A 288,358-nucleotide genomic window follows, 5' to 3' on the forward strand; every position below is an offset into this window, starting at 1 on the left:
GGTGGTGCCGGGATTGTGGACCCTGTAGCCTCAGAATAAAAGACTACAGCAGCCAGAAGGCACTCCTGCAGTCAATCAAGACAACCCAGCCCCTGGAGATTGTCGCTCTGGACCACGTCATGCTGTCACCCAGCAGGTCAGGCTACTCATATGCCCTTACCCTGGTGGATCACTACTCTCGGTTCCTGGTGGTAGCCCCGTCAAGGATCTGACGGCAGAAACTGCAGCAAGGACGTTTCAAGCATACTTATGCAGACCCCATGGGTACCCGGATAAGGTGCTCACGGATCAAGGCCGTGCCTTTGAAGCCGAGTTGTTCAAAGAGTTTTGCCATCTGTACGGGTGTAAGAAGATCCGGACTACACCATACCACCCCTAAACCAATGGGTTATGTGAAAAGATGAATAACATAGTCATCGACCTGTTGAAGACCTTACCTTTAGAAGAAAGAAACCAGTGGCCGGACAAACTACCTGACCTGGTAGATCTGTACAATCACATACCTGTGAGTTCCACCAATTGTACTCCAGCGTACCTCATGAGAGCAAGACCCGGAAAGTTACCCATGGACCTGGAGCTTGGAGTGGTAGAGCCAGAAGCAGATATGTCCACTGAAGACTGGGATATGACTCGACAGGAGCAGTACAAGAGAGTACAGGCCTGTGTCGAAGACAGTCTAAGTAGGGTGAGAGATAAGCAGGAAGCACAGTACAACAAGAATGCTCCAGCCGAACCCTTGACACCTGGAGAAGTTGTGCTGAAACGAAAGAGAAGAAACCACAAGCTTGACGACCAGTGGGAAAGGGAACCTTACACTGTGTTGAATTCCAGATTCGACAATAGGAAAACCTGTCTAATTAGCAAATACCGGGAAAGAACAACTGCAACGGTATCAAGAGACCATCTGAAGTTGTGCCCAAGTCCGCTGAAGCCCCAGGAGGAAGTGCCTCTCACCATACCGGAGGAGCCTAAAGAAGGAGTACTCCATACTGTCTTAGGAGATTTCCCGGCAGATTAGCCTCAACTGGATGGAGCGGTAATAATACCTGTGATACACTTGTACCAACAGCCAGAAGACTCTCCACTGCAAGTAAGACCTGTAAGTGCCCCGGAAGAGCCTGCTCAGGAAGAATCCCCGGAAGAAGGATCACCGGTAGAAGCAGAGCCAGTAGGCCCAGTAACCAGTGTACTTGCCAGTCCCGTAGAGAGGTTAAGGTAGTCTTGCAGTCCACCAACACATAGAGCGGAAAATAGCGCAAACATCCATACTACACGCATGCCAGTACTACGTAGGTCATCACGTAGCACAAAAGGCCAGACCCCTGTCAGGTATAGAGAGTGAATAGAGAAACACTGACAGTATAAATAGTTATCCCGTAGGGTATATTCTTGTAATAATTTCATGTATTTATTTATTTATTTATCTTGCCTTGCTAATGGACAATTTATGTGACACGGACACTTCTCATTGTATTCAGTTACCCGTAAGGGTATATACATACAGGAGTCGGTGGCTGAGGACTGTGAGCAGCCCAAAAACTGTTCCTATACATAGTTGCACTCCCTGGAGTGCCCCTTAAGTGACCACGGAACAAAAACCCGTTTGACGTGGCGGAAGACGTGGTCCAGCACCTGGATCTCCTATGCCCTGTAGCCACGCCCAGGGCCTACGTTGAGGGTTTTCAGGCGGGTCCCTCATGTTCTTTCTTAGGTGAAATGGACACCAGGTTACGGGACTTGCTGTAACTTTATTGTTATTATTATACTTGTTGTTATTATTGTATTATAATGTTACCTGTAACGTTCAAGAAAAGTGCCTCCCATAAAGGGAAGAAATGTTATTGTTTAACCTGTTTTGAGAAAAATGCTTCAGTCCAGGAGTACTGAGTTTTATTAGGGGGGGTTGTGACGCCCTGCTGCGCATTGGTGCCACAGAACCCAGAAGGGTGCATGGATGGACTTCTCCACAAGAGGCCCTCACACATTCACACACATCCACCCTACCACCTCAGACCAGCTGAGGGAGCCCTTTAGGGACATATATAGGGAGGGTGGAGCCAGGCAGCTCAGAAGTTCAGTCAGAAGTTAGTGTGAGTAGTGAGCTCAGAGTTGAGCTGAGAGCGTGCTGACGCTCTGTTACGCTCGCACCCGGACTGACTGTCGTGAGCGTGATTAGTGATCCCACTGTACCATGAACCGAGGAGTGCCTGGAGGGGCGTAACTAAGTATCAACCCGATCCGACCAAGGTCGCACCGCGGATTAGTCGACTCCGAGAAACAAGGAGGAACCGAGCAGAAGGACCAGGTGCTACTCCAGGTCAGACCCCGGTCACAGTTGTTGACCCACACCGGGGAATGCAGGAACAGGCAGGTTAGACTGGTATACAGGCAGGTGGGTATTGGCAGGCACGGCTGGTATGCAGACAGGTGGATACTGGTAAGCACGGCTGGTAAGCAGACAGGTGGGTACTGGCAAGTACGGCCGGTATGCAGACAGGTGGGTACTGGCAAAGTACGGCTGATATGCAGACGGGTGGGCACTGGCAAGCACGGCTGGTCGGCTGGTATGCAGACAGGTGGGCACTGGCAAGCACGGCTGGTATGCAGACAGGTGAGCACTGGCAAGCATAGCTGGAGTGCAGACAGGTAGGTACTAGCAGGTTGGAGCGCAGGCTGGATAGGGTCCAGTACAGACTGGAAGACAGGTACAGAGTCGCAGATGCGGTAGACAAGCAGAGTAAAGCGAAACCGCCGGAGCGGAGGACAAGGCAGAGCAGAGAGGAACTGCTGGTGTGGTGAGCAAGCAGAGCGGAGCGAAAACCGCAGGTGCGGTGGGCAAGGCAGAGCGGAACCGCCGGAGCGGTGGACAAGGCAGAGCAGAGAGGAACCGCCGGAGCGGTGGACAAGGCAGAGCAGAGCGAAACCACAGGTGCGGTGGACAAGGCAGAGCAGAGCGGAACCGCCGGAGCGGTGGGCAAGGCAGAGCAGAGAGAAGCCGCCGGAGCGGTGGGTAAGGCAGAGCAGAGGGAAGCCGCCGGAGCGGTGGGAAAGTCAGAGCAGAGAGAAACCGCTGGCGTGGTGAGCAAGGCAGAGCAGAGAGAAGCCGCCGGAGCGGTGGGCAAGTCAGAGCAGAGAGAAGCCGCCGGAGCAGTGGGTAAGGCAGAGCAGAGAGAAGCCGCCGGAGCGGTGGGCAAGTCAGAGCAGAGAGAAACCACTGGCGCGGAGAGCAAGCAGAGCCGAACAGGGCTGAAGGTGCAGGCAGAGAGGACAGGGCTCTTTTCACATGGAAAAGACTGGAAAATACAGGAAGATGGCTAGAACACAGGAGGAAGATACGGAGGAAGGGAAAAGGGACAAGCAGAACCAGATACACACAAGGTACTTACTATGAAGTAGGAGTTGGAGTTAGGTGCAGGTTCAGATACTGCAGGAAAAGGAAAGGTACGGACATAGAGACAAACAGGTAACAGGCTAGGATACAGTTCAGACAGTAACTGCTACTGCAATGAGATACAAGAACGAGCCTGGGTATGCAGCCCCCAGGGTGGCAGAAACAGACAAGATAACAGGCCTGGGTATGCAGCCCCCAGGGTGGCAGAAACAGACAAGATACAAGGCAAGACCTGGCAACTCAGAGGCAAGGAGCACACTGAAAGTTAGTGTTGCTCAGGCCCCTCCTTCTGGGTGGAGGGGGTTTAAATATCAAGTGACTCACAGCAATAGGCTGGGGACGCATTAGGAGTGCGCCCACAGCAGCTATAAGAATCAGGAAGTAACGGGGCCGCCGACCTAAGCAATCAGACAAGAGACATGCACACAGCATGAACTGGAGCAAGATTTGCAGGCTGGACTGACAAGTAAGATTGCGGTCTTGCATAGTGGGAGGTGGTGCACTATGCAAGCACGCTGCCAGGGATGTTACAGTACCCCCCCCTTTACGCCCCCTCTTCTTCAAGCCTGCAAGGGTCGTCTGCAGAGAATCTGGAGGCCAATCCTTCTCTTCAAGAGGATTACCTCTTCTGTCCATTAGAGGAAACGAAACTGATCTCATCATCTTGGTGACTAGGATGCTTCCTCCTATCAAGCCATCCTCAGCAACAGATTAAGTGGGTGAAGTACCAGGAACAGCACACAGGAAAGTCTCTCTCCATTTGTTATCAGGTAGCACCCTGATGGATTCAGGAGACAACTGGAGGTCCTCCGCATGGTTGGAGGGGTGCAAAGACTCGGGGGTAACCGCCGCCTTGACGCACAATTTGCCAAGCTTACTGGATGAAGTGGGCGGCGTACCAGGTACCGGGTGTAGGAAAGTCTCTCTCCGTTTATCAGGTAGCACCCCAGGAAATTCAGGAGACAACTGGAGGTCCTCCGCCTGGTTGGAGGGGTGCAGAGACTCGGGGGTAATCACTGCTTCGAAGTACATTTTGCCAAGCTTACTGGATGAAGTGGGCGGCGTACCAGGTACCGGGTGTAGGAAAGTCTCTCTCCGTCTAACAGGTAGCACCCCGGGGAATTCAGGAGACAACTGGAGGTCCTCCGCCTGGTTGGAGGGGTGCAGAGACTCGGGGGTAATCACTGCTTCGATGTACACTTTGCCAAGCTTACTGGTTGAAGTGGGCGAAGTACCAGGTACAGGGTGCAGGAAAGTTTCTCTCCCTTTGTTATCAGGTAGCACCCCGGAGGATTCAGGAGACAACTGGAGGTCCTCCGCCTGGTTGGAGGGGTGCAGAGACTCGGGGGTAAACATCGCCTTGATGGACGTAGGACCAGATTTATTAGAGATGGAGGGTCCTTGCTTTAGGACCATCTTCAGACTGGTTTCAGAAATGACATGTCTGTAAGGCGGGACGGTACCTGAAGCCAGATCATTGGTACAATCGTCGAGACTGTGTGGGGACATCGCCTCCGCTTCTCTTCCTTCGGAGACTTCAGCACACAGCGAGTCAGCGACTAGCAGATCTGGTGAAGAAGAAGAAGAAACTGCTGACTGTCCTGAAGATGTGGGGACTGGACACCCCTTGTACCTCAGCAATCCCCCAGGATACACCATGCAGGATCTCCAGACCTGAGCAGGCACTAGATCTCTCGGCTCTGGACGACCTGTGGGTAAGCCAGTCAGCACCTGGAATGTGAACTTCTTCATGTGTAATGCTCCAATCTGGAGCTTAATTTGTACAGACATATTTTGACTGTTTCTGAGTAGGGCTCGTCCTTCTGCTGACAATGCCCAAACCGGCTTCTGGAGTTGTCGGACGGGAATCAGACACCGACTCTTCAAGGCTTTAAGCCCGAAACTTCCGGTTAATCCGAGGCCTTCACTTGCCACGGAGACAGTCATGGTCATCTGTGGAGAGGAAACACTAGCGCCAAGGGCAGCCTCTCCTACAGGCCTAATGTCTTGGGATTCTCCAACCTTCACTGGACAAAGACCCTCAGGGGGTCCCAAACCACCGCAGCGGGACCGCAATCCGATTTTGTGACTGAGTTCTGGCTTCTGCTTTGCCTGACGAACATAGTCATCCTTCATGGATTCTGTGCGGAAAGCTGCCTATACAGGCTGGGGAACAGGAGGCCTTTGGGAGGACAGAACCTGGCGTGTCGGTTTACCTCTACGCCTTGCACGTCTGGACAGCCTCTTGAGGTTGGGAAGAGAAGTATTCTGTGGAGCATAGTCATCCTTTGTGGATTCTGGGTGGGCAGCAGTCTCTTCGGGCTGGAGGACTGGTAGGCTACCTACACACATTACCCATTGGGGCTGCTCCGGGATATTGGGAAGGGAAGCTTTAGCAGAGGTTTCAGGATTAGGGTCATCGAAGACCATTAGAAAGGCCACCAGGAAGGTCTGCAGGTCAAAGACGATAGGATCCCATGCTTCCCATAGGGGGGTGATCCATTTCAAGGCGTCACCCGCTAGGTAGGACATCATAAATGCCACTTTAACTCGATCGGTAGGAATATAGTGAGCATAGAACTTGAAATGCAGCATGCATTGCTCCACAAATGCACGGCTTCGTTTTGGATCCCCATAGTACCGTGGTGGATCCGCAGGAACGAGTGCTGATAGATCCATTTGGGCTGGTGCATAAATCGCCTGGGCCATAGCTTGAGAAAAAAAATTTTCTTGGTGCGCGTATTCGCCAGACAAGGATTCAAAATGACTCTGAGAGTGAAAGGCCGTGGGGCTCAACGGGAACCAAGGCCTGAGCAAACTGTTACGCTCGCTCCCGGACTGACTGGCGTGAGCGTGATTAGTGATCCCACTGCACCATGAACCGAGGAGTGCCTGGAGGGGCTTAACTAAGTATCAACCCTATCCGACCAAGGTCGCACGGCGGTTTAGTTGACTCCGAGAACCAAGGAGGAACCGAGCAGAGGGACCAGGTGCTACTCCAGGTCAGACCCCGGTCACAGTTGTTGACCCACACCGGGGAATGCAGCAACAGGCAGGTTAGACTGGTATACAGGCAGGTGGGTATTGGCAGGCACGGCTGGTATGCAGACAGGTGGATACTGGTAAGCACAGCCGGTATGCAGACAGGTGGGTACTGGCAAGTACGGCCGGTATGCAGACAGGTGGGTACTGGCAAGTACGGCTGGTATGCAGACAGGTGGGCACTGGCAAGCACGGCTGGTATGCAGACAGGTGGGCACTGGCAAGCACGGCTGGTATGCAGACAGATGGGCACTGGCAAGCACGGCTGGAGTGCAGACAGAGAGGTACTTGCAGGTTGGAGCGCAGGCTGGATAGGGTCCAGTACAGACTGGAAGACAGGTACAGAACCGCAGATGCGGTAGATAAGCAGAGTAAAGCGAAACCGCCGGAGCGGAGGACAAGGCAGAGCAGAGAGGAACTGCTGGTGCGGTGAGCAAGCAGAGCGGAGCGAAAACCGCAGGTGCGGTGGGCAAGGCAGAGCAGAGCGGAACCGCCGGAGCGGTGGACAAGGCAGAGCAGAGAGGAACTGCCGGAGCGGTGGACAAGGCAGAGCAGAGCGAAACCACAGGTGCGGTGGACAAGGCAGAGCAGAGCGAAACCGCAGGTGCGGTTGACAAGGCAGAGCAGAGCGGAACCGCCGGAGTGGTGGGCAAGGCAGAGCAGAGAGAAGTCGCCGGAGCGGTGGGTAAGGCAGAGCAGAGGGAAGCCGCCGGAGAGGTGGGCAAGTCAAAGCAGAGAGAAACCGCTGGCGCAGAGAGCAAGGCAGAGCAGAGAGAAGCCGCCGAAGCGGTGGGCAAGTCAGAGCAGAGAGAAGCCGCTGGAGAGGTGAGCAAGCAGAGCCGAACAGGGCTGAAGGTGCAGGCAGAGAGAACAGGGCTCTGTTCACATGGAACAGACTGGAAAATACAGGAAGATGGCTAGAACACAGGAGGAAGATACGGAAGAAGGGAAAAGGGACAAGCAGAACCAGATACACACAAGGTACTTACTATGAAGTAGTGACTCGCCCCCTGGGCCGTGGGGCACTCGGATCCGGGCAATAGGGGAACGATGGGGGTAGTAGTGGCAACCCGGTTCCGTGGCTCAGGGTGGTCAGGCCAGTGGTAGTCTGCTAAGTGCTGTTGATAACGTCCGACTACGCCACCCGTGGATTTGCGGTCATTAGGAACCGCCGCTGCAGGGCAGACCGCTGGGGCTGATGGTGTATGCAGCTGAGGTGGTGTGACTCCCCACGGGAAGAGTGCAGCCCCAGGGCAGTGTAGTGGATGGTGGGAGTGATGGTGGTGAGAGTCCCAGTGCTGATAGTGCTGGAGGAGCAAGGAGCACACAGACAACATGTTGCAGTCCAGGGTCTTTACTAAAACAGATAAACTGACCCACAAACAGTCCCGGCTAGGAGGGGACCTGGATGTCTGAGAGCAATTGGGAAATTGGCCCTGGTCAGGGTGAGGGTGTAGGCCTACCGTGCTTTCTGTGCTCCTTCTGGCTATCTCCTCCTTATAGGGTAACAGCCCACGTTTCCGAGCTTTCCGTGTATTCTCACCTGCATGGCCTGCGACGTGGGTTCCTTTCTGCTCCCGGCCTGATACGGCTTTACTGGTCCCTTCTGTTGTGGCAGAGCCTCCAGGTTTCTTAGGCCAAGGAACATACAGTCCCCTGCGGACTGGTTATCTGCTGCAGGACGTGGAATCCTCACAGCCTCAGATACCAAAGTCTGGTAAATTGTGTTCTTTGTCTGCCAAGACAGGTTCACTTTGCCTCTTGTCTCTGGCTTGTGGCTCCCCTTCTGCCACACTTCCTCTTAGAGTGCAATACGACTGTCCCTCTCTGCTCTGGACACTTCTCAGTGCTGAGACAGGTCGTCCAGTTCTCCCTAACCCTGCCCCCAGCACCAGCTTTTATAGGGGCAGCCTGCTCCCCCTACTGGCCTGAGACAGAAGGTACTGCATGCTAATGTTCCCCTGACTAGAGAACCTCCCCCTTGCTCTCAGACACAGCTTTATTATACTTGTGGCATCCAGGCCAGGGTGACACATTCCCCCCTAGTGAAATTTAGTACTCCGGGACTAAACAGTAAACAAAGATAATATGCATAACCATAAAACATTAACAGACAGACGTTCTTAACGTCACAGTGTGGTCTGTGACCTGGTGTCCATATCACCAATACAACAGGGAGCCTTAACCAGGTGGGGGTCTGTCCTACCCCAAGTCCTTCACAGTCTTAGTTCATTCCTTGGTTAGGCTCCGAACGCAGTCCATACAAGGTCCCGGTTATAAAAAAGTCCATAACCTTTGAGTCCTTACGGTAACTGCAAGAAGCTGAAATACACTATTAATAATCACGCAGGTAACTTGGCAAACATTTCAACATTTGGCAACAGGGTTATTTACAATTTTAGTGCACCCTATATTCTCCAGCGAGCGGGTATCTGCCCCTTTGTGCTCCTGGTTGATCTCCTTAACCCACTGTCTGGTGGTGGACCGACGTGGCTTTCCCCACTACCGTTAGGGGTACAGCTACCAGCTGGACTTACAAGCAGGGCAGGCTGCTGTCTGCGGGTCCTTTGGCTTACCGCAGGCATGGCAGGCTCACTGTCAGCAGAGGGTTGACTCTCCTGGGCTGGTGGTACAGGCTCTTCTGCCTCTGGAACTGCTTGCTCCTCTTCACCTTCCGGCTCTGGTGCAGGTTGTTGCTCAGTCGGTTGCAGGAAATGCAGGACGGGTACCACTATTGCATCGTTTATTCGAGTCCAGGACTGAGGGAACTCCCCGAGAACAGTGCTGATCATTTCTTCCTTGTCCTCTGCGGGTTCAAGGTCACTTTGATCCTCTTCTGCACTACGGAGTTGCTCGGGGCACCTTTTTAAGTGGTCTCTGGAGACGGTACTAGTGGTTTCTCCTCCATCCTTGGTGATCACGCACACCTTCGGGTTGTCGTGATCAGACTGCAGTACGGTGTAGGGTTCCCTTTCCCACTGGTCGTCCAACTTGTGAAGCCTTCTCTTTCGCTTCAGGACCTGCTCACCAGGTTCTAGGGGACCAGCAGGGGCGTATTGGTTGAAGAGTTTTTCTTGCCTCTCTCTCACCTGGGCCAGGCTCTTCTCCACACTCTCCTGTACCTTCTTGTACTGCAGTTGCCTTTCCGTATCCCAGTCCGCATCCGGGGAGGTGTCCTCAGGTGTTAGGACTCCCATCTCCAGGTCTATGGGCAGCTTACCTGGTCTGGCTCGCATCAGGTAAGCCGGGGTGCAGCTTGTAGCATTCACCGGGATATGATTGTATAAGTCTATCAGATCCAGCAGTTTTTCTGGCCACAGGCTGCGTTCCTCCAGGGGCAACGTCTTCAGGAGATCAATGACTATGTTGTTCATTTTCTCACACATCCCGTTGGTTTGTGGGTGGTAAGGCGTTGTCCGAATCTTCTTACAGCCATAGAGGTTGCAGAATTCTTGGAAGATTTCAGCCTCGAACGCTGGACCCTGGTCCGTCAGGACCTGTTCCGGATACCCGTGTGGACCGCAGAAGTATTGCTGGAAGGCTCTGGCCGCCGTTTGGGCTGTCAAGTCTTTTACCGGGACCACCACTAGAAAACGGGAATAGTGGTCCACGATTGTCAGGGCATAGATGTATCCTGACCGGCTTGGAGCCAATTTGACGTGGTCCAGAGCTACCAGCTCAAGAGGCTGCGTGGTGACGATGGGCCTCAAGGGTGTCTTCTGGCTGGCACGGTCCTTCCTCCTTAGGTGACAAGGGCCACAGTCTCTGCACCACTTCTCTACAGCCCCTCTCATGCCAACCCAAAAGAACCGTCCTCTTAGCAGGAACTCCTGTTTCTTCCAACCAAAGTGCCCCGCTCTGTCATGGTAAGCCCCCAGGACCATAGCTGCATCCCGCCTTGGAACCACGACTTGCCAGGTCAGCTCGTGCGTCCGGTGGTTGACAATCCTTCTGCACAGCTTGCCTTGGTAGAGGAACAGCTTGCTCTTCTCTTTCCATAGCTGCTTGGCTTCCTCTGGAGCATCCGGATCCATGCGGGCGTCTTCCTGGGTCAGCAGATCTTTCACTAGGCGGATGGCAGGGTCACTATCTTGGGTCTCGGCCCAGCTGTGGTGAGGTAGGGGATTGATCATCACGGTTGTTAGATCCTCCTCCTTCACGCGGTGGGAGTATTGAGCGGCTCCATACCGGTGAAACGCGGGGAGCTCTTCTGGGTCTTCGTCACCTTCAGGTAAGTGAGGCATTCTCGATAGGGTGTCAGCGTTGGCATTGGTTTTGCCTGCCCGGTACTTGATCACGAAGTCATAATTGGAGAAACGGGCCATCCACCGCTGTTCCAGGGCACCGAGTCTTGCATTGTCTAGGTGTGTTAACGGGTTGTTGTCCGTGTACACCGTGAACTTTGCGGAGGCCAGGTAATGCTTGAAGCGTTCCGTTACGGCCCACACCACCGCCAAGAATTCTAGCTTGAAGGAGCTGTAATTCTCCGGGTTCCTCTCGGTGGGCCTCAGCTTCTGGCTGGAGTACGTGATCACCCTTTCTCTGCCCTGTTGGTTTTGGGACAGTACGGCTCCCAGTCCCACATTACTGGCGTCTGTGTGGAGGATAAAAGGCTGGCCATAGTCAGGGTAGGCCAGGATCTCATCCCCCGTGAGGGCCATCTTCAACTGGCGGAAGGACTCCTCTTCCGGTTTATCCCACTTGAAGGGTGGCTTTTGACTTCTGGACTTAGACTGTCCTATCAGGAGGTCCTGCATAGGAGCTGCCATCTTAGTGAACCCGGAGATGAACCTTCGGTAGTAGCCTACCAATCCGAGAAACTGTCTCACCTCTTTGATGTTCGAGGGGCTTGGCCAGCTCTTGATTGCCGTGACCTTGTCAGGGTCGGGGGCCACTCCTTCCGCGCTTACCACGTGCCCTAGGTACTGGACCTTTGGTTTCAGCAGGTGACACTTCGATGGTTTCACCTTCAGGCCATAGCCTGCCAGGGCTTCGAACACCTCGACCAGGTGCTTTAGATGGTCCTCGTAGGTTTTCGAATAGAAGATCACATCGTTCAGGTAAAGGAGGACCGTCTCGAAGTTTCGGTGCCCTAGACAGCATTCCATCAGCCGCTGAAAGGTCCCTGGTGCGTTGCAGAGCCCGAAAGGCATACAGTTGAACTCGCTCAGTCCCATCGGGGTGGTGAAGGCGATCTTCTCCTTGTCAGCCTCTGCCACAGGAACCTGCCAGTACCCGCTAGTAAGCTCCAAAGTAGAAAAGAAGTTAGCTGATTTTAGTGCGGCTAAAGACTCCTCTATTCTAGGTAGCGGGTATGCGTCTTTATGGGTGATACGGTTGATTTGTCTATAGTCTACGCACATTCTCATGGTGCCGTCCTTCTTTTTCACCAGAACCAAGGGGGCTGCCCAGGGGCTAGAGCTATCTCTAATGACCCCAGTTTATTTCATTTCTTTTAGCATGCCCTTTGCGTTCTGATAATGTGCAGGGGGTACAGGACTGTGTCTTTCTTTTATCGGTGGGTGGCTCCCTGTGGGGGTGTGGTGTTCTATCCCCTTTACTCTGCCGAAGTCTAGCTGGTGCTTACTAAAGACTCTCTCGTACTCCTGTACCACCTGGTAGACTCCTTGTTTTTGGTGCAGGGGAGTGGAGTCAGCACCCACATGGAGTTTCTGGCACCAGTCCTCCTTTTGTTTCTGGGAGCCATTACCCTCCGCCTGTGGAGATGGAGGCAAGGGTTCCACGGCCCTGATAGCTTTGTGTTCGACAACAAACAGTTTGGCGAGTGTAGCGTACCTGGGTAAGTTTACTTCCCTCTCCCCAATGTTGAGGTTGCGGACGGGCACCCTCCCATGACGGACATCAACCACCCCCCGGGCTGTCAAAATGGTGGGCCTGCTGTCTGAGTACACGGGTTCTACCATGGCTTGGTAGTCTCTACCTCTCAACCCGATTGCAGTCCGACACCAGATCATCATTTCACTTTTGGGAGGCATGGAAATGGGGAATGGGTCACTCAGTCTTACGCTACCGATCTCACCACCAGACAGTTCTACCTGCTGCCGTCTCATCAGGGCTTTTATCTCCTTGTTGAGCACTCTCTGTTGGCTGGAACTAGCATTCACCGCCACCTGTTGTAGAATTACAATTACCTCTGAAAGACAATTTTCAATCACGTTAGTACCCACAGTTATTTTAGGGTGACTTTCACGACGGTCAATGTCCACAATAATTACTCCCTGTGCCGGCAGTTCAACTTTACCAATCTTAATGGTCATCTCCTTGAACCCCATCTGCGGCACGGGTAAGCCATTACTGGTGATGATGCTCAAGTTACTGTCTGGATACCGTGTGATATCAGCATCAGTCCAATACTGCTTAAAAAGTACATAAGGGATAGTGGTTACTTGCGACCCAGTATCCAGCAAGGCGCTCATGGGGATACCATCCAGCACCACGGGTAAAACCGGGCACCTCCCAACGTACTTATTACGCCAATTGTAAGGGCCTGGTGATCTTATGCCTGGGGGTTGGCCCTCTGCCCCAGGTTGGACCCGTTTAAATTACAGTACCTGGAAATGTGTCCGGGCTGGTTGCATCGGCGGCAAATGGGCTGTCCATCCTCTGCGTAGCGGTCTGTGGGTCTCCCTCGGAAAGACGGGATCCTCCTCTGTTGACGCCACGGGATATCCTCCGGACTTGAAGCAAGCTCGATGGGTCTTGACGGGTCCACTTGTAACGCCTGGACGGTCCTGGTCAACGCCGCGACGCTCCTGGTCAGCTCCTGGACTTGGTGGTGCAGATCTTTCGACGGGGCTTGGTTCAGGGCCTGTGCATCAGCCCCGACGGAGTCCATAGAGGAGGGCGCCGCCTCCTGGTGGTAGGTGAGAGCAGGGCTCCGGGGGTTTATAGCGCCACTTGTTGCGGATTCACGGAGCACCCTTATAGCCCTGTCCTTGAATTGGGCAAAGGTCAGATCAGGGTTCTGAAAGAACATGAGGCGCAGCTGGGTCCTGTGGGCGCTAGACAGCAGACCTTCTATAAACTGTTCTGTTAGTAGCTTATCCGTTTTCTGCACGCTGCCAGGGTCAGTTTGTTGGATGGCCCTCAAGGCTTCCTGCAAATTTAGGGCATAGTCTCTGATGCTGTCCTGTGCCCGCTGCTTACATCCATAGAACCTCATTTTAATTTCAGCGGAGGTACGTGTGTCAAAGGTACCCTGCAGCCAGGCCAGAATACCCTTCACGGTCCTTTGCTCCTCAGTGGGCCATGATTTTACCTCCCTTTGGGCTGCGCCAGTTAACTGCCCTGTTAATATGCTGACCTTCTGTTCCTCTGTCAGGGGGTAGACTTGGAACAAACCGTACAACCTTTCCTTAAAGTCAGTTAGGGCATGGGGCTCCCCTGAGTACTTGGGCAGCCAGGCCGCTCCAGGGATGTAGGGCAGGGAAAATGGCATCACCGCTGCTACAGCTGCGTTGGTGGTAGTGGGCACCTCTGTATCCGACATCTTCCTCCCCCCTAGTTAAGCGTGGCCTACCTTCCGACGATCCTCTTCTGTAGGCCGCGGCTCCGCTGCTGCTGCTCTGAACGAGGACCTTGCGTCGCGTCCTGGTGACGTCAGCGTCGCTCTCTCTCCCTTCCAGGACCTTGCGCAGCGTCGGTGCGTGGGGCAGAGCTTTGGGTCTCGCGCGGTTTGGACGTTCACGCCCCTCTTCTTCCCGCGCGGCGTCCTGAAGATGGCATCCGATGGCGGGAAAACGGCTGAAGATGGCGGGAACCGATGGAAGATGGCGGGAGACGGCTGGAAATGGCGGGAAATGGCTCCGGACGGCGGGAAACCTCTTTTCAGGTAAGTGCAAAGTCTTTTTCAGGCACGCAATACCCGTTTGTGGCTGGTTGGTTGCAATCCTGCCGACTACGCCAAAGCTGACTCGCCCCCTGGGCCGTGGGGCACTCGGATCCGGGCAATAGGGGAACGATGGGGGTAGTAGTGGCAACCCGGTTCCGTGGCTCAGGGTGGTTAGGCCAGTGGTTGTCTGCTAAGTGCTGTTGATAACGTCCGACTACGACACCCGTGGATTTGCGGTCATTAGGAACCGCCGCTGCAGGGCAGACCGCTGGGGCTGATGGTGTATGCAGCTGAGGTGGTGTGACTCCCCACGGGAAGAGTGCAGCCCCAGGGCAGTGTAGTGGATGGTGGGAGTGATGGTGGTGAGAGTCCCAGTGCTGATAGTGCTGGAGGAGCAAGGAGCACACAGACAACAGATTGCAGTCCAGGGTCTTTACTAAAACAGATAAACTGACCCACAAACAGTCCCGGCTAGGAGGGGACCTGGATGTCTGAGAGCAATTGGGAAATTGGCCCTGGTCAGGGTGAGGGTGTAGGCCTACCGTGCTTTCTGTGCTCCTTCTGGCTATCTCCCCCTTATAGGGTAACAGCCCACGTTTCCGAGCTTTCCGTGTATTCTCGCCTGCATGGCCTGCGACGTGGGTTCCTTCCTGCTCCCGGCCTGATACGGCTTTACTGGTCCCTTCTGTTGTGGCAGAGCCTCCAGGTTTCTTAGGCCAAGGAACATACAGTCCCCTGCGGACTGGTTATCTGCTGCAGGACATGGAATCCTCACAGCCTCAGATACCAAAGTCTGGTAAATTGCGTTCTTTGTCTGCCAAGACAGGCTCACTTTGCCTCTTGTCTCTGGCTTGTGGCTCTCCTTCTGCCACACTTCCTCTTAAAGTGAAATACGGCTGTCCCTCTCTGCTCTGGACACTTCTCAGTGCTGAGACAGGTCGCCCAGTTCTCCCTAACCCTGCCCCCAGCACCAGCTTTTATAGGGGCAGCCTGCTCCCCCTACTGGCCTGAGACAGGAGGTACTGCATGCTAATGTTCCCCTGACTAGAGAACCTCCCCCTTGCTCTCAGACACAGCTTTATTATACTTGTGGCATCCAGGCCAGGGTGACACAGTAGCGAGTGGACACAAAACTCACAAACAGAAGTGCAGAGACAATGAGTTGGAGTTAGGTGCAGGTTCAGATACTGCAGGAAAAGGGAAGGTACGGACATAGAGACAAACGGGTAACAGGCTTGGATACAGTTCAGACAGGAACTGCAACTGCAATGAGATACAAGAACGAGCCTGGGTATACAGCCCCCAGAGTGGTGGAAACAGACTAGAGTCAGAAATAACAGGCCTGGGTATGCAGCCCCCAGGGTGGCAGAAACAGACAAGATAACAGGCCTGGGTATGCAGCCCCCAGGGTGGCAGAAACAGACAAGATACAAGACAAGACCTGGCAACTCAGAGGCAAGGAGCACACTGAAAGTTAGTGTTGCTCAGGCCCCTCCTTCTGGGTGGAGGGGTTTAAATATCCAGTGACTCACAGCAATATGCTGGGGATGCATTGGGAGTGCGCCCACAGCAGCTATAAGAATCAGGAAGTAACCGGGCCACCGCCCTAAGCAATCAGACAAGAGTCATGCACACAGCATGAACTGGAGCAAGATTTGCAAGCTGGACTGACAGGTAAGACTGCAGTCTTGCATAGTGGGAGGTGGTGCACTATGCAAGCACGCTGCCAGGGATGTTACACGCTCAGAGAGCAGCGAAGAGGCAGCAAGCTGGCTGCTGTGCTTAGGCGAGCCAAGGCCTACAGCACGTGTGAAGGCCTAGTGAGGGCCCTGAGTGCGCCGAAGGCGAGAAGAGAAGGAAGAAGTAGCGAGGGGGCAGAGGAGCATACCAGGCTCATCCCGAGATATACAGTGGTGGCCAAAAATATTGGCACTCCTGCAATTCTGTCAGATAATACTCAGTTTCTTCCTGAAAATTATTGTAATCACAAATTCTTTGTTCTTATTATCTTCATTCAATTTGCTTGCAAGGAAAAGACACAAAAGAGAATGAAGCAAAAATCAAATCATTGATCATTTCACACACAACTCCAAAAATGGGCCAGACAAAAGTATTGGCACCCTCAGCCTAATACTTGGTTGCACAACCTTTAGCCAAAATAACTGCGAACAACCGCTTCTGGTAACCATCAATGAGTTTCTTACAATGCTCTGCTGGAATTGTAGACCATTCTTCTTTGGCAAACTGCTCCAGGTGCCTGATATTTGAAGGGTGCCTTCTCCAAACTGCCATTTTGAGATCTCTCCACAGGTGTTCTATGGGATTCAGGTCTGGACTCATTGCTGGCCACCTTAGAAGTCTCCAGTGCTTTCTCTCAAACCATTTTATAGTGCTTTTGGAAGTGTGTTTTGGGTCATTGTCCTGCTGGAAGACCCATGACCTCTGAGGGAGACCCAGCTTTCTCACACTGGGCCCTACATAATGCTGCAAAATTTGTTGGTAGTCTTCAGACTTCATAATGTCATGCACACGGTCAAGCAGTCCAGTGCCAGAGGCAGCAAAGCAACCCCAAAACATCAGGGAACCTCCGCCATGTTTGACTGTAGGGGCCGTGTTCTTTTCTTTGAAAGCCTCTTTTTTTTCCTGTACACTCTATGTTGATGCTTTTTCCCAAAAAGCTCTACTTTTGTCTCATCTGACTAGAGAACATTCTTCCAAAACGTTTTAGGCTTTCTCAGGTAAGTTTTGGCAAACTCCAGCCTGACTTTTTTATGTCTCGGGGTAAGAAGTGGGGTCTTCCTGGGTATCCTACCATACAGTCCCTTTTCATTCAGACGCCGACAGATAGTACGGGTTGACACTGTTGTACCCTCGGACTGCATGGCAGCTTGAACTTGTTTGGATGTTAGTCGAGGTTCTTTATCCACCATCCGCACAATCTTGCGTTGAAATCTCTCGTCAATTTTTCTTTTCCGTCCACATCTAGGGAGGTTAGCCACAGTGCCATGGGCTTTAAACTTCTTGATGACACTGCGCACGGAAGACACAGGAACATTCAGGTCTTTGAAGATGGACTTGTAGCCTTGAGATTGCTCATGCTTCCTCACAATTTGGTTTCTCAAGTCCTCAGACAGTTCTTTGGTCCTCTTTCTTTTGTCCATGCTCAATGTGGTACACACAAGGACACAGGACAGAGGTTGAGTCAACTTTAATCCATGTTAACTGGCTGCAAGTGTGATTTAGTTATTGCCAACACCTGTTAGGTGCCACAGGTAAGTTACAGGTGCTGTTAATTACACGAATTAGAGAAGCATCACATGATTTTTCAAACAGTGCCAATACTTTTGTCCACCCCCTTTTTTAGGTTTGGTGTGGAATTGTATCCAATTTGGCTTTAGGACAATTCTTTTTGTGTTTTTTCATTGAAGACAAATTAAATGAAGATAATAATACCAAAGAATTTGTGATTGCAATCATTTTCAGGAAGAAACTGAGTATTATCTGACAGAATTGCAAGGGTGCCAATACTTTTGGCCACCACTGTAGATGTCCCTATATTTTATGCTTACAGAAGTCTTACGTCAGTGTGAGATGTGCAATGGTTACCAGTGTGAGACGTGCAATGGTTACCAGTGTGAGACGTGCAATGGTTACCAGTGTGAGATGTGCAATGGTTACCAGTGTGAAACGTGCAATCCTTACCAATGTGAGACGTGCAATGGTTACCAGTGTGAGACGTGCAATGGTTACCAGTGTGAGACGTGCAATGGTTACCAGTGTGAAACGTGCAATCCTTACCAATGTGAGACGTGCAATGGTTACCAGTGTGAGATGTGCAATGGTTACCAGTGTGAGACGTGCAATGGTTACCAGTGTGAGACGTGCAATGGTTACCAGTGTGAGACGTGCAATGGTTACCAGTGTGAGACGTGCAATGGCTACCAGTGTGAGACGTGCAATGGTTACCAATATGGGACGTGTAATGGTTACCAAAGTGAGACATGTAATGGCGCTCTCTGCTTTCCTGATCTCTCTGCAGAGCTGTGGCTGATAGGGTGATCTCTTACTGATCAGTGCTTGTTTGACTGCTGGACCTGCACTGATCAGTAGAAGGGGGATCTTTTATCCCCAAGATGGCTTGTGCTTACGACCACATCTTCGGTCGGAGTGCTGTCTGTGAAAAAATCAGATCGCTCTTGGACCAATGTTATTTAATGGGGGGCAGTGCAGCTGAGCGAAATCTTTTTTTTCACTGACTGAATCTCCGCGTTAAAAAAATGACAGCATGTACTAATATCTTATGTAAATCAGATGAGACTTGCAGAATAAAGTCTACAGTGCGTAAAAAAAATCGGATGCTGTACCGAGCCAGATTCTATTTTTACGGATACATTGCAATTCTGTAACATAGGAAACTGTAAATGGTTAATAGCTGCTGTCAGGAATATTATAAAATATTAATGTCAGGGAGAGATTAACAGAATATTAGCCCTTCTCCCATGCCCTCTGCTGTAGTGTTTGTCCAGAGATGACAATCATACAGTGTCTAATGCAAATTATCACCACTTGTCAGCACCAAGCTGTCCCATTTTCCTCAGCACAAAAGCCCCAATTAACACACGCCTGGTAAATAGTTTATGCAAACAAGGCAAGGCAAGGAGTGTTATAACTTCATTAAGAAGCAAGCATCTTGTCCCTGAAAGACGCAGGAGGTAATTAAAATGCAGGCTTGCACTAATCTGCTTGTAACTGTTGAAGCTGCTTCCCGAGCTTCAAAGGGGAATTTCTAGACGCACTGACTCCAATATGAAATATGAAATCTTGTGAGTTCCATAGGTCCGACAGTAACGGGACCCATATGTGTAGTGACCCAATCAGCCCAGGAATGTATAGGTAGTTTTCCAGGGCTGTAACCAAAATCAGGGAGCTGTAGCGCAACAACAACAGAATGGCAGACTGCAGTTATGTGATGTGGGATATCTAAATAAAGATAAAATCATAAGGGAAAGAATGGCATAGTTTGCATGCTTCTGCGGTCAACGAGCGATGAGTTATCGCAGAAGTTAGAGTTTCTAATAAAAATGTACAGGCTGGAGACTGGCCCACATGATGTCACCACCAGGGGCGTGTGGCCAGATCTCCCTTTAGGTATAAGAGAACCCATGGAGAAGACAAGAGCACTCATTGCCAGGGGGGAATAAGAATTATAAGCAATGGGTCCTGTTCAATAACAGCATATTCCAACCGGGGAGCCCCTCCTCCACCTATATTGAGTCATCGCAGCGAACTTTATAGTGTAAGTTTCACTTTTTATCCTGTTTTATTTTATGTATCTGCATATGTATTTTAATGTCCCCTTTGTAACATCCTTGTATATATTTTTCCTAAACACTGCCTCCCTTTTGGATTAAATATAAAATTTAATAGTTCTGTTTCTTTTGTTCTGTAATCGTTCCCTCCCCCAAAGCCATATACGCTACCAAAACGCAGGCATCCGGCCAGGCCTGTATTATATTTCAAACTCGGCCGGTGGTGGCAGACAGTATTAACAATTGGGCTATCGTGAAGCTGACAGTGACAGTACGGAGGGCGTTAAACATGGATTCCAGGCTGTGGAACCCAGGGTGTTGCGCCATACGCTCACTGGTCGCTTACCGATACCTACGTAGAGAGTAGTCTGGATCGTGTGCTCGCGACTCCGGATGAAATACAGACAGCGTAACGGCACGGTGAGATATTGTGTGATCTCCCCGGTGTCGTCCTGACTGTGTGTGGGTGGAATCCCTGACAAATTGGTGGCAGCGGTGGGATATTGTGTGATCCTGCTGGTGCCGTTCCTGACAAATTGGTGGCAGCAGTGGGATATTGTATGATCCCGCTGGTGCCGTCCCTGACAAATTGGTGGCAGCGGTGGGATATTGTGTGATCCTGCCGGTGCCGTTCCTGACAAATTGGTGGCAAGCAGTGGGATATTACAGAACATCAGTGGCTGGATTGAGCAATCATTCCTGTCACTGAAAACTTGCACGGTTCTCGCGAGAATTCTGTGCAGAGTTTTAAGAAATCAGACTCAGTGTTTTAATATTTTTTTTATCTGGGACATTACTATACGTGTAGCAGTTGCATCCCCACTTCTCTTGTTTTTCTATCCTATCTTTTATTTGGCAATAATGGCTACACGTGGAGAGCCCTGGTATCACCAGCAGATGAAGACCACTATCACTGCCCTCTGTGAGCTGAGGCAGATTGACCCCACCGGCAAAACTAAGGTCCAAATGATTGCTGAACTGTTGCAAGGTGCTGCAGAGCCCGTCCGACAGCAGAGCCCTGATGATGGGGCGGCAAGCCAAGGCCCGGATGGCGCTGCTGCAGGGGTCCCACCTGTGATTGCCAGCCATACCTGCAACCAGGGTAGTGTGGACCCCCACCTGCTGATGGCCTTGGAGCAGCTCGCCATAGATGATCGTGATGGACGATTGCAGCTGATCCTGAAATTCCAGGAGTGAGCAGAGAAACGGGTCCAAGCTGACCGAGAGGCTGCTGAGCGCCATGCCCAAGCTGACCGGGAGGAGCGCCAGGCCCAAGCTGACCGAGAGGCTGCTGAGCGCCATGCCCAAGCTGACTGGGAGGAGCGCCAGGCCCAAGCTGACCGACAACACCAGCTGGAGCTAGCCCGGATTCAGAAGGAGTCACCCTCTATGCAGACCCGTGAGTACAACAGTGCCAGCTGCTTTAAACCCCGTCCTGAGCACTTCCCTGTGATGGAAAAGGATGGGGACTTGGACACATTTCTGCGAGGCTTTGAAAAGGCCTGCAGGCAGTATCAGCTGCCCACAGACCAGTGGGCAAGAAACTTAACTCCAGGGCTCCGAGGAAAAGCCTTGGAGGTGTTCGCTTCCCTCCCTCGAGAACAAGATGGAGACTTTGAGGCCGTCAAGCAGGCCCTGATAAAAAAGTACCAGCTGACTCCGGAGGTTTATCGGAAAAAGTTCAGAGCCCTCCAACGTGGACCACATGACACCTACAGCGATGTGGTAGACGGGCTCAGAACCAACTTTGAGCAGTGGATTCGAGGACTGTCAGTCACCACCTTTGAGGACCTGAAGGATCTGATGGTGAAGGACCAGTTTCTTCATCTTTGCCCAGTGGAAGTGTGACAGTTTGTGCTTGACCGGGAGCCGAAGGAAGCGGCCAAAGCAGCCCAGATTGCGGATACCTATGAGGCCAACTGCACCCCAGAGGTGCGGAAGTCAGCCGCCGTTAGCTGGAAAGGGGGTAAGCTGACGACCACCCCCAGTGTTCCAGCCAGCCGGCCCTCAGCGGGTCCTGCCCCATCTTCCAGCACCCGGCCTGCATTTGACTCCCGTAAGTGTTATACTTGTGACCAAACGGGTCACATTAGCCTTGTCTGCCTGGAGAGGCAGAAGATGAACCCCAAACCTGAGGCCCCAGGGCCTACTGCAGCCATTCTTTTTGTGGGTGGGGCGGTTGACCGGGCCCGGGAGAACTTACAACCCGTTATCGTGGGAAACACAGTTACTGTCGGCCTTAAGGACACTGGCGCAGAGCGTACCCTGATACGCCCTGAGTTTGCGTTACCAGAGGAAGTCATTCCTGGGAAGACCCTGACTGTCACCGGGTTTGGGGGTGTTCGCCGTCCCATACCGATGGCCTGAGTTTCCTGGACTGGGGTGCGGGGAGGGGGTTAAGGGAAGTGGGGGTGTCGGAGAATCTCCCCACTAATGTGTTATTGGGAACTGATCTGGGACGGTTGGTTGCCCAATACATCCCTGACAACCCTCCCAGATCTGATATGTCATGTAATACAACTGTCAGTAATGTCAATGTGATGTGTAATAAAAGTGTGTGTTGTGGTAAAGGAGAACTCAGCCACTTCCCCCCCGCGGGGTGATGCTGCTGAGGATCCCCTAAAGTGAGCCAGTATAAGTGCTAGGGGCAAGGGGAGCAGGCACGGACACCAGGAAGCAGGTCGTCCCGTGCAGGTGACCAGTGTCACGCCAGATGGTGACGTGGTCGGTGGTAGCTGCCCCATGACTAGCACGGCTCCAGAGGTGATGTGGAAGGATGGGGAGAAACACGGGCATCATAGGGAAAGTGGTCACGTGCCGACGACCAGTGTCACGACGGACTGTGACATGGCCAGTCATAGCTCCCCCCTAGAGAGCACAGCTCCCAAGGTAAAAGAGATGGCAGGTAAAAGGGTAGGCCGCATAACCAGGCAGGGTAGGAGGATGGTGTGTCCGCCTGTCTGTCAGGAGAATAGCAGGAAGGTACCCATAACCTGTCAGACGTGTGGGGAAAATGTATCCCAAACCGGTCAGGGTGATCGGAAAGCTGGACCCTCAGGTTGGTGGGCAAGTGGATCTGCGGCTTGTCGGATCAGCAGGAAGGGTGGGCCAGGAGGTGGGCTCAAGGGGCGATCTGTAAATCACCCCTTATGCCACCTCAAAGAGGGGAGGATGTCAGGAATATTATAAAATATTAACGTCAGGGAGAGATTAACAGAATATTAGCCCTTCTCCCATGCCCTCTGCTGTAGTGTTTGTCCAGAGATGACAATCATACAGTGTCTAATGCAAATTATCACCACTTGTCAGCACCAAGCTGTCCCATTTTCCTCAGCACAAAAGCCCCAATTAACACACTCCTGGTAAATAGTTTATGCAAACAAGGCAAGGCAAGGAGTGTTATAACTTCATTAAGAAGCAAGCATCTTGTCCCTGAAAGACGCAGGAGGTAATTAAAATGCAGGCTTGCACTAATCTGCGTGTAACTGTTGAAGCTGCTTCCCGAGCTTCAAAGGGGAATTTCTAGACGCACTGACTCCAATATGAAATATGAAATCTTGTGAGTTCCATAGGTCCGACAGTAATGGGACCCATATGTGTAGTGACCCAATCAGCCCAGGAATGAATAGGTAGTTTTCCAGGGCTGTAACCAAAATCAGGGAGCTGTAGCGCAAAAACAATAGAATGGCAGACTGCAGTTATGTGATGTGGGATATCTAAATAAAGATAAAATCATAAGGGAAAAAATGGCGTAGTTTGCACGCTTCTGCGATCAACGAGCGATGAGTTATCGCAGAAGTTAGAGTTTCTAATAAAAATGTACAGGCTGGAGACCGGCCCACATGATGTCACCACAAGGGGTGTGTGGCCAGATCTCCCCTTAGGTATAAGAGAACCCATGGAGAAGACAATAGCACTCATTGCCAGGGGGGAATAAGAATTATAAGCAACGGGTCCTGTTCAATAACAGCATATTCCAACTGGGGAGCCCCTCCTCCACCTATATTGAGTCATCGCAGCAAACTTTATAGTGTAAGTTTCACTTTTTATCCTGTTTTATTTTATGTATCTGCATATGTATTTTAATGTCCCCTTTGTAACATCCTTGTATATATTTTTCCTAAACACTGCCTCCCCTTTGGATTAAATATAAAATTTAATAGTTCTGTTTCTTTTGTTCTGTAATCGTTCCCTCCCCTGAAGCCATATACGCTACCAAAACGCAGGCGTCCGGCCAGGCCTGTATTATATTTCAAACTCGGCCGGTGGTGGCAGACAGTATTAACAATTGGGCTATCGTGAAGCTGACAGTGACAGTACGGAGGGCGTTAAACATGGATTCCAGGCTGTGGAACCCAGGGTGTTGCGCCATACGCTCACTGGTCGCTTACCGATACCTACGTAGAGAGTAGTCTGGATCGCGTGCTCGCGACTCCGGACGAAATACGGACAGCGTAACGGCACGGTGAGATATTGTGTGATCTCCCCGGTGTTGTCCTGACTGTGTGTGGGTGGAATCCCTGACAAATTGGTGGCAGCGGTGGGATATTGTGTGATCCTGCCGGAGCCGTTCCTGACAAATTGGTGGCAGCGGTGGGATATTGTATGATCCCACTGGTGCCGTCCCTGACAGCTGCTGTAAAAGAACGACAGCACACAGATGACAGGTGAGAAAAATTGTCCCGCTTTTCTGGATAAACCTCTGAATGATTTTTTATCTGCTCATGCAGAGATGGACTGGCCCACCGGGGTTACCAGAGGATCCACCGGTGGGCCTAGGCACTGACATCTGCTGGCACAGTGCACCTACGTCACATGTGCCAGCGATGCGCGTACTGACGCTCTCCCATGTTGTCTAGGAGCGGTGACATAAGAAGCTATCAAGGCACAACAGCGCTCTGTTACTTACAACTAATGCGCCGCAGTCTGCAGCAAGGGGAGCGTGTCTTCAGTGTTCAGTGATGCGCGCTGTGCTCTCCCGGGTTACTCTGGGAGGAGCCGCCAGCAGGATGTCACTACTCTTCGCAGCTCCTTCCAAAGTTACACAACCTGGGCGGGACAGCAGAGCACAGCGCGGGCATCACTGAGCACTGAAGACACACTCCCCTGCTGCAGACTACGACGCACTAGTTGTAAGTAACAGAGCGCTGTTGCGCCCTGACAGCTTCTTATGTCACCGCTTTAACCTGCGTTGAAGAAGCAGGGAGAGAGGTGCAGCTCCGGATAAGGCTAACACTGATTGGCCGCAGCGCAGCTTATCAGTGTTAGCTTTCTGTGTGTCCTCCCCGGCTGTACTGCACAGCCTGTAATTCAAATAGTGCCCGCTCCCCTTCCCCCACAGTGTCAGCAGCAGAGGAAGATAGACGACTCCCTGATACAGCTGCAATGATTGAAGGAGGCCCCCCTGCCAGCCTAATAGTGAGTCAGTGACGCGCCCCCTGGGCCGTGGGGTACTCTGTGCCGGGGCGGTCGTTGCTAGGGGAGATGTCACAGTGGCGGTGACCCGGTCCGTGACCCAGGGCGGTCAATCAAAAGGGATTATTTACAGGGGATTATAGTTCATATACAAAGTTCGTGACGCCACCTGTGGTATGCGGCTAAAGGGAGCAGCTGCTGCGGAGCAGTCATCTGGAGCTGATGTTAGTGCAGCAAAGCTGGTGTGGCTCTCCACAGGTAGAGCTTAGCTCCAGGGCAGTGTAGATGTTATAGGTTGTGCTGGGCGTTGTAGTGCAGGGATTGATGGCGCAGATAATAATCACAGAGACAGTGGGGTGCAGTCTTCCGTGTTTACTCACAGTTGATAAGTTCCTCAGGTTACAGGTTCCAGACTACAACCTCCCACGTCATGCTGCGTTCACCAGGCAGGGGTTCAGCAATCCCTCAGGTAATTCAAGAGTGCCTGACAGGACCCCTTTCTATGTGCCTTCCTCAGTCATCTTCCTGCGCCTCACAATCAGTGTCCCAATCCGGTAGCCTCCGGTCTTGTCGGGCGACCTGCAGTCCCCTGGACCCTCTGTGGCCACCTTTTCAGTGATATAATTGCGTATGTGGCCACTGTGACTCGCCCTCCCTGAGCAGTGGCGTACTCGGTGCCGGGCCAATGTAGGGTGGTGGTGTGGGATGTCGTCGTGGCCGTGACCCGGTCTGTGCCCAGGGCTGTCACCTGAAAAAAAATGGGCTTTTTGGATGAGTCGTTGTTCGACTACGCCACCTGTGGTTTCTGGTGAAGGCCACCAGCGCTGCAACAGTCCTCTGAGGCTGATGTTCTGGCAGCTTGGTTGGTGCTACTCCCCACAGGCGGAGTAGGCCTCAGGGCAGTGAGTAAGATCTGGAGAGTAATGGTGGGTGCAGTGCCGCGCAGGAATGAACAAACGGAGGCAGTAAGTGAAGTCATCCAAGCTTTACTCACTTTGGTGAAGTAGCAGCTGCAAAGCTTCCCTCTGCTTCTCGTGGCGCGCTGCGGCCACCAGGAAGGGGGTTCAGCACTTCCCAGGTAAATCAGGAGCACCTGCCAAGACCCTGTTGGTGTGTTCCTCTCCTTCTTATTAAGTTCTCCCACTTCCTTTTGCTTGTGTTCCTCCCTGGGATCCACTAAGCTGCCAGGCTTTTCCAACAGTGACGTGAAGTACACAGTCAGATATCGGGGGCCGGTCACTCCTCTGGCTAGGTCAGAGTGAAGAATACAGGTGGCGACTCTGCTCCATCCGTATCCCCCTGGTATCCTTTCGCCTGTGGAGCCTATCTCCTCGGCTCCCCTCCAAGGCCTTCTTAGAATGGGACCCTGACCGGGCAGAGACACTGGTTAACTCTGACCCGCTCCTCATCCCTAGGCCAGAGAGCGAGGACCGTGAATCTTCAGCCAGCTACACACTCTTGCTTGACCCTGACAGAAGAGCACAATCAAAGGACCTTGAACCTGTATCACCCCTGACTGTGCCACCTCTCCCTGTATCACCACTGACTGAGCTCCCTCTCCGTGTATCATCCCTGATTTAGCCCCCTCTCCCTGTATCACCCCTCACTGATCCTCCTCTCCCTGTATTACCTCTGACTGTGCCCACTCTCCCTGTATCACCCCTCACTGAGCCCCCTCCCCTTGTATCACCCTTGACTGAGCCCCCTCCCCCTGTATCACTCCTCACTGAGCCCCCCCTCTGTATCACCCCTGACTGAGCCCCTCTCCCTGTATCACCCCCTACTGACTGGGCCCCCTCTCCTTATATCACCCGTGACTGAGCCCCCTTCACCTGTATCACCCCTGACTGCGCCCCCTCTCCCTGTATCATCCCTGACTGTGTCCCCTCTCCCTGTATCAACCCTGAAATAAATGAGAAAATATGGGGCGCAATAGCGCTGAAATACGATGGTCACTCATGATAATGATAATGAAAATCACTCACCTTATGGAGTTGTGAAATGCACAACTCATTTAGAAAATATAGAATGTAGTGATAAAATGAGGTGCTGCAGACGGCATAAGTCCCTCTGGGATCTTGAGTAATAAATAAGTAAATGAATAAGAGCTATGTACCTGATGAAGCGGATGGGACATGCGAGAAACGCGTAGTAATATAGCCTTTTGATAAAGTTATTTGCACCCATCTTCATTTACTTATTCTGGAGGAAGTGCGGCATCCACAGGCAACATCTTATCCATTTACTTATTTATTGTATCACCCCTGACTGAACCCCTTCTCCCTGTGTCACCCCTGACTGAGCCCCCTCTCCGTTTCACCCCTGACTGCGCCCCCTCTCCCTGTATCACTCCTGACTGAGCCCCCTCTCCCTGTATCACCCCTGACTGAGCTCCCTCTCCCTGTAGTACCCCCGACTGAGCCCCCTCTCCTTGAATCACCCCTCACTGATCCCCCTCTCCCTGTATCACCCCTCACTGATCCCCCTCTCCCTGTATCACCCCTGACTGAGCCCCCTCCCTCTGTATCACCCCTGACTGAGTGTAGCATCGGCGTCTCTGCCCCCTGCCAGGCAGAGACGCCGTCCCTCTCACCGCCGCGCCCCCCGCCCAGCGTCCTCCAGTGCTCCTCTTCCTGCTGCCGGCACGCGCAGCTTCCCGGGCACGGTGCTTAGGGCGCGCGCTTCCTCTTAAAGGGGCCGCGCGCGCCGTCCTAAGGAGTCCCCGGCCAATTGCCGGAGGTCCTCCCATATATAAAGCACCTCCTCCAAAATGGAGGTGCCCGAGTAATAGTTGTTGCATAGTGTACTTACCTCTGCTTCAGCCCTCAGGTCCCGCTGCTAGCCTGACTACTAGTCCTGCCCGCCAGCCTGACTACCAGTCCAGTCCGCCAGCCTGACTGCTCTCCAGCCCGACAGTTTGTCTTCCGTTCAGTCCGCCAGTCTATGGGCTCTGCCCGCCTCCTTACCTGGAAGCACCTTCCCGCTACCTACCGTGCCTACCTGGAGGCTCCTGCATGCTACCTGCCGTGCCTACCTGGAGGCTCCTGCTTGCTACCTGCCGTGCCTACCTGGAGGCTCCTGCTTGCTATCTGCCGTGCCTACCTGGAAGCTCCTGCCTGTCACTTGCCGTGACCACCTGTCAGCCTACCTGGAGGCTTCTGCTCATCACTTGCCGTGACCACTGACAGCCTACCTAGAGGCTCCTGCCTGTCACCTGCCGTGACCTCCTGACAGCCAATAGAGGCTCCTGCCTGTCACCTGCCGTGACCACCTGACAGTCTACCTAGAGGCTCCCTCCTGTCGCCTGCCGTGTCTGCCAGTCCATCTACCCGGATCACTCGTCAGCCTGCCTGCTGTGCCCATCTGCAATATCGGTCAGTCCCTGCCGTCTGTATCGTAGGAGTCACCTGCTCCCTTACAAGGTCGTCCCCAGAGTAGCACCTGGTCCCTCTGCTCGGACCCTCCCTGGTCACGGAGTCAATTGAGCCGCCATACGACCTTGGTCGCTCTGAGTTGATACCTAGTTGCGCTCCTCTGTGTCCCTCCTTGCACCGCAGCACAGAGGTTCCACCACCCGGATCCGTAACACTGAGCCCCCTCCATTTGTATCACCCCTGACTGAGCCCCTTCTCCCTGTATCACCCCTCCCTGATCCCCATCCCCCTGTATCACCCATGACTGAGCCCCTTCTCCTTGTATCACCCCTGACTGTGCCCCCTCTCCCTGTATCACCCCTCACTGAGCCCCCTCCCCTTGTATCACCCCTGACTGAGTCCCCTCTCCATGTATCACCCCTCACTGATTCCCTTCTCCTTGTATCATCCGACTGCACCCCCTCTCCTTGTATCACCCCTGACTGAGCCCCCCCTGTATCACCCCTGACTGCGCCCCCTCTCCCTGTATCACCCCTGACTGCACCCCCTCTCCTTGTATCACTCCTGACTGAGCCCCCTCTCCCTGTATCATCCCTGACTTAGCCCCCTCTCCCTGTATCACCCATCACTGATCCTCCTCTCCCTGTATCACCCCTGACTGCGCCCCCTCTCCCTGTATCACCCTTGACTGAGCCCCCCCATATCACCCCTGACTGAGCCCCTTCCCTGTATCACCCATGACTGAGCCCCCCCTCTGTATCACCCCTGGCTGAGTCCCTCTCCCTGTATCACCCTTGACTGAGCCCCCCCCTCTGTATCACCCCTGACTGAGCCCCATCCACCTGTATCACCCCTGACTGCCCCCCTCTTCCTGTATCATCCCTGACTGCGCCCCCTCTCCCTGTATCACCCCTGACTGAGCCCCCCCATATCACCCCTGACTGAGCCCCTTTCCCTGTATCACCCATGACTGAGCCCCCCCTCTGTATCACCCCTGACTGAGCCCCTCTCCCTGCATCACCCTTGACTGAGCCCCCCCTCTGTATCACCCCTCACTGAGCCCCCTCTCCCTGTATCACCCCTTACTGAGCTCCCTCTCCCTGTATCACCTCTGACTGAGCACCCTCACCCTGTATCACCCCTGACTGCGCCCCCTCTCCCTGTATCACCCTTGACTGAGACCCCCATATCACCCCTGACTGAGCCCCTTTCCCTGTATCACCCATGACTGAGCCCCCCCTCTGTATCACCCCTGACTGAGCCCCTCTCCCTGCATCACCCTTGACTGAGCCCCCCCTCTGTATCACCCCTGACTGAGCCCCATCCACCTGTATCACCCCTGACTGAGCCCCTCTCCCTGCATCACCCTTGACTGAGCCCCCCCCTGTATCATCCCTGACTGCGCCCCCTCTCCCTGTATCACCCTTGACTGAGACCCCCATATCACCCCTGACTGAGCCCCTTTCCCTGTATCACCCATGACTGAGCCCCCCCTCTGTATCACCCCTGACTGAGCCCCTCTCCCTGCATCACCCCTGACTGAGCCCCTTTCCCTGTATCACCCATGACTGAGCCCCCCCTCTGTATCACCCCTGACTGAGCCCCTCTCCCTGCATCACCCTTGACTGAGCCCCCCCCTGTATCATCCCTGACTGTGCCCTCTCCCTGTATCACCCCTGAAATAAATGAGAAAATATGGGGCGCAATAGCGCTGAAATCCGATGGTCACTCATGATAATGATAATGAAAATCACTCACCTTATGGAGTTGTGAAATGCACAACTCATTTAGAAAATATAGAATGTAGTGATAAAATGAGGTGCTGCAGCTGGCATAAGTCCCTCTGGAACCTTGAGCATTAAATAAGTCAATAAATAAGAGCTATGTACCTGACAAAGCGGATGGGATGTCCGAGAAACGCGTAGTAATATAGCCTTTTAATAAAGTTATTTGCACCCATCTTCATTTACTTATTCCGGAAGTGCGGCATCCATGGGCAACATCTTATCCATTTACTTATTTATTGTATCACCCCTGACTGAGCCCCCTCTCCCTGTATCACCCCCTACTGACTGGGCCCCCTCTCCTTGTATGACCCCTGACTGAGCCCCCCCCCCTGTATGACCCCTGACTGAGCCCCCTCTCCCTCTATCACCCCTGACTGAGCCCCCTATCCCTGTATCACCCCTCACTGTGCCCCCTCTCCCTGTATCACCCCTGACTGCGCCTCCTCTCCCTGTATCACCCCTGACTGAGCCCCCTCTCCCTGTATCACCCCTGACTGTGCCCCCTCTCCATGTATCACCCCTGACTGAGCCCTCTCTCCCTGTATCACCCCTGACTGAGACCCCTCCACCTGTATTACCCCTCACTGCGCCCCCTCTCCCTGTATCACCACTTACTGCGCCCCCTCTCCCTGTATCACCCCTCACTGAGCCCCCTCCCCTTGTATCACCCCTCACTGAGCCCCCTCTCCATGTATCACCCCTCACTGATCCCCTTCTCCTTGTATCACCTGACTGCACCCCCTCTCCCTGTATCACCCCTCACTGTGCCCCCTCTCCCTGTATCACCCCTGACTGCGCCTCCTCTCCCTGTATCACCCCTGACTGAGCCCCCTCTCCCTGTATCACCCCTGACTGTGCCCCCTCTCCATGTATCACCCCTGACGGAGCCCTCTCTCCCTGTATCACCCCTGACTGAGACCCCTCCACCTGTATTACCCCTCACTGCGCCCCCTCTCCCTGTATCACCACTTACTGCGCCCCCTCTCCCTGTATCACCCCTCACTGAGCCCCCTCCCCTTGTATCACCCCTCACTGAGCCCCCTCTCCATGTATCACCCCTCACTGATCCCCTTCTCCTTGTATCACCTGACTGCACCCCCTCTCCTTGTATCACCCCAGACTGCACCCCCTCTCCCTGTATCACCCCTGACTGCACCCCCTCTCCCTGTTTCACCCCTGACTGAGCCCCCTCTCCCTGTATCACCCATGACTGACCCCCTCTCCCTCTATCACCCCTGACTGCGCCCCCTCTCCATGCATCACCCGTGACTGCGCTTCCTCTCCCTGTATCACCCCTTACAGCGCCCCCTCTCCCTGTATCACCCCCTACTGACTGGGCCCCCTCTCCCTCTATCACCCCTGACTGAGCCCCCCCCCCTGTATCACCCCTCACTGAGCCCCTTCTCCCTGTATCACCCCTGACTGCGCCCCCTCTCCTTGTATCACCCCTAACTGAGCCCCCTCTCCCTGTATCACCCCTGACTGCACCTCCTCTCCCTGTATCACCCCTGACTGAGCCCCCTCCCCCTGTATCACCCCTGACTGAGCCCCCTCTCCCTGTATCACCCCTGACTGAGCCCCCTCTTCATGTATCTCCCCCTAGTGATCCCCTTCTCCCTGTATCACCCCTGACTGAGCCCCCTCCCCCTGTATCACCCCTGACTGAGCCCCCTCTCCCTGTATCACCCCTGACTGAGCCCCCTCTCCATGTATCATCCCTCACTGATCCTCCTCTCCCTGTATCACCCCCGACTGCGCCTCCTCTCCCTGTATCACCCCTTACTGCACCCCCTCTCCCTCTATCACCCCTGACTGATCCCCCTCTCCCTATATCACCCGACTGCACCCGCTCTCCCTGTATCACCCCTGACTGAGCCCCCCTCTCTCTGTATCACCTCTTTCTGATCCCCATCTCCCTTTATCACCCGACTGCACCTCCTCTCCCTGTATCACCCCTGACTGAGCCCCCTCTCCCTGTATCACTCCTAACTGTGCCCCCTCTCCCTGTATCACCACTCACTGGGCCTCCCCCCCCATATCACCCCTCACTGTGCCCCCTCTCCCTGTATCACCCCTGAACCCACTCTCACTGTATCACCCATGACTGAGCCCCCTCTCCTTGTATCACCCCTGGCTGAGCCCCCTCCCCCTGTACACCCCTCACTGAGACCCCACTCCCTGTATCACCCCTGACTGAGCCCCCTCCCCCTGTATCACCCCTCACTGAGACCCCTCTCCCTGTGTCACCCCTGACTGCGCCCCCTCTCCCTGTATCACCCCTGACTGAGCCCCCTCTCCCTGTATCACCCCTGACTGAGCCTCCTCTCCCTGTATCACCCCTCACTGATCCCCCTCTCTCTGTATCACCGCTGACTGTGTGGCGCCCCTGCTGCGCATTCGTGCCACAGATCCTAGAGGGGTGCATGGACGGATTCCTCCACAAGAGGCCCTCACAGCATACACACACCTCCACCTTCCACCTCAGACCACCAGAGGGAGCCCGTTAGGGATATAAATAGGGAAGGTGGAGCTAGGCAGTCAGTTCCTCTGGAGAGTTCAGCAAGTACAGGTCTGAATACAGAGTCGAGCTCAGTCTGGAGAGCAGAGGCCCTTCTCAGAGCCAGAGAGGGACAGAGTTCTCAGTTCAGTTCCTCTAGTGAAAAAGTCTAGAGTGAAGCTCAGGTTAGTGAGCCTACGGCGTGCCGACGCCATAAGAGCGGTGAAGAGTAGCGAGGCCTACTGCCAGTGTGAAGCCTAGTGAGGGCCCCGAGCGCGGTCGAAGGCAAGTGGAGTAAGCGAGCTACATAGGGGGCAGAGGAGCTTAACCAGCTCAACCCGCAACCATATACCGGACACCGGGTCCGCGTCTGCAAGGATCTCTAGGACCAGCAGAAACCACCGGAACCCCTGGAGAACTACAGTACAGACCAAAAGTTTGGACACACCTTCTCATTTAAAGATTTTTCTGTATTTTCATGACCATGAAAATTGTACATTCACACTGAAGGCATGGAAACTATGAATTAACACATGTGGAATTATATACTTAACAAAAAATTGTGAAACTATTGAAAATATGTCTTATATTCTAGGTTCTTCAAAGTAGCCACCTTTTGCTTTGATGACTGCTTTGCACACCCTTGGCATTCTCTTGATGAGCTTCAAGAGGTAGTCACCGGAAATGGTTTTCACTTCACAGGTGTTTCCCTGTCAGGTTTAATAAGTGGGATTTCTTGCCTTATAAATAGGGTTGGGACCATCAGTTGTGTTGTGCAGAAGTCTGGTGGATACACAGCTGATAGTCCTACTGAATAGACTGTTAGAATTTGTATTATGGCAAGAAAAAAACAGCTAAGTAAAGAAAAACGAGTGGCCATCATTACTTTGAGAAATGAAAGTCAGTCAGTGCGAAAAATTGGGAAAACTTTGAAAGTGTCCCTGAGTGCAGTTGAAAAACCATCAAGCGCTACAAAGAAACTGGCTCACATGAGGACCGCCCAAGAAAAGGAAGACCAAGAGTCACCTCTGCTTCTGAGGATAAGTTTATCCGAGTCACCAGCCTCAGAATTCGCAGGTTAACAGCAGCTCAGATTAGAGACAAGGTCAATGCCACACAGAGTTCTAGCAGCAGACACATCTCTACAACAACTGTTAAGAGGAGACTTTGTGCAGCAGGCCTTCATGGTAAAATAGCTGCTAGGAAACCACTGCTAAGGACAGGCAACAAGCAGAAGAGACTTGTTTGGGCTAAAGAACACAAGGAAAGGACATCAGACCAGTGGAAATCTGTGCTTTGGTCTGATGAGTCCAAATTTGAGATCTTTGGTTCCAACCACCGTGTCTTTGTGCGACGCAGAAAAGGTGAACGGATGGACTCTACATGCCTGGTTCCCACTGTGAAGCATGGAGGAAGAGGTGTGATGGTGTGGGGGTGCTTTGCTGGTGACACTGTTGGGGATTTATTCAAAATTGAAGGCATACTGAACCAGCATGGCTACCACAGCATCTTGCAGCGGCATGCTATTCCATCCGGTTTGTGTTTAGTTGGACCATCATTTAGTTTTCAACAGGACAATGACCCCAAACACACCTTCAGGCTGTGTAAGGGCTATTTGACCAAGAAGGAGAGTGATGGGGTGCTACGCCAGATTACCTGGTCTCCACAGTCACCAGACCTGAACCCAATCGAGATGGTTTGGGGTGAGCTGGACCTCAGAGTGAAGGCAAAAGGGCCAACAAATGCTAATCATCTCTGGGAACTCCTTCAAGATTGTAGTCGCTGACTACCTCTTGAAGCTCATCAAGAGAATGCCAAGCGTGTGCAAAGCAGTCATCAAAGCAAAAGGTGGCTACTTTGAAGAACCTAGAATATAAGACATATTTTCAGTTGTTTCACACTTTTTTGTTAAGTATATAATTCCACATGTGTTAATTCATAGTTTTGATGCCTTTAGTGTGAATGTACAATTTTCATAGTCATGAAAATACAGAAAAATCTTTAAATGAGAAGGTGTGTCCAAACTTTTGGTCTGTACTGTATATGCCCCAGGAACACCAAAAGCTGACTGAAATACCAGGGTCAGGAGTCACTGAGGCCCAAAATTCCAGGGAGTGTGAACTCCAACAGAAGGCCCTACCATCAGGTCAGCAGGTGCAAGACAGAGACCAAGTTAGGCCTAGCTCCAGGCAGGTCATAAACTTAACAGGAAAAGGCAAGAAACAGGAGGCCCCACACCCGCTCACTGGGGAGAGTCCTGAAATGCACCCTTCACCCTACAGTGCCCTGGACCGCGCCTGAAACACCGCCAGTAAAGGTACTGAAGTGAACTTCCGTGTGTGTGCCTATTCTTCCTCTGACCCGGCTGGGTCCCCTCTGTCCTGCATCCCTTCTCCTACGCTGCCCTGAGGCCCCGCTCCACCTGTGGGGAGCCGCACCATCTAGCTGCCTGATCACCGGCCTCAGAGGACTGTAGCAGCGCTGGTGATCCTCACCAGACACCACGGGTTGCGTCACAAACTTTCCCCTTTCCAATACACCTTTTCCCACCATTCCTTTCTTCCTTTTAAAGAGTGACCCCAGGGTACGGCCTCGGGAGCCGGCCACTGCGGCATCCCCCAAAACTAACAGCAAGGCCCGGGCGCCGAGTCCCCATCCCTTGGGCGCGTCAACTGTGCCCCCTCTTCCTGTATCACCCCTGTCTGATTGAAAGTTTTTTTTCCCCACTACTAACAAAATGAGACACTTCAGAAAAAGTTATGGCCTTAAATGTGGCAGAGAGATTTCTGTAAAAAGTGTATGGGGGGATGTGAGGGAAAGCTCTTTCAATATCACTCCAATGTCATACATCAGTGATTTAGGGCCCCCACCCCTATTTGAGGGTACATTCACAGTGTATTTGCTACTTAATTGCCGCAATGCAAATCCCACAGCAAATTAACAACGGTAATATCCACACAGATATTGTGCAGATATTGCTGTGTTTACTACTAACGCACCTTTTCCACTGACCTGATCCTTTTGTATTGTAAAGGATGAAGTCGGTGGTGAATATCCGCAGCGTATACTGACACATTGTTCATGTGAAGTCCGCTGCATCGGTTAATTCACACTGTGGATTTTCTCAGCGTATGGATGAGATGTAACAACATCCCATCCACTGCGCTGGTGCTATAAAACATTGGATTAGTGGTTAATACACATCTGGGGACATTTATCATTGAGTCTGCAACAAAATGTGGGCGCTGGCTCTTTCTATAACAATAAGAAGTGTACTATCTTATATTATACCCTGATATTAGCGTGTTACCACACAATTGGTGGTCTTGTATTTATTTCTATGTAGCTACATAGTGGGCCCCAAGAATGATTTTCTCTGGTGGGCCCAATGCACTCCAGTCCGACGCTGCTCTCAAGTGAACCTGTCCTTAGCAGGGAGCGTCAGTGCGGCCTCCACTCCATTCATCCCTATGGGGAAGCGCTCGGCATTTCCCGCAGCCCCATACAGAGTGACTGGAGGGCGATGGGGTGTTCAGTCATTAAGCGGATGATGCCGGTCTCAACGCCCACACCCCACCATCAGCAGGTCAGCACAGGACAACCCGTTTAAAGGGGTTGTCCAGTACTTTAGATTACCCCCCCAATGTATCCCCCCGGGGCCCCTAAGGATTTTTGTAATTAGCTTACGTTGCAGATACTGCCTGTGAGTGGCGCTATCGGTGGCCGCTCACAGGCATCACGTGACCCCCGGCTGCAGCCGGCTATGACATCCGCTGACATCACGACAATGATGGCAGCAGCCGGGGGTCTCTGTCTTCCTGGTTCCACGGTGGATGCCAGGCTGTGGGCAGGGTTACCCCCTGCGTCACACCCGGCATCCACCGCGCGCTCTGCATCTCCCCATTCATTGGGAAAGTGTGCGGTGGATGCTGGGTGTGACATCAGCGGGGGGTCTTCTGCTGCCTGTGAGTAGCCACCGATAGCGCCACTCACAGGCAGAAACAGCAACGTAACGTATTTACAAAAATCCTTAGGGGCCCTGGGGGGATACATTGGGGGTGGGGTAATCTAAAGTACTGGACAACTTCTTTAAGGCCACGTTCACACGACCAGATTTTGGTGATTTTTTAAAAAATGCAAGTAACTTATTTTACTTAAGGCTGCGTGCCCACTATGCGTTTTTCAAGTGTTATTGCCACGGAATTTCCGCAGCGAAAACGCTTAAAAAACGCTAGGTAATACGTGCCCCATGGTCCCCAATGATAATCCGCACGTGTTGTGCACATGCTGCGGAAATTTCCGCTGCGGATTATCATTGCAGAAAAATCCGAAGCATGTCCGTTAATTTTGCGGACACGCTGCGTAATCGCCGCCATTGACTTGCATTGAATTGCTTCATATCCGCATCACTACTTTTTTACCATTCTTATTCTTTTTTTTTTAACTATTACTTGGTCACAATATAAGGCTATGTGCCCACGTTGCGGAAATGAAGCAGAAAATTTCTGCTTCATTTCCGCATGTCCTCTCCCAGAAAAACGCATGCGGAATTCCGCACGCGTTTATTGCGCGTTTACCACATGCGGAATTGCCTTGCGTTTTTAATGCATTGCACAAGGCAATTCCGCTTGTGGAAACGCAAAATTAAATGACATGCTGCGGATTTCTGTACGTAGCATAAACGCTGCGGAAAAATCCGCAGCATGTGCATAGAACTTGCGGAATCCCCTTGGGGACCATGGGGTGCGGATTACCTAGCGTTTAACAAGCGTTTACGCTGCGGAAATTCCGCAGCATAAACGCTTGAAAAACGCTACGTGGGCACCCAGCCTAAATGCCTTGTTGCATGGATTTATATAGTGTGAACAAGTTGTCAAGCACTTTTCCTGGTGATGCTAAAATTACTTGGAAAAGCGCTTGATAACCCGCATGCAGAAATGCATGCAAAAACGCTTGACTAACGCTTCTACCTGGCAGGAAAAACGTATGTAACATCCGCATGCGTTTTTCCTGCCAGGGAGAAGCGTAAAAAATATGCAGCATTTCTGCATCGTGGGCACATAAGCCATAGGTGCAGAAAATCTGCAACATGAAAAACTCAGCAAAAGCGCATAGTGGGAACATAACCTAAGGGACATCCGCAGGATAGAGGTTTATAAGCTGGAGGTCACAGTCGGTGTCGGCTGCAGCAGTCGGTGATCGGTACCGCAGCGCTGCGATCTGCACAATCTGGGCTCTTTAATGTTGTTACAACCAATCTGACACATTTTGTTAAAACAAATCCCCTCCTCAGACAACCGCTCCTTATCTGACACCTGAGCAGAAGTGTCAGTGAGCACTGTGTGCAGCCGGCACCTGCTGTGGTGACAACGCTGCAGCGGTATACAGGCGGTATCCGCAATGTGTGTATAGGGCTGTCCGCTGCACAATGCCCGAGCCCCGGCATTTACCTCCCGGGTGCCTGCACAAGGGCTCGGGTCACGTGCTGCCGGCAGAAGGGGCGGGGCGTCCGCAGACAAGGCGAGAGGACAGAGGACGGAGGAGAGAGAAGCAAGGAGCCGGCCAGGGGACGCCGGGACTGTGGAGCGGCAGCAGCCTGGAATGTGACGGTGAGTGAGCGCAGCCCAGCCCCTGCCATCTGTCCGCACAGCCGGCATCACCCCGTGCACTGCGCCCACATTGCCGGCTGCAGCTCATCTCCCGGGATGTGGGGTGCGCAGGACTGGCCGGCTGCTTATCTGCAGGAAGCAGCTGTGTAGGACAAAGTGATGAGGAGGAGGAGGGGGTCCCAGCCGGGCTGTGGGGGGCTTCTTGTTTATCCCATGCTGGGATTGCGACATTGTAACCAGCGTGCTGGAATAAGACACAGGCTAAGCCGGTAATGCTGTATGGGGCAACAGATACAGCTGGTACACACGTCATCACTGGCTGTAACTGGGGCCGGGGGCTCAGGTACAGGGGAGACCTGACATGGTGATTAGCATTATTGGGGCCACAGACAGGAGAAGCCCCTGTACAGGAGCAGCAGTGGCCCCACAGTCCAGTATAGTGTGTGACAGACGCTGCTCTGGAGGGGGCACAGACAGGAGAAGCCCCTGTACAGGAGCAGCAGTGGCCCCACAGTCCAGTATAGTGTGTGACAGACGCTGCTCTGGAGGGGCCACAGACGGGAGAAGCCCCTGTACAGGAGCAGCAGTGGCCCCACAGTCCAGTATAGTGTGTGACAGACGCTGCTCTGGAGGGGCCACAGACGGGAGAAGCCCCTGTACAGGAGCAGCAGTGGCCCCACAGTCCAGTATAGTGTGTGACAGACGCTGCTCTGGAGGGGCCACAGACGGGAGAAGCCCCTGTACAGGAGCAGCAGTGGCCCCACAGTCCAGTATAGTGTGTGACAGACGCTGCTCTGGAGGGGCCACAGACGGGAGAAGCCCCTGTACAGGAGCAGCAGTGGCCCCACAGTCCAGTATAGTGTGTGACAGACGCTGCTCTGGAGGGGCCACAGACGGGAGAAGCCCCTGTACAGGAGCAGCAGTGGCCCCACAGTCCAGTATAGTGTGTGACAGACGCTGCTCTGGAGGGGCCACAGACGGGAGAAGCCCCTGTACAGGAGCAGCAGTGGCCCCACAGTCCAGTATAGTGTGTGACAGACGCTGCTCTGGAGGGGCCACAGACGGGAGAAGCCCCTGTACAGGAGCAGCAGTGGCCCCACAGTCCAGTATAGTGTGTGACAGACGCTGCTCTGGAGGGGCCACAGACGGGAGAAGCCCCTGTACAGGAGCAGCAGTGGCCCCACAGTCCAGTATAGTGTGTGACAGACGCTGCTCTGGAGGGGCCACAGACGGGAGAAGCCCCTGTACAGGAGCAGCAGTGGCCCCACAGTCCAGTATAGTGTGTGACAGACGCTGCTCTGGAGGGGCCACAGACGGGAGAAGCCCCTGTACAGGAGCAGCAGTGGCCCCACAGTCCAGTATAGTGTGTGACAGACGCTGCTCTGGAGGGGCCACAGACGGGAGAAGCCCCTGTACAGGAGCAGCAGTGGCCCCACAGTCCAGTATAGTGTGTGACAGACGCTGCTCTGGAGGGGGCACAGACGGGAGAAGCCCCTGTACAGGAGCAGCAGTGGCCCCACAGTCCAGTATAGTGTGTGACAGACGCTGCTCTGGAGGGGCCACAGACGGGAGAAGCCCCTGTACAGGAGCAGCAGTGGCCCCACAGTCCAGTATAGTGTGTGACAGACGCTGCTCTGGAGGGGCCACAGACGGGAGAAGCCCCTGTACAGGAGCAGCAGTGGCCCCACAGTCCAGTATAGTGTGTGACAGACGCTGCTCTGGAGGGGCCACAGACGGGAGAAGCCCCTGTACAGGAGCAGCAGTGGCCCCACAGTCCAGTATAGTGTGTGACAGACGCTGCTCTGGAGGGGCCACAGACGGGAGAAGCCCCTGTACAGGAGCAGCAGTGGCCCCACAGTCCAGTATAGTGTGTGACAGACGCTGCTCTGGAGGGGCCACAGACGGGAGAAGCCCCTGTACAGGAGCAGCAGTGGCCCCACAGTCCAGTATAGTGTGTGACAGACGCTGCTCTGGAGGGGCCACAGACGGGAGAAGCCCCTGTACAGGAGCAGCAGTGGCCCCACAGTCCAGTATAGTGTGTGACAGACGCTGCTCTGGAGGGGCCACAGACGGGAGAAGCCCCTGTACAGGAGCAGCAGTGGCCCCACAGTCCAGTATAGTGTGTGACAGACGCTGCTCTGGAGGGGCCACAGACGGGAGAAGCCCCTGTACAGGAGCAGCAGTGGCCCCACAGTCCAGTATAGTGTGTGACAGACGCTGCTCTGGAGGGGCCACAGACGGGAGAAGCCCCTGTACAGGAGCAGCAGTGGCCCCACAGTCCAGTATAGTGTGTGACAGACGCTGCTCTGGAGGGGCCACAGACGGGAGAAGCCCCTGTACAGGAGCAGCAGTGGCCCCACAGTCCAGTATAGTGTGTGACAGACGCTGCTCTGGAGGGGCCACAGACGGGAGAAGCCCCTGTACAGGAGCAGCAGTGGCCCCACAGTCCAGTATAGTGTGTGACAGACGCTGCTCTGGAGGGGCCACAGACGGGAGAAGCCCCTGTACAGGAGCAGCAGTGGCCCCACAGTCCAGTATAGTGTGTGACAGACGCTGCTCTGGAGGGGCCACAGACGGGAGAAGCCCCTGTACAGGAGCAGCAGTGGCCCCACAGTCCAGTATAGTGTGTGACAGACGCTGCTCTGGAGGGGCCACAGACGGGAGAAGCCCCTGTACAGGAGCAGCAGTGGCCCCACAGTCCAGTATAGTGTGTGACAGACGCTGCTCTGGAGGGGCCACAGACGGGAGAAGCCCCTGTACAGGAGCAGCAGTGGCCCCACAGTCCAGTATAGTGTGTGACAGACGCTGCTCTGGAGGGGCCACAGACGGGAGAAGCCCCTGTACAGGAGCAGCAGTGGCCCCACAGTCCAGTATAGTGTGTGACAGACGCTGCTCTGGAGGGGCCACAGACGGGAGAAGCCCCTGTACAGGAGCAGCAGTGGCCCCACAGTCCAGTATAGTGTGTGACAGACGCTGCTCTGGAGGGGCCACAGACGGGAGAAGCCCCTGTACAGGAGCAGCAGTGGCCCCACAGTCCAGTATAGTGTGTGACAGACGCTGCTCTGGAGGGGCCACAGACGGGAGAAGCCCCTGTACAGGAGCAGCAGTGGCCCCACAGTCCAGTATAGTGTGTGACAGACGCTGCTCTGGAGGGGCCACAGACGGGAGAAGCCCCTGTACAGGAGCAGCAGTGGCCCCACAGTCCAGTATAGTGTGTGACAGACGCTGCTCTGGAGGGGCCACAGACGGGAGAAGCCCCTGTACAGGAGCAGCAGTGGCCCCACAGTCCAGTATAGTGTGTGACAGACGCTGCTCTGGAGGGGCCACAGACGGGAGAAGCCCCTGTACAGGAGCAGCAGTGGCCCCACAGTCCAGTATAGTGTGTGACAGACGCTGCTCTGGAGGGGCCACAGACGGGAGAAGCCCCTGTACAGGAGCAGCAGTGGCCCCACAGTCCAGTATAGTGTGTGACAGACGCTGCTCTGGAGGGGCCACAGACGGGAGAAGCCCCTGTACAGGAGCAGCAGTGGCCCCACAGTCCAGTATAGTGTGTGACAGACGCTGCTCTGGAGGGGCCACAGACGGGAGAAGCCCCTGTACAGGAGCAGCAGTGGCCCCACAGTCCAGTATAGTGTGTGACAGACGCTGCTCTGGAGGGGCCACAGACGGGAGAAGGCCCTGTACAGGAGCAGCAGTGGCCCCACAGTCCAGTATAGTGTGTGACAGACGCTGCTCTGGAGGGGCCACAGACGGGAGAAGCCCCTGTACAGGAGCAGCAGTGGCCCCACAGTCCAGTATAGTGTGTGACAGACGCTGCTCTGGAGGGGCCACAGACGGGAGAAGCCCCTGTACAGGAGCAGCAGTGGCCCCACAGTCCAGTATAGTGTGTGACAGACGCTGCTCTGGAGGGGCCACAGACGGGAGAAGCCCCTGTACAGGAGCAGCAGTGGCCCCACAGTCCAGTATAGTGTGTGACAGACGCTGCTCTGGAGGGGCCACAGACGGGAGAAGCCCCTGTACAGGAGCAGCAGTGGCCCCACAGTCCAGTATAGTGTGTGACAGACGCTGCTCTGGAGGGGCCACAGACGGGAGAAGCCCCTGTACAGGAGCAGCAGTGGCCCCACAGTCCAGTATAGTGTGTGACAGACGCTGCTCTGGAGGGGCCACAGACGGGAGAAGCCCCTGTACAGGAGCAGCAGTGGCCCCACAGTCCAGTATAGTGTGTGACAGACGCTGCTCTGGAGGGGCCACAGACGGGAGAAGCCCCTGTACAGGAGCAGCAGTGGCCCCACAGTCCAGTATAGTGTGTGACAGACGCTGCTCTGGAGGGGCCACAGACGGGAGAAGCCCCTGTACAGGAGCAGCAGTGGCCCCACAGTCCAGTATAGTGTGTGACAGACGCTGCTCTGGAGGGGCCACAGACGGGAGAAGTCCCTGTACAGGAGCAGCAGTGGCCCCACAGTCCAGTATAGTGTGTGACAGACGCTGCTCTGGAGGGGCCACAGACGGGAGAAGCCCCTGTACAGGAGCAGCAGTGGCCCCACAGTCCAGTATAGTGTGTGACAGACGCTGCTCTGGAGGGGCCACAGACGGGAGAAGCCCCTGTACAGGAGCAGCAGTGGCCCCACAGTCCAGTATAGTGTGTGACAGACGCTGCTCTGGAGGGGCCACAGACGGGAGAAGCCCCTGTACAGGAGCAGCAGTGGCCCCACAGTCCAGTATAGTGTGTGACAGACGCTGCTCTGGAGGGGCCACAGACGGGAGAAGCCCCTGTACAGGAGCAGCAGTGGCCCCACAGTCCAGTATAGTGTGTGACAGACGCTGCTCTGGAGGGGCCACAGACGGGAGAAGCCCCTGTACAGGAGCAGCAGTGGCCCCACAGTCCAGTATAGTGTGTGACAGACGCTGCTCTGGAGGGGCCACAGACGGGAGAAGCCCCTGTACAGGAGCAGCAGTGGCCCCACAGTCCAGTATAGTGTGTGACAGACGCTGCTCTGGAGGGGCCACAGACGGGAGAAGCCCCTGTACAGGAGCAGCAGTGGCCCCACTGTCCAGTATAGTGTGTGACAGACGCTGCTCTGGAGGGGCCACAGACGGGAGAAGCCCCTGTACAGGAGCAGCAGTGGCCCCACAGTCCAGTATAGTGTGTGACAGACGCTGCTCTGGAGGGGCCACAGACGGGAGAAGCCCCTGTACAGGAGCAGCAGTGGCCCCACAGTCCAGTATAGTGTGTGACAGACGCTGCTCTGGAGGGGCCACAGACGGGAGAAGCCCCTGTACAGGAGCAGCAGTGGCCCCACAGTCCAGTATAGTGTGTGACAGACGCTGCTCTGGAGGGGCCACAGACGGGAGAAGCCCCTGTACAGGAGCAGCAGTGGCCCCACAGTCCAGTATAGTGTGTGACAGACGCTGCTCTGGAGGGGCCACAGACGGGAGAAGCCCCTGTACAGGAGCAGCAGTGGCCCCACAGTCCAGTATAGTGTGTGACAGACGCTGCTCTGGAGGGGCCACAGACGGGAGAAGCCCCTGTACAGGAGCAGCAGTGGCCCCACAGTCCAGTATAGTGTGTGACAGACGCTGCTCTGGAGGGGCCACAGACGGGAGAAGCCCCTGTACAGGAGCAGCAGTGGCCCCACAGTCCAGTATAGTGTGTGACAGACGCTGCTCTGGAGGGGCCACAGACGGGAGAAGCCCCTGTACAGGAGCAGCAGTGGCCCCACAGTCCAGTATAGTGTGTGACAGACGCTGCTCTGGAGGGGCCACAGACGGGAGAAGCCCCTGTACAGGAGCAGCAGTGGCCCCACAGTCCAGTATAGTGTGTGACAGACGCTGCTCTGGAGGGGCCACAGACGGGAGAAGCCCCTGTACAGGAGCAGCAGTGGCCCCACAGTCCAGTATAGTGTGTGACAGACGCTGCTCTGGAGGGGCCACAGACGGGAGAAGCCCCTGTACAGGAGCAGCAGTGGCCCCACAGTCCAGTATAGTGTGTGACAGACGCTGCTCTGGAGGGGCCACAGACGGGAGAAGCCCCTGTACAGGAGCAGCAGTGGCCCCACAGTCCAGTATAGTGTGTGACAGACGCTGCTCTGGAGGGGCCACAGACGGGAGAAGCCCCTGTACAGGAGCAGCAGTGGCCCCACAGTCCAGTATAGTGTGTGACAGACGCTGCTCTGGAGGGGCCACAGACGGGAGAAGCCCCTGTACAGGAGCAGCAGTGGCCCCACAGTCCAGTATAGTGTGTGACAGACGCTGCTCTGGAGGGGCCACAGACGGGAGAAGCCCCTGTACAGGAGCAGCAGTGGCCCCACAGTCCAGTATAGTGTGTGACAGACGCTGCTCTGGAGGGGCCACAGACGGGAGAAGCCCCTGTACAGGAGCAGCAGTGGCCCCACAGTCCAGTATAGTGTGTGACAGACGCTGCTCTGGAGGGGCCACAGACGGGAGAAGCCCCTGTACAGGAGCAGCAGTGGCCCCACAGTCCAGTATAGTGTGTGACAGACGCTGCTCTGGAGGGGCCACAGACGGGAGAAGCCCCTGTACAGGAGCAGCAGTGGCCCCACAGTCCAGTATAGTGTGTGACAGACGCTGCTCTGGAGGGGCCACAGACGGGAGAAGCCCCTGTACAGGAGCAGCAGTCCTCTAAATACTTTGCACAGCGGGTTTGTGAGGCGCTATAATGACTTTACCTGGGTTCTGTAAGAGCGCAGCCATTTCCCCCTGACCACTGTAAATGGACCATACGGTGACTTATGTGCCCTGTATGATGAGCTTTTGTCTCACTATACGGTTAGATTAATGAGAACCGGACATCTGATTTGTGCTGCCCGAACCTTGTGCAGCATGAATCAGAGACGGACTCCATTACTGAATACTTGCAGGCTTTACCCTAAAACGTGGTGGCGGGTCAGAGAAATTGTACTTTATGCTCAGCCAGAGCGTGAACGTGGCCGTAGGGAGAGGCCCGTCAGCCGAGGGGAGCTGGGCAAGAAGAAGCTGCAGGCGTACAAGTATATGTAATGCTGCAGCGTATCAGCGTGAAAGAATACACGCCTGCAAAACCTCAACCTGTATTTCAGGCAGCATGAATTAGCTGACAGGTTCCCTATATCAGTTTATTTTTATTTCAATATACAACCCGGTAAAAAACAAAGAAGCTGCACAGAAAAAAGGTGCAGACCCAAGTATGAAAACTGATATAGAATGAAAAACACAAGTGCTAGACAAACTAAAAACAATTAAACGCATAAACAAATTCGTCAAAACTGAGCACAGTAGTTTTATAAATTTTGTACAAAATAAAAGATGCTCTGTATCCTCAATCGATGAATCAGCTGGAAACCCCCAAACTTTGCCCACAATGGCGAACATAAAAGAAAAGGAAACAAAACAAACACATAAAAAAGAAAAGAAGAATAAGGTGCACACGAAAACCAGTCGAGAAACTACAAAAGCTAAACAAAAAAAGGCAAAAATGCATTTATCGGATACATTTAGGAAGTTATCATTCCCTTGCTATGGCTCTGTGTAGCTTTACGTTCACATTACCTTAAAGGAGTTGTCCAGTACTTTTTTCAATTACTCCAATGTACTTAGCATGTGGCCATAAGTGTTTTTTGGAATTACCTTTCGTTGCATGTAATGCCTGTGAGTGGCGCTATCACTGGCTGCTCACAGGCATCACGTGAGCCCCGGCTGCAGCCGGCTCTGACATCCGCTGATGTCACGTCAAGTTCCAGCTGCAGCCGGGTGTGACTTACTTCTGTGTTCCACGGTCAATGATGGGGTGTGGGCGAGGTTACCCCGCACGTCACACCCAGCATCCACCGCGTGCTCTACCTCTCCCCATTCATTGGGAAAGCTCTCGGTGGATGCTGGGTGTGACGCGTGGGGTAACCCCGCCCACAGCCCAGCATCCACCGCGGTAACTTGACATGACATCAGCGGAAGAAAAAGCCGACTGCCGCTGAGGGTCAGGTGATGTGAGCGGCCAGCGATAGCGCCACTCACAGGCAATACATACAACTAAAGGTAATTACAAAAGCACTTATGGGCACAGGGTAAATACATTGGGGCAATTGAAAAAAAGTACTGGATAACTTCTTTAAATGGGAAACTTTTTGCTGATGGTGAGAAGTTATAGGGTGACTATGGGGCCCCTCACATTTGCATCAAGAGATGAACTTGAATGATGATGATGACCCAGCTGGCCAGGTATTGTGATGAATGGGACTGGTGCATGATTCTTGCCAGATGTGGTGCTGAAGCATCCTTTTAAGATGGGTTATCTAGTATTACAAAAAATGTATAATGATAAGGAATAATAAAAAATAAAACATATCGGTAGTTATTGGTTGAATCCCCGGCCTCCAAATCTCTGCCATTTAGATGTCTCTTGTTTACTTTGCTGCATAAATCATGATTGTATAGAACAAGACCAAAACTTCAGGCCAGTGATTGTCTGCAGAAACGGTGCCACATGATTGCTGCAGCAAAGTTAACAAAGACCAGTGGGGACCCTGGAGTAGCCGGTGATTCAACAGGTGAGATCTATTTTTATTTTTTATTTTTAGAATATTAAATCCAGCTCCATTTAAAGGGGGATTCCTTTGAAGATGAGCCCTTTTCTGATTGCTGCTGTCTGTTATCCATTTCCATTTTCTTTACTTCAAGTAAAGGAACGTCTATCTCCTGTGGTCACCTGGTAGGACAGAAGTAACCAAAACCTAGCCAAACAGCATGAGATGCCTGCTCCTCAGATGGCGGCCTGTATGGGCAGTTATCGAGCCTCTCTCTCTGTGCCCAGGTTTCCTTTCCCTTTATTTCCTCATGCCATCTGTTTAGTATTACCTTTGTGTTTACATCTGCAGTCGTTCTAATACTTTATTATCAAGTTGGCCACATGTCACGGAGCCGTGAACCTTAAGATGTCCCTTTTTAGCTCCCAAATCAACATGTTTTGAATTTCCTGGTTACACAAACTTCTGGTTTCCAAAACAAATAATGGACATTATGTCCACAAAAATGATATTAGTGTATTAGATTTGTTTTATTGTCACCAGGAAGTCAGGGTTGATGCAGTATAAATGTCAGCTGTGCAGCGCGGCCCCCATGGTGATGAATGTACAATTACTGCAGCTGATAGCATATGGTATTTTACAAGGAATAGCTAGAGAAAAGCCAGACAGGTCCTAGCGTCAGTGACTTCTACAGTTCTACCTTGAATGTAGCCAGTATATATAGCAGATCTATTGTAGATAAGTAATAACTCTGACTGCAGATAATATATACTGTAGATGTTACCCGCAGTCCTATGTAACAATATGGTACAGTGGCAAAACTGTCTGCCAGGGAAAGGGCGAGTTTCCTCCAGTCCTGCTGTTTCTAAGGCCAGGTTGGCATCTGTTTTGGTCTTGCAACATGCAATCTAAAGGACAGAGATTTAGGATAAGACTATTACTGAGAGGTCTGCTATATCTGTGGCACTGTATAAGGGGGAATCTGTGTTGAGGGCACTGTATATGGAAACACTATTAATGGTATGCTCTAGATTGGGCCAGTCCCTTGCTGGGGCACAGTAGATGGATAAGTCTCTAGCTTGGGTATTATGCATGGAAAGCTGCTTCTTTCTTCCAAGGGCACTGAGTATGTTAAACTCTCTGGCTATTATTGTATTTAAGAGGGATGCTTTACTTTGGGATAGTCACATGCAGCACCGTATATATGAAAGTACAGTTTTGAGCACATCAAGATGTGCTACTGACTCCCTTGAACAAAGTATAGCGTGATTGTGGATGGAGTGAGGCAGAATTTGGCTCACCTTTTTAGAACACAGTGCCGAGTTGTTTGATGCCCGCAACAGATCAGTGAAGTGAAACTGCAAATTCATCTCTGTTGATACACATAGCAGAAGACAATTCTGCCATATGCATCAACAAAGCAGCATTTGTGATTTTGCATCACTGCCCTGTCTACTGCAGGTATCAAAAAAACGCTCAACTTTGCTTGTCTCAGTTCTGTACCTCCCCCTTGAGCAGAACACGGTGCAGGACAGTTGAGCTCTTTTGGCAACCAGCTAACAGAGCCATGACATAAAAACACACAGGCTGGTAGAGTTCTGTGCAGGGCACATAAAAATAGAGTAAATTCTACACTTAGATTAGCTTGATATAACAAATATCTGGTGAATGCAGCTAAGCTAAACAGCATGGCAGAGATGACTCCGTCATCAGTCAGCTGGCTTTCCACAGATCTGATTCATCAACTCAGAGAAGTCTGCAGCACTTAGGAGAAGCAGGTTGCTACTGGTAAATGTAGTTTTAGTTGTGTAAGAATATGACCACACATTCAGCTACAGTTATATGAAAAAGTTTGGGCACCCCTATTAATCTTAAGCTTAATGTTTTATAAAAATTGGTGTTTTTGCAACAGCTATTTCTGTTTGATATATGTAATAACTGTTGGACACAGTAATGTTTCTGCCTTGAAATGAGGTTTATTGTACTAACAGAAAATGTGCAATCTGCATTCAAACAAAATTTGACAGGTGCATAAGTATGGGCACCCTTATCATTTTCTTGTTTTAAATACTCCTACCCACTTTTTACTGACTTACTAAAGCACTTTTTTTGGTTTTGTAACCTCATTGAGCTTTGAACTTCATAGCCAGGTGTATGCAATCATGAGAAAAGCTATTTAAAGTGGCCACTTGCAAGTTGTTCTCCTGTTTGAATCTCCTCTGAAGAGTGGCATCATGGGCTCCTCAAAACAACTGTCAAATGATCTGAAAAAAAAGATTATTCAACATAGTTGTTCAGGGGAAGGATGCAAAAAGCTGTCTCAGAGATTTAACCTGTCAGTTTCCACTGTGAGGAACATAGTAAGGAAATGGAAGAACACAGGGACAGTTCTTGTTAAGGCCAGAAGTGGCAGGCCAAGAAAAACATCAGAAAGGCAGAGAAGAAGAATGGTGAGATCAGTCAAGGACAATCCTCAGACCACCTCCAGAGAGCTGCAGCATCAACTTGCTGCAGATGGTGTCACTGTGCATCGGTCAACTATACAACGCACTTTGCACAAGGAGAAGCTGTATGGGAGAGTGATGCGAAAGAAGCCGTTTCTGCAAGCACGCCACAAACAGAGTCGGCTGAGGTATGCAAAAGCACATTTGGAGAAGCCAATTTCTTTTTGGAAGAAGGTCCTGTGGACTGATGAAACCAAGATTGAGTTGTTTGGTCATACAAAAAGGCGTTATGCATGGCGGCAAAAAAACACAGCATTCCAAGAAAAACACTTGCTACCCACAGTAAAATTTGGTGGAGGTTCCATCATGCTTTGGGGCTGTGTGGCCAATGCCGGCACCGGGAATCTTGTTAAAGTTGAGGGACGCATGGATTCCACTCAGTATCGGCAGATTCTTGACAAAAATGTTCAAGAATCAGTGACAAAGTTGAAGTTACGCAGGGGATGGATCTTTCAGCAAGACAATGATCCAAAACACCGCTCCAAATCTACTCAGGCATTCATGCAGAGGAACAATTACAATGTTCTGGAATGGCCATCCCAGTCCCCAGACCTGAATATCATTGAACATCTGTGGGATCATTTGAAGAGGACTGTCCATGCTCAGCGACCATCAAACTTAACTGAACTGGAAATGTTTTGTAAAGAGGAATGGTCAAAAATACCTTCATCCAGGAAATCATTAAAAGCTACAGGAAGCGACTAGAGGCTGTTATTTTTGCAAAAGGAGGATCTACTAAATATTAATGTCACTTTTCTGGTGAGGTGCCCATCCTTATGCACCTGTCAAATTTTGTTTGAATGCAGATTGCAAATTTTCTGTTAGTACAATAAACCTCATTTCAAGGCAGAAACATTACTGTGTCCAACAGTTATTACATATATCAAACTGAAATAGCTGTTGCAAAAACACCAATTTTTATGAAACATTAAGCTTAAGATTAATAGGGGTGCCCAAACTTTTTCATATAACTGTATGTGATGCTGGATGCACAGAGGGGCAGATGATGGAAAAAGATACAAAGAATCTTTGTTAGGCTTGGACTCTTAATAAAAGACATTTACTGAGCTTTGTGAAAAATGTGATAATAACCGTTATAATAAGCTTCACTGGTGGTGAGGGAGTGAACTGAGGTCCAGGGCCATTGGACCAGTCGGAGCATGGATATATCAGAGCAGTAATGACAGGAGGCAGTGTGGTCCGTGATAAGAAGCAATGGATTTGGTGACTGTGCTGCGGGAACTCCATTTTCTCTGATCGGTGCTGTGTTGATGAGACGCCTGATTCAGCACCGACCAGGGAGATTGGAACGCCAGACACTAAATCACTGCTTCGTTGCTTCTGTCATTACTGCTCTAAATAACGTCTTGTAGTGTTAGGTAGTAAAGAAATACACAGGAGTCTGTACATTGAAGGATCAGGTTGCTATGCTTTCCTGGACAAGTCTATGCTGCTGCTTCACGTTAGCGTACTATCTCACATTAGAGCGGAGTTCACAGCTACCACTCAGTATTGTGGTATAATTGTTATTTGTTTTTATTTTTAGAGCACCATTGATTGAATGGTGAGAAGGGGTTGTATACAAACCCACATAAATTCTGGTGAACAAACGGTCTATGACAGACTGGTACAGAAAGGAGAGGGCCTGCCCGTGTGGTGACATTCTACAGGCCCTCTGTGCTGCTCTTCTGTCTATGTGAAAGGCTAAGTTCACACAAGCGTATGAAAAATCATCTTAGATGATTTTCTTCCATATTGCCATCCGTTTTTCACATCATTCCGGGTCCTTAAGATCAGATTGGTGGGGGTTGACACCTGGCACCCCCCCCCCAGTGATCAGCTGCCAGCAGTTCTGGTAGTGGCTGGATGTAAGTGCCTGAGCGGAGAACCACAGCTTACTTCACTATTTAGGCGCCACTTTTGGGGACTGCAGATCTTCTTCAAATGTATAGTCAATCTGCAGAATCTGAGAGTGGCCACAACAGTGCGATTGGCCGATTATTTACACCTTGGCTGATAAGTGAGAGTGCCGGACGTCTGCTGCTTACACAGGTTGTACGAGCGTACGGTGTGCACAGAACCATCTAGATTATTTGGTGCATATAGGCTGCCATTGTTCTTGGCAGCACATCGCCTGTCTACATTGGACTATGTGCTGCAAGAATGACTTTGAAGTAAACGTAAAAATCATTTCACCCCATGAATGAGCCTTTTGCTCGTTTGTTAGGTAATTGGCAGATTGTTTATATTGCACAATTATTGGGATCTAAACATAACGTAGAACCATCAGTGTAAGGAAGGGAGCAAAGTAAATAGTCTGAAATGTTGGTAGATAAGTGTGAGAATTTTAATGTTCTCTGATTGAGATCTCTTCCATAGTTGTGGCATAACTCCCAACTTTTGAAGAAGAGAAAGATCATGTGGCGCGCGTAGCGTGCTGCAGCAAATTTTGGCCACACCCAAATTCATGCCCATTTACCATTTCTTTCTAACCTGGCAGGAGGAGTTGTTAGAAGGGCGCTGATAATGAGGGGCATTCAGCAGACACCCGAGACTGCAGGGTGCAGGATGAAATCCAGGACTGTCTGCTGTTTTCTGGACAGTTGGGACTAGAGATGAGCAGATGGATTCCCGGGTCTCTGGTCCAGCATCCAGGTCAGTGTTACCTGGCTTGTGAACATTAGGGCGTGAATCTCTAATGTTCCAGCGTCCCCGGCGGCTTTTGATCATCCAGGGCAGCGCGACGTCATCTGTGCATCCTGCTCATCTCTAGTTGGGACCTGTGGATTATTTTTTTGTTCCTTTGTTCACAGTCAGAGCCGCCAGAACTTTCTCATCTTTATGTAGCTTCATTATACGACATCTTGCTTTTTTTGTGTCTGTAAGGTCGTGTCCACATGTCCCAATCCTGGTATGCATGGCCCCCCATCACAGCACACTGAAAAAATAAACACTTCTACTGACCTTCCTTCCCTCTGCTCCAGCACTGCTTCCTGTTCTGCCAGCAGCCGCTCACCTCCGCATCTGAGCAGCGCATGACATTACTGCCATGTGCCCTCAGACCCTGATGTGAGCTGCAGGGATATTCACCCCTCTCCACGCCCACAGTCATTCTCCTTAATAGTGCGCACTGTCAGCAGCGGCACAGCACCTGCTGCTTGGCGATCCTCTGTGCTCGCTGCTAAATAGAATGAATAATCACTCTACTCCATGCCCATGGGTGTTAATAATCATTTTCTTTAGCAGCGGGAACATGTGGTAGCTGCAGCTGCCGGCTACTACCTGTGCCCCGCTGCTCCACTGCCGCAATCCCCCACCACCCACCACAGCCAGAATGTATAGAAGCTGGAGAACATCTGAACAGTGACGGGACGCAGGACTGATCCCTCAGAGCGGGACAGTCCCGCAGAAAACGGGACGGTTGGAAGCTATGGTTGTGGTCCTATGACTTCTGTGTTGTAGAAAAAGCTAAAGCCATAGGACACATTCATTCCTGCTCTGTGTGTCAAAGGTTGTCTAGTTTGTACTTCCAGAAGATACCTGTAATCCTAATGTGTTGTGGGAATCTTAATCTTGTCTGTGGTTAAGTATGGACAGGTTTTACAGGTTTTTCTCCGGTATTGCAGATAAATGTTCCTGTTGGTGACAGGGAGCTCCTGAGAATTGTTTCTGAGATTAGGATCCAATACAGAAGAGGAGAGTCTAGAAATATTGCAAACTGTTGACTGTGTAAAATAAATATCTGCTGTACTCCCCTCAGCAACTCAAGCGGTGGCCACTGTATTTCACTACTCGTACTGATTGCTCCATCAAGATGTGGTCTCTGTACTCCACTTCTCGTACTGATCGTTCCATCAAGATGTGGCCACTGTACTCCACTAGTAGTACTGATGGCTCATCAAGATGTGGTCACTGTACTCCACTACTAGTACTGATCGTTCCATCAAGATGTGGCCACTGTACTCCACTACTAGTACTGATGGTTCATCAAGATTTGGCCTCTGTACTCCACTACTCATACTGATGGCTTAATCAAGATGTGGCCACTGTACTCCACTACTCGTACTGATGGCTTAATCAAGATGTGGCCACTGTACTCCACTAGTAGTACTGATGGCTCATCAAGATGTGGTCACTGTACTCCACTACTAGTACTGATCGTTCCATCAAGATGTGGCCACTGTACTCCACTACTAGTACTGATGGTTCATCAAGATTTGGCCTCTGTACTCCACTACTCATACTGATGGCTTAATCAAGATGTGGCCACTGTACTCCACTACTCGTACTGATGGCTTAATCAAGATGTGGCCACTGTACTCCACTAGTAGTACTGATAGTTCCACTTTACATTACTTATTTATCACACTAAAGTTGGGCATTCACCTTAAATCAATGTCTGCCAAACCTTACAGGTCGACCAAATAATGTTTGTATTGCTTTGTTGGATTTTTAACATGCCCAATCTTTTTAATCTCAGTGGTGGGAGGAATTAACTACTGCCACAGATAGCGGCTTACTCCTCTCTCTCCATTGAGAACACATGTACTGTGCTAGGTAGCGGCATGCACTTACTGTCCTATTGTATGTAACTATGGGACTCAGATTTTGTTATCCCATGACTGATGAAGAAACCCAAATAGTCTTGAAGGCTCGCTATTTGTAATCTTTTCAGTTAGCCGCTATTAAGTATCAACTACTGAGGACGACTAAACTTTATCTTTTCTCTCTATTGACTACCGTGTTAAAATATATATATATTTTTTCCTTTTACTAAATATTTCTTATTGAGCCATAACATAATGCCATTATACACACTTAATGAGAAGTAGAGAAAGTCTGGCTTTGCCTTTACGGGAAAGTGTAAACTAATATTTTTTTTTTTCCATGAGCCATAATTCCTTTTCCCGTCAACATAGGCTAGCCGTATGATTGTTTTATTTTTGTGGGTTGATTTAGAAAATTAAATGAGACTAAAATAAATAGGTTAGACTTTGGCTCTCTTTTTCCACCATATCATTCAAAAAAGGTGTATAAAATGTGTGTGGACGTAAAAAATGTCCCTGTATAGAGGCAAAAGGAAAAAAAGGGGTTTGGTACCGTGTTAGCCAGTTGAAAAAAGATTGCTCTCAGTGGGAAAAACAAGATAATCTTGTATTTGTGATACCTTTTAATGGCTAACAAAAATAAAATAAATTATGTTACAAGGCAAGCTTTCGAGACCACTTAGGTCCCTTCTTAAGGCATGGTACCTAGGAAGGGACCTAAGTGGTCTGAAAAGCTTGCCTTGTAACATAATTTATTTTATTAAGGTATCATAACTACAAGATTATCTTTTTTTTCCCACTGAGAGCAATCTTTTTTTTGTATAGAGGCAGTGATGCCTTCTTTTCATATTTTGGAACCTGAGGGTTTTAACCCCTTTATGACCTATAACGTACCTATACGTCATAGGTCACCTCCTTCCCAACGCTCGAGCATGCATCTTTTCAGGCACATGACAGCTGATCTGTACAGCTGACATGTGCCCCTAACAGCCGCGGGTGGAATCGCGATCCACCTGCTGCTGTTAACATGTTAAATGCCGCTGTCAATCTCTGACAGCGGCATTTAACTCACACAAACCAGATGCGCGTCACTGGCTTCGTCCAACGGTGACCCCGTCACATGATCGCAGGTCGCTGATGGAGACTATTGAAGCATGCAAAAAGTAAAAAAAAAAAAAAAAAAAAAAAATAAATAAAAAATACATTTTAAAAAATATATATATAAAAAATAAGTTTAAAACACCCACCTTTTGCCCCATTCAAAATAAAACCATTAAAAAAAATCAAATATACACATATTTGGTATCGCCGGGTTCAGAATCGCCCGATCTATCAATATAAAATGGCGTAATGAAAAAAAAAATAACTCCAGAATTAAATTTTTTTTGGTCGCCACTACATTGCAATAAAATGCAATAACGGGTGATCAAAACATCATATCTACACTAAAATTGTATCAATAAAAACGTCAGGTCGGTGCGCAAAAAATAAGCCCTCACCCGGCCCCAGATCACGAAAAATGGAGACGCCATAGGTCTCAGAAAATGGCACTTTTTTTTTACAAACTTATACATGTTTGGTATCTGTGTACTCCTACTGACCTGAGAAATCATAATGGTAAGTCAGTTTTATCATTTAGGGATCATAGTTAAAAAAAACAAAAACAAAACCCCAAAACAATTGTAGAATTGCACTTTTTTTTTTGCAATTTCACTGCACCTGGAATTTTTTTTTTCCCATTTTCCAATACATGATGTGGTAAAATCAATGGTGTTGTTCAAAAGTACAACTCGTCCCGCAAAAAAACAATCCCTGACAAGGCCATATTGATGTAAAAATAAAGTTATGACTCTTGGAAGCAGGGGATCAAAAACAGAATATATATATATATATATATATATATATATATATATATATATATATATATATATATATATATATATATATATATATATATATATATATATATATATATATATATATATATATATATATATATAATATATTTTTTATTAGTATTGAGGTGATGTCTGTATTGCCAAGCCACAACAAGTATATTTGCAAACTCTGTAAGAAGGTTTTTCTGGCTAGCACAGTATGAAAATCTTTGCAGCACTTCTTGGTCTCTTGTTTTCATTCATACCTGTAAGATTTATGATAAAATCATGTTTTTTCAGCAGATTATCACTAGAGTGCTGCTGCCAGGTAGTTCTCCATATTCATGAGTTCTGTATAACAGCAACCTCACCACTGATTGACAGCTTTCTGCCTATGCACAGTGTGCACAGAAAGATGTCAATCAGTGGTGTGGATAGGGTTACACAGAGCTCAGCATTCAGAGCACTGCTACATCTGCAGCAGATAAAACAATGATTGTATTAAAATGACAGCAAGTAGCTCAGTAAGTGATACAATGCCCCTACATTATGTTGCTCTCAGATGGGGTAGTAAAGACCTGGTGAAAGGTTCCCTTTAAATAGAACAGGCCACAACAATTCCCTTTAACCAATGGAAATAAATGCAATACAATAATTGATTTTCTTGTGAATCAAATAAATGTTAGAAAACGCAGACTCGGCACTGATCAAACTAATAAACACAGACAATCCAGAATTTCTTGCCAGAGTTTAGTTCAATTAAGGACTCTCCTGCTTGCTAAATCCAGACAAATTACAGCAAAATACTTGTATGGGTTCCTAGACAGCAGTGGTGCTCACCATGGGGGAGCTTATTACTGGTTTCATTGTTTCGGACATGTCTTTGATTTGCTGTGGATTAATCCCGGGAGGTAACAAAGTGCTGAACCTCCATCTCCGGTTGTCTAACTCTACTTCTTTTTGATTTAGTAGGATCACAGCACTCCACAACTTCATCATGGAGGAAACGGAGAGCCAAGCTGTACCTCTGACTTCTTCCAGCAATGGGGACGGTCCAAAGAAGTCCGCCTCGGGCTCCGAATGTCCAAAGGATGTCATGCAACTCAAGAAAGAAATCTCCCTCCTAAACGGAGTCTGCCTCATCGTGGGCAACATGATCGGCTCAGGGATTTTTGTATCTCCTAAGGGAGTCCTTATTTACTCAGCATCTTATGGATTATCTCTTGTCCTGTGGACAATAGGTGGTATCTTCTCAGTGATTGGGGCCTTGTGCTATGCAGAACTTGGCACCACTATTCCTAAATCAGGAGGCAGCTATTCTTACATACTTGAGGCTTTCGGGGGATTTGTTGCCTTCATCAGGCTCTGGACTTCACTGCTGATTATTGAACCCACCAGCCAAGCGGTGATTGCAATCACTTTTGCGAACTACCTGGTACAACCCATGTTCCCCACATGTGAACCTCCTTACGTCGCATCTCGCCTCATTGCTGCTGCTTGTGTGTGTATGTATATTATGGACTATTAACTAATGAATATATACTATAATATAGCTGCTTGCACACTATATCTTCTCAGCAGTTGCTTGCTGCCAAGGGCTTTGGCTAAGTCAGCCGGTAACATCATGGTGGTTGCTTTTTAGTGGTTGGCTTTACTTCAAGAGCAGCATTTATTAACATATGGATCTTGGTTCCATATATCTAAAAAGTGTGTAGATAAAACCCATATTTTTTCCCTATATCGTTTTTATTTTAAGACTTTTGAAGATGCCATTTAATAGTCTGCCAGTGTCGTTCTTGCATCACATCTCCAGATATCCTGCATATGTCATGCTGTCAGACTTGGTTGAATTCTCAGCCATCGGCAGCATGGATCGGACTGGCTGTGTTATTGCAGCCGTGTGTTTTATTCTGAAACGCTGCGGAGTGTTATAGAAAACTTAGTTTGAGAAGCTTTCTAGGGATTGTGTGTCTTGGATGACTAGTCCAAGCAGATCCTGGTGGCTTCTCCCCACCCTACTCCCCTAGACTGATGGGTCTCCTCCTAGACTGCAAAGACTAGTCAGATTAGGGGAGAGACTGCCACCACCTGCTTTGAAATAGTCATCCAAGACTCACAGTCCCTGGCCAGCTGTTCACAGTTGTTCCTCTGAAACGCAGTGTTTTTAGAGTAAAATGTACACTGCTCCAGTAAGACAGCCGGACCCTGATTTAGGCAGCATGGATCTATTGTGATATTACCTGTAAATCATATGGCATAGTGTTAACAGACTGGACAACAGTTTATGCAAAGCTGTTACAACTTATAAACTGTAAAGAAACTTGACTATATGATTATCTTTAGGAAAACTAATAAATGAGGGTCTGTGGGTAATGTCAGAATTGTTTAGTTCAGCGGTGTCCCTTAGTCTAGAGGTGGAGTCCCCCCACTGATCGCGTTTTGGTTTCTGAGTATAACAGAGCCTTGACCCCTAGGATGGATCTGATATATTGCCAGCAAGAAGAATCCTGAAGAGTGAAGCATTTATTGCACTCTGCAATTATTATTAATTTTTTTTACATGGATTGGAAATTTTTTAGAACTAAACTAAACTCCTGTATGAATTCTGCACTTCGTTGGAGTATTGTAAAGTGCATTGTATTTCATGCTGGTACCAGGACTGTCAGGTCCCTGTGTGCAGGTGGGACAGACTCTTGCACTGTATGATCAGTGTCCTGCATGAAGATAAGCGGTTTACCCAGGTCGTGGTTCTGTGTAAGGGCAGACCCTCACTTGTTATGTAGGAGAAGCCGGTGCGATGAGTCTGCATGTACAGTATCAGGAACTCGCAGAATGTGTCATTGAGTAATACAGTGTTTAAAGCTATATATATGTTCCAGACATGCCGCATACCCCGACTCCCAACCAGCACTGTGCAATCTGCGGCTTTAACCATTTAGGTCTTGTTTCTTTTCTTTATTAGGCTTCACTCAATACGCTGATGCTATAAAACTACTAATGGTGTGTTGTGTATTCTAATTGCATATCCTCTTATCCCCAGGTATAATCACTTTTATAAACTGTGCGTACGTGAAATGGGGCACTCGGGTTCAGGATCTCTTCACTTATGCCAAAGTCATTGCGTTAATTGTTATCATTGTAACGGGGATTGTTAAATTATGCCAAGGTAAGAGATGTATATAGATTTTTTTATTCGTGCTGTGTGAATTAATGTATTATTCAGTACAGTAATGCTTATGATTATTGTAGTTCATATATTTTTTGCTTCAATAGCCAATGCCAGATCCATTGGAGGACGTTGGTTGTGACCCCAGCGTGTGTATTGATTGCAGCATTTTTCTTTCAATGTTAGTGATGTTGTCACATTTTTTATCAATGTTCTTTGTTCAGAAAAGATGGATGCGTGGAGACTAATGTCACATACCTAGTGACCCAGGTGATGGCTATATTGTGTTTTTTTTTTCCTAGGGCACACGCAGAACTTTGAGGATTCGTTTGCTGGTTCTTCATGGGACGCTGGTGACATCTCCTTAGCTCTGTATTCTGCCCTCTTCTCTTATTCCGGCTGGGACACCCTTAATTATGTAACAGAAGAAATTAAGAACCCGGAAAGGTAACTAGAATAATATGCTATATCAGATTTGTTCACCATGTGATCTTCCTGCACCTAGCTGTATTGTTGGACATGGAGTCTTATGACAACTAGAAAGCAGTTTGTTGCTCAGCCCATAATTATATATTGTTACAGGTTATAAAGGATTCACACGGCCTATACATAGCACCATCGTGAGCCTGAGGCTTTCTGTACATTGTGTTTATGGCCTCTGTTTGGCACATACACCAATAATAACCCTGGGGTCGTATTCCAAACAAACCTGTCGTATGCCAAAAGGATGTCCCATTCATCTGCTGGACCACTATACATCATACACTTTTAAGGTGCCCTGCCACCAGGGCTGTGGAGTCGGTAAGCCAAACCTCTGACTCCTCAATTTCCATGACACGACTCCGACTCCCTCATTCATGGCTCATGTTTAAGTGATACATTTACTGTAGCACAGATTCATCTCAGCTAAAAGTCTAGACCCTCAGATCAGGAATAGGACAGACATTTCATAACTTTCCCAAATTCTTATGAAAAAATATTCCCCACAAACTGCATTGAACTACTGTACCCAATTTATTATATATTTTAGGAGTTGGAGTCGGTCCATTTTATACCGACTACACCAAAATGGACTCCGACTCCACAGCCCTGCTTGCCACATGACTTAAGATGAAAAGCCAAACCAGATACTCCATTTGTAGACACATGTATTTGGGTGTTAGCCAAATCAGACCACCTGCTTTGCACTGATGAGGGGCAAAGTGAGAGGCCTCTGATGGGTGATGTAAGGGGGAACATGTCCTCTTGTGAGTGCCAAACTGGCTTATAGGGGAACCTGTCATGTAAAAAAAAAAAAGCTATTAAAAAGTATATCTGAGACTTTAAAAAAAGCACTCACAGGCAAGTAGTTGCTACCTACCTGCCTTTTGTGCCCTGCGCCGTTCTCCACCAGCACAGAGCAGTCAGACTTCCGCTGACTTCACGTCAACAGAGCGGCGGCTTCTCTTCCTGTTGACAGGGCGGGACTACTGGTGTCATGCTGATTGACAGCTGGCTCTCTGCTGCCTAATTGACAGCCGGCTTCCCCCAATCAGCATGACACCAGTAGTCCTGCCCTGTCAACAGGAAGAGAAACTGCTGCTCTGTTGACAGGGAGTAGCTGAATCTCCGGCAAGAGCGGTCAATGACCGTCACCGGGTACATCAGACTGGTAATTGCCTCTGTTAGCGACTACATGCCTGTTAACGCTTAGGCACATTTTTTTTTAAAGTCCTGGATATCCTCTTTAACCTGCCTGGCGCCCACCCTGAGAGCCCCGCTGCTGGGAGGAAATGAACTTTATTCCTTCCGGCAGAGTTCGGCTTTCAGTCAGGAGAGGCGCCGACGCGGCTTTGGTTACTGCCCAGTGTATAGAGAGCGGCCGCTGTAACCACGACCCTGGCACTGACTGACAGCTCGCTCAACAGTAGTCTTGTCTAGTCATGGCCAAAAGTATTGAAACTGAGACACATTTTCGACTTCACAGTTTGCTGCTTTAGTGTTTTTAGATCTTTTAGTCGGATGTTTCTATGGTTACTGAAGCACAATTATCAGCATTTCATACGTTTTTACACTTTTATTGACAAATACATCAACTTTATGCAAAGACTGCTCAATATTTCCAGAGTTAACCCTTATTTTTAAAGATTTTTGCCTTTCGCCCTGGCAACTGGACATCTTCTGGGCAAAATCCTTCTGATTGCAATCCATTCTTGCCTAATCAGGAATTGGAGTTTACCACAATTTGGGTGCTTTTGTTTGTCCACCCTGTTTTTGAGGATTCACCACAGGTTAACAATGGGACTGAGATCAGGGAAGATTTCTGGCCATGGACGCAGAATGGCAATATTTTGTGCATCGAGCAATTTAGTTATTTTGCATTGTGACATCATGTAGAAAATTCATTGTTCATCACCAAACTGCTCCTGGATGGTTGGGAGAAGTCTCTTTTGGAGGAAGATTAGATTCCATTCTTTATTCATGGCAGTGTTCTTATCCAAATTGTCAGTGCGCTCCCCACCCATGGATGAGAAGTCCCCACACATGAATGGTCTCAGGATGATTTACAGATGACATGAGACAGACTCATGGTAGGGATCACCTATTCTTCTCTGGACAATCATTATTCCATATGTCCCAGTCTAAAGGAGGCTTCATCAAAGAAAATAACTTTACACTAGTCCTGTGCAGTCCAATTCCTGTACTTACAAACAAAATATCAGTATGTCCTTGATGTTTTTCTTGGAGAAAAGTAGCTTATTTGCTTCCCTTCATGACACTAGGTCAGCCTCCAAATGACGTCACTGCATGCAGATGCACTGACATTTGCCTGCTGCCATTTCTGAGCAAGCTCTGCACTGATGTTGAACAGAGTCCCCTAGCTGAATCATCTTTAGGAGATGGACCTGGCACTTGTTGGAATTTCTTGGGCACCGTGAATCTTTCTTCACAGGAATTTAACCTCTCTCTAAAGTTCTATTGCATCCAATAAATGGTTGTTTTAGGGGCAATCTTACAAGCAGCAATGTTCTTGCTTGTAAAACCCTTTTGCAAAACAATAATAACTGCATGTGAATTTTTGGAAGTAACCATTGAATAGAAGAAAATGATTTCAAGCACCAGCCCCCTTTTAAAGCAAGCAGTCTTCTCTCATCACCCTGTCATGCTGATTAAATTATATCAGCTGCCTTGACCTTGTTAAAGAGGTTGTTCACTACTTTTTCATAGGTCATCCATGTCTGATCAGCTGAGGTCCAACACTTGGCACCCCACCGATCAGCTGCTATTGGTGTGAGTGGCGCCGCCGGACGGAAATACTAACTTGCAGAGCTGGCAGTCTTCTGATGGTGGACAATGCTTGGTACTGCACATCCGCTTCCTATCCAAATCGCTGCCGCTGACCCCGATAACAGCTGATCAGCTGGGGTTTCAGACCCCAGCCGATCAGACATTGATGACCTATGAAAAAGTAGTGGACAACCTCTTTAACGCTTTTTCCTGAGCTATTTAGTAGATCACTAAAATTATGTAAGGAGGTCATTTTGTAGCAGTGCTGAAAATCAGTGGAAATGTTTTGTTTTTATTAAGTTAATTTTTCATGGCAAGGAATGCCTTTGTATTTTTATTTTTTTTGTAATTTATCTGATCACTCTATATAACAATCTAGAGTTAATGCAAATTGCCACTATGAAAACTGAAGCAGCAAACTTTGTGAGAAACCAAAACTTTTGGTCACGAGTGTACACAGTTGAGCGCCATTGGATTGGTGGTCAGGCGATCAGGCTGGGGATCACATGACGTAGGTTCAAAATTTTTGGATGCAATTGAGCTGAGAAGAAACTACACAACTAGAATATTGCTGGTCAGTTACCATTACATGTGCAAGAATAAAATGCTGGAGTGGTTCTTTAATTTTTGTGTCATCCAGGAAATGCTTTTACAGTTCAGATTTATGTGCTTTCAGGAACTTGCCATTGTCCATTGCGATTTCTATGCCAGTTGTCACCATTATATACATTTTGACCAATGTTGCTTATTACACCGTGCTGGATTTCAGTGCGGTTATCGGCAGCGATGCAGTGGCTGTGGTGAGTACTGTTATTGTAAAAATATTCTTTTCTCTACTATGAAATGTGGTTTTCTTATTTCTCACGGCGCTAGAAATCTATATTCATCATGTGTCCACCTTCAAGTACAGTTTTGCAGTGTGTGTATATCTAATTTGCGGTAAACGGATGGATATTTCGTTGATCCATTTTCCATAGACTCCAGTGTTGTTACGAATCCAGTTGATATATATATATATTATATTATATTATATTTTTTTTGCGAGACAAAAATGTTTCTGCACAACATTTTTTTGTCCTGCTAACATAAGATTGCTGCTGGATCCATATGGGACATTTGAATTTTATATACTTCAGATTATTGTATTATACCTGGTGTAGAAGGACACCTCCTAAAAGAGGACCTTTCATCAAATGTTCCATGTTGGGCTGGACACATGATGGTAACGATGGCCGCAGAGCTGAATAAAACGTGTTTTTATTTTTTTTTGTTTCTTTTCATTTCGCCGCTCCAGTGCGGAGATATTAGCAATCAAAGTATTTGGCGCCTAACGAGCTAATGAGTTCACTTTGGTGTTTTCACTGGGGGGTGCTCTTCTTCTCCCTGTGTGAGTTGCTATCACTGGGGAGTGCCCTTCTTCTCCCTGTGTGAGTTGCTATCACTGGGGCTTGCCCTTCTTCTCCCTGTGTGAGTTGCTATCACTGGGGGGTGCGCTTCTTCTCCCTGTATGTGTTGCTATCACTGGGGGATGCGCTTCTTCTCCCTGTGTGAGTTGCTATCACTGGGGGTGCCCTTCTCCCTGTGTGAGTTGCTATCACTGGAGGGTGCCCTTCTTCTCCCTGTGTGAGTTGCTATCACTGGAGGGTGCCCTTCTTCTCCCTGTGTGAGTTGCTATCACTGGGGGGTGCCCTTCTTCTCCCTGTGTGAGTTGCTATCACTGGGGGGTGCCCTTCTTCTCCCTATGTGAGTTGCTATCACTGGGGGGTGCGCTTCTTCTCCCTGTGTGAGTTGCTATCTGATAACACCCACTTAGACTTAACAAAAGTGAACTCATTAGGTGCCAAGTACTTTGATTGCTAATATCTTCACAATGGAGAGGCGAAATTTAAAAAACAAAAAAACGTTTTATTCCGCTCTGCAGCCACGATTACATTGTATGTACAGTTCAATATGAAACATTTGGTGAAAAGTCCTCTTAAAGTAAAGCTCACATTGTGGCAGCAAGGGCTGTTGAACTGTGAATGCAGCTTTGGACTAGAGTACAGACTGTAGATGGTGATCTGATTAGACATTCCTTTCGATAAGGCGTTGAGTTGTAAATATGTGGAACCTAAGCTCTTTTGATACTAGAATGTTATTGTTCACATTTTTAAATGCGCAATGCAGTTGGGTAGCTTTCTTCAGACATTCGCCAAACCCAGACTTGTTCATCAGACTTTCAGATAGAGGAGCGTGATTTGTCACTCCACAGAACACTACTCCAGAGTCCAGAGGTGGCAGTTTTACACCACTCCATCCAGCTCTTGGCATTGTGCTTAGTGATGTAAGGCTTGCATGCAACTGATTGGCCATAGATACCCCGGCAGATAGTTTGTCAGCATAGCGTTCATGACTTTTATACACTGAGTCTTGGCACTCCGACCCAACCCTGTAATTTTACATGGTCTCCACTTTGTGGCCGAGTTGCTGTGGTACCTTGACTCTTCCAATCTTCAATTGATTGTGAAATTACCTCCCTCCTAAATATACCACAAGCGGACTCTTATATCTGTGACTTCCTATGACAGCTGTATGCTCGAATTCTGTGAGCTCTTTAGAATGAGCCATTTTTTTTTCGCCAATGTTACTGCATGGCGAGGGGCTGGATGTTATGGGACTGAATCATTGAATTTGGGATTTTCACTGAGAGGAGTATCCCAAAACTTTTGTCCACATAGTGTATGTTATACCGACTTGTTGCGACATTGGATGTCATGGTTATGGACAGACAACCATGACACCTAATGTTGCAGTTTTATAAATACATATAACATACATACATACATACAGTATATTCTTTTCTTTTTCTCGGACTTCTCCCTAGAGTGGATTGGGGTTTGATTATTCAATGTTCTAGATAGGTGTGAATCTTGAATTGTTGATTTTGTATGGAATATACAGGTGAATCTCACTAAATTAGAATATCAAAAAGTTCTTAAATACAAAAAGTGAAACTCATATAGCATGTGACGCTGAGTCACTTTTCACGGCCAGGCCGTGAGATGGGATGGTCAAGGAGTCCGAAGTCAAAGCCAAGAGGGTACGTCATAAACAGAGGGAAGAGGCAAAGGTGTAGTCAAGTAATGTTCCGTAGATCAGAATACCAGGAGGAAAGCAGATCAGAGCAGAAGGGGTTAAACAGATGGATGGTCAGAACAAGGTCCAAGGTCAGGCTGCAGAATATCAATAAACAGAAGGCAAGGCACAGAGAATAAACCACACACTAGCTGAATGTACATCTGGCAGAGATCTGGGACAAACAGCTCAGTTAAGTAGCCAGGCATTCAACTGGGATAACGAACACCTGAAGATAACCAGTGCTTCCCAGTCTCAGATTGGATAGCCGAGCTGTCAATCACCACACTAATAAATATTACACGCCCCGTATCAGATTGGATGGTCGAGCTGTCAATCACAGTACTGACAGCTCCAGCACGCCCCTGTACAAGATTGGATGGCTGAGCGGTCAGTAACTGCATCCCAGACACAGTGAGGGGTGGAACCGTGACATAGTCATTACAAACAGTGATTCATTTCTGTTAATGTTGATGATTATGGATTACTGCCCATGAAAACACAACAGTCATTATCTCAGTAAATTAAAATAATTAACAAAAAACACCTGCAAAAGGTTCCTTAAGTCTGTTTCAGTAGGCTCCACAATCACGGGGAAGACTGCTGACTTGACAGATGTCCAGAAAGCGGTCATTGACACACTCCACAAGGAGGGTAAGCCACAAAAGGTCATTGCTAAAGAAGCTGGTTGTTCAGAGTGCTGTATCCAAGCATATTAATGGAAAGTTGAGTGGAAAGAAAGTGTCGTAGGAAAAGGTGCACAAGCAACTGGGATAATCGCAGCCTTGAAAGGATTAAGAAAAGGCCATTAAAAAATTTGGGGGAGATTCACAAGGAGTGGACTGCTGCTGGAGTCATTGCTTCAAGAGCCACCACACACAGACGTATCCAGGACATGGGCTACAAGTGTCGCATTCCTTGTGTCAGGCCACTCCTGACCAATAGACAACACCAGAAGCGTCTTACCTGGGCCAAGGAGAAAAAGACCTGGACTATTGCTCAGTGGTCCAAGGTGTTTTCAGATGAAAGTTAATTTTGCATTTCATTTGGAAATCAAGGTCCCAGAGTCTGGAGGAAGAGTGGAGAGGCCACAATCCAAGCTGCTTGAGGTCTAGTGTGAAGTTGCCACAATCAGTGATGGTTTGGGGAGCCATGTCATCTCCTGGTGTAGGTCCACTGTGTTTTATCAAGACCAAAGTCAGCAGAGTCGTCTACCAAGAAATTTTAGAGCACTTCATGCTTCCTTCTGCCGACAAGCTTTTTTGGAGATGGAAATTTCATTCTCCAGCAGGACTTGGCATCTGTCCACACTGCCAAAAGTACCAATACCTGGTTTAAAAAACAACAGTATCACTGTGCTTGATTGGCCAGCAAACTCGCCTGACCTTAACCCCATAGAGAATCTATGGAGTATTGTCAAGAGGAAGATGAGAGACACCAGACCCAACAATGCAGACGAGCTGAAGGCTGCTATCAAAGCAACCTGGGCTTCCATAACACCTCAGCAGTGCCACAGGCTGATCGCCTCCATATCACGCAGCATTGATGCAGTAATTGATGCAAAAGGAGCCCCGACCAAGTATTGAGGGCATTTACTGAACATACATTTCAGTAGGCCAACATTTCGGATTTTTTAAAAAAAATCAAGCTGTTATAAATTATTCTAATTTACTGAGATAATGACTTTTGTGTTTTCGTTGGCTGTAAGTCATAATCATCAACATTAACAGAAATAAACACTTGAAATAGATGACTCTGTTTGTAATGACTCTATATAATATAGGAGTTTCACTTTTTGTATTGAAGAACTGAAATAAATTAACTTTTTGATATTCTAATTTTGTGAGAAGCACCTGTATATGCCTCCACATTACAATTGCAACACCAAGGAGAAAGTCATGGAATTGTGAAAATCACAGGATGGATAGGCATGTTAATGGGTGTTGAGTACGGGCGCCTCACACAGAAATGCATGCATTTTCATAATGATCACCTGCTGGCAGCTTTATGTGCAATTGTCAATCAATGAGATGCCTGATGGAAGACAAGTCCAGAGATGCTGGGATTAGGGCCAGTGTGATGTTCCCTTGTGAAGGCCTCTTTGTGTCGTTATCCACTTCCATTGCTGGACAGGATAGACCTCTGTTCCATCCCCCATTAGATTCTTGCTCTGCACCATGATGGCCTTTCGGAGCCGTGGCTAGTGATCAATGACCACCTGTAGATGGATGTCTGGCTTGTAGCCCAGTGTCTACAATGTCTTCTGTAGGTTTGTGTATACTATATTTGTTGCCTAAGGCTTGGTATGTGATTTCTAATTTCACTGTCAGTACATAATGGATCACTCGTCAAACCAGTGGTACAGCCATTTCTACACAGTGCCTCAGGACATGACACTACAGCACTGCCAGGTTGCATGTTGGGCATGTTACTGTGAGCAGCCTTTGTGGCTTGCTTACCATGTCTTGCAGCGTCTCTGGATTTGTATGCCATCAAGCACATTGGGGATGTTATTGGTCAGTAAAGGGAGCTGCAAGCTCTTAATGATTTGTGTGTCTCAAGTGTATGTATTCTGCGTGGCAGAACATTCTGAATTGGCCTCTAGCCGGTAACCCCGATTACAACTATGGTGGCACGGCCTAATTGTGGGTGTAGCAGAACCTCTGCAGATGACTGCTGTTACTGGAAAAAATCTTTACAAAGACCAAGATCCATATTACCGTCGTATGGTGACCTTATAGTGGTAGAGACCAGCCCTACAAAACATACAAGTGATTACAGTGCAGTTATAGATGGTGGTTTACAGCTGATGTTCTTTCTCATGGAGTCGTTTACTTTACCTATCTTTTTCATCTGGCCCAGACCCACACAAGTTCTCTAGTGACATGCCTCTGTAGAGATTACAATAAAGACATTTGACTTCTCACATTTCCAGAACTGTCCCAACCTGCACAAACTCCTCATCCTACTGTCACCTCAATGCTGAGCTGCACCTGCTGTGTATTACAATAACAGCTCTTCTTATTGCCCCCACATACTAATGCCACCACTGTGCCCCTTGCGTAGCAATATTACTAAGGGGCACAGGGCTGCAAGTGCCCTAGAAAACGGTGTCCACATTTTTGCCTCTAGAAAGTAATAATGCCCAATGTGCACATTTGATGGTCAGAGTACAGTGCCCCTGTAACAATAATGCTTCTAAAGTGCCCACTTAACATCTAATAATGTCCCGAGTCTTCCAATGTACAGCTGCGCTACATATATTATGATTGGCCCACAGCTCCTCTATTCTATACATAACACGATGCTCCCGTATACATGGGGTGTATGGTGGTCCCTGCGCTCCCCTATACACGGGGTGCATGCATGGTGGTCCCCGCTTTGGCTCCCATGCTGTATAATGGCTCCTGCGTTTGTCTCTAAAATGTACGATGGCCCACCATACTGTTTCAGGGTTCCCCATTGTTTGATTTCCCCCCCCCCCCCACCACATCACACCTTTTAAGTTTTAATTAAAATAGAAAATCATATACTCACCTAATCCAGGATCATGATGAGTCCAGTGGCAAAGCAATGTGCTGTCATAGTGTCAGCATATGCAACCAAGGCTGGACTCTGACTTCCTGTGCGCCATGCTGAGGTGTCACTTTGGTATGCAAAGGGTTACATTTGAGGCAAATTCTGCGTGTAATGGTTAGTAAGACCTCTTTCACACTTGTATTTGTACGACAACCGGGTGTTCATCCTAAATATTGTAGAGGTTCAAATCTTTTAACTCCTCGTTCTTTGTTTCTGTTCCACTCCTGATTTACTTCCAAAATACTGCTGTGTAAAAGTGAACTAATGTGCTGCAGATCCTATCCAGTTAAATTACGACCTGTGTGAGTGCACCCCAAAGCACTTGCTTGTGTGCTGTATGTTGCTCTGAACGCATTGTGTTCCCACTCTCCTGAAGCTGACCTCACATATCACGTAGCTGTCCTCTTTCCTCTCCCACTCTCCTGATGCTGACCTCGCATATCACGTAGCTGTCCTTTCCTCTCCCACTCTCCTGATGCTGACCTCGCATATCACGTAGCTGTCCTTTCCTCTCCCACTCTCCTGATGCTGACCTCGCATATCACGTAGCTGTCCTTTCCTCTCCCACTCTCCTGATGCTGACCTCGCATATCACGTAGCTGTCCTTTCCTCTCCCACTCTCCTGATGCTGACCTCGCATATCACGTAGCTGTCCTTTCCTCTCCTACTCTCCTGATGCTGACCTTGCATATCCCGTAGCTGTCCTCTTTCCTCTCCCACTCTCCTGATGCTGACCTCGCATATCACGTAGCTGTCCTCTTTCCTCTCCCACTCTCCTGATGCTGACCTAGCTACACGATATGCGGTCCTCTTTCCTCTCCCACTCTCCTGATGCTGACCTAGCTACACGATATGCGGTCCTCTTTCCTCTCCCACTCTCCTGATGCTGACCTCGCATATCGTGTAGCTGTCCTCTTTCCTCTCCCACTCTCCTGATGCTGACCTCGCATATCGTGTAGCTGTCCTCTTTCCTCTCCCACTCTCCTGATGCTGACCTCGCATATCGTGTAGCTGTCCTCTTTCCTCTCCCACTCTCCTGATGCTGACCTCACATATCGCGTAGCTGTCCTCTTTCCTCTCCCACTCTCCCGATGCTGACCTCACATATCACGTAGCTGTCCTCTTTCCTCTCCCACTCTCCTGATGCTGACCTCACATATCACATAGCTGTCCTCTTTCCTCTCCCACTCTCCTGATGCTGACCTCACATATCACATAGCTGTCCTCTTTCCTCTCCCACTCTCCTGATGCTGACCTCGCATATCACGTAGCTGTCCTCTTTCCTCTCCCACTCTCCTGATGCTGACCTCGCATATCACGTAGCTGTCCTCTTTCCTCTCCCACTCTCCTGATGCTGACCTCGCATATCACGTAGCTGTCCTCTTTCCTCTCCCACTCTCCTGATGCTGACCTAGCTACAATATATGCGGTCCTCTTTCCTCTCCCACTCTCCTGATGCTGACCTAGCTACACGATATGCGGTCCTCTTTCCTCTCCCACTCTCCTGATGCTGACCTCGCATATCGTGTAGCTGTCCTCTTTCCTCTCCCACTCTCCTGATGCTGACCTCGCATATCGTGTAGCTGTCCTCTTTCCTCTCCCACTCTCCTGATGCTGACCTCGCATATCGTGTAGCTGTCCTCTTTCCTCTCCCACTCTCCTGATGCTGACCTCACATATCGCGTAGCTGTCCTCTTTCCTCTCCCACTCTCCCGATGCTGACCTCACATATCACATAGCTGTCCTCTTTCCTCTCCCACTCTCCTGATGCTGACCTCACATATCACATAGCTGTCCTCTTTCCTCTCCCACTCTCCTGATGCTGACCTCACATATCGCGTAGCTGTCCTTTCCTCTCCCACTCTCCTGATGCTGACCTCACATATCACGTAGCTGTCCTCTTTCCTCCCTGTGATCTCCATTCTCTGGAGAGGCAGGTATCGCATGCCGGGCAGCAGATTGTGCCCTAACAGTTATTGGAAGAGCACCTTGTACCAGGGAGTAATTATACAGCACTGCTTTACAACTTTTCATAGAAGAACATGGAGGCTGCTGTAAAAAATGCAATAAGTGTGACTGGTGATAGAATTTATGGGAACTGGCAGCATGAAAACATTTGTGCTGCATAGAGCTGAGGCATGATAATAGAATATCACAAGTTCTATATTACGGTGACCTCTTATTATAATTCAGACTATTTAGCTATTGTTTGGTTGTATAAAATACACATATGTTTGTATTTAAACATCCATGACAGTAGTTGCACAGAACGTTGCATGTGCCTGGTGGAACTTCATGCACAAGCTCCTCTTTGTTCTACGTGTCTAGAATATCTGCAGATAAGGAAGATAATCTCATTACAACATGGAACACCTAGATTCTGTTCATTACTGCACGTGTGGACTCATGTCACCGCCTGAGGGGTTTGTTGCAGTATTTGATTTAAGACTAATTGATTTTTGTCGTGAACAGAAGATAACCTTTAAAAGAATCACTTTGCTGCCCCTTAACTGAAAATTGGGGAGTACGAGTGCTATTCATCAGGGAAATACACAATAGACTGTGGGTTCACTTTTAAAATCTCATGCAAACAATTTTTGGTATAGTAATAAGTGTTTGGTTCATTTTCATTATTTCTCTTTTTTTTTCTAAAACAGACATTTGCTGACATGGTATATGGTGTATTTAGCTGGACAATTCCCCTGGCTGTGGCCCTCTCGTGTTTTGGTGGCCTCAACTCCTCCATTCTCGCTGCTTCTCGGTAATGATGATATGTTATGTGAAAATGTTTAACATTGAGATACTTAACTTCATCTAAGTATCCTACTAGACACCGCAAAGTATTAGCTTGCCCTTGCTCAAAGTGGCTGCATTACAAGACCAGCAGGGGCCACTTAAGCGATGAGGGCTTTACCAAGGTGATTACATTTTATTTATTTTCCCATTTTAAAACTTTTCCTCACATCAACTTTTTTTTTTTATTTTGTTCTTAGAACATTCCGTTAAAGGGAATCTGTCAGTAGGATCAACCCTCTTAAGCAGTCTGTGGGCATTTAGCTCATAGAAAGTTGAATAAAATGATACCTTGACCTCTGCGATCTGATATTTTATTCCAGATAAATCCATAATTTTTTTTTAAATATGTAAATGAGCTGTTAAGATCTATGGGCCGGACCTAGATCTCTCAAAAGTTTATATTAAATGAAAGGTGGGGGCAATACTAGTGTGAGACATGCAATCACTGACAGTCTGTTCTCCGGATCTACATGTCTCGCACTGGTAACGCCTTCTTTCATTTCAAAGGCTATGTGCACACTAAGCGTTTTTGCGTTTTTCTGCCAGCTATAGCAATGGTAATCCTGATGTGCTGTGCTCATGATGTGGAAATTTCCGCTCAGGAATACCATTGCGGAAAAAAAAACGAGCATGACCATTGTGTGGGTGTTTCCGCCAGGAATTCACGCCCATTGACTGGAATTGAACCGCAGCAAAATCGCAGGTATAATATTTATACCTGCATATTTACTGCATTTCAATTAAAGCCAATAGGCGCGAATCCCCAGCGGAAACGTGGTGCGGGTGGTAATTGGGTTGGGAGAGGAGGACTACTACTCCTCTCATCCGACTGCTGATAACAGCTAGAGCGGCGTGGCTGGGGGAAGCAGTAGTTCTCCTCAGCCAAGCCAGCTACCAAGCGGTTAAAAAATAAATAAATAAATAAATAAATTAAAAAAAAAGTAATAATTTAAAAGAAAAAACCTTTAGATTCACCTGTCCTCTCCTCCCAGCGGCCGGTGGTACACTACAGGGAGCACTCTCGCTCCCAGCAGTGTACTGTGCTGCCAGGACCTGCCGTTACGTGAGCGATCAGCTGATCGCTTACGTGACCTCGCCAAGGGAACATTCCCAAGAGCGTTCCCATGGTGGTAAGTTCACCAGTACTAATCAGCTGATGAACCCCAGTGACCTCCTGCAGCAGCATGTATACTGACAGGGGTGATTTTGCTGTCTTCTACAGCAGTGACATCAGTGATTGCTGATGTCACTGCTGTAGAAGTGGGACAGTCGGCGGTTCGTGGACTGCGTCGTTGACGGCGGACAGGTGAGGGATATAGTTGTTTAAGTTTTTTTCAGAAGATCAAATTGCGGACAGTGTAATATTTTTTTATTTTTAAAACCATGTGTTTTTTATTTCATTAAAATACTTTATTCTGGCCGTGTCTTTTATTCAAAAAGCGGCGACCATTTTACTACACGGTTAGTAATGGGGGCGTCTTATAGACGGGGGCGATCCACAGCCTCAGATGCACGCATAGTGGACATGGGATTTCCAGAGATCCCATCCACTATGCTGTAAAATCTGGACGCTGCGGGTTGGACGCTGCATAAACATGTGTTTATACAGCATCAAAGCTGCAGTGGCTCCTGACCGTGGCCACGTACCCAAACTCGCCCTCAGCATGTCAATTTCTGTAGTGGACACGCTAGTCTCTACTGCAGATTTTGACTGATTGAAGTGTCATTATATGCGGTGGATTCACATGTACCGACAACAGAAGTGCGGCATTAGAACACCGCATTTTGAACACAGCAAAAATATGCTGCGTCCAAAGCGCTGCTGAGTGCTGATCGGGGGATGTAGTGGCTAACAAACCAGCTGTGAAATGTTAATTATAGCCAGGGACCATGTTTGCAAATGGCACCTTCCTAGGCTAAGAATAGCAACTCACAGCAGCCACATAAATTACATGAAAGGAAATGCTAATGAAGCATGGGTATATGGCATTAGCTAACACCTAGCTCTTTTGTTTGGTGATGACAAGGTGTTGATGAGACCTTTTCATGACCAAATCTAATTAAAGTAAATATTTAAACACACAGACGCGGAGCAAGCACTTTATTTGAAATACTACAGACACATTATTTAATCAATTAAATTATATACTCCCCAGTTCTGGCGGTAATCCAAGGGTTTAAGCAATGTCCCACCATATAACTTTATTTAGCTCCAAAAAGCAATTCATTGATGTACAAAAAACGCGGTAAAAACTCTGCAAAACCATGTGTTTTTTCCGCAGCATTTTTTCCTGCCAAGGAGATGCAGAAACACTCAGGAAATTTATGCTCAGATTCTCAGGGAGATCTATGTCCGGCCCATAGATCTTAACAGATGATTTACATATTAAGAAAAATGTGGATTTATCTGGAATAAGACATCAGATCTCCTTCCTAATAAAATATAAATATATATATAACACTAATATATATATTAGTGTTTAGGAGGGTTCATCCTACTGACAGATTCCCTTTAATCTACACTTTCATCTAGTATACATGTATTCACATGCATATTTCTGACACTATTAATATTGGTGAAATCTGCAAAATATCAGTGTGAATTGCAGAGAGGATAGGGCATTAATGAATCTCACAAACATGCACTGTAATGTCCGTGTTGCATCCACCTAAGCCCAGCCCTCCACAGGCTTATTTTCAGCTACCTTAACATGAATGACTTAAGTAATAGATCAGCACTCTGCAGGCATACAATGGCTGTAAACATGGTCTTGTGACAGTAGCTATGCTTCACTGGCACAAGCTCAGTAATGTTGTTATTTTCAGGCTTCATTAACTATTACAGTCCACTTATGCACAAATCTGAGAATTATGGGAGAGCAGGAACAATCTGTCTGTTGTGTCTGAATGACGCGGACGAATTCCGCGCAACTGCTGTAAAGTTTTCAGAAGTCATGTCCTGCTGTGTTATCAGTGCAGCATAGAATACCATAAGCTCCTGGTGCCCATTATGGTTATTACAAAGGACACCTCTTATTTACAGAAAAACATACTTTTATTCGGTCGTCCATGACAGCACCACGAGAGAGAGAGGATCCGCCCATCAAGGACAGGAAACCTACAGGTTAAAAAGGGCGGCCCTCTCTTTCCGCCTCAGTTTAGGTTTCCTGTCCATGATGGGGGACCTTGCAGGCTTACCTGCAGAAGATGGACTCCTGTCCCAGAGAGGGCCACAGCAGGTGGTTGGAGCCGGTCCATCCCGGTCCTCTGGAGACGCCACGGCAGGGCTCATGGGGGCGCCTCCGTGAGCGTTGCGGCAGGCGCGACATCGCCTCACGGGAGGTAGATGTCCGCCAGGTGTGGGGCCGCTAGCGGGCCCCCCCCCCCCCCCCCCTCGCTACCGCTTGCAGGAGATCCAGGTCGCGCCGGCGGCGCACGTGACGGGCGCGACCTTCTGACGCGACTTCCGGTGCGCCGGGCAGGAAGCCCTGTGACGTCACCGGAAGGGGCGGGGCTCGTTTGAATTTTTTTGGCGCGAGCAGCTGAATGCCGGGGGATTGAGGACCTGGCGGCGAGGAGCCCACCTGGATCCCACCTGGACCTGGGGAAGAAGACCAAGGAGCAGGTAACGCCCTCCTGGGTTAAAAAAAAAAAAAAAAAAAAGGAAACACACACCCACACATGGTACCGGTATGGCCAGTATATAAAGGGTCTGGTAACATACAGAGGTGCTTCCCAGCCCATTCTTACATTGTAAGCTATGGAAGATTCACAGGAGCTGTCACCATAGGCAACAACATCTGCTGCAGGAGCAGCCCTCTGGGGAGCCCTCACAACTAGTGGCGCAGCGTCATTCCCGGCTAGGGTCTGGTCGTACAACTAGAAGAGCTACCACTAAGAGCAGGAAGGACGGTCCGGTGTGGCGTGATTCCCCGCCATGCATGCTGGATTCTTCTGCTTCTACGGTACCGAAGGTTCTGTGGGGTGAGTGGAATCTTCGTGAAAGTTCTACTAATGTTTCCTCCTTCTTTCTATCTATGACTTTCTTTTAGAGCAAGAAATGTTCCTCGAAGTCCAAGCCTTATGCAGCTGTCCACTCCCTGATTCATATAGCAAAAGGTTGTGTCAGCTTTGTATCAGCAAAATGATATCGGAGGAGACCCCAGATTTTTCCCTAGGCCTAAGAACTTTAATAAGGGAAGAAATAGGCAAAGCATTGCAAGGTTCAGAGTCTGGGCATATTCCTCAAGAAACCCAGCCGGGTTCAGACTCTGAGCTATCGGTCGCTTCCTCCTCCGCCTTCTCTTCCTCCGATAGTGAGCCAGACAGACAGTGCTTCCCCCTGAAGGAGGTCAATGCCCTAGTAAAAAGCCGTCCGATCTACAATGGGGATAGTGGACTCGAGGGTAGAGAAGTTAGCTGAGGATGTTATGTTTGGTGGTCTGGGGCTAAAGAAGAGAAGGGTCTTTCCAGTAAATTCAAGGGTGAAAGACCTCATTGATAAGGAGTGGAGAAAGCCTGACAAGAAGGGTAGTGTTCCTCCATCCTTTAAAAGGAAATATCCGTTTGAGGATGCTATGTGTTCCTCCTGGTTAAAAGCACCCAAGCTGGATGTTGCTGTTACTAAAGCAGCGAAAAGAACTTCCCTCCCGTTCGATGATATGGTTGCATTGAGAGACCCCCTAGACAGACGGGCTGATACTTTCCTGAAAGGGGCATGGGAGACAGCTGCGGGAGCACTGAGACCAACAGTAGCCGCTACCTGTACGTCCAGAGCCCTGATGGTGTGGCTTGAACAGCTAGACAGTCAGTTGAAGGATGGGACTTCTAGGAAAGACATTATTTCTTCCCTTCCACTGGTTCAGGGGGCGGCAGCTTTTCTTGCTGATGCATCTGTGGACTCGGTGAGGTTGGCAGCAAAGTCAGCAGCACTGTCAAATGCGGCTCGGCGAGCCTTGTGGATTAAAAGCTGGCCAGGGGATTTACAGACTAAGTCCAGACTGTGTACAATCCCGTGTGAAGGGGAATACCTCTTTGGTCAGACCATGGGCGACTTATTGGAGAAAGCGTGGGACCCTAAGAAGGGGTTTCCATCAGTACCTCTACCCTCCTTTAAGAGATCGTTCCAGAAGAGGAAATTTTTCCGGAAGAGATATTTCAGGGAGCAAGACAAGTCTGATGAAAGAGGTCGAAAAGGTAGAGGTCTACTCTTTGGTCCGTCTCCAAAAAATGAGCAGAAGACAGGGGATACACAATCAGCCCTGGTGGGAGGGAGATTGTCATTTTTTTGTCCCAGCTTGGGAACAGATTTCTCATAGTAATTGGATTTTGAGCCTGATTAAGTATGGTCTTAAGTTTCAATTTAAAGCATTGCCTCACAAAAGGTTCATGGTTGTTCCCTCCAGTTCTTCCCCAGAACGCCAGGCTGCCCTCGTTTCGGAAGTACAAACCCTAATAAGAAAGCACGTCCTGATTGAGGTTCCGGAAGCTGAAAAGGGTCTTGGTTTCTACTCCCCGCTCTTCTTGATTTCGAAACGGGATGGAAGTTTCAGGACAATTATAAATCTGAAATCCCTGAATAATTTCCTTAAAATACACACCTTTTAAAATGGAGTCTTTAAAATCCGTAATAAAGTTACTTTTTCCCCACTGCTATATGGTAGTGCTCGATCTCAAAGATGCGTATTACCATATCCCAATTCATAGTGATTACCAGAAATACTTGAGGCTGGCCATTGAAATAGACGGGGTGGTTAAACACTTCCAATACACTGCACTCCCCTTCGGTTTAGCTATAGCCCCACGGGTTTTTACTAAAGTAATGGCGGAAGTTATGGCCCATATAAGAGAAAGGGACATTCTAATTATCCCTTACCTGGATGATCTCCTGATAGTGGGGAATTCGTTGGTTCAATGCGAGACCCTCCTGCAGGAGACCATGTCGGTCTTAAAGAGTTTGGGGTGGTTTCTAAATTTAGAAAAATCTAGACTATCTCCACTCAAGGTACAACAATATCTGGGGGTCATATTAGATTCCAGGAAACAGCTATGTTGTCTTCCAGAAGAGAAAATTGATAGAATTCGGGAGTTGGTAGAACAATGTATACGTAAACCTTCTATGTCACTCCGTAAGGCCATGTCACTATTGGGAACCTTCACCTCCACTTTTCCTGCGGTTCGTTGGTCACAATTGCATTCAAGAGCCTTTCAGTGGGATGTGTTGTACAATAACGCAGCTTTAGAGGGGCATCTAGACCGTAAGTTTACGCTAGGTCCTCGTGCCATATGGTCCCTTCGTTGGTGGTTACGACAAGACAATCTTGCTAAAGGGGTTCCCTGGGAATGTAGTCCAACTGCAGTCTTGTCCACTGATGCAAGTGCTACAGGTTGGGGAGCTCACTTTGAAGGGAAATTAGTGCAGGGAACCTGGTCAAGCAGTGAGCAACAGTTGTCCTCAAATGTTAAGGAGCTTCTGGCGGTGCAGCATGCGTTCAACGAGGTCCTTATATATTTTCAGGACCAGCATGTCCGTGTACTCTCGGACAATCAAGTCACGGTAGCTTACATAAACCACCAAGGGGGAACCCGCTCAAGAAACTTGATGAGAGTAGCGAACGCACTTCTGCTGATAGCCGAAGATCACTGTCTCTCTCTTTCGGCTACTCATCTAAAAGGCAAGGAAAACATCACAGCGGATTTCCTCAGCCGTACTTCTGTAAAAGAAGGAGAGTGGTCCCTAAATACACAAATATTCTCCAAAATCGTAGAAATGTGGGGCCTTCCGACTGTGGACTTATTCGCAACAAGAGCCAATCGGAAAGTGGAAAATTTTTGTTCCTTAGACCCCAGAGAAGGACCCCTGGCAGTGGACGCCTTTATGGTTCCCTGGAGGTTTCCTCTGGCATATGCCTTCCCTCCCATGATCCTGCTCCCAGCGGTGATAAAAAAGATCAGGGCAGACCGGGCCAGAGTGATACTCGTATGTCCCTTTTGGCCCAAAAGACCGTGGTTCCCTTGTCTCCGGAAGATGTCCATATCAGATCCCTGGGTTCTTCCGGAGATTCCGGACCTCCTCACTGAAGGGCCACTTTCCCATCCTCCAACCCCGATTCTACATTTGACGGCGTGGAATTTGAGAGGGTGTTATTGACCAACAAAGGATTCCCCGCAAATGTAGTGAATGCTCTCCTGGCTAGCAGAAAACCTGTTACCACCCGTATTTATGCCAGGACCTGGAGGAAGTTTCTGTCCTTTGCAGAAGTTAAGGTGGAGGAGGGGCCCCCTATTGGGAAAATTCTGGAATTTCTGCAGCGAGGCTTAGAATTAGGTCTCACTACCAGTACCTTGAAAGTACAGGTGTCGGCGTTGAGAGCTTTATTTTCTTCCAATATTGCAGATAACTATTGGATAGGCCGTTTTATAAAAGCTTCCTTTAGGTGTAGACCCATTACCAAAGCAAAGATGTCTCCCTGGGATTTGAATTATGTCTTAGATGCCTTGACCAGTCCTCCTTTTGAGCCACTAGATTTAGTCTCCCCCAAAATTATTTTCCTAAAGACGGTCCTGTTAGTAGCCCTAACTTCAGCCAGGAGAGTCAGTGACCTACAGGCCCTTTCAATATGCCCTCCATTCACGCAAATTCTGGACGATAGGATTATATTAAAACCTGATCCAGCCTTTCTTCCTAAAGTGGCCACTCTATTCCATAGAACCCAGGAAATGGTTCTCCCAACTTTTTGCTTTCCGCCCAAAAATCAAAAAGATGAGAGACTTCACACTTTAGACGTTAGGAGGTGCGTACTAAGGTACTTAGAAGTATCACATGGCTTTAGAAAGGATAAGTCCCTATTTATTTGCTATCAGGGGGCTAGGAAGGGTTGTAAGGCCTCAAAGGCTACAATCGCTAGATGGATCAAGGAGGCCATTTCTCTCGCATACTCCTCAGGGGATAAAGAGATACCGGAGGGATTGAGGGCGCATTCTACCAGAGCGGTGTCAACCTCCTGGGCGGAGAAGACAGGGCTTTCCATTGAGGAGATTTGTAAGGCTGCCACTTGGTCTTCTCCCTCTACTTTCTATAGGCACTATAGATTGGATCTGGGTGGCTCTGCAGATCTCACTTTCGGGAGAAGGGTGCTTCAAGCTGTGGTCCCTCCCTAATTTCCTTCGTCTCTGTAATTCTCTCTCGTGGTGCTGTCATGGACGACCGAATAAAGCCTTAGTTACTTACCGGTAACGGGATTTTTCGGAGCCCATGACAGCACCCGTATATTCCCTCCCTTCACTGGTGTTGTGCACTCCTGTAGATTTGATTTCTTTTTGTGCACCCTTGTGGGAAATTGATGAAAAGTAATGTACTTAATGTGATTGTTTTGTTATAACTAACCTTGGCGGTACTCTCATGCTCTGTTAACTAAACTGAGGTGGAAAGAGAGGGCCGCCCTTTTTAACCTGTAGGTTTCCTGTCCTTGATGGGCGGATCCTCTCTCTCTCGTGGTGCTGTCATGGGCTCCGAAAAATCCCGTTACCGGTAAGTAACTAAGGCTTTACTCTTCTTGGACTGATATTTTGTACTCCTTTCACTGGAAATCTGATCATTGAGGAATAAGAGAACTGTTCCTGCTCATAAAAGTCTATGGAAGGAAGAGCGAGATAGAGGCAGACACAGACATTCTGCAGGTTCACCTGAAACAGTTATAAGGTAATATCCGCGAGTTGCCTGTAGGGATTCACAGACACAGCTGGACCCCCACAGAGAAGGCAGAGATGGTTTATTATTAGTGATGGGTGAGTATGTTCTGTTAACCCTTTCGGCGAGTATGCTTGGGCGAGCACCGAGTAGTTACAGCTGCTCGGTGTTATGTTTGAATCACTCCCGTGTGCATGATTTGTGACTGTTTGACAGCTTTAGTACATGTAAGGAATGTCTATTTCTTACACATTCCTCACATGTAGTAAAGCTGTCAAACAGTTGCAAATCATGCACACGAGAGTGATTAAACCATATCACCGAGCAGCTGTAAATACTCGGAGCTCGGCCCGAGCATACTCGGCGAAAGGGTTAACAGAACATACTCGCTCATCACTATTTATTATCATCTCCATATACAACAGTGTTTTCTCATTTGGATCCAGTGATCATGGGATTGCTGCCTCTGTTAATCCAGATCAGCTTCCTCCTTGCACAGCAGAGCTGAATTTCCCCTGTAACTGGGGATAATGTACCAGCCCCAGTTAGAGGAGAAACTGTCGATGAAAAAAAATGAATGTTAAAATGCCCCCCAATGGTCTTAAGCCACCGTCTCACATAGCGATATCGCTAGTGATATCGCTGCTGAGTCACGGTTTTGGTGACTCACCAGCGACCTCACCAGCGATGTCGCTGTGTGTGACACTTTGCAACGATCAGGCCCCTGCTGTGAGGTCGCTGATCGTTGCAAAGTGTCCTGGACCATTTTTTGGTCGTTGGCCTCCCGCTGGCCAGCACACATCGCTGTGTGTGACCAGCGGGACCAACGATCTGGCTGGTAACTATGGTAAACATCGGGTTACTAGGGGCACGTGCGCACTTAGTAACCCGCTGTTTACCATGGATACCACTCTGCTACGGTGCGCGGAGGCTCCCGCGCACCGTAGCAGAGTGGTATCCATGGTAAACAGCGGGTTACTAGGGGCACACGCGCACTTAGTAACCCGATGTTTACCATAGTTACCAGCCTGCTCCTGCTTGCAGCAGGCTGGTAACGGGAGCAGGACATCGTGGAACGATTCTTTCCACGATATCGCTGCTCCCCTGATCGCTGGTGAGCCTGCCTGTTTGACAGCTCACCAGCGATGTATTAGCGATGCAGCAACGATCCCTGACAGGTCGTATCGTTGTCGGGATCGCTGCTGCATCGCTTAGTGTGATGGGGCCCTTAGACCTTATAGGAGAAAACTTGGGCTCGTATTTCCTAGTTTTTCTTTGTTTCTTTATACTGTATTTTCACCCAGTATCAGCAAAAAAAAGTAATATAAAAATTTCACACATATTAAGCCCAGTGTAGCATGAAAAAGGAGGCAAAAATTATTTGATATTTGAATGTACAAACGAGAGAAAATATCACCTGTACGCAAAAACCCGAACATGCGCCTACTCAAGAGAGAAAATGGCCGGTCGTGAACTGGTTAAAGTGCTTGTCCGCTTCATGAAAACAATATCCACCTCTGGCAATAGCAGCCGGTCAGTGTAAAAGGCAGTAGGCAATCAATGCCGTACTATTGGCGCCCCCACTCTGCGATGACCCGGATGCCATAACAAAAGGACATGGCCACGGAGGCCACTGACTAGGGTTTATGAAAGACGGCCGCTTCTACATAAAGGTTCTATGTTCTGCTTTACTGATGAACTGCAGGACTGTGGAGCCTGCTCTGCGCAGAACACTGCTATTAATGGCACACTGCCATCTGCTTCATTACAGGCAGATGGCATTCCCTGCACTGCCACAAATCTTGTTGCTTTGGATTTACAGTCAGTACATTATTTATTGGAGAATTCTTATTTAAAGGGAGTTTGTCACCCCCAAACTCCACTTTAGCTACTCATACAGTCCTATAGGGGACTTAGCCCCTATAAAACTCATACCTGCTATATAGATTTCCCTTTAATTGCACAGAAAAATATTTTTGCCTATATAAATCGGGGCTTATTGGTGCATCCTTGGCATGGCCTTGGGGCACTTTTCTGCTCCCTCGATCCACATTCTCTGTACCTCCTCTAAGATTACCAAGAGGAAGCTCTATCTGCTTAAATCCCAAGCCATGACACCGCAGGAGCCGAGCGCGCACTGTGGTGGTCAGAAGTATAACTGATCATACATCCTTCATGATGGATATGTTACAGCTAACTGAAAGGTTTAAAGGGAATGTGTCATCAGGTATTTGCTATGGAATCTGAGAGCAGCATGAGACCTTGATTCTAACGATGTATCACTGACTGGACTTCTCAGTGTAGGTTTGATAGAATCCCTGTTTTTTTCTTTGTTGATGCAGCAGAGCTAAGACTTCTATGCTGTGTATAACCCCTCTAATACACCAGACTGAAAGCTTCCTGTGTACACTCACCCCTATCGGCAAGATGCTAATCAATGGTGAGGGCGGGGATATGCAAATTAGCCTGACTTGCCTGCACGTGAGATGTAGTCCAGCAGTGATCATCTCCTGATGATAAAATACTGATTGTACTAAAACTACAGCACACAGCCTATTAAGTGAAACATCCCTGGAATCAGGCTATCAGCTCCTGCCTTATGCTGCTCTCAGATTAAATAGCAAAAAAACTGGTGACAGATTTTTATGAAATGAACATATACATTTTTCTTACTAGATACCATGAGAGGTGGTGAGTTCATCTTCAATGGAAGTCTTCAAACAGAGGCTGGACAGACATCTGTCTGAGATGGTTTTGTGAATCCTGCATTGAGCAGGGGGTTGGACGCAAGGACCCCGGAGGTCCCCTCCTACTCTAACATTCTATGATGATAAATTAGGCCCTATCGTGATAATGACCTGATTGGTGAGAAGTGTCACTCTATGATGAGACTCGGTGGCCAATGTGAAAATGGCAAGATTTTGTGTTAACTTTTAATAGATATAGAAAACTATAAAAACAAAAAAAACCTTTCCACAAATTGTCTCAAATACATTTGGTTAAAGCAGATCTGACACCAAATGTCGAAAGATAAACGGAGTACGTTTTATTGGATAGATTTCCTTGATTTGAGGAGGCTGGTGTACTTAATTTAAAAAATGCATGTTATAATGGTTGTACAGTGCTTTTTAAAAAGTTTCCCACTTAACCAATGCCGTTCCAGTGATTGCTGCGCTAGATCTCTTGCATGATAATTGCAGCATCGCTCACATGATATAACAATGTCATCTGAGCGCTGGGAGTAACAGCACTGACAGTGCTGGTAGGGTGATGATTATAAGATTTTTTATTTAAGACAATGGACTACAGCATTTAATAAGGGGTTGTCCAAGTAGTTGGACTCCTAAAATGCTCATTTTAATTTCAGGCTTGTACTGTTATTCTGACATGGATTTTCAAAGCTAGTACACCAGCCTTAATGGGTCTAAGAATTTTATTTATTAATGTATGTAGTGTACATTGTGAAATTTGGTGACCAATCACCCTGATTTAATCAGTAGTTTATGTTCTGAAGAATAATTCTCTTTGAAAGGGCCAAAATGAAGGTTTGGAAATGTAATAGTGAAATCTCTCCTTTTTCCTGTCTGCAGCCTGTTCTTTGTTGGCGCGAGGGAAGGACATCTCCCTGACATGCTGTGCTTGATACACCTGGAAAGGTTCACACCGGTGTCTGCGCTCCTGTTCAATGTAAGACATGCTTGTGATTCCAGCTGGACGGTCACTGCCAGAATTCAGCTTCTCAAAGTCTCTCTATAGATTTATAAAGGTGCAATCTTGGGGATTTGGAGTAAGAAGGGAAAGCACATTTGGGGGGTCCCATTAGTAAGGACATACTAAACTGTTGTGGGGAGTAAGTCCTTGTTGCAGCCTTCTTGCCCTTTCCTCATTGGCACCTGGGCATGGGGCACGCTTCAGGATGCCTGCTCTGTACTGTGGGGCACACTACTGAACAATGCAATCTGGTGGGGAAACACATGGCAGAAAATCTTAATAAGTCACTCACACTGTGGGAACTGAAAAGCCTTGTGCAAACTCGATGGTTTGGGGTTTTTGCCCTCCTCTGGATCAACTTTAGCAATTACAGAACTAACAGGTCGAACTTGATGGACGCAAGTCTTTATTCGGCTTTACAAACTATGTTACTATGTTTGTGCCCTGGTAAATGTCATCATTAATATAAATATTACCTGGAAGAGCATTGTTATGCAGTTATATCAGAATACTGCTGTGATTTGTATTATCGATTTAGGTATAATAACTGTATATGGTTTCTCAGCAGTTATAGTGAGACTCCAAACCCATCTTGCAGCTTTCCCAGGTTCTACCACATGTACAGTATATTGGGAAATCCACAGAGCTTGCCTCTCACGCCTGTAATGGGGGCGCGTTTTATCCACCAAATTACAGCTGTGGTGATCGGCCGCAGGTTTGTATCCTAGGGATCTAGGACGCTGACAGATCCTAAAATGCCCCCACATTATTGCTGTGTGAATGAGGGCATAGTGAAGCCTGACGTGGCAGCTGACTATGCACATCTTCTTAACAGTTGTGGCCAAATTGATGTCCTCTGTTGGCTTGTTTCAGGCAAGTGTTTCCCCACTTTCTTCTTACTGCCATTTTATATGCAATATGAGCAGAAACAAATCTACAGCACCCAGAGGGGAGACTCTCGTATGGCTCTTCCCGACCTGCATCCTCCGGCTCGCTGTGAATGGAGGTGGCTGCACATCTGTTTGTATCTCCATTCACTTCTATGGAAGTCCTAAAGATAGCTGAGCAAGAAATAAATGGAGATGCCTTATGCTGATTATGTCCTGAGTGCTCCCCTGCAGTGACAAGCGGCCTAGCACCTCCCCTTTAGCTTTGATTGACGTCTGTAAAGCGCCCCTAGGTCTCTGTATTTGTCTCATGCAAGTTCCATATGTTCCTGAAGCTGCACTTGTGCAGTATGTTAATGATACTTTGGCCACCGGAGGGAGAGTACTGAGCCTGCTCCAGAACATTGTAGAATGCAATCACCAAGGGGGATGTACAGACGTCCGTCAGATCAAGGGGCCGCGTTTTCTGCTCAAAGACAGATCCTTCTTGTGACCTTGTTTTCGTGGAGCATCAAAGTTAATGAGAAGTACCAATCCATTGCTGTCATTGCTTTCCTGACTAAAGCTGATGACTGACTCCCTCCAGTCCCAGGAGATTGCAGGAAGCGTCCTTTCCTCTGTGGCGGCCTGTTAGCAGGATGCTGTTTGTAGGCTACAGGCGACTGTAACTTGCTGACAGTGAAGCCGACAAACGTGTTGGTCACTTGCTGTGCTGATGGAAATAAAAGATATTTTCATGTTTTCTTTTTGTGATCATGCTCAAAAAAAGCCGCATTAGGCTGCACAATATCGAAGCACATTGGGTTAATGTGATGTGGAGTTCTCCTTACTCCTCACCGCTTCTTTCTTCTCCTCCACAGTGTGCTGCTACCCTCGTCTACCTGTCTGTGAAAGATGTCTTCCAGCTTATAAATTATTACAGCTTCAGTTACTGGCTGTTTGTTGGATTATCTATTGCTGGACAGATCTATCTACGCTGGAAGGATCCGGACAGGCATAGACCTGTGAAGGTCAGTGCACTGCTAATATTGCCACCGTACCCCAGGGAAGAGGCAAATAATGGGGGCAGAGAGCCGACTGTATACACTGTGCTGGAGGAACCAGCAAAAGCCCCCCCCGGTAGTCTGGTGTCCTATGAGCCTGTTAATTAAAGGGAAATTGTCAATAAAAAAGAGACATTGGTTAAATCAGGCTTTTGTGGTAAATATACATTGTGTGTGTGTGTAATTTTTTTTTTTTTAAATGTTGCCATTTTTTTATATCACAATCTTTATTAAAGAAGTTGTCCACTACTTTTACATTGATGCCCTATCCATAAGATAGGGTATCAATGTATGATCAGCCGGGGTCCCGCATGCGGCACCCCTGCCGATCAGCTGGGCGGGAAGTGCTCACCTGCGGGGTCCCGCCGTCAAGTGGTAGTGGCCGCCGCGGTGTACTGCACATCTGCCTCCCATTCAATTGAATTCATCATTCCATGCACCGCCCCCGTGACTGAAAGCTGGCGGCTGCCGGGAGAAAATAGGTTAATTTTCTCTCGGCAGCTGCACTTCCAGTAAGGCAGCCGGACACCATTGCAGCGGTGTTTATCTGCATAGCAACCCTATATCTGCAGGTAAATAGCGCTTTCCAAAGTGACAGGTTCCCTTTAACACACACATCTGATCTAAACAGGTCATTTTCTAATGACCCATTCCACTTAAAGATGTTTTCTGCGAAGATGTGTACAGAATTGAAAGGTATCGTGCTCATGTTCTGTATATTAGACAGATAGAGTTCTAGTACGCCGCAGTTTTCCTTTGTTTCGTCTGGACAGGCACTCCAGCTGAGCACCACAGCAAATTATGCTAAAACACACAGCACTGTTTCTTATTACGCCCATACACCTAGTGAGGGACACTGATTACCTGCAAAAGCTATGCAAACATGAACAAGCACTTTTAAAATAGTGCTGAATTGTTGCATTTGCTACATGTCTTGGGAGTTTCTGGTTTGGCTTCTTATCCCATTAGATGTGTGTTTCTGGGTGTTTGCCCCTCATCAGTGCAAAACAGAATGTCTGATTTGGCTGGGTGAGAGGCTTCGGACAGGGGGCATAAGAGGTAACATTTCTACTTTGTAGAGTGTCAAGTCGGCATATGATTAATGTCCATGCAATTCTCAGGTAATTTACAAATGCAAAAATTTTCTGCAGAAAGGAAGAGGACAGGAACTCTAGTCTGTGCTGTGGGCTACTCTAAACTAAGCTCCCAACTTGTCCTGCTATTCTTCAATGTTCGCATTACAGGATTTTATGGTAGCACTGACCCCCAGGTGGTTCATACTGGGGGTTAGCAGCAAAAAATGCGAATAAAGTGTAGTATAGTCATTTTCTTCTGAAACGGAAGATATGCTTTATAGACCCGGCGGCTAGAGTATACATTACCTTGAGATATCGCTTTCCTAGTTGCATCTATAGATGCGTCTTGTAGATTTGTCCTACTAGATGTGAAGGGTTAATGGGTGGTTTGTTCTCTGTTTTCAGCTCAGCCTGTTTTATCCGATTGTGTTCTGCCTGTGTACATTGTTCCTGATCTGTGTGCCACTGTACAGCGACACTGTGAACTCGCTCATTGGGATTGGCATTGCTCTTTCTGGTGTCCCAGTTTACCTAATGGGAGTCTACTTACCCGAATCCAAAAGGCCGCCCTGCATCGGCAAATTATTCGGTAAGGAAATAATTCGGTTTCACTTACAATTTAAGAAACTTTAGATTTGTTTCTAGTCTTAAAAAGTATCTGTGATCAGATAAAACGTGGCCAGTTTTCCCTCTTATTTTATTTCAGATGCTTCCTTGGGTGTGTAAACTTATTTATTTTTTTTATCCGTCCAATTTTTTTTTTCTTTTTTAGCGGTATTGGTCTCTTTTATTTAGTGTTCTTTTTTATGGCCATTACAAAGGGGTGTGGCTCACATGATCTCTGGGGCGTGTCTTTAGGCTGCTTTGCATTACCGAGCCACGCCCCCTTTGTAAAGACCATAAAAACTAGCAGTAACAGAGATTCAGCTGACTGGTTGCATTTAAACCTTTAAAAAATTTGTGCTTAAATGCTATTGTGCGTTTCTTCATCTATGCTGTTGCCAGTGAAAGTGTTTAAAGGGAACCTGTTATTGATGCTAAACCACGGGCAGCATGAGTCCGAGCCTGACTGTACAGCTCTTCCCTGGTGATGACACTGCTCACCCATGCTTGTACATACAAGACCTGTCGATCACCTGGAGGGGCGCTGATCTCCATACTGTGCTTCCTCTGGAACGCTTTATACATCCGTGGCTGCGATCGTGCATTCAGGCTTTGATCCATGCTGCCCGTGGTTTGGGCACCACAACTTGTCACAGGACCCCATTTTAATTGTCCCTTTCTGTAAAGTAACAAGTAGAACACTTTTTTTTTTTTATTTCCATCTCAGCTTTTCTTACAAAGTGGACCCAGCTGATCTTCAATTGTGTTGTGACGGAGATAGATCCTGTCGAGGAGAAAAAGCCAGTGGAGATATCAAAGCAACCTCTATGATGAAGTGATTGAGACACAGCATCATTCGGAGTGGAACTGGAAGGAAATCTGTGCAATTTCACGTGTATTATTGACTTTCAAAATTGTGATCTATGGGAATAAGGTTCTGGGCCCCATTCACATGGATGTATCTTGGTCAGTATTTATAAGCCAAAACACAGAGGTGAAAAAAATTAATAAACTTTTTTTTTTCTCGTTCAACAAGTACTGATGAAAAATACTGACCAAAATATACACGTGTGGTTTAGGCCTAAGGGTTCATTCAGACGCCAGTGATTTTTCTAGTACGCAAAAATCTGTCTGAGTTTCATCAGATGAAGGGAAAAACTATTGTTTCTCAAGCTTTTTTTTTATCAAACATTACAGATATGTATGGCATCCAAGTGCTGTCCAATTATTATTTTTTTTTTTAATAGACCCATACATTGCATTTGTGAAAATCGGACATGTCTGCATGATTTTGTGTGGACCACTTGATCTGGAAAAACACACTTGCATATGAACTCCCCCATAGATTATAAGAGGTCCCTGAAAAATATAGATAGAACTTGTATGAGGAAAAACTGACGTCTAAATGAGGCCTTAGGCGCTAAAAGACGGTCACAATGATCTAGTACGGTGGTGCCAGCACCGCTCACCAATGAGTATATGCACTCCATTTTGTGTTCCCAAAAGCAGAATCCCAGATGAGGTGCACTGCTGACCTCAGGCGCTTCCCTTCAGGTTATCTTCCTACAGCTTTATAAAGGATAAAACCATTATTATTTAAAAAAAAAAAAATCTATTACTTCCATGATGAAGGTATCAAACAAATGGTAGAAAATGCAGCTACTATTTAGAGTTTGTGAATGGTGACCTAAGCAGAGCTCCGGCCTTCTCTTACATAAAAATCATGTCTAACTGAATTGGGCTTCTCTTTATTATAATAAGGGAATTCCCATTTTGTATTGCTATAAGTAAGTGTTTCTTCACTGGTACTCACATTTGGGCAGAACAAGGAGTTCGGAGACCCACTAATACATCACCTTTTTCTATTGAAACCAGTAGGGAAGTGACTAAAATTGCACGTGGCTTCTCCATGAAAGCCCTTGGGCCGTGCAGAAGACATGACAACTGCTTGCTTGGCCCTTTCTGTAACTGCCTTGGATTGTAATTGAGGAAGAGCAGCGCAGTACCCTCTCCTTGACGTTCCTGCACATGGCAGCTCTAGAATTTCTCAGCCTAATGCTAGTTGTCCACACCTCATTTCTAGAGTAGTTGCATATGAAGTGCCAGAAAACGCTCCAGGAACTTTGATTTTTTTTTTTTTTTATTAAGCTACTGTGCTTCTGCTGCAGTCAGATTTTTCACCACTTGTTTTGGAGTGCCTTTAAAGACAGGTTTAACAAAAACAAGTAAAACTATTCAACAAGATCTATAGATGGTTTTATAGGGAGTAAAGCAAAATTGTAATATGAAATGTGTATGTCTCAGTGCACACTGCGTCTGCCGATGGCCTACAGCATACATAAAAAAGCTTTTCCCTATGTATGATGCAGCCATTCACCAGACTGCGGCCAATATACAGTACAGACCAAAATTTTGGACACACCTTCTCATTTTAAAGATTTTTCTGTATTTTCATGACTATGAAAATTGTACATTCACACTGAAGGCATCAAAACTATGAATTAATACATATGGAATTATATAGTTAACAAAAAAGTGTGAAACAGCTGAAAATATGTCTTATATTCTAGGTTCTTCAAAGTAGCCACCTTTTGCTTTGATGACTGCTTTGCACACTCCTGGCATTCTCTTGATGAGCTTCAAGAGGTAGTCACCGGAAATGGTCTTCCAACAATCTTGAAGGAGTTCCCAGAGATGCTTAGCACTTGTTGGCCCTTTTGCCTTCACTCTGCGGTCCAGCTCACCCCAAACCATCTTGATTGGGTTCAGGTCTTGTGACTGTGGAGGCCAGGTCATCTGGCGTAGCACCCCATCACTCTCCTTGGTCAAATAGCCCTTACACAGCCTGGAGGTGTGTTTGGGGTCATTGTCCTGTTGAAAAATAAATGATGGTCCAACTAAACGCAAACCGGATGGAATAGCATGCCACTGCAAGATGCTGTGGTAGCCATGCTGGTTCAGTATGCCTTCAATTTTGAATAAATCCCCAACAGTGTCATCAGCAAAGTACCATCACACCTCTTCCTCCATGCTTCACGGTGGGAACCAGGCATGTACAGTCCATCCGTTCACCTTTTCTGCGTCGCACAAAGACACGGTGGTTGGAACCAAAGATCTCAAATATGGACTCCTCAGACCAAAGCACAGATTTCCACTGGTCTAATGTCCATTCCTTGTGTTCTTTAGCCCAAACAAGTCTCTTCTGCTTGTTGCCTGTCCTTAGCAGTGGTTTCCTAGCAGCTATTTTACCATGAAGGCCTGCTGCACAAAGTCTCCTCTTAACAGTGGTTGAAGAGATGTGTCTGCTGCTAGAACTCTGTGTGGCATTGACCTGGTCTCTAATCTGAGTTGCTGTTAACCTGCGATTTCTGAGGCTGGTGACTTGGATAAACTTATCCTCAGAAGCAGAGGTAACTCTTTGTCTTCCTTACCTGGGGCGGTCCTCATGTGAGCCAGTTTCTTTATAGCGCTTGATGGTTTTTGCAACTGCACTTGGGGACACTTTCAAAGTTTGCCCAATTTTTTGCACTGACTGACTTTCATTTTTTAAAGTAATGATGGCCACTCGTTTTTCTTTACTTAGCTGCTTTTTACTTGCCATAATACAAATTCTAACAGTCTATTCAGTAGGACTATCAGCTGTGTATCCACCAGACTTCTGCACAACACAACTGATGGTCCCAACCCCATTTATAAGGCAAGAAATCCCACTTATTAAACCTGACAGGGCACACCTGTGAAGTGAAAACCATTTCCGGTGACTACCTCTTGAAGCTCATCAAGAGAATGCCAAGAGTGTGCAAAGCAGTCATCAAAGCAAAAGGTGGCTACTTTGAAGAACCTAGAATAAGACATATTTTCAGTTGTTTCACACTTTTTTGTTAAGTATATAATTCCACATGTGTTAATTCATAGTTTTGATGCCTTCAGTGTGAATGTACAATTTTCATAGTCATGAAAATACAGAAAAATCTTTAAATGAGAAGGCATGTCCAAACTTTTGGTCTGTACTGTAGGTTCTTTTGTCCTCCAACTGTCTGGTATGGGATTGCCCTTTCCTATACAGAGAGCTACTGCATACTATGCAGTATGTGTTTTTTTTTTTTGTTTTACACAAAGGGTCACAATGGTGGATGAATGCCTCGGCATCTAACCTGGCTGTGACACCTTGCATTCTTGCATAACTCCAGTTGAAGAACAACTCCCTGGATGGATGCTATTCAAACTGCAGTTACTTGTCATATTGGCTTTAACTTCTCTTGTTAAAGGGGGACTCAATTTATGAAATTGCGATCATTAGACCGTACGACAATAAGGAAGTTTGCAACAAACTTGCTTTTTTTCTACATGCTGATATTTTCCTGCAGTTAGAGCTTTTATCTTGCATCTTGCACATCTCATTTCCAAAGTGGTCAGGCCACCTGAGCTGAGCCAACTGTGTGTAGTAGTTACATTCTAGGCTGAGGAGTTGAAAGGGTTATCCAGGACTTGGCTCATTTTTCTCTATGGGGCTAAGAATTTACGGAACGCTCCTGCTGGCAGTTCTGTTGTTTCTGGTGATGTCACGTTCTGCTCTGTCGACAGGGGCATCACTGCTGATGTCATGCAGATTCAGAGCCAAATCCTTGCTGCCTAACTGCATGGAGCCAGCTGTCAATCAGCATGACATAGATGGCTATGCCCCATCGACTGAGCAAACCGGAAAAGAAAGAGCTGCTCTGCTGACAAAGGTCAAAGGAAGCAGCAGAAATGTGGTCCAGAGCGGTCCATGACTGCTCTGAGCTGGCAGAGATCGGTGTGGGTCAGAACAGGCACAAAGTTAACAATGGAGAAAATAAGCAACGTCCCAGATAACCCTTTCATTCCTAACATCTCAGCCACCTACAGTTGGGTCCAGAAATACTTAGACAGTAACACAAGTTTTAGCTGTTTACCAAAACATATTTAAGATAGTTATATAATAAATATGGGTGTAAAGTGTAGAATCTCAGCTTTAATTTGAGGGTATTCACATCCTAATTGGAGTAAAGGATTAAGAATTATAGCTCTTTAATATGGAGCTGCCACTTTTTAAAGGGACCAAAAGAAATTGGACAATTATCTCAAAAGCTCTTTAATGGACTGCATGGGCTCTTCCCTTGTTAGTCTATCAATTAAGCAGGTTAAAGGTCTGGAGCTGATTCCAGGTGTGGTATGTGCATTTGGAAGTGGTTGCTGTGAACACACAACATTGCGGTCAAAGGAGCTCTCCGTGGAAGAGAAACAGACCATCATAGGGCTGAAAGAAAATAAGAAATCTATCAAAGAGATAGCAGAAATGTTAGGAGTGGACAATTTAACAGTCTGGTACATTCTGCAAAAAAAAAAAAAAAAAATGCACCAGTGAGTTTGGGAACTCAAAAAGGCCTGGATGTCCACCGAAGACAACAGTGGACAATCATTCCCATGGTGAAGAAAAACTCCTTCAAAACATCCACCCAAGTGAAGAACACTCTCAAGGAAGTAGGTGTTTCCATATACAAGTCTACAGTAAAGAGAAGACTTGACAGGAGCAAATACAGAGGAGTAACCACAAGGTGCAAACCATTAAGTCTTAAAAATAGAAAGGCCAGATTAGACTTTGCCAAAAACATTTAAAGACGCCAGACAAGTTCTGGAAAAGCATTCTTTATTCTTTGGACAGATAAAACGATCTACCTGTACAAAAAGATGGGAATAAGAAAGTATGGAAAAGGCTTGGAACCGCTCATGAGCCAAAGCCTACTACATCTTCTGTAACACATCGTGATGGTATGGGCATGCATGGCTTCCAATAGCACTGGGTCACTAGTGTTAATATTGATGAGGTGTCTGAAGACAGAAGCAGCCGGATGATTTCTGAAGTGTACTGGGTGATACTTTCTGCTCAGATTCAACCAAATGCAGCAAGTGTCATTGGATGGTGCTTCATAGTACAGTCGGAAAATGAGGCAAAACTTTTTTTAAAGCAAAGAAGTGAAATATTCTGCAATGGCTGAGTCAATCACCAGTTCCCAACCCCATCGAGCAGCATTTCACATACTTAAGACAAAAGGTAAGGCAGAAAGACCCACAAACAAGCAACAATTGAAGTCAGCTGCAGTAAAGGCCTAGCAGAGCATCATAAAGGTAGAAACCCAGTGTTTGCAGTCTGGAAGCCATGGATGTCACCAGTCATTGCCCATAAAGGAGTCTCTACATTAACATTTTATTTACGGTAAAGTTAATTTGTCCAATTACTTTTGAGCCCCTGAAATGAAGAGGCTTTGTAGAAAAATGGATGCTATTCCTAAACGTTTCACAGGATATTTTTGTTCAACCCTTTTAATTAAACCTGTAAGTCTACACTTCCATTGCATCATTTTAAATAATAAATGGTGTCATACAGAGCTGAAACCGCAAAGATTCATTACTGTCCAAAAACTGACCCAACTATCTCCGCATATTAATTTCTATACACCAGTTAGCTGCTCGCCCCCTCTAAGTTCCTGAGCGATATTGGTCCTGTGTAATCACACCTCAAGCTCCAGCCCCCCACTTTTTTTTTGATTGACAGCTCCACTATTTTGAGCTGTCAAGGGCAGCGATGGATGCATAGAAAACAAGTAGGTGGGAAGATGCACTTAAATGTTTGACCAAGCCGAGGTGCACCGAGCAACTGCACTTGGCTTGAACAGAATTCTACGCTGACAGACTCCCTTTAAAGCCCAGAATCCATCAATAAAATGCCTGGGGCTGACATCTATAACATACAGAAAGTTTTTTGTAACTGATAGTATACCCTAAAGAGCTTGTTTAGTTGGTTTATAGCAGGTGATGAACCAGGGACCTTTGTATTGCTGTTTCATTACCTGCCATGGCTTTGTAAATGGTGGTGGAGCCTTCATTTTGGCAGGGCTTACTACCCACCATGTGGCTACAGCAGTCGGCACAGGTGTGAGCACTATACCATTCACTTCTGTGGGAGGATGTTGCGCTGACTGACCTCCTTTTTGTCAGCATCTGGCTTCTTGAGGTAACCACAAAACCATGGTCGACTGCCTAACTCCACAAGACGCTGGCGTAAAGGAAGTCAGAGCAGAAAGTGCCTCCATTTGCTTGATTAAAGTCAATGGCTCCATCAGCATTTCTGCCCAAATCCTGTTTTCTAGAGTTGGATGCCCCGCCAGCAACACACTGACATGAGTTATAAACTCGGCAGATCTGCAAAGTATTCACATTTTTCTGATACTTCACATTTCTTGGTGTCAGATATTGGGCCACATGCAGTCTTCCTTTCTTTTTGTGCCTTTGCACCTTTATTAGAGTAGGGGTGCACATCCAGGGTCTCGCTGTCCATTCTGTACAGCCTCATACCATGGCTCCAGCCATAGAAACCAGTCTGTCTTGATGGAACAAATGGTTGCCTCCTAATGTAGACCATGCCACTTTGATGTTACCTGTTATTAGTAAACCTAATGGCTTATATTCAGGTCAGTCAGTGTTAAGCTAGTCTCTGGAAATGTTTTAAGGAATAATAATTGCCGGTGCAATTGTTGGGATCCTCATCCATAAACAAAGGGGTGGCGGTCTGCTGCGCCCCTAGACTTGTACCGTGTTGTGTACACAAGATACGTGCTGCTTATTATAGTTGTCTGGTAGAGGCAGAACTGCAATCCTGAAATACCAATACTGGGAGTTGTGCTTTCACAACAGACCGGGAGTAATTTGAGAATCAATTCTCAGGACCACATCAGTAATTGATGGCTGCTGGATGGGAGCCCTTAGAGCCACCTCTGATTGCCTGAAATCTTCTTCTCATTAGCCGGCCTGGTGTGATATTTTCATTGCGATGTGAAGCACATGTGATGTCAAGCCTGGACAGCTAATGAGGTAAGAGGCAGTTCTCAGGACCCCCGTTGAGTGGCTAGAGAACATGGATGGGCCAAGCCCTACCAATAGACCTGCACCACCTGCAAGAGGAGTCACAGGTTACCGACAACTGGTATATATGGTGTGAGTTGTCTCTGATGCCAGTCTTCCTTGCAAGCAAGCAAAAGATTCTACCTCCTATATATTCCCGAAATCCTCTGCTAGGCCATTACATTACTGCATAGGAAGACGGCATCTGATCCAGTAACACAGTGGATTATGCCTAAATAATTATGGCTGGTGTGATCATAACACAAACCTGGGAAATAAACCAGCTGATACTCAATGTAATCCAGAATAATAGGATAGGACACTAACATTATGTACAGAAGGGGGAAGAATCCTGGAGACTTAAAATTACAAGTTCAATGAGTTTTTTTGTGTGGTGCAGACTGAGGGACTCCTTCAGATCTTATATTTTGGGTGCCATTTTACAAGACAAAGGGAGCAGGTCTCCACTACAATCCTGACTCTTGTATGTTTTCTTGTTCCTCAGACTTTTTAAATAAAGTTTTGATGACTGCGGTTTTTCCAACATACAATAAAGTACAACATGAATATATGACTGATGGTTTTTCTTTTTAAAGACTTATGTGCATATGTGTTATATTCTTTTACTCTTTTCCTAACCTTGTAAGAAGTCCTGATCTGTGCAACATCCGGCTGAATTCCACAAAGAATGGCATTACTACTTTTGCAAAAATGTAGGAAAATTTTGGTAAAACCAGGAAAGAAATTCTATTTTCAGGATTGTGGATTACCTAAGTTTTCAGTCTCAACTGCAGAAAACCTTAAGTGTTTAGTGGGTGACATAGGAACAAATCATAATCTATGCATTTATTTCACGAAAAGGCCAAAAACTTCTTTGAGAGTTTTTCTTGCTCAAGAAGGTCAATAAAGGAATGAAACTTCTGTCCATTTGTCTAAATGCATTTTTGTCCTTGATAGAACAGCACAGGAGGTGGGTCGGCTCTTCCATTCAGAGAAGAACAGAAATGTGATGCTTTAAGGGGATTTTCTGGGTTTCTCATTTCCATGTTGAGAGGCGAGTGTCACTGATGGCAGGAAATGTGAAAGAATGGGACTAGGGCACAGGATAGCTACATGATATCTCACTCCCATTCTCGTGTCCCCACCCATGCAGACATGTTGGCAAAGCCACACACCTCACATTGAAGCACATGGTGCCAGAAAACCCTTAAGTCAGTAGGTTCTTTAATGGCTCCTGTAAAGCCAGCCATGAAGTCAGTGTCAACAGAATCTGAATGGGGTTGGCCCCCCAAAAGTTAACAATGTAAGGACGGGTTAGAAGAAACTCAATATTGGGGATCCGACTGCTGGGACCCCCACCAATGCTGAGAATGGGGCAATGGTGATGCATCGCTACATTGTGCTTGGCCATCTCCGGCAGTACCATTGACAATTAATCATCACCAACCCCTTTAAGGCCAATTTCTCACATGTGACTTTGTAAAACCTGTACAATGGGAAGGCTTGTAGGGAGCAAATGCATAAAATAGCATTTATGAAATACAGCGGACAATCGCATATTGGTACAATATGAATAATACATATAACATGGGCTTTACATGGCATTTTATATTGTAAAATGGATGACCACAGCACCTTATATACAGATGTGAAGCTGTTTTTTGGAACAGCCATGTTTCTACGTTTCTGTATAACAAGCATGGGAATCCTATATTAATTCTTCAGGTCATGATTAGTAACACTATGGTGCAATTCCCAGTTATACAAAAGTTATTAACGTAAAATCCACATTTACAGACCGCTTTATATGTGTGAAACAGAACATACATTGAAATATATACAATCAGGTAAAGGTTACACTGAGAAGACCTCACCATTGTTATCAGGGCCCATTGCATTATAATGTAGCAAGGCTGAATAATGCAGCTAGAGACATTGTGTGACTATCGGGACAAAAGAAAATGAATGAAGTGGGACCCAACTAATAACAGAGAAAGTCAAGGGAAAAAAAAAAGTAACGTTCAGTCAGGTAATCTTGCCCTTAAAACAGAACACTGGTGTATCGCAGAGAGAAGCCCTCCAAAGTGTCGTACGCCCCCGTTAGTCAGAATGTGCGCTCTCGGGAAAATATTCACAGTCTCTTGACCTCAGATAGTAATCGTCCCATGCGTGGCCTCGGCCGTGCCCGGAGTCCTCATCACTGTCTTCATAATAACCTGAGGATATACAATTGCATGGTTGCATTACATTGCAGCTGCGCACCACGTCACTATTGTATTTTTATTATTGTGGACTCGTATTATAGGCACCAAACTGAAGAAAGGCAGAAAAACGCCATGAGATTGCGGAGGTCAGGCTTCCTGTAGTTTGGATAATCTGCTGCTGATAAGTGATTTTATAATTAGAGAGCTGCAGGTTTCCTAGTCATGTAGTCCTCCATATTCATGGGCTCTGTATAACTAGCCCCACACCACTGATTGGCAGCTTTCCGAGTACACTGTGCATAGGCAGAAAGATGCCAGTGATGTGGGCGGGGTTATACACAACTCAGCATTCAGGGAACTTGTAGATCTGCAAAAACGGATTTTATCAAAACTGCAGCAAGCAGCACAGTCAGTGACACATTTCTGGAATCAGGGTCTTTGCCCCTACATCAAAAGCCTGGTAACATTCCCTTTAGAGAATTACCCGCTTGTCCTCTAATCTTTTGCTAATAACGTACAACCCCTTCCGCCAATCGGGTGGTGAGCAGCGCTGATGATCTGCTTTGACAAGGGCTTTCAAGGATGTATGCACGGCTGGGAGGTCCAGAATGTTCCTGGGGGCACTTATTGCAGGATATCATCCGATGTGAAAACGAGCAGCCCAGGCAGCTGTAATGTTCTTGGAGTCGCCATTTAGCAGGTGGAGTTTTATTTTGCATATAATCTACAGACAAACATTGCTTTGGGCAACAGAACCTTCCAAAAATAACAAGGAACATATAAAAGGTGCCAGGCGTTTCATGATACCTGTGCCAGGGATTACACATGCAAAAGAAAATCACTCCGTTGGAGTTTTTGTGACTTGCTTGTCCCATTCACTTATAGTAAAGCAATGTAGCACCGAGCGGACCTCGGCCCCTCGACGGCTGTAGCCTCAGTCGCCACTTTGGGAGATTATAGCAGGTCATTAGCGGTGGTCCAATCTCTCATTGTAGAAAATTCTAATAAAAAGTTGTCAAGTATTGAAAAAAAGTGATTTATTTATAAAATTTGGTTTAGTCTGTGAAATGGCCACAGTGTGAATGTGCGCTTACACATCGCACGTATACCAACTTCTGCTCCGGCTTATTTCTTAGTTTTTGTTTCTATATATTGCAAATTAAGCAATCGCAGAATAGATTGTAGCAAACGTCTCTTTTGTGGAGTAGAGTAGACTCCACTTTTCTGGGATGAATTTATCCGTTTTCCCCTCTTTGTAGTAATGAGAGAGGTATAAACATTCGGTGAAGGGTAGAGCATGAACTATTATGTAACATCTGGGCCCAGAAGGATTGGGCTCTGGGCCATTGCCAGACAATATGTCAGATTTATGGCTTTTACATTTAGGACAGGGAGTATATGGTGATGAATAGTGTTGAGCGAGTATGTTCTGTCCGAGTATGCTCGGGCCGAGCTCCGAGTATTTACAGCTGCTCGGTGATATGGTTGAATCGCTCCCGTGTTAATGATTTGCGACTGTTTGACAGTTTTATTACATGTGAGGAATGTCTATTTCTTGCACATTCCTCACATGTAATAAAGCTGTCAAACAGTTGCAAATCATGCACACAGGAGCGATTAAACCATATCACCGAGCAGCTATAAATACTCGGAGCTCGGCCCGAGCATACTCGGACAGAACATACTCGCTCAACACTAGTGGTGAAGAGAACTAATGCGGCTGTCTCACCAGGCTCTGAACCCTCACAGCCACATCCTCTTCTCCATAAAATCTGGTGGCAGTTGCAGCTGTGACCCGGCTCATACACACAGCAAGAATTTGGTCTCCTGGCAGTTGGAATCCTCTTGCTGCAGTTTGTGTATTTGGTCTCCTGGCAGTGGGAATCATCTCCTGGTCTTTGAAATCTAAATCCATGGCTACTGTTCCATCTTCTATCTGTTGCTGCATTCCCGAGAAATCATCCTTTCAATTCATATACAAATAAGACATTAAGTGCTCCCGGTGTGACAGAGCACACCTGTGAATTTGTCTCCTGAGGTATCCTCGCTCAGCACCAGCCTCTTTAGCTTAATTCATAGCTCACTGTCTGATTTCCTTGCCTGTCACGTGATGCCACAGACTGATACATTAATCATGCTAAGGAGGCTGGTGCTAGAAGGAGAAACAACCTGGGGACTTGGCTCCAGTCCCATGTCACACCCAGAGAACGTAAAGCTGGATATTTAATATGAGTGAAACCGCTAATTTCTCAGGAATGCAGCAACAGATAGAAGAGATAAAGGTGCTGAATGATTTATATTTCAAAAGACCTTTATGCTCATATGTGCAATTTTAATGTGGATGATCTTCCTACACAGATTTCCTTTATGTGTGGCCTTGCCCGGGGCAGCACTGCCCAGGTTTCCCTCATATCAACCAGGTATCTGGCAACTATTGTCCCCTCTAAATTGAGAAACAATGGATACAAATGCAAAAAAGAAAAGCAATTCAGGATGATCTAAGCTCAGCAGAAACATCACATAGTTTAACATTTTGTTTATTGCCACTGAAGAAGCTGCCCAGTTGTCCCCACTTGGTCTTTTTTTTCCTATTACAACTAAAAGTAAGAAAGCATGTTCATTAAAAGGGGTTGTCGTCCTCTGTTTTTTTTTCTATTTAAATGCATGAATGGGCTAAAAAAAAATCATTTTTGCACTTGGGTTTCATTAATAATTTTGCACCATTTTGCTTCAACCATCTCTATTTCTTTGCACATTGAATTTTGATGTGGTCTGTGGTCATAAATCAGTTGAGAAGAGCTCAGAAAAAGTCAGATAAAAGATTGAGATACTCTCGCATTGGATTGGTAAAATGGGTTCTCTCAGGGTTTCTCAGTTAACTCATTTTACGGCCAGCAATAACCAATGCAACTCAGCAGTGATATAAGGCAAACTGTGCAAAATCTTTAATGTAGCCCAACTGTAAAAATGATTTTTAGCCAAAAATACATGCATTTAAGAAAAAAAAAGTGTCCCCAAAGCAGAGTCCCCTCTTAGGAATGGGTCTACCCATAGTGCTCCAGTTCTAACATAATTAATATTTGCGATCGTGGAATTAACCTTTAATGCTGCATGACACGAGTCTATAGGATGCAGACAACCGGTCACCTGTAAGTCAGGATCTGATCTAAATATACTATGTGACATTGTGTTCCTGCACCCCCCATCCTCCGGCGATTGTAACCCCTGCATGCCCTCACACCATCAGGAGTACAAAGTATTTTCCTGCAGTGCTTCTTATAAAACAAATGGGATATCACAACATTTTCATACGCACATTTATATAAAAATGGTTATAACAAAAGTTGAAGAAATTGTCTGTAATGGAGAAGACTCCAAATACAGAAATCAACAAGTAAATCCATACTCTCCAATGCTTTATGATCACAGCTGGAGGATTTCTAGAACTTCTCCTCCGGCTGTAGATGTACTTTCACTGCTCCTATTGTCAGACACGTCTGAGGTTTGCTAATACTTTGATCTAAGATGGGGTGTAACATCTCATAATCCGGGTGGCTCTGCTGATCTACAATGTCCTATGCCAGTCCGCCTACGGGTGCAGGGAGGACACCTCCAGGTGAGGGAACAGGTTTTGTAATGAGCACAACAGATCTGGATTTCCAAGCATCCTCCACACCCAAAATGTGCAAGACTAGTTATACTGTGTCCAAAGGGTTAAAAGTATTGTAATACATAGGTGACCTAGTCGTCCTGAACCAGAATCACAGAACCCCATCCTCCCGACATACAAGACTTTCTCCAAGGATAATACATTACAAGTATCTTAAATATTTTCTTTCAATGTGTACTTTAGTTTCTATGCTCTGTGCGGGTTTCCTCCTGGTACTATAGAAATAATAGTAATGATATTACTATTTTCCAACTACCAGAAGGAAACTCACACAAGCACAGAGCCTATATAGTAAATTACACATTAACCAGGCCATGACCGGCCCATTTACCTCCCCCATTCCTAACCGTCACATTTGGGGGCTTTTTGTACATGCGCTTTTAGGCTGTGTGCCCACGTAGTGTTTTTCAAGCGTTTTTGATGCGGAATTTCCGCAGCAGAAACGCTTGTAAAACGCTTGGTAACCCGCACCCCATGGTCCCCAATGGGATTCCGCAAGTTCTATGCCCACGCTGTGGATTTTTCCGCAGCGTTTATGCTGCGTTCAAAAATCCGCAGCATGTCAATTAATTTTGCGTTTCCGCAAGCAGAATTGCCTTTGTCCAATGCATAAAAAACGCAAGGCAATTCCGCATGTGGAAAACGCGTGATAAACGCGCGAAAAACGCGCGATAAACGCGTGCGGAATTCCGCATGCGTTTTTCCGGGAGAGGACTTGCAGAAATGAAGCATTTCTGCAACGTGGGCACATAGCCTTAACGTCTCTAAAGAAATGTTCTCACTCAGAAATTCAAAGACTTTATCTTTTTTTTATACTGCGATACATTGGGTTTCAATTTTTTTTTTTTAAGTTGCTCAATTTTCGCGCTTTTTATTTTTACACTACACATTGAGCCCCACATATGGTTTTAAAAAATCTTCGGCACATTTGAACATATCAATATATAATTTTTTATTGCAGATTTCTCCTGTAACTGGGGCTAGTATATTTGCCCTAGTTAATGGGGAATTTCAGCCTCCTGTCTACATAGCACGGCTTAATGTCTCCAAAGACCCAGCAGCTCCTGCTACAGCAAGCAATCCCATGATCACCGGATCCGGACGTGCTGTCAGCACTTCCTAATCTGTATACTCAAGTGTTTGTGTACATGGTACTGAACGGAGATCAAGAAGTTAGACTATAATAAATCAGGTTTCCGTTCTCTGTGGGGAGTCTGGCTGAGCCTGACAGCAGGTTCTCTGCCCTAACAGCTACACATTTGTGCAAGCTGCTTACTCTGCACTGACATTTCATAATGTCACTGCAGAGTACTGTGTGGACCACCCAGACATTTATAGTCTAAGCCAAAATGTCTTTTCAATTCATCAAAACTTACTACGCTTAGATAGAGCCACGTTTTTTTTCTCCTTTAGGAAATTTATTAGCATTTATAGTCTAAGAGAAGTTCAGAAATACGTTACCACCACTACCAACTACAACAACAGTGAGCTGTGCATGCAAGGTATACCAGGAATATTGATGAATAAAAACACATTTGCAGGCGGGAGTAGTCCAATATTCCTCCTCACTTTTGTGGATTTAAGGTTTACTTCATTCTGCACCCTTCGATGTGGACTCCATAAAATACATGAACGGTATGACTGTGTGTTATTAGCTTCGTTAGGTTGTGTGTCTATAATGATGACTTTTTTTTCCATTTCAGACCACGTTATTAGTAATAAAAGCAGACTAATAAGTAGTCCAAAAGGTTACACTCACTTTTTTTTCGCCATTGTACGTACAGTTGTTGGTCTGATTGCATACCATAAAGAGCTGTACAATGCCACTAGATTAGGTCCATGTGTGCATCTGTTGTGACAACACTGTGGTGTGTCACAAGTTTTTCATGTCAATCAAAAAAAGCTGAAAGTTTGTGAACTCAATGTCCTATGTTCTGTAAGAATGCAGATCAGCTTAGCAGGCAGCAATGTGCCCTCCGTCACCACCACCATTGTTAGGCGTTGATGTAGGCCGCCATCTAATGGGCAAGTTAGAATTTACAGGGGTTTTCAAATAATAAAAATACAGCCTTATTAAGGGGAGTTCACACGCTGCAGATGTAGATGAATGGGATAAAATGCAGAACCCTCAGAAGTATAATCTGCCATATGTGAACATGGCCTATACTACATAAACTAGGGCTTTACTAGCTATGTGCAGATATGGGGGCCAAGAAGGACATGGTTACATCATATGACTATCAATGTCATATTGACGACCTGTGCCCACGGCTGTTCTGCACAGTCTCTAAGTCACAGGAATGATGGCACCATGTACACAATACAGGGGTTGTTGATTTTGAGGTTTCTATAGTTTGTACCTACAAAAAATGAGATGTCATAATATAACATATTGCAGCCTGACTAGTTCATAAAGCTGCTCTGTGGATCAGTAAATTATTATTACAGGTGGAAATTACCCCGGTATCTCTCCTCCCGATCGCTGCACTCTTCGTCTTCTTCATCCGGATAATCATTTCTCCAGTTGTTTTCTTCATTCTCATCATCCTCATCTTCATACACTTCATCCGGCTCATCATCAGGCATCTGAGCAAAGTGCGAGGGAAAAAAATACACGTGACAAAAATAGTGAGAATAATAATAATGTAAAAGAAAACTGTAAGGGATTATTTTGGTACCTGTATTAAAGCATAATCCACAGGATAGATTTATGACAAATTCACAGAGTCAGCCAGATAACGGGGCTGTGTCACGTGTCAGTCAGAGGCGAGATGGCCCCGTGTATACCTAACTCCAATCATTTATATGGGGGTTAGGAAAAATTTTTAATCCTTTAAAAAGGATCAAAATGACCGTAACAAAAATATAGTAGCCATTACATTGCCCACAGGTATTAGGCTAAGTGCCCACTATGCAGAAATGCTGCATATTTTTTCCGCTTCTCCCTGGCAGGAAAAACGCATGCGGATTTTACATGTGTTTTTCCCGCCAGGTAGAAGCGTTTGTAAAGCGTCTTTGCATGCATTTCTGCATGCGGGTTATCAAGAACTTTTCCAAGCGGTTTTAGCATCACTTGGAAAAGTGCTTGACAACTTGGTCACACTATATAAATCCATGCAACCGGCATGGCTTTATATAGTGTGACCAAGTAATAGTTAAAAAAAAAAAAAAGTATAAGAATGGTGAAAAATAAAAAAGAAAGATTATATTTACCTTCCGATGGCTCCTGGTCTCCTTCTCCGCTCCGTCCGGTCTCCCCGGTGTCTCACGGTGGTGTGAAGGACCTGCGATGACGTCATTGAGTCATGTGACAGGTCACGCGCCCGCAGACGTCAGCGGTCGCGTGACCTGTCACATGACTCAATGACGTCATTTCAGGTCCTCACACCACCGCGAACCGCCCAACACATCGCACGCATCGCTGAGGAGGCCGGGGGACATCGGAAGGTAAATATAATCTTTATTTTTTATTTTAAATTCTTTTTTTTTTTTACAGGTACTATGGTACCCGGGTCTGGATGAGAGTCTCCTCTTCTCCAAACCCGCGTACCATCCGCACATTGAATCGCTTCATATCCGCATGTGCAGGTGTAGTGATGCGGATATCAAGCGTTTCAATGCAAGTCAATGGCGGCAATTACGCTGCGTTTCTGCAAAATTAATGGACATGCTACGTATTTTTCCGCAATGATAATCCGCAGCGGAAATTTCCGCAGCATGTGCACAGCACAAGCGGATTTTCATTGGGGACCATGGGGCATGTATGACCAAGCGTTTTCGCTGCGGAAATTCCGCGGCAAAAAACGCTTGAAAAACGCATAGTGATCACGCAGCCTTATAAACCAGTATGCTTACAAAAGGTCTGTCACCCCCAAAACACACACACAACCATTTATACCTGAATTCAGTCTCCAGCCCTGCACACACTGACCCTGCAGGGGCTGAGGGAGCACACAGTGTCAGTGTGGGTGGGCTTTTATCCCTCTCTCCCAGGTTATACTAAATTCTCTCTCACAAAACTGTATACCAATCTCTTCTGCTCCCAAGACTGCAATTTCTGAAGGCGGTGCAATGCCCCCAAAAAAACAGAAATTCTGGCGTTTCAATTTATATTTTCTTTACACTATTTACCTTATGGTTTAATTATATATTTTGATAAACTGTAGTTTTCCAGACTCCAAGATATCAAATTAGTTTTATTTTCTTTATAATGATAAAGTAAAAAAATCTTATTTTCAGATGTGGAAAACATGCGTTTTAATTTTCTTAAATATTTCAACAATTTTTTTTTGTGACATTTGACTTATTTTTTCATCCCCTAACGGACTTGAACCTGTGATTGTTTGATCACTTGTACAATATACTGCAATAATACAGTATTACTACATGTGCTCAGACCTTCTGTGAAGGCCAGCCTCTGGCTTCATAACAGATTGAAATTTTGACTATATACTGTGGCTGTGCGTCAAAGATTTATAAAACAGGAATGATAGGGGAAGGGGTCTTCAGAAGACCCCGGCTGCCAGATAACATGTCAGAACTCCATGACCGAGTCACACAAGAGCCCAAACCACCACTTCACAACCTTTTAACTCAATCCCTTACAGTGGTATCTAAATGCTTAATGACCAGAGCTAGCTCTGCTCGCTGCTGTTGGAAACAAGAGGCAGCTTCACAACACAGCCAGCATCTGTTGTGTATGCAGCAGGATCAGCTCCTGAGCCTGCTCCATATACCTGACCTGTGATGAAAACATACGTCACAGGACGTTAAGATATAATTCTTCAGGGAGCAATAATTGTGCATATTGATTGTCACTCAGTTTAACTAGAAACAGATATTTGTTTCTTTAATTATTTGTATCTTTATGGGAAACTATTTTTGTATGAGCTCATACAGCAGATCTTACCAGCTCCTGCTCATAGTGGTAAGGCTGGACAGAGAGAAGGTCCTGGATCCAGTTATTTGGATACGACTCTGCATAGTAAATGTCATAGACAAACTCTTCCGGGTTCTCTCTGTGCTCCGAGCTGTGGCCTTCCTCAGACACAGCCAGACGTTCCCGAATCATCTGCACGGAATTACACATGACGGTTTCCGGATCAGAGACCTTCAGGATAAGAAAAAAAATGTTATGCTTCAATGTATTCTTCTATGCTATAATATATATACAAATTCAGTGTGCATATTTATATATGTGTAATATATACACTGCTCAAAATAATAAAGGGAACACTCAAATAACACATCGTAGATCTGAATGAATGAAATATTCTCATTGAATACTTTGTTCTGTACAAAGTTGAATGTGCTGACAACAAAATCACACAAAAATCATCAATGGAAATCCAATTTATTAACTTATGGAGGCCTGGATTTGGAGTCACCCCCAAAATTAAAGTGGAAAAACACACTACAGGCTGATCCAACTTTGATGTAATGTCCTTCAAACAAGTCAAAACGAGGCTCAGTATTGTGTGTGGCCTCCACGTGCCTGTATGACCTTCCTACACCGCCTGGGAATGCTCCTGATGAGGTTGCGGATGGACTCCTGTGGGATCGCATCCCAGACCTGGACTAAAGCATCCACCAACTCCTGGACAGTCTGTGGTGCAACGTGACATTGGTGGATGGAGCGAGACATGATGTCCCAGATGTGTTCAATCGGATTCAGGTCTGAGGAACGGGCGGGCCAGTCCATAGCTTCAATGCCTTCATCTTGCAGGAACTGCTGACACACTCCAGCCACATGAGGTCTGGCATTGTCCTGTGTTAGGAGGAACCCAGGGCCTACCGCACCAGCATATGGTCTCACAAGGGGTCTGAGGATCTCATCTCGGTACCTAATGGCAGTCAGGCTACCTCTGGCGAGCACATGGAGGGTTGTGCGGCCCTCCAAAGAAATGCCACCCCACACCATTACTGACCCACTGCCAAACCGGTCATGCTGAAGGATGTTGCAGGCAGCAGATCGCTCTCCACGGCGTCTTCAGTCTCTGTCACATGTGCTCAGTGTGAACCTGCTTTCATCTGTGAAGAGCACAGGGCGCCAGTGGCGACTTTGCTAATCCTGGTGTTCTGTGGCAAATGCCAAGCGTCCTGCACGGTGTTGGGCTGTGAGCATAACCTCCATCTGTGGACGTCAGTCCCTCATACCACCCTCATGGAGTCTGTTTCTAACCATTTGTGCTGACACATGCACATTTGTGGCCTGCTGGAGGTCATTTTGCAGGGCTCTGGCAGTGCTCCTCCTGTTCCTCCTTGCACAAAGGCGGAGGTAGCAGTCCCGCTGCTGGGTAGTTGCCCTCCTACGGCCCCCTCCACATCTCCTGGTGTACTGGCCTGTCTCCTGGTAGCGCCTCCAGCCTCTGGACACTATACTGACAGACACAGCAAACCTTCTTGCCACAGCTTGCATTGATGTGCCATCCTGGATGAGCTGCACTACCTGAGCAACTTCTGTGGGTTGTAGAGTCCATCTCATGCTACCACGAGTGTGAAAGCACAACCAACATTCAAAAGTGACCAAAACATCAGCCAGAAAGCATTGGTACTGAGATGTGGTCTGTGGTCCCCACCTGCAGAACCACTCCTTTATTGAGGGTGTCTTGATAATTGCCAATAATTTCCATCTATTGTCTATTCCATTTGCACAACAGCATGTGAAATTGATTGTCAATCAGTGTTGCTTCCTAAGTGGACAGTTTGATTTCACAGAAGTTTGATTTACTTGGAGTTATATTCTATTGTTTAAGTGTTCCCTTTATTTTTATGAGCGGTGTATATATTTATATATGTGTAATATATATACACACAAACACACTCTAATATTGTTAGTAAGGATGAGCAGAAATACGTAAGGTCTGGATGTAAAATCTAATTATAGGGTATTTTACAGCCTCGGCCAAAATCCCACCTTCCCTTGCGGGTCTCCTAACCTGAGCCAATACACTCACAGGTGAGGACTACCAGGGGGACGATGTAGCAGCCTATATTCTGCCTGTACTACAGCAGACACAGGCATAGACTGTGTCTGCTTCACCACCATCATCACTTTGCTTGTGTCCAAGGGAGTATGGCAGAAGGTAAAGGGGTTCTTTGGTGAAACGAGTTATCACCCATCCACACTCAATGATCAGTGGGGGCCGACTGCTGGGACCGGCACAAACTGGCCGAACAGGGAACCTGTTTTAGAATGGAGCTGCAGGGACATGTGTGACCACCACTCCATTCATTCCCTATGAGTGCAACTTATTTGCACAACAGTTCCACACGTGTCCACAGGTTGCATTTGGTATTGCAGCCCCATTTTCTTCACTCCAGTGGAGCTGAGCTGTAATACCAGACACGACCCATGGGCATGGGAGGCGCTGTTCCTGGAAGGTAGCAGTCATGTTATAATACTCACCAAGGATCCTTTGCCTCATTACATTTACAGCACTTAATTGATTCTCATCATTTTCCCACTTTGAGGCAGATTTGAGTATATACAGCAGCCAATGAGAAGAGGCAAAGGTGGAGAGGGAGGGTATAGAGCAGCAACGACTAGACCGGGGGGTGTCAGACTAACAGACCCACTGTCAGCACTGATCTATACAGTGGGGCACTAGAATCACCCTACGAGGGGCCACATTACGGTATGTGAGCCTAATTAGATTGTTCCAACCATGGTAGTATAATTTACCAATAACCAATACATGAAAAGATGCAGTAACTTACTTTAGTGTCTGATAAATGGCATTAAAAGAATCCTAAAGACCTGCAAAGCACTTTGTTGATGTTGCATTTTTTATTTTCTTCAAAATTGAAAAAAGGGGGTGTCCCATCTCCATATTCACAGCGTGTACCATAAATGCCCCACCTCCAGTGCATGTGCGGCTCTCATTCTTCTATCATCAGGCATATCCTTTGGTTCCCACCCCAATTATTGCAGGGGACCCATGAACAATATTCCCTGATGCCAGTCCTGCCGGTAGACATTGGCGCAGTCTGCAGGAATCAGCAGGGTTCTCACTCGGTTTGCCTCCCCATTCTTATGTAGACTCTGGATCTACAAGGTCATAGGGATCAGACATGCTGAGAAGGACTGTGGGGAAATTACTGGGGGAAGAAAAGTCCCCAAATATATTTTCTATTATTGGAAGACATGTTGGGGATATGATCAGTGGGGGCTGTGAGCCAGGACCCGATTGTTAAGGGGACGGTTGCAAACAACTTTATTAAATAATGGAAAACAACCGAACCCGGGGTCCGCGATGCAGCCTAGAGGACTGCGGCCGAACACCCTCCGGGTAAGAAGGAATAACAACCAATTAATGTATAAATCCCTCCAGTGATACTTCACACCGTGATGGGAAAAGGGATTCGCACTATCTCCGTCAACTGCACGAGAGATGTGCGACAAATAACGTAGCCGTAGCCCTGTTAACTGCACAGAGGCTACGCAGCAGAAGCTAAGAAGTGTGTGTGACTCACGCCGGCGTATACGTGCTCCCAGCCAGTGTGCGACCGGACTGCAGAGTAACTCTCCACGTGACTAACAGGCGGTACCAGGGATATGGAGCCCGCAGTCTGCTGGGGTGTATAGCGACCCCCTTGATGGAACCAGACTGTCAAACGGAAACTACCTGCTTCCCTCCAGCTAAGACCGCCTATCCCCAGCTAAACCTGCCTGTCCGAAGCTAGGCCTGCCGAAGCGACCTGTGCTAATCAGCCGAGCGAACTCCGGCATCGGCAGGTCACGGAGAGAGCAGCTATAGAGCACGTGGAGCCCAAACAGACAAGTGTCCACAGAGGAACACAACCTTAGCTCAATGATCAGAACGCACCGCCATGTTTGTGGTAGGGCTATTTAAAGACTAAGCCCTGCCCACAGTCGCAGTATTGGTCGCACTACTGATGACGTCACCCGCGGTCAATCAGGCGGTGCCAGGTCACTGGATCAGCTGACACCAAACCACCAATCACGGTCCGCCATGTCACGGGCAGTGCATCCTGGACTTAGGCTGTAGCAGCCCTGTTCCCCTCCGCAACCTATGCTTAACGCTACTAGGAACAAAGACCCAAGAGACAACTTGTACATCTCGTGCACTAGCTAGGCGTCTAGAGCAGCATCTGCCCTGGCTGGACCAGAATGGGAGACCACAGAATCCACTGATGATTCTGACCCAATTTCAGATCCAGCAAACGCCCGACGCCTAACACCAATGGCTGGAAGAGGGGCACAACCTGTAACCAGTGGACTTCCAGATGATATTGGTCCTGTTCATTGTCATTTACAGGTGCTGTCCAGATCTTACCAGCTGATGGGTGGTAGGTCATCAGTATGTGTCTGCTCCGCACATGGCTTAGTGCCAATGCTAAGCACCGCAGTTTATATCCCACTGTGCTAGAGCAGATTTCTCCCACCAATCTCATATTGATGACCTATCCCATCATCAATATGCAAGTCCTGGACAATCCCTTTAACTTCATGATGCACAGAGATGTGTTATGGGGAATGGAGCTCATAGTGATGCCCGTTTTGTCAATCTAGCAACATATCCGCTACTATATCAGAAAGCGCCACAGTTCTTCCTCCTGCCCACACAAACCTTGAGATCACCAGTTTCCTTCTCAGTTTCTTCCTGTTCTATATCAAATACTTGGAAGATCTCATCTTTTCTGCCCTTGGAGTCGGTTTCGTCTTTTTTGGAGGCTTCCGCTGTTTCCGGCACAAGTTCGTCCACAGGGCTGGCAGGTTGGCTATTGTCAGACTTGCCGTCTTCCTCCTCCTCACATTTTTCTCTGAGGCTGGAGACTAAGCGGTAGCGACTTGCTTGGCGTTCAGCATCTTTACTGGCCCTCAAGTCTTTCTGGATCTGCTGTAAGTTCCCAATGGGGGGACGGGTCACCCGGGGGTCGCTGTCTCGGGATATGGCGTCCTGCACGTACTTCTGGAGGGGTTCATTCTAACAAGGGACAGAAAAACACAGGAGTGTGAAGTTTCATAAGGAAATAAGAAATGGTCCGATTCATCAGCTGCAATTTATTTAAGTCACTTTTCTTTGTCTTGTCTTATTCATTGATGTTTTTTGTGCCAAATGAATCAAAATGTCCCATGCGGTTTTAGAATTTGGCACAAAATAAAACACTTTTTAGCTTTGTTTTTGACACATTTTGTGACTTCTAGTGGAGAATTTGCAAGTTTCACTAAAATGTCACAAAAATTGCACCAAAGAATTCAGGAGTCCATAAAATCCCTCTGGGAAGGTGGAAAACATTTGTACCAAGTGTTGTAACTAGTGTTGAGCCACCCCCGTAGTGTTCGGGTTCGGTTCGGTTCGTCGAACACCGGGATGTTCGAGGAACTGTTCGTCGAACTGTTCGTCGAACACCTTAGAACACCGTCGAACACCGTTAAAACCAATGGCAGGCAAACAAAAACACATAGAAACACATAGAAAACACCTGCAAAGGTGTCCAAAAGCTGACAAACTGCTCAGAAGACACTCTCTTTAAAAAAGCCGGCCGGCAAATTCAGCAGCGGCATACACCGGTACCCGACAATTTAGACAAGAAGGAATAGAGCATCACACATAGATTAGATAGATAGAAACATGTCAGTCACACATATAAGAAGCACAGTGACAGTGTTGGTTACTGCACTTATCATTTAGTGTAAAGGATTTATTAAAAAAAATATTAGTGTTTTCATGCACCGTCTCTTTAAAAAAGCCGGCCGGCAATTCAGCATCTGTACCCGACAATTTAGAACAGAAAGAATAGAGCTTCACACATAGATTAGATAGATAGAAACATGTCAGTCACATATATAATAAGTACAGTGATAGTGTTGCTTACTGTACTTGTCATTTAGTGTAAAGGATTTATTTAAAAAAATAATAGTGTTTTCATGCACTGTCTCTTTAAAAAAGCCGGCCGGCAATTCAGCAGCGGTACCCGACAATTTAGAACAGAAAGATAGAGCATCACACATAGATTAGATAGATAGAAACATGTCAGTCACATATATATGAAGTACAGTGATAGTGTTGGTTACTGTACTTGTCATTTAGTATTAAAATAAAGGATTTATTATTAAAAAAATTGGCGTGGGGTTCCCCTTAATTTTAGGCTCTAGCGGAGGTTAAGCAGACGGCTGGGGCAGATGTTTGAAGCCTGGGAAGGGGGTAATACCCACGGAGCTTCCCAGGCTACTAATATCAGCCCCCAGCTGAATACATAGCCTTTACTAGCTATTAAAATGGGGGACACCCCAAAAAAAATGACGTGGGGTCCCCCCTAATTTAATAGCTAGCAAAGGCTAGGCAGACAGCTGGGGGCTGATATTAATAGCCCAGGAAGGGAGCCATGAATATTGGCCCCCTCCCAGGCTAGAAACACCAGCCGTCAGCCGCCCCAGAAATGGCGCATTCATAGGATGCGCCAATTCTGGCACTTAGCCTCGCTCTTCCACGCTGCCCTGGTGCGGTGGCAGGGGGTAATAGGGTTGGGGTTGATGTCAGCTTATAATGCCAGCTGACATCAAGCCCAGGTTAGTAATGGAGAGGCGTCTATAAGACACCCCCATTACTAACCCCATAGTCAAAGTTAAAAAAACACAAACACCCAGAATAAAGTCCTTTAATTGAAATAAAGACACAATCCTTTATTGTTCTAAATTAAACCATACTTACCATCACACCCATTCCAGCTGAAGCCAACGATCTCCTGCAATAAAAGAAAAATAATAAACCAACCTCATCCTTACCTTTCCATGGTTCCCATGACAGCTTCAGCTCTGCTACATCGAGATGACTGGCTGGACCGCAGCAGAACGCTGCCATCCAGTCTGTCATCCCGCAGACACTGAGAAGCGCAGGCATGCTTGCGCTCCTCACTGTCTCGCTGTGACGGCATAAAGATGAGCCGAGGTCATGTCCAATGAACTCGGCTCACCTCATGCACGTCACTGACAGCGTGGGAAAATTCTCACGCTGAAGCGCTGATTGCAGGAGAATTTTCCCACGCTGTCAGTGACGTGCAGGAGGTGAGCTGAGTTCATTGGACATGAGCTCACCTCATGCACATCACTGACAGCGTGGGAGAATTCTCCTGCACTCAGCACTTCAGCGTGAGAATTTTCCCACGCTGTCAGTGACGTGCATGAGGTGAGCCGAGTTCATTGGACATGACCTCGGCTCATCTTTATGCCGTCACAGCGAGACAGTGAGGAGCGCAAGCATGCCTGCGCTTCTCAGTGTCTGCGGGATGACAGACTGGATGGCAGCGTTCTGCTGCGGTCCAGCCAGTCATCTCGATGTAGCAGAGCTGAAGCTGTCATGGGAACCATGGAAAGGTAAGGATGAGGTTGGTTTATTATTTTTCTTTTATTGCAGGAGATCGTTGGCTTCAGCTGGAATGGGTGTGATGGTAAGTATGGTTTAATTTAGAACAATAAAGAATTGTGTCTTTATTTCAATTAAAGGACTTTATTCTGGGTGTTGTGTTTTTTTTAAATACTTTACTAGAAATTCATGGCGGTCATGTCTAATACTGGCGTGACCCCATGAATTTTGGGCTTGGGGCCAGCTGATAATACCAAGCTGGCCCTAACCCCTTTATTACCCAGTGAGCCACCGCACCAGGGCCCTGGATGAGTTGGGTACAGCGCCGGAAGATGGCGCTTCTATGAACGCGCCATTTTCCGGGGTGGCTGCGGACTGCAATTTGTAGCGGGGGGGGGGCCCAGAAAGCTTGGGCCTCCCTGCGCTGCAGATTCCAGCCCCCAGCTGCCTAGTTGTACCTGGCTGGACACAAAAATAGGGCGAAGCCCCACGTACTTTTTTTTTTAATTATTTCATGAAATTCATGAAATAATTAAGAAAAAAAGGGCTTCCCTATATTGTTGTGTCCGGCCAGGTACAAATAGGCAGCTGGTGGTTGGGAGCAGCCCGTTCCTGCCTGCTGTACCTGGCTGGACACAAATATAGTGCGAAGCCCCACTTCAATTTTTTTAAATTATTTCAGGAAATTCATGAAATAATTTAAAAAAAATTGACGTGGGGCTTCGCACTATATTTGTGTCCAGCCAGGTACAGCAGGCAGGTACGGGCTGCCCCCAACCACCAGCTGCCTATTTGTACCTGGCCGGACACAACAATATAGGGAAGCCCTTTTTTTCTTAATTATTTCATGAAATAATTTAAAGAAAATTGACGTGGGGCTTCGCCCTGTTTTTGTGTCCAGCCAGGTACAACTAGGCAGCTGGGGGCTGGAATCCGCAGCGCAGGGAGGCCCAAGCTTTCTGGGCCCCCCGCTGCAAATTGCAGTCCGCAGCCACCCCGGAAAATGGCGCGTTCATAGAAGCGCCATCTTCTGGCGCTGTACCCAACTCATCCAGGGCCCTGATGCGGTGGCTCACTGGGTAATAAAGGGGTTAGGGCCAGCTTGGCATTATCAGCCGGCCCTAAGCCCGAAATTCATGGGGTCACGCCAATATTAGACATGACCACCATGAATTTCTAGTAAAGTATTTAAAAAAAACACAACACCCAGAAAAAAGTCCTTTAATTGAAATAAACACACAATTCTTTATTGTTCTAAATTAAACCATACTTACCATCACGCCCATTCCAGCTGAAGCCAACGATCTCCTGAAATAAAAGAAAAATAATAAAGCAACATCATCCTTACCTTTCCATGGTTCCCATGACAGCTTCAGCTCTGCTACATCGAGATGACAGGCTGGACCGCAGCAGAACGCTGCCATCCAGCCTCTCATCCCGCAGACACTGAGAAGCGCAGGCTTGCTTGCGCTCCACAGTGTCTCTCTGTGAGGGCATCCAGATGAGCCGAGTTAATGTCCAATGAACTCGGCTCACCTCATGCACGTCACTGACAGCGTGGGAAAATTCTCCTGCACTCAGCGCTTCAGCGTGGGAGAATTCTCACACTGAAGCGCTGAGTGCAGGAGAATTCTCCCACGCTGTCAGTGACATGCAGGAGGTGAGCTGAGTTCATTGGACATGAGCTCACCTTATGCACGTCACTGACAGCGTGGGAAAATTCTCCTGCACTCAGCGCGGGAGAATTCTCACGCTGAAGCGCTGAGTGCAGGAGAATTCTCCCACGCTGTCAGTGACGTGCAGGAGGTGAGCCGAGTTCATTGGACATGAGCTCACCTTATGCACGTCACTGACAGCGTGGGAGAATTCTCCTGCACTCACCGCTTCAGCGTGAGAATTTTCCCACGCTGTCAGTGACGTGCATGAGGTGAGCCGAGTTCATTGGACATGAACTCGGCTCATCTGGATGTCGTCACAGAGAGACGCTGAGCAGCGCAAGCAAGCCTGCGCTTCTCAGTGTCTGCGGGATGAGAGGCTGGATGGCAGCGTTCTGCTGCGGTCCAGCCTGTCATCTCGATGTAGCAGAGCTGAAGCTGTCGTGGGAACCATGGAAAGGTAAGGATGAGGTTGCTTTATTATTTTTCTTTTATTGCAGGAGATCGTTGGCTTCAGCTGGAATGGGCGTGACGGTAAGTATGGTTTAATTTAGAACAATAAAGGATTGTGTCTTTATTTCAATTAAAGGACTTTATTCTGGGTGTTTGTGTTTTTTTTAACTTTGACTATGGGGTTAGTAATGGGGGTGTCTTATAGACGCCTCTCCATTACTAACCTGGGCTTGATGTCAGCTGGCATTATAAGCTGACATCAACCCCAACCCTATTACCCCCTGCCACCGCACCAGGGCAGCGTGGAAGAGCGAGGCTAAGTGCCAGAATTGGCGCATCCTATGAATGCACCATTTCTGGGGCGGCTGACGGCTGGTGTTTCTAGCCTGGGAGGGGGCCAATATTCATGGCTCCCTTCCTGGGCTATTAATATCAGCCCCCAGCTGTCTGCCTAGCCTTTGCTAGCTATTAAATTAGGGGGGACCCCACGTCATTTTTTTTGGGGTGTCCCCCATTTTAATAGCTAGTAAAGGCTATGTATTCAGCTGGGGGCTGATATTAGTAGCCTGGGAAGCTCCGTGGGTATTACCCCCTTCCCAGACTTCAAACATCTGCCCCAGCCGTCTGCTTAACCTCCGCTAGAGACTAAAATTAAGGGGAACCTCACGCCAATTTTTTAAATAATAAATCCTTTATTTTAATACTAAATGACAAGTACAGTAACCAACACTGTCACAGTACTTCATATATATGCGACTGACATGTTTCTATCTATCTAATCTATGTGTGAAGCTCTATTCTGTCTGTTATAAATTGTCGGGTACAGATGCTGAATTGCCGGCCGGCTTTTTTAAAGAGACAGTGCATGAAAACACTATTATTTTTTTTGATAAATCCTTTACGCTAAATGACAAGTACAGTAAGCAACACTATCACTGTACTTCATATATATGTGACTGACATGTTTCTATCTATCTAATCTATGTGTGAAGCTCTATTCTTTCGGTTCTAAATTGTCGGGTACCGGTGTATGCCGCTGCTGAATTGCCGGCTTTTCATGTTTCACTGTTGGCACTGTTCCCATCGATTTGGGCAATCACTGTAATGCCACAACCACCATGGCTGTGGCATTACAGTGAGTGGCATACAATCCCTGCATGATTGGTGCTCTAAATAGCGCCAGACATGCAGGACACGCTTTTGGTGCACGAACAGTTATCGAACATAACCTCGAACAGCCAAATTTTTTGCAAATCGTTCGGGTTCGTCGAACAACTCGAACACCGCCCAAAACAGCTTGAATTTGAGATTGGCGAACAGTTCTAGTCGAACACCGCTCATCTCTAGTTGTAACTTTCTGAAAAGTCACAAATCATGAATCAGGCAAAAATAGCAAATCATCAATAGCCAATGAAGAAGCAGAAAATTCCATTAGTAAGTTGCCCCAATCAGAAGGGAAGAAACAATCTGTCCGAAAAGAAATAAAAAGCAGCAACTCTGAGAGGGAAAAAAGGTTAATACGGTGATTAGCAACCTGTGGCTCGGCAGGTTCTGTGGAACTACAACCCCCAGCAGGTGCCGCGGTGTATACAATGTGTCTCTCTGCTGGAGGCCCGCCCAGCATGCTGGGAGTTGTAGTCCCCGTGCCCCCGTCAGTGGCGCCTCGTACCTGGGAGCTGACGGTGGCCGCTAGCTTGAACACCTGTGTGCGGACTGCTCCGGCCTCCGCGCCCCTCTCCTCCTCCTCCTCCTCGGTCCGCGGCCTCTTGCAGCTGATGATGAGCGCCCCCGCAGGCTCTGCCCCCCGCTTACGCTTCACGCGGAGCACCGCAGCCTCCATGGCCGGACTCTGCCTGGCGCACGTATTACATCACTCTCCCCAGCCATGTCGTGCTGCGGGCGCAGCCATGTTTTAGGTGGAACAGCACACGTGCTTCCGGTATGTTGCACTGTGGGAAGATGGCGGCCTCCATGCACTAACGTTGTAAGTGTGATAGAAGTCAGTGATACAATTGTATTGTGTGCTGTACCTTACATCTGCGCTGTCAGCCAGCCTGTGCTGGGAGTCCTGGGCTGTGACCGCTCACATTCACAGCGCAGGTAGAAAAGCGGAGCGGTTACCGATAGCAACTAATCTCCTAAGGGACAGATGAGGAGAAATGAGGTGATTATGGGCAGCTGCCGCTAGGGGGAGTGGTCACCGCCACACTGCTATCTTATAGATCTGTATAGCCCGAGTGCAGGGAGCGCCCCCTGGTGGTCGCTGCAGGCAGCCACTATCTGCTCATTTATCCCTAATATTAGAGGGAGTAACAAAAAGCCAAGCTCCAGACCGAGATTATAGATACAGTGCCCTGTTCCTGCTTCTCTACAATGCGTTACACCTGGGTGATGTAACATAGAGCTGACCCCTCCCTGCACTGGGGTCCTCAGCGCTAGCCCGGGGGCCAGTGGTCCGACCATGTAGATGCCGTGGGCAATAGCAGCCATCACATAAATGTTTATACAGAGGGAGTCCCCTTTTCAGAGGCATGATGATGGGCATCAGCGCCCCCGGGTCTGCCATCTTAATCCACAGAGACTGAGCCTAATCCTATGATTGTTAGTGTCCTGCTAAACTGGATAATACACTGCAATACAATCAGGGTCCCCCCCCCCAAGAGAAGGAACGGAAAGGAAAAATCACAAAAAAACCTGGCCGATCTGACTTTTTAACAAAATGATAAAATGAGGGTGTGAAGGAGAACACTAAAAATCTATAAAAGAACAATAGCTGTCTCACAAAACATGCTGGTGCACGTGGTTTACTAGGTGTTTTGGGGGTGACAGACTCCCTTTACAGTGGAGCTGTCCTTTCAGGTAACTTCTCAGTATAGACTGCTGTGTGTGGTACACTGAGGATATCACTATGTCCGGATTTTATTCTGCGGGTTTCACCAGTTTCCCCTTTCAGGCTTTCTGTAATTATCAGTTCCCTCTGAGCTGGTGGGTGCAGTCTAGCCGTTTGATATCTCTTATACATGGTGCACACAAAGAGATGGATTCCCGCTCTTCCATCTCTAGCACACACAGAGAAGCTGCAGCAGCATGGGGGGCTATATATGAGCGGTGTGGCTGTGAATCCAGCACAGTCTGCCCTCCTGGTTCATAAATGAGGAGAGAAGCTGGTTTCTGATAAGATATATTAGAGCATTAATATTTGCTTGTTCTATTGATTTATTCAAAGTTTACTAAAACAACAGTGACCATTTCTGCAGAATTGGGATGAACACCGCGGGTGAGAATTGGCTATACATTGCTGTATTAGGGCGTCACTGGGGTGATATTATCTGTCAGGTCATGTGCTGAAGACGTCACTGTGAAGGATAATGGAGTGCTGGTTAAAGGGGTGTTCTCAAGATTAATTAAAACGTGTCCCCTATCCACACCTGATATATTGGGATGTAATAGCAGGAATACAGGAGTGCACTGTCAACGTCTACGGGTGCAAAACTGCTTTTCGGCTTCAGACCGGGCTTTCGTCAGGTGACTGTGGGGTTAATTTGCCGCTAGCGGTTTAGATCACAGTTTTTGCAGTAAAAAACTGTTTGTTTGGCGGTGAATGTCCACGTGTCAGCATGGTTGAATTCTAACATTACATACTTTCAAAGCAATACATAATTCAAAGCAATCAATTATGGGTTAATAATTATAACAAAAATATATTGAAACAATCTAAAAACACTATTAAAACTATAAAAAAAAGTCCAGCATTGATCTCTATATAGATTCTATCAGCGTTCACATTAGTATTTGTTTTTCCGTTTTTTGTTGTAATGTCTGTATTTACTTCTATGTTGTGTCCAGTAGAGGTCGCTGTCTTGTCTTTGCTCCAGGTTTCTCCGTGGATCATTACTATTATTGTTACAATACACAAATCTTTTCTTTCTTTCTTTTCTTTCTTTCTTTTCTTTCTTTCTTTCTTTCGTGGATGACTTTGCTCTGTTTGGTGAAAATATATTTTGAAGGAAGTTTCCATAATTTATTATTTTTAATGTTGAGTGAGTATGTTCTGTTAACCCTTTCGCCGAGTATGCTCGGGCCGAGCTCCGAGTATTTACAGCTGCTCGGTGATGAGGTTAAATCGCTCTCGTGTGCATGATTTGCAACTGTTTGACAGCTTTACTACATGTGAGGAATGTGTAAGAAATAGACACACTGGGGGGGGCTCTTAAAAAGTACTGGACAACCCGTTTAATAAAAAACACACAGAATATACAGTGGGGAAAAAAGTATTTAGTCAGCCACCAATTGTGTAATTGACATCATAGGTAGACCTCAACTATGAGAGACAAAATGAGAAACAAATCCTGAAAATCACATTGTCTGATTTTGAAAGAATTTTTTTTACATTTTGGTGGAAAATAAATATTTGGTCAATTACAAAAGTTCATCTCAATACTTTGTTATATATCCTTTGTTGGCAATGACAGAGGTCAAACGTTTTCTGTAAGTCTTCACAAGGTTGGCACACACTGTTGCTGGTATGTTGGCCCATTCCACCATGCAGATCTCCTCTGGAGCAGTGATGTTTTGGGGCTGTTGCTGGGCAACACGAACTTTCAACTCCCTCCAAAGGTTTTCTATAGGGTTTAGATCTGGAGACTGGCTAGGCCACTCCAGGACCTTGAAATGCTTCTTATGAAGCCACTCCTTCATTGCCCTGGCGGTGTGCTTGGGATCATTGTCATGCTGAAAGACCCAGTTATGTTTCATCTTAAATGCCCTTGCTGATGGAAGAAGGTTTGCACTCAAAATCTCATGATATATGGCCCCGTTCATTCTTTCATGTACACGGATCAGTCGTCCTGGTCCTTTGGCAGAGAAACAGCCCCAAAGCATGATGTTGCCGCCCCCATGCTTCACAGTAGGTATGGTGTTTTTTGGTTGCAACTCAGCATTTTTTCTCCTCCAAACACGACGAGTTGTGTTTCTACCAAACAGCTCTACTTTGGTTTCATCTGACCATATGACATTCTCCCAATAATCTTCTGGATCATCCAAATGCTCTCTAGCAAACTTCAGATGGGCCCGGACATGTAATGGCTTAACCAGGGGGATACGTCTGACACTGCAGGATCTGAGTCGCTGGCGGCTTAGTGTGTTACTGATGGTAGCCTGTGTAACGTTGGTCCCAGCTCTCTGCAGGTCATACACTAGGTCCCCCCGTATGGTTCTGGGATTTTTGCTCATTGTTCTTGAGATCATTTTGACCCCACGGGGTGAGATCTTGTGTGGAGCCCCAGATCGAGGGAGATTATCAGTGGTCTTGTATGTCTTCCATTTTCTAATTATTGCTCCCACAGTTGATTTCTTCACACCAAGCTGCTTGCCTATTGCAGATTCAGTCTTCCCAGCCTGCTGCAGGGCTACAATTTTGTTTCTGGTCTCCTTCGACAGCTCTTTGGTCTTCACCATAGTGGAGTTTGGAGTGTGACTGTTTGGGGTTGTGGACAGGTGTCTTTTATACTGATAACAAGTTCAAACAAGTGCCAGTGCTACAGGTAATGAGTGGAGGAAAGAGGAGCCTCTTAAAGAAGAAGCTACAGGTCTGTGAGAGACAGAAATCTGACTTGTTTGTAATTGACCAAATACTTATTTTCCACCAAAATTTGAAAAAAAATTTCTTTCCAAATCAGACAATGTGATTTTCAGGATTTGTTTTCTCATTTTGTCTCTCATAGTTGAGGTCTGCCTATGATGTCAATTACAGGCCTCTCTCATCTTTTTAAGTGGGAGAACTTGTACAATTAGTGGCTGACTAAATACTTTTTCCCCACTGTAACTGATCAATAATTATTTAATTAGGGCAGCATGGTGGCTCAGTGGTTAGCACTGTAGCTTTGCAGCGTTGTGATCCTGGGTTCAAATTCCATCAAGGACGACATCTGCAAGGAGTTTGTATGTTCTCCCCGTGTTTGCGTGGGTTTCCTCCCACACTCCAAAGACAGACTGATGGGGAATGTAGATTGTGAGCCCCAATGGGGACAGCATCCATAATGTCTGTAAATTGTCTGAATTCTAAAGCGCTGCGGAATATGTTGGCAGTATATAAATACAGTGGGTACAGTAATTATACTGATAGCACACAGAATATACCTGATCTATAAATATGTTAATCTGTATATATCCTATACTACCAAGTTTGGATATACCAGGTGACTACATTGCATATTAAAAATACAATTTTATTAGATAAATTAAAATATAATAAATTCAGGTACCACAATGTGCAAAAAACAAGACACGGAAAATTTTAAGGACACATAGCTAGGAAAAAATTCCCTTATCTTTATTGCAGTTTAATATCTGGTCAAATGTAGTCAGAATAATTACCAAGGTCCAGATTCTTATCCTCATATCACTATGTATATTACAGTCAATACTTGGAATATAAATAATGGATAATCAGAATATCAGTCACACAGACTCTTCGTAGTATCTCCAATCAATCGTGATCATATTAAATAGTTCAAGACGAAAGTCTTACCAGGTAAGTACATAATAATGCCTACATGATTTGTTTGTCAGGTTATTTCTAAGGGTCCTACTACCATGCCATCCTGTGCCTCGGGGCTTGTGAAATCTATACTTGCCGTAATCTCCTGTGGACACTGACCGCGCACTCCTGCATTCCTGCCATTACATCCCAGACTATCTATTACCCAATCATGTACTTGGCCAGGAAAGAAGAGCTGCAGCAGCCAACAAACAGGAGCGAGTGTATAATTGTGTACTGCAATCGCCTAAATACTTATCCCACTAAAGGAAGGCGCCACCATCCACTAAAAACCTGCCTAAACTTGAGACTGCCCCTTTAATAATCATGGAGGCCGACTTTCAAATACAGATGTAAGCATATTATACTTTACATGACGCTAAAACTTATGTTACTTTACAGCTTTTTCCCCAGTGACATATAAAGTTTACAACGGCCGTGTGAATGGTGTTCTGCGGACGGGTTAACCCCATCACGGGGTCATTGGACTGGATAGAAGAGGATGAGAGTTATGATTATCACCAAGAGATCGCCCGGTTAGTGGGATAGATAATGAAATACAACTTGGCTACAAATGCAGAATCAGTACAGCCAGGCTTCATCTATACCATGTACATTGTGGGGCAGGGGACTCGGGGATCAACACTGTAGGGGAGGGAAAAAGGAAGAAGAGCGAGGAACAGGATATGTTACACATCACAGTAATAGGGCTATTCTCACCTTCTATAGTTGGGCCAGGGATAGGCACATAGACCTGGTGGTCAATCACCAACTGGTTACGGCGCTCAGCCTTACAAAGCATTGCTGGCACCCTGGAACTTCCTGAAGGACCCTAAGGTGCCCTGAATGTGATGTAGAGAAGAAAGTGACAAGTTCTCTTGACATTTATCTAATGCCCCAAATGCTTAATGCTTTTAGGCATCAGAACATACACATTGGGAGTTGCCATTTTCTTCCGAGGACCAGCGTTCTTTGTGGTGACAAGCAGGTGTCCAACAATTGGAAGATATCACTTAACCATATGATCAGTTACTAGTATCTGGTCACTTGGGTCCCTACACTGGGACTCCTACCCATCATAGGAACAGGGGTACTGTCTCCCTTTTTTGAATGGGGTGTGATGTTTGCACTCAGTCTTTTGTTTTATCTATTGTAGTCATGATGTGATGAACATCTACGTGACAGTTGCGGCCAATCACTGGTGTCAGGGGTCTTGTGCCATACAGGCCAGTATCAGCACTGAGGCCAGAGCTTTGCTGCAGATATCATATACATATACGCCATGTCATAGTTGCAGGAAAAGTAATTGTAAGTGCCACCGGACTTCGCTGTTGGAGCAGCAGAGAAGTTAAGAAGTGATTAATCTCTGTTTTTTTTATTTTTTATGATGTATTCTCAAGTTTGAAAGTTATTTGCTAACTGTGACAGAGGATAACTTCCGATTGTTGGTTGTCCAACACGATCCCGAAAACTGTGGGTCAGAGGAGCCCCATGTGAATGGACCATTGGTCGATCATGTGCATTATGTCCATTCACTTTTAATGAGAGTGCTTGGAGATTGCTGAGTATTCGGATGGTCTTCGGCACTCCTGTCAGATGAATAGAGCCCCTGTTCTTAGGGTCGCTGGAGACCCCAGTTGTTGGACACCCAGCTATTGGAAAGTTCTCTCCTGTTCCGTAGATAGGGTGTAACTTTCCACATTGAGAAAACCCCTTTAACTTGGCTCTCTCGTAGAGAGCACAGGGGTGATTGGCCGGGCGTTCCTGTGTACGGGGGGTTCGGGGGAGACAGCTGTCATTTTCACAGTGTACATACACACGTGATCAAAATAGTTGGTACCCCTCGTTTAATGAAAGAAAAACCCACAATGGTGACAGAAATAACTTGAATCTGACAAAAGTAATAATAAATTAAAATCTATGAAAATGAACAAATGAAAGTCCGACATTGCTTTTCAACCCTGCTTCCACAGAAATTTTTAAAAATTAAACTCATGAAATAGGCCTGGACAGAAATGATGGTACTCCTGAAAATAATGTGACAAAAGGAACATGTTAAATCAAGTTGTGTCCACTAATTAGCATCACAGGTGTCTACAATCTTGTAATCAGTCAGTGGGCCTGTATATAGGGCTACAGATACTCACTGTGCTGTTTGGTGACATGGTGTGTACCACACTCAACATGGACCAGAGGAAGCAAAGGAAAGAGTTGTCTCAGGAGATTAGAAAGAAAATTATAGATAAGCAAAGGTAAAGGTTATATATAAGACCATCTCCAAGCAGCTTGATGTTCCTGTGACTACAGTTGCACATATTATTCAGAAATTTAAGGTCCATGGGACTGTAGCCAACCTCCCTGGATGTGGCCGCAGGAGGAAAATTGATGACAAATCAAAGAGACAGATAATATGAATGGAAAGAAAAGAACCCAGGAAAACTTCTAAAGAGATTAAAGGTGAACTTCAAGATCAAGGAACATCAGTGTCAGATCGCACCATCCGTCGTTGTTTGATCCAAAGTGAACTTCATGGGAAACGACCAAGGAGATCACCATTGTTGAAAAAAAATAATAAAAAAGTCAGACTGGAATTTGCCAAACTACATGTTGACAAGCCACAAAGCTTCTGGGAAAAGGTCCTATGGACAGATGAGACAAAAATGGAAGTTTTTGGCAAGGCACATCAGCTCTATGTTCACAGATGGAAAAATTAAGCATATCAAGAAAAGAACACTGTCCCTACTGTGAAACATGGAGGAGGCTCTGTTATGTTCTGGGGCTGCTCTGCTGCATCTGGCACAGGGTGTCTTGAATCTGTGCAAGGTACAATGAAATCTCAAGACTATCAAGGGATTCTAGAGAGAAATGTGCTGCCCAGTGTCAGAAAGCTTGGTCTCAGTCGCAGGTCATGGGTCTTGCAACAGGATAATGACCCAAAACAACAGCTAAAAACACCCAAGAATGGCTAAGAGGAAACCATTGGACTATTGTGAAGTGGCCTTCTATGAGCCCTGACCTAAATCCTATTGAACATCTTTGGAAAGAGCTGAAACATGCTGTCTGGAAAAGGCAACCTTCAAACACGAGACAACTGGAGCAGTTTGCTCATGAGGAGTGGCCAAAATACCTGTCGAGAGGTGCAGAAGTCTCCTTGACAGTTACAGGAATCGTTTGATTGCAGTGATTGCCTCAAAGGTTGTTCAACAAAATATTAAGTTCAGAAGAAGAACCATCATTTCTGTCCAGGCCTATTTCAGGAGTTTAATATTTTTAAAAATTCAGTGGAAGCAGAAAAGCAATGTCTGACTTTCATTTGTTCATTTTCATAGATTTTTAGTTTATTATTACTTCTGTCAGATTCAAGTTATTTCTGTGACCATTGTGGGTTTTTCTTTCATTAAACGAGGGGTACCAATAATTTTGACCACGTGTGTATCTATTGGATGTGCTCAGCTAATCTGCCGGCCTTTTTGATTTCCTGATTTTCTTGCCTTTATTCCCTGCAGGTCTTCATATGCTGATATGCTACATGACAAGGACCGTGTAAGTGAGCAGAGTAGTTTCTTTACTATAGCATCTTAATAACTTGTGAACATTCAGCCTTTTCAATTAATAATCCATTTACTATGTTATTTAGTTTTTATTTGATGTGATCACTGACATGTTGCTCATGTCCTGCAGAATGAGAAGTATTACCAGGGCATCCTTGCTGCAGTGAAGAGGGTGAAGGAAAGAGGAGAAGAGGCCATTGTTCTCGACATCGGGACCGGGACCGGTCTGTTATCCATGATGGCTCTCACAGCCGGGGCAGACTACTGCTTTGCCATTGAGGTGAACTGTTCTGCTAAAATCTATCCGCTTTAGTTAATTAGCATAAATATTCTAAACTTTTACATTTTATGTACACAGCTCCTTTACAGACCTATGTGTTTCTATGGTTACAGGCAACCAATGAACCCTGTGCAGTCCACAGCCCTGCAGTAAAGTGTTTTTTTTCCTCTGTTTGCAGCCACTGCTGCTGCTTGTAGATATGCAGGAATTGTTTGTAGTCATTAGTCATGAAGATATATAGATCTGCAGTGAAGCTGTATACATAAAGTAGCTTATTGAGACATTATACAAAGTCGCTTCATTTTTTTTACTTTAGATGCATTGGATTAGATTGCGGTGGATTTGTGGTAGAAGTGGTGCAGATTTGACCTTATACATTGCAAAGAGTGAAATCCACAGTGAAAATCTGCAGCAAAAGTTGACTTGCTGCAAATTTTTAATCCACCGTGCCGGGCAATCTCTGATTCTGTATGCAGCATGTGGAGGAGTTCTGAGAAAATATTATACCCAGGGACCAGAGATGAGCCTCCAGTCCCACAGCCACTACCTGATCTGTTACAGGCTATTATTTCACGCCACACTTGCACTAGATGTAATAGGTTTCACCTACAAGCATGGCCATACGAGCACCAGCTTTTCTATAAAAATATTTTATAATATCTATTCATCAAATGCTAGGCCAAAATGTAGAAGCAGCGTGTGAAAAATGAAGTCCATCCCATGATGTCATAGCTTGGACCACCTTGAAGTAACCATTTTCTGTATGGCTATCAGTTTCTCACATCGCTCTGCTAGGATTTTTGCTGACTCCTTACATTGTTGCTTAGGTTCATTGGGGTTTGTGGTTATTAGTTTATGCACAGCTCTATTAAAGGTGTTGTCTCAAATTTGGAAGTTGTCCTCTAACATTTCGACCCCACTGATCCCGAGAACCGGGACATGTGAATGGAATGTGATCGATCTGCGGTGTGCTTGGTATCATTGTCTTGTTGTATGACCAAGTTTTGACCAAGTGTTAGTTTTAGTACAGGTGGCCTCATTTGACTCTAAAACACTTTGGTATACAGGAGCGTTCATGGTCGACTGAATGACTGCAAGGTGCCTAGGTCCTGTGGTGGCTGCAAAACAAGCCCAACTCATTGCTGTTCCACCACCAAGCTGAGCAGTTGGCATGAGATGTTTGTGTTGATTTGTGCTTTTGGATCTTCATCAATCATGGACCTGGGTATTGTGACCAAACATCTCCACTTTAGTGGTGTCTGTCCAAAGGACATTGTTCCATAATTCTTGGGGTTTGTTTAAATGCAGCTTTGTAAACTTAAGCTGAGCTGCCTTTTTTTTTTCTTTTATGGAAAAAAGAGAATTTCTTCTGGCAACCCTTCCACACAAGCCATACTTCTTCAGTCTTTTTCTAATTTTACTGTCATGAACTTGAACATTTAACATGTGAGGCCTTTAGTGTCTGAGCTGCTGCTCTTGGGTATTTTTCAATTCCCCTGAGCATTCCACTCCTGGGAAGATTCTCTAGTTTCTTGAATGTTTTCAACTTGTGAATAATCTTTCTCACTGTAGAGTGATGGATTCCTTCCCTTATTGATGTGCTGCAACCATTGCGCTTCTCTAAAGTTTTTGCTAATGTCTTTCCTTCGTTGCATTGTGATTACATTCGTCTGAATGCTCCAGACCAGCAGACTGCCAAAACTTCTGCTTTTATATGGGTGGTCATACTTGCTGATTAACAATTAATCGGACGAGGACAATTTTCACAGACTGCTTCTGCATTTTGGCCTAATTGTATATAATTAAATAATGACACGGTGTAATTTGTCATCTGAGGTTGTAGTGATTTAATTTTGAGTCCTTCTAAAGACCAGATATTATTATGTCCTGATATATAAAAACTAAAGAGCTGTAAGAAGGTGTACTTAGTTTGACTGCATATCTGAGACTGTGTGATACGACCTCTGAGATTGCCCTTCTAACTATCTTCTCAGGTTTTTAAGCCTATGGCTGATGCAGCGGCACAAATAGTGAAAGCGAATGGCTACGGTGACCAAATCAAAGTCATCAACAAGCATTCAACAGAGGTAACGTTGGGACCAGGTAAGATCAGGGCATCATTGTGACACGTTGTGGTGTTAAGGTTCCTGGAGTGTTGTTGCACACTGAGTAAAATGTGTAGTTTTCTATCTACTCACACATATAACATGTAGCTTGTAAATCCAGACCTATGGCAACTCACTGATCACCGCTCCAGCTTTATATTAAACACTGGTGTTGTTGGGTGGGTTGGCTCAGTTCTTTAGTATTAATAAGTTGCAGAGAGGGAAGTGTTCTTTTATAAATGAAATTCTGACAAAAATGAGCTGGTCTGCGAATGATTCAGCACCGAGCTCCCAACAAACATGCATTGTTCTCCAAGAGAGGAGCGGCGGCTTTCTGATCATGAGTCCTTTGGTGTGGGTTTTACTAAAAACTGCTCCCCCTTCAAGAAAGAAGCCAGGTACCCCAAGTCAGCCGCAACTCCTCTGCACTGCAGGATTGTCAAGATTAAGGGGATTCTGATGTGGACACCATAATCCAACACATGGCATAAACTAAATCTCAGGGCCAGCCTCAGGCTGATTGGTGCCATATGCAAAATTTCCATTTGCTGCCTCCATTCCATCTAAAGGAAGCCAGTTTCCCAAGAAAAAGAGGCGTCCGTATGAAAGCTGTGCCAATCTTCACATTGGCTTATGTTATCCCTAGAGGTGAGAATCCCTCCCGTCCATGAGAAGAACGTCACACAGTAGTGTCACCAACTGCAAATAATAAGCTGATACAGCTATATACATTTCATCAATCTTATTAACCCCCCATAGGTTGTTTAGATTTGGTAGATGGTCTTCGGTTAGGTGCAGACTTTTGGCATCTTATGTGGAATTTCACGGTGATATGATGATAATAGGGGGAGTGGATAGCACGCTGTCACAAATAATTGAAGCTCCAGACGACTGCTCCAGAAGTCTGTGTCCTGGGAGTTGTAGATGAGGCAGTATGGCCCCATCATAAGATATATCTGCGTGAGACTACAATCCTTGCCAGGAACAATGAGGTGGATGGGGGGAGTTAACGACACAATACTATATGAGAACATAGTGTACAAGAATAGAGGATGCCCTCATAAATGTCTTAGAATCTGGGGAAAGTGGTGTGATTCCGCTGTAACACCGCTCTGTCAGCACACTCTTCCTCACTTTCGTGCTATACACCCTGATGTGATGAAGGAATCCAAATGTATATGATGGCAATTTTCACATAAACTAGATTAGAAAGAGTGTAAATTAGCTCTGAACAAATATCTGCCTAGATCTCTGCTATATTTGTGCAATTCCTTATATTTATACATACCCAAATATATTGCAATTCCTTTTGGTAATAGTATGTTCTAATGTTTCATTACTGTCTATGAGATCTAATCCTATGCATGTTAATGACCTGGCTCTGAGTTACTTTTCTCTCCCTGTATGTTTGTAACGTTTACTATGAAGTATTCTTCAATTAACCAAAAAAAAAATGGACGATGGTCACATCATCAGCCCAGACTCCCGAGGGTTGTTCACACCATGCATTACCAGGGCACTTTTTCAAGTCCTTTTAAAAAATGAAGAGAAAGTGACATTGGTTTTACTGCAGTTTTGGAAAATCATATAAAAAAAACTCACATGTGATTGCACCCTTAAACTTGTCCCTTTTCTAGTTTTTGTATAAAAGAAAATAAACTTTGCTGTACTCGCCTTCCCCAGATTTACGGGTGAGTCTCTGCTGTTGCTCCTGGTTTCTGGCATCGGCCGCAGCGCTGAGATTTTGTCGACAGTGCGGCAGCCAATCTGGGAGCTCAGCGGCTCGAAGTGGGGCATTCCCTCTACACTGTCAGAGCAGCTGAGCTCACTGGTTGGCTGGGAGCTCAGCGGCTCGAAGTGGGGCATTCCCTCTACACTGTCAGAGCAGCTGAGCTCACTGGTTGTCTGGGAGCTCAGCGGCTCGAAGTGGGGCATTCCCTCTACACTGTCAGAGCAGCTGAGCTCACTGGTTGTCTGGGAGCTCAGCGGCTCGAAGTGGGGCATTCCCTCTACACTGTCAGAGCAGCTGAGCTCACTGGTTGTCTGGGAGCTCAGCGGCTCGAAGTGGGGCATTCCCTCTACACTGTCAGAGCAGCTGAGCTCACTGGTTGGCTGGGAGCTCAGCGGCTCGAAGTGGGGCATTCCCTCTACATTGTCAGAGCAGCTGAGCTCACTGGTTGTCTGGGAGCTCAGCGGCTCGAAGTGGGGCATTCCCTCTACACTGTCAGAGCAGCTGAGCTCACTGGTTGGCTGGGAGCTCAGCGGCTCGAAGTGGGGCATTCCCTCTACATTGTCAGAGCAGCTGAGCTCACTGGTTGTCTGGGAGCTCAGCGGCTCGAAGTGGGGCATTCCCTCTACACTGTCAGAGCAGCTGAGCTCACTGGTTGTCTGGGAGCTCAGCGGCTCGAAGTGGGGCATTCCCTCTACACTGTCAGAGCAGCTGAGCTCACTGGTTGTCTGGGAGCTCAGCTGCTCGAAGTGGGGCATTCCCTCTACACTGTCAGAGCAGCTGAGCTCACTGGTTGTCTGGGAGCTCAGCGGCTCGAAGTGGGGCATTCCCTCTACACTGTCAGAGCAGCTGAGCTCACTGGTTGTCTGGGAGCTCAGCGGCTCGAAGTGGGGCATTCCCTCTACACTGTCAGAGCAGCTGAGCTCACTGGTTGGCTGGGAGCTCAGCGGCTCGAAGTGGGGCATTCCCTCTACACTGTCAGAGCAGCTGAGCTCACTGGTTGTCTGGGAGCTCAGCGGCTCGAAGTGGTGCATTCCCTCTACACTGTCAGAGCAGCTGAGCTCACTGGTTGGCTCGCAGCTCAGCGGCTCGAAGTGGGGCATTCCCTCTACACTGTCAGAGCAGCTGAGCTCACTGGTTGTCTGGGAGCTCAGCGGCTCGAAGTGGGGCATTCCCTCTACACTGTCAGAGCAGCTGAGCTCACTGGTTGTCTGGGAGCTCAGCGGCTCGAAGTGGGGCATTCCCTCTACACTGTCAGAGCAGCTGAGCTCACTGGTTGTCTGGGAGCTCAGCGGCTCGAAGTGGGGCATTCCCTCTACACTGTCAGAGCAGCTGAGCTCACTGGTTGTCTGGGAGCTCAGCGGCTCGAAGTGGGGCATTCCCTCTACACTGTCAGAGCAGCTGAGCTCACTGGTTGTCTGGGAGCTCAGCGGCTCGAAGTGGGGCATTCCCTCTACACTGTCAGAGCAGCTGAGCTCACTGGTTGTCTGGGAGCTCAGCGGCTCGAAGTGGGGCATTCCCTCTACACTGTCAGAGCAGCTGAGCTCACTGGTTGTCTGGGAGCTCAGCTGCTCGAAGTGGGGCATTCCCTCTACACTGTCAGAGCAGCTGAGCTCACTGGTTGTCTGGGAGCTCAGCTGCTCGAAGTGGGGCATTCCCTCTACACTGTCAGAGCAGCTGAGCTCACTGGTTGTCTGGGAGCTTAGCGGCTCGAAGTGGGGCATTCCCTCTACACTGTCAGAGCAGCTGAGCTCACTGGTTGTCTGGGAGCTCAGCGGCTCGAAGTGGGGCATTCCCTCTACACTGTCAGAGCAGCTGAGCTCACTGGTTGGCTGGGAGCTCAGTGGCTCGAAGTGGGGCATTCCCTCTACACTGTCAGAGCAGCTGAGCTCACTGGTTGTCTGGGAGCTCAGCGGCTCGAAGTGGTGCATTCCCTCTACACTGTCAGAGCAGCTGAGCTCACTGGTTGGCTCACAGCTCAGCGGCTCGAAGTGGGGCATTCCCTCTACACTGTCAGAGCAGCTGAGCTCACTGGTTGTCTGGGAGCTCAGCGGCTCGAAGTGGTGCATTCCCTCTACACTGTCAGAGCAGCTGAGCTCACTGGTTGGCTCGGAGCTCAGCGGCTCGAAGTGGGGCATTCCCTCTACACTGTCAGAGCAGCTGAGCTCACTGGTTGTCTGGGAGCTTAGCGGCTCGAAGTGGGGCATTCCCTCTACACTGTCAGAGCAGCTGAGCTCACTGGTTGTCTGGGAGCTCAGCGGCTCGAAGTGGGGCATTCCCTCTACCTGTCAGAGCAGCTGAGCTCACTGGTTGTCTGGGAGCTCAGCGGCTCGAAGTGGGGCATTCCCTCTACACTGTCAGAGCAGCTGAGCTCACTGGTTGTCTGGGAGCTCAGCGGCTCGAAGTGGGGCATTCCCTCTACACTGTCAGAGCAGCTGAGCTCACTGGTTGGCTCGGAGCTCAGCGGCTCGAAGTGGGGCATTCCCTCTACACTGTCAGAGCAGCTGAGCTCACTGGTTGGCTGGGAGCTCAGCGGCTCGAAGTGGGGCATTCCCTCTACACTGTCAGAGCAGCTGAGCTCACTGGTTGTCTGAGAGCTCAGCGGCTCGAAGTGGGGCATTCCCTCTACACTGTCAGAGCAGCTGAGCTCACTGGTTGTCTGGGAGCTCAGCGGCTCGAAGTGGGGCATTCCCTCTACCTGTCAGAGCAGCTGAGCTCACTGGTTGTCTGGGAGCTCAGCGGCTCGAAGTGGGGCATTCCCTCTACACTGTCAGAGCAGCTGAGCTCACTGGTTGTCTGGGAGCTCAGCGGCTCGAAGTGGGGCATTCCCTCTACACTGTCAGAGCAGCTGAGCTCACTGGTTGGCTCGGAGCTCAGCGGCTTGAAGTGGGGCATTCCCTCTACACTGTCAGAGCAGCTGAGCTCACTGGTTGGCTGGGAGCTCAGCGGCTCGAAGTGGGGCATTCCCTCTACACTGTCAGAGCAGCTGAGCTCACTGGTTGGCTCGGAGCTCAGCGGCTCGAAGTGGGGCATTCCCTCTACACTGTCAGAGCAGCTGAGCTCACTGGTTGGCTCGGAGCTCAGCGGCTCGAAGTGGGGCATTCCCTCTACCTGTCAGAGCTGCTGAGCTCACTGGTTGGCTGCCACGCTGTGCCCTAGCCATTGTCAGACATCAGGAGCAGCAGCGGAGACTCTGCACTGGACCTGGGGAAGGGGAGTGCAGAACGTTTTCTTTGTTTATTAAACAATACTGCGCTCAGGGACTAACATTAACTCAAAAGGGACAACCCCTTTAATTCTTCCTCAAACTTTTTGCCCTTACTTGACGACTCGTACACCCCTCTTTCTTATCCTACACTTACACTATGCTGCTCAGAAGGAATCTAAGGCGAGAGGTAATGGCAGATTCTTTCTCAGACGTGGTCCGGGCTTCTGACAATCAGTGTATAAATCCCTGTACCCCGCACCCCCTCTGTGTTTTGGATATAAGAATATTCGTGTCCTACTCACTGTAGGCTGCAGACAAGGAGAGGATGCTGACGGCGCATCCTCAGGGGGTATGACTAACAGCGCGTCCTCAGGGGGGTATGACTGACAGCGCGTCCTCAGGGGGTATGACTGACAGCGCGTCCTCAGGGGGTATGACTGACAGCGCGTCCTCAGGGGGTATGACTGACAGCGCGTCCTCAGGGGGTATGACTGACAGCGCGTCCTCAGGGGGTATGACTGACAGCGCATCCTCAGGGGGTATGACTGACAGCGCATCCTCAGGGGGCATGACTGACAGCGCGTCCTCAGGGGGAATGACTGACAGCGCGTCCTCAGGGGGCATGACTAACAGCGCGTCCTCAGGGGGGTATGTCTGACAGCGCATCCTCAGGGGGTATGACTGACAGCGCATCCTCAGGGGGTATGACTGACAGCGCGTCCTCAGGGGGCATGACTGACAGCGCGTCCTCAGGGGGTATGTCTGACAGCGCGTCCTCAGCGGGTATGACTAACAGCGCATCCTCAGGGGGTATGACTGACAGCGCATCCTCAGGTGGTATGACTGACAGCGCGTCCTCAGGGGGTATGACTGACAGCGCGTCCTCAGGGGGTATGACTGACAGCGCGTCCTCAGGGGGTATTACTGACAGCGCGTCCTCAGGGGGTATTACTGACAGCGCGTCCTCAGGGGGTATGACTGACAGCGCGTCCTCAGGGGGTATGACTGACAGCGCGTCCTCAGGGGGTATGACTGACAGCGCGTCCTCAGGGGGTATGACTGACAGCGCGTCCTCAGGGGGTATGACTGACAGCGCGTCCTCAGGGGGTATGACTGACAGCGCGTCCTCAGGGGGTATGACTGACAGCGCGTCCTCAGGGGGTATGACTGACAGCGCGTCTTCAGTGGGCATGACTGACAGCGCGTCCTCAGTGGGCATGACTGACAGCGCGTCCTCAGTGGGCATGACTGACAGCGCGTCCTCAGGGGGCATGACTGACAGCGCGTCCTCAGGGGGCATGACTGACAGCGCGTCCTCAGGGGGCATGACTGACAGCGCGTCCTCAGGGGGCATGACTGACAGCGCGTCCTCAGGGAGGTATGACTGACAGCGCGTCCTCAGGGAGGTATGACTGACAGCGCGTCCTCAGGGGGGTATGACTGACAGCGCGTCCTCAGGGGGGTATGACTGACAGCGCGTCCTCAGGGGGGTATGACTGACAGCGCGTCCTCAGGGGGGTATGACTGACAGCGCGTCCTCAGGGGGGTATGACTGACAGCGCGTCCTCAGGGGGGTATGACTGACAGCGCGTCCTCAGGGGGGTATGACTGACAGCGCGTCCCCAGGGGGGTATGACTGACAGCGCGTCCCCAGGGGGGTATGACTGACAGCGCGTCCCCAGGGGGGTATGACTGACAGCGCGTCCTCAGGGGGGTATGACTGACAGCGCGTCCTCAGGGGGTAAGACTTTGATTATTCTAATTGGTGAAGCACACAACTGACAGCTGGAGGAGAGGGAGGAGGAGCATTGTGCCCCTCTCTTAGTTACTGCCGACCACCAGACGGAGCACTCGCACCCCTCTGCTCCTCTCCCACTGGAGACATGGTTCTACAAGAGGCAAGGAAGGCAGCTGAAAGGAAAGGAAATAGCTGGTGCTGAATACCCCAACAAGCTGCCCTAAAGCCCTGGTTACCCCAACTTGTGCCTGATGGCCGGCACCCTGTATGACTGCATTGGCCCCGCTGATTTAGCATTTCCTTCCAGAAGTTGCAGCATAGATTGTTTGTTACCAAACTGCTAGAAGTTTTTTTTATTGTAAGATGCTGATAAAATGCATATTCTTTGGCAGATGGAGACATGACTCGGCGAGCCAACATACTAATCACAGAACTGTTTGATACAGAACTTATTGGAGAGGGGGCACTGCCTAGTTATGAGCATGCACAGCATAATCTTATGCAGGTAAGGGGAAAAAATAATGATATTTATGGCATTCTCACTATACTTTGGGTCCAAAATTTGGCTCTGGTTTTTGGAAACATCCTTACTGCAGGCAGGGCTTTGCCTTCCTCAGATTTGACTCCAATTCCCATGCATAAGCATGGATTAAAAATATTCCTAGGCTTTTTGCCTGAAATTGCAGGTGGAGAGCTTGGCAGCGTCCTGCACACTGATATACAGTACAGACCAAAAGTTTGGACACACCTTCTCATTTAATGATTTTTCTGTATTTTCATAACTATGAAAATTGTACATTCACACTGAAGGCATCAAAAACTATGAATTAACACTTGTGGAATTATATACTTAACAAAAAAGTGTCAAACAACTGAAAATATGTCATATATTCTAGGTTCTTCAAAGTAGCCACCTTTTGCTTTGATGACTGCTTTGCACACTCTTGGCATTCTCTTGATGAGCTTCAAAAGGTAGTCACCGGAAATGGTCTTCCAACAATCTTGAAGGAGTTCCCAGAGATGCTTAGCACTTGTTGGCCCTTTTGCCTTCACTCTGCTGTCCAGCTCACCCCAAACCATCTCGATTGGGTTCAGGTCTGGTGACTGTGGAGGCCAGGTCATCTGGCGTAGCACCCCATCATTCTCCCTCTTGGTCAAATAGCCCTTACACAGCCTGGAGGTGTGCTGGGGGTCATTGTCCTGTTGAAAAATAAATGATGGTCCAACTAAACGCAAACCGGATGGAATAGCATGCCGCTGTAAGATGCTGTGGTAGCCATGCTGGTTCAGTATGCCTTCAATTTTGAATAAATCCCCAACAGTGTCACCAGCAAAGCACCCCACACCATCACACCTCCTCCTCTATGCTTCTCGATGGGAACCAGGCATGTAGAGTCCATCCGTTCACCTTTTCCGCATCGCACAAAGACACAGTGGTTGGAACCAAAGATCTCAAATTTGGACTCATCAGACCAAAGCACCGATTTCCACTGGTCTAATGTCCATTCCTTGTGTTCTTTAGCCCAAACAAGTCTCTTCTGCTTGTTGCCTGTCCTTAGCAGTGGTTTCCGAGCAGCTATTTTACCATGAAGGCCTGCTGCACAATGTCTCCTTTTAGCAGTTGTTGTAGAGATGTGTCTGCTGCTAGAACTCTGTGTGGCATTGACCTGGTCTCTAATCTGAGTTGCTGTTAACCTGCGATTTCTGAGGTGGGTGACTCGGATAAACTTATCCTCAGAAGCAGAGGTGACTCTTGGTCTTCCTTTCCTGGGGTGATCCTCATGTGAGCCAGTTTCTTTGTAGAGCTTGATGGTTTTTGCAACTGCACTTGGGGACACTTTCAAAGTTTTTCCAATTTTTCAGACTGACTGACCTTCATTTCTTAAAGTAATGATGGCCACTCGTTTTTCTTTACTTAGCTGATTTTTTCTTGCAATAATACAAATTCTAACAGTTTATTCAGTAGGACTATCAGCTGTGCATCCACCAGACTTCTGCACAACACAACTGATGGTCCTAACCCACTTTATAAGGCAAGAAATCCCACTTATTATACCTGACGGGGCACACCTGTGAAGTGAAAACCATTTCCGGTGACTACCTCTTGAAGCTCATCAAGAGAATGCCAAGAGTGTGCAAAGCAGTCATCAAAGCAAAAGGTGGCTACTTTGAAGAACCTAGAATATAAGACATATTTTCAGTTGTTTCACACTTTTTTGTTAAGTATAGAATTCCACATGTGTTAATTCATAGCTTTGATGCTTTCAGTGTGAATGTACAATTTTCATTGTCAAGAAAATACAGAAAAATCTTTAAATGAGAAGGTGTATCCAAACTTTTGGTCTGTACTGTACACCATGCCACAATATCCACAAAACAGAATTCAGTCACTAGATTATGTTTAAGGCTCCATGCCATATCTAAAGAGAGCCTGCATATGTATGCTGTGGACACTCCTACTGAAATTCATACAAAAGAAAACATGGAGTAACTGGTCCATCCATAAAATATAATGATATTTATTCAATATATATATTTAAAAATTGGCATACAATAAAATTATACATAAATATAGGCAGTCATAGCCAAGAGTAGTACGAGTGGCAATATTTTTAATATATGTTGAATAAAAATATTATATTTCATGGATGGATCAGTCATGTTTTCTGTTGTATGAATACTGTATACACCGTATGGAGTCAGCTCCTAGGGGCGGCCACAGAGAACTGTCTGTGTAGGGCGTTGGGAGGTGAAAACAGGAAAGCTGGGCTACGGCTACTATATCAATTTGGTAGGTTCAGAATTCTGTGCAGATTCCCTTCCTGTTTACTGCACCAATTCAAAAGAAGGTTGGACGCTGTGCTAAATATACAAAAAACAAGAATGCAATGATTTGGAAATTTCTTACCGCCATTCTTTATTCACAATAGAATAGAAGTTGGACATTTTTCTATTTCATTTGGAAAAGTTAACTCTTTTAGAAATTGGCAGCAACACATCTCAAAAGAGTTGTGCCCGGGCTGTGTCCACCATTGTGTAGCTTCCATCTTCTTATTACATAGTAATGTAGGTTGAATAAAGACCTAGGTCCATCCAGTTCAACCTTTCTCCCCAAATTGTACTCCCTACACTAACACTACACTAACTTACTAACTTACTGGGTCTAGGCCTCACAAATGATTAGTACCATTTTATTATTGCTGCACTATCACTATTAAAAATGAACCCGTTTATCATTTTTGATTAGTTTTATATTTTGTATTACTCTTATGATTCTAATAATAGTATTACTAAAATCCCTATACCTAAATCTGTTGACCCAGAAGAAGGCAAAAACCCCAGGACACATTCAGCCAATTTGCATCACGGGGAAAAATTCCTTCTTGACCCCAAGAAAAGGTGATCAGTCCTAGAACCTTGGATCAAACCTAATTATGATACTAGTTGTGTAATTACTATTATTGTATTAAATGTACTACTATAGGTGTAATATTTTTTCTAATTTAACTGTAACCCACAATATTATGTGTATCGAGGAAATCATCCAGCCCTTTTCTAAGTGCTGTTATAGTGTCGGTCATTACTACCTCTTGTGGTCGGGCATTCTACAGTCCGACTGCTCTGACTGTAAAGAACCCTTTCCTGTTTAGGTGCCGGAATCGCCTTCCTTCCACCTGTAATGAGTGCCCCCTGGTCCTTAATATGGTCTTTGGAAGGAGTAAGTCGTGTGCCAGTCCTTTGTACTGACCACATATATAGTTGTACATGTAAATGAGATCCCCTCTGAGGCATCGTTTTTCTAAGCTAAACAGACTCAACTTTTTCAACCTCTCCTCATATGAGAGGCCCTCCGTCCCTTGTAATAATCTAGTTGCCCGCCTTTGATCTGACTCTTAACTTCTGAATATCATTTTTAAAATGTGGAGCCCAAAACTGGATCCCATATTCCTGATGTGGCCTCACCAGTGATTTATAAAGGGGTAACAATACATTGGGATTGCTGGATTTTATTTCTCTTTTTATACATCTTTTTCCCCTCCCCCATGACAGCACACCTTGAGAGAGAGGATCCGCCCCACCAAGGACAGGAAACCGTCTGAAATAAAAGGGCGGCACCTCTCCCTCGCTTCAGTTGGTTTCCTGTCCTTGATGGGGAACCTGTCTGGAAGAGAGAAGACTTACCTGGGGCTGTCCCGGTGTGGAAGAGCGGGCACTGGCCTGTGCACCGGGTTCAGTATTCCAGAAGCGCCGTCCGCAGCTTCCCCTGGGGTCTCTGCGCCGAGCGAGGCGCACGCGGTGAGGCAGGCTCTGTCCTCCCAGAGACCGCGGCGCCGTCCTCCCCCTGCAGTGTGGAACGCTTCCGGGTGTGACGCGCCTGATGTCATGGCGCAGGGCACGCTGGGAGCGGCGCGCTGGGTGACGTCAGGAGGCGGCGCCGATCCAAGATGGAGCGTTCCAGGCCGTTTTTTTTCGACGGATCTCCGGCCTGAGGAAGGGGGAGGGCCCACAGACCGGAGGAGGCTGGATGGCCCTATTTTTAAGGGGAGGGAGCTATCCTGGAAGCGTGGTGCGCTTCTGAAACATGGCTGACCTGGATAGCCAGGAGCAGCAGCTTACCCCCCCCCCCCCCAGCAACAGAAAAAGCAGAGGGATGCATCGCATACAGACAGCCGCTCGAGTAATCGTAGTGGCAGCCGCAGGAGTAAGGCTTCAAGTGCCTCAGGACCATCCAGAATGGAATTATCATTTCCGCGGCAGCCTCCGAATCCAGTACCCGTTTGTGACCTCCGGGGGTGAGTGAGCTTCGTGAATGTCACTGGTTAGTAACGGGAAGTCTCTTATGTGCTTCTTTTTTTTAGGAGCCTAAGAAGAGTAGTGCCAAGCAAAAGCATACAATGTGTGCCCTTTGCCAAGCTTCTCTCTCAGTAGAGTGGCAGAAACCACTTTGCCAGGGCTGTGTGACCAAAACCATAGCTGAGAATTCCTGGGATTTTGCTGCAAATTTAAAGTCCATAGTACATGCAGAAGTTCAGGGGTCCCTGAAAGGGTTCCTTAGAGGGAAGAAAAGACCCTGTAGAGAGGTTTCCTCCGTCTCTGATTCCTCCCAGTCCGAGGAGATGTGGGATTCATCGTCCTCTTCCTCATCGGGGGGCGGTAGACCCTGCTTCCCCATTGAGAATACAGACAGACTGGTTAGGGCAGTAAGATCAACCATGGGTCTGGAGGAAGAGAGAGCATCTAAATCCCGGGAGGACATCATGTTTGCCTGCTTGGGAGAGAAAAAGAGACGCTCATTTCCGGTTAACAGTAAGATTCAGGGCCTTATTGACTGGGAGTGGAGGAGACCAGAGAGATCAGGGGCTTTACCCTCCTTCTCCAAAAGAAGGTACCCCTTCGAAGAGAAGGATGCGGAACCTTGGGATAAGATCCCCAAGGTGGACGGGACTGTGGCTAGGTCATCGAAAAGATCTTCCCTGCCCTTGGAGGACTCTGGCGTCCTAAAAGATGCCCTGGATAAAAGAGCTGACTCCTTCCTGCGCCACACGTGGGAGGCGGCGGCAGGCGGCCTAAAACCAGCGGTGGCTAGCACCTGTGTGGCGAGGTCCTTGATGGTGTGGCTCCAACAGCTGGAAGACCAGCTTAAAGATAAAAAGGTCTCCAGACAGGCAATACTTGCAGATCTACCTCTAATACAAACAGCATCGGCCTTCCTGGCTGACTCTTCATCAGACTCGGTCAGACTGTCAGCTAGGGCAGCGGGACTATCCAACGCAGCCAGACGGGCCTTGTGGCTCAAAAGTTGACCAGGCGACCTACCTTCAAAACAGAAGCTGTGCTCCCTCCCGTGTGACGGTAGACTCCTGTTTGGCCAAAAGTTAGAAGACCTGTTAGAAAAAGCAGGCGATAAAAGCAAAGGGTTCCAGGGATTTTCGGGGGAACCAAGAAGATTTAGTTTTCGGAGGAGGAAATTTAATCGGGGTCGTTCTCCGGGAGACAAAAGGAGATGGGAAGCCAAGTCCAAAAAAGAGTCGGGCTACTTGTTTGGAGGACCATCCTCGAGTTCAAAGAGATCCTCCCAATGACGCCAGGCTGGAAGTGGGTGGAAGGCTTTCCCACTTTCTTCCAGCTTGGGACGCGATAACAACAAACCCCTGGATTCTGAAAATTATCAGTGGGGGCCTGAAGATCCGGTTCAGCCAGACCCCCTGGCGGACCTTTGTGGTTACCCCCCTATGAAAGGTCCAGGAAGAACAGTTAGCCCTGGAAACAGAAGTGTTACAGTTAGTAGGAAAGCAGGTCCTTCTCGAAGTACCAGCACCACAGAGAGGGAAGGGGTTCTGTTCCCCACTATTCATGATAAAAAAAAACCAAACGGGTCCTTAAGGACCATCATCAACTTCAGGAGTCTGAACCAAGTAGTAGAAAACCAGACTTTCAAGATGGAGTCAGTAAGCTCGGCAGTGAAGCTCTTACATCGCAACTGCTTTATGGCTGTAATAGACTTGAAGGACGCATATTATCACATCCCAATCCATCCGGAGTATCAGAAGTATCTGAGAGTAGCCCTGTTTATTCAGGGGAAGCTGAGGCATTTTCAGTTTGCTGCCCTACCCTTTGGCCTCTCCATTGCCCCGAGAATATTTACGAAACGAATAGCAGAAGTGACAGCGTTCCTACGGATCAAGAATGTAGTGATCGTGCCATATTTAGACGACTTCTTGAAAATAGGGAAAACAGAAGCCCACTGCTCCAGTCAGGTCCTAGTGGTCAAGGAATTGTTGCATCAGCTGGGGTGGTTAGTGAATTTCCAAAAATCAAGACTAACCCCCTCCAGGACTCAGACCTTTCTGGGTCTAATCCTAGACTCTCGTCACCAAACCTGCTTCCTCCCAGAGGACAAAATCTGCAGGTTGATTGCATTAGTCTCGAAGGCCATTCAAGCTCCAGAGATGTCTCTGAGAGAGGCAATGTCCCTCCTGGGTTCTATGACTGCCTGTCTCCCAGCAGTAATGTGGGCCCAGGGGCATATGAGGCGGCTTCAGTGGGAGGTCCTGTCAGCACAGAAGTCCTGCAATGGGCATTTAGAAGGCAGGCTCTCTCTCTCCCCATAAGTAGTAGATTCCCTTTCGTGGTGGACCGTCAGGGGAAATCTGACCGCAGGCGTTCAGTGGTCCAGACCAGTAGATCGGGTAATTACGACCGACGCAAGCAGTTCCGGATGGGGGGGGTCATCTGGCAGAACTCTCAATACAGGGTCACTGGGCTTACCACGAGAGGGGAGCATCCTCAAACATAAAGGAGCTCACATCCAAAGTCACCATGTCCAGGTCAGGTCCGACAACCGGACAGCAGTAGCCTATGTGAATCACCAGGGAGGGACAAGGTCACGCCCTCTGATGGTGGTGGCAGACAGGATCCTTCGTCTAGCAGAGCGAAACCTCCCATCCCTCAGCGCCCTTCACATAAAGGGGGTAGAAAACGTGAAAGCAGATTTTCTAAGCCGCCATACCCTAAGACAGGGGGAGTGGGGGTTAAACTCGGAGGTCTTCCATCAGATTGTCCAGTTATGGGGGTAGCCAGACATAGACCTGTTCGCCACAAGGGCAAACAGGAAGGTGCAGAGATTTTGCTTCCTAAATCCGTCCGAAAATCCCCATGCCGTAGATGCCCTCCAGATTCCTTGGGGGTTCAGGAAGGCCTATGCCTTTCCGCCATTAGTGATGATTCCAGTAGTGGTGAGGAAGATCCGGGAGGAAGGCGCCAGGGTGATTTTGATAGCCCCTTTTTGGCCCAAGAGGCCTTGGTTCTCTCTGCTTCGGCTAATGTCGGTGTCAGATCCCTGGATTCTACCAGAGAGGCCAGACCTTCTCATGCAGGGACCAGTATTCCATGCCCAGGCCAGGGGGTTCCATCTTTCGGCATGGAATTTGAGAGGTCACTATTGAGTAGCAAGGGGTTTTCACCAGGCTTAGTTTCTACTTTATTGGGGAGCAGAAAACCAATTACAACTAAGATTTATAGCAGGGTTTGGGGTAAATTCCTAGAGTTTATAGATATCCCGCTATCGAGCAAACCTCCGATCAGAGGGATCCTGGAATTTCTGCAAAAGGGGCGGGACCTGGGTCTAGCTACAGGGACCCTTAAGGTTCAAGTTTCAGCTTTGGGAGCACTCTACAATTGTAATCTGGCTGGGAATAGGTGGATCTTGAGGTTTATCAAGTCATGTGCCAGAGCAGGACCGGTTAGGTCCATGGGTGTTCCTCCTTGGGACCTGAATTTAGTCTTGAACGCTCTTACTAGTGAACCGTTCGAACCCCTACACAAGGTCTCTCCAAAAATTCTCACCCTTAAGAACATCCTCCTAGTGGCCTTAACGTCAGCCCGTAGGGTGGGTGATCTGCAGGCCCTCTCGGTTAATCCTCCTTACACACAAATCTTTGAGGATAGGGTCACCTTGCTTCCAGATCCAGCATACCTTCCCAAGGTGGTATCTAGATATCACCGTAGTCAGGAGATTGTGCTACCCTCGTTCTGCTGCAATCCCAAGAACCCAGGGGAAGTCCGGTTCCATAGCCTAGATGTTAGGAGGTCCCTGCTACAGTACATTTACATGACTACTCTGTGGAGGAAAGACTATTCTTTGTTCCTGGCCTTTCAAGGGTGTAGGAAAGGTCACGGGGTGTCCAAAGGTACCATCTCTAGGTGGCTCAGGGAGGCCATTTGCTTAGCCTATACGTCCACAGGGGTTCCAGCCCCGGACAATGTGAGGGCTCATTCCACCAGAGCCGTCGCAACCTCCTGGGCAGAGAGAGCTGACGTCTCGATCGAGCAGATATGTAGGGCTGCTACTTGGTCTACACCATCCACCTTCTTTAAGCACTATCGGTTGCATCTGTCCTCTTCTGTTCTCACCTTTGGTAGAAGGGTACTTCAGGCGGTGGTCCCTCCCTAGGGTGCTCATAAATTCTCCAAAATTCTCTCAAGGTGTGCTGTCATGGGGGAGGGGAAAACACCAAGGTTACTTACCGGTAGCCGGTTTTTCCTGAGCCCATGACAGCACCCGTAGTTTCCCCCCCTATTTTTTCTATGTTTCTCACACCCTGGTGTGCACTGTTTTGGGTGGTGTGTATATGTATATTGTGGTGTTGGTTATATGCTTAACCTGCTTAGGGAGGTCCTCTCAATGCTCTGTAAACAACTGAAGCGAGATAGAGGTGCCGCCCTTTTATTTCAGACGGTTTCCTGTCCTTGGTGGGGCGGATCCTCTCTCTCAAGGTGTGCTGTCATGGGCTCAGGAAAAACCGGCTACAGGTAAGTAACCTTGGTGTATCCTGATCATTCTGCAATATCGCAGTGTTAAGGTCAGATTTTAATATCCTACATAGTTTGGTGTCGTCAGCAAAAACTGACACTTTACTCTCAAGGTCATTAATAAAGAGGTTAAAAAGAATCGGTCCTAGCACAGATCCCTGTGGCCACCACTGCTGACTATATCCCTTTTAGAGAAGGTACCATTTATAACGACCTTTGTTTCCTATCATTTAGCCAATTCCTTACCCATCTGCATATAGTTCCCCCAAGTCCTAACTTTTGTAACTTCAGTATAAGGCTACAACAGTCTGTAAATGTCTGGGAAGTAAGGAGACAATCGCTGGAACGTTGTCCCGTTCTTCTCTGATGTAGGAATCTCGCTGCTCCACAGTTCTGGGTCTTTGCCAGATTTTTAATTTCATAATGTGACAAATGTGAAAGTTCTGGACTGCGGGTGGCCGGGTCATCCCCCGAACTCTTCCTCTCTGGAGCCATGCTGCTGTGATGATCCTATATGTGTTTTAGCATTGTTTTTGCTGAAACAGACGATGTCTGGATGGAGCATGTTGTAGGTTATTCTAACACCTCTATATAGTGATCAGTATTGATAATACCTTCATAGATGTGTGCGCTGCCTGTGCCATTGACACTAATGCAGCCCCATACCAGCAGAGGTGTTGGAACTGTGCCCTGATAACAAGCTGGACGGTCCCTCTCCTATTGAGTCCACACAACACAGCATCTGTGGTTTCCATAAAGAATTTCACACTTTGCTTCACCTGACCACAGAACAGTTTTCCATGTGCCTCAGTCCATTTTAAATGGTCTTTGGCCCAGAGAAGACTGCAGTGTTTCTGGATTGTGTTGATGTATGGCTTTTTCTTTGCGTGATAGAACTTGAACATGCATTTAGGCATTGCATTGAAAACTAGGACCACAGACAATGGTTTCTGTATTCCTGAGCCCATGCGGTGATGTGCATGACCAATTCATGCCTGGTTTTAATTCAGTGCCGCCTGATGGCCCATAGATCATGAGCATCCAATATTGACCATTGGCCATGTCTCGTGTGCACAATCAACCAGAATCTCTGAATCTTTTGATATTATGTAGCCTTTGCAATTTTACGTTAAGGATTTTTTTCTGAAAGTTTTCCAAGATTTTTAGACGCAGTTGTTCAGAGATTGGGGACCTCTGACCATCTTCTAATTACCAAATTACCCAAAGGGTAAATAGACCCTAATTGAGGGATGCATCATAACATGACTTTTATTTCTATCTTTTTAAAGTGGTAAATATATTTAAAAACACACTAAGTGTGCCGGTGTTATCCTATATAAGGGATAACGCCAGATTTTCCCTATAAAAGGTAGAACCAGCCCATTTAAACCCTCTTTTACAGCATTCTTGAATGCTGTATATATGTCCCCAATTTGCTCTGCAAGGCAAAAAAAGAGCTTTTATTATACTCGCATACACTGCGGTCCTGTCTGATGGGCGTCTCTGGACTTGATCACTCATAAAGATGCTTATTTGATCTTTAATAGTATTAGCAGCCACAAAGATTGAGCAATATAGGGTAGGCGTTTCCGTCACAAAAGACCTTCATCAGTACACTCCACCTGCACAGGTAAGGAGTAGGGAAAAATGGGAGGACTCTGTGTTAGATAGAAAGATATTCTCAGTCCGGAGAGAGAAGTATAATGGCTTCAGTGGACGCGGTACCCACCGTTTGTTCCTGTGTGACACAGGAGACACCTATCAGACAGGACTGCAGTGTATGTGAGTATAATAAAAGCTCTTATTTTTGCCTTACATAGAGGATTGGGGACATATAACCGTACCAGCATGCTGTAACAGAGCACGTACAGGTGCTGGCCCTACTTTTTATTGGGAAAACCTGGTGACAGATTCACATTATAAAGTGTGGGAAATAGAATTTTTTTTACTAAGAATATGTAATGAAAAGTTTCTAGTCTGCCAAGTTCTGCAGAATAATTGTTTTCTTGTGGAAGTGTAGGCACGCTTCACACTAATGATATTTTGTCAAGAGAGAAAAGTCTGCTTGATAGAGCTATAAAGCGTCCACTGTCATGACGTTAGATGTTAGGTCTTTACCATTGTGCAGAAATTACTCACTTTAAATGTAATATAGAATGGGAGGCACTCAGTGCTCTCACCCCGTACATCTAGCCCTGGCTGCTTGGTTTGTGCCAGGACAAGAAGCAAAGAGTGGCCTAACCCATACTGTCCATAGGGGTCCAACTACACAAGTCCTATTTCGGTGTTCACCTTGTTTTATACTAACAGTTCTTTTGTAATTATGCATTTGGAACATCAAGCACTTATGTTCCATTCTTCAGTCACTTGAACACTTAGGCCAGTGATTGGCTCCAGCAGTCAGGTAATGGCTGGAACAGGACACCATATGCCTTTCCAGTTACCTATCCACTGCTGCCAGTCACAGGCCTTAATGGTCAGGTGCGGCTCTGAAGAATAGAGGCCTGCACTGATTCCACAGGGGTCTTGTTAGGTGCAAAGAGGAAATGACTGCAGAAAATCCCATTCAGATTCATGCAGTCGTGTCCTGTACAATTATACTACAACCAAACCTCTCTGCCCTTCTCTTACCAGGAGCGTTGGGAAGCTGTTCCTCACCGAGCCACCATTTATGCTCAAGTGGTGGAATCCCGCAGGCTCTGGAGCTGGAATAAACTCTTACCCATGCAGCTGGATTGTAGAAGTATTCAGCCTCCACCAGAAATGCAAAGCTGTCCTGGAGCCCCCTCAGTATGTGACGTGCAGCTGAGCCAGCTGAGCCCCGGGGACTTCACACCCCTGAGCGATGTCCTAGTTGTCTTCCGGTAAGAAGTAGGTGACAGGTCACCGCTATATACCACGCAGACTATATGTACTAGCTCAGTAGTCCTTTATGTATGAGTGTGTGGAATGAAATGCGAGTGTTACATGGCTCCCACTAAAGCCTTCACACCCTATAGATGGCGATGTCAGGGCGTGCTGGGGAGGTGGGGTAGCTGCTGCCATATACTTTTCTGGCTAATTGATGGGGGTCTATGTATTTGTGCCAACATAATCTCTGATCTGTAATGAACATTTGTGTTCTTATTGTAGACTGGTGAACATGAAATAGCTGCTTCTAGTAAAGTGATCATCGTGTATTTATTTCACCAGACTGGACTTCAGCAAGCAGCTCAGCAGCTCTGCCGTCTCCCACGTCGTCAGCTTCACATCACTGGCCAGCGGAGCAGCCCAAGTGGTATTGTCATGGTGGGACATTGACATGGACCCCGAAGCTACAATCACCTGCAGCATGAAGCCGGGCTGGCTGTATCCTGCACTGCAGCCTGTGCCAGTAAGGGGCAGATCTGTGCTTCCTTCCTTTACTTTATACAGGGATATTCAAGGGTAACAACATTGTAGATCAGGTTGTGCTTCTGTAGATCTTTAGAGGGGTTTCTCGCTGGCACTAAAGTGGACCACAAATGCCTGTAAAATGCCAAAGCCAGAGAGTACTCACCCTGCTCTGATCCAACGCCAGCTTAAGCTGCTCCGGCTTCTGTTTTGGCTGTGGCAGTCATGTCAGGTTGACAGCGTCCATCATCACTTCAGACAATTGCTGAGCTCAGCGGCTCTACTGAGCTCAGTGATGGGCTGCAGCGTTGATGGGCGTTGTCGACATGTTGTCACTGCAGCAGCCAAAACACAGACAAGAGCAGCGGTGGAGAGCCAGTCCTGGAGCAGGGGAGATAACTACTCGCTTGGTTACTTTACTGCTCTAGGGTCCTATTTAAAGCGCTCCTAATACCTTCTAGAGGTAAATCCTGATAACTCCCATGTCTCCAGTCTGTGCAAGAGAAAGTGACCACATGGTACAAAAGAGCACATTTACCTTATAAGCGGTATATTTGTGGTATCCTTGTAATCCAAGCACTTATCTTTGAGAAATGCTTTTGCTTCCTCACCATTAATTTTTCCAACTTATTGTAGTGGAGAGACCACTGGATGCAATGTGTTTACTTCCTGCCAGAGGAAAAAGAGGTGTCTCAGGGTGGGGAGACTTGTCTCATCGCTCACCAAGATGACTACTGCGTGTGGTACGACCTGACAAACCCAAGGTAATCGCAGCAAAGTCTGCAAAGCCGACTAGATAGATTATAACCTTGTATGCAACTTTTCCTAATAGTAAGTAAATTGCATCCTATTACGTATGCAAATAAAAAACAATAAATGAACGGTTATTTGGTTGGTATAATAATGTTATTACACACAGGCACTGAGCTAGTTCTATGACTAAGGCGATGTGCACACAGAGTTTTATTGAGGTGATCAAAAATGACAAATTTTCGAGAGGAAACCACTTCTGGAAATGCTCCTTCTTTGGGGAATTTTTGGAGTGTTTTTTAACAATTTTGGAGTTTTTTTTCCAGAAGCTTTATTTGCATCCTTGTGATTGGACAGGGCCTAGTTTGGCTCTGATTACATCAGGAGCCGCTTCAAAGAAGTGACATGCATTTACTTTGGGTATGTGCACACGCTGTGTTTTTTATGCGTTTTTGATGTGGTAATTCTGCGCTTAATTGGCCCCAAAAATGCATTGCAAACCTTATCCCAGCGTTTTCTATGAAATTTTGCAAGATCTGTGCACATGATCAGGATTTGTGCCTGCATTTTTCCTATACAATGCATTGGAAAAAAGGCATGGAAAATCTGCAGGCAAAAATGCATGAAAACGCTGCTCATTTTCTGCAGCGTTTTTGCTGCCAAGAGGTGCAGAATCTTGCAGAAATTTCTGCAATTAAATCCTCTTCGTGCACACACACACCACGTTTTTCGAGCCTTAAAGTAGAAAAAAATTCTCAAAGACTGAACATGTGATTAGCAAAGCAGATTTACAATTGGAATGAATAGGAAGAGTCTTTCAAGCCTTTTTGAAGTGGTGTTTTTTTTTGGAAACAGACCTGCTCAAAAAAATAAAAAAAAAACTGTGTGTGCACATAGCTTGAAGGAAATCTGTCAGCAGAATTTTACCCCCAAACTATTTTTATTCTTACGTAGCTCTTTCAAAGGCAAGTCTAGCAATACCTTTACATGGCCAATCTGTTCTTCCATTACTGAAAAATCAGCGTTTGAATTGAGGCTGAAGAGCTATGGTAGATCTGAAGCCTCTGTCACTCAAGCTCTATTCCTCGCCCAGAGTCACCTCCTCCTACTTTACTGATGGCTCCTTGCTTAAAGTGACACAGCATAGAGGCTGTCACTCAGGCAGGAGGAGGTGATGCTTGCCCGGGAATAGAGCTGGAGTGACAGAGGTTTAAGATCTACCATAGCTCCAGCCTCATTTACATATCAATTCAAAGCTTCCTAGTGACACAGAGTTTACACTTGGTGCTGTGTCCCCGCAGTGTTATTAATGAGAATTTCTCAGATGGTGCACCATAATGTATACTTGACAAGCAGAAAGACAGAAATGGCAGTGGCCTTACTTACACCATCCATAGAAAACACCAACATTTTGGCACAAAGTAAGGCACCTAATATGTGACAGTCTGAAGGTAGAATTGATAAATAAGCACCACTGTGCAAAGATGATATCTCTCTACCAATATGCCCGCAATGGGTCCTCGTGGTCCATCTGGAGTAACACTTTCTTATTGAGCCTACTTCTGGATGTAAAGGATACTGTAGTGAGATCACATTCAGTCTCGTATATTACATATATTACCGTTCTAGTGCAGCACATACAAGCTCAGCAGAGAGTCCTGCCTGTCGCTGCGGGGCTCACATCACTTGGAACCGTGCACGATTTGGGGAATTAAATGATCAACTCAGAATGGACAAGTACAAAGAAGCTTTAAAGAAGGTAGGTGAGCTTTACTGCAGTATCTTACAGGCAAATACCCTAAACTATGTAATGGTTATAATTACTTGTTACAGGGGGATGTCCACTACTGGACAACCCCTAATTAATGAGTCCAGGATAGGGGCAAAAGAACCCAAATGGATACTCCCCTCCCAGATTGGTGCTGCTCCTCCCTCTCCGCTCTGCTGGAGTGATCATTCGGCTAGGTTGTCACATGAGCAATTACAACCAATCAGCATTCACTTTTTGTCTGAGTGTAAGAAACAGCATTTCTTCTGCTTGGAGGACGCAGTGCCAAGGAGCGGCATCTGTCCTGGAGCCGTGAGCTAGTATATGTGTGTTATCATACCCTGTTAGGTATTGCTATTAATCTTATTTTCTAAATGAGCGTGTTTCCTTGCTTTTCACGTATGTTTATTATATCCCCCTCCAGATCCTGACTCTGAGCTCGGTGTGCTTGTGTGTGAGTGATGGCAGCATACTGCCCATGCTGGCACATTCTGTTGGGGCAGCGCAGGTAATATTCTTGCTTACTAGTTACATTGATTTCTCATTTTATAACCCACATTCTGTTTTCTAGATATGTACATCCTTGCTTGTTTTAATAGTGAACCTGTAAAGATACTGACAGTGCACTCCCATAAGTTTATTTCTCAAGTTTAGAATAGAAATAATAATAATGTTTCATAGCAGCCCAGGCTGTCTGATATGTGCCTTTGTCTGCCCCCTCAAAGGGAATGTGTCAACAAAACATTTTTTTTCAACCACTGAAAAAATGCAAAGTATTAATGTTTTTTTTTTAGTATTTTTTAATGGTATAAAATCTGAAAAAGAATTTAAAAAGTTTTGGATATTTTCAAGTTTTATACAGTAAGGAGGAGCAGCTGCTGAGATTTGCCATGAAAAATCTAGAGTAGTGCTAACTTGCATTACGACTCCAGTAAATGTGAGTGGGATCTGCTCCATGTGAATGACGTCACTCCCCCCTCTCCTTCTGAGATTGTTAAAGGATAATGGAGAATGAAGTTTAGGATCACAGTGCAGAGACATTTTGTTGGTGACTCCAATGTGATAGCGAGATGCGGCTCCTAGGACGACTGGCAGCGCCCATTGTATTCGTTGGTGCTGTGCTGCTTACTGGTCTTTACAAAGATCTGAGTAGAGCAGTCATGTCATTACGGCTGCATCGCACAGATCACAGTAATTACACAGCACTGCAATCTGTATCACACAAGATAGGATTATATACATGGCTCAGTGGGCTGTATCACACATGATAGGATTAGATACACCGCTTAGAGGACTGTATTGCACATAGCATTAGGTACACATCATTTCAGCTTCTGGGTCCCAGGACTGTGGTGGTGAGTTCATCCAGCGGTGAGTACACGTCACTGGATGAAATCATCGCTGTAACAGTGGTGCCTTGTCCTGTGCTCTCTGGTAATTACTGTGATGTGAGCGCTGCAATGACATGATGTCTCCGCTCAGATCACAGTAATTACAGGTGACAGAGTGAATTTATAACCAGTACACAGCACTGGGCTACAATGAAACGGTACTGGGGGCTGTATCCAGTTCACAGCTGAGGCAGCCACAGTATGGGAGATAGGATCAGACACCCACTGCTGTCTTTTATGTCCTGAGGTTGCCATATTTGCAGTGTAAGTGTTAATCTTTGACAGTTACACACTAGCAAATAAAAATAGTAGCCCCCAGAATTATAAAACTAAAAAAAAAAAATTCTATCATTTTAATTTTTTTCACTAATAAAATAAAATTTTTAACATAAAAGTAACATAGTAACGTAGGTTGAATAAAAACCTAGGTCCATCAAGTTCAACCTTCCTCAGTCCAAACGTTAAAAAAATGAGACCTTTCCCTTTTATAGGAATAGATCAAGTATTTTTTTAACTAATGACTGTAGATGTTTTTATTTTGTTTTCTGGACATGATTACGGGGGCAGCCATGGTGGATGTTATGTTGTTCTCCTCCATCATTTTAACCCCAACAGATGTGGCTTTCAAGGAAAGAAATGAACGATGGTCGCTAGTAATAATAATAATAATTTTTATTTATATAGCGCCAACATATTCCGCAGCACTTACAGTTAAGCGGGGACATGTACAGACAATAAATTCAATACAAGGTGAGACAGTGTAAACAGTTACATTAGGAGTGAGGTCCCTGCTCGCAAACTTACAATCTACAAGGAAATTGGGGGACACAATAGGTGGAAAGTGCTTGTTATTTCAGGTCTAGTAATTACAATAAATAGGGATTTTCATATAATACTGCATGATCCGGTCATCAGCCCGTATGCTTAAGTGCAATTATCTTGTGCATGGAGGGTGTGGAGACAGATGAAGAGAAGGGAACAGATTCTGAATAATATTTAGAAGGCGGGAACAGGGGAAAGTTAGTTTACTGAGTATTTAAAGTGCGCTTGAAGACATGGGGGCTAGGCATCAGTCGGATCGCCTGAGGTAGAGCATTCCAGAGAACTGGCGCAGCACGAGAGAAGTCTTGGAGACAGAGGTGCGAGGTTCGGATTATGGGGGATGTTAGTCTTAGGTCATTTGTAGAATGGAGGGCACGTGTAGGGCGATAGGCAGAGATGAGAGAGGAGAAATAAGGCGGTGCAGAACTGTGGAGAGCTTTGTGGGTGAGAGCGATGAGTTTATATTGGACTCTGTAGCGGATGGGCAACCAGTGTAAAGACTGGCACAAGATGGAGGCATCGGTGAAGCGGCTGGACAGAAATACGACCCTGGCTGCCGCATTCAGGACGGTTTGGAGAGGAGAAAGTTTGGTAAGAGGGAGACCGATCAGAAGAGAGTTGCAGTAGTCCAGACGAGAGTGAATAAGAGCGACAGTTAGGCTATGTGCCCACGATGCGGAAATGCTCCGGATTTTTTCCGAGCGTTTCTGCATCTCCCTGGCAGAAAAAAAACGAATGCTTATTGTATATGCGTTTTTCCTGCCAGGGACAAGCGGATTTGAAGCGTTCTTCACATGTATTTCCGCATGCTGGTTGTCAAGCGCTTTCCAAGCGATTTTAGCATCACTTGGAAAGTGCTTGACAACTTAGTCATACTATATAAATCCATGCAACCGGCATGGATTTATATAGTGTGACCGAAAGAATGGTAAAAAATAAATATTATACTTACCTTCTGATGGCCACGGGTGTCTTTATCTGATGCGTCTCGGCTTGCCGGCAGCTCGCGGTACACTAAAGGACCTGCCGATGTCAGCGGTCGCGTGACCCATCACATGACTAAATGACGTCATGGCAGGTCCTTGAGTCGACCGCTTTCTGCCGGCAAGGCAAGACAAAGACAACGGGGGCCATCAGAAGGTAAGTATAATGTATATTTTTTATTTTATTCTTTTTTTACAGGTACTATGGTACCCGGGTCTGGAGGAGAGTCTTCTCCAAACCCGGGTACCATCCTCACATTGAAACGCTTGGATTCCGCATGTACAGATGCAGTGATGCGGTTTCCATGCATTCCAATGCAAGTCAATAGCAGCGAAAACGCAGCGCTTCCGCAAAATAATTGGTAGTGCTGCGCATTTTTCCGCAATGATAATCCGCAGTGGAAATTTCCGCAGCATGTGCACAGCACATGCGGATTATCATTGGGGAACATGGCAGACCTTCTACCAAGCGTTTTTTAAGCGTTTCTGCAGTGGAATTGCTGCTGCGGAAACGCTTAAAAAATGCATCTTGGGCACACAGCCTAAGAGTTTTAGCAGTTTCTAAGGTGAGAAAAGGTCGGATTCTGGAGATGTTTTTAAGATGCAGGTGACAAGAGCGGGTGAGTGATTGGATATGGGGAGTAAAGGAAAGATTAGTGTCGAATATGACCCCAAGGCAGCGGGCATGCTGCTTGGGAGTTATGGTTGAACCCTCCAAGGTAATTTCGATGTTAGATAGAGTTAGGTTAATAGAGGGGAGAAACACAAGAAGTTCAGTTTTAGAGAGATTCAGTTTAAGATAGAGGGAGTACATTATGTTAGAGACAGCGGACAGACAATCCTTGGTATTTTGTATTAGGGTAGGGGTGATGTCAGGTGAAGAGGTGTATAGTTGGGTGTCGTCAGCATAGAGATGGTACTGGAACCCAAATCTGCTGATTGTCCAATAGGGGCAGTGTAAAGAGAGAAGAGGAGGGGGCCTAGGACTGAGCCCTGTGGAACTCCGATAGTAAGGGGACGAGGAGAGGAAGAGGAGCCGGCAAAAGATACAGAGAAGGAGCGGTCAGAGAGGTAGGAGGAGATCCAGGAGAGAACGGTGTCCTTGAAGTCTATAGAGCGGAGCATAGTGAGGAGGAGCTGGTGATCCACAGTGTCAAATGCTGCAGAGAGATCCAGGAGAATCAGCAGGGAGTAGTGACCATTAGATTTAGCTGTTAGTAGATCATTAGAGACTGAGGGCAGTTTCAGTGGAGTGTAAGGAGCGGAAACCAGATTGTAGAGGGTCGAGGAGAGAGTTATCTGAGAGATAGCGGATTAGACGGGAGTGGACCAGGCGTTCCAGGAGTTTAGAGATGAAAGGAAGATTAGAGACAGGTCTGTAGTTTGCAGTGCAGTTCTGGTCCAGGGATGGCTTTTTAAGTAAAGGGTTATGATAGCATGTTTAAATGAGGAGGAAAATATACCTGAAGAAAGAGAGAGGTTAAATATTTTAGTCAGGTGAGTGGTGACCACCGGTGAGAGAGACTACAGGAGATGTGAAGGAATGGGGTCACTGTTGCAGGTCGAGAAGAAATGAGTAGCTGCGTAACTTCTTCTTCTGCAACAGGCTCAAAGATGGCTAGTGAGCTTGAATTGCGGCAGGGAAGGGGAACCAGGCTCTGAGGAGATTGGGCTTAGATGTCCTGATTGATGTGGTTGATCTTTTCTAGGAAATAAGTGGCCATATCCTCCCCGCTGAGGTTGGTGGTGGGGGGCCTGTGCTTTTAGGTTTCAGGAGGGAGTTTAAGGTTTCAAAAAGTCATTTTGGATTGTTGGACAGTGAAGTGATGAGAGTGGTGAAGTAGGATTGTTTGGCCAGATGAAGGGCAGAGTTATAGGTTTTGAGCATGAATTTATAGTGAATGAAGTCCTCTGCTAAAAGAGATTTTGTCCACTGATGCTCAGCACACCTTGAGCAACGCTGAAGAAAGCGTGTTTGCATTGTGTGCCAGGGCTGCCGTTGTCTGTGTCGGGTCTTTCTGCGTGTAGAAGGTGCTGCTTCATCTAGGGCAGTCTTCAGTGTATTATTGTAGTGTGACAATGCTAATTCTGGACAGGAGAGGGAGGAGATGGGGGCTAAAGATGTGTGGAGATTGTCCATAAGCTGCTGGGTATTAATGGTACGTGTGTTCCTATAAGTGTGGTAAGTGGGGGTGTCCCGGGTGAGGAGACAGTCCTTGACAGAGAAGGAAAGAAGGTTGTGGTCTGAGAGCAGGAGAGGGGAGTTAGTAAAGTCATGCAGTGAGCAGAGACGGGAGAAGACCAGATCCAGAGTATTCCCGTCTTCGTGCATAGGAGAATTAGTAAATTGTGAGAGGCCGAATGAGGAGGTTAGAGAAAGTAGAAGAGAGGCAGATTGGGAGAGGGGATCATTGATGGGGATATTAAAGTCTCCCATGATGATGGTGGGGATGTCACAGGATAGAACGTGAGGAAGCCAGGTGGCAAAGTAATCCAGGAACTGGCGGGAGGAGCCTGGAGGGCGATACACAACCTCCACTCGCAGGGAGAAGGGTTTGAAGAGTCTGATGGTGTGCACTTCAGAGAAAGGAAACATTAGTGAGGGAACTGGGGGGATGACCTGGAAATCACATTGTGGTGAAAGGAGCAAACCAATACCTCCACCCTGTCTATTCTCAGGTCTGGCGGTATGTGAAAATTTCAGCCCACCAAATGAGAGAGCAGCAGCTGCGGTGGTGTCTGAATGCTGGATCCAGGTTTCAGTAATAGTCAGAAGGTTAAGGGAATTAGAGAGGAAAAAATCGTGAATGTAAGTTAGTTTGTTACACACAGACCGTGCGTTCCAGAGCGCTCAGTGGAAAGCAACAGGAGAAGGCATGCACTGAATGTTAATAAGATTAGCAGGGTTTCTATAGGCAGCTGGAGGAGAGTGGTGTATGCTAGTGTAGGAAGGCCCAGGATTGGGGGAGATGTCGCCTGCGACTAGTGAAAGGAGAAAGAAGCGAAAGAGCAGGTGGTGCAATGATTTGTATGAACGTTTTGAGTGCTGTATGGAGGAAGTGGATGGTTTAGAGTGGGTGAGAAATGTCAGTAGAGCCTCAGAATTATACATGGGAGAGGGGAGAAGGGAGGGGTTGATATGGAGAGAGTGCACAGAATGTGTTAAAGGGCGGGCGAGATGTGAGAAAGCAGAGGTTTAAAACAAGTAAGAAGCAGATTGCTATGACCAATACATAGTGCAGTACAACTGACCAAGAAGCAGCATGTTTGTATGAATATCTTATGCACCTTACCTGTCTCCTGCTCTGTCCAACTGCCGTTGTATAGCTGCTTATTAAAAGCACTTTAAGCTATTGTACTTAAAGTCTGTTGCACGTGTGACTCGGCACGTGTGCTATCCTGAGCCAGAGCTGAATATATATAGTATTTTCTATGTGAAGAAATGATAAAGCCCATCACATTGTTCACATCCATTGCCCCCATAGTATTTACAGCCTGTGCCCCCCACAGTGCTGACATCTAGCACCCAGTATAACAACCTTGTCACCTTGTAGTCTGGATATCCCCAGCACAACAAAAGTCTGGCAGTGTAGTCTGCTCCCAGCCGTCTGTACCAAAGACCCTAATAACAGGAATCTATCTGATTGTGTAGCTTGGATCAGCCCCAAACCTGAAGTTTATCCCGGAGTTTAGCAATAAGTAATTGCGTTTGATTTTTTTTTTTTTTTACTACAAGTAAAATGTTTTGCGTTGTTGTATGTGATAAGTGACATCTTCATCTTCCAGGTATTTACATTAGAGTCTTCTTCTGTGGCTCAGCAGCTCATGGACAAGGTTAGTGTGGGCATCACATCCTGAAGATCCAGTATGTATGTGATTATATCTCACCCAGGGCACTACCAGTGAGGCCGGTATCACACATTCAGCAATCACAGTCTCCTGACCTGAACGTAACTGTTGAGTTTTCGTCAGGAGAAACGCTGCCGGTCTGGACATCGCAGTCCTTATTAAGACATCTGAATTCAGCTTTACGGCTTCGTACACAAACCTTTTAATTTGGCTACACGCATCAGTGCATCACGGCAGTCAGCACTCGCTCTGGGAAGTGAGCACTGGCAATCAGAAGCGGGGTAAGCCATGCAAATGGGGGGTGTAACAATGTACCAAGCTTCGTGGACATGTCAAGGGTGCATTAAAACCCCCACATTTGTATACGAATTAAAAGTTTATTTTTCTCAGGAACTGTACCAGTAACAGGTAAAAGTCTAGTATGGTTGTTATTGGGGCTAAGTCCCCTATATCACTATATATAGCTCATTTAAAATGCATTTTAGTGGTGACGGACTCCTTTAATTGACCGCTGATTGGCCACAATTTCTGTTCGGCGGTTGTTTAATAGCCTATTTACACAGGTCTGCTGCCCTTCCGATGTGCACAGAAGGATCCGTAATAATCATTCTGTGCGCATAGACTGTCTTCTTACCAGCACAAATCCTGTCTACACAGGACGACGTGCGGCTGAAACCAGTGATTTTTAAGCGAACTTAATACTTATTTTACCTGACTAATGAGCATTTTGTTCATTTGTTGGGTGATCGGCAGCCTGTTCACACTGCTCGTTTATCAAGAATCAGCCATGTCTGGGAAGGTTTGTACACAATAATCAGCTAGTGTAAGATGAAGATTCAATTGAAGGCTTTATTACATTTATAAAGTAAGATTAAGCTACAATACCAAGTATGACTGCTACTAAAATATGATGTGTGCAGGACAATCCAGTGTAAAAGCCAATATAAGCATTGAAAAGGCACTTTAAATATAACGTTTATATAAAGTACGCCTCTTCATAAATCAGGAGCACCGGAGGAGTTGCCAGCATCTCACTATAATCCTGCTCCATTCCCTGCTGGAGTAAGATGTCTGGCGTAGCGGACACTGCTGCTTGTCATGAATTTTAGGAGTGGCAGTTGCCACGCCGCGTCCCACTCCAGCTCCACCCACTTTGCTGTAGCTGACAGAAAATGCATGAGAATGCCAAAAGGCACAAAATTTTAGTGCAGCCTCGAGTTGTGCCAGCAGCCGAGAGCCAGCGCTGGGGGAGTAACATTCAGTTTATTTGTAACCTTCGGAAGCCCAAAGGAGTGAAAAAAAAATTCTTGGAAAATTAAAAATTTGAAAAATAATTTTCACTTTTAATTTTCCTCTTTTGTTTTAAATTCTAAGAGTCGCACAAAATCTGAAAAACAAAAAAACCCTGTGTTTTGAACTGTCTGTAAATACTGGCACATACAGTGGTGTGAAAAAGTATTTACCCCCTTCCTGATTTGTTATTCTTTTGCATGTTTGTCCCACTTAAATGTTTCAGATCACAAAACAAATTTAAATATTAGGCAAAGATAACACAAGTGAGCACAAAATGCTGATTTTAAATGAAGGTCTTTATTATTGAGGGAAAAAGAAATCCACTTTATCACATCTTTGGGAAGCTGAGTTCAATTTCCCTAGCCACACACTGGCCTGATTACTGCCACACCTGTTCTCAATCAAGCAAATCACTTAAATAGGACCTGCCTGACAAAGTGAAGTAGACCAAAAGATACTCAAAAGCTAGACATCATGCTGCAATCCTAAGAAATCCAGGAACAAATGAGAAATAAATTAATTGAGATCTACCAGTCTGGAAAAGGTTATAAAGCCATTTCTAATGCTTTGGGACTCCAGCAAACCACAGTGAGAGCCATTATCAGCAAATGGCAAAAACATGGAACAGTGGTGAACCTTTCAAGGAGTGGCCAGCCAAACAAAATTACCCCAAGAGCATAGCAATTACTCATCCAAGAGGTCACAAAACATCTCACAAGAACATCCAAAGAACTGCAGCCCTCACTTGCCTCAGTTAAGGCCAGTGTTCATGACTCCACCATAAGAAAGAGACTTTTTCACACAGGGCCCTGTAGGTTTGGATTCCTTTTTCCCTTAATAATAAAGACCTTTATTTCATTATTTCAAAAACTTAATTTTTTGTTTACTTGTGTTATCTTTGTCTAATATTTAAATTTGTTTTGTGATCAGAAACATTTAAGTGTGACCAACATGCAAAAGAATAATAAATCATTAAGGGGGAAAACACTTTTCACACCACTGTAAGTCTGCTCCTATTTTCTGTTGTAAAATACTAAAGAAACTATTTTAAGTTGGAAAAAAGTCACCAGTGTAGTTGGCCCTGGTCTCCTGTGTTTTCTGACATTATTTACTACCACCAGGGGGAATCATTGTGATAATTTGTATCTTGCTTAGGTGTGTGACTACTGAGGCTATGTGCCCACGATGCAGAAATGCTGCATATTTTTTCCGCTTCTCCCTAGCAGGAAAAACGCATGCGGATTTTACATGCTTTTTTCCCGCCAGGTAGAAGCGTTAGTCAAGCGTTTTTGCATGCATTTCTGCATGCGGGTTATCAAGCGCTTTTCCAAGCGATTTTAGCATCACCAGGAAAAGTGCTTGACAACTTGGTCACACTATATAAATCCATGCAACCGGTATGGATTTATATAGTGTGACCAAGTAATAGTTAAAAAAAAACGAATAAGAATGGTAAAAAATAAAAAAATAAAGATTATACTTACCTTCCGATGGCCCGCGGTCTCCTTCTCCACTCAGTCCGGTCTCCCTGGTGTCTCGCTGTGGTGTGAAGGGCCTGCGGTCGCTTGACCTGTCACATGACTCAATGACGTCATGTCAGGTCCTCACACCACCGCGAGCCGCCCTACACATCGCACGCATCGCTGAGGAGTCCGGGGGACATCGGAAGGTAAGTATAATCTTTATTTTTTATTTTAAATTCATTTTTTTTTACAGTTTCTATGGTACCCAGGTCTGGATGAGAGTCTCCTCTCCTCCAGAACTGGGTACCATCCGCACATTGAACCGGGTGATATCCGCTTGTGCACATGTAGTGATGCGGATGTCACGCGGTCCAATGCAAGTCAATGGCGGCAATTACGCTGCGTGTCCGCAAAATTAATGGACATGCTGCGTATTGTTCCACAATGATAATCCGCAGCGGAAATTTCCGCAGCATGTGCACAACACATGCGGATTATCATTGGGGACCATGGGGCATTATTACTAAGCGTTTAAGCGTTTTTGCTGCGGAAATTCCGTGGCAGAAACGCTTGAAAAATGCATAGTGGGCACGCAGCCTGACTGTAGAGGGAGGCACTGTAACACGGTATGGTTTGCTTTCAGCACATCACCGCTGTTTTATAGATCCCTGTCCTATCTAAATTTCAATTCTGTTAAAATATGAAGTTGTCAGAAGTTCTTATTGTTGGAAACGCATCACAAGAATAAGGTGATCAGAGGCTGACCCACACCAATCAGCTGTGAATATGGCAGTAAGCGTTCCGCTGCCCCCAAAGTGAGAGCTCCTCTGGCTAATAAATGATGGTCCCCATCTATGAACACATAGTTCCCTGATGGCACAATTAAAACTGTGGTTTGCTTATTCAGTATAAGATCAGTCTAATCCTGGCACTATACATTTTTTCCTCCTACAGATTTTAGAAACCAACAACCTCAAAGAGACCATTCACATCTTGCAGAAATCTCCAGATAAAGTTACTGCAGACGACCTTGGGGATAGAAAGGTAATGGTTATTTCTACATACATTGACCTATAATAAAATATCATCAGATTTTTTTTCATTTCTTATCTTGTTCTTTTTAGGAATATTATGAGTGTTCATTTTATGCCTATATGCTTTGAACCTACATAAGCCTAAGAGTAAAGGGTCTGATTCATCATTTGGGTTTTTTTTTAGTTTTTTTTTTTAAGTCCCTTCTCTTTTATCTTGTGGAATTTGCTGAGATTTTCTGTGCCACATTCTTCAAAATGGGTCATGTGGTTCATCAATTTTGTGCAAAGTCAAAAATGGTCTCTGTAATTGACCTGATTTGCTTCTTTTTAAAGCAAAAAGTTGCACGTTTTGCAAAATCTTGCAAAAGTTGATGGTATACATGAAATCACTCCAGGGGTGGGGTTGGGCCCCTGGAGAACATTTGCGACAGATTTTAAAATGGCGTGGGGTGATTACTTTTGGGAGTTTCAAGTACACAGGTACTTTAAAGACACTTCAAAACTAAATTGATCCCTAAACAAATAAGTTTGTGAAATATCTTTGAAACTGTAGAAATTTGTTGCTAAACATCAAAAATCTATTAACATCCTAAAAAGAAATCAAAAGATGTTTAAAGGAACAATATCAGCGTATAGTAGACATATAGTAAATGCTATTATTTAACCATTTTGTGTGGTACGACTGTCTGTTCTGAGGGCATTAAAATTAAGTTTGAAAATTGCAAAATTTTCAAATATTATCATACGAGTGCTTGTTTTTGCTGGATGAATTGTAGTTTTGGATGACAGTATTCACTAATGTACTGGAAAACGGAAAAAAAAAATCTAGGTGGGTTTAGATGGTGAAAAAAAACACAATTTTGCTATTGTATTTTAGGTTTTGTTTTCACAGTGTTCATTGTGTAATAAAAATGTCCCTCACGTTAAGCAGTCCCCCACATTAGATCGTTAGCCAATCATTTACATCAGGTGGTCAGCCAGTTCCCCACGTCAGATGGTCAGCCAGTTCCCCGCGTCAGGTGATCATACTGTCCTCCCCATGTCAGATGTTCAGCTAGACCCCGCATCAAATGATCAGCCAGATCCCACATCAGATGGTCAGCCAGTCCCCCATTAGATGGTTGACCAGCCACCCATATCAGGTGGTCAGCCAGGCTTCCATCAGTTGGTGAGTCAGTCCCCCATTAGATGGTTAGCCAGTCCCGCTGAAAATTGTTGGGTTTGGATGATAACTCCAGTGTGCATGGGGGTCTCCAGTAGTCCTTGTGTATGTACATTATAATTATTAGACCTTCCTTTTTAGGTAACTGCTTTGATTGGAGAGCCTTTTTTCACAACCAGTCTCCTACCATGGCACAACTTGCGCTTTTGGTACTCCCGTACGAGTCTCTCTGAGAATTTGGCTAAGGACTGCGTAATCCTCCCCATTTCTGCCTCGTTATATGTGTTAGCTGTGGAATTCAAGGTAAGTGTTCACTATAGGTTTTATGTGATGTGAGTGCTGAATCCTGACAGCTCATCCTGGCTAATTAACTACAAATGACCGACACGTGAAAATTCCATATCACTGCTATCCGGCTGCAGGTCTGTCTTTGGGTGATGTCTGTATCTGTAGGTGCTATCCACCTGTTAGTGATTATGAATAAATAGTTACACCATTGATTGCAATTTAGACATTGGTTTTAAACACTGAGAAAAATAGGTTTTGTGTTTAAAAATTTGAATGTAAGAGATAAAAACTATCCAGCTAGTACACTGGCATGTAAAAGTTTGGACACCCCTGGTCAAAATTACTGTTATTGTGAACAGTTAAGCAAGTAGAAGATGACTTGATCTCTAGAAGGCCTAAAGTTAAAAATGACACACTTGATTTGTATTTTAGGCAAAAAAAAAAAAATCGTTTCATCTTTTACATTTTAAATATTACAAAAGGAAAATGGGCTGATGTAAAAGGTTGGGCACCCTGCATGGTTAGTAGCTAGTAGCGCCCCCTTTTGAAAGTATCACAGCTTGTAAAAGCTTTTTGTAGCCAAACAAGAGTCTTTCAATTCTTGTTTGAGGGATTTTCTTCCTTTCTTCCTTGGAAAATTCTTCCAGTTCTGTGAGATTCTGGAGTCGTCTTGCATGCACTGATATTTTGAGGTCTTGCCACAGATTTTCATTGACCTTAAGATCAGGGGACTGTGAGGGCCATTGTAAAACCTTCAGCTTGCGCCTTTTGAGGTCGTCTATTGTGGATTTTGACGTGTGTTTAGGAATGTTATCCATTTGTAGAAACCATCCTATTTTCAACTTCAGCTTTTTACAGACGGTGTTATGTTTGCTTCAAGAATTTGTTGAAATTATTCAAATTTCCCCACATTATCTCCCACACTGTATGATGGCCCCCACATTTTGCAAAAACCCCACATTATCTCCCACACTGTATGACCCCAACTGTAATCCCCACATTGTATAAATAGCCTGCATATAGTATAATGCACCAGATAATCATCAATATCGTATAATGCACTCCAATAGGCAGAGTCTGTAGTATAATCCCCCCACATAGGCAGAGTCTGTAGCATACTCACCCCCCCCCATACCCCACGTAGGCAGAGTCTGTAGCACACTCCCCTTCCACCCCCCGTAGGCAGAGTCTGTAGTATAATCCCCCTACATAGGCAGAGTCTGTAGCATACTCACCCCCCCCCCCATACCCCACGTAGGCAGAGTCTGTAGCACACTCCCCTTCCACCCCCCGTAGGCAGAGTCTGTAGTATAATCCCCCCACATAGGCAGAGTCTGTAGCATACTCACCCCCCCCTCATACCCCACGTAGGCAGAGTCTGTAGCACACTCCCCTTCCACCCCCCGTAGGCAGAGTCTGTAGTATAATCCCCCCACATAGGCAGAGTCTGTAGCATACTCACCCCCCCCCCCCCCATACCCCACGTAGGCAGAGTCTGTAGCATACTCACCCCCCCCATACCCCACGTAGGCAGAGTCTGTAGCATACTCACCCCCCCCATACCCCACGTAGGCAGAGTCTGTAGCACACTCCCCTTCCACCCCCCGTAGGCAGAGTCTGTAGTATAATCCCCCCACATAGGCAGAGTCTGTAGCATACTCACCCCCCCCCCCCATACCCCACGTAGGCAGAGTCTGTAGCACACTCCCCTTCCACCCCCCGTAGGCAGAGTCTGTAGTATAATCCCCCCACGTAGGCAGAGTCTGTAGCATACTCACCCCCCCCCCCCCCCATACCCCACGTAGGCAGAGTCTGTAGCACACTCCCCTTCCACCCCCCGTAGGCAGAGTCTGTAGTATAATCCCCCCACATAGGCAGAGTCTGTAGCATACTCACCCCCCCCCCCCCCATACCCCACGTAGGCAGAGTCTGTAGCACACTCCCCTTCCACCCCCCGTAGGCAGAGTCTGTAGTATAATCCCCCCACGTAGGCAGACTCTGTAGCATACTCACCCCCCCCCCCATACCCCACGTAGGCAGAGTCTGTAGCACACTCCCCTTCCACCCCCCGTAGGCAGAGTCTGTAGTATAATCCCCCCACATAGGCAGAGTCTGTAGCATACTCACCCCCCCCCCCCCATACCCCACGTAGGCAGAGTCTGTAGCACACTCCCCTTCCACCCCCCGTAGGCAGAGTCTGTAGTATAATCCCCCCACGTAGGCAGAGTCTGTAGCATACTCACCCCCCCCCCCCCATACCCCACGTAGGCAGAGTCTGTAGCACACTCCCCTTCCACCCCCCGTAGGCAGAGTCTGTAGTATAATCCCCCCCACGTAGGCAGAGTCTGTAGTATAATCCCCCCACATAGGCAGAGTCTGTAGCATACTCACCCCCCCCCATACCCCACGTAGGCAGAGTCTGTAGCATACTCACCCCCCCCCCATACCCCACGTAGGCAGAGTCTGTAGCACACTCCCCTTCCACCCCCCGTAGGCAGAGTCTGTAGTATAATCCCCCCCACGTAGGCAGAGTCTGTAGCATACTCACCCCCCCCCCATACCCCACGTAGGCAGAGTCTGTAGCACACTCCCCTTCCACCCCCCGTAGGCAGAGTCTGTAGTATAATCCCCCCCACGTAGGCAGAGTCTGTAGTATAATCCCCCCCTGCTCTTCCCCAGTTAACGTTACACTAGTGTAGCTCCGGGTGGGCCTCATCAGAGCTCCGAGGCCACCCCCCCCGGTAGCTATGCTACTGCATAGACTACATTAAAGTTGAGTATGCAGAGAAACATAAAAGCCTGTAAATGCAAAACAGTGCAATTTGTTTTATTAAAGCCCTATTACAAAAATTACTTTTAGCCCAAAATACATGTATTTAAGTAAAAAAAAAAAATGACCCCCAAAGGTGGACAACCCTGAAAGAAAGTCATGTTATACATCACCTATGATAGAAAAGGCATGTCACAAAGAATGTTATTTCTTATGGGCTTAAGAATTTACGCGCAGGTTGTTTTATCCACCTGCCTATCCTTCCTGCTGCCGACCTCTGCCAGCTCAGAGCGCTCACAGACCGCTCCTGCCTGCGATTCTGCGGCTTCCAGTGACTTCACTTTGATTGACAGCTGGCTCTTTGCTGCCTAACTGTAGGGAGCCGGCTGAAATCAGCGCGATGTCGGCAGTCACACCCTATGACAGGACTGCCCGGAAGAGCTGCTTTATTGCAGAATCACCGGCATGAGCGGTCTGTGACCGTTCTGATCCAGCGTCGGGCAGAAGAAGCAGGTAGTTAGCAGCCGCTTGCCTGTCAGTTATTAGCCTCATGAGAAAAAATGAAATAGTCCCGGATAACCCCTTTAATTAGTACAGTGTTTTATGCCTGCCTGTCAGTGTTTTCCTGACAGGCCATGGGCCACTGGACCGTGAGTAAACGGTTCCATATTGGCAGACCAGAAGGCCATCGTTAGGCATCAAGGTGCCACAGCAAACCTTGGGCAGCCTGCTATCAAGTTGTGAAGGAGGGAGTGGGAAGACTGGCTGACAGAGGGAGCTCTCTCCTTCTGTCTCACTGTTTAGATGTAGTGGTTGCTAACTATCTCCATTATACTGTATATTACAGCTGGTTCCACCTGGGGATGATGTGGGCTCAGTGCACACCAGCGGAGACTCTGATACCTGTAGACCCTGCTGCCTCCAGACAGTGATTCATCCAGCCATTAGCTTAATAATTCCTCTTCCTTTGAATGCCTGGCATCACATGTAAGGTCCAGTTAGACAGGAGGATCCTGAGAACGGTTGTCCCTAATAATTGGTTCATGTAAACAGGTCAGCAATCACCTGACTAACGAGCAAAGTGTTTGTTGTCAGTTCCTATGATTTTTAAGATTTATCATCATTCTTGTCAGCTCATCAAATGTGTCCTTAGTCTGAAAAAGGAGAAATTGTCTTCATGTTCACTCTACTGCGTGTACAAGGTCCTGTGCACACTACAGTCATATCAAAGGAAACAAGCTAGCAGGGACTCCTCACTTTAAGGAGTTTTTCAGGTGTAGAAACACATGGACCTTATTTGAGAGACAACGCCACCCGTGTCTACAGGTTGTATGCGGTATTGCAGTTCCTCCCCATTCACTTCAGGGAAGTAGAGCTGCAATACCAGACAAAACCTGTAGACAGGGGTGGTGCTGTTTTTTGTAAGAAAGCAGCAATGTTTGACTAATCCTGTACAATGTCTTTAAGCACGTGGAGGAACTTGGACTGCTGTATTCGGCTTAGCGATGCTGGGCTGCAAGATACAGATGCTGCCAGCTAGTTGTTTGAGCTTTTCATCATTTGTTTTAATTTGTAAACAAGCATTAACTTGGATAATGTATATGGGGCCACTATGTGTGATGATGCTGAGTCCACCGTGCGTGATGATGCTGAGTCCACCGTGCGTGATGATGCTGAGTCCACCGTGCGTGATGATGCTGAGTCCACCGTGCGTGATGATGCTGAGTCCACCGTGCGTGATGATGCTGAGTCCACCGTGCGTGATGATGCTGAGTCCACCGTGCGTGATGATGCTGAGTCCACCGTGCGTGATGATGCTGAGTCCACCGTGCGTGATGATGCTGAGTCCACCGTGCGTGATGATGCTGAGTCCACCGTGCGTGATGATGCGGACGGGCAGTGAGTGTTAGTATCAGCCAGAATCCTCCTTATTTTGCCTTCTGTAAATGCGTCTAAGGCCACGGCCCCACTATCAGTATTTGATCAGTATTCGGTCAGTATTTTTCTCAGGAGTGGGAGCCAAAACCAGGTGAGGAACAATCAGAGAAAAGGTATAATAGAAACAAGTCACCAATTCTGCATTTATCACCCACTCCTGGTTTTGGCTCCCACTCCTGAGAAAAAATACTGACCAAATACTGATAGTGGGGCCATGGCCTAACAAGCACCATCACGGCACCACCTTCACAGCATGTGTAATTATCACTGAACCATGTTTATGCAATTCCATTCCTGGCATATTTCATTATTAGTGAGGTTCTGTTTCCCATTATCTATTGATGTCTCTTCAGGTAAATCCCTCTCTAACACCTCCTGGAAATTAGTTGTAGACAGGATTGGGTAACAAATGGGCTTTTAAAATTTTAAAATTGGTAGAACAGATGGTGTCTCCCCCATTCTGCCTGGTCTGACCTCTCCGATACTGGAGCTGAGGCATTACTGGTGGAGTTGGTGCCAGTAGATCTGCTGGAAGTAAATGCTCCTTCTCCAGCAGAATGTCTTTCTCCATAAGATGGTGCCATACACTTCAGCACATATAAGACTGCTTGTGATATTCTGAAAGAATTGTGTCTTTGTTCTGTTCAGTTTAATGGCCATTGTCCTGTGCGGAGCTGTGGCTCCTGCTATCTTATGCCTTGTGATTGCATGGTTTATCTTGTCTTTTCATGATTCGGTCCCTGTGAATTGGAATGCATCACATGTCTTCAATGGCCGGGACCCCCGCCTATTAGCCGGTCCGCCTGCATGGTCGCCTGTACCTTCAGAATGTATTGTGCTTCTGCCATGTTTCCGGAGCCCTGATATCACAGCTCTATCCTCTGACACTTTGCCTTCGATATGTCATGTAGCCATTTCCCCAGTCACAACTGAGGAACAAACGTGTGAAAAAGAGCGAATGTCACCGGTGTGTCAGAGAGTCGCCCTGCAGTGGGTTGCAGGAGATCTTAACGTTTGGCATTGCAGACAGCTCCTTAGATAAGAGGTTGTCTTTAGGACCGAGCGGCTACCTCTCTCTTGTTAATTAGCTTTCTGGCCTGGGTGTATATACACTGTGTTCCAAATTATTATGCAAATAATATTTTCTCAGATTTTCCCAAATTACCTATAAGAATTGCAGTCATTGTAATTTTCCAGTCAAATAACTATTAGAGTACAATTGAAAGGTTTTTGTACAAACTTCCTATGATAACAGTATATTTTTAAAAAAATAAAACACTCAAACTGCACTCAAAATGCATGTTCCAAATTATTATGCACAGCAGAGTTTTCAACCTTTTCATTTTAATAAAGAACAAAAAAATTGTCATTTTTGAAATCATAAGCATTAGCAGGTTATTACAAACTGAAATCAAACAGTTTTCCACTCAAAACTTTATTCTAGGTGATGTTACATTTGCACATAGGACCCCTTGTTGGAAAGGAGCTTCTGAACTCTCTCGTCCAATGAATTTGTCAGGTTTTGGATGGTTTCTGCTTTAATTGTTTTGCATGAGGACAGAATACCCTCCGAGAGCTGTTGCTTAGATGTGAACTGCCTCCCGCCATCATAGACACTCCTTTTGATGATGCTCCAGAGGTTCTCAATGAGGTTGAGGTCAGGGGAGCATGGGGGCCACATCATAAGTTTGTCCCCTTTTATGCCCACAGCAGCCAGAGATGCAGATGTGTTATGTGCAGCATGAGACGGGGCATTATCATGCATGAAATGATCTCGATGGTCCAGATGGGATGGATGGATGGAGTGGAGGATGGCTGGTTGATGGACACCCCATGCAAACACGGCTACGGCGCCAACAAGGAGGAGGTGGAGTAATGTTTTGGGCTGGAATCATGGGGAGAGAGATTGTCGGCCCTTTTAGGATCCCTGAAGGGGTAAAGATGAACTCCATAATGTATGTTGAGTTTCTCAAACAGCACTTCCTGCCATGGTTCAAGAAGAAGAACCGTGCATTCCGCAGCAAGATCATTTTCATGCATGATAATGCCCCATCTCATGGTCCAGAGGAGAGGATATGGGTTTCAGCGTCAGAGGTGAACGCTCCCAGATTGGTTTGTTCATTCCACACCTCTATTCCTGAGAAACCCGGTCCTGAGTGTCCGGAGACCACTCGTTGGAGGGGGGTACTGTCACGGGTGTGTCAGACTTGACACAGTCGCCCTGCAGTGGGTTGCAGGAGATCTCTACGTTTGGCATTGCAGACAGCTCCTTAGATAAGAGGCTGTCTTTAGGACCGAGCGGCTACCTCTCCCTTGTTAATTAGCTTTCTGGCCTGGGTGTATATATACCTAGTGTATCTGAGAGGGAATTGCCGGTTATACTCATTTCTACTTGTGAAGCTTAGCAGGAGCAGTACTTCGTACTCTCTGAGCTTGAGGCTGTGTGCTTATTTGGAGTTTATCTAAAGCTAAGTCGTTTTCCACTTGTTTTGTCTACCCTTGTTGTCTAAAGAGTTTAGCAGTGGTTGACTAGTGCTCATTTCCTCCCATCCCTAGCCGTAAGCCATACGCCAGGGAGAGTAAGGTGAGGCACACGTGCGGCGATTGCTGAAGAAGCAATATAGGGATGATAGTTGAGACAGGGTGACGCCATATCAGACTAGGAGGTCTTCACTTCCCCCTCTCCCTAGTGTCTGGGCTTCCTTTCCCTTTTCCCTCTGTGTTGCACTGTCTTTCCCACACCTAGCGTGACAGCGACATTGGTTCATACTTTACCTCAATAATAAATGTGTTATTAAATGTATCATTAAATCATTATTAAATCAGGTTATGTCTAGATGTTTAATAGCACTTGTGGTGAAAGGTTGTTCAGATTTGGGAAATCATGGCTGTTCGCTTCCAAAAAATGGGGACACACAATTTTTGTGTAGTTTTGCAGCTCGGTTCACTTCAAAGATGCAGAGCTTCAATGGCAGACACAGCCCCATGGTCAGGTATCTCACTATTCCTGGAAGAAAGAAGCCATGTTTTTCTAGTTCTGGACAACTCTTGAAAGGGTTAAGTCCCCCATACACATTAGTTTAATGTTGGCTGAGCCCACCAATGCCAAAAGTGAGATGTATATGTGGAGAAGGGACAATTGGTTGTCGGGGAAGGTAAGGAACCAGCATGCCAGACTTCAGACTGCCAGTCCTTTCGTTCTCCCTGAGATAAGAGGCCTTCAGAGATGTCCAGTGGAGGATCTCTTATAGAGAGCTCAGGAGCCCTGTGTATGGGACAGTCAGACGATACAGGTGCGGGCAGAACGATCGTCTGACGGCCATGTAATGTGTATAGGGGCTTAACCCCAAGAAATGCAAGTTAATCCAATCCTATGGATAGAGGATAAGTTACTGATCGCTGGAAGTCTGACCTGGAACCTTCATGCAGTAAATGCAGCTGATGTCTTCAGATCAGTATTATTGACATTACAGACAGCAGCATTGATAATATTTATTTACAGAACTGTTTGACATTATTCTCTAATTTATTTTTTTTATACTTGTTGCTGCTCTAGGACCTTTGGAGGATCAGAAGTCCATGTGGAAATTGTGAAGGATTTGACGTCAGTATTATGGATAAAATGATAAAGGTGTGACATTTTCTATACTAATGTGTGTTCTTCCACACAGCTCCATCTGATCTAATGTTCTAAACAGTCAATCTCCAAGTCACTTTATAGTCCTACCCCAAGGTGCCGGCCCGAGTAGCGTCCTTCACCCTAACTCGAGCCTCCTTCTCCCTAACTCGCTGTCCATACAGTTATAATCCATCGGTACCAGTTAAGATGGATAACAAGATGTTGGAGTGGGCCTTTGCTCATACTCTTTTTTTTTTTTTCCTGTCAAACTACATGACGGCTTAAAGGGAACGATCATCAGAAAATAACCTATTATTTAAATCAGGTTTTTGCATCGCATGCTTTTTTTTTTTATATATATATATATATATATATATATATATATATATATATATATATATATATATATATATATATATATATATATATATATATATATATATATATATACACACAAACATGGTCAAAATTATTGGTACCCCTCGTTTAAGGAAAGAAAAACCCACAATGGTCACAGAAATAACTTGAATCTGACAAAAGTAATAATAAATTAAAAATCTATGAAAATGAACAAATGAAAGTCAGACATTGCTTTTCAACCCTGCTTCCACTGAATTTTTAAAAAAATTAAGCTCATGAAATAGGCCTGGACAGAAATGATGGTTCTTCTTAACTTAATATTTTGTTGAACAACCTTTTGAGGCAATCAAACGATTCCTGTCAATGAGACTTCTGCACCTCTCGACAGGTATTTTGGCCACTGCTCATGAGCAAACTGCTCCAGTTGTCTCGTGTTTGAAGGTTGCCTTTTCCAGACGGCATGTTTCAGCTTTTTCCAAAGATGCTCAATAGGATTTAGGTCAGGGCTCATAGAAGGCCACTTCAGAATAGTCCAATGGTTTCCTCTTAGCCATTCTTGAGTGTTTTTAGCTGTGTGTTTTGGGTCATTATCCTGTTGCAAGTCCCATGACCTGTGACTGAGACCAAGCTTTCTGACACTGGGCAGCACATTTCTCTCTAGAATCCCTTGATAGTCTTGAGATTTCATTGTACCCTGCACAGATTCAAGACACCCTGTGCCAGATGCAGCAAAGCTGCCCCAGAACATAGGAGCCTCCTCCATGTTTCACAGTAGGGACAGTGTTCTCTTCTTGATATGCTTCATTTTTCTGTCTGTGAACATAGAGCTGATGTGCCTTGCCAAAAACTTCCATTTTTGTCTCATCTGTCCATAGGACATTCTCCCAGAAGCTTTGTGGCTTGTCAACATGTAGTTTGGCAAATTCCAGTCTGGCTTTTTTATGATTTTTTTTTCCAACAATGATGTTCTCCTTGGTCGCTTCCCATGAAGTTCACTTTGGATCAAACAACGACGGATGGTGCGATCTGACACTGATGTTCCTTGAGCTTGAAGTTCACCTTTAATCTCTTTAGAAGTTTTCCTGGGATATTTTGTTACCATTCGTATTATCCGTCTCTTTGATTTGTCATCAATTTTCCTCCTGCGGCCACGTCAAGGGAGGTTGGCTACAGTCCCATGGATCTTAAATTTCTGAATAATATGTGCAACTGTAGTCACATGAATATCAAGCTGCTTGAAGATGGTCTTATAACCTTTACCTTTGCTTGTCTATAATTTTCTTTCTAATCTCCTGAGACAACTCTTTCCTTTGCTTCCTCTGGTCCATGTTGAGTGTGGTACACACCATGTCACCAAACAGCACAGTGAGTATCTGTAGCCATATATACAAGCCCACTGACTGATTACAAGATTGTAGACACCAGTGATGCTAATTAGTGGACACAACTTGATTTAACATGTCCCTTCTGTCACATTATTTTTAGGGGTACCATCATTTCTGTCCAGGCTTATTTCATGAGTTTAATTTTTTCAAAAATTCAGTGGAAGCAGAAAAGCAATGTCTGACTTTCATTTGTTCATTTTCATAGATTTTTAATTTATTATTACTTTTGTCAGATTCAAGTTATTTCTGTGACCATTGTGGGTTTTTCTTTCATTAAACGAGGGGTACCAACAATTTTGACCGTGTGTAAATCTTGCAAACTTGGCCAACAGGACCTTTTTAGACTTTAACTTTCAGTTATTTCAGGAAAAACACTTATACATTAGCCAGAATAGTCAGACCCCCTATCCCATCTTTTGTATTGAAGTGTCATTGCGAAGGGAGGAGGAGGTTAGCTGTGACATTGCCTACTGTGATTGGTGAATCCTGGGTTATCAGCTGTGTATAGGGATATTACCTGTCATTGTAATCCTGCCTCTGATGATAACTCATCCTGAAAGGTTATGAAGTATGAAAAAATCCCCAATGGCCAATTTGAAAATTGCAAGATTACTAATTTTTATTTTTTATTTTTTAATGAACACTGTGATGTGAAAATAAGAGTACATTTTTTAAAAAAAAATACATGTACCACAAAACCCAGTGATATCTCTATGAGCTTACATGGCATATGGAAAATGGATATGTTAATATCATATAGTAGTAGCAGCCTGGTGGCTCAGTGGTTAGCACTGTAGCCTTGCAGCACTGGGGTCCTGGGTTTAAATCCCACCAAGGACAACATCTGCAAGGAGTTTGTATGTTCTCTCCGTGTTTGTGTGGGTTTCCTCCGGGTACTCTGGTTTCCTCCCACACTCCAAAGACATACTGATAGGGACTTTACATTGTGACCCCCAATGGGGACAGTGATGATGTCTGTAAAGCAGTGCAGAATATGATAGCGCTATATAAGCAAGGCATAATAAATATTAATATTATTGGAAATCTTTACATCTAAGTGGCAACACTGTTATTTGTAATTCTTCCCTCGTATGTAGCTGTCAGCCCTTAAAATTCTCCAACCCTCATCATTTTTTGCCTTCAGATGCAATATGGCAGTAAGAAGTAATATGATAAATGGGTGGTGTATGGGCCACACGGACCTTATATGTATAGCAATGCTAAGCACTAGAAAACCTCCAACAGAGCCAAGTGCAGAATTCAGAAAAGTACTGGGGGCGACATGTAAATGAGTTTTATAATGCTGCTGTGATTTAGGTAGTATATACATTTTAGGCAATAATCCATACAATGATCAATGAATTGTTGATGTTAGTAATTTGTTGTATCACACTTGTATTATATATATTTTTTCCTTGTCTTCAGAAATCCTTGGATTTTCGTGAATCTCAGGAAGCCGAGCCTCATCCTCTTTGGGAATACCCATGCAGAGCCCTATCTGATCCCACAAAGGTTATAACATTTGACTTCCAAAATAAAGTCCCTACTGAAGATATGAAAGCAGAAGGTTATCTGAACCTTACAAGGTGAGTGCGGTAAGATGTGCAGAGAATCGCTGTGTGTCATTACTAGCTGCTTCGCTACATGTTGTAAATCCAAACTGTGGTATGAAAGCTCTATTTTTTTACACTTCTTAATATTGAAATTGCAACACCAAGAAGGAAAAGTCATGGACTTATGGAAATCACAGGATGGATAGACATGTTACTGATGTGTAAATGATGGAAAAATGGAAACAACGCTTTCAATACATCTCAATTAATTTGGTGAAGAGTATGATCACCATGCACAGAAATCCTGCACTTACACCTCTCAGCTGCTTTCAGTGAGGTTATTAATCATTGTCTGAGGAATATTGGGCAAATCATGAAGATCCACTGCTGGCAGCTCACTTTGCAATTGCTGACTAAGGACATCTTAGATGTGCTCAATTGGGGACAAGTCTGTGGATGCTGCAGGCCATGACGGCACATTTAGGCCACATAAGGCTGCTCACAGTAACACGAGCAATATGCCGCTTGGCGTTGTCATGTTGAAAAACAGTTCCTGAGAAGCTTTGGAGAAATGGCCGTACAACTAGTTCCACAACCAAACCAAGCTGTTAATGTACCTGGAATGAAGACTAGAGGGGTCCTGCTACTGTACATTATGCCACACCATGATCCATCAGTGGGACCAGTGTGATGTTCCCTCGTGAAAGCCTCTTGATGGTGTCGTGTACATGGTCTCCTAACCAATCTCCGGCTATTGTTGTGTCCTAGATAAAAATGTGACTCATCAGTAGACCTCTTTTCCAGCCTCCATTGCCATCTTGCTCTGTACCTCGATAATCTTTTAGAGAAACAACAAAAAATTACTTAGAATTAATTAATCAGTAAATCAAAGTACATGAAAAGTTATTAAACTTTAATTAAGAGATGGAGAAATTTAGTAATGGTAGCACTAAGTTGAAAATTAATGTCACCTTAAATTACAGTCGAGAGATAAAAACCTCCGAGACAACCACCAAAGTCAGAGATTGTCTCCAGTAAGATGCCTTTTCCAGGAAGAGATGGAGAAAGCAACTTCCATTTATCATAAAATGAAGACCAAGATGTATCTGTACTTCTAGGCTCTTGCTGTAGAGTTTCTGACCGTAATACTGCAGGGTAATAATATTCATATTTACCAGCAGCTGATGCCCTGCCATGGCTTCTTTTATTTTTCTCCTCTAGGAATAGTGGAAGAAAAAAGTCAGCTACTATCTGCTTACATTACATGCAGGGTTTACAGCTGATCCAACTAATTCATGTAGTGAAAGTGGATGTATGTGGAGCAATTTATATTCTTTCATTTTTTCTAACTAGTGCTCCTCTGCAGTTTAGAGTCCCAAACAAGGAGGCCGTAGAATGCCCACCATGTCTGCCAATGCCCACCATGTCTGCCAATGTTCATAATCTAGAAATCCATGCTTTCAACTAATGGATTTTATCAATAGTCAACAGATGGAAATCTTTAATCCACCTAGGTGTAATTTTCTTTTAGAAATCACAGACTTGGCCCTATCTTGGATCTCCTCATACCTAATAGACAGGACATTCAGCATCTCCCACTCACACACCACCTCCTCATCTCGCTCCCTATCTGTCAGTGTCCCCCAAGGTTCAGTTCTTGGACCACTGCTCTTCTCCATCTACATTTTCAGCCTTGGACAGCTCATAGAGTCCCATGGCTTTCAGTATCACCTCCTCTTTGTCAATCCCTTCACTGGCTCCCCATTGCCCAGAGACTCCAGTTCAAAACTCTAACCATGGCATACAAAGCCATCCCCAACCTGTCTCCTCCATATGTCTGTGACCTAGTCTCCTGGTACATACCTACGCGCAACCTCCGATCCTCACAAGATCTCCTTCTCTACTCCCCTCTTATCTCCTCTTCCCACAATCGCATACAAGATTTCTCCCGTGCATCCCCCTACTCTGGAACTCTCTACCCCACCATATTAGACTTTCGCCTATCATCGAAACCTTCAAAAGGAACCTGAAGACCCACCTCTTCCGACAAGCCTACAACCTGCAGTAACCACCGCTCCACCATACCGCTGCACGACCTGCTCTACCCTCACCTACTGTATCCTCACCCATCCCTTGTAGATTTTGAGTCCTCGAGGGCAGAGTCCTCTCTCCTCCTGTACCAGTCATTGTCGCGTTTTTGTTTAAGATTATTGTACTTGCTGTTTGCTATGTATACCCCCTTTCTCACATGTAAAGGGCCTTGGAATAAATGGCACTATAATAATAAGTAATAATAAAATGTTGAGGTGATGTCATGGATGCCTCTACTGGGCACTTCATCCAATTGTCTAACCTGCTTTCTTCCAGGTCAGGTGTTTGTCATGGTGTAGTGCTGTGGATGTCCTACCAGCTCACACAGAACAGTTCTATCAGCACTGGACTGCTGGAAGTGTCTGATGAGACAGTGAGTAAATAATAGTTCCTTGTTATTGACTCCTAAATCCCATTGACCTCAGTGTAAAAATAATGTCTGCGGTATAACATAGAAAGTATGTATTTTATGAGGAAGTATAGGAATTTTGTTGCATCACATGATTGTTTGGCTGACTGCTGTTTGGCCCTCTCCTCCTATACGCGGGACTCCTCATCTCATTCTCTATGAGAGCCGCTGTCACAATGGTCACAAATCTCCACTGATCAAAGGGATTCCAACCACCGGATCCTTATGTTTCAGGACACTCTCATACACATTAGGTGGATCCTGCTGAAATCTGCAGTTTCAGCAAACTTTTGTCTAACACATAAGGGGGCCTGAAGAACTATTCTGCCTTTACCACTTCTTTGAAAAACTGACATTTGCTTCTAGCTTACAAAAGGGACTGAGTTCAGATTTAGGCTGGGGTTACAGGGCGACCAAAGTTTGCTAGGTGTCTCTGCTACATTGAAACGCAGTGCAAGTGAATGGGGTCTCCTTGCTATCTCAAGGGTACTACGACCGCGACAAGAAAAGTTGCAAGAAATATGTCAAACTTTTTGCAACTTGCTTGTTGCAGTATGTTCGCTGTCACAATGCGTCGCCATTCACTTGTATTGTGCTCCAATGACACAGCGACACCTGGCAATCTTTGGTCGCCCTGTGACCCCAGCCTAAAAGACGTTATAGTGAATAATTTATTAGATTAATTAGATCCAACTGTCTAGACTTTTTTTCTGCTCGTTTGGGTGGTGCTGCAGATTCTCCTTGAAAGCATATACCTTATAGAAGATACCTTATTAGGTGCATATACCTTACAGAAGATACATTATTACGTGCATATACCTTATAGAAGATACCTTATTAGGTGCATGTACCTTACAGAAGATACTTTATTAGGTGCATATACCGTATAGAAAATACATTATTAGGTGCATGTACGTCATAGAAGATACCTTATTAGGTGCATATACCTTAAAGAAGATACCTTATTAGGTGCATATACCGTATAGAAGATACCTTATTAGGTGCATGTACCTTACAGAAGATACATTATTAGGTGCATATACCTTATAGAAGATACCTTATTAGGTGCATATTCCTTACAGAAGATACATTATTAGATGCATATACCTTATAGAAGATACCTTATTAGGTGCATGTACCTTACAGAAGATACCTTATTAGGTGCATGTATCTCATAGAAGATACTTTATTAGGTGCATATACCATATAGAAAATACCTTATTAGGTGCATATACCTCATAGAAGATACCTTATTAGGTGCATATACCTCATAGAAGATACCTTATTAGGTGCATGTACCTCATAGAAGATACCTTATTAGGTGCATGTACCTTATAGAAATTACCTTATTAGGTGCATGTACCTTATAGAAATTACCTTATTAGGTGCATATACCTCATAGAAGATACCTTATTAGATGCTGTGGTAGATCGCTCACTCAGCTGCACACAGAGGTAGACATAGGTACGCTACCTCTTTAAATTTCTTGTTGGTTTATTACCTTATTAGGTGCATATACCTTAAAGAAGATACCTTATTAGGTGCATATACCGTATAGAAGATACCTTATTAGGTGCATGTACCTTACAAAAGATACCTTATTAGGTGCATGTATCTTATAGAAGATACCTTATTAGGTGCATATACCATATAGAAAATACCTTATTAGGTGCATATACCTCATAGAAGATACCTTATTAGGTGCATATACCGTATAGAAGATACCTTATTAGGTGCATGTACCTTACAAAAGATACCTTATTAGGTGCATGTATCTTATAGAAGATACCTTATTAGGTGCATATACCATATAGAAAATACCTTATTAGGTGCATATACCTCATAGAAGATACCTTATTAGGTGCATATACCATATAGAAAATACCTTATTAGGTGCATATACCTCATAGAAGATACCTTATTAGGTGCATATACCTCATAGAAGATACCTTATTAGGTGCATGTACCATATAGAAAATACCTTATTAGGTGCATATACCTCATAGAAGATACCTTATTAGGTGCATATACCTCATAGAAGATACTTTATTAGGTGCATATACCTCATAGAAGATACCTTATTAGGTGCATGTACCTTATAGAAATTACCTTATTAGGTGCATGTACCTTATAGAAATTACCTTATTAGGTGCATATACCTCATAGAAGATACCTTATTAGATGCTGTGGTAGATCGCTCACTCAGCTGCACACAGAGGTAGACATAGGTACGCTACCTCTTTAAATTTCTTGTTGGTTTATTACCTTGTAGAAAATACCTTATTAAGTGCATGTACCTTTTAGATTATACGTTACTACCTTATTTTATTTACGGAAATTGCTGTAGCGTGCCATACAGTTACTCAACTTTCCATATCGCTGTCTAAAAAGTGTCTCAAAATTAAATTATTTTGGATTTCTTTTCTAGTTTTCTAACCTTGTTCTGAAAAGGAATATTAATAAGGAATTGTCTCCTGTTCCTTTCTGTATTACAGGGCCGCTGTCAGTGGTATCCACACAGCAAGCAAGCAGTTTACTTTTTCAGCTCTCTCTGGAACCTGGGACCGGCCGCGACAGACAGCCAGAGCGCGGTCACTTACCAGTTGACATTTAAGCCACAGCTGGGAGACGTCCGCATGAGTTTCATCCCTCAGAGTTAGCATTCAGGGTCTCCGTGAGAGTGCTGTGCCCTGCAGGGTCCATGATTACTGTGTTTGGTCTCAGTCACACCTGTAGCTGTTTTTTTTAGTACAAGTTATTTAACTTCTGTGTTTTAAAGAATACCTAACTGTGTCTATGGCTGATTTATGAGACAGTGGACAGCCACACATAAATCATTTTACTAACTTATTAGTATTAGTATTAAAAATGGTCATGACAGTCACTAATTACAGTGTAAAGTACTCCACTTTCTAAAAAAAACCTCAGGTCTAATCTACATGTTGAGCAGGATCCACAACACTCCACACCCCGCTTTTACTCTCAACGCGTGAGATCACGCGTGTCATCACAAGATCTTGTACTTTCAAGTAAAACAGCGCTGTTACATTACTTTTAGTTAAAAGTGGGAGATCTCATGATAAGACTTTTACATTATGTTGCCCTTTGACAGTAAGGCGACCATGGATGGCTGTGGGATCCAGCTCAGTATTAGGACTTCGGGCTCAACTTTTGCTAGAAAGTCAGGTCCTTTACTCTGTAAGTGGGGACTGTTCTGGGCGTTTTTTCCTATGTGATTTAGTAAAATCACCTTTCTGCAGCTGGCAACTGTTTTCTCAGATATAAAGGGCAGCCGCAGACAGGTGATGGGTACTATTTAAGTAGGGAACCATGTTTGTACAATATTTGAATTTGTCTCCTCTAAAGTAAAACATATTTATATCCCTTCTGGTGTGATATTAGTCTTTAGTATATACCTCAATTCTGGTTTTAGGGCATTTTTTCTTCCTAATGGGTTTGCAAACATTTTCTACTTTTGAGGATGTTTCACATCAGCGTATAATTCAGGAGGAAAGAGGAAAAAGATGGGGGCAGATATGTTCTTGGTGCTGCGATGTAGAAGACCAGCCTATTCACAAGATGAGACGTTTAATGGCACTACTCGTTTCAGGTACTGTTGTCCCCTTCATCAGGTACATACAAATTAGAAACATTCCCAGCCATGGCATGAACAGTAATTTCAAAAAACATTTTATACATTAACCATCATAGGAAGCCGAAAAGAATCCCATTGAGGAAGCAGCTATAACATACAAGTTTTACCCCCAAAATATAAATATATATGAAAAATAAATATATATGATGAGTAAGAGGGTAACAATGTTTTGAACTTTTGATTTTCGGGCTCCATATCTCACCATTCACTACTGCTTTGAACGTGAGACTGCCATCGTTTTATAGACAATCATCTTGGCTATCACATACATAAATTTGACTTGAAATTATTTTTAATATGATTAGTTATGCAGATTCTTGTCATGTCACTGTATTGTTACTGTTTTGATCCTGGTGGGGGAAAAATCTTTTTCTTCCTGTATATTACAAATTACAACCTGTTCTCACATTCCCTAATAGTTCAGTGTGTTAGGTTGATTTCCAGGAGCAGCCATGAAGATTTCCCAAGAAAAGAGAAACACCATCATCCAGCTCATTGATAGTGATCTCTCGGCCAAGAAAATTGCCAAACTGTATCATGTGAGTACCATGACTGTTGGAGAAATATGAAATGAAGTCTGTCCATCCATTCAGAAGCCAAGAGGTGGACGTCCAGGCAAAATATCAGAGTCAGCAAGTCGGCTCATCACAAGGTCCATCGGTTCTGGCGCGACAAACATGGCAGTGAAGGTGGGTCGTATGCTTCATAATAGTGAGATCACACATGTCCATGCAAGCGTCATGTGACGCATGTTACACAAGTCTGGAATATTGGCTCGAAAAAAGGTGAAGAAGCCTCGAGTTCAATATCGTCATAAGAATCGTCGGCTCAGGTTTGCTAAACAGTATGAAAAATGGACAATAGAAGATTGGGAACTGGTGATTTGGAGCAATGAAATGAAAGTCACTAGACTAGGCTCTAATGGGTCCAAATGGGTCTGGAAGAAACAAGAGAAAAAGGGGCTAAGAGATCGGGAAATTGAAGGAACTTTCAGTGGAGGAAGCCTGATGATATATTGTTGTTTCACAGCCAAAGGCATTGGATAGTTGACCGGGATCGATGGTGGTCTCAATGCTGAGCTATATGTGAGTATCCTACAAGACGAGTTACTTCATACACTCGAGTACTATGCGTATGAAAAGGAAGACCTAGTGTTCCAGCAGGTCACCGAGATTGGCGAAGAAATAGTTCAATGACAATGAAGTAGAGGTGCTGGACTGGTCCCGCAATCCCCAGACCTCAACGCAATGGAACACTTGTGGGTAGAGTTGAAGAAAAATCTCCATACATACCCAAGTGATGGGACCAGTATGCACCAAGTTTGGGAATGTGTAGAAGAGACGTGTTATCAGATTTCAGTCGAGACATGCTTGAATCTGATCAAGAGCATGCCCAGAAGGATAAATGCAGTGTTGAAAGCCAAAGGTGGATTTACCAAAATACTAACAAAATAATAAAGATTAAAATGTAGATTTTTAGGAGTAAAATAGTAACAATGCAGCGACATGACAAGAAGCTGCAGAACTAATCATATGCTAAATAGTTGCAAGTCTAATTTATGAATGAGATAGCCAAGATTATTTTCTGCAAAATGATGGTAGTCTCATGTTCAAAGCTATAGAATATGGTGAGATATGGAGCCTGAAAGTCAAATGTTTAAAACATTGTTACCCTTTTGCTCATCAGTGTATATAGCGTAAAAGTTATATGTAAAAATGATGTACACACTAAGCATAGATAAATAAAAATTCTAATATTAGTGAAATGAATAATTATAAACAATAATAATTAAGAATAATTTTTATTTTATTCCTTACACTAAGATTTTTTTAAATTTATTTTAAATATTTATTTTTCATACATGTATATATTTTTGGGGATTCATTTCTGCTTCCTGTGATGGTTAATGTATAGCATATTTTTTAAATTACTGTTTATATCACGGCTATAAAAGGCTGTGAGTGTATGCACCTGATTAAGGGAACAGACCGTCCCTGATACCTACACAGAAGAGGAAACATTAAAAACAATAAGCGAGGTTGTACTGCAGTAAACACAGGTTATTATGCATACAGATATTATGTCAGTCCAAAATATATTTGAGTGTCGCCTATTTCTTACTAATGACCCATATGGAGAAAATACATTACATTTTATGCATATCATATACTTCAGATAGAAATGTCTCCACCTAGTGGCCAAAAAGAGTACATACTGCAACAACTAGGTAGATTTATTTATTATATACAGTACAGACCAAAAGTTTGGACACACCTTCTCATTTAAAGATTTTCTGTATTTTCATTACTTTGAAAATTGTACATTCACACTGAAGGCATCAAAACTATGAATTAACACATGTGGAATTATAAACTTAACAAAAAAGTGTGAAACAACTGAAAATATGTCTTATATTCTAGGTTCTTCAAAGTAGCCACATTTTGCTTAGATGACTGCTTTGCACACTCTTGGCATTCTCTTGATGAGCTTCAAGAGGTAGTCACCGGAAATGGTCTTCCAACAATCCTGAAGGAGTTCCCAGAGATGCTTAGCACTTGTTGGCCCTTTTGCCTTCACTCTGCGGTCCAGCTCACCCCAAACCATCTCGATTGGGTTCAGGTCTGGTGACTGTGGAGGCCAGGTCATCTGGTGTAGCACCCTATCACTCTCCTGCTTGGTCAAATAGCCCTTACACAGCCTGGAGGTGTGTGTGGGGGTCATTGTCCTGTTGAAAAATAAATGATGGTCCAACTAAACGCAAACCGGATGGAATAGCATGCCACTGCAAGATGCTGTGTTAGCCATGCTGATTCAGTATGCCTTCAATTTTGAATAAATCCCCAACAGTGTCACCAGCAAAGCACCCCCACACCATCACACCTCCTCCTCCATGCTTCCCGGTGGGAACCAGGCATGTAGAGTCCATCGTTCATCTTTTCTGCGTCGCACAAAGACACGGTGGTTGGAACCAAAGATCTCAAATTTGGACTCATCAGACCAAAGCACGGATTTCCACTGGTCTAATGTCCATTCCTTGTGTTGTTTAGCCCAAACAAGTCTCTTCTGCTTGTTGCCTGTCCTTAGCAGTGGTTTCCTAGCAACTATTTTACCATGAAGGCCTGCTGCACAAAGTCTCCTCTTAACAGTTGTTGTAGAGATGTGTCTACTGCTAGAACTCTGTGTGGCATTGACCTGGTCTCTAATCTGAGCTGCTGTTAACCTGCGATTTCTGAGGCTGGTGACTCGGATAAACTTATCCTCAGAAGCAGAGGTGACTCTTGGTCTTCCTTTCCTGGCGCGGTCCTCGTGAGCCAGTTTCTTCATAGCGCTTGATGGTTTTTGAAACTGCACTTGGGGACACTTTCAAAGTTTTACCAATTTTTTCGCACTGACTGACCTTCATTTCTTAAAGTAATCTCGGTTTTCTTTACTTAGCTGCTTTTTTCTTGCCATAATACAAATTCTAACAGTCTATTCAGTAGGACTATCAGCTCTGTATCCAGCTGACTTCTGCACAACACAACTGATGATCCCAACCCCATTTATAAGCGCCATTAATTCCATAGCACTTTACACACATTATGGTCACAATCTAAGTTCCCTATCAGTATGTCTTTTGGAATGTTGGAGGAAATCAGAGAACCCGGAGGAAACCCACGCAAACACAGGGAGAACATACAAACTCCTTGGAGATGTTGTCCTTGATGGGGTTTGAGCCCAGGACCCCAGCGCTGCAAAGCTGCAGTGCTAACCACTGAGCCGCCATGCTGCCCTGATTCATATAGATAGGTAGATTCATATAATCCCCATATCATAAAGTGCATGTGCTAAATAAAAAAAAAGGCCACTACGAGGAGTGTTAAATAAATGCTAATCCTAATGATCAAATGCTCCAGTACCTCAAACAAGCATGTAAATTAACAATAAGGTGTAAGTACATGAAAACAAGGTAGGTAGAGGAACAAGGAGAGTCAGACCAGAAGGTAAAGGTTATTCAGCCAACATTACACATTGCAGAGGACAAGAAAAGACATTTCCATATTTACCACCTATAAGCCCTTTAAAACACGTTTCACAGAATGCTTCATCAGAAAGGGTACCTGTGATTGGCAGGCGCTGCACGTGACCCGGCCTGTGTAAATTAGAAGGAGAAAGACTGGCACACTGTCCTATTAAAAAAATTGTGTGCTTGAGGAAGGGACTTGTGGTCCAGACTTGTTGAGGAAGGAACCTCAGCACCACAAAAGAAAATGAGACTGTAGGTCTTGCTGCAGTGATAGTTTATTTTGATCCTGTAAGGAGTCAAAAACTAATATGGTCCAACGAAATGTGCGGTCTTTGTCAAGGACATCTGAAGTGCATGAAATTACAAAATAGATACATATTATACAGTGTATCAATGATAAAGGCCGGATTACGAGTGCCACCGCTGTTATGCTTTCATTAGTGTAGGGATAGGATACAACTGGAGTGAGGGACATATTGTGACTGCGCACTCTGCAAAAAAAAATGCTGTGTGTACTCTGCAACGCATATCTGTGGTAGTACTGTGCGATTACTGTACTAAAAGCCGCTATATGTACTCTGCACCTCCCTGCCAGTGGAAGTACTGTCTTTTAAGCCGTTGTGTGTACTCTGTACCCATATCTGTGAGAGCTCTGTGCTAGTACTGTGCTAAAAGCTGCTGTGTGTACTCTGCACCCATATGTGTGGGAGTACTGTCCGTTAAGCCGCTGTGTGTACCATGTACACTCCAGCCTGTGAGAGTACTGCCCTTTAAGCTGCTGTGTGTACTCTGCACACATATCTGTGGGAGTACTGCCCTTTAAGCTGCTGTGTGTACTCTGCACCCATATCTGTGGGAGTACTGCCCTTTAAGCTGCTGTGTGTACTCTGCACCCATATCTGTGGGAGTACTGCCCTTTAAGCTGCTGTGTGTACTCTGCACCCATATCTGTGGGAGTACTGCCCTTTAAGCTGCTGTGTGTACTCTTCACCCATATCTGTGGGAGTACTGCCCTTTAAGCTGCTGTGTGTACTCTGCACCCATATCTGTGGGAGTACTGCCCTTTAAGCTGCTGTGTGTACTCTGCACCCATATCTGTGGGAGTACTGCCCTTTAAGCCGCTGTGTGTACTCTGCACCCCCCACCTGTGGGAATTCTATCCTTTAAGCCGCTGTGTGTTTTCTAGTACTCTGATAAATAAATAATTGGCATCAACCGTCTCGTTGTCATTTCTAGGCACAAAAAAAGAGTTTTTCAGGAGCGCTGTGTTTTCTAGTATTGTTGCAAAAAAATGTACTCCTCCACCATCTCTTTGCGAGGAGAGTTTTGAGATAACACTTCCAAAAATGAGGAGAGCTTCCAATACTGGACCTGACTGTGGTGGTGCTGGTGTAGCTGCTGATGGTGGTGTAGCTAATGCAGGGAGAGGATGTGGTCATTCTGTAACTGCTATGTGCCCAAATACACCTTCCTTTGGTGTACGCAGGCGACAAGATGTTATGCATCCTTTCGTAGGCCCGAATACCACTGCACGATTGGTGAGGCCACAAGATGTTGAAAAGGTTAACTGGATGGCTGAGAGTGCCTCCAGTTCCTTCACATTATCTTCCACCTGGTCCACTGCAGAAAATGAACAGTTGGCACCTGAGGACCATGATCATCCGGCTTCCACCTCACCCCCTTGCAAATCTACCAGGCAGTCTGAGCCCCAAGTCATGCAGCAGTCTCTTCTGCTTTTTGATTACTCCGCGGGCTGGGGTTCTGAGGCTATCATCAGCATTATTATACCACTTATATGCCTGCTGGAAAAAAAAATTCAGGCTACGATGGATGAGGTGGTGGAACAGGAGGATCAGGAGGAGGAGCAGACCCAATTCACACCGTTATCAGGCCTGTCGTCCACACATGGCTCAGAGGGTGAGTTATTGTCCCAACATCAACCAGGTACCCAACTGTACAGTCTGGGAGGATGATGAGGCAGTGGAGGAGGAAAAACTGTGTTCACATCAGGGTGGCGCACAGATCAGCTCACAAGCATCACTTGAGCGTAGCTGTGGAGATAGAGTACCCAGACGATTTACCGAGGACAAATTTTCGTTGCCTCTGGGCAATTTACAACATATGAGCCAATACATGCTGCAGTGCCTGCGCAATGACCGCTGAGTTACCCATATTGTTACCAGTGCAGATTACTGCGTGGCCACCCTGCTGGATCCCCACTGCAAGGACAATGTACCATCATTACTTCCATCACTGGAGAGGGATCACAAAATGTGTGAATACAAGCACACGCTGGTAGAAAAACTACTAATGGCTCTCCTACCTGACAGTGGGGCTCAGTGGAACAACAAGGCAGAAGCGGAGGAGGAAGTAGCCAACACAGCTGGGGCACAGCCAGCACCTCAGAATGCAGGGATAGCATGGTCAAAATGTGGCCAACTTTATGAGCACGCCACAGCATACAGCACCACCATGTAATAGGGTCCGTATGTGAGGGGTGTGGGGAGATTTTCTACTCGACTCCCCTATAGAGCGGTAATGTTTGAGTAATAGTTTTTATTAGAAAAGGCAATTATAAAATACGGCCACTAGATGGCAGCAGAGTCATCAGAGTTTCACACTTCTACTACATTACCTTTAAGGTAGTTGGGGGCACATAGAGGGTTAACCTAGGATGGGCCACCCTCAGTGACAAGGGGGACTGAGGGATCTCTGGGAGTTTAGTTTTGGCCATCCTAGTAGAGTGAGGGATAGTTTGGAGTAAAGACCTGTCAGGAGGACAAAGACAGAGATGGGTGTGTGTGGGAAACTAGGAGGATCAACAGGAGCGAGCACTCCACAGGACTACATATAATTTAAAAGGTCAATTTGCGGATCCTGGCCTCTTCCAGCCGAGAGTCAATACGGACGTGCCTGGACTAGGGAACATAAGAGGAGGTCGACCCTGTTAAAGTCAGGTATTGGGAGCTGTGGGTTGAAGCAGGAGGCTTACCCACAAGGAAGTCCAGAGGCAGTTTCCCCTAGGGCCGGGTCACACAGTGATCATCACTGTGTGGGGGTTAAGACTGTGCTATACCATCTCTGAAAAGCCGTGTGTTCCAGTAACTGTTGTAACCGTGATCCCCTGTTTCTAAGGCTGTGCTGGAGAAAAGTAAACTGAATTTTTTGTTTTTATCAAGAACTGTGGTGTCTTTCATTCAAATAAGGAAGATCTTCACTTGTCTAACACCAGCATGAAAGTAAGTCAAGGATCCCACAACATACAGCACAGCATCCAACACCCCACACATACCCAGGGACAATCCAGTCCCCATTTTCCTGTAGTGGGCCAGGGTGATGAGGAGAGCACCACGACACTCAACACTGACTACCATCCTGACCCCCGTTACACGTATTACGAGGAGCCAACATTACAACAACATGGAGGAAGAGTACGTCTCCACATATTAACATATGGGTGTTCTCCATTTAACTTCTATGTCTTCAAATTGGACACATGGCCTGAGCTTGCCCTTTATGCCTTGTAAGTGCTGGCCTGCCCTGCAAATGTCATGTCGGAACGTGTGTAGGGGTGTGAACCAGGCATGAATCCCACAGGACTTGGCCATACCTTTTGGATGACTAGACAACTATAACACCCAGCCAGTGTTCAACTCTGTTTGCCATTGGTTTCATTTGGGTGCCTCCTCCCCAAATAAAAAACCCCCAAAACTTGCCTATTTCCTCCTCTGCCTTACACCACCACATCCAACTCCTAAACCTCCTCCTTCAGTTGGACCTCCGCCCACTGGTTGTAGCTTGTTAGTTTACATTGGTCTCATTCTATGGTCTTTAAAGTCGGTTCCCTAAAAAAAAAGAAAAAAAAGATACACTGTTGGATTACTCCTCCCTGGCCTCTTCCACCCATAATGCCACATCCACCTTTTCCTCCACTTGGACCTACGCCTCGTGGTTCTAGATGGATAGATTAGTTTTGAAAATTCTAGGTTGTTTTAAGTCGGTTCCATAACCAAAATTAAAAAAAAAAAATTAAAACACAAAATAGATTTAAAAAATATGTTGGATTACTCCTCCTTGGCCTCTTCCACCCATACTGATACATCCACCTCTTCCTCCACTTGGACCTACACTTTGTGGTTCTAGATAGCTAGTTTTAGGTTTGTAAATTGTAGGTTGCTTTAATTTGGTTCCATAACAAAAATAAAAAAAGTCTGTAAAAAGAAAAAAATACCTGCTTTGAACAGTAATTTTTTTCAAGGAAAACACTTTGGGCCTCAGGACCTTAAGGCAAAAGAGCATTGGGGAGGCGTCCCAAGGGAAAGGGGCTGAGACTGGCAGTAGCAAGCCTCGCTGCAGATTGCCAGCTGTATCCAGATTCAAACTACAAGATTTTTGTCTGCGGCTGCTTGTACGCTACTGGAGGTGAAAATTTGGAGCTGTGGGAGAAATGTGAAAACCTGCTCTGTGGGTGAAATTTTTAATAAGAATCTGTGGGGGTACACTGAACCAGGCTTTGTGGATGAAATTTTTATCAGCTTCTGTGGGGGAAAAGTCCTTTCAAATAAAGGACTTTATTCTGAGTGTTTGTTTTTTTTACAATTTGACTATGGGGTCGTCTTATAGATGCCGCTCCATTACTAACCTGGGCTTGATGTCCGCTGCCAATACAAGCTGACATCAACCCCCAACCCTATTACCCCACTCGCCACCACACCAGGGCAAGTGGGAAGAGTGAAGGCTAAGCGCCAGAATTGGTGCATCTTATGGATGCTTCTGTTCTGGGGCGGCTGAGAGCTGTTGTTTTTAGTCTGGGAGGGGGCCAATATCCATGGCCCCTTCCTAGCCTATTAATATCAGCCCGCAGCTGTTTGCTTAGCCTTTGCTGGTTATTATAGGGGAAGCCCACATCATTTTTTTGGGGTCCCCCATTTTAATAACCATTAAAGGCTATCTATAGCTGTGAGCTGATATTATTAGCCTGGGAAGTTACATGGATATTTCACTCTTCCCTGGTTATAAACATCTGCTCCGAGCTGTCTGCTTTCCTTCTGTTTTTTCATTAAATAATTTATTTTGCACTAAAATACATCTACATTAAGCAACACATGCAAAGCACCGATTATATATCTCACATATTTATATCTACAGGTGCATCTCACTAAATTAGAATATCATCAAAAAGTAAATTTATTTCAGTTCTTCAATACAAAAAGTGAAACTCGTATATTATATAGAGTCATTACAAACAGAGTGATCTATTTCAAGTGTTTATTTCTGCTAATGTTGATGATTATGGCTTACAGCCAATGAAAACACAAAAGTCATTATCTCAGTAAATTAAAATACTTTATAACACCAGCTTGAAAAATGATTTTAAAATCCGAAATGTTGGCCTACTGCAATGTATGTTCAGTACTTGGTTGGGGCTCCTTTGCCATCAATTACTGCATCAATGTGGCGTGGCATGGAGGCGATCAGCCTGTAGCACTGCTGAGGTGTTATGGAAGCCAGGTTGCTTTGTTTGCAGCCTTCAGCTCGTCTGCATTGTTAGGTCTGGTGTCTCTCATCTTCCTCTTGACCATACACCATAGATTCTCTATGGGGTTAAGGTCAGGCGAGTTTGCTGCCAATCAAGCACAGTGATACTGTTGTTTTTAAACCAGGTATTGGTACTTTTGACAGTGTGGACAGGTGCCAAGTCCTGCTGGAGAATGACATTTCCATCTCCAAAAAGCTTGTCGGCAGAGGAAAGCATGAAGTGCTCTAATATTTCCTCGTTGATGGCTGCGCTGACTTTGGTCTTGATAAAACACAGTGGACCTACACCAGCAGATGACATGGCTCCCCAAACCATCACTGATTGTGGCAACTTCACACTAGACCTCAAGCAGCTTGGATTGTGGCCTCTCCACTCTTCCTCCAGACTCTGGGACCTTGATTTCCAAATGAAAATTGGACCTCTGGGACCTTGTGGAGTTTGTCAATGACTGCCTTCTGGACATCTGTCAAGTCAGCAGTCTTCCCCATGATTGTGGCGCCTACTGAAACAGACTAAGGGACCTTTTTAAATGCTTAGGAAGCCTTTGCAGGTGTTTTTTGTTAATTATTTTAATTTACTGAGATAATGACTGTTGTGTTTTCATGGGCAGTAATCCATAATCATCAACATTAACAGAAATAAACACTTGAAATAGATCACTGTTTGTAATGACTCTATATAATATATGAGTTTCACTTTTTAGATTGAAGAACTGAAATAAATTAACATATATCTATCTATATATGTGATGCAGAATATTTTCTGGGGAAACTATGTGTAAATGACATAGAGAACTCCTCTATGTAAAAGCTCATGTTAAAATCGCATTGCAGTCGGACCCATTGACTTGCATTGGCGAGTCTCGTCTGATATACACGGCAAATCGAAGCATGTTGTGATTTTTTTCTCAAGTGTTATCTGAGCTGAGAAAAAAATTGCAGATGAGCAGAGACTCATAGATTAACATTGGTCAGAGTGCAATCCGATTTTTGATCCTTAACCGGTTCAGGACCGCCCACTGTACATAAACGTCGGCGCTGCCTGGGCTCTGTGCAGCGCCGACGTTTAAAAACGGTGGGTGGTCCCGCAGCGCTCAGGACCCCCAGGGTCCTGCTAGCGCTGCGGTACCGGTTCAGAGCGATAGCTCTGACATGTGGCATCATGGGGACCTGATTGGATCAGGTCCCCATGATGTTAACCTGTTCCTATCTTCTAGATGCCGCGATCCATAGCGATCTCGGCATTTAAAAGATAGGGACAGCCGGTGGTCGGCGATCGGGACCCCCCACATACCTGTCAGCGGCGGGGATCCCGGTGCTGTGACCTCTGACATCATCGAGACCTGATTGGCTCAGGTCTCGATGATGTCAGCGTCACACCAGCCAATCAGAGAGATCACCAGGGAAGTTTGTTTTAGCAACAAACTTTCCCGGGCGATCTGCCTGATAAATGCAGTTTCTCCTCCGATCTCAGTGAGAGAGCAGAGGAGAAACAGTGTGACAAGAGCTGTCAGCCTTGCCACTGTGAAAGTAAAAAAAAAAAAAAAAAAGAAAAAAGAAAGTAAGAGTTAGGGTTAGTGAGTCTGTCAGATCAGTCAGTCCTGTCAGATCAGTCCAGTCAGATCTGTCAGTCCTGTCAGATCTGTCAGTTAGTCAGTCCTGTCAGATCTGTCAGTTAGTCAGTCCTGTCAGATCTGTCAGTCAGTCCTGTCAGTCCTGTCAGTCCTGTCAGATCTATCAGTCAGTCAGTCCTGTCAGATCTGTCAGTCAGTCAGTCCTGTCAGATCTGTCAGTCAGTCAGTCCTGTCAGATCTGTCAGTCAGTCAGTCCTGTCAGATCTGTCAGTCAGTCAGTCCTGTCAGATCTGTCAGTCAGTCAGTCCTGTCAGATCTGTCAGTCAGTCAGTCCTGTCAGATCTGTCAGTCAGTCAGTCCTGTCAGATCTGTCAGTAAGTCAGTCCTGTCAGATCAGTCAGTCAGTCAGATCTGTCAGTCAGTCAGTCCTGTCAGATCAGTCCGGTCAGTCCAGTCCGGTCCCGTCCTTTCAGTCCGGTCCGTTCAGTCCAGTCAAAAAATATAAAAATAAAATGGCCTGTCAGACTTATACCGCAGAGGCGGTGTATGCCCTGCTGTGTTCTGACACTGATGACAGCGCAATCTCAGATGGAGATATGGATTTTGAGGACTTTAGTAGTGGCGACACTGAGAGCCCAGAAATGAGCAGTGATTCTGGTCCATCCTCAAGCCCAAGGACCAGTACAGCAATAGGGGCAAATAGCGCTACTGGAGAAACGTCTCCAAATCAGGGAACACTGCCCAGTACAAGCGCTGTCCCTGCTACTAGTGAATTGGCGCACGCCAGTGTACAAGGGGCGTTGCCACATGATCTAGCATTTCCCAGATGGGAGGCTTCAGATTCGGCTGCTCCATTCAGCCCTGATTTCAACGCCATTCCTGGTATAAATGTGGAGGTGGAAGATTTTGGACCAATTCATTTTTTTAATTTGTTTTTTACAGACAGCTTGCTAGAGCATATTGTCGTGCAAACAAATTTATACGCGTCCCAATTCATAAGCCAGAATCCCCGATCTTACTATGCTAGGGCAAATTTATGGACACCAACTAATGTCCCGGAAATAAAAAAATTTTTAGGACTTACATTTGCCATGGGGCTTGTTAAAAAACCGAGCATTCGATCCTACTGGTCCAACCACCCTGTTCAAGCCACCCCTATGTTTTCAGTCATTCTGCCTAGGACCCGTTATGAAATGCTCATGCGGTTTTGGCATTTTAACGACAATAGTCAATGCCTGCCTAGAAATGCCCCAGAACATGACAGGTTATATAAAATTAGACCCATCATTGAAAATTTGTCAGAAAAATTCTTAAGCCTCTACACCCCAACACAAAATATTTCTATAGACGAGTCCCTTGTAAAATTCAAAGGAAGACTGCACCTCAAGCAATTTATCCCATCTAAAAGGGCAAGGTTTGGAATAAAGCTCTATAAAATGTGCGAAAGTTCAACCGGATACACATCCGCTTTTCGCATATATGAGGGGAAAGATAGCCAACTAAACCCACCAGGATGCCCTACTTATCTGGGGACATCTGGAAAAATTGTTTGGGAGCTGATAAGTCCATTTTTTCAAAAAGGCTACAATCTATATGTGGACAATTATTACACCAGCATACCCCTATTTAAAAGTCTGGTTGAACACAACATCGGGGCTTGTGGGACCATCCGTAAAAACCGTCAGGGGTTTCCACAACCATTGGTCAACCAAAAGTTTCAAAAGGGGCAGTCAGGGGCTGTACGCAACGGAGAGCTGCTTGCCCTGAAATATAGGGATAAGAGGGATATTTTTGTCCTCAGCTCGATCCACACAGATGCCACAAGGGCCACTGTAGAACTAGGATCCACCACTCCGAAGCAAAAACCTGTGTCAGTCATTGACTACAACAAACACATGGGGGGTGTGGACCTTGCAGACCAGGTTCTACAGCCATACCAGGTATCAAGAAAGTCCTATACCTGGTATAAAAAGTTGGTTATTTATTTGTTTCAGGTGGCCACATACAATTCTTTTGTGTTGTACAAAAAAGCAGGAAATTCAGATCCTTTTCTTGATTATCAAGAAAAGGTAATTGAAAATCTTGTCTTTCAAAGTGTTAGCCCCGCTCATCCATTAGAATCTGAGGATGTGAAAAGACTCACTGAGCGACATTTTATTGCACTTATTCCAGCAACGGAAACAAGAAGGAACCCCCAGAAAAGATGTCGTGTATGTACTAAGAGAGGAATGAGGTGTGATACCCGCTACTATTGCCCACAATGCCCATCATTGCCAGCCTTATGCGTCACTGACTGCTTTAAAATCTTCCACACAGAACCACGTTTTTAAACTGTAAAAATGTATCCCAATTTGTCATTCAAACATTTGGTTCATTTAGTGAATGACACATTCGAGTAGAGCTCACTTAATTTCCAGGGGGGGTTCTCCAGAATCTAAACCTTCCATTGCGTGCTTGTTTCTGGAAATCATCCATTGAGTTAAAATGGTCACTAAACCCATAGATGAATTCCCAGAGGGGTTTCATTTCCAAAATGGGGTCACTTCAGGGGGGATTCTTTAGCTCTGGTACTCTGAAAAGTGCCAGAACAGCATAATCCCCCCTGAAGTGACCCCATTATAGAAATGACACCTCTGTGGGAATTCATCTATGGGTTTAGTGACCATTTACCTATCTACTTATTTTCCCACCACTAGATTAATTTATACAGAGGAGTAGATTGTAATATTCGGTCACTTGTTGTGGGTTTCCTCTGTTTAGGCACCTCAGGGGCTCTCCAAATGCAACATGGCGTCCGCTATCCATTCCAGTCAAATTTCCATTCCAAAAGTCAAATGGCGCTCCTTACCTTCCAAGCCATGCCGTGCGCCCAAACAGTGGCTTTGCACCACATATGGGGTATCAGCGTGCTCAGGAGAAATTGCACAACACATTTTGGGGTCCATTTTTTCTGGCTGCCCTTGTGAAAATTAAAAATTTGAGGCTAAAGTAGCAGTTTTGTGTTAAAAATGTGTTTTTTTATTTTCACACTTCAACATTATAAAATTCTGTGAAGCCCCTGGGGGTTCAAGGTGCTCACCACACATCTAGATAAGTTCCTTGAGGGGTCTAGTTTCCAAAATGGGGTCACTTGTTGGGGGTTTCCTCTGTTTAGGCACCTCAGGGGCTCTCCAAATGCAACATGGCGTCCGCTATCCATTCCAGTCAAATTTCCATTCCAAAAGTCAAATGGCGCTCCTTACCTTCCAAGCCATGCCGTGCGCCCAAACAGTGGCTTTGCACCACATATGGGGTATCAGCGTGCTCAGGAGAAATTGCACAACACATTTTGGGGTCCATTTTTTTCTGGCTGCCCTTGTGAAAATTAAAAATTTGAGGCTAAAGTAGCAGTTTTGTGTTAAAAATGTGTTTTTTTATTTTCACACTTCAACATTATAAAATTCTGTGAAGCCCCTGGGGGTTCAAGGTGCTCACCACACATCTAGATAAGTTCCTTGAGGGGTCTAGTTTCCAAAATGGGGTAACTTGTTGGGGGTTTCCTCTGTTTAGGCACCTCAGGGGCTCTCCAAATGCAACATGGCGTCCGCTATCCATTCCAGTCAAATTTCCATTCCAAAAGTCAAATGGCGCTCCTTACCTTCCAAGCCATGCCGTGCGCCCAAACAGTGGCTTTGCACCACATATGGGGTATCAGCGTGCTCAGGAGAAATTGCACAACACATTTTGGGGTCCATTTTTTCTGGCTGCCCTTGTGAAAATTAAAAATTTGAGGCTAAAGTAGCAGTTTTGTGTTAAAAATGTGTTTTTTTATTTTCACACTTCAACATTATAAAATTCTGTGAAGCCCCTGGGGGTTCAAGGTGCTCACCACACATCTAGATAAGTTCCTTGAGGGGTCTAGTTTCCAAAATGGGGTCACTTGTTGGGGGTTTCCTCTGTTTAGGCACCTCAGGGGCTCTCCAAATGCAACATGGCGTCCGCTATCCATTCCAGTCAAATTTCCATTCCAAAAGTCAAATGGCGCTCCTTACCTTCCAAGCCATGCCGTGCGCCCAAACAGTGGCTTTGCACCACATATGGGGTATCAGCATGCTCAGGAGAAATTGCACAACACATTTTGGGGTCCATTTTTTCTGGCTGCCCTTGTGAAAATTAAAAATTTGAGGCTAAAGTAGCAGTTTTGTGTTAAAAAGTTAAATGTTCATTGTTTTCTTCCACATTCCAAAAATTCCTGTGAAGCACCTGAAGGGTTAATAAACTTCTTGAATGTGGTTTTGAGCACCTTGAGGGGTGCAGTTTTTAGAATGGTATCACTTTTGGGTATTTTCTGTCATAAAGGCTCCTCAAAGTCACTTCAAATAAGATGTGGTCCCTAAAAAAAATGTTTTTGTAAATTTTGTTGTAAAAATGAGAAATCGCTGGTCAACTTTTAACCCTTATAGCTTCCTAACAAAAAAAAATTTTGGTTCCAAAATTGTGCTGATGTGAAGTAGACATGTGGGCAATGTTATTTATTAACTATTTTGTGTGATATATCTCTCTGATTAAAGGGCATGAAAATTCAAAGTTTGAAAATTGCAAAATTTTCAAAATTTTCGCCAAATTTCCGATTTTTTTCACAATCAAACGCAAGTGATATCAAAGAAATTTTACCACTATCATGAAGTACAATATGTCACAAAAAAACAATCTCAGAATCAGGGGGATCCGTTGAAGCGTTCCAGAGTAATTACCTCATAAAGTGACAGTGGTCAGAATTGAAAAAATTGGCCCGGTCACGAAGGCAAAAACAGGCTCTGGCGCGAAGTGGTTAATCATTTTTTTACGCAGATGAGTATGAGCCCTAAAGGTCTAAGGCGGGAAAAGTTTATTAATCCGTCTGGTTTACAAAAAATAGAAAAATGAATATTATCTATCTATGAACATTTCTCAATTGGAGTAAGATGGGCACTGGGAATTTTACTCTTTTCGAATATTCCAGTTACTGCATAAGCAAAAGAATACAAGAAAATCCAAATATTCGGTGCGCTGTACTGGAGTGGGTCCAAAGCCTCTGCTGTGAATACTCATTCTTGATTAAATTGTTGCAGATGGAGACAGACTGGATTACCAAATTACACAGCCCCATGGGAGAAAATGGAGATTACTGCTGGGTTATGGCTCATCTTAGTTATTGTTCTGCTTGAGCTTTACATATCAGTATGTCAGCTAGGGCTAGTGGGGAATCCTATATCACAGTTACTATTCTTATTTGTTGCCACAAATTGTTAAATATTCACTTTTCTGAATAGTTGCAATAATAGTATATATTAAAGAGCAAATTTGATCTTTAGCAAAATTGTCATCAAAACATTTTTCTTTAATAAGTGTTTGTTTCAGCTTGATGCAAATAGAATAACTGATCGTTTATTGTAATAATAAGGCAGTATCTTCAGAAATAAGCAGCTATATATCATCATAATATTTTAACCCCTTAATCCCGAAGCCTGTTTTTACCTTCCTGACCAGGTCAAATTTTACAATTCTGACCAGTGTCACTTTATGTGGAATGGAATGCTTCAACGGATCCCAGTGATTCTGATTTTGTTTTTTTGAGACACATTGTACTTTATGTTAGGTCAAAATTTTTTGCGCTTGTGAAATATCGGAATATGGCGAAAAATTGAAAATGTAGCAATTTTCAAACTTTCAATTTTTATCTCCTTAAACCAGTTAGTCATTCTGTACAAAATAATTTATAAATAACAACATTTCCCAAATGACTGCATCCTTTTTTAAACATAATTTTCTTTTTTGTTAGGAAGTTAGAAGGATTAAAAGTTGACTAGTGATTTCTCATTTTTCCAACAAAATTTTCAAAAACATTTTTTTTAGGGGCAACATCACATTTCAAGTGACTTTGAGGGGCCTATGTGACAGAAAATACCCAAAAGATACACTATTTTAAAAACGGCACCCCTCAAGTTGTTCAAAACCACATTAAAGAAGTTTAGTAACCCTTTAGGTGCTTCACAGGAATTAAAGCAATGTGGAAGGAAAAAATGAACATTTTAATTTTTCCAACAAAAATGTTGATTTAGCCTCAAATTTTGCATTTTTACAAAGGCAACAGGAGAAAATGAGCTAATACGCCATATGTGGTGGAAAACCACTGTTTGGGCACACAACAGGGCTCCGAAGGGAAGGAGCACCAATTGACTTTTGGAGCGCAAATTGGCTCGAATAGATGGCGGATGCCATGTCATGTTTACAGAGCCCCTAATGTGCCTAAACAGTGGAAACCACCACAAGTGACCCCATTTTGGAAACTATACTCCTCAAGAAACTTATCTAGAGGTGCAGTGAACACCTTGAACCCACAGGTGCTTCACATAATTTTAGAACGTTGAGCAGTGAAAATGAAAAAATACATTTTTCCCGCAAAAATGTTGCTTCAGCCCCAAATTTTTCATTTCATCACAAGGGTAACAGAAAAAAATGGACCATACAATTTGTTGTGCAACTTCTCTTGAGTACACCGATACCCCTTAGGTGGTGGAAAACTACTGTTTGGGCACACGGCAAAGCTCGGAAGGGAATGAGCACCAATTGAGTTCTGGAGCGCAATTTTGGCTGGAATAGATTGTGGATGCCATGTCACATTTGAAGAGCCCCTGACATGCCAGAACAGCAGAAACTCACACAAGTAACCCCATTTTGAAAAGTAAACCTCTTGCGGAATTAATCTAGTGGTGTAGTGAGCATTTTTAACACTAAGGCGATTCACAGAATTGTATAACATTGGGCTGATTCAATAAAAAATTACCTTTTTTTTCCACTAAAATGTTGCTTTGGTCCCAAGTTTTCAATTTTCAAAAGGGATAATAGGAGAAAATGAACAGTCCAATTTGTTATGTAATTTCTCCTGAGTACGCTAATACCCTATATGTGGTCGAAAACTACTTTTGAGGCACAGTGGAAAGCTCAGAAGGGAAGGAGCGCCATATTGTAGTGCAGATTTTGCTGGAATGGTTTCAGGGTGCCATGTCACATTGGTAGAGTCCCTAAAGTGAAAGAAAAGCAGAACCCCTCCCATAAGTGATCTAATTTTAGAAACTACACCTCTCAATGAATTTATCTAAGGTTACAGTGATTATATTGACACCAGAGGTGTGTCACAGAATTTTGTATCATTGGGCGAGGAAGAAAAAATAATTACATTTTTGCCACAAAATTTTTGCTTTAGCCCCAGATTTTACATTTTCACACAGGCAAAAGTGTAAAAATGGCACCAATATTTGTCACACAATTGCTGCTGAACATGACAATATGTGGCTGTACAGTACTGCTTAGCTACTCAGTGTGACTCGGAGAGGGAGGAGCGCTATTTTAATCTTGGAAAACAAATTATCAAGGATGCCATATACAGAGCCCCTAAGTGCCAGTAGAGCAGACCTCTCAAGTGACCCTATTTTGGAAATTACACCCCTCTGGAAATTTATCTACAGGTGCAGTGATGATTTTGACTCCATGAGTGTTTTCCAGAAACGAGCAGCAATGGATGTTACTGAGTGAAAATTCCAAATCAGCCACTGTAGTGCCCATTAGTGTTGAGCGAGCATGCTCAACACTGCTCGTTACTCGCCCGAGCATCTCACTACTCGGGATGTTTGGTGAACACTGAGCATTTCCGGGTTACTCGGGCCGGAGCTCGGGTCTCCGCCCTGCACGTTTGGCGCTCTTTACAGAGCCAATGAACATGCAGGGATTGCCAGCCAGTCACTGTAATGCCGCAGTCATGTTGTTTGTGGGCATTACTGTGATTGGCTGGCCGCACAGCGTCACCTCGAGCATTTAAAACCGGGTGCCACCATCTTGGACACAGTCGCTCCGGATCAGCCAGTGTAGGGTCAGTGCTGCTGAGCTAGGGAGAGATTTATACTCCGAAATAGTTAGTGTAGGGTCTCTAAAGCCTGCCAAATCAAACAAACAGTCCTTCTCAGGACTAATATCCATCCCAGATATCAGGCAGGCTGTATAGGAAATGCAGTGGTTATACCAGCAAATGCTGCATTACAGTCCTGTGTGCTCCTGTTGGTCAAATTACTAGACTTATCCCCCGGTCTCAGGGGCCAGGAAAAATCCTTTTTTTTTTCATCTAAATCCCTGTTTTTTCCTCAGTCAGACTGTAAAAATACACGTCTTATTAACCTTTTGATATCCCCCCCCACAAAAAAAAAATTTAGTATGTCTGTGACTGTTCAAACACCAATATATCTGTTTAAAAGAGTCTGGTGTAGGCCAGAAAAATAGAACTGTGGTTTTGCAGTTCCACGGGTCAAATCTCTGTATTATCGTGCTTTTGGCATTTTTTGCCGTAAAAAAAAAACTGTAATAGTGTCTCCCTGACTGGTCAGACACCAATATATCTGTTTAAAAGAGTCTGGTGTAGGCCAGATAAATAGAACTGTTGTTTTGCAGTTCCATGGGTCAAATCTCTGTATTATCCTGCTTTTGGCATTTTTTGCCGTAAAAAAAACTGTAATAGTGTCTCCCTGACTGGTCAGACACCAATATATCTGTTTAAAAGAATCTGGTGTAGGCCAGAGAAATAGAACTGTGGTTTTCCTCTTCCATGGTTCTAATCTCCTTTTTATTACCCTTTTTCCATTGATAGTGCGAGTGTAAGCTATTTTACTTCATTTACAATGGGCAAGGCGCGTGGCAAGGGACGTGGAACTGGACGTTCTGGTGATGGTGCGTGTAGAGGACGGGGCCGTGGCCAAGGTGAAAATGTGCCACAACCAACAGCCACATCTTCTCGCTCCCACTTCTTGACCGAATTACTAGGGAAGCACACTACAACACCAGTATTGCAAACTGATCAGTGTGAACAGGTTATTAATTGGATAGCAGATAATACTTCCAGTTACCTGGGCACCACCACCTCTGGTCTGTCTTCCACACGGTCAAGTTTTAGTAGCCGTGAGTCTCAACCGCATACTCCTCCTCACCCTGATGCTCCTTCCTCTCACCATGCCGAGTGTTGTCAGAAAGCAACTGAACCCACACTTGGACACTCTGAAGAGATGTTCACTGGTCCATTTCCATATTTGGGACCCTCGCCTGCTCCGCTTGAAGTGGTGGAAGAGGAGATTCCATGTAGCGATGTCCAAATATTTGAACAGCCACAGCCACAGAAAGTCGACGCTGGCAATTTGTCATAAGAGGTGGACGATGACGAGACACAATTGCCACGAAGTGAGGAGGAGGATAGTGGTGCGCAAGTGGAAGAGGAGGAGGTGGTGGATGATCTAGTAACTGACCCAACATGGCAGGAGAACACGCAGAGCGAGGTCAGCAGCACACAGGGGGAGGGAGGCAGAGTACCCCAACAGGCAGGAAGAAGCAGTGTGATGGCCGCACACAGAAGGCGGGCAACAGTTCCCCGTAACACCAACACGAGGGACGTTGCCAATACAACCGGTAGGTCTTCCAGAGTCTGGAATTTTTTTAAAGACTCTGCTGATAACCCCAAAAAGGCCATTTGTACCACCTGCCATGCCAGCATCAGCAGAGGTGACAAAACTACCAGCCTGACCACCAGCAGCATGATCAGGCACATGTCAGCAAAGCACCCGACTTTGTGGGGCGAGCCCCAGGGTCCACGACCAGTGTCAGCGGGTGTCACCACTGCTTCTTCCACTGTTGTGTGTGTAATAGAACCCCCTGTTGTGTGTGCAAGGCAATCCCCTGTCCATACTGCATGCAAAGATGCCCCCTCCTCTCAGTCTTCACTTGTTATGGCAGTTTCTCAAGAAACAGCATCAACGTCCACGTCCCACCGCAGCGTTCAATTGTCCATATCCCAGAGCTTTGAACGAAAGCGCAAATTCGCAGCCAACGCCCCACAGGCCTCAGTCCTAAATTCGCACATTTCATGACTGCTTGCGTTGGAAATGCTGCCTTTTAGGCTGGTGGAGACGGAATCCTTCCGCAACCTTATGGCGGTGGCTGTCCCTCGGTACTCGGTCCCCAGCCGACACTATTTTGCCCGGTGTGCCATCCCCGCACTATACAAGCACGTGTCCCAAAACATCTGCCGTGCCCTCAACAACGCAGTTACTGGGAGAGTCCACCTGACAATGGACACGTGGACAAGTGCTTGTGGTCAGGGACGGTACATTTCCCTGACGGCACACTGGGTAAACAAAGTGGAAGCCGGGACCCAGTCGGACCTTGGGACAGAACACATCCTCCCCACACCGAGGATTGCGGGCACTATGTCAGTCAGAGTTGCCCCCACAGTGTACAGCTCCTGTGCATCATTCTCCTCCTCCTCCTCATGTTCAGCCTCCATCTCAGATATCACCACATCAGTTGCAAGCTGGAAGCACTGCAGTACTGCCTCAGCCAAGCGGCAACAGGCTGTGCTGAAACTCCTAAGCTTAGGTGATAAACCTCACACTGCTTGTGAGTTGTGGACAGCTGTGAAAGAGCAGGCAGATATGTGGCTGAGGCCACTGAACCTACATCCAGGCAAGGTCGTGTGTGACAATGGCCGTAACCTGGTGGCGGCTCTGAGGCGAGGCGAGATCACACACGTACCATGCCTGGCTCATGTGCTTAACCTCATGGTTCAGCGGTTTCTTAAATCGTACACCGAGTTGCCAGATCTGCTTGTCAAAGTATGCCGCCTGTCAGCTCATTTTCGCAAGTCGGCTACAGCTTCCGCCGCCCTTGCTGTCTTGCAGCAGCGTTTGCAGCTTCCGGCACACCGACTGGTGTGTGATGTCCCCACACGTTGGAACTCTACCCTCCACATGTTGCAAAGGATTTGTGAGCAGAAGAGAGCAGTTCTGGAGTACCAGCTGCAACAAGTCCGTCGATATTCAGGTCAGACTCCACACATAAGTCCTCAAGAGTGGACCTGGATGTCTGAGATATGTACCATCTTGACAAACTTTGAGGAGTCCACCAAGATGGTGAGTGGTGATGATGCCATCATTAGGGTTAGCATCCCACTTGTCTGTCTTTTGCAACGCTCTCTGCAGAGAATTAAAGAGGAGGCATTAAAGCCAGAGAATGATGAGATGGATCAAAAACCCGTAATGGGCGATTACACACAGCTCAGCCTCATCTCATCCCAACGTGCATTGGGGGACAATTAGATTGAGGAGAAGGAGGAGGAGGAAGAACAGGAGCTGGTATGCGCTGTAGACGGTAGTACCTGTACAACTGTCATACAGTCTGTTCAGCGTGGGTGGCCTGAGGACAGGGGGGAGGAGGAGGAGAAGAGCATGGTCAGTCGTCATCTTGGTGAGAACATGGAAGTCTTGCCCGTTACCAGTCTGGCACGCATGGCTGACTTTATGTTACGCTGCCTTAACCGTGACCCTCGCATTGTCAAAATGTTGGGTGACAGTCATTACTGGTTGGTGACACTTGTAGACCCCCGCTATAAGGAGAACTTTCACTCTCTTATTCCTGAGGTGGAGAGGTCTACAAAAATGGGGCAATACCAGAAGGCCCTTGCTGCAGAACTGTTAAAAAAATTCCCATCTGAACACGCTAGCGGCAGAGGTCACAGTTCGTTGACCAACCAAGGCGTACAGGTGAGAGAGACGCAACTCCAATCCAGCAAAGGCAGGGGAACACTGTCAACATACTGGGACAGTTTTCTGAGACCCGCCCAGCTTACAGGCCCTGATGCGCGGGGTACTCTCACAAGGAGTGGAAAGTTTCAAAAGATGGTGAGGGAGTACCTTGCCGACCGTACCGTGATTCCTCTGTGCCTTTTAATTATTGGGTATCCAAGCTGGACACTTGGAATGAACTCGCTCTGTACGCCCTGGAGGTCCTGGCCTGCCCTGCCGCTAGCGTGTTATCAGAGCGTGTTTTTAGTGCCGCTGGGGGAATTATAACTGATAAGCGCACTCGCCTGTCAACTGACAATGCTGACAAGCTGACCCTTATCAAAATGAACAAGGGCTGGATTGGGCCAGACTTCTCATCACCACCAAATGACAGCCGAGTAACATAAAGTCAAATCCACTGTGTTATTTCGGGAGGTGTATTCCCATGCACCGCTTCGCACCCACACATGGGTATACGCTTCCTCATTTCGGCTGTATTTTGCTCTTCTCCTTATCCTCAGCCTCCACCACCACTATACCACCAGGGTGATCGTGGTCCGTGTTACCAGCATTGCAAGTTCCTGCGTCCTAATTTTTGGCAGCTTTTGCTTGGAAGGCATAGGCAAAGACCCACTCCCCAATAATAATGTTTTTAATATGCTATACTGCATAGCTCTTGTAAGGGTCATTGATATTGTCTTTTTATTCCACTGCGACCTCCACGTCTCTTCCAAGGGGCATTAAAACCGTCTTGTTAAGCTACTGCGACCTCCACGTCTCTTCCAAGGGGCATTAAAACCGTCTTGTTAAGCTACTGTGACCTCCACGTCTCTTCCAAGGGGCATTAAAACCATCTTGTTAAGCTACTGCGACCTCCACGTCTCTTCCAAGGGGCATTAAAACCGTCTTGCTAAGCTACTGCGACCTCCACCACTTTTTCAAGGGGCATTGATATTGTCTTTTTATTCCACTGTGACCTCCACCATTATTCCAAGGGGCATTAAAACCGTCTTGTTAAGCTACTGCGACCTCCACCACTTTTCAAAGGGGCATTAAAACCATCTTGTTAAGCTACTGCGACCTCCACCACTTTTTCAAGGTGCATTGATATTGTCTTTTTATTCCACTGCGACCTACACCATTCTTCCAAGGGGTATTAAAACCATCTTGTTAAGCTTCTGCGACCTCCACTGTTCCCAGGGGCATTAAAACCGTCTTGTAAAGCTACTGCGACCTCCACCACTTTTCCCAGGGGCATTGATATTGTCTTTTTATTCCACTGCGACCTCCACGTCTCTTCCAAGGGGCATTAAAACCGTCTTGTTAAGCTACTGTGACCTCCACGTCTCTTCCAAGGGGCATTAAAACCGCCTTGTTAAGCTACTGCGACCTCCACGTCTCTTCCAAGCGGCATTAAAACCGTCTTGTTAAGCTACTGCGACCTCCACCACTTTTCCAAGGGGCATTGATATTGTCTTTTTATTCCTCTGCGACCTCCACGTCTCTTCTAAGGGGCATTAAAATCGTCTTATTAAGCTACTGTGACCTCCACCACTTTTTCAAGGGGCATTAATATTGTCTTTTTATTCCACTGCGACCTCCACCATTCTTCCAAGGGGCATTAAAACCGTCTTGTTAAGCTACTGCGACCTCCACCATTCTTCCAAGGGGCATTAAAACCATCTTGTTAAGCTACTGCGACCTCCACCACTTTTCCCAGGGGCATTAAAACCGTCTTGTTAAGCTACTGTGACCTCCACCATTCTTCCAAGGCGCATTAAAACTGTCTTTCTAAGCTACTGCGACCTCCACCACTTTTCCGAGGGGCAATGATATTGTCTTTTTATTCCACTGCGACCTCCACCATTCTTCCAAGGGGCATTAAAACCGTCTTGTTAAGCTACTACGACCTCCACCACTTTTCCCAGGGGCATTGATATTGTCTTTTTATTCCACTGCGACCTCCACCATTCTTCCAAGGGGCATTAAAACCGTCTTGTTAAGCTACTGCGACCTCCAGCACTTTTCCCAGGGGCATTAAAACCGTCTTGTTAAGCTACTGCGACCTCCACCACTTTTCCCAGGGGCATTGATATTGTCTTTTTATTCCACTGCGACCTCCACCATTCTTCCAACGGGCATTGCATTTCCTCCTAATTTTAGTCAGCTTTTGCTTTTCAATGTATAGGCGAACACTAAGGGAGACCCACTCCCCAATAATGGGTAGAAGGTTTTTAGTATGCTATAATCCATGTCTGTTTCAAGGGGCATTGCAGTTCCTCATAATTTTTGGAAAGCCTTCCATTCACTGCTTAGGCCAACAGTGCACAGCAGACCCAGTTGCTATAAATGGAAAAGACGGTTTAGTTAAGGCCCTCTGACCTCCATGTCACTTCCAAGGGGCATTGGAGTGCCTCGAAATTTCTGGTAGGCATTGCACTCACTGCATGCTCTATAACTGTGTAGCCGAACTGCTCCTTTTGGTACAGAAACATATCCTACAAGACATGTGTGGTTGACTGGCCTGATATTGATGTGAATGGTCCCTGTTCCTCCTGCTCTTTCTCCTTTGCCACCACCTCATCCATCATTCATCACCTGAAGCTTTGTTTTAACGGGAGTCATAGAACTGGGATAGTAGCAGGAAAACATCCAGCAATCCTCGGAGGAGGTAGGATATGCACCAAAACGCTGACCACCTCAGGCCTAGCCGCTACTACATACATGCGCTTGCATTGCAAGAAAACAAAGCAGACGCTAACTTCTATCATCATCATCATGCTCCTCACCTTGGCACTCTCAACTCCCCTGATGGAGAAGCCAGGGCCCACCGGAGGAGTCTGGTTCTCTGGTGGGCTCGTCCAATGCTGCCCTAAAGCAGGCCGGGCTAAGAAAAGTGAGGGGGAACTTCCAAGGAGAAATAGGGGCGGCTGGGGACCGTTTATGGACACCCGGCTGCCCCCAGGAGGCTGGGGACCGTGTGTGGACACCCGGCAGCGGGGCGGCTGGGGACCAAGTATGGACACCAGGCCACCCCCTGGCGGCTGGGGACCGAGCGTGGACACCCGGCCGCCGGGCAGCTGGGGACTGAGTATGGATACCTCGCTGCCAAACCAGCCATGAGGTAGTGGCCAGCTTCGGCCTCCTCCAAACTAAAAGGCCCCATTTCAAGTGCAAGCTAGCAGTATGGTATTGCAGCCTGGGGGTGGGTGGGTGGCAGGCTGCATACTTGCGCTTGCATTGCAAGGAATGGGGGAGGTACTATTGAACACTGCCCTGGGGCAAGGACTTGCATGGGGATAGTTGCAAGTCTGCATCTTCTGATGAGACAAGGATCACTTCTGATGGGCACACTTTTAGGCAGTGACCTGGGTGTCAGAGATGCTTCCAGGGGTCTTCCCCATGTCTGTTCAGCACTGTATGCATGTGTCACACAGCACATGGCCAGATAAGGTTGTAAAATGTTAAAATGACATTTCCCGGTGAATGCATTTGTCACGGTTGAAAGCAATACAAAAGTGCAAAAACGCATAAAAAATGCTACTTGTGAACATAGCCCAAGGTGTGGAGGAGTATTTTTGTTTTTGGTTATTTATTTTACCTTATACACAAGTCTTTACCCTGGAAAGGAAGTTCCTTAACATATTTCACAGGAAAACCGTTTCAGTTTCGTTTTTGAACTTTTCATTGTGAGCCCGTAAAAGTGGCTTAATACTGTATGCACTGTATGCATGTGTCACACAGCACATGGCCAGATAAGGTTGTAAAATGTTAAAATGACATTTCCCGGTGAATGCATTTGTCACGGTTGAAAGCAATACAAAAGTGCAAAAACGCATAAAAAATGCTACTTGTGAACATAGCCCAAGGTGTGGAGGAGTATTTTTGTTTTTGGTTATTTATTTTACCTTATACACAAGTCTTTACCCTGTAAAGGAAGTTCCTTAACATATTTCACAGGAAAACCGTTTCAGTTTAGTTTTTGAACTTTTCATTGTGAGCCCGTAAAAGTGTCAACGTTGTTGACAGCAGTGACCTGGGGGTCAGAAATGCTTCTTGGGGCGATGCCCATGCTGTCCCCATGTCTTTTGAGCGCTGTCACTATCGTTTTGGGCACTTTTTAGGCTTTCTACAGACTGCCGGGGGTGCCGCCGCAAAAATGCTCGGGTCTCCCATAGACTAACATTAGGCTCGTTGCTCGGGTCGAGCACCCGAGTATCACGGTGAGCTCGGCCCGAGCTTCGAGCATCCGAGCATTTTAGTGCTCGCTCAACACTAGTGCCCATTAGTGTTGAGCGAACATGCTCGACACTGCTCGGTACTCGCCCGAGCATCACGCTACTCGGGATGTTCGGCGAGCACCGAGCATTTCCGGGTTACTCGGGCGGGAGCTCGGGTCTCCGCCCTGCATGTTTTGCGCTCTTTACAGAGCCAATGAACATGCAGGGATTGCCAGCCAGTCACTGTAATGCCGCAGCCATGTTGTTTGTGGGCATTACAGTGATTGGCTGGCCGCACAGCGTCACCTCGAGTATTTAAAACCGGGCGCCGCCATCTTGGACACAGTCGCTCCGGATCAGACAGTGTAGGGACAGCGCTGCTGATTTAGGGAGAGATATATCCTGCAAAATAGTTAGTGTAGGGTCTGTAAAGGCTGCCAGATCAAACAAACAGTCCTTCTCAGGACTAATATCCATCCCAGGTATATCAGGCAGGCAGGCAGGCTGTATAGGAGACGCAGTGGTTATACCAGCAAACGCTGCATTACAGTCCTGTGTGCTGCTCCTGTTGCTGAAATTGCTGGACTTAGCTCCAGGTCCCTGGGCCAGGAAAAATCCTTTTTTTTCATCTAAATCCTCTTTTTTTTCCCTCCTTCACAATGTACAAATACCCATCTTATTAACCTTTTGGTGTCCCCCCCCCCCCAAAAAAAAAGTGTGCCTCTGATTTTTCAGACACAAATATATCTGTTGAAAATAGTCTGGTGTAGGCCAGAGAAATAGACATGTGGTTTTGCAGTTCTATGGGCCATTTGTATCTAAAAAAAACAGTTTGAGTGCGTCGCTCACTGTTCAGCCGCAAATATATATATATTTTAAAAAGCCTGGTATACACAAGTAAATTATAACTGTGGTTTTGCTGTTCCACAGTAAAAAATCTCTATTATCCTGCTTTTGGCATTTTTTGCCGTAAAAAATAAATAGTGTCTCCTGATTGTTCAGACACAAATATATCTGTTGAAAATAGTCTGGTGTAGGCCCGAGAAATACAAGTGTGGCTTTGCAGTTTCAAGGTTTAAACCTCTGTATTATCCACTTTTGGGCCATTTGTATCTAAAAAAAACAGTTTGAGTGTGTCGCTCACTATTCAGCCGCAAATATATATATATTCAAAAAAGTCTGGTATACACCAGTAAATTATAACTGTGGTTTTGCTGTTCCACGGTAAAACATCTCTATTATCCTGCTTTTGGCATTTTTTGCCATAAAAAATAAATAGTGTCTCCTGATTGTTCAGACACAAATATATCTGTTGAAAATAGTCTGGTGTAGGCCCGAGAAATACAAGTGTGGCTTTGCAGTTTCAAGGTTTAAACCTCTGTATTATCCACTTTTGGGCCATTTGTATCTAAAAAAAACAGTTTGAGTGTGTCGCTCACTATTCAGCCGCAAATATATATATATTCAAAAAAGTCTGGTATACACCAGTAAATTATAACTGTGGTTTTGCTGTTCCACGGTAAAACATCTCTATTATCCTGCTTTTGGCATTTTTTGCCGTAAAAAATAAATAGTGTCTCCTGATTGTTCAGACACAAATATATCTGTTGAAAATAGTCTGGTGTAGGCCCGAGAAATACAAGTGTGGCTTTGCAGTTTCAAGGTTCAAACCTCTGTATTATCCACTTTTGGGCCATTTGTATCTAAAAAAAACAGTTTGAGTGTGTCGCTCACTATTCAGCCGCAAATATCTCTATTTAAAAAAGTGTGGTATACCCCAGTAAACAATAACTGTGGTTTTGCCATCCCACGGTAAAAAATCTCTATTATTCAGGTTTTGGTAGTTTTTTCCGTAAAGAAAAACAGTAGTGTCTCCTGACTGTTGTGACACAAAAATATATCTGTTGAAAATAGTCTTGTGTAGGCCCGACATCCCAGTGTGGTTTCGCAGTTCCACGTGTCAAATCGCTGTACTATCCAGTTTTGGGCCTTTGGTATCTAAAAAAAAAGCAGTTTGAGTGTGTCGCTCACTGTTCAGCCGCAAATATCTCTATTTAAAAAAGTGTGGTATACCCCAGTAAACAATAACTGTGGTTTTCCTCTTCCACGGTTCTAATCTACTCTTTATTACCCTTTTTCCATTGATAGTGCAAGTGTAAGCTATTTTACTTCATTTACAATGGGCAAGGCGCGTGGCAAGGGACGTGGAAGTGGACGTTCTGGTGATGGTTCGTGCAGAGGACGGGGCCGTGGCCAAGGTAAAAATGTGCCACAACCAACAGCCACATCTTCTCGCTCCCACTTCTTGACCGAGTTACTAGGGAAGCACAGAACAACACCAGTATTGAGAACTGATCAGTGTGAACAGGTTATTAATTGGATAGCAGACAATACTTCCAGTTACCTGGGCACCACCACCTCCGGTCTGTCTTCCACACGGTCAACTCTTAGTAGCCGTGAGTCTCGACCGCATACTCCTCCTTACCCTGATGCTCCTTCCTCCCACCATGCCGAGTGTCGTCAGACAACAAGTGATCCCACACTTGGACACTCTGAAGAGCTGTTCACTGGTCCATATCCATATTGGGCTCCTCGCCTGATACGCTTGAAGTGGTGGAAGAGGAGATCCCATGTTGCGATGCCCAAATATTTGAACAGCCACGGCCACAGGAAGTCGACGTTGGCAATCTGTCACAAGAGGTGGATGATGACGAGACACAATTTCCAGGAAGTGAGGAGGAGGATCGTGGTGCGCAAGTGGAAGAGGAGGAGGTGGTGGATGATCTAGTAACTGACCCAAAGTGGAAGGAGGACATGCAGAGTGAGGCCAGCAGCACACAGGGGGAGGGAGGCAGAGTACCCCAACAGGCAGGAAGAAGCAGTGTGGTGGCCGCAGACAGAAGGCAGGCAACCGTTGCCTGTAACACCAACACGAGGGACGTTGCCAGTACAAGCGGTAGGTCTTCCAGAGTCTGGAATTTTTTTTAAAGACTCTGCTGATAACCCCAAAAAGGCCATATGATCCACCTGCCATGCCAGCATCAGCAGGGTTGACAAAACTACCAGCCTGACCACCACCAGCATGATCAGTCATATGGCAGCAAAGCACCCGACTTTGTGGGGCGAAACCCAGGGTCCACGACCAGTGTCAGCGGGTGTCACCACTGCTTCTTCCACTGTTGTGCGTGCAATAGAACCCCCTGTTGTGTGTGCAAGGCAATCCCCTGTCCATACTGCATGTAAAGATGCCCCCTCCTCTCAGTCTTCACTTGTTATGGCAGTTTCTCAAGAAACAGCATCAACGTCCACGTCCACGTCCCACCGCAGCGTTCAATTGTCCATATCCCAGACCTTTGAACGAAAGCAGAAATTCGCAGCTAATGCCCCACAGGCCACAGTCCTAAATTCGCACATTTCACGACTGCTTGCATTGGAAATGCTGCCTTTTAGGCTGGTGGAGACGGAATCCTTCCGCAATCTTATGGCGGTGGCCGTCTCTCGGTACTCGGTCCCCAGCCGACACTATTTTGCCCGGTGTGCCATCCCCGCACTACACTAGCACGTGTCCCAAAGCATCTGCCGTGCCCTCAACAACGCAGTTACTGGGAGAGTCCACCTGACAACGGACACGTGGACAAGTGCTTGTGGCCAGGGACGGTACATCTCTCTGACGGCACACTGGGTAAACATAGTGGAAGCCGGGACCCAGTCGGACCTTGGGACGGAACACATCCTCCCCACACCGAGGATTGCGGGCCCTATGTCAGTCAGAGTTGCCCCCACAGTGTACAGCTCCTGCGCATCCTCCTCCTCCTCCTCATGTTCAGCCTCCATCTCAGATATCACCACATCAGTTACAAGCTGGAAGCATTGCAGTACTGCCTCCGCCAAGCGGCAACAGGCTGTACTGATACTCATAAGCTTAGGTGATAAACCTCATACTGCTTGTGAGTTGTGGACAGCTGTGAAAGAGCTGGCAGATCTGTGGCTGAGACCGCTGAACCTACATCCCGGCATGGTCGTGTGTGACAATGGCCGTAACCTGGTGGCGGCTCTGAGGCGAGGTGAGATCACACACGTACCATGCCTGGCTCATGTGCTTAACCTCGTGGTTCAGCGGTTTCTTAAATCGTACCCCGAGTTGCCAGATCTGCTCGTGAAAGTACGCCGCCTGTCAGCTCATTTTCGCAAGTTGGCTACAGCTTCCGCTGCCCTTGCTGTGTTGCAGCAGCGTCTGCAGCTTCCGGCACACCGACTGGTGTGTGATGTCCCCACACATTGGAACTCTACCCTCCACATGTTGCAAAGGATTTGTGAGCAGAAGAGAGCAGTTGTGGAGTACCAGCTGCAACAAGGCCGTCGATATTCAGGTCAGACTCCACACATAAGACCTCAGGAGTGGACCTGGATGTCTGACATATGTACCATCCTGACAAACTTTGAGGAGGCCACCAAGATGGTGAGTGGCGATGACGCCATCATTAGTGTCAGCATCCCACTTGTCTGTCTTTTGCAACGCTCTCTGCAGAGAATTAAAGAGGAGGCATTGCAGCCAGAGTATGATGAGATGGATCAAGAAGCCGTAGCGGGCGATTACACACAGCCCAGCCTCATCTCATCCCAACGTGCATTGGGGGACAATGAGGGAGAGGAGGAGGAGGAGGAGGAGGAGGAAGAACAGGAGCTGCTATCATGCGTTGTAGACGGTAGTACCTGTACAAGTGTCATGCTGTCGGTTCAGCGTGGGTGGCCTGAAGACAGGGGGGAGGAGGAAGAGGAGGAGGAGGAGGAGTAGGAGAGCATGGTCAGTCGTCATCTTGGTGAGGACACGGAAATCTTGCCCTTTACCAGTCTGGCACGCATGGCTGACTTTATGTTACGCTGCCTTAACCGTGACCCTCGCGTTGTCAAAATGTTGGGTGAAAGTCATTACTGGTTGGTGACACTTGTAGACCCCCGCTACAAGGAGAACTTTCACTCTCTTATTCCTGAGGTGGAGAGGTCTACAAAAATGGGGCAATACCAGAAGGCCCTTGCTGCAGAACTCTTAAAAAAATTCCCATCTGAACACGCTAGCGGCAGAGGTCACAGTTCGTTGCCCAACCAAGGTGTACAGGCGAGAGAGATGCAACTCCAATCCAGCAGAGGCAGGGGAACACTGTCAACGTTCTGGGACAGTTTTCTGACACCCGCCCAGCTTACAGGCCCTGAGGCGCGGGGTACTCTCACAAGGAGTGGAAAGTTTCAAAAGATGGTGAGGGAGTACCTTGCCGATCGTACCAGCGTCCTCCGTGATTCCTCTGTGCCTTTTAATTATTGGGAATCCAAGCTGGACACTTGGAATGAACTCGCTCTGTACACCTTGGAGGTCCTGGCCTGCCCTGCCGCTAGCGTGTTATCGGAGCGTGTTTTTAGTGCCGCTGGGGGAATTATAACTGATAAGCGCACTCGCCTGTCAACTGACAATGCTGACAAGCTGATCCTTATCAAAATGAGCAAGGGCTGGATTGGGCCAGACTTCTCATCACCACCAAATGACAGCAGAGTAACATAAAGTCAAATCCACTGTGTTATTTCGGGAGGTGTATTCCCATGCGCCGCTTCACAACCACACATGGGTATACGCTTCCTCATTTAGGCTGTTTAATCTTCTTCTCCTTATCCTCAGCCTCCATCACCACTATACCACCAGGGTGCCAGCATTGCAAGTTCCTCCGTCCTAATTTTTGGCAGCTTTTGCTGGGAAAGCATAAGCAAATTCCATGGGACACCCACTCCCCAATAATGGGACTTATGTTTGTAATATGCTGTACTGCATGGCTCTTGTAAGGGGCATTGCAAGTTGCTCCGTCCTAATTTTTGGCAGCTTTTGCTGGGAAAGCATAAGCAAATACTATGGGACACCCACTCCCCAATAATGGGACTTATGTTTGTAATATGCTGTACTGCATGGCTCTTGTAAGGGGCATTGCAAGTTGCTCCGTTCTAATTTTTGGCAGCTTTTGCTTGCAAGGCATAAGCAAATACTATGGGACACCCACTCCCCAATAATGGGACTTATGTTTGTAATATGCTGTACTGCATGGTTCTTGTAAGGGGCATTGCAAGTTGCTCCGTCCTAATTTTTGGCAGCTTTTGCTGGGAAAGCATAAGCAAATACTATGGGATACCCACTCCCCAATAATGGGACTTATGTTTGTAATATGCTGTACTGCATGGCTCTTGTAAGGGGCATTGCAAGTTGCTCCGTCCTAATTTTTGGCAGCTTTTGCTTGCAAGTAGTGTTGAGCCACCCCCGTAGTGTTCGAGTTCGGTTCGGTTCGTCGAACACCCGTGTGTTCGCCGAACTGTTCGTCGAACTGTTCGTCGAACACCTTCGAACACCGTTAAAACCAATGGCAGGCAAACAAAAACACATAGAAACACATAGAAAACACCTTCAAAGGTGTCCAAAAGCTGACAAACTGCTCAGAAGACACAACTAACACATGGAAAAGTGACAAGTACATATAGTCATGCGAAAATAAAAGAGGTGGAGGAGTAAAAGGAGGGGGAGACACAGATATAGGCATGTCATGCCCTTCTAAAATCCAAAAAGTGAGAAGCCGACACGGCCAGTCCGCTCCTGCCCGTGCCACCTCCGTGTCGCCGGGTTTGTGCCAGAGCCGCGGTGAACCCTGATGGCCAGCCCCCCTCTCCCAATACTGGTGCCTGTCCGCTGGTGGGTCGAGCGAGCCCCCCTGTGGTGGAGGCAGCTCTAAGCTTTTTAATTTAAATTGTCTCTCTAATTTGAATGAATACACTTTAAATCCATTTACAAGGATCTATTGGAGGCCAAGTCTCATGCCAGCAGCCGCGTAATTCCAGCTCCAGTAGCGTCCACTAAAGCTGCTGCAGTTAAAAAGCTTTTATAAGGATCGAGCTCGGCTGTCCACCGCAAGGCATCCTACTGCCAGTCCCAGCCCCTATGCCTTGGGGTGCCTCCTGATGCTCTTCACTGAGTATCCCATGGTCCCGAAGCATTTCCTTTGAAAAAATTAAGTGTCTAAACTACAGGTGGTGTAGCTTGCTTAACAGCCGGGATAATCCGCTGACTAGCAGACACTGCTACTAGGCACAAAGTATTTCCTGGGCTAGATGCAGTTAAAAATTTGTAATTAGATACTCTCGTTGGATGCTGAGAAAGCATTCCATAGAGTCTCCTGGCACGCCATATATGATTCTCTTAAAAAGCTTGGGGTAGGGGTCTAGGGGACCCTTTTATAGCCAAAATCACGGCCCTGTATCGCAATACGTCACCTAGGCTGAAGAAAAATGGAACTGTAGCACCCTGAGGGCTCGGTTGCTACAGACGTATTGCACCTCACCCAGAGGTGTGATATCTCACTCTCAGGTAAGGATGGAGTGTGGATCAGGACCCGACACCTGCATGCATTACACCACATTGCCGTGGGGCAGGGCGACCAATATGCCCCTGAGATGGGCACGACAGTCCCTGTCCCTGGCTGGAGTGGGGGGAGGGAACACTGAGGAAGGGGAACCCTGTAGTGCAGGAGCAGGGAGGAAGCAGTTCCTGGGTGCATTGAGAAGGGAGTATAAAAGGTGGGCACCATCTTAGTTCAGTGCAGAGAAGTCTGAGCAGAAGTGGCAGGGAGCAGGGGCTCTGCATGAGCTCTGCTCCGGAGGCGGGCCTAGTAACAGAGGCCCAGGCCTGGAAGAGGGAGAAGGAAGGAAGAGGAGCGGAGAAGGCTCCAGGAACGAGGAATGAAGGGATCCCAGGGGTGCGGACGGGCGAGTCGCCACCGCACGCCCGAATCCACCTGCGTGGAGGGGTCAGGCAAAAGAGGGAGACCGGTCCCCGAACTAGTGGAGGCAGGAAACGACCCTCAGCTAGAAACCGGAGGCTCTGACATTTTATGTGGCGCAGCCCCTCGCTACACCCGCTAGGAAGGCACCACATAGGGTCAGGGAAACTGGCGCCAAGTTTACCAAGAGGAGGCCCGAGGCAGCCGGACAGAAGTGTTGGTAAGAAAGGCCAGACAAAGGACACACAAAGGGGGTCCTGTGAAGTGCTCCAAAGTTATCTGGGAGTTGTCTGAGCCCCTCACCTGGTGAGCACAGTACGACGTGGGCAGCCGTTACCTGCAGACGTGGTCTGGATAAAAAGAACTGTGAGTAAAGGCCCTGGACTGCATCACTGACTCCGTGTCGTTACTGCTGCTGCCCTGCACCATCACCCCCATCCTCCGCATACACTGCCCTGAGGCTATACTCCTCCCGTGGGGAGTTATGCTACGCTCTGCTGCACCCACAACACCAGCCTCAGCGGTCTGCCCTGTAGCGGCGGTTCACTCTGACCGCAATCCACGGGTGGCGTAGTCGGACATTTAAACATCAAAACCACATAAATAGTTCCGCCACTGGTTTGACCGCCCTGAGCCACGGAACCGGGTCGCCGCCACGAAGACTACAACCACCAGCATCCACCAAAAAGGGTCCGGCTCCGGGTGTCCCAAGGCCCAGGGGGTGCGTCAGAACATTTTCATCACCTTTCACAATCACTAATGGGACAAGGCAGGGATGTCCTCTGTCCCCTCTCTTATACATCCTAGTGACGGAGCACCTGCTCTCATCAATTCGCCATAACCCCAATATTAGGTGGATTGAGGTGGGAGGCACCGAGTACAAGTGCTCTCTATTTGCTGATGATGTCCTAGTATATATCACTCAATCACATATATCCATCCATGCTGTTATGGCTGAAATAGATCACTTTGTTACATGGTCAAATTTTAAAATCAATGCAGCGAAGTCTGAGGCCCTCGATGTCTCCCTCCCCAAATCCATATAGGATTCCATCCAGTCCAACTTTCCCTTTGCCTGGCCCTCACAGGGTATCAAATACTTAGGAATTCCTATTCATAGAGACCTCTCCCATCTATGTTATCTTAATTTTGGGCCCTTTATTGAACAATTCCATACAGACCACGGTTGGCAAGTTAGAACTGTAAGATTCACTACGTGAACCGCTGGTGTTTTGTGGAAAAGCACATGTACACCGCGTTCCAAATTATTATGCAAAAAGTGTTTAGGAGTGATAAGGGAAGAATTTGTTTGTTTGTCAGTTAAACTCATTGATGGTGATGTGTGTCAGGGCTCTTTATATCACTGTAAGCAATTGCAGACACCTGTGCTAATTAGTTTGGCAGGTGTGTCCAATGAAAGGCAAGACTACTTAAGAAGGCTCTCTCACATTATTAAGCAGCCTACATTTTCTGCCAAAATGGGAAAGAAAAAGGATGTGTCGGCTGCTGAGAAGCAACAAATTGTGGAGTGTTTAGGTCAAGGCATGACTACAATCAACATTGTGCGATGATCAGGATGAAGTGTCTTGGCAATCAAGAAGTATGTAGCTGATTCACAGTACACACGTGTGCGTGCTGATAAGGGCAAATTGAGGACTCTTTCCTACAGGCAATTACGTCAGGTTGAAAGAGCAGCGGCAAAAAAGCCTTGTCATAGCAGCAGACAAGTTTTTGAAGCTGCTTGTGCCTCCAACGTCCCCCGAACAACAAGATGCAGGGTCCTTCAGAGGTTTGCAGCTGTGCATACGCCATCCTGTCGACCTCCTCTATCCACTTCACACAAGCAGAAACGGCTCCAGTGGGCCAAACATTACATGAAGACTGATTTCAAAACTGTTTTGTTCACGGATGAGTGCCGTGCAGCGCTCGATGGTCCAGATGGATGGAGTGGAGGATGGCTGGTTCATGGACAACCCACGCAAACACGGCTACAGCGCCAACAAGGAGGAGGTGGAGTAATGTTTTGGGCTGGAATCATGGGGAGAGAGATTGTCGGCCCCTTTAGGATCCCTGAAGGCGCTAAAGATGAACTCCATAATGTATGTGGATTTTCTCAAACAGCACTTCCTGCCATGGTTCAAGAAGAAGAACCGTGTATTTCACAGCAAGATCATTTTTCTGCATGATAATGCACCATCTCATGCTGCACATAAAACATCTGCATCTCTGGCTGATATGGGCATAAAAGGGGACAAACTTATGGTGTGACCCCCATGCTCCCCTGACCTCTACCCCATTCAGAACCTTTGGAGCATCATTAAAAGGAGTGTCTATGATGGCGGGAGGCAGTTCACATCTAAGCAACAGCTCTGGGAGGGTATTCTGTCCTCATGCAAAAGAATTGAAGCAGAAACCATCCAAAACCTGACAAATTCAATGGACGAGAGAGTTCAGAAGCTCCTTTCGAACAAGGGGTCCTATGTGAAAATGTAACATCACCTAGAATAAAGTTTTGAGTTGAAAACTGTTTGATTTCAGTTTCTAACAACCTGCTAATGCTTATAATTTCAAAAATGACCATTTTTTTGGTCTTTATTAAAATGAAAAGGTTGATCGAAAAGTTTGGGGGATCTAAGAGTGTGGCAACCCAGTAGTCATGATTACTTCGAATTCTGACAATATGAGGGTCATGCTGCAGGTAGTGCTGCAAGAAGGCACTTATGTGTCTTGCGCATCTCGGAGCCCCAAAATTATTTTCCGGGCTAGATGCAGCTAAAAATGATTTTTAATTTTAAATCTGGTGGAGCTTATTATAGATGGCCTAATAGGATCAGTGCTGCACACTGCTACAAAGCCCAAATTATTTTCCAGTCAAGATACAGATAAACATGATTAGTAATTTGAAAGCTTAAAACGTTTGGTAGGGTGATTTTAACCAATCAACAAGCTTTTACTCTCCCCAGGATGACACAGGGGTAAAAAAGTCGTTTCGGATCCATGATTTGTTCATCTTTATGAACGTGAGTCTGTCTACATTATCAGTGGAGAGCCGCGTGCGCTTATCTGTCAGCACACCACCAGCAGCGCTGAACACACGTTCAGACAGAACGCTGGCTGCGGGGCATGACAAGATCTCCAAGGCGTAAGTGGCTAGCTCCGGCCATTTATCCAGATTGGAAGCCCAAAAAGAGCAAGGGTCCAGTGACACAGTCGTGGCTTCAATGTTTACTTGGAGATACTCCTGTACCATCGTCTCTAGGCGTTGACTATGTGTCAGACTTCTTGTCTCCTGTGGCCTTGCAAAGGATGGGCTAAAAAAGTGGTGAAATGATTCCGCAAAATTGATGTTACCAGCAGATATTGTGGTTCTGTTACGGTTTGAGTGCTGAACACTTGACGGTCCCACGGTTGGCAAGTTGGAACTGTGAGATTCACTACGTGCACCACTGGTATTTTGTGGAAAAGCACATGTAAGATTCTGCAACAGTCTCTGCTGATACTCCTGCATGCGTGCATCCCTTTCTATGGCAGGAATAATTTCTGCAAATTTACTTTTGTACCGGGGATCTAACAGTGTGGCAACCCAGTAGTCAGGATTATTTCTAATTCTCACAATTCGAGGGTCATGTTGCAGGTAGTGCAGCAAGAAGGCACTCATGTGTGTTGCGCATCCAGGAGCACCAAGTCCCTGTTGTGTTGGTGGCGAGGTAACAATCATGCTTCCTTCCTCTGTCCTCTCCCCCCAACCTCGCACAACAGAAATGTGATCAAGGTCTCCCTCATCTGATGAGTCTTCCATCAGTTCGTCCTCCGCTTCTTCCTGGGCTCCTGCACCTTCCTCACTAGTTTGGTTGCTACCATGCGCCCTGGTAAAACCATCTCCCCCACCCTCACATGCCTGCCGCCTTGGTGCTGCCGACCTTCTGGACCTTGCAGATGTTAGCCCTTCCGCATACAACTCCTCCTCCTCTACTTCCTCCACCTCCTCTTGTGCCACCACCTGACTCCGAATTCTGTTTAACATGTGCTCCAGCATGTAAATCACCGGAATAGTCATGCTGATAATGGCATCGTCAGCACTAAGCATCTTCGTCGCCATTTCAAAACTGTGCAGAAGGGTGCATAGGTCCCTGATCTGAGACCACTCCTCCAGCGTGATTTGCCCCACCTCTGAATCTCGTTGGCCCAGGCTATACGTCAGAACGTATTGCACCAGGGCTTGTCGGTGCTGCCACAGTCGCTGCAACATGTGCAGAGTTGAATTCCACCGGGTAGGCACATCGCATTTTAGCCGGTGAAGTGGCAGGCCCAACGACTTCTGTAGAGATGTAAGTCGCTGAGCTGCGGGATGCGAACGGCGGAAGTGAGCACACAGCGACCGTGCCCTCTGCAGAAGGCCATCTAGTCTGGGATAGTGGGCTAAAAATTGCTGGACAACCAGGTTCAACACGTGAGCCATACAAGGCACGTGTGTGACATTGCCCCGGCGAAGGGCCGCACCCAGGTTTGCAGCATTGTCGCACACGGCCTTCCCTGGTTTCAGGTCCAGTGGAGACAACCATTCATGAAATTGGTTCTCCAGAGCTGACCACAACTCCTCAGCTGTGTGACTCACATTTCCCAGACATTTCAATGTAAAAACCGCCTGATGACGTTGAGCCCTACTGCCAGCATAGTAAGGAGGTGTGCAGGATCCCTTCTGCGCAGTTAGAAAGCTTGTGGCATGACCAGACAGGCTTTGGGTGCAGGTGGAAGACCGAGAGGAGGTTGAGGAGGCAGAAGCAGTGGAGGAACTTTGACATAAAGAGGATTGACGCACAACTCGTGGGGACGGCAAGACTTCGACAGCAGCCCCTTGTCCTGCTGTCACCATAGTTACCCAGTGCCCAGTCAGCGACATGTAACGCCCCTGTCCATGCCTACTCGTCCAAGTGTCTGTGGTGAAATGCACCCTGTCACACACAGAGTTTCTCAAAGAAGCGGTGATGTTGTGTGCGACATGCTGGTGGAGCGCAGGCACACCTTTCTTTGAGAAGTAGTGCCGACTGGGCATCTGGTACTGGGGCACTGCGACGGACATAAGGTCTCGAAAATCCTCTGTGTCCACCAGGCGGAAAGGCAGCATTTCTGTAGCCAAGAGCTTGCAGATGGTGAAATTCAACCTCTTAGCTTTCTCATGGCTAGGAGGAAATGGTCTTTTACTTGTCCACATCTGAGGGACCGAGGGCTGGCTATTGTGCTTAGACGGGGTTGATAAGGGTGTCCCCGGCAAACTGCCGGTCTGTGAGGAAGATGCAGGCGGACATGTTAGGTTGCCTTCATCCAAAGGTGGTGCTATCGATGTCGGACAGCGCTCAACACCAGCTGGTGTTACCACCTCCAAAGAAAATGATGACCTGCCAATCACGCTGGCTGTTGCGGGTAAAGAGGTGGCAGGTCTGCGCCCCAAAACAGGTGTGACTGCTGTCCCCCCAGTCACAGAGGATGAAGAGGCCGCGGATGCACAAGATATGGCAGACGGTGGTTGGCCCGGCAGGCTAGGCCGCATTGTAGCACACTGAGCTTCCCACTGCAACTTATGCTTCATGTCCATGTGCCGGTTCATGCATGAAGTACTCAAACTATGTATTTTTTGGCCTCTACTTAGCTTTTGCTGACAAATGTTACAGATAACACGAGTTGGATCATCTTTATCGATCTGAAAAAATGCCCAGGCTATGCAAGGCTTAGCACCCATGCGACCTGAAGAGCCACCACGACTTGTGGTGAGAGGCAGAGTTGTGTTTGAGGATGCAGTTGTTGACGTGCTTCCAGTACTACGTCTCTGTCCAGGAAGGCGCAACCTGACCTCGTCGTCACTAGCATCTTCCTCCACCTCCTCTGCTGACCTCATCTCTTGGCTGACTGTGGGTTGACAGTAAGTGGGATCTCCGACCTCATCATCATCACCCTGTGCGTTATCACACCCGTCGTCCTCAGAGCCAACCTGTTCCTGCCCTGACAAAAAACTAAAGTTGTCGCTCCAATCAGGTATTTGAGTCTTATCATCGTCTTCCTCATTGTCTCCACCAACAGGAGTTACAGTTTGGGAATGAGGGTCTACATTACGGTCAGAACCTTCTGCGTCTGGTCCTGGATCCGACTCATAAAGATTCTGGGCATCAGTGCAGATCATTTCCTCGTCTGGATTCACAGAAGCGCTGGAGTCGACCTCTGATTCCCAGGCTATAGTATGAGTAAACAGCTCTGCAGACTCAACCATCTGTTCTACCTCATACTCAGACGGGCAGCTGGAGATTTGGGAGCTGTGAGGAAGCAAGTGCGATTTGGGTGACACCTTTGAGGACTGGAGTATTTGTGATGTTGAAGTTGATGTGGAGGAGAGCCCACTTAAAGGAGCACTTGATATCCGTTGAAGCACCTGCTGTTTTTGTGCCTCATCTGGAATTTGTAGCGATTGGCGTGGCCGTAAGAAAGGGATCTTATCACATTGTCCGCTAAAAGAAGTAGACATTTTAGTTTGGCTGGAAGATGGTCTTTCTTCTGCAGATGTTACTGTTGCTTTAACACCTACCCCACGGACACAACCTTTTTTCCCCTTCCCAACACGCCTATTCCCCTTTCCACCAGCAGCAGGCCTTTTTCCACTCATTTTGGTGGTTAACTAATTCACAACTCTGGAGTTGTTTGCACAAAAAAACAATGGATGGTAACCGAGCACAGCTGAGTGGCCAAACTGTGGTATTAGGCCAAAACTATTGGCTGGGTTAGATGCAGAAAAAAAATATTTTGAATTTGCAACCTGATGGAGGTCAGTATAGATGGACTAATAAAGAAAGTCCGACACACTACTAGAAGGCCAAATATTTTTTCAGAGGTAGATGCAGAAAAAAATATATTCAGTTTGCAACCTGATGGAGGTCAGTATAGATGGATTAATAGAACAAGACCCACACACAGCTAGAAGCCCAATATTTTTTCAGAGGTAGATGCAGAAAAAAATATATTCAGTTTGCAACCTGATGGAGGTCAGTATAGATGGACTAATAGAACAAGTCCCACACACTGCTAGAAGCACAAATATTTTTTCAGAGGTACTGTAGATGCAGATAAAAATTAGTTTTAATTTGCAACCTGATGGAGGTCAGTATAGATGGACTAATAGAGAAAGTCCGACACACTACTAGAAGGCCAAATATTTTTTCAGAGGTAGATGCAGAAAAAAATATATTCAGTTTGCAACCTGATGGAGGTCAGTATAGATGGACTAATACAACAAGTCCCACACACAGCTAGAAGCCCAAATATTTTTTCAGAGGTACTGTAGATGCAGATAAAAATTAGTTTTAATTTGCAACCTGATGGAGGTCAGTATAGATGGACTAATAGAGAAAGTCCGACACACTACTAGAAGGCCAAATATTTTTTCAGAGCTAGATGAAGAAAAAAATTATATTCAGTTTGCAACCTGATGGAGGTCAGTATAGATGGATTAATAGAACAAGACCCACACACAGCTAGAAGCCCAATATTTTTTCAGAGGTAGATGCAGAAAAAAATATATTCAGTTTGCAACCTGATGGAGGTCAGTATAGATGGACTAATAGAACAAGTCCCACACACTGCTAGAAGCCCAAATATTTTTTCAGAAGTACTGTAGATGCAGATAAAAATTAGTTTTAATTTGCAACCTGATGGAGGTCAGTATAGATGGACTAATAGAGAAAGTCCGACACACTACTAGAAGGCCAAATATTTTTTCAGAGCTAGATGCAGAAAAAAGTTATATTCAGTTTGCAACCTGATGGAGGTCAGTATAGATGGACTAATAGAGAAAGTCCGACACACTACTAGAAGGCCAAATATTTTTTCAGAGGTAGATGCAGAAAAAAATATATTCAGTTTGCAACCTGATGGAGGTCAGTATAGATGGATTAATAGAACAAGACCCACACACAGCTAGAAGCCCAATATTTTTTCAGAGGTAGATGCAGAAAAAACTATATTCAGTTTGCAACCTGATGGAGGTCAGTATAGATGGACTAATAGAACAAGTCCCACACACTGCTAGAAGCCCAAATATTTTTTCAGAGGTACTGTAGATGCAGATAAAAATTAGTTTTAATTTGCAACCTGATGGAGGTCAGTATAGATGGACTAATAGAGAAAGTCCGACACACTACTAGAAGGCCAAATATTTTTTCAGAGGTAGATGCAGAAAAAAATATATTCAGTTTGCAACCTGATGGAGGTCAGTATAGATGGATTAATAGAACAAGACCCACACACAGCTAGAAGCCCAATATTTTTTCAGAGGTAGATGCAGAAAAAAATATATTCAGTTTGCAACCTGATGGAGGTCAGTATAGATGGACTAATAGAACAAGTCCCACACACAGCTAGAAGCCCAAATATTTTTTCAGAGGTACTGTAGATGCAGATAAAAATTAGTTTTAATTTGCAACCTGATGGAGGTCAGTATAGATGGACTAATAGAGAAAGTCCGACACACTACTAGAAGGCCAAATATTTTTTCAGAGGTAGATGCAGAAAAAAATATATTCAGTTTGCAACCTGATGGAGGTCAGTATAGATGGATTAATAGAACAAGACCCACACACAGCTAGAAGCCCAATATTTTTTCAGAGGTAGATGCAGAAAAAAATATATTCAGTTTGCAACCTGATGGAGGTCAGTATAGATGGACTAATAGAACAAGTCCCACACACTGCTAGAAGCCCAAATATTTTTTCAGAGGTACTGTAGATGCAGATAAAAATTAGTTTTAATTTGCAACCTGATGGAGGTCAGTATAGATGGACTAATAGAATGATGCTATGCCCAAAAGATTTTACTTCACTAGGTGCAGTAAAAAAATTGGTATTCTATACACAGGTGGTATATCTTGCAACACAGATAGGCTACTCCACTGACTAACACACTCTGCAATAGGCCAAAAAGGATTAGCTTTGCTAGATTCAGCCAAATGCTGTGAAAAAAACTTGCACAGCACTGGCACAGACCTGCCTGGCAAAAACTGATAGGAACTCATGTAACCTAGTCCTGAAAAGGACTCCAATTACAATTAGTCTTTACTCCCACAACCTATCTATTTAAGAGCACAGACCTCCCTGATAAAAGTCGTAGGAAATGCTGTAACCTAGTCCTTAAAAGGACTGCAATCACAACTATTCCCTACTCCCAAGCTATCTGTATATTTGTGCGAAAATTGGCTTGAAATTAACAAGGTATAGCGCACACAGCAACAGCGGTGCCGTCTAACACGCAGCTGCAGCAGTGAGAAAATGGTGGCGACGGGGAAAATGGCTTGGTCTTATAGGGCAAGGACATGTGACATACACTGCCAATGACACATGCCCTTGCTTGTGTGAAAAAAAGCACTTCGCTCCGTGTGTGCGCTGCTGATAGGCTGACAGATTGCACCTCCCCACTGTAAATGCGGGAAAGAGAAAAAAAAATGGAGATCTTCATTGTTCCTGCAGAGATCCATGCCCTGCCCCTCCCCCCACCCCGCTGTACACTCAAACTGCGTATTAACATTAATTTTCATCATTACTGAGAAAAAATCCAGTTATGATTTTGGTGCACGAACAGTTATCGAACATAACCTCGAACAGCCGAATTTTTCTCAAATTGTTCGTGTTCGCCGAACGGCTCGAACACCGCCCAAAACAGCTCGAATTTGAGATTGGCGAACAGTTCGAGTAGAACAACGCTCATCTCTACTTGCAAGGCATAAGCAAATACTATGGGACACCCACTCCCCAATAATGGGACTTATGTTTGTAATATGCTGTACTGCATGGCTCTTGTAAGGGGCATTGCAAGTTGCTCCATCCTAATTTTTGGCAGCTTTTGCTGGGAAAGCATAAGCAAATACTATGGGAGACCCACTCCCCAATAATGGGACTTATGTTTGTAATATGCTGTACTGCATGGCTCTTGTAAGGTGCATTGCAAGTTGCTCCATCCTAATTTTTGGCAGCTTTTGCTGGGAAAGCATAAGCAAATACTATGGGAGACCCACTCCCCAATAATAGGACTTATGTTTGTAATATGCTGTACTGCATGGCTCTTGTAAGGGGCATTGCAAGTTGCTCCGTCCTAATTTTTGGCAGCTTTTGCTTGCAAGGCATAAGCAAATACTATGGGACACCCACTCCCCAATAATGGGACTTATGTTTGTAATATGCAGTACTGCATGGCTCTTGTAAGGGGCATTGCAAGTTACTCTGTCCTAATTTTTGGCAGCTTTTGCTGGGAAAGCATAAGCAAATACTATGGGAGACCCACTCCCCAATTATGGGACTTATGTTTGTAATATGCTGTACTGCATGGCTCTTGTAAGGGGCATTGCAAGTTGCTCCGTCCTAATTTTTGGCAGCTTTTGCTGGGAAAGCATAAGCAAATACTATGGGAGACCCACTCCCCAATAATGGGACTTATGTTTGTAATATGCTGTACTGCATGGCTCTTGTAAGGGGCATTGCAAGTTGCTCCGTCCTAATTTTTGGCAGCTTTTGCTTGCAAGGCATAAGCAAATACTATGGAACACCCACTCCCCAATAATGGGACTTATGTTTGTAATATGCTGTACTGCATGTGACGCGCCCCCTGGGCCGTGTGTACACGTGTGTGGGATACCCGGTGCTGGGTCTCTGGGGTCTGTAGTCTCCGTGGCGGTGACCCGGTCCCGTGGCTCAGGCTGGTCAAACCAGTGGCAGTCTTTCTTAGGTTTTGAGGTTAATTGTCCGACTGCGCCACCCGTGGATTGCGGTCAGGGAGTACCACCGCTGCGAGGCAGACTTCTGAGGCTGGTGTTGTGTACGCAGCATAGAATGGGATAACTCCCCTCGGGAGGAGTATAGCCTCAGGGCAGTGAGTGTGGGGGTGATGGTGCACGAGCGCAGCAGGAACGACTCAGAGTCTTTGCAGTGCAGTTCAGGGTCTTTACTGATGATTATAAGGTAGACCCTCCCGGGAGTACTGGCTAGCATAAGAGGCCTGGTCAGTCTGTGAGCAAGCAGGAGTTCCCCTGGCCAGGTGGAGTTGTAGGCCTCCCCGTCTGTCTGCACTCTTCCTGGCTACCTTGCTGTAAGCGGGTAGAAGTAGCCCACGTCCCTGAGTGTACCGTGTAGTGCTCACCCGTATGGCTGGTGACTTGGGGCCTTCTGTTAGCCTCCGCTCCACGACGGTGGTGCTGGTCCCTTGCTTGTGACTGAGCCTCCGGGCTTCTATGGCCAGAGGACCTGAAATCCCCTGCCGGCTGGTTTCTGCTGCTGGATATATAAGTCCTCACAGCTTCGGACTCCTGTGTCCGGTTCCTATTGTCTTCTGCCAGGGCGAGCTCTGCTCAGCTTCCAGCCCCTGGTCTTTAGCTCCTAGCTCCTACAGAGCTCCTTGCTGTTACTTTCCCTTGCTCTCACTCTGACTCTGACTGTTCTCTGACTCACTCAACCCCGCCCCAGATCCAGTTTATATGGGCAGAATTCTCCCTTCCCAGGACTGGGGCAGGAGGATGTTGCATGTTTAAGGGATCCTGACCAGGAAACCTCCCACTTGCTCTCCGACGTAATATCTCTATTACTGTGGTGACCAGACCCCTGGGGTGCCACACATGGCTCTTGTAAGGGGCATTGCAGTTCCTCATAATTTTTGGAAAGCCTTCCATTCACTGCTTAGGCCAACAGTGCACGGCAGACCCAGTTGCTATAAATGGAAAAAAAGGTTTAGTTAACGCCCTCTGACCTCCATGTCATTTCCAAGGGGCATTGGAGTGGCTCGAAATTTTTGGTAGGCATTGCACTCACTGTATGCCCTATAACTGTGTAGCCGAACCGCTCCTTTTGTTACAGAAACATATCCTGCAAGACTTATCTGGTTGACTGGCCTGATATTGATGTGAATGGTCCCTGTTCCTCCTGCTCTTTCTCCTTTGCCACCACCTCATCCATCATTTATCACCTGAAGCTTTGTTTTAACGGGAGTCATAGAACTGGGATAGTAGCAGGAAAACATCCAGCAATCCTCGGAGGAGGTAGGATATGCGCCAAAACGCGGACCACCTCAGGCCTAGCCGCTACTACATACATGCGCTTGCATTCCAAGAAAACAAAGCAGATGCTAACTTCTATCATCATCATCATGCTCCTCACCTAGGCACTCTCAACTCCCCTGATGGAGAAGCCAGGGCCCACCGGAGGAGTCAGGTTCTCTGGTGGGCTCGTCCAATGCTGCCCTAAAGCAGGCCAGGCTAAGAAAAGTGTGGGGGAAGGTGACAGGAGAAATCAGGGCGGCTGGGGACCGAGTATGGACACCTGGCCGCCACCTGGCGGCTGGGGACCGAGCGTGGACACCCGGCCGCCGGGCGGCTGGGGACAGAGTATGGATACCTCGCTGCCGAAGCGGCCATGAGGTAGTGGCCAGCTTCGGCCTCCTCCAAACTAAAAGGCCCCATTTCAAGTGAAAGCTAGCAGTATGGTATTGCAGCCTGCGGGTGGGTGGGTGGTTGGCTGCATATTTTCGCTTGCATTGCAAGGAATGGGGGAGGTACAATTGAACACGGCCCTGGGACAAGTACTTGCACAGGGATAGTTGCAAGTCTGCATCTTCTGATGCAGCAAGGATCACTTCTGATGGGCACACTTTTAGACAGTGACCTGGAGGTCAGAGATGCTTCCAGGGGTCTTCCCCATGCTGATCCCATGTCTTTTCAGCACTGTATGCATGTGTCACACAGCACATGGCCAGATAAGGTTGTAAAATGTTAAAATGACATTTCCCGGTGAACGCATTTGTCACGGTTGAAAGCAATACAACAGTGCAAAAACGCATGAAAAATGCTACTTGTGAACATAGCCCAAGGTGTGGAGGAGTATTTTTGTTTTTGGTTATTTATTTTACCTTATACACAAGTTTTTACCCTGGAAAGGAAATTCCTTAACATATTTCGCAGGAAAACCGTTTCAGTTTAGTTTTTGAACGTTTTATTGTGAGCCCGCAAAAGTGGCTTAATACCTCTGACCACGTTGTTGACAGCAGTGACCTGGGGGTCAGAAATGCTTCCAGGGGCGATCCCCATGCTGCCCCCATGTCTTTTGTCATAGACTAACATTGGGCTCGTTGCTCGGGTCGAGCACCCGAGTATCACGGTAAGCTCGGCCCGAGCTTCGAGCACCCGAGCATTTTAGTGATCGCTCAACACTATCAGTCGTCATCTTGGTGAGGACACGGAAGTCTTGCCCGTTACCAGTCTGGCACCCATGGCTGACTTTATGTTACGCTGCCTTAACCGTGACCCTCGCATTGTCAAAATGTTGGGTGACAGTCATTACTGGTTGATGACACTTTTAGACCCCCTCTAAAGGAGAACTTTCACTCTCTTATTCCTGAGTTGGAGAGGTCTACAAAAATGGGGCAGTACCAGAAGGCCCTTGCTGCAGAACTATTAAAAAAATTCCCATCTGAACACGGTAGCGGCAGAGGTCACAGTTCGCTGCCCAACTAAAGCATACAGGCGAGAGAGACGCAACTCCAATCCAGCAGAGGCAGGGGAACACTGTCAATGTTCTAGGACAGTTTTCTGAGACCTGCCCAGCTTACAGGCCCTGAGGCGCAGGGTACTCTCACAAGGAGTGGAAAGTTTCAAAAGATGGTGAGGGAGTACCAGCATCCTCCGTGATTCCTCTGTGCCTTTTAATTATTGGGTATCCAAGCTGGACACTTGGAATGAACTCACTCTGTATGCCTTGGAGATCCTTGCCTGCCCTGCCGCTAGCGTGTTATCGGAGCGTGTTTTTAGTGCCGCTGGGGGAATTATAACTGATAAGCGCACTCGCCTGTCTACTGACAATGCTGACAAGCTGACCCTTATCAAAATGAACAAGGGCTGGATTGGGCCAGACTTCTCATCACCACCAAATGACAGCAGAGTAACATAAAGTCAAATCCACTGTGTTATTTCGGGAGGTGTATTCCCATGCATCGCTTCACACCCACACATGGGTATACGCTTCCTCATTTCGGCTGTTTTTTGCTCTTCTCCTTATCCTCAGCCTCCACGACCACTATACCACCAGGGTGACCGTGGTCCATGTTGCCAGCATTGCAAGTTCCTCTGTCCTATTTTTTGGCAGCTTTTGCTTGGAAGGCATAGGCAAAGACTATGGGAGACCCACTCCCCAATAATGGGAATAATGTTTTTAATATGCTGTACTGCATGGCTCTTGTAAGGGACATTGCAAGTTCCCCCTTCCTAATTTTTGGCAGCTTTTGCTTGGAAGGCATAGGCAAAGACTATGGGAGACCCACTCCCCAATAATGGGAATAATGTTTTTAATATGCTGTACTGCATGGCTCTTGTAAGGGGCATTAAAATCGTCTTGTTAAGCTACTGTGACCTCCACGTCTCTTCCAAGGGTCGTTAATATTGTCTTTTTATTCCACTGCGACCTCCACCACTCTTCCAAGGGGCATTAAAAGCGTCTTGTTAAGCTACTGTGACCTCCACGTCTCTTCCACGGGGCATTGATATTGTCTTTTTATTCCACTGTAACCTCCACCACTCTTCCAAGGGGCATTAAAACTGTCTTGTTAAACCACTCTGAACTCCATGTCTCTTCCAAGGGGCATTAAAACCATCTTGTTAAGCTACTGTGACCTCCACATCTTTTCCAAGGGGCATTAAAACTGTCTTGTTAAACCACTCTGAACTCCACGTCTCTTCCAAGGGGCATTAAAACCGTCTTGTTAAACCACTCTGAACTCCACAGCTCTTCCAAGGGGCATTGACATGTTGTTTTTAATTACCTCTAACCTCCACGACTCTTGCAATGGGCATTGCATTTCCTCCTAATTTTTGTCAGCTTTTGCTTTTCAATGCATAGGCGAACATTAAGGGAGACCCACTCCCCAATAATGGGTAGAAGGCTTTTAATACGCTGTAATCCACGTCTGTTTCAAGGGGCATTGCAGTGCCTAATAATTTTTGGAAAGCCTTCCATTCCCTGCTTAGGCCAACAGTGTACAGGAGACCCAGTTGCTATAAATGGAAAAAACGGTTTAGTTAAGGCCCTCTGACCTCCATGTCACTTCCAAGGGGCATTGGAGTGCCTCAAAATTCTTGGTAGGCATTGCATTCACTGTATGCTCTATAACTGTGTAGCTGAACCGGTCCTTTTGGTACAGAAACATATCCTACAGGACATGTGTGGTTGGCTTGGCCTGATATTGATGTGAATGGTCCCTGTTCCTCCTGCTCTTTCTCCTTTGCCACCACCTCATCCATCATTCATCACCTGAAGCTTTGTTTTAACAGGAGTCATAGAACTGGGATAGCAGCAGGAAAACATCCAGCAATCCTCGAAGGAGGTAGAATATGCGCCAAAACGCTGACCACCTCAGGCCTAGCTGCTACTACATACATGCGCTTGCATTCCAAGGAACAGAAAGCTAAGGAGGTGGATGGCCTCATGATCATGAATAATTTACTCGTTGTGTAGGAGGCCGACCACTGCTGCTGTCTACCTTCTGAACTTTGTGTTGAAGCCTGATTGACCCAGGACCCGCAATCCTCTATGTCTGGAGGATGTGTTGCATCCCAGTGTCCAACTGTATCCCGGCTTCCACAATATTAACCCAGTGTGAAGGCGTCAGTGAGATGGACCATTCCTGGCCACATTCACTTGTCCACGTGTTTGTGGTTAGGCTGTCCTTCCCACTAAATGCACTGGGGAGGGCACAGGTAATGTTTTGGTATGTGCGCTTGTGTATAAGGCGCACCGGGACAAATAGGGGCGGCTGGGGACCGTTTATGGACACCCGGCCACCCCCACGCGGCTGGGGACTGTGTGTGGGCACCCGGCCGCGGGGCGGCTGGGGACTGAGTATGGACACCCGGCCGCCCCCTGGCAGCTGGGGACCAAGCGTGGACACCCGGCCGCCGGGCGGCTGGGGACTGAGTATGAATACCAGGCTACCGACGCAGCCATGACGTGGTGGCCAGATTCCACCTCCACATGCCTAAAAGGCCCAATTTCAAGTGCAAGCCAGCTAGCAGTATGGTATTGCAGCCTGGGGGTGGGTGGGTGGCAGGCTGCATACTTGCGCTTGTATTGCAAGTTATGGTGGAGATACAATTGAACACTGCCCTGGGACAAGGACTTGCACGGGGATAGTTGCAAGTCTGCATCTTCTGATGCGGCAAGGATCACTTCTGATGGGCACACTTTTAGGCAGTGACCTGGGTGTCAGAGATGCTTCCAGGGGTCTTCCCCATGCTGTTCCCATGTCTTTTTAGCACTGTATGCATGTGTCACACAGCACATGGCCAGATAAGGTTGTAAAATGTTAAAATGACATTTCCCGGTGAATGCATTTGTCACGGTTGAAAGCAATACAAACGTGCAAAAACGCATAAAAAATGCTACTTGTGAACATAGCCCAAGGTGTGGAGGAGTATTTTTGTTTTTGGTTATTTATTTTACCTTATACACAAGTCTTTACCCTGGAAAGGATGTTCCTTAACCCCTTTCTGACCTGGTCAGTAATAGTACGCACCAGGTCGGGAAGGCCGGTTCAGCGGGGGCTCCGGCGGTGAGCCCGCACTGAAGCGAGCACATGGCAGCTGATTATTGGAATCGCAATCCACCCACGGCTGTTAACATGTTAAATCTCTGACAGTGGCATTTAACTCGCGCTTCCGGGAGTCCTAAGCCCCGCCCATCAGTGACCCCGTCACGTGATCGCGGGTCACCAGTGGGTGGGCATGACAACTCAGGGTCTGCAGCAGACACCTGTGGTTGTCATGTCTCAATTGCTATGAGCGCCACCTAGTGGTCAGCGCTCATAGCAAGTGAGCATTTCTCCTGCATACAAGCGATCTGCTCATCGCTTGTATGCAGTAGGAGCAATCAGACAACTGCTGCTTCTAGTCTCCTCTGGAGACTATAGAAGCAAGCAGAAAGTGTAAAAAAAAAGTTTTAAAAAAAATAAAAATATATAAAAGTTTAAGTCACCCCCCTTTCGCCCCATTCAAAATAAAATATATAATATATATAAAAAAAAAAACACATACACATATTTGGTATCGCCGCGTTCAGAATCGCCCGATCTATCAATATAAAAGAAGAATTAATACAATCAGTAAACGGCGTAACGAGAAAAAAATTTTAAACGCCAGAATTAAGTTTTTTTGGTCGCTACAACTTTGCAATAAAATGCAATAACGGGCGATCAAAACATCGGATCTACCCCAAAATGGTATCAATAAAAACGTCAGCCCGGCACGCAAAAAATAAGCCCTCACCTGGCCCCAGATCCCGAAAAATGGAGAAGCTAAGGGTCTCGGAAAATGGCGTAATTTTTTTTGTTTTTTTTAGCAAGCTTTGGATTTTTTTTTCACCACTTAAATAAAAAGAACCTATACATGTTTGGTGTCTATGAACTCGTAACGACCTGGAAAATAATGATGGCAGGTCAGTTTTAGCAATCTGTGAACGTGGTAAAAAAAGGACCCAAAAAACAACTGTGGAATTGCATTTTTTTTGCAGCTTCACTGCACTTGGAATTTTTTTCCCATTTTCCAGCACACGATATGGTAAAATCAGTGATGGTGTTTAAAAGTACAACTCGTCCCGCAAAAAATAAGCCCTCACATGGCCATATTGAACGAAAATTAAAAAAGTTCTGGCTCTGGGAAGAAGGGGAGCAAAAAAGGAAAACACAAAAACAGAAAGACCCATGGTCGTTAAGGGGTTAACATATTTCACAGGAAAGCACTTTCACTTTCGTTTTTGAACGTTTTATTGTGAGCCTGTAAAAGTGGCTTAATACCTCTGACCACGTTGTTGACAGCAGTGACCTGGGGGTCAGAAATGCTTCCAGGGGCGATCCCCATGCTGTCCCCATGTCATTTGAGCACTGTCACTATCGTTTTGGGCACTTTTTAGGCTTTCTACAGACTGCCAGGGGAGCCGCCGCAAAAATGTTCGGGTCTCCCATAGACTAACATTGGGCTCGTTGCTCGGGTCGAGCACCCGAGTATCACAGTGAGCTCGGCCCGAGCTTCGAGCACCCGAGCATTTTAGTGCTCGCTCAACACTAGTGCCCATACATTGTAGTGCCCAGTATGTTGTAGTGTCTATACATTGTGGCCAGCTCGTGCTTCTGGAGACATGGACCCCATGAATTAAGCGGGCTCTCATCACTACAGAGATGCCAAACATGTGAACGCTAAATGTGGCTTAGAATGGATGGGGGCATTTGGATATTGGAGAGCAGAATTCGCTGGTTTTCCTTTGGGGGGTGAGGAACCATAGCGCTTTTCCAGAGCCTTTGTGATACCAGTAATGTGGAAGCCCCCTATATTTCCATTTACGGAAGACAGACTTCAGTGGGGACTTGGTTTTTTTGTTGATTGAGTTGATGCTTTTATTGGGAACAGTTTACATAACATTTTGGATCACATTTATCCGGCGTGCTACGCTGAGCACTTACATTGGTGTTTCCATGTAAATCTCCAATTGATGATAATAATAATCTTTATTTATATAGCGCCAACATATTCCGCAGCGCTTTACAATTCAGAGGTACATATACAACAGTCATAAGTAACATAGCTAAAGATAGTACAATAATTAAAACAAAAATGATGACGACCCTGCTCGTAAGAGCTTACAATCTACAATGAGGTGGGGGTGACACAAAGTACAATGGCTTATTTAAAATGATGGTCCAGTCAACTTGAGGGGATGAGGGATAGATAAAGGCTGCATGAGCTCATCACTAGCCAGTATCTGTAGTGCTTTTGGGTTCGGTGGAGACTTATGTTTGGAGAAATAAGGGATGGGCTATAAGAATATAAAAGGACTTTGATTAGGGAATGTGATAGGCTACCCTAAACAGGTGTGTTTTTAGGGAGCGCCTAAAACTGTGTAAGTTGTGGTTCGTCCTAATTTTTTGGGGTAGAGCATTCCAAAGAATAGGTGCAGCTAGGGAGAAGTCTTGAAGCCGGGAGTGGGAGGTACAGATTAGTGCGGATGTTTGTCGAAAGTCGCTTGCGGAGCGTAGAGAACGAGTAGGCCGATAAACAGAAATGAGGGAAGAGATGTAGGGGGGTGCCACGCTGTGGAGAGCTTTGTTGGTGAAAACAAGCAATTTAAATTGGATCACATAATTCATGGGCAGCCAGTGCAATGACTGGCACAGAGCGGAAGAGTCTGAGTAACGGTTAGCCAAATAGATGTCCCTGGCTGCAGCATTAAGGATGGACAGGAGAGGGGAAAGTCGAGTGTGGGGAAGGCCAATTAATAGAGAGTTACAGTAGTCAAGGCGGGAGTGGATCAGGGCAACAGTGAGGGTTTTTGTTGTTTCCAAGGTGAGAAAGGGGTGGATTCTAGAGATGTTCTTCAGGTGCAAGCCACAAGAGCGGGCAAAAGATTGTATATGGAAGGTGAAGGAGAGATTGGTGTCAAATACAACACCCAGACAATGCACCTGCTGGCTTGGTGTTATTGTGGTGCCACACACGGAGAGAGATGTCAGATTTAGGGAGGTAAGTAGACTGCGGGAGCAGAAGAAGTTCAGTTTTGGAAACACTGAGTTTCAGATAGAGAGCAGACATGATGTTAGAAACTGCGGCCAGACAGTCACTGGTGTTCTGTAGTACAGTGGGGGGTAAGGTCAGGGGATGAGGTGTATAGTTGTGTGTCATCAGAATAAAGATGGTACTGAAAACCAAATTTGCTGATGGTCTGGCCAATTGCGGTTGTGTAGAAAGAGTAGAGAAGAGGGCCAAGGACTGAACCCTGAGTAATGCCAATAGTGAGAGGAAGGGGGGGAAGAAGTGGAGCCAGCGAACGATACACTGAAAGAGTGGTCATATAGGTAGGAGGAGAACCAGGAGAGAGCAGTGTCCTTAATGCCGATTGAGTGGAGCATAGAGAGTAGGAGGTGGTGGTCAACGGAGTCAAAAGCTGCAGAGAGTAGTCACCATTACGTTTTGCTGTCAGAAGGTCATTGGTTACTTTGATGAGCGCAGTTTCTGTAGAATGTAGGGGCGGAAGCCGGACTGTGATGGGTCTAGAAGAGAGTGAGTGGAGAGGTAACTTGTAAGGTGGGAGTAGACCAGGCGCTCCAAGAGTTTAGAGATGAAGGGGAAATTGGAGACTGGTCTGTAGTTTGTGCAGGAAGGGTCAAGGAAGGTTTTATTTTATAATGGAGTAATGATGGAGTGTTTGAAGGAGGAGGGGAAGATACCAGAAGAGAGGGAGAGGTTGAAGATTTTAGTTAGGTGAGTAGTAACGACTGAAGAAAGAGACAGGAGTAGATGTGAGGTGATGGGGTCAGTGGTGCACGTAGTGGGATGAGAAGAAGAGAGGAGCCTGGAGACTTTTTCTTCTATGACTGGGTCAAATGTGGAGAGTGATCCAGAGGGATGTGGGGAGGGATGGGAGTCATGGCACTTGGTGGCTGGGAGCTGATTTCCTGACGGATGGTGTCTATTTTCTCTGTGAAGTAGGAGGCCAAGCACAAATGTCCCTGATGGTGGCCTGGGCTTTAGGACTGAGGAGGGAGTGAAAGGTGTCGAAGAGTTTTTTGGGGTAGTTGGATCATGAGGAGATCAGGGTGGTGAAGTAGGTCTGTTATGCGAGGTGAAGGGCACAGTTATATGTTTTTAACATGAATTTATAGTGGATAAAATTTTCTAGTGTGCGAGTTTTCCTCCATAGGCGTTCGGTACTTCTAGAACATCATTGGAGAAATCGGGTTTGCGGTGTGAGCCAGGGCTGTTTTACTCTGTGTTTAGAGGTTCTGAGGGTGAGGGGCGCTACTTGGTCCAGCGTGCTTCTGAGAGTGTCATTGTAGTGGTTTACAGCCAGATCAGGACAGGACAGAGAGGAGATTGGAGACAGTGATGAGTGAAGGAAGTCTGTAAGTGTATGAGGGTTAATGGCTTGTAGATTTCTGAATGTGTGATAAGTAGGAGTGTGCTGGGGTGCGCATGTTATGGTCAGAGAGGAGAAGAGGGGAGTTATTTAGGTGGATGATTGAACAAAGCTGGGCAAAGACCAGATCAAGGGTGTTTCCGTCTTTGTGTGTCTCAGAGGTTGAAAGCTGTGAGAGGCCAAGAGCAGTGGTTAAAGATAGAATCTGGGATGAGGGTTTGTAAATCTGAGGACATGAAGTGCGGCAGCCAGGCAGAAAAATGGTTAAGGAACTGAGTTGGTGAGCCTGGGGGACGGTATACGACCGCTACTTTGAGGGAGAGGGGATGGAAGAGCCTGATGGTGTGGACCTCAAAAGAAGGGAAGGAGAGTGATGGAACTGGGGGGATGACCTGGAAGGTGCATTGTGGGGACAGGAGTATGCCGACTCCACCACCAAGTCTGTTCGCAGGTCTCGGGGAATGGGAAAAATTCAAGGTGCCATGAGAAATAGCGGCAGGGGAGACAGTGTCAGAATACTGAATCCAGGTTTCAGTGAGGGCCAGCAGGTTGAGAGAGTTTGTCAGAAAGTGCAGGAAAGGAAGCTTGTTGCATACAGACCACGGATTCCACAATTCACAATTGAAGGAGAGAGATGAAGGAGTAAAGCTGATGTTAATAAGGTTAGCAGGGTTTCTATATGAGGTGGGGGAGAGGTTAAGGTTGGTGGAGGGTGGACTGGGGTTAGGAGAGATATCCCCTGAAATGAGTAGTAGCAGTAAAAAGAGAAAGAGCAGATAGTTTTTGGATTTGTGACATGGTTTCTTGTGCAATACCTTTGGATAAGATAGTGAGATTTTTCTGGAAGTTCAGAAGAGCATGGGAGCTGTACATGGGAGAGGGAAGGAGAAAGAGGCAGATATGGATGAGTGGTGATGGAGGGGGTGATGGGGCAGTGAATGTGGATGAAAAAAGCACTCAGGAATGTGGACGCAGGAATAAAGAACATAGTTGGAAGAGAGTACAAAGTGTGGGTTACCTGACTCCTGCCCTGAATGACTGCCATTGAAATGACTGTCAGACACTTGTCGAATAGGAAACGTTGCATGCACCCCACACCGCGTGCACCCCTTATAATGCATCTAGATTTATAGGAAGGACTATAGCATCAGGTGAGAGGGATTGTGGGAGCTGCTTGTGACTAAATTGGCAGCTGCTCAGCTCACCAGGGGGATGGAGAGCTGATCAAAGACACAGACCTAACACCTTATGTCTGACACAGTATATTACCTCCCATCAGATAGAGTTTAAAATGATGGAAGGACAGACATATATCAGTAAATATTGAATACAATGCATCAGATAACAGAGCACAAATACAGCAAGCAGAGATGTCATACCATAGAAATTGTTTAAAGGTGAGAATTCAGCAGATGACATAGATACAGCAAGCAGAGATGTTATACCTGTGTGAAGATAGAAGAGATTGATGGACGTTAGTCAGTTGCCATTGAAATGACTGCCAGACACTTGTCGAACAGGACACTTTGCTGAAGAAGACACATGCATGCACCCCACACCACGTGCACCCCTAGATGTGATTCAGATGAAAGCTCTTGTGAGGAGCTGCACACTTACTTAAGACTATGAGACTTTTCCATCACGTAGCTCTGTTTCCGTTGATATTATTGTGTTTAATTAGAGATTTCCTTGCTCTGCTTTATTAATGTTCTGCTTGCTCGTCAGTTTATGTACACTAAGTTTACTTGTAAAGTGTCCAGCATTCCAGTAATCTCATCAGTATCTCAGGAGCCTTAAGCCATTGTTCAAACAACATCTAGGTCCATTGTGTGTGAGTATTGAAAGAAGATCTGGTGGAGCCGTCACCACAGGGAATCTCAGATGCAGACCCAGGTGATGGGTTTGACCTGGGAAAATACCTCCACTAATGCACACTTAGCTTTGGAGGGGAGGGTGAGAGCAGTTCTGAGCATTCAGAGGGGCTGATACCAGTGAAGGAGAAAAGAAGACACATGTTTAGTAGGGAGTGGGTGGAATGACATGAAATAGGATCGAGACTGAGGATGTGAAAGGATGAATGCATGGCATATGGAGTGTTGGAGATCAGTTACTGACTGGACTGAATAAACATGCTACAGTTGTGGGATCTGTCTTTTGGATTTAAACCTTCTTAAAGAATTTTTGCTACTGGATACCTGTGCTGTGGTGCTTCCATCATTTTACCTGTCGTCTTGAGGATCGGGGACTGTGACTACAGACTATACTGGCGCAAAGGCAGTGGAACTACCATCCCGGGAAGGGGATCTTGTGGACTGAGACAATTGTATTTTGGACATTTACCTGGAATTGCTGTATTAGCATGTATGTGAGGAATAAAATATTGTTGCATTGTTAACCTGTCTAGATGATTATTAAAACCCACAATCTCAGATCTTTACACCCCTGAGGAATCCATTCACTATAATGAGGCAACAGAGTTACTCTGGACTCCATCTGGCCTCAGTTCAGCGGTGTCCTTAATTTCAGAGGTGCACAAAACTGTGGTCAACAGCATTTTTATGCACGCTTAAAAAGATGGACACCACCGGATTATAGGCCAGACAGCATCAACAGTGTCTCCATCTGCCTCATTATAGGGAATCTTCTGCCGGGAGTCCGTCTGAATCACGTATTTCAGATATTTACACGGAAACCCTCGTGTAAGCGCTCAGTGTAGAGCGCAGGATAAATGTGTGCCGAGCATTACTGCAATCTTTGCGAGGCAGAATGAACAAATCAACTGTAAGGGTGTGACAGGAGCTGTCATATGCCCCTCCCTCTCTAAAAGGTGTTTGTACAAAATGTGTGCTGATTTGTAATTGTTATAATATGTGGACCTGCAAAGAGTTCTATGAGCACTAATGTGCTCAGTTAATGTATTGTAATGTAGTAAATATATAATGTTCTTTATGTATAACATATAGTGGAAGACTAGGGTTAAATGTAGGACATACGTATAGCCACTGGCGGACATAGACAGAAAAGGGCCCCTGTGCAAGAACAATATATGGGCTCTTTGCAGCCCACAAACTCCTAAAAATGTAAAATTGCACCTGCTTTGGAGGTAGAAATGGGCCCGTTTACCTCTTGGGCCCCTGTGCGGCCGCACAGGCTGCACCAATGATATGTCTGCCCCTGGGTATAGCATAGGGCTGATAGTTTAGATTAGTAATGGAAAAGGTGCAGTTGTGGGCGAACTAGATACAGGAAGTAAATTGCATAGGATAGGACACATTTAAATGTTTGGGAACAGCCCCAACATGGGAGGGGGTAGGGTTAGGTAATAAGTGGGGCACTTCCTGGTTTTAGTCAGATTAAGACAAATAGAGTTGGAGATTAGATAGAAGAAGTGATAGCAGTAGTTCAAGGCTTGAGGGCACAAAAAGTACCGGGTAGCATGAAGACGACAGCCAGTGTTTTTGGCGGACGTCCTTGCAATGTTCTAGCCACAACTAGATACTGGGAAGTGTGTCTTATTCCCTTCCTAAAAGGGGAAGCTGGATGGGAAGATAAGTGAAGGAAACAGGATAGGACTCATGAGAGCTGCGGAGCCGGGTGGAGTGTCCCAGGGGTCACGGGAGCCATTAACTGAAGGGATAGCTCAGGCTGAACATGCAAAGAACATGGAGACATACTGTGCTGTATTATCAACTGAACATGGACTGCTAAGTAAAGTTGAACTGTTGGTTGTGAAGCAGGTGTCCCTTGATTTTTGTGCGGCTATTCCTAGGTCCTGTATTGTGGAGGAAGTGGTGGCCTCTGGCCGAAACGTGAGTGTTATGGACTACACCCACAGCACATGGGAACTGAGGCACTGTTTGTTTGTGGGCTGCCAGGGAACAACAGCCCCTTGCCCATGACTACCTTCCTGTGCACCTTACACAACAGCAGGAGAAGAATTGCTTTTATTTATTTTTTATGCCGTTCCTTGTGCCATATAAGTGATAAGGCACATGTATTTTTGGGTTTGCGATTACAGCAATACCAAATTTATATAGATTTTATGCTGCTATCACACACTATAAAATGCTTTTTTTTGCAAAACAACGTTTTTGCAATCCAATATTTGAGAGCTATAATTTTTTTTACATTTCTGCCGACAGAGTCATATGAGGGCTTGTTTTACTGCACGACGAGTTGGCATTTTTATTGGTACCATTTTTGTTCATATAACTTTTTTTATCGCTTTCTATTCTGATTTTTGGGAGGCAAAATGAAGAAAAACCAGCAGTTCAGGATTTTTTGGGGGGAATTCTCTTAATGCCGTTCACAGTGTTGTAAAAGTGATAGGACAACTTTATTCTAGTCAGTACGATTACAGCGATACCACATTATTTTTATTTTTAAAAAATAATTGTTTTTGCATTGTTATATTCTGAGAGCTATAGCTTTTTTATTTCTCCCCTATGGAGCTGTTTGGTGGCTTGTTTTTTGCCGGACAAGATGACATTTTCAGCTATACCATTTTTATTTACATTTGACTTTTCAAACGCGTTTTATTCCACTTTTTGTTCAGTGGAATGATGAAAAATTATGTTTTTTGCTACATTTTTGATTTATTTTTGTTATGGTGTTTTTATGGTGTTCACTGAAGGGGTTAACTATTGGGGCAGTTTTAAAGGTCAGGTCATTCCGGATGCGGCGATACCAAATATGTGTATTTTATTTGTTTATTTTTGTTTTTACCGAAATATGTGTATTTATTGGATTAATATTTTTTCTTTCTTTTTTTTATATTTTTTAAAAAAAATGCACCGATCATGGGTGTCAGCTCTTGCATAGATGACTGGAAGTGATTGGCTGTAGGGAGAATATACTGTAACTTCATATTCTCCCTATAGCCGCTGTTCCATTTGCTAGCCATGATTACAATGCTAATTACCTGCAGTTGACCACTATATCTGCAGGTAAATAGTGTTTCTAGAGGTGACAGGTTTCATTTAAGTAGCTTAACACAACTAATATAATAAGTGGCTTCTCCAAATTCAATAGAAAATGACACTTTTTGAGAGAGTCATGACACTCTCACAAGGAGAAATGTAACCCCATAGACACTACTCAGAGGCCTCTCATACAGCCAAATCAGATCTCATGCTCTGCAATGCTGAGAAGCAACACCCTAAAACACTGTTTGCAAATTGAGATATGGTTTGGCTTTTATCCTAAGTCATATGGCAAGGCTTGTTAAAGGGTTGAGACTTTTAGGATTTCTACTGTACTTCCAATAGGTGGCATTAGGGTTCAAGTCCTCCTCTTCTCTGGAGAGGCAATGTGCATACAGGAGTCTCAGAATTATTCAACCCCTTTAATAGAAGTCCTCCTTCAAGCAGAGATTTACAGCAGAAAGTGCTTCATTACCCGCATCAGGTGTGCTTAAGATAAAAACATCAAATACCTGGACTGGCTAGGGGTTTGTTGTCTGCATTATTTATTGCATGTTTGAAATATGGCTAAGTCAAAAGACTGGCCCAAAAAAAATTGAAAGGAAACAAAAATCATTGTTCTGCATAAACAAGGAAAAGGCTACAAAAAGCAGATGCATTAAATATTCATAGAGATACAGTTGAAAGCAGAGTTGCATGAATTTATTTAAGTGGAATTGAATTATACTCAAATTTTACAAAAATCCTTTTTCTCCAGATCACAAGTTTAAAATTATGGGAACCTTAGCTGCACTACTTAAAAAAATTATTAAAAAGCGAACAAGGAGGAAAAAACATTGAGGTGGGCACGGTCACGATGAAGACAAGGATAAAAGATAGAGGAGGTGTAGAAAACAACAAACATTTATTAAAAGACAGAAACGTGTTTCAGTTGTACCCTGAGGAAAAAATCATATTGATTTTGAAACGCGTTGCTGATGATGAAATGAATGCTAATGATTTGCAGCAAGATAAGGTGGCAGCAGTCACTGAGGTTTTAGTTTGTACAGTAAAACTAATACTAAATACTAAAGGTCCCTGTGCCTAAACTCAAAGACTTTCACTCAAAAATACAGTAAAAGTTGGCTTTAATATGTTAAAAATCACATATAAGTTTTGGGAGTTTGTTCTGTTGAGTAAAGAAACAAAACTGGAACTTTTCATCTCCATGTATTAGAGTAGGGGTTTCAAACTCGGCTAAGTATATGGGCCGCAGATAGAAATAATGTGAATTTGAAAGGCCGCATTCTTTGCAGGATGATATGACATTTTAATGATACTATATTGTTTTTTCTACACACCTTTTGGATAATTTTTTGGACATTTTTGGCTTTTTTATTTTATTCTTTTACATGGCATTCATTTTATGGGCTATGGTACAGTTTTATAGCTTTTACAATTTTTATTTCCTTTTTGTGTCCCCTAATTGGCCACATACAGTGATTTTTTTTTCTTACAATTAGCACCATATAGTAATTCTGACCAACTTCTTATAGTAATGTCCCCATCTTGTAGTAGTTTCCCAATCTCATGGTAATGTCCCCATCCTTGTCCGCATCTTGTAGTAATGTGGCGCCCCTGAGGGTTCAGTCGCCACAGAGGTGTGGTGTCTCCTTCTCTCAGGTAAGGAGGGAATGCTGCCCGGAACCCCAATACCCACATCCAACACTACACTACTCCAGGCCGGCTGGAAGGGCAAGATGCAATGTGTTTCTGCTGAGCCCTGTCCCTGGCTGGAGTGGGGGGGGACCAAAGAGAGGGGGAACCAGTAGTGGGTGTGGGTAGAGGATGTAGAGTAGGGGAGCACCATTATAGGAGGTATATAAGGGAAGCCATCTTAGGGTGGCAGGTCAGTCAGTCAGTGAGTAGTAAGGAGAGGAGCGGAGCAGAGTCTCTTCAGCAGCTCTGCTCCATGAGTGGGGCCTAGTAAGAGAGGACCAGGATGGGAGTACAGGAGAAAGGCTCCATTAATAGAAGAGATCCCAGGGGGTACGGTGAGTGCAGGACGGCACCCGTACGCCCCGAGTCTGCCAGGTGTCAGAGGGATCAGGCCGCATGAAGGGAACCGGTCCCTGGACCAGCCGTGTTACTCCAGGTCTCGGCTGGAAAAACCGGAGGCTTCTGCACTTCCATGGTGCAGTCGCCACAGTCTCACCCTAGTCACCGTGAAGGGCATCAAGTAGGTCCGGGAACTCCAGGTTGCCCATAGGGACTTCAGAGCACCCGATCGGGACTGTGTGTGGGAAAGCGCAGGGCAGGAGGGAGAAGACCCGGCGCGAGAAGTAGGTCTAGTAAGGAACATAAAGAAAGTGGGGTTCCGTCAAGAACTCCTGATATACTTGAGAAAGTGCTGGACCCCTTATCTGGTAGACGCAGTGCGACGTGGGGAGGCTGACACCCGTACAGTGTACCTGAGAACCTTGAACAAGAACTGTGAGTAAAACTCGGATGACTGCACTGCACTGCCTCTGTCAGTTATTTCCGCTGTGCCATCCTTCCTGCACTGCAAGCCCCAGCATCACCACCATTTCCATCAACACTGCCACGGGGGCCCGCTCCGCCTGTGGGGAGCAGAATCACCCCAGCTGCCATCCCATCACCCCCGGAGGTCTGCAGCAGCGCTGGTAACTATTACCAGACACCACAGGTGGCGTCACGAAACAAACCAAAAACATTAAAACCCCTTTTAAAGAGTGACCCAGAGGACAGGCCCGGGAGCCGACTGCCGTGACATCCCACAGAAGGTAAAGGCCTGGGTACCGAGTAACCCCCATATCCCCCCTGGGCGAGAAAGTAATGTCCCCCATCTTGGTCCTCATCTTGTAGTAATGTGCCCATCCCGGTCCCCGTCTTGTAGTAATGTGCCCATCCCAGTCCCCATCTTGTAGTAATGTGCCCATCCTGGTCCCCATCTTGTAGTAATGGCCCATGCTGGTCCCTAACTTAGAACATTCTAGTGAAAAGAATCACTGACTTTGTCAGCCCTCAGGACCAGGCCGCAATCATTACGGGACTCCGGTGCCTGTGGGCCACATTAAGCAGCCTCAGGGGCCACATGCGGCCCTTGGGCCGCGTGTTTGAGACTCATGGATTAGAGGCATGTCTGAAATAATAAGAATGAAGCATAAATCTGCATTCAGTGGAGCATGACTGTGACTCGGTGATGGATACTCTGTAAGTTTCCGGTACCAGTATAAGCAAAGAATCCCCAGAGTGTGGATATATAACAAGAGATAGTAATACAAAGTGGTGATTACATATTTAATACATTAACATGCCTCTATAAGCAATGACTTACCAACTATGCTTGAACAAGCTGTTTGCAAGAAGCATAGGACAGAGCAACATATGAGGTGGTTTCTCCTCAGAGGAATGAAGGGAAATGGCTGCTGGTCTTCCCTCAGTGCAATAATAAGACTAGAATGCATTGCAAATCCCAGCATGCCTCTGGAATCTCCTACAATACATGCAAAATGAAAGTAAAATGTATACATAACTTTCACCAGCAGATGGTGCTGTTACCAAACAACAGGAGCAACAGACAGGTTCAACACATACAGGAAGTATGCCTGCTGTAACTATATTAACAGAGTAAAGACCTTCCGGTAGCAATTTCTCTGTTAGGACAGAACAAGTAAAGTGTCAGTCTTTAATGACGACACCAAACTATGTAGGATATTAAAATTTGATCTTGACATTACGATATTGCAGAATGATCTGAATAAGATGTCTGAATGGGAAACACTTGGCAGATGAGGTTTAATGTAGATAAATGTAGAGTAATGCACCTAGGATGGAGTAATCCTATTGCTGCATATACATTAAATGGGAGTATACTCGGGACTACAGATCAGGGGAAGGACTTGGGTATTCTGGTTACAAGTAAGCTGAGCAGCAGTACTCAATGTCAAGCAGCAGCCGCAAAAGCAAACAAGATTTTAGGATGTATAAAAAGAGAAATAAAATCTAATTTTTAAAATAAATTTATATGTGTGAATTTATTGCTTCTTTTTAGCTCCTGCAAGTTATTCGCTACAAAATTCCTCTGAAGAAAAAGGCGAGCCTAAACCCCCTTCTTTTTCTGGGATTATCAAATATTTTAAATTCATTCAAACCTATTTTCATCCCCATATCAGGTCATTGAGTACTGTCTCTAATGATTTTCATTTTTTCCATCTATGGAACTTGGAGAGGTGCAGAGGGCAGTACAGCAATTGACGGAGCAATACCATTTTTGTTAGGTACAGTCTATCAGCCATTAACAACAGCTTCCTCCATATATTAATCTTAGGTCTTACTTTGGAGTAACATTCAAAGTGACGTATTCACATTGGCTGTGCTCTTATCCCCAAACATTCAAATGATTGATCTCTATCTAAGATTTTCAGTTTCCCCACCCTCCCTGACATCACTCTAGCCAAAAGGACTTTTCCAAGTTAATTTCAAGGCCAGTGTAGCAGCCAGAAAGGTCTATCGTATACATAACTTTAGGGTGGAAGCAGCCTGTGTTGCTCAAACACAATAAAATGTCATCAGCATACAGTAAGATGTATTTATTCCACTGCACCCCGTCCCTGCTATCTCTCCATTCTGCCTAATTTTAATTGCCAGTGGTTCAACGAGCAATGCAAAAAGCATTTGGGATAGATGGAAAGCCTGCCTTGTCCCCCTAAATAGTTCAATCGCATTAGAGAGATGCCCATTAACTTTCACTCTGGCTTTCAAAATCTCATAGTAACTTAGTCCTCTGTATATAGTAGGTACCGGAAACAAGTCTTTCCAAAACCTTTCGAAGCAATCTTCTCCCCATTCTCTCAAAGGTGTTAAAGGTATCCAAAAACAGGATGGTGTGGAGACCACCCAAACCAGATGGCAAACCAAAACCCAAGATAAAAACATAATAAGCCAATACCCTGCTGTAAATAATTAAATAGAAATAGTGCATTAAAATAATATAGGATGCTTAGTTAACATAAATTTGATCTAAAAAATGTAGAAGCCATTCCACCACATCACGGTGACTCTATTCAGGATGGTCCTAACCTCTAATATTAAAACGTTACCATTTGTCAAGTGATGTACATGTGGATAAGGGCTGAGATATATTCCTGTTCATGTCTTTAGGTTTTTTGTTTCAACTTTTGTGCAGCCTGTGCAAATAAAGGAGTGGCCTGCCTTTCCTTTGAGCTGGAGATTACATTCATGTAGTTCCCCATGGCGCGGTGTCCATTAGACGGGTCTCAATCCTTCTCAGCCCTTATCCACATGTACGTCACTTGACAAATGGTAAGGTAACAAATGGGGAGACATATTCTTAGACTCTCTTGTAACAGAGGTAGTGCCACAGGATTGGAGGATAGCTGATGTGGTATCGATATTTAAGAAAGGTAAGAAGGTGGATCCAGGCAACTACCGTCTGGTACGTCTGACATCAGTAGTGTGCAAAGTTTTTGAGGGCATCATAAGAGATGACCTGCAGAGTTACGTATATCGCAGAGAATAATATTATAAATGATAATCAGCATAGATTCATGAAAAATAGGTCATGTCTAACCAACATGTTGGTGTTCTATGAGGAGGTAAGTGCAAATCAAGATGATGGTCAGGGCCAGCTCCAAGTTTTTGTGGGCCCTGGGCGAAAGAGTCGCTGTGGGCCCCTTTAACACATACCACGATTCATGATGCACAGATACGGCAGAGAAATATATATATAGTACAATACCAAAGAGTTCACTTCTTACATTACATGAGCGATATCTATTGTAAATTCTACAATAGCTCAGAAACCGGTGAATCCTCGCAGCGCACAGTGCAGACCGGACAGTATTGTCCTCCATACAGTATTATGGACCCCATATATTGCTCCATACAGAATACTGGCCCCCATATAATGCTCCATGCAGAATACTGGCCCCATATAACGCTCCATACTGAATACTGGCCCCCATATAAGGCTCCATGCAGGCTGCCCCCCCACATAATGCCCCATGCAGTTTGTCCGCCCCCATATAATGCTCCATGCAGAATACTGGCCCTATATAATGGTCCATACAGAATACTGGCCCCCATATAACGCTCCATACAGAATACTGGCCCCCATATAATGCTTCATGCAGAATACTGGCCCCCATATAACGGTCCATACAGAATACTAGCCCCCATATAAGGCTCCATGCAGGCTGTGCCCACACATAATGCCCCATGCAGGCTACCCCCCCCACATAATGCCCCATGCAGGATGTCACCTTCCCCCATGTAATGCCCCATGCAGGATGTCACCTCTCCCCCCCATATAATGCCCCATGCAGGATGTCACCTCCCCCCCATGTAATGCCCCATGCAGATGTCACCCCCCATATAATGCCTCATGCAGGATGTCACCTCCCCCAATATAATGCCCTATGCAGGATGTGACTCCCCCCATATAATGCCTCATGCAGAATGTCCCCCAACATAATGCCCCATTCAGGATGTCACCTCCTCCCATATAATGCCCCATGCAGGATGTCCCCCCCCTACATAATGCCCCATGCAGGATGTCACCTCCCCCCCATATAATGCACCATGCAGGATGTGACTCCCCCCATATAATGCCCCATGCAGGATGTCACCCCCCCCACATGTAATGCCCCATGCAGGATGTCACCTCTCCCCCCCATATAATGCCCCATGCAGGATTTCACCTCCCCCCCATGTAATGCCCCATGTAGGATGTCACCCCCCCATATAATGCCTCATGCAGGATGTCAACTCCCCCCAATATAATGCCTCATGCAGGATGTCACCTCCCCCCCATATAATGCCCCATTCAGGATGTCACCTCTCCCCCCAATATAATGCCCCATGCCTCCATACATAAAAAAAAAAAAAAAAAATCAAATACTCACCTCACTTCTGCTCACCTGCTGCCGCTGCTCAGCTCCGGACTCCTCGGCATCGCCATCATCTTCCCGCTCTGCGCTGTGATTGCTTAGGAGAGGGCACGGTCGAAAGACGTCATTGCGCCCTTTGACCTGAGACGTCACAGTGCAGCAGCCGCAGAGGAGACAGGACCTGCTGCGGAGGCACGGGGAGAGGTAAGTATAGTGCCGGCTGCTGAGGCCCTGAGCAAGAGCGGGGGGGGGGGTTGGCACCTCTCTCCTCCACTCACTGGTCCCATAGCGCTCCGGGGTGCCCGACGACGAGTGGGCCCCCCAGCCTGCTCAGGGCCCCGGCACTTGCTTACTGAATCTACAGAAGTAAGGACTTTAGGGAACTATATGCAGATGGGTAAGGAATTAGCTAAATGATAGGAAACAAAGAATCATCATAAATGGTACGTTCTCTAAATGGGATATAGTCAGCAGTGGGGGCTGCAAGGATCTGTGCTAGGACCAATTCTTTTTAACCTCCTTATTAATGACCTCGTGGATGGGATTGAGAGTAATATACTGTCCTCACAGGATAGCAGGGTGTGCAGTGAGACAGGTAGCTAAACCCCATCTTCTTTAATAAAAAGAGGCTGTAAACTTGTAAACTTCTTTTATTGCTTGCAGATGAGCAGGAAAGGGTGAAACTATAGGGGCGTAATAAAAGGGGTATTTTCACAACATGCAGTTGTACAGTATATGTACACAGATATTCTACAATACGATATGTAACAAGAGATAGTAATACAAAGTGGTGAGTACATATCTAATACATTAACATGCCTCTATAAGCAATGACTTACCAACTATGCTTGAACAAGCTGTTTGCAAGAAGCACAGGACAGTGCAACATGTGAGGTGGTTTCTCCTCAAAGGAATGAAGGGAAATGGCTGCTGGTTTTCCCTCAGTGCAATAATAAGACCAGAATGCATTGCAAATCCCAGCATGCCTCTGGAATCTCCCACAATACATGCAAAATGAAAGTAAAATGTATACATAACTATTAAAAAATGTCACGTGCCTGAAAATGGTACCAATAAAAACGTCAACTTGTCCCGCAAAAAACAAGCCATTACATGACTCTGTCGGCCGAAATATGGAAAAATTATAGCTCTAAAAATATGGTGATGCAAAAACTAGTCTTTGCAAAAAAAAAAGTCTTTTAGTGTGTGACAGCTGTCAATCATAAAAACATGATATAAATCGGGTATCTCTGTAATCGCACTGACCCGAAGAATAAAGTCGTCTAATCACTTATACATAGTAACATAGTTTTTAAGGTTTAAGGAAGACTAAGTCTATCTAGTTCAACCCATAGCCTAACATGTTGATCCAGAGGAAGGCAAAAAAAAAACCATGTGGCAAACACCAAGCTCCACATTGGGGAAAAAAATTCCTTCCTGACTCCACATACGGCAATCAGACTAGTTCCCTGGATCAACGCCCTATCAAGGAATCTAGTATATATAACCTGTAATATTATACTTTTCAAGAAAGACATCCAGGCCCTTCTTAAATCAGGCCCTTCTTAAGTTTTAGTAGTGAATCACTCATTACAACATCATGCGGCAGAGAGATCCATAGTCTCACTGCTCATACAGTAAAGAATCCGAGTCTGTGATTATGATTAAACCTTCTTTCCTCCAGACGTAGAAGATGCCCCCTTGTCCTCGTCTCAGGCCTCAGAGTAAAAAGATCAGTAGAAAGGTCTTTGTACTGTCCCCTCATATACTTGTACATAGTAATAAGATCACCCCTAAGCCTTCTTTTTTCCAAACTAAATAACCCCAAGTGTAATAACCTGTCTTGGTATTGCAGACCCCCCAGTCCTCTAATAACCTTGGTCGCTCTTCTCTGCACCCACTCTAGTTCAGCTATGTCTTTCTTATACACCGGAGACCAGAACTGTACACAGTATTCTAAGTGTGGTCGTACTAGTGACTTGTGTAGAGGTAAAATTATGTTCTCCTCATGAGCATCTATGCCTCTTTTAATGCATCCCATTATTTTATTTGCCTTTGCAGCAGCTGCCTGACACTGGCCACTAAACGTGAGCTTGTCGTCCACCAATACACCCAGGTCTTTTTCAGTGACAGTTTTGCCCAGTGTTTTACAATTAAGCATATAATTATACATTTTATTTCCTCTGCCCAAGTGCATTAGCTTACATTTATCCCCATTAGAGCTCATTTGCCATTTATCAACCCAAGCTTCTAGTTTACATAGATCCTCCTGTAATATAAAATTGTCCTCCTCTGTATTGACTACCCTGCAGAGTTTAGTGTCATCTGCAAATATTGAAATACTACTCTGTATGCCCCCTACAAGGTCATTAATAAATATGCTAAAAAGAAGCGGGCCCAATACTGACCCCTGTGGTACCCCACTGTTAACCCCTGTACCCCCCAAGGTGGTTTGCACGTTAATGACCAGGCCAATTTTTACAATTCTGACCACTGTCACTTTATGAGGTAATTACTCTGGAACGCTTCAACGGATCCCCCTGATTCTGAGAATGTTTTTTTCGTGACATATTGTACTTCATGATTTTGGTAACATTTCTTCGATATCACTTGCGTTTATTTGTGAAAAAAACAGAAATTTGGCGAAAATTTTGAAATTTTCAAAATTTTAATGTTTATGCCCTTAAATCAGAGAGATATGTCACACAAAATAGTTAATAAATAACATTTCCCACATGTCTACTTTACATCAGCACAATTTTGGAACCAAAATTTTTTTTATTAGGGAGCTATAACGGTTAAAAGTTGGTCAGCGATTTCTCATTTTTCCAACAAAATTTACAAAACCATTTTTTTAGGGACCACATCACATTTGAAGTCACTTTGAGGGGTCTTTATGACAGAAAATACCCAAAAGTGACACCATTCTAAAAACTGCACCCCTCAAGGTTCTCAAAACCACATTCAAGGTGCTTCACAGAAATTTTTGGAATGTGGAAGAAAAAAATTAACATTTAACTTTTTTCACAAAAATGTTACCTTAGACTCAATTTTTTATCTTCACAGGGATAACAGGAAAAAATAGACCCCAAAATTTGTTGTGAAATTTCCCCTGAGCATGCGGATACCCCATATGTGGGGAAAAAACACTGTTTGGGGCACGGCAGGGTTCGGAAGGGAAGGCGCGCCATTTGACTTTTTGAATGTAAAATTTGCTTGAATAATTAGCGGGCGCCATTTTGCATTTGGGGAGCCCCTGATGTGCCTAAACAGTGGAAACCCACCACAAGTGACACCATTTTGGAAACTAGACACCTCAGGGAACTTATCTAGATGTGTGGTGAGCACCTTGAACCCCCAGGTGCTTCACAGAAGTTTATAACATTGAGCCGTAAAAAGAAAATTTTCACATTTTTCCCACAAAAATGTTTTTCAGCCCCCAGTTTTGCATTTTCTTAAGCGTAACAGGATAAATTGCACCATGGAACTTGTTGTGCAATCTCTCCTGGATAAGCCGATACCCCATATGTTGGGGAAAACCACTGCTTGGGCATACAGCAGGGTTCGGAAGGGAAGAAGCACTATTTGACATTTTGAATGTAAAATTTGCTTGAATAATTAGCGGATGTGCCCCTGATGTGCCTAAAGAGTGGAAAGCCCCCACAAGTGACACGATTTTGGAAACTAGATTCCTCAGGGAACTTATCTAGATGTGTGGTAAGCACCCTGAACCCCCAAGTGCTTTACAGAAGTTTATAACATGGAGCCATGAAAATAAAAAAACTTTTTCCACAAAAATTATGTTTTAGCCCCAATTTTTTATTTTCACAAGGGTAAGATGAGAAAATGGACCCCAAAAACTTATGTGCAATTTCTCTTGAGTATGCCAATACCCCATATGTGGGGAAAATACAGTGTTTGGGCGCACGGCAGAGTTCAGAAGGGAAGGAGCACTGTGTGACTTTTTGAACGCAAAATTGGCTGGAATCGAGAGCGGACACCATGTCGCGTTTGGAGAGCCCCCTGATGTGCTTAAATAGTGGAAACCCCCCACAAGTGACCCCATTTTGGAAACTACACCGCTCAAGGATTTTATCAAGGGGTATAGTGAACATTTTGAACCCAGAGGTACGACACCAAATTTGATAACATTAGGTCATCATATTGAATAAGTTGTCATTAGTCTTGAGCGCAAGTGCTCGCTACTTGAGTTTGCATAGTTTACTCGGGTATGCACCATGTATCGCGCGTGCTCGAGTGACATGCATGTTTCACGGTTATTAGACACCCCCAAAAAAACATGCGGGGATCACATTGTGCATGGCAGGCAATCTCCACGAGGTTTTTTTTGCCGCGAAGCATATGGGGCGGAGACTCGAGCATGTCACTTGAGCAGCCGCGATACTCAGTGCATACCCGAGCACCCAATGCAAACTCAAATAGTGAGCACTTGCGCTCAACACTAGTCGCCATATCGTCATCTTTTTTTTTTTTACTTTTGAAAAAAATCCCAACCCTAACACCAACCCTATCACCAACCCTAACCCTAGCCCAACCCTAACCCCAAGCCTAGCCCAACCGTAGCTCAACCCTAGCCTAACCCTAACCCCAAACCTAGCCTAACCCTAACCCCAACCCCAGTCCAACCCTAACCCTAACCCTAGCCCAACCCTAACCCTAGCCCAACCCTAACCCGAGCCCAACCCTAACCTCAACCCCAACCCTAACCCCAACCCCAACCCTAACCCTATCCCAACCCTAGCCCAACCTTAGCCCAACCCTAGCCCAAGCCTAACCCCAACCCTAGCCCAACACTAACCCCAACCCTAACCCCAACCCTAATCCTAGCACAACCCTAGAGTTTATTTTTTACGCAGTTCCTCGTGCGGTATAAGTGATTAGACGACTTTATTCTTCTGGTCGGTGTGACTACAGAGATACCAGATTCATATCGGGTTTTTATGATTGACAGCTGTCACACACTAAAAGACGCATTTTTTTCTAAAATCTAGTTTTTGCATCGCCATATTTTGAGAGCTATAATTTTTCCATATTTTGGCCAACAGAGTCATGTGATGGCTTGTTTTTTGTGGGATGAGTTGGCCTTTTTATTGGTGCAATTTTCAGGCATGTGACATTTTTTGATCGCTTTCTATTCCGATTTTTGCGAGGCACAATAACCAAAAACAACAATTCAGGAGTTGTTTTTTTTTAAATTTTTTATTCTGTTCCGCATGTGGTAAAATTGATAAGGTAGCTTTATTCTTCGGGTCAGTACGTTTACAGCGGTACCACATTTATATAATTTTTGTATGTTTTGGCGCTTTTACACAATAAAAGGTATTTTATAGAAAAAAATATTTTTTCCATCGCTTTATTCTGAGAGCTATAATTTTTTTATTTTTCGGCTGATAAAGCTGTATGGTGGCTTGTTTTTTGTGGACAAGATGACATTTTCAGCGGTACTATTTTTATTTATATTCGTGTTTTTGATTGCATGTTATTCCATTTTTAGTTTGGCGGTATGATAATAAAGCATTGTTTTTTGCTTAGTTTTTAATTTTTTTTTTACCGTGTTCACTAAAGGAGTTAACTAGTGGGACAGTTTTATAGGTCAGGTCGTTCTGGACGCGGCGATACCAAATATGTGCACTTTTATTGTTTTGTTTTTTTTCATAATAATATTTATTGATGGGTACATTATATTTTTATTTTTGGTGGATTTTTTTTTATTTTTTTTTAGATTTTTTACAAATTTTTTTTCTTCATTATTTAATACTTTCTTTTACTTTTATTCTTTGTCCCACTATGGGACTTTCACTTTTTTTTTCTGATCGCCTGTATAGCATAGGGATGGAGCACCATCCCTGTGCTATACAGGCTGTCAGTGCTGCAGATGCAGAAGATACTTTGGTTATGCACTGCTCATGACCAAAGTATCTTCCTGCTGTCTGGTGACCCGGATGTTGTCATGATGACATTGGGTCGTCATGGCAACATCAGGGAAGCCGCGGCAGACAGCGTTGGACGCCGGCAGGAGAGGTGAGTATCACAATCACCTCCCCTTGCCACCGCAATGCTGCGATCGACTTTGATCGCAGCATTACGAGGGTAAATTTGCCGGGAGCGGTGCAGGACTGCTCCCTGCACATAGCACCGGGTATCAGCTGTGACAATCAGCTGACACCTGGCGGCGATCGCCCCCACACAGCCTGTGTGCGGGCGCGATCGCCATGACGTACTATTCCATACCTGGCTCTTAAGTCCCAGGGCGCAGGTACGTATTAGTACGTCTTGGGCTTTTAAGGGGTTAACTGTGACCCAGTCTGAGTGCATTCCATTAAGAACCACCCTTTGTTTCCTATCATTGAGCCAGTTCTTAACCCACATACATATATTTTCCCCTATCACCATTGTTCTCATTTGATGTATCAACCTTTTGTGTGGAACCGTATCAAAAGCTTTTGAAAAGCCCATATACACAACATCCACTGCATTTCATGGTCCAGTACGGAACTTACCTCCTCATAAAAGCTGATCACATTAGTTTGACAGGAATCTCGTAAACCCATGTTGATATTAGTTCATTAGGTTATTCTTCTTCAGATACTCTAGTACAGCATCTCTTAGGAAACCCTCCAGGATTTTACCCACAGTAGAGGTTAAGCTTACTCTTCCTATAGTTTCCAAGTTCGGTTTTTGTCCCCTTTTTGAATATTGGCACAACATTTGCTATATGCCAGTCTTGTGGTACAGACCCTGTTATTATGGAATCTTTAAATACTAAAAATAATGGTCTATCTATGACATTACTTAATTCCTGCAGTACTTGCGGGTGTATCCCATCCGGGCCCGGGGATTTGTCAAATTTAGTGATTTTTAGACGCCGCCGTACTCCCTGCTGGGTTAAGCATGTGACATTTAATGGAGAATTTTTGTTATCACTGATCATGTTTTCTGTCATGTGATTTTCTTCTGTAAATACTGTTGAAAAAAAAATCATTTAGCATATTGGCTTTTTCCTCATCCTCATCCACCATTTCACACAGACTATTTTTAAGGGGACCAACACTATCATCTTTTAGTTTTTTTTACTATTTATGTAGTTAAACAATATTTTGGGAATATTTTTACTTTTTCTGGCAATGATTCTCTCTGCCTCAATCTTTGTTGCCTTGATTTGTTTTTTACAGAATTTATTTATTTTCTGTATTTATTTGATGCCTTATCACTACCTACTTGCTTTAGTTCTCTAAATGCTTTCTTTTTGTCACTTATTGCTCCCCTTACAGCTCTATTTAGCCATAGTGGTTTCCTCCTATTTCTAGCATGTTTATTCCCATAGGGTATTGTAAGGTAGCGCTATTGATAATGTTGAGGAACACTCGCTTCACCGGGTCAATTAAAGCACACATGCAGCGTTTTTCGGTAATTCACAGTCCAGCAGTTTATTACATCTCATAAACCGCTCATAACATAGTCCATCTCAGTGGTTCGCCGACAGGTTACACATATAATATCCCAGAGCCTTTCCAGTGACAGAAATGCCCATTTGGCTCCAGACACAGCTTTCAGCAAGAAGGTAACAATGTCCACATCAAGCAGTGTTTTTTTTTACCTTTGCCGGGTATTAGCTGCTCCGTCAGCTCGGTTCTGCCAGAGCTGTGGCTTTAAGGCTTCCCAGATGGGGCCTCCGGGCCACGTCCCACACAGGGACCAGGCCTCTCGCCGTCCAAGGCTACTGGTATCCTAAACACAGGGAAATCCAGCCTCTGCCTTCCAGGCTTCCCCAGGCCTCTCTCTCTAGGCCTCACCAGGCCACTCTTTCTCTACCTGTTTCAAAACTACCAGGGTTTATATATCAGGACCTGTGATGATGTCACAGTCACATGATCAGTCACCTGAGGGGGAGGTAAATGGTCAGCTAGAGCACACCCCCTGGACATTCTAGCAATGCAGCAAGCTGCTGCATTACAGTATATATTGTGCACAGGTCCTATTCAGGATGCTAATAAATGTCTCCCATTTGCTTTGTATATTTTTATGTCTCTGGATATCGTCCCAGTTTATTGCACTAAGATCATCTCTCAACCGTTGGAAATTTGCTTTCCTGAAGTTTAGTGTCCTTGTAACCTCTCTACTACACATCTTATTAAAGGATACATGAAAGCTTATTATTTTGTGATCACTATTATCCAAGTGACCCCCAACTCGTATATTTGATATGCGGTCTGGCCTGTTGGTTAATATTAGGTCTAGCAGTGCCCACTTTCTTGTAGGGTCCTGAACCAGTTGTGAAAGGTAATTGTCTCTCATAGTTGTCAAAAACCTATTACCTTTGCTTGAACTACAGGTTTCTGTTCCCCAATGTATTTCAGTATAGTTAAAGTCCCCCATAATAATGACTTATTTTTCAGTCGCTGCTTCATCTATTTGCTTTATGAGGATATTCTCCGCTGCTTCCATTATTTTTGGAGACTTATAACAAACCCCTATCAGTAATTTATTATTTTTCCCCCTCCCCTTATCTCCACCCACAGGGACTCTACATTTTCACATTACATATACTGCACGAGGAAAGGCGTAAAAAAAAATCTAGGGTAAGGGTTGTGCTAGGGTTAGGGTTGTGCTAGGGTTGTGCTAGGGTTAGAGTTGTGCTAGAGTTAGGGTTGTGCTAGGGTTAGGGTTGTGCTAGGGTTGTGTTAGGGTTGCGCTAGGGTTAGGGTTGTGCTAGGGTTAGGGTTGTGCTAGGGTTAGGGTTAGAGTTGTGCTAGGGTTAGTGTTGTGCTAGGGTTGTGCTAGGGTTAGAGTTGTGCTAGGGTTAGGGTTGTGCTAGGGTTAGGGTTGTGCTAGGGTTAGGGTTGTGCTAGGGTTAGGGTTAGAGTTGTGATAGGGTTAGGGTTGTGTTAGGGTTGTGCTAGAGTTGTGCTAGGGTTAGGGTTGTGCTAGGGTTGTGGTAGGGTTGTGGTGGGGTTGGGATTTTTTCAAAAGTAAAGAAAGAAAAATGATGACGATATGGGGACTAGTGTTGAGCGCAAGTGCTCGCTACTTGAGTTTGCAGTGGGTGCTCAGGTATGCACCGAGTATTGTCGGTGCTGAAGTGACATACTCGAGTCTCTGCCCCATATGCTTCGTGGCCAAAAAAACCTTGCGGGGATTACCTGCCATGCACGAGTGATCTCCGCTTGTTTTGTTTTGGGTGTCTAACAACCGTGAAACATGCGGGGCGGGGACTCGATCATGTCTATACATGGTGCATACCTGAGTACCCGATGCAAACTGAAGTAGTGAGCACTTGCGTTCAAGTCTAATGACAACTTATCAATATGTTGACCTAATGTTATCAATTTCTGTGTTGTACCTCTGGGTTCAAAATGTTCACTCTACCCCTTGATAAAATCCTTGAAGGGTCTAGTTTCCAAAATGAGGTCACTTGTGGGGGGTTTCCACTATTTAAGCACATCAGGGGGCTCTCCGACATGGCATCCGCTCTCAATTCTAGACAATTTTGCATTCAAAAAGTCACACAGTGCTCCTTCCCTTCTGAACCCTGCCGTGCGCCCAAACAGTGTATTTTCCCTACATATGGAGTATCGGCGTACTCATAAGAAATTGCACAAAAGCTTTTGGGGTCCATTTTCTCATCTTACCATTGTGAAGATAAAAAATTTGGGGCTAAAACATAATTTCTATGGAAAAAGTTTGATTTTTTTATTTTCACAGCTCCATATTATAAACTTCTGTGAAGCACCTGGGGGTTCAGGGTGCTCACCACACATCTAGATAAGTTCCCTGAGGGGTCTAGTTTCCAAAATGGAGTCACTTGTGGGGGGTTTCTACTGGTTAGGCACATCAGGGGCTCTCCAAATGCAACATGGCATCTGCTAATTATTCAAGCAAATTTTACATTCAAAAAGTTAAATGGCGCTCCTTCCATTCCGAACCCTGCCGTGCGCCCAAACAGCGGTTTTCTCCCACATATGGGGTATCGGCTTACTCAGGATAAATTGCACAACAAATGATATTGTGCAATTTCTCCTGTTACCCTTATGAAAATGCAAAATTGGGGGCTGAAAATATTTTTGTGGGAAAAACGTGAAAATTATTTCTTACGGCTCAATGTTTTAAACTTCTGTGAAGCACCTGAGGGTTCAAGGTGCTCACAGCACATCTAGATAAGTTCCCTGAGGGGTCTAGTTTCCAAAATGGAGTCACTTGTGGGGGGTTTCTACTGGTTAGGCACATCAGGGGCTCTCCAAATGCAACATGGCATCTGCTAATTATTCAAGCAAATTTTACATTCAAAAAGTCAAATGGCGCTCCTTCCATTCCGAACCCTGCCGTGCGCCCAAACAGCGGTTTTCTTCCACATATGGGGTATCGGCTTACTCAGGATAAATTGCACAACAAATGATATTGTGCAATTTCTCCTGTTACCCTTATGAAAATGCAAAATTGGGGGCTGAAAATAAATTTGTGGGAAAAATGTGAAAATTATTTTTTACGGCTCAATGTTTTAAACTTCTGTGAAGCACCTGAGGGTTCAAGGTGCTCACAGCACATCTAGATAAGTTCCCTGAGGGGTCTAGTTTCCAAAATGGAGTCAATTGTGGGGGGTTTCTACTGGTTAGGCACATCAGGGGCTCTCCAAATGCAACATGGCATCTGCTAATTATTCAAGCAAATTTTACATTCAAAAAGTCAAATGGCGCTCCTTCCCTTCTGAACCCTGCCGTGCGCCCAAACAGTGGTTTCCCCCCACATATGGGGTATTGCTGTGCTCAGGAGGAATTGCACAACAAATTTTGTGGTCCATTTTTTCCTGATATCTTTGCGAAAATAAAAAAATTGGGGTCTAAAGCAAAATTTTTGTGAAAAAAATTTAAATGTTCATTTTTTTCTTTCACATTCCAAAAATTTCTGTGAAGCACCTGAAGGGTTAATAAACTTCTTGAATGTGGTCTTGAGAACCTTGAGGGGTGCAGTTTTTAGAATGGTGTCACTTTTGGGTATTTTCTGTCAAAAAAGCCCTTTAAGTCACTTCAAATATGATGTGGTCCCTAAAAAAATGGTTTTGTAAATTTTGTTGGAAAAATGAGAAATCGCAGGTCAACTTTTAGCTCTTAGAACTTCCTAACAAAAAAAAAATTTTGGTTCCAAAATTGTGCTGATGTAAAGTAGACATGTGGGAAATGTTATTTATTAACTATTTTGTGTGACATATCTCTCTGATTTAAGGGCATGGAAATTCAAAGTTTGAAAATTGCGAAATTTTCAAAATTTTCGCCAAATTTCCTTTTTATTTTCACAAATAAACGGAATTGATATTGAAGAAATTTTACCACTATCATGAAGTACAATATGTAACAAAAAAAATGCCTCAGAATCAGTGGGATCCGTTGAAGCGTTCCAGAGTAAGTGACAGTAGTCAGAATTGTAAAAACTGGCCTGGCCATTAACGTGCAAACCACCTTCCGGGGTAAAGGTGTTAATTGTAATAGTGCAGCAATAATAAAAATTGTAATAATAATAATAATATAATAATACATTTGAGAGGCCTAGTCCCAGTTAGTTAGTAAGTTAGTGTAATGTTAGCGTAGGGAGTACAATTGGGGGAGGAAGGTTGAACTTGATAGACCTAGGTCTTTATTCAACCTACATTTCTATGTTACTATGTTATTGGGTATTTGAATATTATGTTTTGTCTGTTTAGTGGCCAGTGTGAACATGCGCTTACACACTGCATGCACACCAATTTATATTCCATTTAATCTCTTCTGTTGTTTGCTTGTTTGGCATCTGAAAACCTATTCTGTATGTTACCCCTATTAGAAAAGCTTCTGTATTCTATCCCTATTAGAAATAAAGCCACATTGATCCCAAAGTTGCTCTTTTTATGCCTTCCTTTAACCCCTTTAAAGCCCATGACGTAATAATACGCGTCTGTGCCCTGGGCTTTAAGAGCCTGACACGTATTAGTACATCCTTGGGATCGCACCCGCACACAGGCTGTGCGGGCGCGATCGCCGCCGGGTGTCAGCTGATTGTCACAGCTGCCACCCGGTGCTATGTGCTGGGAGCGGTCCCGCACCGCTCCCGGCACATTAACCCCCGCAATGCTGCGATTAAAGTCGATCGCAGCATTGCGGTGGCTAAGGGGAGGTGATCAGGATACTCACCTCCTCTTCCGGCCTCCAGCGCAGTCTGCCGTGGCTTCCCGGATGTTGCCACGATGACCCGATGTCGTCATGACAACATCCGGGTCACCAGACAGCAGGAAGATTTTTTGGTCATGCGCAGTACATGACCAAACTATCTTCTCACTGTGCAGCGCTGACTGCCTGCATGGCACAGGTATGGTGCTCCATTCCTGTGCTATGCAGGCGTTCAGAATAAAAAAAGTGAAAGTCCCATAGTGGGACAAAGTATAAAAGTAAAAAGTTACTGACGAATAAGGGGCTGTGTCCTCGAAACGCGTCCAGTTGTTCCTCTTCTAGGGACATGTTGTGATTTTTAATTTTGGAATAAAAGGATTTATCGCATGTGGCACCGGATTTTACCTTTTTTTTATATATATCCTTGCAAGTGTATGCTGGACACTAATCCGTGAGCCTGGGATTCCTGTGAGTATCAGGTGATATGAGCTAATTATCCTTTTTTCAGTATAAAAGTAAAAAAACTGTTAGAAAGTGAAAAAAAAATTAAAAAAAATTGTAAAAATATAAAAAATAAATAAAAAAAAATCCACCAAAAATAAAAATATAATGTACCCATCAATAAATACTATTATGAAAAAAAAACCAAACAAACAATAAAAGTACACATATTTGGTATCGCCGCATCCGGAACGACCTGACCTATAAAATTGTCCCACTAGTTAACCCCTTCAGTGAACACGGTAAAAAAAAAAAAAAAAAAAAACGGAGCAAAAAACAGTGCTTTATCATCAAAAAATGGAATAACATGCGATCAAAAAGATCAATATAAATAAAAATGGTACCGCTGAAAACATCATCACGTCCTGCAAAAAACAAGCCGCCATACAGCTCCATCAGCCGAAAAGTAAAAAAGTTATAGCTCTCAGAATAAAGCGATGCAAAAAAATATTTTTTTCTATAAAATTGCTTTTATTATGTAAAAACGCCAAAACATAGTAAAACTATATAAATGTGGTACAGCTGTAAATGTACTGACCCGAAGAATAAAGCTACCTTATCAATTTTACCACACGCGGAGCAGAATAAAAAAATTATAAAAAAACAACTCCTGAGTTTTTGTTTATTCTGCCTCCCAAAAATCAGAATAGAAAGCGATCAAAAAAATGAATATAAATAAAAATGGTACCGCTGAAAATGTCATCTTGTCCACAAAAAACAAGCCGCCATACAGATTCATCAGCCGAAAAATAAAAAAGTTATAGCTCTCAGAATAAACCGATGGAAAAAATATTTTTTTCTATAAAATACCTTTTATTGTGTAAAAGCGCCAAAACATACAAAAATGATATAAATGTGGTACCGCTGTAAACGTACTGACCCGAAGAATAAAGCTGCCTTATCAATTTTATACCACGTGTAAAAGAATAAAAAAAACAAAAAAAACCCAATAAAAACGTCAACTCATCCCGCAAAAAACAAGCCATCACATGACTCTGTCAGCCAAAATATGGATAAATTATAGCTCTCAAAATATGGCGATGCAAAAACTAGATTTTAGAAAAAAATGTGTCTTTTAGTGTGTGACAGCTGTCAATCATAAAAACCCGATATGATTCTGGTATCTCTGTAGTCGCACCGACCCGAAGAATAAAGTCCTCTAATCACTTATACCGCACGAGGAACGGCGTAAAAAATATACTCTCGGGTTAGGGTTGTGCTAGGGTTAGGGTTAGTGTGTTACGCTCGCGCCCGGACTGACTGGCGTGAGCGTGATTAGTGATCCCACTGGACCATGAACCGAGGAGTGCCTGGAGGGGCGTGACTAAGTATCAACCCAGTCCGACCAAGGTCGCACTGCGGCTCAATCAACTCCGTGAACCAGGGAGGAACCGAGCAGAGGGACCAGGTGCTACTCCAGGTCAGACCCCGGTCACAGCTGTTGCCCCACACCGGGGAATGCAGGAACAGGCAGGTTAGACTGACATATAGACAGGTGGGTACTGGCAGGCATGGCTGGTATGCAGACAGTTGGGCACTGGCGAGCACGGCTGGTATGCAGACAGGTGGGCATTGGCGGGCATGGCTGGCATGCAGACAGGTGGGCACTGGCAAGCACGGCTGGCATGCAGACAGGCGGGTACTGGCAGATAGGAATGCAGGCAGGATAGGGACCAGTACAGACTGGGATACAGGAACAGAGCCGCAGGTGCGGTAGACAAGCAGAGCAGAGCAAAACCCGCAGGTGCGGTAGACAAGCAGAGCAGAGCAAAACCCACAGGTGCGGTATACAAGCAGAGCAGAGCAAAACCCGCAGGTGCTGTAGACAAGCAGAACAGAGCAAAACCCGCAGGTGCGGTAGACAAGCAGAGCAGAGCAAAGCCCGCAAGTGCGGTAAACAAGCAGAGCAAAACCCACAGGTGCGGTAGACAAGCAGAGCAGAGCAAAACTCGCAGGTGCGGTAGACAAGCAGAGCAGAGCAAAACCCGCAGATGCGGTAGACAAGCAGGGCAGAGCAAAACCCGCAGGTGCAGTAGACAAGCAGAGCAGAGCAAAACCCGCAGGTGCGGTAGACAAGCAGAGCAGAGCAAAACCCGCAGATGCGGTAGACAAGCAGAGCAGAGCAAAACCCGCAGGTGCGGTAGACAAGCAGAGCAGAGCAAAACCGGCAGGTGCGGTAGACAAGCAGAGCAGAGCAAAACCCGCAGGTGCGGTGAACAAGCAGAGCAGAGCAAAGCCGCAGGTGCGGTGAACAAGCAGAGCAGAGCAAAACTGCAGGTGTGGTGAACAAGCAGAGCAGAGCAAAACCGCAGGTGCGGTGAACAAGCAGAACCAGATACACACAAGGTACTTACAATGAAGTAGCGAGTGTACACAAAACTCACAAACAGAGGTTCAGAGACAACAAGTTGGAGTTAGGTGCAGGTTCAGACACTGCAGGAAAAGGGAAGGTTCGGACATAGAGAGAAACAGGTAACGGGCTAGGACACAGTTCAGACAGGAACTGAACCAGGAACAAGATACAGGAACGAGCCTGGGAACTCAGCCCCCCTAGTGGCGGAGACAGACTAGAAGTCACAGATACAGGTAACAGGCCTGGGTATACAGCCCCCAGGGGGGGAAACAGACAAGATACAGGACAAGACCTGGCAACTCAGTTGCACAGAACACACTGAATGAAAGTGTTGCTCAGGCACCCCCTACTGAGTGGAGGGGGTTTAAGTATCCAGTGACTCACAGCAATAGGCTGGGGAGGCATTAGGAGTGCGCACATAGTAACTATAAGAATCAGGCAGTAGCCGCGCCGCCGCCCTAAGCAAACAGACAAGAGACACAGCAGGTACTGGAGCAAAGTGTGCAGCCTGGATTGATAGGTAAGATGGCGGTCTTGCATGGTGGGAGGTGGTAAGCCATGCCAGCACGCCGCCACGGATGTTATAGTACCCCCCCTTTACGCCCCCTCTTCTTCAAGCCTGCAAGGATATTCTGCAGAGAATTTGGAGGCCGATCCTTCTCTTCAAGAAGATTACCTCTTCTGTCCACTAGAGGGAACGAAACTGGTCACACCATCTTGGTGACTAGGATGCTTCCTCCCATCGAACCATCCTCAGCAGCAGATGAAGTGAGTGACATACCAGGAACAAGACACAGGAAAGTCTCTCTCCATTTGTTAATATCGGGTAGCACCCCAAAGGATTCATGGGACAACTGGAGATCCTCCACCGGGATGGAGGGGTGCAGAGACTCGGGCGTAACCACCGCCTTGATGTACACTTTGCCAAGCTTACTAGATGAAGTGGGCGAAGTACCAGGTTCAGGGTGCAGAAAAGTCTCTTTCCATTTGTTATCAGGTAGCACCCCGGAAGATTCAGGAGGAAACTGGAGGTCCTCCGCCTGGTTGGAGGCATGCAGAGACTTGGAGGTAGCCACCGCCTTGATGGACTTATTGCCAGATTTGTTAGAGATGGAGGATCCTTGTTTAGGGACCAACTTCAGTCCGGTTTCTGAGATGACACGTCTGCGAGGCGGGGCAGTGCCTAAAACCAGATCATTGGTACAATCGTCGAGACTGTGTGGGGACAATGCCTCCGCTTCCCTTCCTTCGGAGACTTCAGCGCACAGCGAGTCAGCGACTAGCCGATATGGTGAAGAAGAAGAAGAAGACACTGCTGACTGTCCTGAAGATATAGGGACTGGACACCCCTTGTACCTCAGCAGTCCCCCAGAAAACACCATGCAGGATCTCCAGACTTGAGCGGACACTAGATCTCTCGGCTCTGGACGACCTGTGGGTAAACCAGACAGCTCCTGGAATGTGAACTTCTTCATGTGTAATGCTCCAATCTGGAGCTTAATTTCTACAGACATATTTTGACTGTTTCTAAGCAGGGCTCGTCCTTCCGCTGACAATGCCAAACCGGATTCTGGAGTTGTCGGATGGGAATCAGACACCGACTCTTCAAGGCTTTACGCCCAAAACTTCCGGTTAATCCGAGGCCTTCACTTGCCACGTAGACAGTAATGGTCATCTGTGGAGAGGAAACACTAACACCAAGGGCAGCCTCTCCTACAGGCCTAATGTCTTGGGATTCTCCAACCTTCGCTGGACAGAGACCGTCAGGGTGTTCCAAACAACCGCAGCGGGACCGCAATCCAATTTTGTGACTGAGTTCCGGCCTCTGCTTTGCCTGACGAACATGGTCATCCTTCATGGATTCTGTGCGGGTAGCTGCCTCAACAGGCTGGGGAATAGGAGGTCTTCGGGAGGACAGAACCTGGTGTGACGGTTTACCTCTGCGCCTTGCACGTCTGGACTGCCTCTTGAGGTTGGGAAGGGAAGTATTCTGTGGAGCATTGTCATCCTGTGTGAATTCTGTGTGAGCAGCGGTCTCTTCAAGCTGGAGAGCTGGTGGGCTACCTACACGCATCACCCATCGGAACTGCTCCAGGATATTGGGAAGGGAAGCTTTAGCAGAAGCCTCAGGGTTAGGGTCATCGAAGACCATTAAAAAGGCCACCAGGAAGGCCTGCAGTTCAGAGACGATAGGATCCCATGCTTCCCATAGGGGGGTGATGCAATTTAAGGCATCACCCGCTAAGTAGCACATCATGAATGTTACTTTAACCCGATCAGTGGGAAAATAGTGAGCATAGAATTTGAAATGCAGCATACATTGCTCCACAAACGCACGGTTTTGTTTTGGATCCCCATAGTACCGTGGTGGATCCGCAGGAATGAGTGCTGATAGCTCCATTTGGGCTGGTGCGTAAATCGCCTGGACCTCAGCTTGAGAATATTTGTTACCGTTTGATGTTTCCTGAAGAGGACCGATCATATCAATCCCAACTAAACTCCATACCTTTTCAGGCACTGCTATATTGTTGAGTGGTGGAACCTCCTTGCTGGTTTTGGGAAGTATGGCAAAACGTTTTAGACATGTTTTGAAATGTTGGTATATATCGTTCTTCATTCCCTTCCAGTAATAACGGTCAGAGATTTTGGCTAACGTTTCATCTCTGCCAAAATGGCCACCAGAAATTGGGTTGTTGTGACAGGCCTCCAGGATATTTGGCATTCAGCTTTTTTAATGAGAACCTCCTTTTCCCCATGGTAAAGAATCCCTTTCTCTGCCCGATATGGCTTCTCTGTTTGCCTAAACTGGGACTTGGCATTTATATGTTTCTCTGAAGGTACATCGTAGATCCACTGGGGGTACTTTTGTTCTGTTGCAGTGAAGAATCTCAAAAAGCCAGTCATACAGTTGGTCTTCCATGATTGTCAAAATTGCAAGACTAAAGAGTTTGGTGTTAGAGGAAGCAGCTCTGTGTCTAAGTATGATAGAAAGAGATCTGACACTTTTCAACCAATCAGAGATATGGTGAGAAAACCAGTGAAGTGATAAGATCAAGTTACAATTGCATTCAAAGGCTGTGTGCCCACTATGTGTTTTTTAAGCGTTTCCGCAGCGGCAATTCCGCTGCAGAAACGCTTAAAAAATGCTTGGTAGAAGGCCTGCCATGTTCCCCTATGTTAATCTGTGCACATGCTGCGGAAATTTCCGCTGCGGATTATCATTGCGGAAAATTCCGTAGCACTACCATTAATTTTGTGAAAATGCGGCGTTTTCGCTGCCATTGACTTGCATTGGAACGCATAGATTCCGCATCACTGCATCTGTACATGCGGAATCCAAACGTTTCAATGTGCTGATGGTACCTGGGTCTGGAGAAGAGGAGACTCTCCTCCGGTTCTGGGTACCATAGAACCTGTAAGAAAAAGAATAAAATAAAAAATAAATATTATACTTACCTTCTGACGGCCCCCGGTCTCCTTGTCTCTGCTTGCCCGCAACTCGCGGTAGACTAAAGGACCTGCGCTGACGTCGGCAGGTCCTTAAATCTACCGCGAGCTGCCAGCAAGCCGAGACGCATCGGATAAAGACAGCGCGGGCCATCAGAAGGTAAGTATAGATTTATTTTTTTATTTTTTACCATTCTTTACGGTCACACTATATAAACCCATGCCGTTTGCATGGATTTATATAGTGTAACCAAGTTGACTAGCACTTTCCAAGTGATGCTAAAATCGCTTGGAAAGTGCTTGACAACCCCCATGTGGAAATGCATGTGAAGAACGCTTCACTTCCGCATGTCCCTGGCAGGAAAAACGCATGTACAATCCGCATGTACAATCCACATGCATTTTTTCTGCCAGGGAGATTCAGAAACGCTCAGGAAAAATCCGGAGCATTTCTGTATCGTGGGCACATAGCCTAAGCGTTTAGATAAGTACTTTAAATTTAATGAGTAAATACTATTGAGAAGTGTGCAAGTCATCTTTTATCTTTGTGGAACTCTAACATCTGAGTCATTACAACAAACGATGCATCTTAGATGTTAGACTTCCCAGTCACATTGTATTGTAAGATTAATCTTCATTATGTGATTAACAACACAAATACCTTCCCACTACGGGTAACTCAATTTGAAGTTATTAAAAAATGGCATCTAAAATCTCATTTACAAGGGCTCATAAAATAGAAGGGTATATTCTGGAGGGGTATAGTTTGGCCTAGGCTATTTTATACGTCCGGGTATAGTTTGGCCAAGGCCACTTTATCCCCCGGGGTATAATCCAACCTAGGCCGCTTTAACCCCGGGTATAGACTGGACGGGGTACACTCTGGTCTGTTACACTGGGCCTAGAGGTTCTGAGAAGGAGAGCAGGATGCCAAGCACAGAACCATATGGCCTCAACACCCTTAAAGGGTTCGTCCCGCAAAGACGGGTCCTGATCCGCTGACCAAGAGAAAATAGTTATGGTTTGGCGATACACTGCAGGCGAAATATCATATTACATACAGGGCGAAATCGAGCTTGTGAATCTAATTGGTTTCTCCATTATTACGCTCCTGTCCTCTTCATCTTTTTGCAGGTAGGCACGTGTGCACATCACAAAGCATTATACTGTGATGGAGGAGCAGATCTAAAGACTTGGTATAGTCAGCAGTGAGTACACACCGTATGCTGCTCTGTATTGGGCAAGATCCCGCAGTAGTGCAGGTGTTAAATCCCACGACTATGACAACAGATGATTTAGCTAATCTCAGCCTTGTTTTCCTACCGTTCTGGAGATCTCCTGTGTGTCAAACCTCCAGCTCCCGAAATGTTGTCAAACAGATGGGCTGTGTGGGTGACGAGTGTTGAATATTAAAATCCGTCCGTTCTCTTGCCTTGTTATTGATAGTGTGGGGTCCAGATGGCCGCTTGCAGGAGGAATTTATCCAAGTATCTCAATTATAAAATCTTACTGCAGAAACCTGTGCAAAAACACAGATACATACGCGAAGGTTTGCAGATTATTATTTGAGGATTACTGAATTGTTCACCTCTGCGATCATTGTTCGGGATTCCTTTAACACTATATATTCCATCAGTATTCTCTACATAGGATGCCCTGAATTACACTGGAGCCATATGTCCAGTTTATCATGCAACATTGTGACGTTTGTCCTATTTTTCCATCCGGATTACAATATTTTGTAAGCTAATTCCTCTCTGGGTTTTTTTTTTCGTTCCAATTAACAAAAAATGCAGCTAAATCCTTATACACAGATGTCAGTAGCAGTAGGAAACAGACCTAGCAACATTGTCCTAGGCCTTAGAATTGTGAACCGCGCAGAACTGGCGTTCTAAGCAGCCGGAGCTGCACTTTAACCATACTGTGCCCAGCTCTGTGTGAACCTAACCTTATTCACTAGTGCATGTGCTTGAGGGTTTCCCGAGTGTCTCCAAGCAGTCTGTGAAAATTGCTTCCATGAAATCCAAGGATACCGCTTGTACAAGAATATCAGACATGTGAATGAGCCCTAAGTCGGGGTTCACACAGTCTGGTTAAAGTGTAGCTCCAGTTGCTTTGAACTCCAGGTCTCTTGCCCTTGGTCTCTATTTTTTTTCATCAACTTAAACATATGACGGCTTGTTTTTATCTATTGTTGGGAAGTCTGGTGTGTGAACTGAGATAAACCTGTTCTAATTTTGCTATAGAGATATAGTGCTGTCAGCGGTGTCTGCCGTGACTCATTCCATTCATCCATTTAAAAATTACTTTTTAATGTTGGAAGGAGAGTAAAACCTCCTCAGCCTCACCTCTATTCATTGTTCAGTGGGACTGATGGCTTTTTTTTGGCAGGACCATGAATTGCAGCCTTTTTCCTAGTTGCGTGAGGCAATGATCTCAACTTTTTTCACAACCCAAGAACATTAGAGAACTGGGGAGGCAATTGCCCATGGGGCATGGAGTAACAATCCTCAGGAATGCTGCGAGGATCTGCTGTCTGGCTATGTATCATGTTTCCAGCAGGTCATAACAGCCACAGTATGCTCCACTAAGTACTAGTGCTTGTCATGAAAGGGTTGAGTAATTCTGAGACTGCTGGAGTCGCATTTTGTGCTACATTTGGAAAACCCACTTGCTATATTTGTTGTGTTGTTTTTCTTTGGTTTACTGCAATCAACAAAAAGTTTGTAAATTTTGCTAATAAACCTAATTTGTAAATTGGATAATTTTGATTGTAATCCCATGACATTTCCACTTCCTATAATATTGTCAGCAATACAGCCTGTAAGCTTTGGCACACATTTTTCTCCATTCTTTGTAAATGGGAAAACTTGCAAAATCGGTAGTGTATGAAATACTTATTTTCACCACTGTATATTTTCTATATTTCTTTCATGACATATGACATATATTTAAGTCACATATCATGTCCCTGACTTTGATGCAGGCTCACACACTGAGCCCGCATCTTTCCCGACACATGACAGCTGAATTAATTAGCCGTCATGTGTGCCGTTAAAACTTGGGTGGAGTGGAGCTCCGTCCGTGGCTGTTAACCTGTTAAATCTCACTGTCTGTATCTGACAGCGGGATTTAATATGCGCTGACAGGACAGGGGTGCACTGATGCTCCTATCGGCTTTCCGGTGACCAGGCCGCTCACTTGATTGGGCACAGGGCTCACATGACTTAATAACCTCACGTGATCCCCAGGAGCGCGAATGCCGACACGGCTGGAACGGGTGGTGAGTATTAGTGTTGAGCCACTCCCGTAGTGTTCGAGTTCGGTTCGGTTCGTCGAACACCCGTATGTTCGCCGAACTGTTCGCCGAACTGTTCGTCGAACTGTTCGTCGAACACCTTCGAACACCGTTAAAACCAATGGCAGGCAAACAAAAACACATAGAAACACATAGAAAACACCTTCAAAGGTGTCCAAAACCTGACAAACTGCTCAGAAGACACAACTAACACATGGAAAAGTGACAAGTACATATAGTCATGCGAAAAGAAAAGAGGTGGAGGAGTAAACGGAGGGGGAGGCACAGATATAGGCATGTCATGCCCTTCTAAAACCAAAAAAGGGCGAAGCCGACACGGCCAGTCCGTTCCTGCCCGTGCGACCTCCGTGTCGCCGGCTTTGTGCCAGAGCTGCGGTGGACCCTGACGGCCAGCCCCCCTCTCCCAATACTGGTGCCTGTCCGCTGGTGGGTCGAGCGAGCCCCCCTGTGGTGGAGGCAGCTCTAAGCTTTTTAATTTAAATTGTCTCTCTAATTTGAATGAATACACTTTAAATCCTTTTACAAGGATCTATTGGAGGGCAAGTCTCATGCCAGCAGCCGCGTAATTCCAGCTCCAGTAGCGTCCACTAAAGCTGCTGCAGTTAAAAAGCTTTTATAAGGATCGAGCTCGGCGGTCCACTGCAAGGCGTCCTACCGCCAGTCCCAGCCCCTATGCCTTGGGGTGCCTCCTGATGCTCTTCACTGAGTATCCCGGGGTCCCAAAGCATTTCCTTTGAAAAAATTAAGTGTCCAAACTACAGGTGGTGTAGCTTGCTTAACAACTGGGATAATCCGCTGACTAGCAGACACTGCTACTAGGCACAAAGTATTTCCTGGGCTAGATGCAGTTAAAAATTTGTGATTAGATACTCTCGTTGGATGCTGAGAAAGCATTCCATAGAGTTTCCTGGCAAGCCATATATTATTCTCTTAAAAAGCTTGGGGTAGGGATCTAGGGGACCCTTTTATAGCCAAAATCACGGCCCTGTATGGCAATACGTCACCTAGGCTGAAGATAAATGGAACTGTAGCACCCCGAGGGCTCGGTTGCTACAGAGGTATTGCACCTCACGCAGAGGTGTGATATCTCACTCTCAGGTAAGGATGGAGTGAGGATCAGGACCCCGACACCTGCATGCATTACACCACATTGCCGTGGGGCAGGGCGACCAATATGCCCCTGAGATGGGCACGACAGTCCCTGTCCCTGGCTGGAGTGGGGGGAGGGAACACCGAGGAAGGGGAACCCTGTAGGGCAGGAGCAGGGAGGAAGCAGTTCCTGGGTGCATTGAGAAGGGAGTATAAAAGGTGGGCACCATCTTAGTTCAGTGCAGAGAAGTCTGAGCAGAAGTGACAGGGAACAGGGGCTCTGCATGAGCTCTGCTCTGGAGGCGGGCCTAGTAACAGAGGCACAGGCCTGGAAGAGGGAGAAGGAAGGAAGAGGAGCGGAGAAGGCTCCAGGAAAGAGGAACGAAGGGATCCCAGCGGTGCGGACGGGCGAGTCGCCACCGCACGCCCGAATCCACCTGCGTGGACGGGTCAGGCCAAAGGGGGAGACCGGTCCCCGAAACTAGTGGAGGCGGGAAACGACCCTCAGCTAGAAACCGGAGGCTGTGACATTTTATGTGGTGCAGCCCTTTGCTACACCTGCTAGGAAGGCACCACATAGGGTCAGGGAAACTGGCGCCAAGTTTACCAAGAGGAGGCCCGAGGCAGCTGGACAGAAGCGTTGGTAAGAAAGGCCAGACAAAGGACACACAAAGGGGGTCCTGTGAAGTGCTCCAAAGTTATCTGAGAGTTGTCTGAGCCCCTCACCTGGTGAGCACAGTACGACGTGGGCAGCCGTTACCTGCAGAAGTGGTCTGGATATTAAGAACTATGAGAAAAGGCCCTGGACTGCATCACTGACTTCGTGTCGTTACTGCTGCTGCCCTGCACCATCACCCCCATCCTCCGCATACACTGCCCAGAGGCTATACTCCTCCCGTGGGGAGTTATACTACGCTCTGCTGCACCCACAACACCAGCCTCAGCGGTCTGCCCTGCAGCGGCGGTTCACTGACCGTAATCCACGGGTGGCGTAGTCGGACATTTAAACATCAAAACCACATAAATAGTTCCGCCACTGGTTTGACCGCCCTGAGCCACGGAACCGGGTCGCCGCCACGGAGACTACAACCACCAGCATCCACCAAAAAGGGTCCGGCTCCGGGTGTCCCAAGGCCCAGGGGGCGCGTCAGAATATTTTCATCACCTTTCATAATCACCAATGGGACAAGGCAGGGATGTCCTCTGTCCCCTCTCTTATACATCCTAGTGACGGAGCACCTGCTCTCATCAATTCGCCATAACCCCAATATTAGGTGGATTGAGGTGGGAGGCACCGAGTACAAGTGCTCTGCATTTGCTGATGATGTCCTAGTATATATCACTCAATCACATATATCCATCCCTGCTGTTATGGCTGAAATAGATCACTTTGTTACATGGTCAAATTTTAAAATCAATGCAGCGAAGTCCGAGGCCCTCGATGTCTCCCTCCCCAAATCCATACAGGATTCCATCCAGTCCAACTTTCCCTTTGCCTGGCCCTCACAGGGTATCAAATACTTAGGAATTCCTATTCATAGAGACCTCTCCCGTCTATGTTATCTTAATTTTGGGCCCTTTATTGAACAACTCCATACAGACCACGGTTGGCAAGTTAGAACTGTAAGATTCACTACGTGAACCACTGGTGTTTTGTGGAAAAGCACATGTACACTGTGTTCCAAATTATTATGCAAAAAGTGTTTAGGAGTGATAAGGGAAGAATTTGTTTGTTTGTCAGTTAAACTCATTGATGGTGATGTGTGTCAGGGCTCTTTATATCACTGTAAGCAATTGCAGACACCTATGCTAATTAGTTTGGCAGGTGTGTCCAATGAAAGGCAAGACTACTTAAGAAGGCTGTCCCACATTATTAAGCAGCCTACATTTATTGCCAAAATGGGAAAGAAAAAGGATGCGTCGGCTGCTGAGAAGCAACAAATTGTGGAGTGTTTAGGTCAAGGCATGACTACAATCAACATTGCCAAGACACTTCATCCTGATCATCGCACAATCAAGAAGTATGTAGCTGATTCACAGTACACACGTGTGCCTGCTGATAAGGGAAAATTGAGGACTCTTTCCTACAGGCAATTACGTCAGGTTAAAAGAGCAGCTGCAAAAAAGCCTTGTCATAGCAGCAGACAAGTTTTTGAAGCTGCTGGTGCCTCCAACGTCCCCCGAACAACAAGATGTAGAATCCTTCAGAGGTTTGCAGCTGTGCGTAAGCCATCCTGTCGACCTCCTCTATCCACTGCACACAAGCAGAAACGGCTCCAGTGGCCCAAACAATACATGAAGACTGACTTCAAAACTGTTTTGTTCACCGATGAGTGCTGTGCAACGCTCGATGGTCCAGATGGGTGGAGTGGAGGATGGCTGGTTGATGGACACCCCACGCAAACACGGCTACAGCGCCAACAAGGAGGAGGTGGAGTAATGTTTTGGGCTGGAATCATGGGGAGAGAGATTGTCAGCCCCTTTAGGATCCCTGAAGGGGTAAAGATGACCTCCATAATGTATGTGGAGTTTCTCAAACAGCACTTCCTGCCATGGTTCAAGAAGAAGAACCGTGTATTCCGCAGCAAGATCATTTTCATGCATGATAATGCACCGTCTCATGCTGCACATAACACATCTGCATCTCTGGCTGATATGGGCATAAACGGGGACAAACTTATGGTGTGACCCCCATGCTCCCCTGACCTCAACCCCATTCAGAACCTCTGGAGCATCATCAAAAGGAGCGTCTATGATGGCAGGTGGCAGTTCACATCTAAGCAACAGCTCTGGGAGGGTATTCTGTCCTCATGCAAAACAATTAAAGCAGAAACCATCCAAAACCTGACAAATTCAATGGACGAGACAGTTCAGAAGCTCCTTTCAAACAAGGGGTCCTATGTGCAAATGTAACATCACCTAGAATAAAGTTTTGAGTTGAAAACTGTTTGATTTCAGTTTCTAATAACCTGCTAATGCTTATAATTTCAAAAATGACCATTTTTTTGTTCTTTATTAAAATGAAAAGGTTGATCGAAGAGTGTGGGGGATCTAAGAGTGTTGCAACCCAGTAGTCAGGATTACTTCGAATTCTGACAATCTGAGGGTCATGTTGCAGGTAGTGTAGCAAGAAGGCACTCATGTGTCTTGCGCATCAAGGAGCCCCAAAATTATTTTCCGGGCTAGATGCAGCTAAAAATTATTATTAATTTTAAATCTGGTGGAGCTTAGTATAGATGGCCTAATAGAATCAGTACTGCACACTGCTACAAAGCCCAAATTATTTTCCAGCCAAGATACAGATAAACGTGATTAGTAATTTTAAATCTGGTGGAGCTTAGTATAGATGGCCTAACAGAATCAGTACTGCACACTGCTACAAAGCCCAAATTATTTTCCAGTTAAGATACAGATAAACATGATTAGTAATTTTAAAGCTTAAAACGGTTGGTGAGGTGATTTTAACAAATCATCAAGCTTTTACTCTCCCCAGGATGACACAGGGGTAGAAAAGTTGTTTCGGATCCATGATTTGTTCATCTTTATGAACGTGAGTCTGTCTACATTATCAGTGGAGAGCCGCGTGCGCTTATCTGTCAGCACACCACCAGCAGCGCTGAACACACATTCAGACAGAACGCTGGCTGAGGGGCATGACAAGATCTCCAAGGCGTAAGTGGCGAGCTCCGGCCATTTATCCAGATTGGAAGCCCAAAAAGAGCAAGGGTCTAGTGACACAGTCATGGCTTCAATGTTTACTTGGAGATACTCCTGTACCATCGTCTCTAGGCGTTGACTATGTGTCAGACTTCTTGTCTCCTGTGGCCTTGCAAAGGATGGGCTAAAAAAGTGGTGAAATGATTCCGCAAAATTGATGTTACCAGCAGATACTGTGTTTCTGTTACGGTTTGAGTGTTGAACACTCGACGGTCCCACGGTTGGCAAATTGGAACTGTGAGATTCACTACGTGCACCACTGGTGTTTTGTGGAAAAGCACATGTAAGATTCTGCAACAGTCTCTGCTGATACTCCTGCATGTGTGCATCCCTTTCTATGGCAGGAATAATTTCTGCAAATTTACTTTTGTACCGGGGATCTAACAGTGTGGCAACCCAGTAGTCAGGATTATTTCTAATTCTCACAATTCGAGGGTCATGTTGCACAACCTCGCACAACAGAAATGTGATCAAGGTCTCCCTCATCTGATGAGTCTTCCATCAGTTCGTCCTCCACTGCTTCCTGGGTTCCTGCACCTTCCTCACTAGTTTGGCTGCTACCATGCGCCCTGGTAAAACCATCTCCCCCACCCTCACATGCCTGCCGCCTTGGTGCTGCTGACCGTCTGGACCTTGCGGATGTTAGCCCTTCCGCATACGACTCCTCCTCCTCTACTTCCTCCACCTCCTCTTGTGCCACCACCTGACTCCGAATTCTGTTTAACATGTGCTCCAGCATGTAAATCACCGGAATAGTCATGCTGATAATGGCATCATCAGCAATAAACATCTTCGTCGCCATTTCAAAACTGTGCAGAAGGGTGCATAGGTCCCTGATCTGAGACCACTCCTCCAGCGTGATTTGCCCACCTCTGGATCTCGTTGGCCCAGGCTATACGTCAGAACGTATTGCACCAGGGCTTGTCGGTGCTGCCACAGTTGCTGCAACATGTGCAGAGTTGAATTCCACCGGGTAAGCACATCGCATTTTAGCCGGTGAAGTGGCAGGCCCAACGACTTCTGTAGAGATGTAAGTCGCTGAGCTGCGAGATGCGAACGGTGGAAATGAGCACACAGCGACCGTGCCCTCTACAGAAAGCCATCTGGTCCGGGATAGTGGGCTAAAAATTGCGGGACAACCAGGTTCAACACGTGAGCCATACAAGGCACGTGTGTGACATTGCCCCGGCGAAGGGCCGCACCTAGGTTTGCAGCATTGTCGCACACGGCCTTCCCTGGTTTCAGGTCCAGTGGAGACAACCATTCATGAAACTGGTTCTCCAGAGCTGACCACAACTCCTCAGCTGTGTGACTCACATTTCCCAGATATTTCAAAGTAAAATCCGCCTGATGACGTTGAGCCTTGCTGCCAGCATAGTAAGGAGGTGTGCAGGATCCCTTCTGCGCAGTTAGAAAGCTTGTGGCATGACCAGACAGGCTTTGGGTGCAGGTGGAGGACGGAGAGGAGGTTGAGGAGGCAGAAGCAGTGGAGGAACTTTGACATAAAGAGGATTGATGCACAACTCGTGGGGACGGCAAGACTTGGACAGCAGCCCCTTGTCCTGCTGTCACCATAGTTACCCAGTGCCCAGTCAGCGACATGTAACGCCCCTGTCCATGCCTACTCGTCCAAGTGTCTGTGGTGAAATGCACCCTGTCACACACAGAGTTTCTCAAAGAAGCGGTGATGTTGTGTATGACATGCTGGTGGAGCGCAGGCACACCTTTCTTTGAGAAGAAGTGCCGACTGGGCATCTGGTACTGGGGCACTGCGACGGACATAAGGTCTCGAAAATCCTCTGTGTCCACCAGGCGGAAAGGCAGCATTTCTGTAGCCAACAGCTTGCAGATGGTGAAATTCAACCTCTTAGCTTTCTCATGGCTAGGAGGAAATGGTCTTTTACTTGTCCACATCTGAGGGACCGAGGGCTGGCTGTTGTGCTTAGACGGGGTTGAGAAGGGTGTCCCCGGCAAACTGCCAGTCTGTGAGGAAGATGCAGGTGGACATGTTAGGTTGCCTTGATCCAAAGGTGGTGCTATCGATGTCGGACAGCGCTCAACACCAGCTGGTGTTACCACCTCCAAAGAAAATGATGACCTGCCAAACACGCTGGCTGTTGCGGGTAAAGAGGTGGCAGGTCTGCGTCCCAAAACAGGTGTGACTGCTGTCCCCCCAGTCACAGAGGATGAAGAGGCTGCAGATGCACAAGATGGGGCAGACGGTGGTTGGCCCGGCCGGCTAGGCCGCATTGTAGCACAGTGAGCTTCCCACTGAAACTTATGCTTCATGTCCATGTGCCGGTTCATGCATGAAGTACTCAAACTATGTATTTTTTGGCCTCTACTTAGCTTTTGCTGACAAATGTTACAGATAACACGAGTTGGGTCATCTTTATCGATCTGAAAAAATGCCCAGGCTATGCAAGACTTAGCACCCATGCGACCTGAAGAGCCACCACGACTTGTGGTCAGAGGCAGAGTTGTGTTTGAGGATGCAGTTGTTGACGTGCTTCCAGTACTACATCTCTGTCCAGGAAGGCGCAACCTGACCTCGTCATCACTAGCATCCTCCTCCACCTCCTCTGCTGACCTCATCTCTTGGCTGACTGTGGGTTGACAGTAAGTGGGATCTCCAACCTCATCATCATCACCCTGTGTGTTATCACACCCATCGTCCTCAGAGCCAACCTGTTCCTGCCCTGACAAAAAGACTAAAATTGTCGCTCCAATCAGGTATTTGAGTCTCATCATCATCTTCCTCATTGTCTCCACCAACAGGAGTTACAGTTTGGGAACAAGGGTCTACATTATGGTCAGAACCTTCTGCGTCTGGTCCTGGATCCGACTCATAAAGATTCTGGGCATCAGTGCAGATCATTTCCTCGTCTGGATTCACAGAAGCTCTTGAGCCGACCTCTGATTCCCAGTCTATAGTATGAGTAAACAGCTCTGCAGACTCAACCATCTGTTCTACCCCATACTCAGACGGGCAGCTGGAGACTTGGGAGCTGTGAGGAAGCAAGTGCGATTGGGGTGACACCTCAGAGGACTGGAGTATTTGTGATGTTGAAGTTGAGGTGGAGGAGAGCCCACTTAAAGGAGCACTTGATATCCGTTGAAGCACCTGCTGTTTTTGTGCCTCATCTGGAATTTGTAGCGATTGGCGTCGCCATAAGAAAGGGATCTTATCACATTGTCCGCTAAAAGAAGTAGACATTTTAGTTTGGCTGGAAGATGGTCTTTCTTCTGCAGATGTTACTGTTGCTTTAACACCTACCCCACGAACACAACCTTTTTTCCCCTTCCCAACACGCCTATTCCTCTTTCCACCAACAGTAGGTCTTTTTCCACTCATTTTGTGGTTAACTAATTCACAACTCTGGAGTTGTTTGCACAAAAAAACAATGGATGTGAACCGAGCAGAGCTGAGTGGCCAAACTGTGGTATTAGGCCAAAAGTATTGGCTGGGTTAGATGCAGATAAAAATTAGATTGAATGTGCAACGTGATGGAGGTCAGAATAGATGGACTAATAGACCAAGTCCCACACACTGCTAGAAGTCTAAATATATTTTCAGTGCTAGATGCAGATAAAAATTATTTTTAATTTGCAACCTGGTGGAGGTTAGTATAGATGGACTAATAGACCAAGTCCCACACACTGCTAGAAGCCTAAATATTTTTTCAGAGCTAGATGCAGAAAAAAATTAGATTGAATTTCCAACCTGATGGAGGTCAGTATAGATGGACTAATAGAACAAGTCCCACACACTGCTACAAGCTGAAATATTTTTTCAGAGCTGAATGCAGAAAAAAATTATATTGAATTTGCAACCTGATGGAGGTCAGTATAGATGGACTAATAGAACAAGTCCCACACACTGCTTCAAGCCTAAATATTTTTTCAGAGCTAGATGCCGATAAAAATTATTTTTAATTTGCAACCTGGTGGAGGTTAGTATAAATGGACTAATAGACCAAGTACCACACACTGCTAGAAGCCTAAATATTTTTTCAGAGCTAGATGCAGATAAAAATTATTTTTAATTTGCAACCTGGTGGAGGTTAGTATAGATGGACAAATATACCAAGTCCCACACACTGCTAGAAGCCTAAATATTTTTTCAGAGCTAGATGCAGAAAAAAATTAGATTGAATTTGCAACCTGATGGAGGTCAGTATACATGGACAAATAGAACAAGTCACACACACTGCTACAAGCTGAAATATTTTTTCAGAGCTAGATGCAGAAAAAAATTAGATTGAATTTCCAACCTGATGGAGGTCAGTATAGATGGACTAATAGACCAAGTCCCACACACTGCTAGAAGCCTAAATATTTTTTCAGAGCTAGATGCAGATAAAAAATATTTTTAATTTGCAACCTGGTGGAGGTTAGTATAAATGGACTAATAGACCAAGTCCCACACACTGCTACAAGCCTAAATATTTTTTCAGATCTAGATGCACAAAAAAATTAGATTGAATTTGCAACCTGATGGAGGTCAGTATAGATGGACTAATAGAACAAGTCCCACACACTGCTACAAACTGAAATATTTTTTCATAGCTAGATGCAGAAAAAAATTATATTGAATTTGCAACCTGATGGAGGTCAGTATAGATGGACTAATAGAACAAGTCCCACACACTGCTACAAGCTGAAATATTTTTTCAGAGCTTGTTGCAGAAATAAATTAGATTGAATTTGCAACCTTATTGAGGTTAGTATAGATGGACTAATAGACCAAGTCCCACACACTGCTAGAAGCCTAAATATTTTTTCAGAGCTAGATGCAGATAAAAATTATTTTTAATTTGCAACCTGGTGGAGGTTAGTATAGTTGGACTAATAGACCTAGTCCCACACACTGCTAGAAGCCTAAATATTTTTTCATAGCTAGATGCAGAAAAAAATTATATTGAATTTGCAACCTGATGGAGGTCAGTATAGATGGACTAATAGACCAAGTCCCACACACTGCTAGAAGCCTAAATATTTTTTCAGAGCTAGATGCAGAAAAAAATTAGATTGAATTTGCAACCTGATGGAGGTCAGTATAGTTGGACTAATAGACCAAGTCCCACACACTGCTAGAAGCCTAAATTTTTTTTCAGAGCTAGATGCAGATAAAAATTATTTTTAATTTGCAACCTGGTGGAGGTTAGGATAGATGGACTAGTAGACCAAGTCCCACACACTGCTATATGACTAAATATTTTTTCAGAGCTAGTTGCAGAAAAAAATTAGATTGAATTTGCAACCTGATGGAGGTCAGTATAGATGGAATAATAGAATAAGTCCCACACACTGCTAGAAGCCTAAATAATTTTTCAGAGCTAGATGCAGTTGAAAATTATTTTTAATTTGCAACCTGGTGGAGGTTAGTATAGATGGACTAATAGACCAAGTCCCACACACTGCTAGATGCCTAAATATTTTTTCAGAGCTTGATGCAGAAAAAAATTATATTGAATTTGCAACCTGGTGGAGGTTAGTATAGATGGACTAATAGAACTAGTCCCACACACTGCTACAAGCTGAAATATTTTTTCAGAGCTAGATGCAGAAAAAAATTTGATTGAATTTGCAACCTGATGGAGGTCAGTATAGATGAACTAATAGACCAAGTGCCACACACTGCTAGAAGCCTAAATATTTTTTCAGAGCTAGATGCAGATGAAAATTATTTTTAATTTGCAACCTGGTGGAGGTTAGTATAGTTGGACTAATAGATCTAGTCCCACACACTGCTAGAAGCCTAAATATTTTTTCATAGCTAGATGCAGAAAAAAATTATATTGAATTTGCAACCTGATGGAGGTCAGTATAGATGGACTAATAGACCAAGTCCCACACACTGCTAGAAGCCTAAATATTTTTTCAGAGCTATATGCAGAAAAAAATTAGATTGAATTTGCAACCTGATGGAGGTCAATATAGATGGACTAATAGACCAAGTCCCACACACTGCTAGAATCCTAAATATTTTTTCAGAGCTAGATGCAGATAAAAATTATTTTTAATTTGCAACCTGGTGGAGGTTAGTATAGATGGACTAGTAGACCAAGTCCCACACACTGCTATATGACTAAATATTTTTTCAGAGCTAGTTGCAGAAAAAAATTAGATTGAATTTGCAACCTGATGGAGGTCAGTATAGATGGAATAATAGAACAAGTCCCACACACTGCTAGAAGCCTAAATAATTTTTCAGAGCTAGATGCAGTTGAAAATTATTTTTAATTTGCAACCTGGTGGAGGTTAGTATAGATGGACTAATAGACCAAGTCCCACACACTGCTAGATGCCTAAATATTTTTTCAGAGCTTGATGCAGAAAAAAATTATATTGAATTTGCAACCTGGTGGAGGTTAGTATAGATGGACTAATAGAACTAGTCCCACACACTGCTACAAGCTGAAATATTTTTTCAGAGCTAGATGCAGAAAAAAATTTGATTGAATTTGCAACCTGATGGAGGTCAGTATAGATGAACTAATAGACCAAGTGCCACACACTGCTAGAAGCCTAAATATTTTTTCAGAGCTAGATGCAGATGAAAATTATTTTTAATTTGCAACCTGGTGGAGGTTAGTATAGATGGACTAATAGACCAAGTCCCACACACTGCTAGAAGCCTAAATATTTTTTCAGAGCTACATGCAGAAAAAAAATATATTGAATTTGCAACCTGATGGAGGTCAGTATAGATGGACTATTAGAACAAGTCCCACACACTGCTACAAGCTGAAATATTTTTTCAGAGCTAGATGCAGAAAAAAATTAGATTGAATTTGCAACCTGATGGAGGTCAGTATAGATCGACTAATAAAACAAGTCCCACACACTGCTTCAAGCTGAAATATTTTTTCAGAACTAGATGCAGAAAAAAATTATATTGAATTTGCAACCTGATGGAGGTCAGTATAGATGGAGGAATAGAATAAGTCCCACACACTGCTACAAGCTGAAATATTTTTTCAGAGCTTGACGCAGAAAAAAAATAGATTGAATTTCCAACCTGATGGAGGTCAGTATAGATGGACTAATAGACCAAGTCCCACACACTGCTAGAACCCTAAATATTTTTCCAGAGCTAGATGCAGATAAAAATTATTTTTAATTTGCAACCTGGTGGAGGTTTGTATAGATGAACTAATAGACCAATTCCCACACACTGCTAGAAGCCTAAATATTTTTTCAGAGGTAGATGCAGAAAAAAATTATATTGAATTTGCAACCTGATGGAGGTCAGTATAGATGGACTAATAGACCAAGTCCCACACACTGCTAGTAGCCTAAATATTTTTTCAGAGCTAGATGCAGATAAAAATTATTTTTAATTTGCAAACTGGTGGAGGTTAGTGTAGATCGACTAGTAGACCAAGTCCCACACAGTGCTATAAGCCTAAATATTTTTTTCAGAGCTAGATGCAGAAAAAGATTAGATTGAATTTCCAACCTGATGGAGGTCAGTATAGATGGACTAATAGACCAAGTCCCACACACTGCTAGAACCCTAAATATTTTTCCAGAGCTAGATGCAGATAAAAATTATTTTTAATTTGCAACCTGGTGGAGGTTTGTATAGATGGACTAATAGACCAATTCCCACACACTGCTAGAAGCCTAAATATTTTTTCAGAGGTAGATGCAGAAAAAAATTAGATTGAATTTGCAACCTGATGGAGGTCAGTATAGATGGACTAATAGACCAAGTCCCACACACTGCTAGTAGCCTAAATATTTTTTCAGAGCTAGATGCAGATAAAAATTATTTTTAATTTGCAAACTGGTGGAGGTTAGTGTAGATCGACTAGTAGACCAAGTCCCACACAGTGCTATAAGCCTAAATATTTTTTCAGAGCTAGATGCAGAAAAAAATTAGATTGAATTTGCAACCTGATGGAGGTCAGTATAGATGGACTAATAGACCAAGTCCCACACACTGCTAGAAGCCTAAATATTTTTCAGAGCTAGATGCAGATAAAAATTATATTGAATTTGCAACCTGATGGAGGTCAGTATAGATGGACTAATCTAACAAGTCCCACACACTGCTACAAGCTGAAATAATTTTTCAGAGTTAGATGTAGAAAAAAATTCGATTGAATTTGTAACCTGATGGAGGTCAGAATAGATGGACTAATAGACCAAGTCCCACACACTGCTAGAAGCCTAAATATTTTTTCAGAGCTAGATGCAGATAAAAATTATTTTTAATTTGCAACCTGGTGGAGGTTAGTATAGATGGACTAATAGACCAAGTCCCACACACTGCTAGAAGCCTAATTATTTTTTCAGAGCCAGATGCAGAAAAAAATTAGATTGAATTTCCAACCTGATGGAGGTCAGTATAGATGGACTAATAGAACAAGTCCCACACACTGCTACAAGCTGAAATATTTTTTCAGAGCTAGATGCAGAAATAAATTAGATTGAATTTGCAACCTGATGGAGGTTAGTATAGATGGACTAATAGAACAAGTCCCACACACTGCTACAAGCTGAAATATTTTTTCAGAGCTAGATGCAGAAAAAAATTATATTGAATTTGCAACCTGATGGAGGTCAGTATAGATGGACTAATAGTACAAGTCCCACACACTGCTAGAAGCCTAAATATTTTTTCAGAGCTAGATGCAGAAAAAAATTATTTTTTATTTGGAACCTGGTGGAGGTTAGTATAGTTGGAATAATAGACCAAGTCCCACACACTGCTAGAAGCCTAAATATTTTTTCAGAGCTACATGCAGATAAAAATTATTTTAATTTGCAACCTGGTGGAGGTTAATATAGATGGACTAGTAGACCAAGTCCCACACACTGCTAGAAGCTTAATTTTTTTTAGAGCTAGATGCAGAAAAAAATTTGATTGAATTTGCAACCTGATGGACGTCAATATAGATGGACTAATAGACCAAGTCTCACACACTGCTAGAAGCCTAAATATTTTTTCAGAGCTAGATGCAAATGAATATTATTTTTAATTTGCAACCTGGTGGAGGTTAGTATAGATGGACTAATAGACCAAGTCCCACACACTGCTAGAAGCCTAAATATTTTTTCAGAGCTAGATGCAGAAAAAAATTAGATTGAATTTGCAACCTGATGGAGGTCAGTATAGATGGACTAATAGACCAAGTCAAACACACTGCTAGAAGCCTAAATATTTTTTCAGAGCTAGATGCAGATAAAAATTAGATTGAATTTGCAACCTGATGGAGGTCAGTATAGATGGACTAATAGAACAAGTCTCACACACTGCTACAAGCTGAAATATATTTTCATAGCTAGATGCAGAAAAAAATTATATTGAATTTGCAACCTGATGGAGGTCAGTATAGATGGAATAATAGAACAAGTCCCACACACTGCTACAAGCTGAAATACTTTTTCAGCGCTTGATGCAGAAAAAAATTAGATTGAATTTGCAACCTGATGAAGGTCAGTATAGATGGACTAATAGACCAAGTCCCACACACTGCTAGAAGCCTAAATATTTTTTCAGAGCTAGATGCAGACAAAAATTATTTTTAATTTGCAACCTGGTGGAGGTTAGTTTAGATGGACTAATAGAACACGTCCCACACACTGCTAGAAGCCTAAATATTTTTTCAGAGCTAGATGCAGAAAAAAATTAGATTGAATTTGCAACCTGATGGAGGTTAGTATAGATGGACTAATAGACCAAGTCCCACACACTGCTAGAAGCCTAAATATTTTTTCAGAGCTAGATGCAGATAAAAATAATTTTTAATTTGCAACCTGGTGGAGGTTAGTATAGATGGACTAATAGACCAAGTCCCACACACTGCTACAAGCCTAAATATTTTTTCAGAGCTAGATGCAGAAAAAAATTAGATTGAATTTGCAACCTGATGGAGGTCAGTATAGATGGACTAATAGAACAAGTCTCACACACTGCTACAAGGTGAAATATTTTTTCATAGCTAGATGCAGAAAAAAATTATATTGAATTTGCAACCTGATGGAGGTCAGTATAGATGGACTAATAGAACAAGTCCCACACACTGCTACAAGCTGAAATATTTTTTCAGAGCTAGATGCAGAAAAAAATTATATTGAATTTGCAACCTGATGGAGGTCAGTATAGATGGACTAATAGAACAAGTCCCACACACTGCTACAAGCTGAAATACTTTTTCAGCGCTTGATGCAGAAAAAAATTAGATTGAATTTGCAACCTGATGAAGGTCAGTATAGATGGACTAATAGACCAAGTCCCACACACTGCTAGAAGCCTAAATATTTTTTCAGAGCTAGATGCAGACAAAAATTATTTTTAATTTGCAACCTGGTGGAGGTCAGTTTAGATGGACTAATAGAACACGTCCCACACACTGCTAGAAGCCTAAATATTTTTTCAGAGCTAGATGCAGAAAAAAATTAGATTGAATTTGCAACCTGATGGAGGTTAGTATAGATGGACTAATAGACCAAGTCCCACACACTGCTAGAAGCCTAAATATTTTTTCAGAGCTAGATGCAGATAAAAATTATTTTTAATTTGCAACCTGGTGGAGGTTAGTATAGGTGGACTAATAGACCAAGTCCCACACACGGCTATATGCCTAAATATTTTTTCAGAGCTAGTTGCGGAAAAAAATTAGATTGAATTTGCAACCTGATGGAGGTCAGTATAGATGGACTAATAGACCAAGTCCCACTCACTGCTAGAAGCCTAAATATTTTTTCAGAGCTAGATGCAGATGAAAATTATTTTTAATTTGCAACCTGGTGGAGGTTAGTATAGATGGACTAATATACCAAGTCCCACACACTGCTAGAAACCTAAATAATTTTTCAGAGCTAGATGCAGAAAAAAATTATTTTTAATTTGCAACCTGGTGGAGGTTAGTATGGATGGACGAATAGACCACGTCCCACACACTGCTAGAAGCCTAAATATTTTTTCATAGCTAGATGCAGATGAAAATTATTTTTAATTTGCAACCTGGTGGAGGTTAGTATAGATGGACTAGTAGACCAAGTCCCACACAGTGCTATAAGCCTAAATATTGTTTCAGAGCTAGATGCAGAAAAAAATTAGATTGAATTTGCAACCTGATGGAGGTCAATATAGATGGACTAATAGACCAAGTCCCACACACTGCTAGAAGCCTAAATATTTTTTCAGAGCTAGATGCAGATAAAAATTATTTTTAATTTGCAACCTGGTGGAGGTTAGTATAGGTGGACTAATAGACCAAGTCCTACACACGGCTATATGCCTAAATATTTTTTCAGAGCTAGTTGCAGAAAAAAATTAGATTGAATTTGCAACCTGATGGAGGTCAGTATAGATGGACTAATAGACCAAGTCCCACACACTGCTAGAAACCTAAATATTTTTTCAGAGCTAGATGCAGATGAAAATTATTTTTAATTTGCAACCTGGTGGAGGTTAGTATAGATGGACTAATAGACCAAGTCCCACACACTGCTAGAAGCCTAAATATTTTTTCAGAGCTAGATGCAGAAAAAAAATATTTTTAATTTGCAACCTGGTGGAGGTTAGTATAGATGGACTAATAGAACAAGTCCCACACACTGCTAGAAACCTAAATATTTTTTCAGAGCTAGATGCAGAAAAAAATTAGATTGAATTTGCAACCTGATGGAGGTCAGTATAGATGGACTAATAGACCAAGTCGCACACACTGCTAGAAGCCTAAATATTTTTTCATAGCTATATGCAGTTGAAAATTATTTTTAATTTGCAACCTGGTGGAGGTTAGTATAGATGGACTAGTAGACCAAGTCCCACACAGTGCTATAAGCCTAAATATTTTTTCAGAGCTAGATGCAGAAAAAAATTAGATTGAATTTGCAACCTGATGGAGGTCAGTATAGATGGACTAATAGACCAAGTCCCACACACTGCTAGAAGCCTAAATATTTTTCAGAGCTAGATGCAGATAAAAATTATATCGAATTTGCAACCTGATGGAGGTCAGTATAGATGGACTAATCTAACAAGTCTCACACACTGCTACAAGCTGAAATATTTTTTCAGAGTTAGATGCAGAAAAAAATTCGATTGAATTTGCAACCTGATGGAGGTTAGAATAGATGGACTAATAGACCAAGTCCCACACACTGCTAGAAGCCTAAATATTTTTTCAGAGCTAGATGCAGATTAAAATTATTTTTAATTTGCAACCTGGTGGAGGTTAGTATAGATGGACTAATAGACTAAGTCCCACACACTGCTAGAAGCCTAAATATTTTTTCAGAGCTAGATGCAGAAAAAAATTAGATTGAATTTCCAACCTGATGGAGGTCAGTACAGATGGACTAATAGAACAAGTCCCACGCACTGCTAGAAGCTGAAATATTTTTTCAGAGCTAGATGCAGAAAAAAATTATATTGAATTTGCAACCTGATGGAGGTCAGTATAGATGGACTAATAGTACAAGTCCCACACACTGCTAGAAGCCTAAATATTTTTTCAGAGCTAGATGCAGATAAAAATTATTTTTAATTTGCAACCTGGTACAGGTTAGTATAGATGGAATAATAGACCAAGTCCCACACACTGCTAGAAGCCTAAATATTTTTTCAGAGCTAGATGCAGATAAAAATTATTTTTAATTTGCAACCTGGTGGAGGTTAGTATAGATGGACTAATAGACCAAGTCCCACACACTGCTAGAAGCTTAATTTTTTTCAGAGCTAGATGCAGAAAAAAATTAGATTGAATTTGCAACCTGATGGACGTCAATATAGATGGACTAATAGACCAAGTCTCACACACTGCTAGAAGCCTAAATATTTTTTCAGAGCTAGATGCAGATGAAAATTATTTTTAATTTGCAACCTGGTGGAGGTTAGTATAGATGGACTAATAGACCAAGTCCCACACACTGCTAGAAGCCTAAATATTTTTTCAGAGCTAGATGCAGAAAAAAATTAGATTGAATTTGCAACCTGATGGAGGTCAGTATAGATGGACTAATAGACCAAGTCAAACACACTGCTACAAGCCTAAATATTTTTTCAGAGCTAGATGCAGATAAAAATTAGATTGAATTTGCAACCTGATGGAGATCAGTATAGATGGACTAATAGAACAAGTCCCACACACTGCTACAAACTGAAATATGTTTTCATAGCTAGATGCAGAAAAAAATTATATTGAATTTGCAACCTGATGGAGGTCAGCATAGATGGACTAATAGAACAAGTCCCACACACTGCTACAAGCTGAAATATTTTTTCAGAGCTAGATGCAGATAAAAATTATTTTTAATTTGCAACCTGGTGGAGGTTAGTATAGGTGGACTAGTAGACCAAGTCCCACACACGGCTATATGCCTAAATAATTTTTCAGGGCTAGTTGCAGAAAAAAATTAGATTGAATTTGCAACCTGATGGAGGTCAGTATAGATGGACTAATAGACCAAGTCCCACACACTGCTAGAAGCCTAAATATTTTTTCAGAGCTAGATGCAGATGAAAATTATTTTTAATTTGCAACCTGGTGGAGGTTAGTATAGATGGACTAATAGACCAAGTCCCACACACTGCTAGAAGCCTAAATATTTTTTCAGAGCTAGATGCAGAAAAAAATTATATTGAATTTGCAACCTGATGGAGGTCAGTATAGATGGACTAATAGAACAAGTCCCACACACTGCTACAAGCTGAAATATTTTTTCAGAGCTAGATGCAGAAAAAAATTAGATTGAATTTGCAACCTGATGGAGGTCAGTATAGATGGACTAATAGACCAAGTCCCACACACTGCTAGAAGCCTAAATATTTTTTCAGAGCTAGATGCAGATGAAAAATATTTTTAATTTGCAACCTGGTGGAGGTTAGTATGGATGGACGAATAGACCAAGTCCCACACACTGCTAGAAATCTAAATATTTTTTCAGAGCTAGATGCA

General features: G+C 45.9%; 3 protein-coding genes across 6 annotated transcripts; 2 read left to right on the forward strand and 1 right to left on the reverse strand.

The window, feature by feature from the left end:
* The first annotated feature begins 37,969 nt into the window (after nucleotides 1-37,969).
* SLC7A6 (solute carrier family 7 member 6) lies at nucleotides 37,970-90,108 on the forward strand. Of its 2 annotated transcripts, none has more exons than XM_073659308.1 (10): nucleotides 37,970-38,276; nucleotides 56,690-57,225; nucleotides 58,761-58,886; nucleotides 59,189-59,333; nucleotides 62,830-62,953; nucleotides 71,504-71,607; nucleotides 83,922-84,018; nucleotides 85,790-85,939; nucleotides 87,454-87,637; nucleotides 88,379-90,108. In XM_073659308.1, the coding sequence occupies exons 2-10, from the start codon at nucleotides 56,718-56,720 to the stop codon at nucleotides 88,480-88,482; spliced, it is 1,542 nt and encodes a 513-aa protein (XP_073515409.1). In that variant the 5' UTR covers nucleotides 37,970-38,276; nucleotides 56,690-56,717; the 3' UTR covers nucleotides 88,483-90,108. The 2 variants fall into 2 exon arrangements, with proteins under 2 accessions (XP_073515409.1, XP_073515410.1); XM_073659309.1 differs by having other exon boundaries at nucleotides 37,971-38,276; nucleotides 56,693-57,225.
* A 7,249-nt stretch (nucleotides 90,109-97,357) lies between these two features.
* On the reverse strand, nucleotides 97,358-117,813 carry SLC7A6OS (solute carrier family 7 member 6 opposite strand). The gene is made up of 5 exons (XM_073659310.1): nucleotides 117,552-117,813; nucleotides 111,039-111,395; nucleotides 106,355-106,555; nucleotides 103,905-104,031; nucleotides 97,358-97,787 (listed from the first exon to the last, which is right to left on the reverse strand). The coding sequence occupies exons 1-5, from the start codon at nucleotides 117,720-117,722 to the stop codon at nucleotides 97,672-97,674; spliced, it is 972 nt and encodes a 323-aa protein (XP_073515411.1). The 5' UTR covers nucleotides 117,723-117,813; the 3' UTR covers nucleotides 97,358-97,671.
* Nucleotides 117,522-180,027, forward strand: PRMT7 (protein arginine methyltransferase 7). Of its 3 annotated transcripts, XM_073659307.1 has the most exons (19): nucleotides 117,522-117,866; nucleotides 122,301-122,414; nucleotides 122,823-122,956; nucleotides 125,927-125,963; nucleotides 126,102-126,251; nucleotides 128,246-128,354; nucleotides 135,424-135,536; nucleotides 146,978-147,207; nucleotides 147,536-147,716; nucleotides 148,352-148,479; nucleotides 150,095-150,224; nucleotides 150,658-150,741; nucleotides 157,216-157,263; nucleotides 160,989-161,078; nucleotides 162,372-162,533; nucleotides 170,783-170,857; nucleotides 174,016-174,176; nucleotides 176,511-176,607; nucleotides 179,139-180,027. In XM_073659307.1, the coding sequence occupies exons 3-19, from the start codon at nucleotides 122,865-122,867 to the stop codon at nucleotides 179,301-179,303; spliced, it is 2,052 nt and encodes a 683-aa protein (XP_073515408.1). In that variant the 5' UTR covers nucleotides 117,522-117,866; nucleotides 122,301-122,414; nucleotides 122,823-122,864; the 3' UTR covers nucleotides 179,304-180,027. The 3 variants fall into 3 exon arrangements, with proteins under 3 accessions (XP_073515408.1, XP_073515406.1, XP_073515407.1); XM_073659305.1 differs by lacking the exon at nucleotides 122,301-122,414 and having other exon boundaries at nucleotides 117,527-117,866; XM_073659306.1 differs by lacking the exons at nucleotides 117,522-117,866; nucleotides 122,301-122,414 and adding an exon at nucleotides 117,873-118,046.
* Nucleotides 180,028-288,358: the final 108,331 nt, after the last annotated feature.

Source organism: Phyllobates terribilis, unplaced genomic scaffold (assembly GCF_046119375.1).
Source record: "Phyllobates terribilis strain yellow unplaced genomic scaffold, ASM4611937v1 Scaffold_13__5_contigs__length_258822181, whole genome shotgun sequence".
Taxonomy (NCBI): domain Eukaryota; kingdom Metazoa; phylum Chordata; class Amphibia; order Anura; family Dendrobatidae; genus Phyllobates; species Phyllobates terribilis.

What these genes read in the sequence shown, in the direction of transcription:
- SLC7A6OS (XM_073659310.1), bottom strand. Translation starts at nt 117,722, where the DNA reads ATGGAGGCTGCGGTGCTCCGCGTGAAGCGTAAGCGGGGGGCAGAGCCT. An exon ending in AGGAAACTGGTGATCTCAAG is followed by an intron (nt 106,556 to 111,038) that starts GTTTGTGTGGGC and finishes CTTATCCTGAAG; the next exon opens with GTCTCTGATCCGGAAACCGT. An exon ending in ACCACTATGAGCAGGAGCTG is followed by an intron (nt 104,032 to 106,354) that starts GTAAGATCTGCT and finishes CACTTTGCTCAG; the next exon opens with ATGCCTGATGATGAGCCGGA.
- PRMT7 (XM_073659307.1), top strand. Translation starts at nt 122,865, where the DNA reads ATGGTGTTCTGCGGACGGGTTAACCCCATCACGGGGTCATTGGACTGG. An exon ending in AGAGGTAACGTTGGGACCAG is followed by an intron (nt 128,355 to 135,423) that starts GTAAGATCAGGG and finishes ATTCTTTGGCAG; the next exon opens with ATGGAGACATGACTCGGCGA. An exon ending in TTATGGATAAAATGATAAAG is followed by an intron (nt 170,858 to 174,015) that starts GTGTGACATTTT and finishes CCTTGTCTTCAG; the next exon opens with AAATCCTTGGATTTTCGTGA.
- SLC7A6 (XM_073659308.1), top strand. Translation starts at nt 56,718, where the DNA reads ATGGAGGAAACGGAGAGCCAAGCTGTACCTCTGACTTCTTCCAGCAAT. An exon ending in GAAATTAAGAACCCGGAAAG is followed by an intron (nt 59,334 to 62,829) that starts GTAACTAGAATA and finishes ATGTGCTTTCAG; the next exon opens with GAACTTGCCATTGTCCATTG. An exon ending in CTGCATCGGCAAATTATTCG is followed by an intron (nt 87,638 to 88,378) that starts GTAAGGAAATAA and finishes TTTCCATCTCAG; the next exon opens with CTTTTCTTACAAAGTGGACC.